This window comes from Boleophthalmus pectinirostris, unplaced genomic scaffold, assembly GCF_026225935.1.
Source record: "Boleophthalmus pectinirostris isolate CB_2022bp ecotype Guang Dong unplaced genomic scaffold, ASM2622593v1 HiC_scaffold_1, whole genome shotgun sequence".
In the NCBI taxonomy this organism is placed as follows: Eukaryota; Metazoa; Chordata; class Actinopteri; order Gobiiformes; family Gobiidae; genus Boleophthalmus; species Boleophthalmus pectinirostris.
This window is the reverse complement of record NW_026570970.1, coordinates 13,119,967-13,408,324: the sequence shown is the minus strand read 5'-3', so window position 1 is coordinate 13,408,324 and position 288,358 is coordinate 13,119,967. Positions and strand designations below refer to the sequence as shown.

The 288,358-nt window shown below is 38.4% G+C and overlaps 8 protein-coding genes and 1 pseudogene across 9 annotated transcripts in view; 5 read left to right on the top strand and 4 right to left on the bottom strand.

The window, feature by feature from the left end:
- The first annotated feature begins 31,159 nt into the window (after window positions 1–31,159).
- On the top strand, window positions 31,160–40,509 carry LOC110166600 (polypeptide N-acetylgalactosaminyltransferase 5). The gene is made up of 10 exons (XM_020931873.2): window positions 31,160–32,590; window positions 32,682–32,848; window positions 33,732–33,851; window positions 34,269–34,404; window positions 34,816–34,935; window positions 35,025–35,142; window positions 35,972–36,301; window positions 36,589–36,669; window positions 37,478–37,630; window positions 38,644–40,509. The coding sequence occupies exons 1-10, from the start codon at window positions 31,551–31,553 to the stop codon at window positions 38,779–38,781; spliced, it is 2,403 nt and encodes an 800-aa protein (XP_020787532.2). The 5' UTR covers window positions 31,160–31,550; the 3' UTR covers window positions 38,782–40,509.
- A 9,803-nt stretch (window positions 40,510–50,312) lies between these two features.
- On the bottom strand, window positions 50,313–58,263 carry cytip (cytohesin 1 interacting protein). The gene is made up of 8 exons (XM_020931917.2): window positions 57,927–58,263; window positions 56,919–56,962; window positions 56,773–56,827; window positions 54,914–55,016; window positions 54,640–54,733; window positions 52,829–52,895; window positions 52,651–52,717; window positions 50,313–51,629 (listed from the first exon to the last, which is right to left on the bottom strand). The coding sequence occupies exons 1-8, from the start codon at window positions 58,182–58,184 to the stop codon at window positions 51,184–51,186; spliced, it is 1,134 nt and encodes a 377-aa protein (XP_020787576.2). The 5' UTR covers window positions 58,185–58,263; the 3' UTR covers window positions 50,313–51,183.
- A 10,916-nt stretch (window positions 58,264–69,179) lies between these two features.
- Window positions 69,180–98,399, bottom strand: LOC110166533 (activin receptor type-1C). Its single transcript, XM_020931784.2, has 9 exons — window positions 98,174–98,399; window positions 84,780–85,010; window positions 78,457–78,705; window positions 77,073–77,303; window positions 76,102–76,269; window positions 74,602–74,758; window positions 72,821–72,945; window positions 71,120–71,250; window positions 69,180–69,489 (listed from the first exon to the last, which is right to left on the bottom strand). The coding sequence occupies exons 1-9, from the start codon at window positions 98,241–98,243 to the stop codon at window positions 69,364–69,366; spliced, it is 1,488 nt and encodes a 495-aa protein (XP_020787443.2). The 5' UTR covers window positions 98,244–98,399; the 3' UTR covers window positions 69,180–69,363.
- A 6,081-nt stretch (window positions 98,400–104,480) lies between these two features.
- On the bottom strand, window positions 104,481–172,191 carry LOC110166565 (activin receptor type-1). Its single transcript, XM_020931820.2, has 12 exons — window positions 171,854–172,191; window positions 133,365–133,441; window positions 129,515–129,760; window positions 126,656–126,928; window positions 125,242–125,508; window positions 119,620–119,825; window positions 113,452–113,551; window positions 110,869–111,015; window positions 109,393–109,668; window positions 107,368–107,565; window positions 105,668–105,798; window positions 104,481–105,574 (listed from the first exon to the last, which is right to left on the bottom strand). The coding sequence occupies exons 2-12, from the start codon at window positions 133,432–133,434 to the stop codon at window positions 105,440–105,442; spliced, it is 2,049 nt and encodes a 682-aa protein (XP_020787479.1). The 5' UTR covers window positions 133,435–133,441; window positions 171,854–172,191; the 3' UTR covers window positions 104,481–105,439.
- Window positions 172,192–175,384: 3,193 nt separating this feature from the next.
- On the top strand, window positions 175,385–181,415 carry LOC110166535 (uncharacterized protein C7orf57 homolog). Of its 2 annotated transcripts, none has more exons than XM_020931790.2 (8): window positions 175,385–175,459; window positions 175,680–175,726; window positions 175,918–176,082; window positions 176,177–176,273; window positions 177,693–177,813; window positions 178,584–178,657; window positions 180,324–180,416; window positions 181,189–181,415. In XM_020931790.2, exons 1-7 carry the CDS (start codon window positions 175,449–175,451, stop codon window positions 180,406–180,408), a joined length of 600 nt encoding a protein of 199 aa, XP_020787449.1. In that variant the 5' UTR covers window positions 175,385–175,448; the 3' UTR covers window positions 180,409–180,416; window positions 181,189–181,415. The 2 variants fall into 2 exon arrangements, with proteins under 2 accessions (XP_020787449.1, XP_055008508.1); XM_055152533.1 differs by having other exon boundaries at window positions 175,407–175,459; window positions 175,969–176,082.
- A 301-nt stretch (window positions 181,416–181,716) lies between these two features.
- Window positions 181,717–185,667, top strand: upp2 (uridine phosphorylase 2). Its single transcript, XM_020931882.2, has 7 exons — window positions 181,717–181,865; window positions 181,953–182,067; window positions 182,138–182,296; window positions 182,364–182,478; window positions 183,852–184,061; window positions 184,534–184,680; window positions 184,753–185,667. Exons 1-7 carry the CDS (start codon window positions 181,813–181,815, stop codon window positions 184,893–184,895), a joined length of 942 nt encoding a protein of 313 aa, XP_020787541.1. The 5' UTR covers window positions 181,717–181,812; the 3' UTR covers window positions 184,896–185,667.
- A 3,349-nt stretch (window positions 185,668–189,016) lies between these two features.
- On the bottom strand, window positions 189,017–256,926 carry LOC110166646 (coiled-coil domain-containing protein 148). The gene is given in 14 exon segments (XM_055152818.1): window positions 189,017–189,203; window positions 192,519–192,653; window positions 194,124–194,241; window positions 200,167–200,285; window positions 202,422–202,562; window positions 223,225–223,254; window positions 223,256–223,432; window positions 236,409–236,547; window positions 237,619–237,971; window positions 244,196–244,347; window positions 244,434–244,525; window positions 248,574–248,677; window positions 256,347–256,471; window positions 256,837–256,926. Coding segments are annotated over 14 exon segments (1,884 nt in total). The 5' UTR covers window positions 256,892–256,926; the 3' UTR covers window positions 189,017–189,059.
- On the top strand, window positions 244,994–245,111 carry LOC129409135 (5S ribosomal RNA; annotated as a pseudogene).
- Window positions 256,927–258,674: 1,748 nt separating the features above from the next.
- Window positions 258,675–288,358, top strand: part of LOC110166534 (plakophilin-4) — a 223,403-nt gene continuing 193,719 nt past the window's right edge. The window contains exon 1 of the mRNA XM_020931788.2: window positions 258,675–258,837. The gene's annotated coding sequence lies outside the window, so the exon portion shown is untranslated. The remainder of the gene's footprint in view (window positions 258,838–288,358) is intronic.

Genomic DNA, 288,358 nt, shown 5'->3' with positions numbered 1-288,358 from the left:
TGACAGGTACAGATCATAAATATATACATATGCATCCTGGCACTTGAAATTAATAAAAGTCTAATGCGTGCTTGGCACAGACCTGCTTGTTGAACATATGCTGCGAGCATGGCTAAGCCATCTGGCTCAGAGTCAAGTATTCCCACCAACTGTAGTCTTATGCTACCTGACAGAGGAAAAGCTTTATTCCCCTGGCATCCAGGGCACAAATGGAGAAATATTATTGAAATGATTATCTGCATCAAGACTCAGATTTGGGCTGACATTTCGCTGGCTCTGTGTAATCCGAGGGGTTGTCTAGGAGAGGGCGGAGAGGGGGTTTGCCGGTAAGCCTTGGCGGATGATTAATGAAGCCAGGATACTGGGTGGACCCAGCCCACCTCCACTCAGACCCAGGGGCCGAGCACCGCATATGAAATTGGCCTCTGCTGCTCATCTCCCTGGGAGAGAGCGCTGATGATCCCCACGACAACAGCACTAGGCTGCAGTCACAAAACACCAGCCCAAAGCCCTGCCAGATCCAGGCTTAGGCTCCGGCAGCAGCTTCAGAGTGTGTGTGGAGGAGGGCCTACACCTGTTCTCCACTGATGCACTATACTCTACACAGAGAAGTTTCAACACAACTTATAGTCTGTCTGTCCAGAAAGTTTAGGAACATCCACAACAGAAGAGAGGATCGGACTGAACTGTCTGCCCGTCACAAACTCGTCTCATTTTGAAAGAGCACAGCTGTTATATTACACAGTCTATCCACACACCTGCTCCTGCAGACCAGGCTGACTTCTGCCAGTGGATTTAGCCTGGTGCGACAAGTAATTGAGAAAAGTAGAACATCTTTAGTGAGTGTGTGCCGATGATTAGTCCTAGACAGTGTGGCTTTGTTAAATGTGTGCAGTAATTAATAACTGCAGTAGGACAGAACAATCGCGACGCGCTGACGTGTGTTGTACAATACAGAGAGGGGATTTCTAAATAGTGTAAATTAGCTGTTTACCTATTATGATCCAGCTCCTGACACCACAGCCTCCTTTTTCCCTCAGAACAGGACCACAGAGAATGATTAATTGCAAGCTCACGGGTTTTACAGCTTCAAGAGTAAATCAACTTCCTAAGAAGTGCTAACTTGCTAAAATATAAACTAATTTTAGGCCCCAGATATTAAAATATAATCCATCTTCTTCCTCCACAGGGAAAGCTAATTAGAAAATGTGACTGGCATAAGAGAGGAGAGGTGGAGGAATGGTGGGATTAGGCTGCGAGTAGAAAATCACAGGCTCCTGAAATCTGGGGATTTCTATACACTTCAGATCAAGAGTTCCCCATTGTGCCTCAGTGTCACAGTTCACCACAAAAGAGGAGGGACTGTTCCACAAATTAGCATCAGCAACAACATGCTAAGTGCTGTACTTTTCACTGTCTCTCACCTACAATTAAAATTATAGTACAATGCATTAATGTTTCTAAGGCAATGAGTAGTAGGTTGCAAATGTAAGGTTATTCAGTATACAATGAGCAAAAGGATGTAGTAATACAAATGTGACAAATTCAAAACTATATAACATATTTATTACTAATATTACTGCTACTACCAATGTAACTATTGAAACTACTTCAGGTGCATCTACAATTACAAATACTGGGGTAAAAAGTTGTTATTTCATAGATTTGAGTAAAAGTAATAGGAAATGGCAGCAGCACCACAACAACACACAAGTTAGAAAAGATAAAAATAGGTAGAAAAACAAGAGTCTCAAACTAGCAAACCAAAATAATTGAAACTAAACATGCTTTAAAAACAAACAAATGTATATCGACAATACAATACTGTAGTAAATATTATCCCACGAGCCTGTCTTAACTGCTACTTGCCACCACTTGATACAATATTTATGCAATCAAACAAATGTGAATCTTTCCGGTGAGTTATTTGTAAGCTGCTGTGATGTATATTAAGTGACAAGAAACAGATCTAGTGCTTTCCAGCTTATTTTTATACCAGCGTCTAATTCAACAGCCAATAAACAGCAGTTGCCTGGGGGGAGCGGCTACCTGCCTGTAGTACTCACACTCACACACATGTTCTGGTTGTGGTGACCTTATTCAGAGCCACACTGCTACTCGTGCGCGTGTACCAAGGAGGACAATAGGAAGAAAGATAGTACTGAAATACCATTAGAGATGACCTAGTACTGTGGGTGTTGACTATAGTAAAAATGTAATCCAAATTTTTACTAGGTTGATGTTTTAACTGTGTTTATGCAAATTTAAAAGCAGGATGTAAAATGTATTGAAGGAACGAGCAGCTAATTGCAATTAAGATAAACTGTGTGAGATGAGAAGCTATTATTATTACTATAAATAAAACATTTTCCAAGACTGCGTGTAATCTATTATGATATTGAACTTAATGCATGTGAATTATTATTTTCGGCAATTATGACAGGAAGAATGTGTTAACAAATGACTGATTTTGTATGCTTTCGTTTAAAGTTTATGTAACATATAGGAAAATTCGTTTCAAGCTTCTGTGAAATTGTAAATGCGTTTTTGACAAAGAGTATGAAACAGCTTTGCAGTACTACAAAGGCTAATAGTTACATCTCCTTAATAGTACTTTCGTAAGCTACAGGTACATTATATAGGCCAAACTGCAATATAGAAACGCTAAATTAAAACTGCAGACAAGTGAGCATTTTCATTTTTTGTGTGCACCGCATCTCACATGACAACACAGCAGCAGTAGCAGCCCGTCTCCTCCAGCTCGAGCCTGGATCCCCCTGGTCCCTGAAGGCGCTCCCGGGGGACAGGTAATGCTCTATGTAGTGACAGCTAAGAGGCAATAAGCCAATATTAAAGAGTGGTAAAGTGGCCAATGGAGAATCCGCTTCCAAAACAAGCTCGCAAACAAGTGTCACTCAAGCCCTCCGTCCAGGTAACACCACATGTCCCCTATTTCTTTAATTAATGATCGGACGCCATTTTCTTTGAGAGCTGCAAATTGGCCACACGTCCCCTTCCCCCCTCCTTCTTTTCTTCTTTTTGGACTTTAACCCTTTGCTTCTTAGTCCCATTTCTTCAGGGCTCGTTTCAAGTATTTTACCGCTATAATAGCCGTACAATTGCTGCACGGCTGGGTGTCTATTTGTCGCGACCAAATGCGTTGAAATACCTACCTACTGCCTGTAAGCACTCAGGAACACTCAAAAAGGGAAAAAAAAAAACGAGCAGTGAAAATTGCCCTAAAACCTCATTTCTTAAAGTATAGACTTGATAGGGGAGGCGTTGGTTAAATTTATTTAAAAGCTGCAGTTTTAAAGGACAAAATGGCTGCGTTAAAATAATTATCTAAACGGCACGGTGTGAGGGAACGTTTAGTGAAAAGAAAAGGGATAGAAATTGTGTAAAAGTTCCCATTGTACTAAATGACAAAGTACTAATTGGATGCTAATTGAGAAGAAAGCAATCTCTAAACTTCGTAATCAACTTTTTTTTTTTCTTGTGGTTAAATCTAGCTTTGCTCTTACTTGGGGAGTGCAGGTGACAAATTCGTAGGTACTTTGGACATAGAGGAGCGCTGCAGGGGAAGGCAGTGGCCAGTCTCACAGCGATAGGAGAGGGGTCCAGGCCAGACCAGGAGACTGATTACGGATTCAGAACTGCAACAGTGCCATCTTTTGGTCAGTGGGCGTACTTCACATCTGCAACACAGGAGCAAAAGAACAGGTTATGAAGGTATGTCCGAGAACTGGTCTATTGTAGAGACGAAATGTTGTGGTTTAGGTTATAACACTGCTCTGGGGTGTTTGCAATGGCTAATGTAACTTTAAATCTAATTCAGATGGGGCTCAGGTGTTGAAATTCTTGCAGAGAGAAAATGAAAATAGCGTGGTTTTACCATTTTAGGTTGAAATATGTTTTGGAATTGTACAACGTATATTAACATGTATGAGAAAAATATTGCATTTACGGTTTTATTAGGCCAATATGACATGATTCTTAATTATATCTCTGTTATGTGCCTGAAAGCATTTTATATTGTTTACAAAGGGAATAGGCTGTTTTGAAGCCACACAATGCAAAACTTAGAAGTGTGAACACAAAAATATTTTCAAAAACCTACAAAATTTGTGGTTTTCAGATTCTAAAATGGGAATATGTCATACTCGCAGATGGGGAGAGACACTTTTTCCTATTGATTACACTGCACTTTAACATGAAATATCCAAAAGGTAAATTCACACAGTTGAACCTAATAATTTCTATCAGTGACAAGATCCCAGAACTCACTGCATTTCAACAAATATCAGCATTTAAAGTTTAACAAAAACCCATTTCAGTATTATTTAGTCTTTAGTCGGTTCTGTTGTGATATCAATACATAGAAGAGTTTAATAGGTGTAGTGAATAAGGGCCTGAAGAGCTTTATGAAGATACTGCATGAAGCTGATTGTGAGTGGGAACAGATGAATCGAAACTAAAAGAGAGAAGGCATGTTCAGAAATAGGTCTGTCTAACCATAGCTGTCTGCCTACATGTGCGTAGGTTAAGACAGGATTTTGAAATTAAATAAAAAATGCATCTATCTTGTCAGTATGATTTTCTCCCTGTTGATTTTTTTGTGTGTGTGTGCATTAATATTTATGGTTCAGTGAAAGACAGAGCTGTGCAAAAACAATCAGGAGTTTAAATCTACTTTTTTTTTACAATTTGGTCATGTGGAGTGTCAGAAGAGTATTTTCATAATTTATATACCGTATTTTCTGCTAGCCAACAAATATTATAGTGTATACAAGTTTACACGCCAGTATTATTTTGCACTTTATGAATTTCACTACTGTTTGAAGCTCTATATGTAATTTCATTGTTACTTTTGACAATAACAGTAAATGTTTGAATCTTATTAAAATGAATCAATATAAACTACATCAGTGTCGATAGCTATGAGTCAGCTAATTGCCGTTTACTCACTTCTCCAACATAACTCATATCTCCTAGTCACTCTCACATCCTGCCACTCTGTACATCGCCAAACACTAAACAGTCTTGAGTGGGTACACATGTCTTGAGTCTGAATAAATATTTGCAGTAGCATCCTGGGCCTCTGCTTCCCCATTCCCACGCCTCTGTACGGGACACCAGGGATAAGGCATCGGGATGGGCTGTGACAAGAGACTGACAACCCAGCGGTCCGGACCCCCCTAACTGACATGTCACGGCGGTTGATGACTTTATTGTGCTGGCTGTCACCGCACTTAATCTGGGTGTCAGTCAAAAGCACAGTGGCCCCGGCTGCAGACGAAGGCCCACCCTTTTAATGACATTACATCTGGAGTAATGCCATTCAGAGCCACACTGATATTATCTTCTATTTGCATCATTCAGTGACACAGGCAGAAGCGGAGACGACAGAGGGCCGGTCATTCCCCCATCCATTTCCACATTCGAGACACATGTCAAGATGAAAGCGGCCTATTATTTACTGTAGCCCTGGTTTTATCGCTCACCGACATGATGTCTCACTTTACCCTGAGCTGTCAGCGTCAGAATTGGAGCGTTTTGGTGTTGGGGAGATAGCGGTAAACAGGCATTTGATGTTTTATATTGGAATGATGGTTTGATGGGCTTGGTACTCCACACTGGATTTGGAATGCAATGGTTGTGAGGCTAATCCACTTTTGAAAGATGTCAAAATGGGGGATTTGGAGGAATCAAAACAGAGATATAAAGGAATCTCCATGTTAGAGTAAATAAGACATTATTGAGTGGTGTCCTGCAGCAGAAAATCCTGGACTCTGAATAACATGTGTCTCATTGGGTACAAGTTAAAGTCTGCAATGGCTTTTTGAAATGGTTGTTTTTTTTAATTTGCAAAGTATGTGTACACTATTTTACACTATATTTACAAAACTACTGTAATTAATAAAACAAAAATAATAAAGTATATAAATGCATTCTTTAAGTACTTTAATGGGTGAACTATTTCTTTCCTAATGTATTTTCTACCTTGATAACAGATTTACTCAGAGTTACTCAGTTAGTTACTCACTGTACCTTTAAGTTTACTTTTAATTGAGTCTTTTATTGTACTAGTCTTGTTATATGGTGCAATTTTCAGGGTGGTTGACCATTCTTTGAAGATATATTGATTTTGTTTTCGAATTGTTGATGGCTAAAGTAAGGTTACTAACTTTTCATCATTCTGACACTCATGGATAGTTGAAATCCACTTTATACAACTAGATTTCTTTCAGTTTTCCCCGTCCTTTTCAGATTATTTTGGAACAACTGACTGAGGTGTTGCCAACATTCATTACTAGGCTACTCATTTTTAAAATCTTCAGCTCAACTCGTCATGGCCTAATTAAAAAACATGATCTCATTGGACAACAGAATGTGATTCAAAATAAAATTGTAGCACTTTAGTTTTTTTTAACAACTGTGTAATCCCTCAGTCGTCCAGATAGGTTCTATAGTGGTCCATGGACGTATACTAGTTTATGTGCACTTATACTTGTTCTGATACAGCTCAAGATCTTTCTAAAGCTATCCAGGAGAGGTTCATCTCTATCCTGTGACTTTTTAGTATCAATACTTGCTCAAATTTGTATCTAGTTTCTATACAAGTTGTAGCATCAATTAGTATCTGATTTTCGATACTTGTGACAACCCAAACCTCCACACATAAACACTGCATATTCCATCCAGCCACAGACATTCAGCCTGCACCAGCCGTCTGCTCTGCATCTCCCCTGCTCCATAAGTGTCCGCTCAGGTTCTATAATGACAGTCTAATGAACACGTCTCCTCTCATTCCCTCTGCCTCCTCCTGTCTCTGCCTAAATGAGGAAGTCACTCCACAGACATCACACGCACCCAAACCTCTCCTCTGGTCCCGCTCCTGTTTTACTGACAGTGCTTTCTCTCTCCCATCACAGCAGCGCCGCCTAATTAAATGTATTTAGCATCATAAATATTCCACGGGGACAGGTTGACACAGTGAATTAATGTCTCGCCTCGATACCACAGCCCCTCCATTGGCTGCGGTGGAGGGAAAGTTAGGCCGGTGCCAGGTAAATGCTACTGCCTGGTATAAATCAGAGCTGCTTTTGTTTGCTAATAGGGAATATAAGGTATGATTAGGATTATAGAGTGTATATTGGTTGTGACATGAATTTTGTAAGATGGTTAGCAGCAGGGTGCAACTAAATAAATTGAAAAGTAATGTGTATTGAAATTAGGAACGTACCGATCCACCTTTTACAGTTCCGATACTCATTGAATTCTTAATTGCTATGTTAATGTTATTATGAAACCCATGGATAGTTGAAATCCCCTTTATCAACAAGCTTCTTTTATTTTTCCAGCATTTTCAGTTCTGGTACGATTCTGATACAACAGCTTTAACTCTCTGCAGATACCCAATATCAACCAATACCAGTGCAGAAACTAAAAAATAGACTTTATTTCCCAGCAAACAAAAAATACTGTCTGACAAAATGTGTTATGTTGTTCTTATTTATCCTTCAAAACTACAAAACAACTTTGTATTAAAAACTCAAACATTATGAGACTTTCTAAACACAGTACAGCCAAAAAATAATCTTATTAGATCAATTTATAAGCCCAACCAGGATATCGGCTGAACCAATATTTTGTCTGTACCTGTATCGGTGCATCACTACCTCAAATGTGTGATAAAGATGTAGAAATGAGAAGGTCTGGCTAGTGTTAATTTGAAAAGTGGCAAAATGCAAAAATAAGTAATCATTTCAACTAATTAAAATGTTATTGCACTGGATAAAACATTTATGTAAAGAGTCTCTTCAAAATTGTTATTCAGACCATGTGACCAATTTGGTTATATAATGGGCGACCCAGCAGATATTCTGGATCATTAATTTGGCAGTATTTACATTTTCAATGCTCTGCTCTCCTGTTCTTAAGCCAGGAAACTTCCAAAAGAAGAAGAAGATTAGCCTCATTATTTCATTACAATAATAAGGTATAAGTTATCATAGGTAAATTGATTCAAGTTGAAATAAACACAAAGGTCCTGCACAATTCAATACTAGGACCTATTTTGATTTATTACAAAAGAGATTTTTTTTTTTTAATTTGACTTATTCTAAATTTGAGAAATCAGCTTGTAGTCAGATATAAAAATAAGCCTGAATTGGGCTACCAAGAACAAGGTTTAAAAACAGTATTTCCAAAAGTAGTAATAGTCCCAGAATTGAGTAATTCTTTCAACCTTTTCTTCTCAACATCAATGTACACTAGGTCTGTCATGATAACAAATGTCGTATTGTGATATATTGCTAACGTAAATATAGATAATAAACAAAAATTTTATTGAACCCAAACTATAATGCATAATTATCCCCAAAAAAGTACTTTAAATTGTCAATATTGTTAAATATTGTTGAGCTGCAATAAATAAACAGCAGCTTGCAACACTTAAAAGTTTAATACCATATTGTGGAACATTACAGGCAAAGTAATGGCATCTCCACGCTATTGGACTCCTAACATGAAAAGTTACACAGTCCACCTTTAAATAATTAGTGTATAATTTTAGTTCATAATTCAGCCTTCATCAGCTCAAATCTTGTCATATTGCAAAATAATAATCCAAAATTTCCCACTAGTGCAAAGAAAAGGTACACACGACGAATAATGATCCAAAAAATGTGTTGTTATATCTGTCATGTATTGAAATTATCCAATCAGATACATGGGACACAACAGCCAACTCCAAAATCATTACAAACCTCTTCCATCCTGTTTTCAGCCATGTTCTCCACCACTCTCCACAGGACGTTTCTGCTGGAGGGTCCATCACCTGCTTGTCTCCATGGAGATGTTATTGCTTTTCTTGGAATGCTGCACAGTATGGCATTAAACTCTTATCTTGCATTTAATGAAATACAGGTTTACAGTTTAGAAATACATCAGCAATACATTCTTGATGTCAGTGGATCGCCTATGCACCTCTCCGATAACTTGACTTAGTTGTGTTGTCTTTTTGTCTCCATGGAGATTAATATGTTTAATGCCATACTATGAAAGATTTCACGCAAAGTAGCAGCATCTCGATATAGTAATTATCATGACAGGTCTAATGTAAGCATCGTCAGCCTCTAATAAAAATCCAGTCAAATAGATGGGAAACAGCAGCCAACTCCAAAATCATTCCAAAACCAACCTTTTCTATCCTGTCTTCACTCATGTCCTCCACCACTCCCCACAGGACCCACATTTTGTCCCACTTTGGCAGGACTTTACACAGCTCCCGAGCGCTGAGGAGTGAAGCGACTCAGAGCATTTGTTCCACTGTGGAAGCATCACCAGAACAAATAGGCCCAGCTGCTGGAGTCTGCTAAAGGGGACTTCGGAGGATAGCATTACACGTTATTATGTTCATGTTAAATCTCGATATTTTTCCTAATTTCCCCGCATTTTCTTTTGCCGGCTAAAATGTGCCTCTCTTTTCCTCCTCCTCAACACGTGTAATTGCAATTTGCGAGAGCTAAACTAATTTTATGACACTGCGGCACCTGTATTCATCTCCATATTAATAGAAAACAGGAAGTATAAATCCAAATTTTGCAGGAGCTGGTGTCAGTGCGGATGTTCCTTCAGGGAGAAGTCTGTCTCTTCTGCGTTAAAATATTGTATGCTCCCCCCACTTTGGCTCCAGATTGTCCCCTTCTGAGCCCAAATCAGATATGATAATTATGAATGGCACCAAATCTCCATCAAAAGCCCTGACACTTGTAATATCCATATATGCCAATGCGCATTTAAGTCTGGGGCCGCCAAGGTGTTCTCTGAGGTGAGTTATAGCGATCTAGGCGCCGCTCTGGAATCCGGGCCCCTGCGAGTCTCATTTAGAGCGGGATGGGTGAGTGATGGGCTCATTTGGATTAAGTGCACTGGCCTGAAGATCCCAGAGAAAAGTAAGGGAAGTTTTACAAAGCACCAAAGACACTAATGAATCTGCTAATTCCATCTGTATAGCACATTCTGGGGCAACTATACTTATAAGGGGAGAGTTAATATAAAGAATGTATGATCTGAGAGAAAAAACTGCTAGGTTTTTATTAAAGGGCCCATACTACGCAATATTCTGGTCTCTGTTATAATAGTGTTTCATCATCAAAGACAGACCTGGAGTTGTGTTTTGTTTCATTCACACATGTTTAACGCACAAACCCTACATATTTACGATGAGTTTTTCTTTCAAACTGAAAAAACTGTTCCACCTTGTGATGTCATCTGGTAATACAAGAAGCACTCCACTGTATTTTTAAAACTCTATATAGACCACTCTATATTTCAGCCCTGGAACTGATCATCTTTTCTGAACAAAAAGTAAAAGGTAGTTGTTAACATGAAAATTACCACTGCATAAAATCACAAAGTGGAACAGAGGTGAAACAAAGCTCAACTCCAGGTATGTGTTTGAGGAAGTAACAACATTATAACATGGCTAAAAGCTCAAGAGTCAATTTTGCATAATATAGGACCTTTAAAATTTTGTTTGGTGGGAAAACCTGCTTGTCTAATACTAATAATGGTGATATAATGCAGTGATGGGAATATTCTACGTTAAAAAAAAAAGCTAAAATAATCCTCATATAGAAAAAGACAAGTAAATTGTGCCAAATCTTTAACAAAACAAGCAGTCTTTTGTAGCAGTAATCAGTAGGCTACTAGGAGTTCTTAAAGGTTTTTCCCTGTCTTGCCCCAGTACAGATATATTGTATGAGTAGCTCTGGAGATCAAAATAAGATCATTGTGGTTGTCTGCATCTAATTAGAAAGCATTTTATTGTCCAATAATCAGGAAGTGCACGTTAGGAGGCTAGTTATTGTTCGCTTTACCTTCACAGCAAAACTCTGTACAGGTCTCAGAGCTGTGAAAAGCGATTATAAACTCACCGTGATGAATAATTAGGATGCTTTTAAAGTATGTGACCATTGAAAAAGCACAGTATTGCTTTTGTTGTTGTTTGCTTGTTTTTTTTAAGTAAGATTAAGGTAAGATAAACTTGTATGTAACATTTAAGCAAAAAACTAAGGTAAAATCTGAACCGTTAATAATACTGTGTGTAACTGTCCTTGAATGTAAATGAGCTCACTGCACATAGTATTAATTACTGTATAATTGCAGCATTGCCCTGTGCATGTGTCTGTGTGTATGTCACTCCTGCACAGACAGCAGAGTCAGGAGCCACTGTCAGGTCAGCCCGTACAAAGCCTGAGCTGGTGTAGGTGGTCCTCTGCGCCTCATTAGGAACAGTGGTCTAATGAACTTAAGACAATGCTAATTAATAAAAGAACAAAGGCTTAACATTTGTGAAAGTGTGAAGTCGTGAGCTAGCTTGTCTGACAGCGCTAAACCCACCGTAATCCGTTTGCTTGCGATGCGTTGCTCAGAGGCACGACCGCACAGCTCGGGCAGGTCAGCGGGAGCAGCTCCATAGCTCAGCTGATACAGTCACCTGCGACAGTCCTTTATGGGCTGATAAAGTGAAGGGAAGTCTCTCCAGAACAGAGGCTGACTGGGCTGAGGGCGTCCCCGGGGAGCAGGTGTCAGGGTTGTCTATCACAGGGCTGAAAGGAGAAAAGGGACGCGTTACTGGGCTCCATTGTACGCCGCTTGTCATTGACTGATCGGGTCCATTTAGCTGGCTTTCACACTGAATGAAACCACCTGAATAGATGAAAGCGAGACAGCCCCTCTGACAAACAAGGAGCCTGGAATATTCATGGAGGATCTGTGAGGAAAAGATTAATGTATTAGAAATTAAAATGGGGCCCGGACGTATGATCTTGCTCTAACACTTGGCCAGACCTGTGTCACCCGCCGCTAGCACCTCAAGTCTGCACATGCCTCTGCCAAGGTGGAGAGGACTCATTAAGCACCTGCCATTGTGTGAGCGGAATAATCAAACTTCACCCCCCTCCGAAGCCCCCTCCCGCCATTCTTTCCCACCGCACTGACAATGAATAATTCCGGAGCCATTTGCAATGTTAACGCCACATATCTGGGCCATCCATGCCTTTATGATAAGAGCTCCAATATGCATTTCAACAGTGCGTACAGAGGCAGCGTCCGGCGCGTTTCAAAGGACACCTGTCAGTCATCTGAAAGAGCTGTCAGTCTCTGTCACGGTGCGCTGCCAGCCAAATGGCTCCACAGATAATCTTTACTCTCTCCCCAGCTCTGCACACCTCTCGCTTTCACATCACAGAGGTGGCATCTGCAATAGACTGACAAGTGATTTACACTGGAAAATGGATTGTGTGTAAACTGAAAAAGGAGGATAGATTCTTTTAGGTAGCGTTTCTCTGGGTTGGTGTACAGCTGTATCAAATATGGTATCATAAATGTAATCTGGGCCACGCTGAATGCCATTACAGGTGATACCCCGAGCTGCAGGAGGCTGCTCAGGGCTAAGTTTGAGAGTTCTGTCAGTGTAAACAGAGAGGACAGGAGAGCACATCAGGGGATCTCAAATGGATGAAATGGAACAGAGGATAGACAGCGGACAAACAGTTTTTGACTTCAGTCCTGTCATTAAGTAACAGTTTTGTAACTCAAATTGCAGTGTTACAGCCAAAAGAAAGTCTGTTCAAAGGAACGAAAAGGATTAAGGCAAAGTGTGAAGTGATTTCATTTCATTTTGCCAGTTAGAATTTTACAATATATAAATTGCAATCAGTCTTGGCAATGTGAACTTTTTTATAAACTAAAAGGAAATTGTTCAGAGATTTCCCTTAAACAGTAATGCTGATTGAATTAATTTATTCCTATTGCAATTCGCAGTAATTTGAACCATTATGCATAGATTCTCCTCACACACTAAAGATGCACTATATAACTTTTCACCTGCTTGTCTCCATGGAGATGTTATTGCTCTTCTTAGACAGTATGGCATTTAAGTCTATCTTGCATTTAATGAAATGCAGGCTCAAAAATATGTCAGAAATGCATTATGCAATAGATTTAAAAAAAAAAATCTGGACTTTATGTTTTGGTCATATCTCCTAGCCCTAATGTCATCTGTTCACCTCCATAGAGATAAATAAGTTTAATGCCATACTTGAAACATTGCACGCAAAGCAATAACATCTCCATTGAGGCAAGCAGGTTGCTGACCCTCCAAAAGAAAGTTACAACACACCCCTTTCACATCCATATATCTTTCCTACTTGCCCCAGCTAACGCAAATACATATGTTTGTCCTTGTTGTGTCCTTGCATCTACAAGCTCCCGACATTTCATCATAGTGCTGCATTTTTCGCCTCTTCTTCTTCACACTGCAGTGTGCTGATCCCTCTCGCCCTCACATGTAGGCCAGTCATTTGTTAAGCACCACTAAGTTGCTTGTGTGCCACCAGCTGTTGGTGATATTTACAGCTGAGTGGTGAGGATGTGTTTGGACTGAGGCTCGGGGCCCCATCGCGGCACAGGGGCCAGACGCACCTCCCTTTATGGATGCTCCTTGGGCTAGGCCGGCCAGCAGCAGTCACAGCCCAGCACACCGCATCACAATACAAAAGGTGCTCGCCATGACTGGGAATGACTCAAGGAGGAAGAGTACGTTCCGCGCAATCCGGGCACTTTGCCGACTCAGCAGCGGAGAAAGTAAACCTCAGTCTGTATATGACCTTTTGTGGCGAGCTTCAAACTTCACTCCTGAATATGGAGATTGTGGATTTGCCTGGAGAAGACTGGGGACGGAGGGATGTTAGATCATGCACACTAGTCATACGTAGTGGATTATGATCATGGAAGGGGCAAACACTGTCGTAAAGTGTCAGGGATGAAGATTTGGGAAGGATGCCAAAAGTCAGTACATGGATGAATAATGGCCCTTAGCTAATTAACCTGTGTATCTGAACTGTCATTAAGTCATAAGACATTCAGAGTTAACTGGAGATGAGCAGAAGGTTATCAAAAGTGCATCTATAATTTTAAATTTATTTTTTGCACTAATGTGAAAAATGAATGTAAAACAAATGTGCAGCAATACAAGTTTCTACTCTCGTTTGAGAAATACTACTGTGGGTTTCTTTGATTACCTAAACAGATTTTTTGCAACTTATAGTTTTCTTATTGCAGATGACACACTCGATATTTTTATTTAGTATATCAAAAACAACAATTTTGGTATCAACTTAACTAAAAGATGTATCACTCACCTCTACAACTACAACACCAGCCACCAGTCTTTTTTCTGTTTACCAGTCATACTTTAAATGACTGAAAATTGGACCAGCACACCAAGTTAAATGTCTCTACTCGCAACCACACTGACTGTACTATGTCTTTTCCTTTTCAAGCCAATACAAAGCACTGTGAAAATGCCTTTGCTCAATCATTTCATTTCCAGTGAAAGCAGATCATATTTGCCAATGAACAAACAGCAATTTGAAGAGCAACTGGAATTTGGCTGCTCCTCACTGTCACATAGTTTCCACATCTTTTTCGCCCCCATAACAGAGTGCTTATTGTGGCCGGAGGAGGACCTGGGTCCAGCAGTGACTCACAGTATGAATGTGCACTTTGATTAGAGGCCCCAGTGTGCTGCTATAATCCTGCTCCTTACTCACTGTGTGCTGTTAGTCAGAGGGAAAAAGCATTTAGACTGGTGTAAAGTTCAAGGAGATCCGGGCTGATGGAGTGACATATGCACCAAAGACAACAGGCTCTTGTGAATGAAAACATTACAGGGACAGATGAGCACATGCAGTGAAGGCAGTGTTCGGAGTTAATCAAATCAACAGAATGTTGAACACAAGCGCGCAGTTATCTTGTCTTTTCTGATTTTTGAGGCTCTCACACAAATGAATGTCAACAGACGAGCTTGTACAACAGCTTCCTTACAAATTATTCAGTGACTACAATTTAGCAGTTGAAAAAGTCACCAGAAAGCCATTTACCTGAGTCACAAATGAGTGTATAATTGAGTCCTTAGGGAGAATAACTCAGCTTAACTACTGGAAATAATGTGTAAATTCAATACATTTCCTAATGAGCTCATTTGAGTTCGCTGCAATTATATTTGCGCTCCGATCGGATTCTGCAGCTGAGTTGAGGTGAATAAAAGCAGCGCTCCCTTGTATTCATTAAAATTAGCATATGGACCTGTCAACACTTCTCAGAGGCACATTGTAACAATGCCATTTAGCCCTGCATCAGGCAGTGCCAGTGCAGTGAATGTGCTGTGGGTAAATGCCTGGTGCACCAGCTCCACTCTGGCTCTGACGTGCTATAACAGCCAGGGCCTGGCCCCTGACCAGGGGCCGTACACATCAACACTGCTTACCCTCCACTGGAGCCCGCAGCACTGACCCTCACAGGCAGAGCACAGAGCACTGGGAAGGCCACGACTGCAGACAGAGGAGGCACAGATCTGTGAACAATAACACAATAAAATGTTTGTATTTGTATGAACAATAACTGTCCCCATTTAAAACCTCCAAGCCACTGACAGACCAGTTCATACTCACCTTTTAGTGGAAAATTAGCTGTCCTTGTATGACCAGCAGGTTCAGGTTTCATCTCACCTACCAAAGACATTCATGTACAAAACAATCACTATACTCTATATATGTATAAAGGTGTATAAATACATGGAAATAAACGACTGCCCTTATATGTTCCTATGATGCTTAGACAATGGTAAGTATATTAGTGTATACAGTATTAGGACAGTATATTATAAGGAAGAGATACAATGCCAGTGTACTTCTGAGACAGATATTAAAGGCTGTTTTAAATGACCTCATGGTAAAGCATCTCAACACCAGAAAATATTCAAAAATGCTGCAGCTGTCAGAGCCCAATCAAGATGCCCTCTGCTCATTCTCACCTTGCATTAAGTCTATCAGGTCCCATCACTGTCAGATTCCAGCTCCAGGTCTGCAGGGGGCCTCACAGGTAAAGTTGTTCTTATCAAGCGCAGCAGAAACCAGGGGCCACAGAGAAGAATAGCATTGTTGTTGTTTTCGCGGTGACGGTGGAGCTGCCAGTCAGTGGAGGTATTGTTGCGCAGTGGAGCAGACCAGGCCCGCGCTGCATTGTTGTGCCAGGATTTTAAAACAGGAGCGAGTTATCAATAGACGACAGACTATTGGAGTCAGTGAGCTGTGCCTCTCGATACACTTCAGATCACAGCCAGCACGGATCGCACAGAAATGGAGATGACAGGTATCTACAGATGGAAGTCTATCTGTCCAAATGAGTTTCTGGATTTTATTTCAGTGGAATCTGTGGACAAATCAGAAAATACATAAAGACATTAAAAAAAACATTTGCACAATTGTGGTATGGTAAAGGAACTACAGTGCTACATTTTAATTTTTTTTTTAGCTTGCAAGTATCAAATCCTAAGACTTACACAGTTTTTTGTTCAACACAGCAAAGTGTTAGGTATAGTTTGTTACATTTATTGAAGGCATAAAGTAGGTCTATTTTGTTCTCATTTAGATTTAATTTACAGTTTAAAGAAGCACAATGCAACTCTTCTGGTGGAAAGTCTGTTTGTCTTCACGGAGTTAAGCCCTATGCCTGGAATGTTCCACAGTATGGTATTAAACTTACAGTATCTATCTTCATGGACGCCAGCAGGTGACAACATCAGGCCAAGTTACAGGTCAGATCTGCTGAGGTTCAGGGCAAGTTTTTCAAGGTATTTCTGAACACTTATAACTGAATAAATGGAAGATTGATAAGTTAAATACTTTTCTTTGGAACATTCTGGGCAAAGCTACTCATCTCACTGCCATCCATTTACAACTTGGTCCCTTTTAGCTTCATTTAATTATCTCTCGACTTGTTATTCGTTAAGCATCCAACTAAGCATCCCTCCTAGACCCCATCTCTTCCGCAGCAGCATAACTATTAGCCACCTCATCTGCTTCATCACACTTTAACTGAAACCCTCTAACCCTTGCTCAACCATGTCAACCAAATAATTTAATCATTTCTATGAGGCTGCTATGGCGAGAAATAGTCATAATTTAAATGACCCAAAACACTGTCCATATTTGTCCTGGGGGTATTAAAATGTATGATGAACATATACATTACTTACCTACATAAAAACGCAATGAAAACGACAAGAAGAATCCAAGACCTCCGCTGCTCTTCCTCTCATCACCTGCAGCAGTGAACTCCATGGAAACGCCTTGGGCCCACTTTGATATTTCCATCCTCCTGGACCACGTCTAACAGACCTAGACTGGAGGTCAGGGGGAATCAAAGGAGAATTTCCAGCCACTGTATCTCTGTGTGTCACTCTCATTATGCGAGTCTTTGGCCAGTGTAGGAGGCCATAACTGTTCCCAGACCTGCACTAAAGAAACCGGACCAACTTGAGTCTGTCAGTTAGGCGCTTATTAGAAGATTACATATTCACACGCGGGTAGAGCAGAGCGTAATGAGGCAGGGAGAGACTTTATGATGAACTATTATGGGCAATAAGGTGTGGATGTCCATTCCATCAGACAGGGTGAAAACTTACTGGTACGGTTTCTATTTTTGTTTTTACTAAATAGTTTGTAGGCAGTTATCCACATATCCATGTAAAAAGCAAGAAAAAAACATTGTGATGGTCTAAACTACAAATTGTGGGTTTTATACAGATGAACATGTCATCTTTTGTTGCTTGCACAGAACATTATAGTTTGTGCTTAATGATATCTCTCTGTATTATTTATACAGATGGATCTCAGTCTGGTCCCAACACCCTTTGTCATGAGCAAGAAACAAACATGATCCTATAATCCTTTTTTTTTTAATGACACGTGTGAAATGAAGGAGCTCATTGGTCACCCATAATTCTGAACAAAATTACATTTCTCTCACCACAGACTGACTAAGTTTAGTGCTTCGCTCATTGATTATGTAGAAAGGTACAATGTTTTTCAGTCCCCTGTGATATTTTTTCTCGTAAGCAGCCATATTTGTTATTATATTATTGATATGAACTGACCATGGGTGTCCCTGATTGGCTAATCCACTTGTCAATCACGGCCATTTGAAATCACTCATAAAGTATTGAAGAAATGTGTATTCTGGATCCCAGGCAACATTATAGTATTAGCCAAATAATTGCAAACTTTGCTAAATGCCACCATTCAAATAGCAAACTACCTTTTGCTTTTTGTGGATAATGCTATTTATTCAAATAGTAAACCACAAATAACAGAATACAATAGTAACTTGGGAGTTTTGGCACTGATCTGCTGCTCTGAAGGCTTACATCACAGAGTAACAGCATCTAACTGTAAAAGTGCCACAGCTCGCGAGCGTTTGTCCAAACATGTTTCTGTGTGTGCAGTAATACATCCATGCTCAAATCTCCCTGGTCCCTTGGAGCACTAAATCCTGGAGTCCTGGGCCTCCGCTACCTGATTCAATCAAGTGTGCTACATTGTATACCCATGGGCTACACAGCGACTTGTATTTTAATTAATAATGTAATACGGCACTCTCAAAGGCCTGGCCTGTGGCACTGACTCTGTGCTTTTTGTGTAAATACTCTCCAAATCTCAACCACGGCGCCAGGAGCATTTTTCAGCGCGTTTTCACTCCATACATCTAGATTTGAGACATAAGCCTGGGAAAAGTGAAGGATTTAGAAGCCTGCAGAGGTGAAGGGAATTGGAATTGTTGTATGAAAGAAAGTCCATTTTAGCACACAGAGAACAACACTATTTTAAAAAAGAAAAGGAATTGCGTCCAAAGTGAAGTGAAAGTTATTGTTGGGGGCAATAAGAGGCAGAACTGTAAGTGTGATGGCTGTAAGGAGAGACAAGCCATGTGAAGGGTAAACGCACGCTTCTTTGGACATCCTACGCCCCAGAGGAGGCCCCAGGGAAAGCAAGGACTTCTGGGAAAATGGCTATATTCAACCTTTGTTATATGTCCCAGATAGCAGAGGATTGTGACACAGTAACTGCAACAAACAAGGCAAAATGGGACAGTTCTCTCGGTTCAAGTGCTGCTTAATATTTTTCAATGGGACAAAAAGATGGAACTTATATATTTACATTGAGGATTTAGGGTTGTCAAAGCATCAATGCCAAGAGTGATATTAAAAAGAAACTACTCATCTGAACAAGTATCAGTACTGTAATAATTACACAAAAGAGAGTAAATTTCAATTCCTGAATAGATTTAGAATGATTTCTGTCTATGTCACAACTAGGATAAGACCACATGATAATATTATTAAAAAGAACTACCATTATCTGTCACTTATGAACAGTGTGGGTTCATTAAAAGTATAATCAAATATTAAGCCTTTTCCTTATTATAAAAATCGAGTTTGAAATTTCAGTATCATGAAAATATTTTGAGGAATCTGCCCCTTTAGATACTGTGACTGGTCTAGGTCTTAGAATAAGTAAATACATAAATTAGCAAGATGTTGAAAATTAAACATAAAGTTACTACTCAAAACGACAGATCAGTTGCTTATGACGATGACTATTATTATTACTACTGAAATGTTACAGAATAAGGCATTAAACCTATCTATCTCTATGGCAATGAGTACTTACTTTGACACACAATAATCTCTTTCACAAAACCCTAATAATAACATCACAGACGAAACCGCCAAGCCTCAAACAACTGTCTTACATCACAGTGTTCTTGAGAATGGACCAAACGTTTTAATTAGTGAACATGAGCCCAGTCACAAGTAAATGTGAAGTGATTATTTGTGCCCTGGGAGAAAGGCTGTCTCTGTGCGCTCTGTCAAAAGGTCAATTATGGCCCCAAACCGCCGTGCATTGACAGTGACCTGGAAGCGCTGCCCATGACCCCAGATCCACGGGCCCAAAAGAGTTGATCATCTAACATGCAGGCTGCCGCGAGCCATGGAAATCTGACATTTGTCCTTATTCAAATGAACACAAACAATATGCAGCTCATGCCTGGGCCTAACCTGTGCCAGAGCCAAGTGCAGGGACAGCACACATCTGAAAGTATGTGCCCTCAGTGGAAGTATTTATATTTTCTTTTTTCTTTTCAAATATTTTTTAAACCATTCAATCGTTGAACATTGGCATTTAAGAGAGAGATTTCACCAATGGAATCTCTACAGAAAATGCATATAGTTTCAGTAATATTAGTTGATACCATACCAAATAATAGTATAATTTATTGTGAAAAGTAATGTTAGTGACCAGACTCAAATATACCTTTAAACGGGCCAGGTTTTCTGTGCAAAAGTCACAAGAAAGAAATGTCCATTAAGGTTTATTTCCATAAAAGCCTCCATTTGGATAAGATATTATTTATGTTTCTATCTATTCTAAACTATTATGAGTATATGTGTATAATAATGCTGCATATAAAGCTAGTATATGGTAAAAACTTTATCATTACCATTTTATTTTACTTTTTTCAAACACAAATATTCTACCAGAGCTGTACAAGATGAGAAAACGATGCAGTATTCGATAATTAAATGTTTTGTAATGTGATAATGATATTACGTATCGCGATATTTTAATTAATTTACTAAACTCAAAATAAAAACTTAACAAAGACAAAAACCAAAACCAACCCAAGTCTAATGTAGAACTTGATAAGGATAATCATAACTAAAATCTGCCTTTTTGTCCATTTAACTTTCCGTAAAATTGAGAACTTTGTGTTGTGAGGCAATAAATTTATTTATTTTGCAATATCGATTACTGCATCAGTCAATACTGCAATATCAACATTTCTCCCTATAGTCTACCATCTCTTCTGAGCACATACTTTTGACTAGTGAAGTCAGACCTTGACCCACCTCATCCCTGGGCAGAGCAGGTTAGTGCCCTAATCTCATTACATTCCCTCTGAACAGCTCTGGCCTGGAGCAACAGCATCGTCACAGCTCAGTAAATGTTTATCCATGTGGACTCCCCATCTCCAGTGCTTTTGTCTTGTGCACACAGTACCACACTGGACCTGTCCCTCGTTGTGCACCCTGCCCACTGTGACCCCTATGTCCCTGGGCAAACCACGGACCACGACCCCTGAACGCCCCAAAACATCCAGCAAACTGCAAAAGGTTGAATCTGCTCCTCGTCAGTTTATTTCCTCATTTCTGCCTTTGTGTTCCATTAAGTTTGGAACAACATAATACAAATCAGGCTTCTGGAAAAATAAAATCTAATCATTACAAGCTTCAAATGAAAAAAGGGGATACCGGTGAAAAATGTAGCGGAATTGTTATTTTTCACATTTTAATTCCCATCACAAGAAACAAAAGGAAAAGCTATGGTGTATTTCAGATTGCTTTGGTGCCTTTGCCCCGAGCCATGCACCGATATTAGTTTTAAATACAGATTGCCGACAATAATAGAACATAAGACTCCATGCTTGAAACACATAAAGCTGTAATAGTAGGCCCAGACTGGAGCGGATTGCGTTGCTCTCTTTGCCGCGCCGGACAATCAAAAAGCTGAAATAAATGTAGCTCTGTCAACTGTAAACTGTTATCGACCCCCCACAAATGAAATGTGTTCACGTTGGTCGATCAAACGCATTATCTGTGGTTTCCAGTCTATTACCAGCTGAGTCTAAAAGCATCAATACATAGAGTTGGGTGGCCCCGGCTGGATTTCCTCCGAGCTGGAAAACATATAGACCCGTTTAGTCTTGGTAAACAACATTGACTGTGTGTGCTTTGAGGTAAGGGAAGTTAAATGGGCTAATTGTGAAGGGATGACTTAGCGTTAGCCACCAAAACTGCTAATTGGGCATAAGTAAAAATGGATTGTGTAATACTAGTGCCGTGTTAGAAAACAGTAGTTAATATTAAGCTATAAGGAATAATAAGCCTTATGTAGGCTAAATTTATATTTTTTGTGAGTTGAAGCTGAATTCATAGCGTATAGTGCTTAAGGCAAGATGCTAAAAGTTGTGCATTTTTAATGTTATGGTAGGTATAATACTTTAAAGGCCCATATTGTGCTATTTTCTGATCCATGTTATCATGTTGCTTGTAGGAATGTAAAGATATTTAAATGTTACGGTACAATACTGTCACTATATTCATTTCAAGATATGATAGAAAGTAAAGTAAAGTAAAGTAAAGTAGATAAAAAAAGTGATATTTCTTCATACTGTCTGCATGGAAATGGAGCACAGGATCATGGTCTATGTAGTTTACTCAGCTTTTTTAGCTGCTGCTACAACAAAACAATGAATTTAATTAAATAAGTTTGTAATTTGATGTATTGTGATGGTCCACGATATCATTGTGAGACCTTTGTTCTCTCAAACAGAAAATACTCTTTTCTACCTTGAGATGTCTCATGGTTATACAGGAAGTGCTCCACTGTGTTTTTAAATTCCATACTCCTTCACTAGAATCATTTGGATGATTTCAGACCTAGAATTGCCAATCTCTACTGCACTAAAGGTAAAAGGAGCTGTTAACTACCACTTCATGACATCACAAGGTGGAACTTGAGCTTCTGAGATGTACATAAAAAGAATTACTCAAACATGTGTGAATGAAACAAAATACAACCGGGTATGTTTTTGATGAGGTAACAAGATTTTAACATATCTTAAAGCTCACAAGAGTCAATAGGACCTTCAATGACATTTACTGTTGTACATTTCTACTGAAAGAATGCAAGTTATAGTATGTTTTAGCAATGGCCAACAAATTTAATCTTTATCAATACGAACACAACAAACTAAACTAGCTAAAAAATGTGTCAAGATTGTAAATGTAGCATCATCCATTATTAAAGCCAGAAGTCATTTATCAAATGTAATCAACTCTAGCTGGTGAACTGAAGTGACATATGCACTAGTATTCAAAAGTCAACATGTAAAGATACAAATGCTGGTCTTAAGAATATTTGTCATCTTTCTAGACAAAATAAATCACGTTAAGAGTAATAAAACTGAAGGGCCCTAGGTCTCTTGCCAAGCACTTGTGTCACACCTTCATGGTACAGTCCCTTATGTTCAGAGCACTCGCCCCTAATGCTAATGCCCCCATAGACCCCAAACATGTCAAAGCCTTCCAGCTGGCAAGCAATGTGTGCACTTGGCAGGTTGGCAGGAACATGAGAATTAAACCTATATGGCCCCAGCTCGCAGCTCAAATATCAGTGGAGTCCAGCTCAACACGGGGGACATGCAGGAGGGAAGCATGTCAATGGGACAGAAAGAGCCTCCTGGCACTCCTCCATTCACATGCAGAGGGTGCACGGGAGGAGCAAAGTTTGAGTGAGGGCAAAGCAGCACAGAGGCAAAGTCGTCCTCAAGTTGGACAGGGACATGACTGTACCACAAGGACACACGTCTCGGTTTAAAATAGTCCTCACAGTTTTACGGCACCTATCAACAGAATTACATTGACACATACAAGGTGGGTAAAGTGTCTTGCCCAAAAACACAACAGGATGCATTGCAGGAAGCAGGGATTCAATCATCTACTTCAAGGTTAGAGGGAATATCTCTAACTGAGTTACCATCACTTGTCTGTGCTCTGAGATGAACTTTTTCACTTCACATTTGTTTGGCAGAGTTTGAGAGACCTCAGATGAACCTGGGTGGTACCTGTTCTCTGTCCTTTCAAATCACTCCCTCCAACAGGAGAGTGACAGCCCGTCCACAAACCAGGGCAGCCTCAGGATGTCTCCTCTGCTGCGATAGAGCAGCTCTGATAGCTCCTTTATTATGGAAAATTATTTTAAACAGCATAAAACGTCCGGGTCTCATTTTTTCCCATGTTTCTGCCACTACCACTCGGCCTATTGATAAGATGTCTAAATTTATTGCAGAATAATTCTGCAGGAAAAGAGATAAAAGGTTGCTGAATAAAATATGAGGCGAAGGCAGTAAATTGTAGCAATGCATATCATTTCATTCAAATGTAGGACGCAATTACCATCTGCTACACTCATCAGTCCCCTCCTTTATGACTTAATTATATGTTTAATGCTATCAGATCAAGGAAAGGGCAAAACAGATGAATGGGCAGGAAAGAGAAAAGATTCTGCAACAAGACAAAAGGCAGATGAAAGAAGCATAAAAGGCTGGAATTGATTTCATTCAGCGGGAAATAGGAAAAGTTAATTTAGATACAGTGTTCGCTCATCTCCGTCGCCTTCGGCTGATTATCAGGCCAGCGTGTTGTCTATAGGCGTCACAGCCACGCAACAATACACGACAACTTCCTCAAAACTCAAAGGTTCAATTAGAAGATGACAACTGGTGTGACGTGTCAAATGATCCAAGCACTGATACATCAATCACCAGTTAGCCATAATTAGCCAATCCCAGTGCACCTTTTTGCTATGAGCTAGACAGCAATGCATTTCAAAGAGAGGCACATGTTGTAAACTGTTTAAGAAATTCATGTAACACAAAGATGGTACGATAACAAGATCTTTATTAAACAAATTGTGTACGTGTTTTTGCCAGTTAACCTATCAGAATGTTAATAGCTATGTTTGTTTCCAGCCTCATCTTTTAATAATTGAAGAAGTTAAGCTACTAATTCAGCCACTGTTCATTACTTTATCACTGCATCACGTTTTGAAAAATAAACCACACTTTGACCCTGAAAACTTAACTTTTCGCTTGTCCAACTTTTGTTTTGGATGCGGATCATGCAACGCTAGCGTTGACAAAGAAAGCCGGGGTGGTCCAAATGGCTGAGGGCAGAAAAGCTGGCCAGTGGGCATCCCAGCAGCCAGCGGGCACTCTCCGTATACTGTGTACCTTTGGCCAGAACTCATTACAGGGTGACATTTAGCACGGTGCTGTCCATGCCAAGTCAGCCCTCTGGATTGAGACAAATGATGTAGTTATTTTTTTATGTCAGACATTAAGTCATGTCCAGTGGGAGCCAAGGCAGTATCACCTTCATGTCACCTGCAAGAAAAGGGATAAAGGACTTGGCCCTCCTTTAAAGGCATGCTGTTTGATCAGGTATTTACGTGAACGAGAAAGCAGCGGAGAATGAAATTATGGACCATTCTGAGCAACACTACGGGTCAGTTACTGTGGGACAAAGGCACAACGGATGACTCGTGGTTTGCTGGAGTTTTAGTACAAGAGGAAATGTTGTGGTTTTTATACATAGTAGTGTTAGAGGTGCAATTTCTCAACATTTTCACAGTTAATCATACAGTATTTTTTGCAATGCTTTAAGTGTAATTTTAATTCAAAAAAGTTATTAAGTGTATTCATGCTTGTTTAAGATTAGATTTTGAGTTTTTGTTTAATATCTTGTATAGCCGCCTCTATCTTTGCATTTTGCTGACATTATGACTGCACTTGGATAGGCAAATAGATTCTAAAGGTTTGAGAACTTTTTCAAATTTCATCACAATTGGATAAATATGTTTAAAAAGTTCTTACCAGTATTCTGCAGATCATACTGGTAGGCCTCTGAAAACCTTCTTTACCTATGACCAAGCAATTGTTAAAATAGTTATTTGGTTAGTAACATAATAATAATTGAATATGTATTATTTATTTCTGATGCAGTGGTATCACTTGCCACAGTACAACATTAATGTGCAATATTTGTACCTTTGCTGGTCTCTCCTGCTCATCTCCACTCAATCAGATAAGGACAACAATATCTTCCACTTCAGTTGAGACATAGTTTCTCTCCTGTTATAAAGGAAAAAGGAAAATAAGTACAGATAGAAACAGTTCATTGCAACTTTTGCCATCATCCATCTATTTTAATGGATTGAACTGAATAAAAATATATCTTTCTGTTGTAATTGGTTAAAAAGAAAAAAAAAGAGAGAGAGACTTAAAACTTTGCTGGAAATTTGTACCTCAAACTCAACATATTTCTAGGTCTATATATTCAGACCAAGATATAGTGCACCTAGCAGCAGCACATGTTCAGATGTTCATCTCCCAACATGAATAGTGGATGCATTCTTCACGAGGCCCATACTCACCCCAAATGCAGCAGATCAACAGAACTAAAGCGCCATCTTGTGGACTACAGTGGGTACGACAACAGTGAATTTGGTTGATTTTCCAATTTTCTCCCATGTTTTCATCTTGCATTATGAAAAATGTCAAAATATGTCCAAAGGAATGCACTCGCAGTCAAACAAAATATTCAAGAAGAAATGCAAATAGAAAATCAAGTTATCCACACATTGAAAATATAAAAAACTCCTAATTTTATCATGCAAATGTCTCATAACGCAGAATGCATGTTGTTTAGCACCGTATTGGTTATATTTGCATGTTATTAGCAGTTAATTGTACTTACCCAGGCTAAAACATTCACGCCGTGCACATCCACAGCCTCTGCAACAATTTCCCCACATAAACCAAGTTCCAGTCGTACCAAACGGAGAAATAGGACGTAATTGATTCTAAGTTAATTGTGCAAAGGTCTCCCTGATGGGGCCCATCTGTCAAAACAGGCCGTACATTCCCCCTAATTCTAATCATAATTAATTAAGTGGCTAACAAATTACATACATCATGGTTAGCACGGTGGGCAAACTACCGCAGGAAGTGTTGTGAAACAAATTAGCTTTAACAATGAAAGAAAATTACATCACATAACTAAATATTATACTCATTTCCGCGAGCCGTATTTCTTAATGAATTCCCTAATTAATTTAATTCACACAATGTGCATAATTTGGAGCTGAAAATGTCAGTGGGTCAGATTAACCATATTGTTGCTGGCTGTCTGTTCCTGCTAGCTGCGTATTAGCACAACATGACCTCTATGTAAATCACACACGAGTCGACCAACTGTTGTCATTTTAATTCCGGGCTGTAATTAGCATGTTCTGAAGATATCTTACCGGTGCATTTAGCTCCTTTTACACATGCCACCGCAGGGGTAGCATTAGTCTGATCCCTTTTGATGGGAGAGCAGTGAGACGGCTTAAGTTGCACGTGTCAGGTAGGTCGAAAAGTTCCCCGTTTGATTGGTGGTATTACAATGTTGAACTTTCTCTTGTCATAAGAACTGTGCGAGGGCTTCTCATCAGCAGTCAAGCATGGCAGACACGTGACTAGTATGTTTCTAATAGCCGCATATGGGCCCAGCACTTGCTCCATGTATTAGGGTCAACAGGCCCTTGTGTTATAAATGAGGCGATGTGATTACTGCTGCATATGGGGAATATAGTGCACTGATGGGTTGATTGCCACTGTTACGAAAGGCCCCATATTACCATTTTTTGTTCTATGTTATAATGTTTTCTCATCAAAAACATACCCAATAGGGATGTAACAATAACCGAAATATCGTGATATTGTATCGTCAGAAGTCTCACAATAACATCGTGGGCTGTCACATATATCGAATTATCGAATTATGCATGGTTTTATAGTAGCAACGACTTATAAACATCGGAAACCCATGATTCATTTCAGTGCAGGCGACATGAAGAGATATGTTTTTTACTTGAATTCTTGGGATTATGATGGAAATAATTGACACCAAAATCTTCTCAAGGTATTTTAAAAGCAAAAAAGGGATCCATCTACAATTATATTAGCCTCTTCAAAATATTGCAATAAATATTGTACCTTGAGATTTTGATATTGTTACATTCCTAATACCCAGAGTTGTGTTTTGTTTCCATTCAAACATGTTTAACACACAAATCCTGCATATTTAGGCAGAGTTCTTCTCTCATACTTAAAACACTCTTTTCCACGTTGTAATGTCATGTGGTAATACAGGAGGTGCTCTATTGTGTTTTTAAACTTTATACAACTTTACAAGACTTACTTAGGTAGTTTCAGCCCTGGAATTTCCAGTCTACACTGGACCAAAGGTAATGTTGCTGTTAACTAGAAAACTATCAAACTACATGACATCACAGGGTGGAGCAGAGGATTAGACAAGGATAGACTAAAAAACAGATTCACTCAGACATGTCTGTTTGAAACAAAACACACCTATGTCTTAACACACACAAAAGTCAGTTTTGCACAATACATAATCTAATCCACAAACGGCATCTGTTCGAGCACCTCTCATAGTCATAGCTGCCCTGGGTCTACTGACAGTGATGTGGCAACCATTCTGCCTTTGCACACACTCACAGCCACACTGACAGCTGGGTGAAATGTGGCTGAAGAACACAATGTTTGAGTGTGTTTGAATGAAGAGCCTTCAAGGTATTGCTAATTTGCAATATAGGTTACATGCAAGATTGGAATGATCAGAAAGCAAACACTTATTAAGACCATACTGATTTTATGCATTCTTCCAGTCTGTAACCTATAAATGTGGTTTATCATTGTGTTTTATGTTATACAACTCCAAATACAGCAGTAAAAGAGTATGACCACATATATCCCTGCAAATCCATTGTATAGCCTCCAGTAAAGTCACCATAGGATTTTTGAATAACAATCTCCTGTTTATTGAGGTTCACCTTTGTGTCACCTCTGTGTCACCCGTGCATTTTCTTACCTATACCCATCAGCTTAGAGACCATGCAATTAAATAGTACCAAATGATGTCATGAGAGTGTGGATGCGGAAATGGCTGAATAAATGAATAAATTGACCGGCGGATGGAACATAAGCTAACACATGCATCGCAGGGCTTGGGGGCTGTCCTCAGGCCAATCATTTAGCTAACACACTAATGAAAGCGTGTGTAGTGCGGCTAAGGGCAGCCACCATGGGAGGCAGCGTCCCCTCCTCCTCGTGTTGGGGGCTGTTAATAGGCTGGATGGAGTCAATGGGGCTCCCAAGAGAAGGCCGCCGATGAAGAGGAAAGCCTGCCGTCACCTTCACTAATCACTGCCTAATGGCTGAACTAATGCACAAACAGCACATGTGACTGTTGTGCTGCAACATACATGGGAATATATAATCACTATTGTGTCAGGAGTGAGGTGGGTGCAACCAAGGAAGTGAAACTAATTTAGAAGAATACAAAATATGTTCAGGAGATGGGTCAAATTTGACCTTTTAAAAATACTGTATGCTATAATGTTTTTTTTTTATCATGTCAAAAGCCCCAATAACCTCCTCTGCATACAGTCAAATAGTGTTGCTGCTCTCAGGCAAAGCTATGTTTGGTTTGCAAATGTAGTTGTCATTTCCATGAACACATATATAGGCGCGTCTCATTAACATGGCTTTATATGATGGAGTGGAGTGCTCAAGTTACAGTTAAACAAGATGAGATAATACAAAATAAAGTTAATTTAACAGTGACAGACAGCCAGGCTGAGTATGTTGCACCTTTTAAGTTATGATTTTAAGTTACGATATGAAGTCATTCAGATACTGTGAGTAACTTTTTAGCTTATTCTGGGCAACTATATGCCATATGATGATTATTAATAACACTGTTGCACAGGTTAGACAGTGGTTCCTGAACTACACTCAAGTGAGATTGAAATGCGGGCATGCAGGTTCTTCTAGCCTAAATCAAGGTGTGTTTATCCTATTCCAGGCACACTTACCATAGCTAATATTTAATCAGGCTGACACCAGAAACTTTCCTCAGACAAGACATATGTTGTGGCAGTGTTGGGGAGTAACAGATTACATGTACTGGAGTTACGTAATCAGAGTACAAATTATGAGTAACTGTATTTGGTTACAGTTACTGTTTCTGTGAGTGGTAATTGAATTACAGTAACTTTGTTGAAATAATAGTAACTTTTTAGCTTATTCTGGGCAACTATATGCCATATGATGATTATTAATAACACTGTTGCACAGGTTAGACAGTGGTTCCTGAACTACACTCAAGTGAGATTGAAATGCGGGCATGCAGGTTCTTCTATCCTAAATCAAGGTGTGTTTATCCTATTCCAGGCACACTTACCATAGCTAATATTTAATCAGGCTGACACCAGAACCTTTCCTCAGACAAGACATATGTTGTGGCAGTGTTGGGGAGTAACAGATTACATGTACTGGAGTTACGTAATCAGAGTACAAATTATGAGTAACTGTATTTGGTTACAGTTACTGTTTCTGTGAGTGGTAATTGGATTACAGTAACTTTGTTGAAATAAATGGATTACAGGACTGTATTTTCCTGTTTTCACATTTTGGGTTAAACCAGGACTAAAACCAGGACTAAAACCAGGACTTAACCAGGACTAAACCAGGACTAAATCAGGACTAAAACCAGGATTAAATCTAGGACTAAACCAGGTCTAAATCAGGACTAAACTAGGACTAAAACCAAGATTAAAACCAGGACCAAACCAGGACTAAACCAGGACTAAAACCAAGATTAAAACCAGGACCAAAACCAGAACTAAACCAGATCTAAACAATATGATACCTAACATTAGGGTGGACATAATTTCAGGCAATCATTTATATGACCTCATATAAAAAGCATTTCTTTATCAATAATATTTTTAATAAGGTTAAGGAAAGACTGGAATTTTTATTGTCTTCAAGCAGATATGTTCAGATCCTCGTCTTTGCTACTTTACAGTAAACAAACGCCTGTTCATGGAGACTTGGGCTCAACAGACAATTTGAAGAGAACAAACAAGAATTTTCAGGATGTGGTCAGTACTTTCATGTAGTTTTAAAAACTATAACAATATCAAGTAATCCAAAGTATTCAGATTACGTTACTCATTTTAAGTAATTTAATGGATTACATTACAAACTACATTTTGGGCTATGTAATCTGTAATCTGTAGGGGAATACATTTTAAAAGTAACCTTCCCAACACTGGTTATTGGTTAATTTAATATGACACGTGTGCTTTGTGGTGTTATGTGTTTATGGGGTGGCGACACTTACTGTATACTCCCTCTGCTTTTAACTCTGGGGCTATTAAGTTAAACTATGCCAAGTTTGTAATAAAGGAGTTCAGATAGCAATGTTGGGAAATAGCTTCCTGTTTCACAATAATATTACCCGATTAAACGGAGGGCACGCGGTTGTAGCTCGTTTTTGAGCATGGAAAAAACATATTATTGCAAGTTCAATCTAAATAAGCCATTAATTTAAGTAAAAGTAAGGAGAGGTCGACTTCTCGAGTCCAATGTTTACATATTTACTTCCTGTACGTCAGCGGCTCATTTCTGGTAGCTTAGCGTGACGTTACGTGGTGGACGCGTTTACCGTGACGTGTCCTATAATTGGACCAATCAGCGTGCGTCGTCCAAGTGGAAGTCGGTAGCTACGTCCTCATACAAATCATACTGTCAGTCAAAGTTGTGGTTTGTAGATTAAAAAGGAAGAAATTGCGGATTTTCAGTCGCGCTAATCTATTCGAGGTGATCCGGAAGGTATAACGTGTTTATCGTAATGTTTCTACGCGTTTGGAGATGAACGGGATCGCCGCGGTATGGAAAACAAACTTTATACTGTAATCATGGGCTTGTCACTCACTGCGTTGATCTATAGCAGTCGTTGCATGTATGGTTTCTAGCATGCCACGCAGGCAACAGGCTTATCTGCAAAAGAAGAACAGTGAAAGCACATCTCACACGTGGACAAAATCGTAGGAACTATTTTTAGACATGCCCAGAAAGTAATATTTAGTAAGAATCCGAGAATGATGAAGCTGAGGAGATACTTGAGGGGCAGTGGGAGGGTGCTGGCATTCGTGTTCATCGCATCGATCATATGGCTGCTGTTTGACATGGCAGCTTTACGCATGTCAATAAACGACGTGAACAGTCAAATGCTGAAGGAGAGAGTCATCAAAGAGAGGGAGATTTTCAAGCAACAGTCCAAAATGTCTCAAGTGATAAAGGGGGGATTTGGACACCCAGTTCAAAGGGTCATACCAAGCGTGAAACAAGCCAGTAATGAAGCTATGCATGTTCATGACTTGGCTGAAAATGTGTACAGAGGGAGGAGAAAAGGGCAAATTATTACAGACAAGCGGGTGGATTCTAAAGAAAATGATCCTCCAAAAAAATTACAAACCGAAAAGCCTTCCAAAGTACGAGTGGATTTGGACATCAATGAACAGCATCAGTTGGATTCCAGTAAACCTAAACCTAAACCTACTACAAAGACTGCTGCTAAAGTTGTTGTAGCTAATGAAACCAAACTTCAGTCTAGCATTCAAGAAGGTAAAATAGTAGAACTTCCAAAGAAAAAAGATGATGTTGCACCAAAGCCACAAGGCAACTTAAACATTGGACAAGCTAAGACAACCGCACAATTTAAGGTTGAGAAAGAGAAAGAGCCACACCCTGTTAAAACAACTACCAAACCACCCATTAAGGATGTAAAAAGTCAGGTAAACAGGACAATTACAGAAACGCAAGTCAAGACAGCTGTCAAAGATGAAGCAGTAAAGGCGAAAGAATTACTCCAATCTGTGCCCAAACACCAGGAGAAAGTGGACCTCAAAGAAAATGTCACGGTTGTTAGGAAAGAGCCAGGTGTCCATAAAGTGCTTTCACTAGATATGACTCAGGCTCCCAGAAATCCCAACGCAGTGGGCCAGTTCGGTCATGCTGTTATCCTGGGCGGCGAAGAGGATGCAGAAGTGCAGAAGAGGTGGGCCGAGGGGCATTTTAATGTCCACTTAAGTGACCAGATTCCCTTAGACAGAGCTATCCCGGATACAAGGCCTGAGACGTAAGTATTACCTGGCAATTTAGTATTCATAATGACTTTTTTTTTTTTCCAAATTTACCTATGTGAATGATTTTTTTTTCTCTTTCACAAGGTGTAAAGACAATCTGGTCCACAATGACTTACCTTCCACCAGTGTGATCTTCTGTTTCGTGGATGAAGTTTGGTCCACGCTTCTTCGCTCGGTGCACAGTGTTCTTAATAGATCTCCGCCGCATCTCCTCAAGGAAATTATTCTGGTGGATGACTGCAGCACCAGAGGTAATACAATTTTAAGTATTTGAGTCACAAATTTGATAACTGTCAAGGCAACAGTAATTATTATATTATGACTTTGGTCATTAGACACACATTCTGGAAAAAAAAAATCTGTTGGTATTAGATCAAAAATGGTATCGTATATTACCTTTTCCTGCCACCTCCTCTTCTGTGTAGCTGTCGTCAGACTCCGTATCAGTTCCAGTTAGAATTATTCCGGCCTTTCTGAATCCCGACAGGATGGTTTTGGTTCTCACTGAAGTCCAGGCTTTGTCGATCCATCCAGTGACTTCCACAAAAGTTGCATGGTGCACCCTCTTGGTTTCTCGCTCACTCCAAACTGTCTTTCTGCTGCTGAATTACTGTTTTCAACTACATATTTTATTACTTGCAGCTTGTAATCTGCAAAATATGATTGTCTTTTTGGTTTGGCATTTGTGTTCAGTCTTCTCAGTTGTCTTAAAAAGTTTGTTTAAATTGGTACAGAAGTAATGGTGCGACTGACTGACATCATACCAGACAGGACAGCAGCTCTTTCTGCAGGAGACATGCGCAGTAGAGCCAAGTGACAGTGGTACAGGAGTAATAGGAGTAGCAGATACCAACACACAAGCCTAGAGCGCTCTCTCGCGGTTGTCAGTGTGAAAATTTTAATATATAAGTCACACCAAAGTATAAGTCGCAGGACCACCCAAACCATGAAAAAAAGTGCGACTTAGAATCTGAAAAATAAGTATATTCTAACTATTAATCAGTGGGTGTAGGCCTCATTTAGAACTTTTTTTCACTTTAGAGTAATTATTTGGGCTAAGACTTCATTAAGCCTTTAAACACAGCGGCTTTATTTACTTAACTTAGATGTTGAAATATGTATTTATTGTTACAGATTATTTGAAGGAGCAGTTGGATAACTACATGGCCCAGTTTCCCAAAGTTAAAATAGTCCGTCTGAAGGAGCGTCAAGGTCTGATCAGGGCCAGAATGGCTGGAGCAGCAGTGGCCAAAGGTAAAGTAATAAAACTGAAAACTGGAAACTGACACAGACAGATGCTGCACTTCTTCAGAAATATTCATATTGAAAACATCTGGTTCAAGTGTGGAACTAAAAATGAACCAAAAGATACGCAATAGGGGTGTAGCATGGCATTTTGGCTTATTACATCTCAATAAATCTTGTATGAAACCATTCACATTTCTTTTTCTAGAGACATCTGTTTTTACTTAATCCTCTTGCAAGTCTGCTGAAAAATAAAAAGCTACAATATTGTTGCAGAACTGTTTAACAGAGAAATGCAGATCAAAGTACAATGTACAAAGTGTTGTTTTTTTTCTTTCACACCCCCTTGTATGGTGTTGTTAACTATGCTACACTGTATATGGTCTTTATATAGAAATATTAACAGGATTATTGTTTCTGTTACAGGTGAAGTTCTGACTTTCCTGGACTCACACATTGAATGTAATGTGGGCTGGTTGGAGCCGCTATTGGAGCGAGTCTATCTGGACCGCAAGAAAGTACCCTGTCCAGTTATTGAAGTCATCAGTGACAAAGATATGAGGTGACAGTCGCAACTGTTTTTAATACATTTTTGGATTTCAGCTAGAAACTGTAAATTAACACTTTACAGCTGATCAGCATTTGATCCAAATCCAAATCTAAATCCACTTTATTTTTATAGCACATTTTACTATCAAAGCAGGTTCCAAAGTGCTGCACAGAGATCATAAAATGAAGACCTATAAAAAATTAAATTGCTAAAATTTGGTTATACCAGTCCTAAAACAATAAAACCTAGGAAAAGCAAATAAAAGCAAAACCACAAAAATGATAAAAAAGCAGTAAATAAGTAAAATAAATGAAAAAAGACACAGAGGACCACACAACTTATGTGGTGTTAAAAGCCAGAGAATATAATTTGACTCAAATAAAATATAAATTCTTCTAACTTTATCACACTTTTCTTTTGCAGTTATGTTCTGGTTGACAACTTCCAGCGTGGTATCTTCAAATGGCCTTTGGTGTTTGGATGGAGCCCTCTGTCTCAAGATTACATTAAGAAGCATAACATGACCATAGCAGATCCCATCAGGTTCAAACAATACATTTTACACATGTTTTTCATGCACATTCCAGCGCACATTTGTTCTCCATAATATAATAATATAATATGGATTGCAGATGTCCAGTCATGGCTGGGGGACTCTTCTCCATAGACAAGAGCTATTTCTACGAGCTTGGTGCGTATGATCCCGGCTTGGATGTGTGGGGCGGAGAGAATATGGAGATCTCTTTCAAGGTATGCATTACGCCAAATTTTCCACCTACGCAATAATAATAAAGTGAATCGTAGAATTACAGTATAACAGGAAAAGTACAAGCCTTATGACAACATTGACCAGTTATCCTACTACAACATGGGTCTCCAACCTTTTTCAGCCTGGGAGCTACTTTTTGTAAAACGAAAATGCCAGAGAGCCTCTAATTTTATCGGTCGACAGAAATTTTGTAAATATAAGAGCCACGGTAACCCGTAGATGAGGTACAGTTAGATGTCTATAAAACATAACCCATTATCCAGTTATCAGTGCACAAAATTAGGCATCAAAATTATACATTTACAAAGGAAATAGACATTTAATCAGTCAAATTTGAGTTATTGAGTGCAATATGTATAATTCCGAAATCCTTTGGTGAGCTACTTGGAAAGGGGTGGAGAGCTACTCGTAGCTCCCGAGTTACAGGTTGGAGATCCCTGTACTACAGCTTTGTAAAGTGTGTAAACAGACAGTATCTTCCATACAATGGTCATTTAATTATTGTAATTGTAATATAATTAATCTAATTACTATACTGCTGAGTATAATAATGAGTATAATGAGAAATGGCCCTACCTTGACACTTCTGTTTATATAAAATAATAAATAAACAGACGTGTAATTGAATACATATAAGGTAGATCTGTTTAATGTCATACTGTGGAACATTTGAAGCAGGCAATGACATATCCATAGAAACAAGACTGTGATGAACCCCCAACCAAAAAGTTATATAATGTACCTTTAATAGTTTTAACAGTGTCCATTTAACAGAAAAGTGTGTATAATCATTTTATTTTGCTGCTTCAGATCTGGATGTGCGGAGGAGAAATAGAGATCATCCCTTGTTCCAGAGTGGGGCATATTTTCAGGGGGCAAAACCCGTACAAGTTCCCCAAAGATCGACAGAAGACAGTGGAGAGAAACCTGGCCCGGGTGGCTGAAGTGTGGCTGGACGAATACAAAGACCTTTTCTACGGACACGGATACCACCACCTGCTGGACAAAAACAATATTGACATTGGCGACCTCAAAGACCAAATTGAACTGAGGAAAAAGCTGAAGTGCAAGAGCTTCCAGTGGTACTTGGAAAACGTGTACCCAGACGCAGACGCCCCTGTAGTCAAAGCAGAGGGACTGGTATGTAAAACTTGTCATATTTAATTCCGTTAGAAAGTTGTTTACTTTCTTCAAAAATATCAAGTTTGAGAATTTGCATTGATTAGTATGCAACTCTGCTGGAGAGCTTGCAGCAAAGTTTACAGAACAGAAACTAATTAAGAGTCGTGGTAATAAACAATGCCCATGGTGTTTTTAAGAGCCTGCTGTTAGGATTCTCCGAGGCAAAATAAGCAAGGGTCATTAAGCATCAAAATTTTAAATGTTGTTGTGAATGCGCTGTTTTGAATATATTTGTGGCTTTGCAGGTGTTCAATCAAGGTTTGAGAAAATGTCTCACTCTCCATAAAGGATCTCTCCTCTTTGAAACCTGTGATCTGAACCAGCAGGTAGGCTTGCCAATGTTAAGTAAACAGCACATGCATTGAATAATAATGGTATAATGGTTTGCACACTCCCAGTATTGAGAATTTAATGTTTAACTTTTTTTAGTGTGTGTGGTTTGGGTTTCCCTTTATGTTTTTCTTTATGTATGCACGCACTAGTTCTAGTGTTGTCACAATATTAACATTTCAAACTTGATTTTGATACTAAAAAACTGACTCAGTACTCAGATTTCGAAACTAGACTGAAGTTTTTTCAAGTAATAGATTATAATTTTCTATGCAAAATGATTCTACTTTCTTTGTTACCATGAGGTCTTATATCTCATAGCACTCAAAATCATACTAAAACTTTTCAGAAAACCTCAGATTTTGTCTTGAAAATGTGACTTATTACCGTATCGATACTTGCTCAATTGATTATCTAGTTTTCATTAGTTTTAGTATTGATTACTATCTGATTCCCAGTACTAGGTCCATTTATTTATGTATTTTTTGTCATTTAAAATTTATTGAATTAATAATTTTAGGTATTACATTGATTTCTTTTGCCATTTTACTGTCTGAATCTCTGCTGCTCTGCTTGTTACTAGAAACACATTTAGAAAATAATTCACTGTCCTTTTAGATTAGACACAGACTAGTCTAAACTTGTAGCTTAGCAAAAATATAAACCATATCTTGCAAACATGAGCCGTCAAGGACACAACCTACGTCAACATAAACACAAAACCTTGATTTATGTAGAATCAACTCTTCTTTTGCCAAAATGTTTTCTTTTTCAGCCTGATTATATGCTTCTTTCCCTTTATAGAGTCAACACTTTAATTACACTTGGTTGAGAAATCTCCAGCAGCAGAACGTTTGCGTTGCCCCACAGAACAAAGAGGGCGGTGTTGGTTTATTCTTGTGTGAGCGGGCCAATGTACGATTCCGATGGAACCACAAACTGGGCAACTCGGCATTGGTGAGTCACATGATCACAACATTCTTAAGAGCCTACTCGAGTTTCAGCTTCCTGTTTATAGGTCACATTTTGAGGTCTTTTGACCATTCAGAAGATGTTATATATTGTTTTGGATTGCTAATTGCTATGACAGTGTCCTAATTTGTGTAATATATTTTTGAGTATCTTGTTGCTATGGCAATATCCTAATTTCTCATCATTTTGAAACCCATGTACAGTTCAAAACAGATTTATTGTGCTTGGGTTTTCCAGATATTTATATCTAGAATAACTTAATCTATAACAACTGTGGTGCAATATGTTATAATTTGCGATATTCATCAAATACAACTTCATAAAAGAAATGAGTCCACTGACTTCTGCGTCACAAAAAAGAGCCATGCAGCTGTAGGCACCTCCGATGGATATGTGCAGACCAGGCTAGCGAGCCTCAGATTTAGTATCAAAATGAGTATGCTAGGCTGCTGAATCCTACGTGTATCATGTAATAATGATCAAATTGGAGTTTGAAGTAAGTACAGAGCACTGGGTGTACGCAGGGGATGGTGAAAACGGAACTTGATCAGCAATATGGTGTCTTGAAAATAAGCGATTTAAAGATTACTCAAACATGCAGAAATCGCTCCAAGTACAGCTTCAACTCTGAAAACCTGATTCTGCGTAATAAGTTTGCTTTAAGGAAGTGGTGCGCAGGTTAGAATTCTGTGATAGAATTTACTGTTCGATCAAAACATCTCTTTGACATACACTTTGATGTCATTATTTGGCCTATCAACTTTAACCAGATCTTTCACAAAGTATCTTCTTTGACCACAGACATTAAGACTTTTTATAATAGATATGAGACAAGATTAATGTTGTGGAAAATGTTCTGTCAAACATTATCACATTGGACACTTCCCTCTATCTGAAACAACATCATAGAATCATAGAATGTGGACACTATCTCTACCACCACTGACATGATTTGCAAGGCTGTTTGGGTTATAATGACTTATTTTGTCTTTGTGAAGGGCGACCACTTCATAACCGACTACACTGGCCGTCGCATGTGTCTGGAGGCTGCACCCAAAGGAGACGATGTCCTACTTCGACTATGTGACCACAATAGTGCTTTTCAGAAATGGGAATTGACACATTACTTTGCCTAATCTTCAGACTGGAATGAACTGTGGTCCTACAGCTTCAATGTAACTTGGAATCGCTTTGGTGGTGGACTTTTCTGGGGGCTATTTGTGTGAATGGGATTGTGCAATGTTTTTATTTGTTTTCAGTGGTGGAATGTAACACAGTAAAAGTAGCAATGAACTGTAAAGTGCAGATACCTAGAATTTACACTTCAGCACATTTTACAGTGGATATTTTTTACTTTTACTTTTACATTTGAGAGCCGATATCCGTACTTTCTAATCCACAACATGTTTGAACTGGATTGAAAAGTAAAAGTATTTTTTTTATTATAGTTTGAGACCTGCTGAAAAGGCGGAGCATTCATTTTTAACTAATTTGTAGTTTGAGCTAACAAAAATACAACAACAAATAAATCAAATAAAAACAGCTAGAAGAAATATTGATTCAGCTGTTTCTGCTGAACAAAATTCAGCAAAAATCTTTCTTAAAATCACTACATCTAAAGCTTTATTAGATTTCAAAGTACAACTGCAATACTGCAAAATACTTTTACTTTTTTCTCTTTAAGTGCATTTTTAAACAGGTACTTTCCTACTTTACTTAAGTAGATTCTTTCATGTCATACTTTTACTTTTACTTTAGTGTTTTGTTGTTTTTTTTTTGCTGCAGTATCTGTACTTTTACTTAAGTAACAAAATTGAATACTTCTTCCACCACTGTTTGCTGTGCCTAATGGAGAAACAAAAATGCCTATATGTCCTTAAAAGACTGTTAGGGCCATAGACTGTATACATAAATGGACATAGCAAACCCTTGAGCCGCAGTGTTCCAAACAGAAATGAGCATGGGGGTACTTCCTGCTTCATCAACTCTGGCTTCAATTGAGTTTACATTGAAAAATTGTCACTCTTTCTGTAACTGCTGCAGTGAGTCTCGTCATTTTGGTCTTAAAATGTCCTTATTGACCCGTTCTACATAGTTCTGGTGTTTTTAGTTTGCGATTTTGTCTATTCTTAATATGAAACCTCTCTCCAAATTCACTCCTGTAACTGCCAGCCTCGATGAGCTTCATTTGACTGGAGCCAAACACTATGGGTGACGTCACACTCCCTTAGTCCACTTCTTTATACAGTCTATGGTTAAGGTTATGGTATAACATATCATTTTTTTGCCAAAGAGCCTTATCTAGATTTGAAAAAAAGTAGCTGGAATCATATGTATACATTTTGTCTCTGTCTGTATATATTTTTGTTACGTGCTTTTTCTGACGTGCCATTGTGTTTAATGTAATGTAAAGTATTTGATGTGTTCATGGAGAATTCAGGACTTCCTGGGTTGCAAAGAAGAGTGCCTGTTAATTATGAATCAAACATACCAGTGATTTTCAATACCACTTTAATTTTTTTTCTACATCTCGTCTGAAAGCATTTTTGAGTATCATGGCACTTTGATTTTATAATTTCAAAGAATAATGTTTATTATTTATACAACTGCCTAATTTAAAATCTCAAGATCATGAGGCAATGGCAAATATGATGTATGAAGCTGTTGCAGTATGCAGTAATCACGTATGAGGCAATTAAAAAAGACGAGCCAGAATCATTTGTGAATGTGACGATTGTTGTTGATTTTGTTTTTTGTCACAAGGGGGCAGTATTGTTCAAAACACTACTCAGTCAGGGTTGCTATTTAATGAGATTTTACAGAAATCTTTTGTGAAATAAATCATAAGTTTTCTATAAAGCAAATATGACTCTTAAATGACTTTTATTATTACATTAGACACAAGTACAAGGATATGAGCGGTCTCTCAGTATTAGCATGTTATAACAGTATAATACATGTCTAATCTGTTGAAAGACATTTACTGTTACTTAAAGGTGCTGCACTGCAGAACATTTCTAGTGAAGGGTCCGCTACTTTTGTCACTTTTGTCTCCATGGAAATAATATTGCGGGGGTCATCAAACTAAGGCCCATGGGCCAACTCCGGCCCTCCACGCCCCGTTTCTACTTCCGGCGCTGGTGAGAACCGCAGCTGGTTGCATCGCGCTCCTCTATTTTCCAACTTTTTAAACTTTTTTTTTAACTTCAGAAACGCACTGTTTTTCAGAATGTGGTCTGCTGGAGCAGCAGCATCACAGAGAGGGAGAGGAAGAAGCTGGACAAGGTCATCAAGAAGTCCAGCTCTGTCCTGGGCTGTCCTCTGGACTCAGTGCAGGAGGTGGGGGACAGGAGGGTCCTGACTAAGGTCATCTCTATGCTGGGCCATGAGTCTCACCCCCTGCAGGACGCTCTGTCTGCTCTGGAGAGCAGCTTCAGTGACAGACTGATTCACCCTCGCTGTGTGAAGGAGATGTTTCGCAGGTCTTTCCTTCCTGCTGCTGTCAGACTGTACAACAAACACTGTTAACACTGAACATGTACCAGTCAATCATAAACATGTGCAATTATTTTTAAGTCTATTTTTAAATTATTTTAAGCTATTATTTATTATCTGTGTTACCTTTTCCTGCTGTTCTGAAATTGTGCGTTGCAACACTGGAATTTCCCCACTGTGGGACTAATAAAGGCATATCTTATCTCTTATCTCTTTAACTGTGCCCACAGCTCCTCTGCCCCCCATCACCTGGCCCTAGCCTCAAAAGTTGTCATGGCCAATTATTTTTACTTTCTTTTTGGCAAATGATAACACATCTGTATCTTGTATTTTGTAGATTTTTTTCCAATAAAAAAAATATATTTATATGATGTATTTATATGTATATTAAAATCATGATCATGTATTTACATTTGACACCAAATTTTCGTCACCTGACAAGCTCAAGATCAAACACTGACAGTCAACACATGCGCAGAGTTCTGTAGTGCAGGTAAAAACAGCAAAATGGCGAGTTTTAAAGTAGGAAAAATTTACAGAGTGCCAAGTTTTCAAAGAACACTGGATGATTATTTTTTTGTTCAGTTTAAGGACTGTGCTGTTCATCTGATATGTAAAGAAAGTGTGGCGGTTTTCAAAAAATATAATCTGCGTCATCAGGGTCATATAATTCTGTTATACAGCCGACCTGACTCCGGCCCCCATCACAGTCCAGAGCTATAATGTGGCCCCCAGAGAAAAAAAACTTTGGTGACCCTTGAATATTTGCTTTGTCTAGAAAGTTCCACAGTATCGATTAAACACATACAGCACTACACTACATTCCAATTCAGATCTGTGGAGAGTCACCCCTATTCACAGGAGGGATGGTTGTATTTTTGATCAGTAGAATCACGTGTAATGAATAAAAGCTTGATGGATATGCTTAATGGAGACAAGCAGGAAGCAGACTCTTCACCAGAAAATTTGTGCAGTGCACCAGTTAAAAATTATTCAAAATTATTTCTGCACATTGTCAAGAGTAGTCTCCAAAGCTAGAATACGTTATATTTTTGTGTTATTTTGATCATCCAATATTGTATTTTTACAGGTTCATAATCATGTACTCAAACTCCTCTATCTTCTGCCTGGTGTTGCCTCGGCGGATCTTGCGGTAGGACAGGGTGCTGTACTTGGAGGACGTGAGGTGGTTGAAGGACTTGGGGTGGCTAGACTTCTTCTTACTTAAAGCTGGTATACATGGACCCTCGCTGGGATCCTGGGAGCCATGTTGGAGCTGGTTCTGGCTTTTCACAGGCTTCCTATACACCGCAAGTGAAGGAGAGTAAGTGCCCGGAAGTTGGTTTGAAGACTCTGGTTCTTTGGATGATGAAGAAAAATCTGTAAGATCTATGGACAAAAAGAAAACAAATCACCTTTTCAATTCTTGATTCCATCTGATTTTGGAATTTAAGCAGGGTTGGGTCCGGTTAGTACATGGATGGGAGACCACTGGGAATAGCAGGTGCCACAGTGGAGCAGCAGTAACTCTAATCATGCAAAGTGTTGCTAGTCAAATCACTTCACTTTCCTTGCCTAGTGTGAATGAGGTGCATGAGTGATTAGTGGAAGCTGGAGGGGCTAATGGTGTAAACTGGCAGCCTTGCTTCCATCAAACTGCCCCAGGGCAACAGTGGCAATAATAGTAACATACCACTACCCGGTATGGAATGAATAATAAATGAAACTGTAAAGTCAGTTTGAAAAAGTACTATATAAAGCTAAAGCATTATTATTTATATTATTTAAGTATCATACTGATATAGGCAGTTAGATTAATGATATGAGAAATTACCAAATGGTTTTGTAAAATTTGGACCCTGGTCAAATGTGGATCTTTTATGAAAAGTTGTTTAGCTAATTTAACAAATAACCCCAGCTATATCCCCTTAACCTCGAGTGTCACAAATATGCAACAAACCATTTGGGTCAAGATATAAGCCGGGACAGCGGCTGCATTCCCCCAGTGCAGGTTAGTGCATATGCAGGATGTTCCTAGGAACCTTTGGAAAGCACTTGTTTCCTATTGTCTCAAATTTGCAAAAGCACACACAAAACATTTTTATATATATATTGTATACATCTGTGATGGAAGTTTATATAGTGGAAAGATTTCTCTCAATCTGTCTTTGCGTAAATGAATGTGATTTTTACCTGAGACCAGACCAGTCATTAACATGTGTAAAAGCTCAGCAGACACAACTGTCCCCACCTCACAGAAAACTGTGTGTTGTCTTAGTTGTCCTCAAATGTATGTTAAGTTGATTAACACCAACCTCTGAAATAAAAGTCACTCTGCTTTGATATGTATGTAACTTGTATTTCTGTATAAAGACTCAGAGCTCAGATGCTCTGGGGCAGAGACTAGGGGCAAAGACCCAGAGGAGAGACTTGGGGCAAATGTGGTAGGGACATGCTACTGGTGAGGATGCTGGTCTGTGGTCAGGGCAGGCATAGGCCCGGTCCATATCTGCTGTAACAAGAAGAAGAAGATCTATGGCACAGTTTAGATACCAATGTTAATTTGTGTTTATGGAACAGCACTGTTTCACTGCAGGTTTTAAAAAGATTACAATTATTTACAAGACAGTCCAATAATCTGTATTGGTCTGATGATTACATTACCGGTGTAAGTGCTTAAATTTAGGTTAAAGAAATCACAACTCCTTACCGTTGCTTGAAGACTGAGCTGCTGGGTCCGTGTGTATCAGCTGACCAACGTCATCCTGTGCACTCACTAACATCTCTGTGATTGTGGCGCTTGGATTTATATTTTCTAATTCTTCCTCAGTGTCTCTTTTCTCTTTCTCCTGTGTGATACTGTGTACAGTCTCAGTAATGATTTCCTCTTCTTTATCCTCCTGCAGTGGTATCTCGTCAGCTTCACTGTTCACCGGTCTCCTTGTCTCCAGAATATCTGCTTGCTGAGATGTGTCTTCATCACTATAAAACACAGAGTCATCTCCCTCCTCCATGGACCACGCTTCTATCTCATTGCAAGGCTCTTCTAGACTTTGCAAAGCTTTTGGTGTGATCCCTCCGATAATATCCAAAATCTGACTGGGCATTGCATCCTCTTCTCCAAAAACAGGTAACAAGGCAGCCATTTTGTAATATATAATGTAATAATTCTCAGAGGCCCATAATTCCCTACATTGCGTGAAAGAGTCTCCCCATGACTGCGTAGTCTTCAGTACAGTGTTTTCAGTACAAAGTGAAGTACAAGGCTTTTGTTGTGGGTCGACAAAGGGCCTTTGTGGACCCTACATCTGCATATGGAATGAATGCAGTGCTTCTGTAATCTCTCTGTACCACCGGAGCCCGGATTAACATTCCCTCTGGTTTACTTAACCTCACAGCCCTGTTATGTCAAGTTCTCAGAGGAAACCTGAGGAGCATTTGCATTAAGTTAGACCTGAACTAAAACATCTGGTCCATAAAAGGTCAAAAGACGGACGCTTAAAGTGCACTGTGTAACTTTGCCGGTAGAGGTCCCGCCACTTGCTTGCCTCTGTGGAATGTCATTATTTTCCTGGAATGTTCCACAGTAGGTTTTTGTTTTGGAGTATTTTGGAGAAATAATCACCTGTAACTGAATAAATGCAAGATGGATAAGTTTAATGCCATACTGTGGAACATTCCAAAGCAAAACTGCAAATGTTATGAAGGCAAGCAGGTGGTGTACCCGCCAAAATTACACAGTGCACTTTTAAACGGTCTATATCAGTGTTTCCCATACTTTTTTTTCTGGGGACCCATCTTTTAAAAGTCACAATCCTTCACGACCCAAGTCAATAGATATTATTCGTAAATCACAAAATAAAGATGGATTATTGAACATTAATGAGGATATTTTATTGTTGACTGAGTGATTGTGTCTCTCTGAACAATTATTATTTCTCAAGTTTTAAACAATGAAAAACAGTAACTGAACCTGCAATTAAAGGATCCGTAAGTTGCCGATTTGGACATTAAATGTAGCCCATTTCTTTTTCTTTGCAACATACAATTGAACCAGCAATATTGGAACAAAATAGTCAATAAAATAATTACAAAAAACACACAGATCAGGCGCAGCATTTAGTCTGTTTCTGTTCTTTGTCTTCATTTTTGTGAGCACAGAAAGTCCCAGTTCACACATGTATGTATTAGTGAAAGGAATAAGCATAGAAATACTGGCCCTACTGAAGACAGGATGTTCACTCGCTCTATCATGTGTCTGAACTGTATATTGCTGGCCTACATGCAATTCGTGACAAGGTGACCAAAAAAAATCTCTTGCGACCCAGTCTTTTGGAAACAATAGTCTATATTAGGTTATTTTCTGATCTACTGTTTTTTCCTCACCATAAACATACCTGGAGTTGTGTTTTGTTTCATTTACACATTGTTTAACACACACATCCTGCATATTTAGTCTGAGTTCTTCTTTCAATAGAACAGAAAACACTCTGTTCCACCCTGTGATGTTACGGGTAAAGCTTCATACACTTTCACTAGCCCTGGAATTGTCAATCTTTACTAAACAAAAGGTCAAAATTACTGCTTTGTGACGTCACAATGTGTAACTGACCATTTTGCGTTTTGAAGATGTAGACAGACTAAAAGTAAAGTGTTACTCAAACATGTGTGAATGAAACAAAACACAACTCCAGGTATGATTTTATTACATGGCTTAAAGCATATAATAGTTAAATCTGTATCTAATATAGGGCACAGTGACAGAAATAGGCCTGTCTGTCTGTCACCCAGGCTCGGCTTGATTTGCAAAACCACAAACAGTCAACTTTAAATTCCCTGTCATAGTTAATGTAGGTTACTAAGGTATTTATTGCCGCTGTGGGTAATTTGCTCACACTGCGTACAATTCCTCTCAATACAGACTTTTTAAATGAACAGTGTGGATGACCTATAAAATACAGAAGCCGACACATATTTATAGGAATGGGTAGGGACGGGTTAATTCTGCAATATCGTGTGCATGAGATGTGTTTTGTGAATTTCGTGCCCTGCAAGTGATAGCAGTGGAATCTGTGGTAAACCATATGCACAACTATGCAGAGGCGGGTTTACTTTTCCTTTTTCGTATCATATAAACAAAGAGACAGATTGAAAGGTACATATTTCAATAATTTTAAAGTGTTTCTAGTCTAATATATTATAAATGACTGCTGTTTTCAATACACGATGATGCACGGGTTTGATCTGACTCATTAACACAGAAGGTTTTATGTTTCTCACCTCTTTTGTGAATGACAAATAATTCTCTGTTTTTGCTGATAGGACATATTTTGGCTTCATTCACAGTTCCGAGCAACGGCCCCATGCTGTTATCTGGGTGTGATTACAAGGACATCCACCCATTCTTAGAAAAAAGACAGTTTGCAAGAAGCTTAGTGTGTGGAAAAAGAACCCTATTTAAAAATATGTTTTAATTATGTAGATTTGTTGCATGCTAATCCTGATCTGTAACTGTTTTGTTGCAACTTGTAATGAATATGAATAAGTCCATGCTTTACTACCACCACTACTTTAGGGAGTTCAGGGTTCAGTCCTAAAATGGTTCGCATCATATCTGTCAGGGAGATCCTTTTCAGTCAAAGTTGGTGAGAGAGTGTGTACCCCTGCTCCTGTCCATCTTAGCGCCCCTTTTATTTTCTTTATACATGCTCCACCGGGTTCAATTCTAGAGAAACATCAGATTAAGTACTGCCTCTATGCTGAACACCCGGCTTTATCTTCCTGTCTCCCCAAAAAATGTCTCATCCTTTGCCACCCTCCATGCCTGCCTTGCGGAAATAAAAAAACGGATGTCCTTTAACTTTCTCCAGCTAAAAAAAAAAAAAACACTGACACTCTCACTCTCTTGCCACAAATTGGCACAGATCTGCAAAGAACCTTGGTGTTTTTATGGGCTCTCTTTTAAACTTTGAAAAACAAATTTAAAATATTGTTAAAGCTACCTTTTTCAGCTAAGACAAATTGCCAAATTAAAACCAATCCTAACATGCAATAACTCTGAAACAATCATACACACTTTTGTAACAAATAGACTGAACTACTGCAACGCACTATATTCAGGCCTCCTTCAACAGGTTACGGTTAGTCCAAAATGCGCTGCTAGACTGCTCCACTGGTTACCTGTTAAATACAGAATTGATTTTAAAATGGTCATATTTGTTTTTAAATCACTCGACTCACTCGCGCCACAGTACATCACTGATCAACTTACTGTTCGTCCCACCATCCCACCTCAAAACCAGGGAGGCTGAGCTTTTTCTGTTGTTGCCAAAAAACTTTGGAATGTTCACCCTCATCACCTGAGATCCTGCTCCTCCCTAACCTCACTTTAAAACCCTCCTAAAAACAATTTTTTTCAAGATGGCATTCAACAGCCCATGAGTTCTATTTAAACTATTATCTCTTTGTATGAAATAACTCTTTTATGTAATATTTATTTATGTTGTGTTTCATGCTGTAAATCACTTTGATGCAACATGTTATGGTTGTTTTTAAATGTGCTATATAAATAAAATAACTTGACTTGACTCCTAGTACACTACTACTACTACTACTACTACTACTACTACTACTACTACTACTACTACTACTACTACAGTGACTGCATAATTTGCCTCGCTTTTTTTTGTTAAGCATGCTTTTTTTCATGCATTTATTTGTCAAGTGAAGTTATTAAATCATAGTTACGTACAGAAAAAGTTACTGTTTAAGTTTGCATAGCCCCCCTGCCCCCCACTATATAAATAAAATAACTTGATTTGACTACTAGTACACTATTACTACTTCTACTACTACTACTACAGCGAATGTGTAATTTGCCTTGCTTTTTTTTTTTTTTTTTTTTTTTGTTGAGCATGCTTTTTTTCATGCATTTATTTGTCAAGTGAAGTTATTAATTCATAGTTACGTACAAAAAAAGTTTCCGTTTAAGTTTGCATAGCCCCCCTGCCCCCGACCTAACCCGCCTACGTACTCTGAAAACTAAAACCACTCACTCACCCAAACTTCCTTCTGCCCAACCACCCACAGCCCGCCCACCGTGGTCCTATACACAGATGTTGTATTAGATAGTATATGGTACGGTACATGCTAAGGCTGCAAAATAGTTATGATCGAAACAGGATTATAATGTGGGTTGCCGCAGTTTCACACCCTTAAGGTGCTATATTACATAAAATGGACTCTTGTGAGCTTTCAGCTATGTTATAAAAATAAAATCGTTTTGTTTCAGTCACACATTTAAGTAATGTTATTATTAGTCTGTCTACATTTCCAAAGCTCAAAATAAATGTTGTAGTTTTGAAGAGAAGAGAGGGAAGAACATAAATATGCAGGGTTTGTGTGTTAAACATGTGTGAATTAAACTAAACACAACTCCAGGTATGTTTTTGATGAGGAAACAACATTATTATTAACATGTTTACTCAAAAATTCTTTAGTATTAAGCATTTGGGTCATTACAATATGGAACAATTTGCCAAACTCTCTGCGCTCCACATCATCATTCCATATCTTTAAGAAAGACTTATTCATTCATCTTAAAACACAATGTGGCTGCTTTTAGTGAGGGATCTGTTCGGTTGTTATATTAACATTTCTCTATATTTATGTTTAATGTCTGTGTCTAGGTATTTTGTCTTATCGTTCTGTGTTGTTTTATTTTTGTATTGTTTTGTTTTGCTTGTTTGTATTTTTGCGACTTGTTCTATTCTTTGGATGATAAGGATCCCCCTCGAAAACGTGGTGACTTTTCCTTAATAAAAATAAACGTTTAGCAATATGTATTCACTGCTCAGACCTGCACCAAGGCACAGGTTTTATGTTGCAATTGAAATGTTTGAGGTTTCTTAAAAGCTCTACAAATGCAAATCTTAAATGTACTCGCTGATCTATGACTCAATACTCAATATTACATTTTTGCTTTCTGTTTTTAACTATCCATTTATGAGAAAATTGAGCCTCATCTTCCTTTGTGGTTGCAAAAAATACCACTTATCATTTTTATCGCAAACACCTACTGTGTCAAAACACCCCTTTTTCTGTAGTTAGCTCTAAAAATGCTTATTCTGGTACTTTCGGTTCACAGATTTTAACACAAACATGAAATTCAACTTTAATTTGTTGTTTTATTATTATTATTGTTACATTTGAGAACTTACAAGTAATTCTGCGTGTCTGCATAGTGAAACCGTCTCATGCATGCCCTCAAATAGCCATAAAGAAACTACTAACTCCTATGCCCACATCCTGTTTATAGTTGAGAGTTTGTCTTTGCATTGGTGGTTTTGAACACCTGAGCTCGGGTATATGGACCCAAGAGACATCCTGTGAGGGCAAGTGGTTTAAAACTGTGCTACATTCAGTTGGCTGATCGATAAATGATAAATGAGTAAGGTAACATTCATTGCTTTAAGTAATGCTTTGGTGCCTCCATGTACAGCTATGTGCAAAATAGTCCATATTACACTATTTTCTGAGTCATGTTGTAATGTTTCCTCAACAAAAACAGATCTGGAGTTGTGTTTTGTTTCATTCACACGCATTTGACAAAAAATCCTGCATCTTTAGCCTGATTTATTTTTTTTTAAATAGAAATTTCAGAAATTTGGATAATTTCAGACCTGAATTTCACAATCTCGACTGAACCTCGGTTAAAATGCGTCTCTTAACTTGAAAAATACCGCTCCGTGACATCAAAAGGTGAGTATTTTGAGCTTTAAAGATCTAGACAGACAAATACAAAGGGTTACTCAAATGAAACGAATGAACCAAAACACAACTCCAGGTGTGTTTTCGATGAAATAACAACATTCGACTAAGGCTAAAACACACAAGAGTCAATTTTGCGTAATAGAGAACCTTTAAAGGTGCAGTATATATAACTACTAACTAACTAACATATAATTTTTCAGGTAGAGGGTCTGACACCTGCTTTTCTTCAGAGAGATGTTGCTTTGTCTGGAAAATTCCACAGTGTAGCATTAAACTTTCCATTTCTATAAAGACAAGCAGCTGACTCCACCAGTTACAGGTCAGATCTATGGCAAGGCACCCCCACTTTCAATGACAGTACATGTTCCCTAGGTATTTTTTCACAATAAAGCACCTGTAATTGAATGAATGTGAGGTTTTAATGCTCTATTCTTTTAACAGTTTCAGGACAAAACATCTAGACAAGTTACATAGTGCATCTTTAACTAAGTATCCATGTACAAAATATACAAAAAAAAGGCAGTGATCTTGTCTCGCAATACACAGAGCACAGAATGTCTTTTCATTGAGCTACATAATACTTAAATTGTCTAATGGTGGAAAAAAAAAAAAAAAACGCTTAAAGCTACCATCATGGAAGTTGTTTTTCTTTATAACCAGTAGATTGCAGATGTGAAACCTGTTCCCCTTCCGCTCACCTGTGCTCTCGGGGTTAACTTCGTCTTTTATTGTAGTTCTCACATGTATCGTGTTCACTGTATATCTGTTTCTTCTGTTTTCTTATATGTGAAGCACTTTGGTCAGCTGACGTAGTTTTAAATGCACTATATAAATAAACTTGAACTGAACTGAAACTTCTGTCAGGCCAAAGTTGTAACACTATCAGACAGCAGTAACATAGAGAGCATCTAGTGGTGAAGTGTGAGAATGCAACAGGGGTGGGTCGGCAAGTCTAATTACAGATGGTAGCTTTAAAAGGTTCAAGGTTTTTAGTGAATACACAAAATAAAACCCATGATTCTCATAGAAAGCAAAAATGTGATTTGTCCTAAACGCAAAATGTACTTTTCTTAGCTACTTTAAACATATTTCAAAATAAAAAAAAATATATTTATGAAAACACTTTTAGCAAACAGCATTTTTGACACCCTAAATTTGCAGAAAACAGCGCACATTTTACAAATACAGTACCTGAACACATTTGAGCAGTTCGTACATTTCAAGTCCATTTCATTTATAGGCTACTTAGTGTTTATTTTTGTTCTTTTTTTCTATCTCAGAGCATTTATTCCCGTGTCCTCTTCCTCCACAGAGCTCTGAAGTCCAGGGAGCAGCTTGAGGATGTGCTTTCGGACACTGGTTCTCCTGCTTTTTCTCGGCAAAGTCCCAAATATGGATGACACCTTTGCTTCATCCCAGGCTGGAGACAGGGAACTGCTACTGCCGGCCAGACTCGAGCTGCTGCTGAGGGCGCTGGCGGAGGGAAATCTTTGGGACTGAGAGGAAAAGTTATTGGAGAAGAAGCAGTTGTCGTCAGTAATGGCCGCGCTGAAAGGACTGGGTGAGTAGACGTCGCCGAATACGCTGGCCTGGTCGCTGTCCTCCGTCATGGTGCTTCTGTAGCTGCTGTCGCTGGAGAAACGGCGCCCCCGTCTGCCAGAAGTGGAACTGATGTCGGATTCAGTTGAAGGGTGGAGAACGGTGCCAAAGGATTTACCTATAGGAAGAAAGAAAAATAAATCAGATGCTGGAAAAAGTTGACAAAAAATTCACAAATTGGAACAGGAACAATCTTTGGAACAAATTATAATAACTACACCTTAAAAAAGCATGAACAAATTCTGACTTTTTCATTCAGAATTTACAAATTGGGGTTGGTGTATTAATGAAATAGTTGCTAAGGCTGGATAATTCAAGTCATCACCAAAGATTCATGCCTTATTAAAGCTACCTATGTGTAATTACACTGGCCGACCCACCCCTGCATTCTCACATGTCACCACTAGATGCTGTCTAGGTTACTTTTGTCTGATACTGTGCAAACTTTGGCCGACAGAAGAAAACCAAAGAGCACAGGTGAGGAGAGGGGGAACAGGTTTCACGTCTGCCATCTACAGGTGAAAAAAATCAAATAAACTTGCAGACGGTAGCTTTAAGGTGAAATAAAGTGTAGTTATTATGAAGTGTTACCCTTTTTTATGACAATTAAACTGCTCAAAAGGGCACAGATCACGGAGAGAAAAAGAAAAATATCAGGCACTCAGTTTAGAAAATATTTAAAAGCCTTTATTTTAAGAGGGCAGGAAACATTAAGAGGGCACCTTTTTTTTTTTCACTCCCTGAAGAAGGTGCAAGCAGACACGAGTTTTTAAATGTGTCCTGCCCTATTAAAATAAGGACTTTTCAGTATTTTATAAGTAAGTTTTTCTCTTAATTTGAGTTGTTGAAAAGGCCAAAATTTAAAAAATATACTGTATTCGATTCAGTTCCATTGTTTAGAAATTGATTGATGTTGCAGCCATTACAGCATTTATTCTTGAAATGTTTAGTGCTTATCTCGATTTATAAGTATAATAGCTTTCTGAGATTTGCTCTATTTTCTTAAGAAATAATCAGAGCTTGTTTGAAGTGAGGGAAACTCCTCCTTCAGCTCTGCAGAACTGAACTGATACTGGTACGGAGCCCTGAAGACGAGTGAGAACGGAAATGTTGTGGTCTGACAGCTGAGACAGCCTCACCTCTCTCAAAACGCTTTTCTTGTAAAGTTAGCGATTGCAGCTCGAGCAGCTTCTCACGGAGGGTTTGCTGTAAAAAAAAAAAGTTATTTTTGTTATTATTTTTGCCAGGAAGTTTGACCTTATCACTGTGTTATACAGAGCCGTACTGCGGCCGTTCTGTGCGGAAAAAATACAATACCTTTAACTGGGTTCGTTTCTTTTCCAGCTCAGCCTGCTTCACCACATTTCCACTTACAGTTTCAATTCTGTAAATACAAAAATACAACATGATATATTAGAATAATTTTGACCTAGACCATTTTTTTTAGCTTGACATATTAGGGATGCATAATATCACATTTTAATAGTAATAGCAGTAATTCAGTGTTGTATGCAGATAGAAAAGGTGTTCTAATTTTCTGGTATTTTTGCAGTATAATCATTATTTAGTGCTTTAAATTGCAGTTGATTATTATTCATTGTAGTATTTATAACAAAGTACAAGTAGTACCAATGGAAAAGGGCTGTTACTGATTGACTATTGAGCTTTTTTAAAAGTTTATGTACGTCATTGTGAGTATAACCTTTTGACTTTGTTCTGCTATTTTTAACATTGTTCTGTTATTGCTAATGTCTTTGTTATTCCAGTGGTAATCATAGTACTTCTCCACTGTTATAGGAGAGTTCTCATTTTCTCCATTCGATTTTCTTTAGTAACCTTTTTATTAAAGCCTTTAGTGGTATATTTTAGGATGTAACATTAAAATAAGCTGTAGTTATTCTTCCCACAGTGAGTCTGTAAGTGACAAAAGCTTTGTGTTGAATGTGTACTATTAGCACTATGTTTTTCCATGAGTAATCATAGTATTTCTACTCTTAGTTAGAGGAATTCTTCATTTTTTGCAGTACATTTTCTTCAGTAACCTCTCTGTCTCTCTCTCTATATCTGTCTCTCTATCTGTCTCTGTCTGTCTCTGCTCTCTCTCTCTCTGTCTCTCTGCCTCTTTGTCTCTCTCTCTTTCTATCTATGTCTGTCTCTGTCTATCTGTCTCTCTCTCTGCCTCTCTGTCTCTGTCTCTCTTTCTATCTGTCTCTCTTTGTCTCTCTGCCTCTCTCTCTCTCTCTCTCTCTGTCTTTCTCTATCTATGTCTGTGTCTCTCTCTCTATCTATGTCTGTCTCTGTCTATCTGTCTGTCTCTCTGCCACTCTGTCTCTGTCGCTCTCTCTCTGTCTCTCTCTCTATCTGTGTCTGTCTCTTTCTGTCTCTCTGACTCTCTGTCTCTCTCTCTTTCTATCTGTCTCTCTTTGTCTCTCTGCCGCTCTGTCTCTGTGTCTCTCTATATCTCTCTCTGTCTGTCTCTCTCTTACTCTCTCTCTTTCTCTCTGTCTCTCTTTGTCTCTCTCTTTCAGTCTGTATCTGTCTCTGTGTGTGTGTGTGTGTCTGTCTCTCTGTTGAATACTGGTGTATCTTGTATCTGTCTACTACCACTAATACTACTATTACTGCTGTTAGTTCATCCTTCATAACTTACAATGCAAACTTACTATTATTTACTAGTTAGTGTACCTTTTGCAGTGTTGGGAAGCAATTCTGAATACAAATTTTGAGTAGCTCTATTCCAGTATAGTTATTTTTTCATTTGTTGGTATTCAGGATACAGTTACTTTTTTTTTTAAATCAAAGGAATACATGATGGTATCTGATCATGTCACTTAGGCTTTAAACTGCACAGAATCAGTGAGAAAAAAAGAAAACTCTGCTCTTGTGGTGAGTGCGTGTGTGATTTTTTTCCATCACAGGAAATACTTTTTTAAAAAAAGCAAAAATGAAGCTGTTTTTAATACTATGTTGCATCTTAACACTATAATTTAAATGCAACTCAATGTAAAAGTATTTTAAGTATTCAGAATAGAGTACTCTGATTGAACCATATACAGTATATACATCACTGGAGTATTTTTTTGATCAGGATGACATAGAGCATTTTATATTTCTGAATTCAAACTCACTTGAGACTGTTTGTGGACTCTCTTATCAGGTCTGCTATGTGCTGATGCGATGATCCTTCAATGCTGACGCCATTTACAGTTATGATAATGTCTCCTGCAGAAACAGAGGAAGTAGAAAAAGAAGAAGAAGAAGACATGATTAAGGGCATGAGCAAATTTTGTAGCTGTATTCTGACCGTTGTGGTGCAGTTTCAGTGTGGGTGTTGGCGGATACAAAATGAAAGGTCACAGGGAGCGTGCATGGGGCCAGCGTAGAGACGTGAACGAGGTTTACCTGCGGTCAGCCCCGCGTTCTCAGCGATACTGTCTTCTTGAACTGTATATATCAAAGTGCAAGGTTCCACCGCAGTGCTGTTCTTAAGTGGTAATCCATAAGTCTGCAAGAGATACAATGTGTAAGAATATGTGACTGCATCAAGATGAGGTGCTAGATAATCTGTTTTATCAACTTTAATCTGATTTTTTTGGTTTAGGTGAGGATTTAGGTACACTTTATTGTCCCTGTGTGTCCATTTATCCACTGCATTTGGCCCATCCTTGTAACTATAGACCGCAGTAGATTTAGTTTGTTATAGTTTTATTACTGATACTGATACTACTTCTCTACTACTACTACTACTACAACAACTAACATTAGTGCAACTGGTGATACTTTCACAAACTTTTACTTCCACCACTATAAACATCTGAATACTGTTTAAGCCTTTACTACATGTACAACTACTACTACTATTAGTACTGCTACTAGCACTAATGTAACTGGTGATACTTCTACTACTACTACTACTACTACTACTACTACTGCATATGATGTTTTATTACTTCTTCAACTAGTGCTTCAACTTCCAACTACTTTTTGTGAAAACCTCATACAACTACTAGTACTATGACTATACTATACTTTTACCAACACTACTACTACTATTACTTCTACTGCTACTCCAACTGCTATTACTACTACTACCACTAGTGCTACTGCAGATGCTTTTATAGCTGCATATTCAATAACTTTTTCAGATCTTCAACCTCCACTAATATAAAAATTAGTTTTCTGGTTAAACTTTTACCACCTGTATTACTACTACTATTATTACCACTACTATTAGTACTGCTACTATTACTTCTTCCACCACTATAAAAATTTACCTACTTTTGTTAAAACCTTTACTACCTATATAACTACAAGTACTCTGACTATTATTCAACTTGATATACTTTTAATACTACCCACACTGCTACTACTGCTACTACTGCTACTACAACTGCTATTACTACTACCACTAGTGCTACTGCTGATGCTTTTATAGCTGCATATTCAATTACTTTTTCAGCTCTTCAGCCTCCACCAATATCAAAAGTAGTTTTCTGATTAAACCTTTACTACCTATACAACTACTACTACTGTTATTACTGCTACTACCACTAATGATACTTTTACAACTGCATGTACTGTCCTATTACTTCTTCCACCACTATAAAAAATTGCTTACTTTTGTTAAAACCTTTACTACCTATATAACGACTAGTACTTTGACAATTACTCAACTTGCTTTACTTTTAATACTACCAACACTACTACTACTACTACTACTACTACTACTACTGCTACTACTACTGCTACTACAAGTGCAATTACTACTACCACTAGTGCTACTGCTGATGCTTTTATAGCTGCATATCCAATTACTTTTTCAGCTAGTTCCTCAACCTCCACCAATATAAAAATGAGCCTACTGATTAAATCTTTACTATCTATACAACTACTACTATATTACTAATACTGTAACTACCACTCCCACTACTGATACTACAGGTTATGCAATAATGTCTACTATCACAAGTACATTTATGTCTACTACCACTACTACACTTAGCTTTCTGTTTTGCTACATTGCAGTTATATTTGCTTGTGCTGTTGCAACTTATTGTATATTAATAATACTACATGCAACTGCTACTGTGAAACTACTTCTACAACTACAAACACTACTTTATATCTAACAGTGCGTGCAATTTAAAATACTGCTGTAACCAATATAGATACCACTGATACTTTTTATATCTCAGCTTTACCACTGTTAGTACCACAACTGCAGCTGTGTCTACTACTTTTGCCAGATCCAGACAGCTTACCTGAATCTCGAAACCGTACGATTCATTGTCTTGTTTTTCAAGTAGAATCGTGGTCCTGTAAAAAAAAAAAGAAAAAAGAAACAAATAGGTATACTGCTTGTATGTATATGTATGAAAGTGATTGGGTAATCTTGCGTTGTATTTACCTTTGTGGGTCAGAATAATCCACCAGTGACGTGGGCTGCTTGGGCTGTGAAAGCACAATACAGTGAGTGCATTTAAACACAATGTAAAGACCTGCTGATCCTAATACCTCTTATTATTATATAACGCAGACCAGATTAAAATAGTTGGAAGGCTTACACGGTGGCGTTGTGGTCTCATAGCTGGCATTAAATCACTGAACTCTTACTTCCTATGACTACTTCCATGCATTGTATTTATAATTTCAAATAACCATAAACAAAATTGTGAACGAAACCTTTGCTAAACAGCTTGGATTGAGCTGTATGAAGAACTTTTTTCAATGTTTTTGAGACTAAATTAACAGAATTTTGCATATATAGTATTATACTTTACATTGCATAATTCAGTAATTCTCAACAAGTAGGTCAAGGTGGGAGTAACAGGCAAACTTGTTTATAATCCTCTTATTTTTAAACTTTTTTGATTGATTTAACTGCATGTAATATGAAGTGTCACATGAAAACACAGTTGTATTCACTGTCAGCAATCAACCAACCAAAGTCACAGTAGCTTTTGCAATATTTTCAATGTTTATCTCCTTTAAAAAGCACTATGTAACTTTTCATAGGACTCTGCTGCCTTCTGGTTTCCATGGAGACATTATTGCTTTGTTTGCGTGGTCCTCTGCCTTGCATTTGTCCAATTACAGTTTTGTATTGCTAAACGCTTTAAAAACATGCATTATTTATATTTGGGGATCACCTCTCCACTTGTAACTTTTGTCTAGTGGTGTAACCTGTTGTGTCCATGGAGACAGATATGTTTAATGCCATACTGTGGGTTTTTTTCTTGGATAACATTACAGCACAAACACACATTTCATGATAAGTAGCTTTTAGAATATGCAACATAATTTTTGCTCACTAATCATTGCTTGTCAGTCATACTATTTTAGAAATTGTTATGCAAAAAACAACTTTTATAGCTAATTTGCCAATAAACCAACTCCAAATCCAACTCTCTCTTACCTTGGAAACTCTAGGTAAAGTTGCGTTATTCTGCCTCTGCCTCCCCTTCATCGATCTGCGGTACCACAGCGAGCTCTTCTTCTTGCCCTCCTGGTTGCAGTTCTCCTCGCTGCGACCAAATACATTGAAATTCATGGTGGCCTGCATGCTCCAGCGTCTGTCAGTGCACCATCCTGCTCTGCTGCCGAGTGAGTGTGTGGGCCAGCCCTCTCTCTGCAGCTCATGAAGTGAAAAAGTAACACAGGAAATCCACCTCATGTGACTCAGGTTTGTGGTTTCTCTGCATCGTCTGTCTCGCACACCTAGTTACTGATGCTTAACAACTTTTTTTCTCAAGAACTGCAAATGAAAGAAAGACAAAGAAACAAACAAAGTAGGTCTAAAGAAATCCCCGCTGTTTTGACGTAATAGATGTATGCCTTGATTGAAAACGTTAAAAAGCAGAACAGAAAAGTACAGTGTGAAAGTTACTTTGAAAATGACAGGATTCTTATGTATGTACGTGCAGCAAAATGAATACACCAAACATTACTTCCTTCTGCCACTACTGGTACTGAACCTATTTATACTACTATGACTATGACTATGACTATGACTATGACTTAGCACTAATACAACTTGGGAAGCACTGATACTGATACCGATATCGAACATCAATGCCAATACTGAAAATGTTGCTAGATCACATAACATGGTTGGGCCTTTATTCCATCCATTCTTCCATCCATTTTCTTCCACTTATTCAGGTCTGGGTCATGGGGGCAGCAGTCTGAGTAGGCTCTCCCAGTCTTCCCTCTCCACATACACTTCTTCCAGCTCTTCTAGGAGGATCCCAAGGTGTTCCCAGGCTAGCCGAGAGACATAGTCCCCCCAGCGTGTCCTGGGTCTTCCCCGGGGCCTCCTCCCAGTGGGACATCCCCTGGAACACCTCTCCAGAGAGGCGTCCAGGAGGCATCCGGAACAGATGCCTGAGCCACCCTGTCTCTAAGGGAGCCCCAAGGCACCCTGCGGAATAAACAAATTTCAACCGTTTGTATTCACGATCTTGTTCTTTCTCATTACCCAGAGCTCATGACCATAGGTGAGGGTAGGAACGTAGATCGACGGTAAATCGAGAGCTTTACTCTTCAGCTCCGCTCCTTCTTCACCACAACGGTTCGATACAGCAACCGTGTCACTGCCGACGCTGCACCGATCCACCTGTCAATCTCACGCTCCATCCTCCCCTCACTCGTGAACAAGACCCCAAGATACTTGAACTCCTCCACTTGAGACACTTGGTTGGGCCTTTAATTGGATACAATAAAATATCCATAATAATAATATACATAAAACAATATCTAAAATATAATAAAACTATTTACAGACTGATTCTGTCCTACACTGTCTCAATATCTGAACCTTCATTATGAAGGTGTTCAATAGTTATTTGAAGGATAAATAACAGTCTCATAACACAATTGGATTTCTAGTGTGTGAAATTGTGTTTTGAGGAAATAAGTGCCATTTTCTGTTCCTACACTTGTGTTCGGTTTTTGAAGTATTGATATCGGTTCGGAACTGAAAAAACTGGGCTGGTGCATTTCTATTTACAACCACTACTACCACTACTACTAGTACTACCACTACTACTGATCCTATACTTGTACATTTACTACTATTACAACCACTGCTCACTTGCTTAAGATTAAAGTTCAGCCATATGCTGTTTTTATGTTTAAACATTTACCAAAGTTACTGCCATTGCATCTTTTAGCAACAATAATATTTGTACCATGTCAGCTTTCAGAATCAGTGACAGAACTGTGACTAATTAGATGGCGTTCACACATGTCCTGGTTTGGCCCTGCTTTGAGCCTAGTTTAGTCCTGGTTTGGTTCGGTTTTAATCTTTTAATACCATTTTTTGTGTGTACAAATTTCCCAGATTTTCTTGAACTATGACCACAACAAGTATAAAGTTTGAAACTGCTGGACTAACCCAGATCTAAACCAGGACTAAAACAGGACTGAAATGATGTAACTAGGAGTACATCAGAAGTTTACCAAGTCAAAACAAGGACTATATTACAACTTAACCATGTCTAAACTAGGATTTATTCATGACCAGTTCTAAACCAGGTCTGGGTCTGAAACATGGAACCAGTGCCCCCATATCACAATTTCAAAACCACTGTACTATTGCTTACTATTACGATTACTTAAACCCAATTTATGGTCGTGCATTAAATCGCAGAGAGTCTGCACTGCCTTGAACCCACCTCCAGCAGAGTGAATGCATCAACTGATGAACACCTCAAAAATTTTGTAACTATGTGTCGAGCCAACACAGACAGCAGGGGAAAGCAATGCAGACGATAAGGGCTGTGATTGGTCCTCTCTACAGCCCCTCTATACACATTTCCGGTCCGCTTCATTTTGTGTACACGATCGCCATTTTTAAATCTTAGCCACCCTAGGGTTGAGGCGGTGACTTAATTTGCGGCGCATTGACCTCGGAAAACGACGGCAACAAGGCGACAGAAACAAGGCAACAGCGACAGTGTGTGTTGAGTCGACGCAGAACTATAATTCTGCCTTTACATGTGCTTAATAAGTTTTCCTTTAAAGATTTACCATGTTACTTTTTCGCTACCTGCTTGTTTGCATACAGCTTGCATTGCTTCACCTTGAATGTTCCACAATATGACATTAAACCTCTTTAACTATCTCTATGTAGACAGGCCAGATCGAGTTACAGGTCAAATCTGTCGAGAGGCAACCCAACTCATATGTTTTCCAAGATATTTTAGCAATACCAACAACAGTAACTGAATAAATGAAAGATAGATACATTTAATGCCATGCTATGGAACATTCAAACAGGCAATAGACTCCCTAAACAGAAAAGTTACATGGTACACCTTTAATTTTCCTGTTTTTTCAAAGATAGTCAAGTTCATGTTAAAATTAGACTCCTTCTTATCCTCAGGCTCCATTAGTTCCCTTTGCGACTGAACTTATGCCTGTCAGAAATCACCCATGCATTAAAGTACCCCCCTCACCTCCACCTCCCGGCTGCACCTGCCCTGGCCCCTCTCCAGCGCTCCTCAATGGGACTCAAACTCTGGCTTAGCCCTGAGTCCCGTGTGCTCCCATCCAAGGAGACATGTCTTCTGAGGGCACACAAAAGCCTGCTTTAGCTCGCTGCTCAAACAGACAGCATGGCTCATTGGGTGGAAGGCATCAGAACTGCTCAGATCAAAAGAGAAAAGAACACACAGCCCAGTGGTCAGAGGGACAATGCATGACAGGGACAGAGGAGACAGAGGAGACAGAGGAGAGAGGGAAAGCAGGCACGCCCAGCTTTTTAAAGGGACGCTCTATAATCTGTTCTGTACAATATAAGGGACTAAACTATAATACAAAAGTTTAGTTTGAGTGTTTGGTCAGTTTTGTTCTGGAAGTTAATTTTGAGACAGGCTTGGTAGAGTACTGTCAAAATGTACCTCTGTTGTATCAGAAAAAAGTTGAACTACTGGTACCAAACATGTGTTATTCAGATGTAGCATGTCCGATCAAAGGTGCACTGTAAATATTGTAAACAACATCTGTCCTTTGACTGTAACACCACAACTAAACACTACAAACAATGTCTGTCTCATTAAATACCCAATTTTCCTCCTTCTGAACTAGCCTACTGCTACTGCTATTGTTCCTTTTGTTACTACTATTGGTATTTCTGATCCATTTTGCAGAATTGTACATGCTTCATAAATGTGGCAAGCTAGCCAGGAGCAGAAAACTACCAGGGTTACACAGAGCTGCTGAAAACTCAAAAGATTTAGTTTTATTGGATTTATTTTATTGTTTTAGTTGAATGTCACTTAGCAGTTGTATGTTTCTAAATATTATTACAATTATGGCAAACATGCTTCTTTGCATTTAACCCTTCATTCAATCACTGCAACTGGGGCAACCTGTCAAGAGCAGTGAGAAACTGCCGAACAGAGCTTAGGGGCCCATCTCCAGATCTTCAGTTAGGCTTGATCAGGACTGCCTTAACTGATGAAACTCACCCAGACGTATGAAGGACATCCATATAGGGTGAATATGCAAACTACACAGTATAAAGCCTGAGAACTAAACCCATAACTTTCTTATTGTGACGTTCATGTCTGTCTCATTATATATCCAATTTTCATCCTTCTGAACTAACCTACTGCTACTGCTGCTACTACTGCTATTGCTCCTGTTGTCACTATTATTGATATTTCTGATCAATTTTGCAGAATTGTACATGCTTCATAAATGTGGCGAGCTAGCCAGGAGCTGAAAAATACAAGGGTTACCCAGAGCTGCAGAAAGCTCAAAAGATTTTGTTTTATGGTTGATTTGTGCATGTCACTTAGCAGTTGTATGTTTCTAAATATTTAGAAATGCAGGATACCAAAGTAAGAGTTACAATCATGGCATACGTCATTCTTTGCATTTAACCCTTCGTTCAACCACTGCAACTGGGGCAACCTGTCAAGAGCAGTGAGAAACTGCCGAACAGAGCTTAGGAGCCCATCTCCAGATCTTCAGCTAGGCTTGGTCAGGCCTGTCTTAGCTGATAGAATATTTGTGCATGTTTTACGTTGTTGGGGTAAACCGGAGCCCCCAGAGAAAACCCAACATACGAAGGACATCCATATAGCGTGAATATGCAAACCCCACAGTATAAAGCCTCAGAACTGAACCCATAACTTTCTTATTGTGACGTTCATGTCTGTCTCATTACATACCCAATTTTCCTCCTTCTGAACTAGCCTACTGCTACTGCTACTATTACTGCTATTGCTCCTGTTGTCACTATTATTGGTATTTCTGATCCATTTTGCAGAATTGTACATGCTTCATAAATGTGGTGAGCTAGCCAGGAGCAGAGAAATACCAAGGTTACACAGAGCTGCAGAAAGCTAAAAAGATTTAGTTTTATGGTTGAATTTATGCATGTCACTTAGCAGTTGTATAACTTTCTTATTCTGTGTATGACACTGCAGTGGTACCAACCCAAGAATAAACTGATAACTAGCCAGATATGTTGTAATGTCTGGTGTTACAATACTTGGACGACCTGGAAAAACAAATAAATTGCACACATAGAGCAAATGATGAAAGGCCTATTTGATATCAAAGTCACACTTAGTCCTGTGATATTGCACCATGACACAGAAATAACTGTCGGGGATAGTGTCATGAAGTTTTTTCCTTACAGGTCTCCAATCTCTGCCTCCTACTTTTATGTTACTTTGGAAAATGCACCATGACAGAGTTATTTTCAAATGATTCTTAGTAATAATGTTATTATACCTAAGAAAATGATTAAAAATTGGCGCCGATAACTGAAAAATTTGTTCCATGATATCGGTTTAGTTGATATCCTTGTTGGGCCTTTATTTGAAGACTGTTTACAGGCTGATTTTGGCCTAGAATGTCTCATAATGGTTGAACTTTCATTTATGCAAAAGTGTTCACTAGTTATTTGAAGAATAATTAACAGTTACAGAGCATAAGTTTACTGTGTTTTGTCCCTACATTGGTATCAGTTAATATGGGATATCGGTCAGTACTTAAAGTCATAGTATCCATATCGGTATCAGATCTAAAAAAGCTGAATTTTTGCACATGTAAAACAAATAGATGATATTTTACCATATTATGCATGATGTAAAGAGCATTTATGTTGACAAGAATTAATTAAAACCAGGATCAGGCCATTTAACTAAACTAATCTGTCAATCTGGCTGCTTAATCTACTTTCTTGAACCATTTTGTCTTGAATACAGATTGTGTGTAACAGTCCTCTGCCCCTCTGACCTCTGGGCGTTAGCCAACCAGCCTCGGGACTGTCTGGGTCACATATTACACTTACATTTTTGATTTGAGCCAATGCCAAATTCTTGCTCTTTCGTCAAAGGAATATTTATTGTGCATGCGGCTTCATTTTATATAATACACGCAGTGACTTCCAACTAAATGATAAAATGTCCACAACCGCAGATCAGATATTTGCTGCAGAGGGTATTTCAGTTCATGACCTGCTCACCACACACCATATCAGCAGTTATTCATTGTCTGTAAACTGTGATGGTGACCTCAATAAAACCCATACACTGCAAAAAATGTCTACAGTACAGTACGGTATAGCCTATCTCCACTGAACTAAAGGTAAAAGGAGCTGTTCACTTGAAAACTATCGCTTCATGATATCACAAGGTGGAACAGAGCATTTTGAGCGTTGGAGATGTAGACAGACTGATTAAAAAGGATTGCTCAAACATGTGTGAATGTCCTAAACTGGCTCCAAATCAAGTTATTAAAGAGGCACTGTGTAACTTTTCTGGTTTGAAGTCTGAGATGTTACTACCTGAAATGTTACACAGTATGGCATTAAACTTGTCTATCTTGCATTTATTCAATTACAGGTATTTTAGTGCTCAAAAATACCTTGAAAAACATACATTCTTTAGCTATGTTTATATGATGGCAGTCTGAACAGAAGATGCAAAAGTGGCGTCGCGTCTTCACTTTTTATTCCGCGTTTAGTTGAGCGTTTTCAGGAGGAAATCTGCGTGCATATGGTGAAGCAAAAGTGTGGAATTTGATTGGATATGCATGCCAGGCGGCTCGGTGGTGATGTATGTAATGTAAACACATACGCGATGTGAGCAGATTTGACCAGAGTTTTGCTTCTTGGGCAGTGCAGACAGAAACGCTACGATGGAGCGTATTCAACTTTTCCACTCTGGAGGGTGGTTTCAGATTTTTGCGTTTTTAAGCCCCAAAAAATGCCATCACAGTCTAAATGAAAGGCACTTCCATTAAAATATTTTGCCATTTTTACCTGCAAGCTTTCTAGACCTTTACTGTGAGTGGGCTGCCTGGGATCCAGAATACACACTTCTCCAACACTTTTATAAGATGTGAGTCTGGTTCAGATGATTATGCTTGACAGGTGGATTAGCCAATTAGGGCCCCCCTTTTTTGTCAGTATCAAAATAAATATGGCTGCTTACATGAATAAAATATGTGACAGGGGAATGAAAAACTTCTGTAGAATCAGTGAGTGATAAACCAAACTCAAGTTAATCTGTGGTGAGAGAAATGTGATTTAGTTTAAAATGATGGATGACCAATGAGCTCCTTCATTTCACAAGCCTCACTGAAATATGCAAATTTGTAAGTGAGTGGGGTCACCTCTCCACAGATCTGACCTGTAACTTGGCCTGGTGGTGTCATCTGCTTGTCTCACTCACAGCAGTCTAGTCAGTGTGTCTGCGGAGTAAGATAATTTTACTAAATAAATCACAAATACAGATTTCATGGACAGATATAACTGTGCTTGAAATATATAAATACAGTCCAGTCAGAAATGTATCGAAACAAACCCAAAACTTGAAATAAATGTCAAAACTGCTGCAAAACCAAATTTTTTTTAATAAATACTTTGCAGTGTGCACTTGATTCGCATGCACTTGAGTCCAAAGCTCATACTGAAACTGGTCTAGCATTGTCACTGCAGATACTGGATAAATTGGAAAGTTTTCTCACTCGGTCTTTACGCGTGGTTGAAATCAGAGTTGACTCATTTGTGTATATTTGCTGTCCTGGTTCACCTCCAATCTAACGGTTCTATCACTCTCAAAACTGTGAATGAACGCGCACAGGAAATGAAGCGCGTCACTTCCAGTAAAACTCAACTGCTTGGATAAGTGCTTGGTTTCAGTATTTATTGGTGATTATGCAGATGGGAAATCTGATGCAACTTTTCAGCAGTGCATATAGGACAGGACTAAAAAGTACGTGACTCTGTTGAATTTGAGCTAGGTGGGAAATCAAGTGTGTAAACCATTTTATAGTGTCATCATAGAGTGAGGGCTGCACGATGTAAATATATGTATCAAATAGCAAAAGCCGCACTTATTTTGATAGAATGACCTTTGCAAATAACAAAATATTCTGTCTTTTTAAAGCACCCATATCATGTCGTTTTCTGATCTGTTAGAATGTTTTCTCATCAAAAACATACCTGGAGTTGTGTTTTGTTTCATTCACACTTTTAAAACTACAAAAAGAACTACAAACACAGACAGGAAGTACTGCAGACAGACGAGACAATACAATCCAACAACATTCGAAACAATTTCTATCTTTGATGATTTAACAACATTATAACATGACTTAAAGCTCACAAGAGTCAATTTTGTGTAATATAGGACCTTTACAAGCAAATAGATACAACAAGACCAACGTTCATACAGTTAAAAAGCATTTATTGACTCTATATATATATATATATATATATATATATATATATATATATATATATATATATATATATATTTATGCATTTCTGTACAGAATAAATAGTGCATGTTGCAATGACATGATGAGACATTCACATCTGAGTGGTAGAGTTCAAATGAGTCAAAAAATAGAATCTAGACATTTCACAGCTCCATAAATCACCTTTCCAAAGCAGCAAAACAATAATTTTACAAATACGGCTAATATTCTGTATAAAAATAGACACCAATGAGAAATTGCACATAGAAAGGGCCCGTCTTTGGAATGCTTGCAGCTTCTTCCTCTACTTTTTTTTTTCAGTGCCACCACCTCTCTGATTCTCACAGAAACAGAAATGGCGACACAATATAAATATTTTATGAATTAGTATTATTAATAATATTTAATAATGCTGTCTGTTTCAGTAAAGCTAATAAAGTCATTTCTGTACAGTGTAGACACAGCACAAAGAGCAACAGAGGTTTGTATAATAGACAACACTGCTGTAACTTCATAACTACACCGGAGAAAGACTGAAAAAGTGATAATGAATACAGGAATATGGGTTTTTCAAACTTGTACCCTTCATTTATAAATTTACATTATGTGGCTTCATAGACTGTGTATATAAATGGAAACAGATAGCTCGCTTTCAAATAGGAAGTGAGCATTGACACACTTCAGGCTCCACTGACCTCAATACTTCAATTCACTTTGTCTTGAGAAATTCTTGGTCTTGAGAAAAACTCGTCATTTTGGTTTTAAAATGTTCATATTTCATAATGCTCTACATGATCCCAGGGTTTCATTTTGCTATTTTGACCGTTAATTACTTCCTGTTCCTAATATGGAATTCACTGAATGTCGATAAGCTTCATTTGACTGAAGCCGAGCGCTATGGGTTGGCACTCCTGATCTTGACTCATAATTACACTACAGCAAGTCAAATGAAAAAAGTGATAAGGAATACAGGAATATAGGTTTTTCAAACTTGCATCACTTCATCTATAAATTTACATTTTGTGGTTCCTAAATGTGCACTCAAGCAAGTTTCCAGTGAACATAATCTATTTTGAAAATCCAAATGATAAAAATTTTATTTAAGCAAAGACATAAGAGTAAATGTTGTGGTTTGTTTTAAAGGACAAGTTTAAGGCAGCTACCACCACGTTAAAGAGCAACATGGCTACACAAACACGCTAATCTAGATATTTTTCATTTTTGTGTTTTTAATTGTTTCTATGTGAATGCATTTTATTTTCAACGCACGCCATGTCAACAATAACAACAGCTTTGAGTATGATTAGACTGTTGGTTAATAACATGTGCATCAGGCCAGGGTGAACCATATTTTTTTTTTACACTATGCATTATGCCACTTTTCTATTGAGTCTACCACCTGCATGTCGCCATGGAGATGTTATAACTTCGCTTGGAATGTTCCACAATATGGCAAACCCATGGAGTCCAGTACTGAAGTCTCTGCACTGGCTTCCTGTGAGCTTCAGGATAGATTTTAAAGTTCTTTTATTGGTTTATAAAGCTATTAATGGTCTTAGTCCTATTTATTTATCTGATCTGCTTTTATCATATGAGACTCTCAGGTCCTCAGGTGCTCATCTTTTAACTGTGCCAAGAGTCCAAACTAAAACTCCCAGTGAATCGACATTCAGCTTTTACGTCGACCTGAGGATCTGAGGTCCGCTGCGAGTGTTCACATTTTTTAAAGTAAACTCAAAACGTATCTTTTTAATTTGGCTTTTAATTGAAACTTTTACCTGTTTTAACTTAAATTATTATTATTATTATTGTTGTTATTATATTTGTTTTAAATTAAATTACCATTACTATTTTACTTAGTCTCCATCTGATCTTAGCTCTCCATTTTTATTTTTACTATAACCTTTAGGAGCTTTATGTTTATGTTTTATGTTTCTGTTTAAATTGTTGTACCGTATTTTCCGGGCTATTAGACGCACTCTTAAGCCTCTAACCCTATCAAAAAACGTGTCCCAGCACGATTTCAGTAAACTACAAACCCCATCACCCGCAGCGCACGCAAACACGCACGGAGCAGACAGTGACCGCGCAGCGAAACACACCCACAGACACACTCATCACTCCAAGCGGGTGACGAATGGAACGGAGGAACGAAACGAAAAAGCGAGTGCAATGTGCCACTTCTAGACACAACTGAACAACCGAGTCACTGCGAACACGCCGACAATCCAGCGGTCCCAGACAGCACCCTCCCTACACGCCACAACTGAACAAAGCCCAGAGTCACCGTGAACGCGACAAAGTCCCACTGACCCATCGAACTGTTGTGTTTCGTTTAAAGTCCGGTGCGGTTTATTTGTGAAAAAAGTTTGAAAATAGACCATTTAATGACAGTGCGTCTTATAATCCAGAATGCCTAATAGCCCAGAAAATACGGTATATATGGATGAAACAATGGGGGGGTTGCTGTTGTTTTTAATTATTGTATTGTAATTTTTCTGTTGCATGTGAAGCACTACATTTCAAATGTATGAAAAGTGCTATACAAATAAAGTTTCATTGATTGATTGATTGATTGATTGAAGCCTGCTCACAGTAAGACTGCATTTTTTTCAAGGTATAAAACTTTTTTTTATGTAATTAAATCAATGTTAAAGAGATACGTTTAATGCCATACTGTGGAATAATCCAGACAAGGCAATAACATCTCCATGGAGACAAACAGATGGTGCATCCCCATTAGAAAAGTTACAAAGATCATCTTTCAACAGAAACTAATATCTGTGTGTGAAGCAAAAAGTTAATATGTATAGTGGATGTAATATTTTTTGTTAAAACCAAAAAATATATATAAAAATTGTATATCATCGTGTAACTAGGTCAGCATCTTTTTTTTATTTTTATTTCAACATTTAGATTTATTTTTCCTACTGTTTTTGCTGCGTATGGCACAGAAAGGTGACACGGTGCAACTTCAAGCTTCGGGCACTTAAATACATGAGGTAGTCCTTTGTATATACAATATAAACTTGACACTCTTATGGCTCTTCCTATCACATTAATGGTCTTCTGTCAGTCAGTGCTCGCCTGATCCACCAGAGGGCAGTGCTGTCCAGCCTACAGTCGCACTAGAGCTTTACGTCGTTGTTGACGGACAGCTGGGACACAGTCTTCTTCACCCTCAGAGCGGTGAGGCGGGCAGCTGGGTTGGTGTACCAGCATTCTCTCATCAGTTTGCCTATCACCCGTAAAGCCTGGGGAGACAGAAGAGAACACTGGGCTGTATTTCTGCAAAAATACATGTTTTTGAGCAAACGTTATTTATCCACGAGGGAAATTACTTGGACATTTGTGGATTCATAAATACAATAGTAGGCCATGTCAGTTTAAATGCTCAGTAAGTCTTTTTTGTGGACTTTTACAGTTTTATGAGTTGGAATTAAATCTCCTGGGTTTAAAATACATAATGCAGAATGAAAATATTTATGACCAACGCCCATTTGCCTCGCTTTGAATTTGCTTTTAACAACAGAGGCTATGGACAGTTTTGGTCCATAGTTTGGCAACATATACTGTGAATCAAAAAAAAAGAGAGATTTGCAACTTGCTTGTGCTGTCAATAAATACAAGTAAAACATGTACTCACTAGGCTTGGCATTAAGGTGATAAAAATCTAATCAATTTGAGTGACAGGTTGAATTAATATTTATAATAATTGAATATTGAAGTATGAACTCTTCAAAAAAGCAGATGGTTTTATTTACCACTTCTAAGGCTTTAGATACTAAGTTTACATGTATTGTGATCAAATCTGAATCACAATGTGGCTCAAACAAAATCTTAATATTATTTTTTTGGCGTTTCACCCATCTCTAGTACTCACTGGTTGATTATTTTAAAGGGACAGTCCAGAATTTTCGACATAGGACCTCATTTCCTAGTGAGCCAGAGTGTTGGAGACGTGTGGAGACACTTTTTAAAATATTCCATCCAGTCCTTGTATTTGCAGAGGTCGCTGGTGCTAGGCTAGTGCATGTCAATGGCCATAGTTATCCTGCCACTAAAAACAGTACCCACTCCACAAAACACCCGAAGCAAATCTATTATTTCGCCAGACTGTCGATGTAAATGTCTGTGTTGATAAATAATGTTTGAAATAAAACTAACCTTGCAGTGCATGAAATGTCACATGTTGAGGGACTATTTTCTCATATATCAGTTCGCCGCTGCTAAACTTTCTATCAGGAAGTACAACTTGCTGCTGCTACTCAGACATAAATTCTTCAAATGCTAGGTTGGTTTTCCTTCTAAAACTATTCTATAGACACAGACATTTACATTGACAGTCTCTACGTTATAATTGTTTTGTCTCAGGTGTTTTGTGGAGTGGGTAAGACTGTTTTAAGTGGCAGGATAACTATGGCCATTGACATGCACTAGCCTAGCACCAGTGACCTCTGCAAATACAAGGACTGGATGGAATATTTTAAAAAGTGTCTCCACACGTCTCCAACACTCTGGCTCACTAGGAAATGAGGTCCTATGTCCAAAATTCCAGACTGTCCCTTTAATATTCTACTCTAACTGTGAGTTCTAACATCATCCAAGCTTTATTTCAAACTTGAGGTCATCTACATAGAACATTTAAGACAGACAGACTGCTCTGCTCCAGCATCATTAAAAGTTATCATTTCATTTTGAGAGTCCTTGTTTCTACAGCATTTCTGATCACAGCTTTTAATTATTTTGCACAAACATCAAACTAATAGATATCAAGTATTTATCAGTGTCAACCTGCAGTCGTATTGTTTACATTACAAGATAATTCATAGTAAGTATAATGGTTCATATTAGATTGGTTTGTATTGGCGGCTGTTGCTTTACCTCACAGCTCTGCCACTGGTTAGGGACGTTGGGTCTGTATTTCTGCTCACACACCACTTTCCTCATGTCCTCAACAGAGGGATCTGAAGGCACCATGTCGTAGTAAGGCAACTGGAAATCCTCATGAAACCCTGTACACAAAAACATATCATAACTGTACATTGTATTAAAATGAATGCTTTTCTAGAGTATTATTACAGTTACAGTGTGTACTAGGGAAGTAACATTATCCAAATAACTCGATACAATATTCTCACGATATCCATCTCCATCCATTTATTGCGATATAAAACAAAATTGTGAGTATGCTACTTTTTTCTCATCACAATCAAATAATTAAGATTTAAAAGTGTTTATAACAGTTATTTTAGCATGTAGATTAAACTGAAACAGAGCAAAGGACCAAAATAATGAATTTAAGCAGAGAGACTTGAGATTCGATATATTGTGACAGCCCACGATATTATTGTGAGACTTTTGACGATACGATATCATGATATTTTGATTATTGTTACATCCCTAGTATGTACGTTTCTGGAGCTTGTACGTCATCTGCATGATTTCATGGAAATAGAAAGAATTTTATAGCTAAAGGAACAACATTTCCGTGGAAACAAGCAAGTGGACACCCCCCTCCAGACCAAATAAGAGTTAGGTTTGTGGAGATGAACATCTGCTCAGTTTTTCGGTGCAATAAAGACAATCATACAAAAAAATTAAGTTATATAGTTGTATTATTATTATTAGGGATATAACGATTTACAAATCTCACAGTATAATATTTTCACGATATACATCTCATGGTACGATATTTATTGCGATATTTTGTGCAGGCTGTGAACAAAACTGTTAATATGCTACTTTTTCCTCTAAAAATACCTTGACAAGACTTACCGTAATTAAAAAAACTAAGATTTAAAAGTGCTTAGACCTGCTATTTCTTCATTTAGTTTGCACCAATACGAAGCAAAGGATCATGGTTGATGTAGTTCCCACTGTTTTTTTAGCTATTGCTGCACCATAACTCCTAATTTAAGCAAAGGGACTTGTGATTCGATATATTGTGATGATCCACGACATTACTGTGAGACTTTTGACGATACAATATTACGATATTTTGTTTATTGTTACACCCTTAATTATTATTATATAATATTATATTATAATAGTCTATTTTTTGGGTAAAAAAGTATACACTGTTGCTTTAAAGGGCCCATAATGCACTGTTTTCAGATCTATGTTATAATGTGGTTTCCTCATCAAAAACAGACCTGGAGTTGTGTTTTGTTTGATTTATACATGTTTAACACACAATCCCTGCATATTTACTGTAGGCTCTTCCACCTTGTGATGTCATGTGGCAATACAGGAAATGCTCCACTATGTTTTTAAACTCCATACACCTTCACTAGAATCATTTGAACAATTTCAGCCCTGGAATTGCCACTCCCTACTGAACTAAATATAAAAGGTAGCTGTTACCTTGAAAACAACCACTACATGACATTATAAGGTGGAACAGATTTTGAGCTTTGGAGATGTAAGCAGACTAACAATGAAGGATTACTCAAGTATGTATGAATGAAACAAAACACATCTCCAGGAATATTTTTGATGAGGTAACATTATAACATGGCTTAAAGCTCACAGGAATCAATTTTGTGTAATATAAGACCTTCTTCTTTAAACCAGGCTTCATACCTCTGGCAGAACATCTCCGTGCGAGCTCCCAAAACACCAGCCCCAGTGAGTAGATGTCTGCGCGTTTAAATGACTCAAAGTTTGTGGTATTGATCGTCTCATCCAGGACTTCAGGGGCCATGTACCTGCAAAGGACAAGGCAATTAAAGCCCTAATGAAGAAAAAAGCCCAGCGCCTCTTCCACAATTACTGTAATTATCCTGTGCCCTGTGATAAATCTGAGTTAATTTGAAACATTTACTAAATTCAAAGCCACATGAAATGATCAACAACATTTTACATAATGGGGATTTAAATGTCAGTTTTGCCTGTGTTGGTGTTCTCTACTAATATCCTTCTTTAGATGCAACTTGGTGTTATTGTAATATTCTACAATAACTAGTAGTGTTGTCAAAAGTGTTGTAAATCAGATATTAATTAATGCTAAAACTAGAATAGAAACTAGATACTCATTTGAGCAAGTATTGATACTAAAAAAGTCACATTCACAGGACAGAATGAATAACTTTAGAATGATCTTGAGCTGTATCAGAACAAGTATAAGAGCACATAGACTAGTATACATCCATGAACCATAATTTAATGTTGATGTCTAAAGAAAGTTTGAGTTTTTATTATCATTGTGGTATTGGAATCAGTACAAAAATGTTAGTATTGTGCCAACATGAATCTCTAGTCTAACACTGTCAGATTTCTGATTTCTTGACATTTATTTGACGTTTATTTTTTAATATATCTGCAATTATTGGACCTATCCACATGAAACAAAAACTGGCACAAAGTTCAACATCTTCTCTATCAGTGTTAATAACCAAAAGTGTTTTTTTTTTACAATAACTCCAGAAAGTGTTATCATTATTCTACATCAAACACGTGATTGAAATGTGTGTACATACCCTGAGGTTAATAGAGCAAGCAACCCTAGCAAATAATAAAGTTCAACATTTGTGGATCATAAGATTAGATATTTCTTTCAAAAACTGTAAATATAGACCCCTGCCCTCTATCTGGCATTCTAAAGGGCCTATAGTTTAAAGTTGAGTTCAAGGGCAAATCGAAATGAGTATTTACGATATATATACGTATTTATCGAGCCCATATGAAACACAAACAGAATTGAATTTACATTGAATTACATATTTCTGTTGTAATTCTAGGGTTTTGTCACAGTTGAGACATTTTACATGGGCTTTATTACATTATTTCCTGATGTTGTAATGTTGTCTCCATCACAAACAGACCTGGAGTTGTGTTTTGTTTCATTCACACATGTTTAACACACAAACCCTGCATATTTAGGCTGAGTTCTTCTCTCAAACAGAAAACACTCTGTTCTACCTTGTGATGTCATGTGGTAATACACACAAGACTCCAATGTGTTTTTAAACTACGAACACCTTCACTAGAATCATTTGGATGATTTCAGACCTGGAGTTACTCATCTACACTAGACAAAAGGTAAAAGGAGCTGTTAATTGGAAACCTACTTCATCACAAGGTGGAACAGAGCATTTTGAGCTTTGGAGATGTAGACAAATTAATAATAAATGGTTATTCAAACAATATGAATCAAACAAAACATAACTCTAGGTATGTTTTTGTTGAGGTATAAACATTCTAACATGTCTTAAAGCTCATATCGTGATGAAAATGCAACATAATCGATAGGAAAAACTAAAAGTATAACACCAACATATCCTGAATCTGAAAACCATCAATAGAAAGTATTGTCTAGTTTATATTTGAGTTACGGTTAAATATTATGAATCTGTCAGGCCCACCTTTTAGTCCCGACCCTGTGGTTGGTCGGGATGTCAATGGAGTTTCTGGTAGAGTCGTGTTTCACAGCCAAACCCAGATCGGCGATGACTGCAGTGCCGTTCTTCTTCACCAGAACATTTTTAGACTTGAGGTCTCTGTGGGCGATGGCAGGTTTCCCTAAAAACAACACGAGGAAAACACTTCAGAGTTTGAAGGACTTTACTTTCTGATCTATAAGTATTAGACAGTGATGGGAAGAATACTTTAAAAATGTATTTAGTTACAAATCACTGAGTACCTCCATTAAAGATCCTACATTACGCAAAATTGACTCTTGTGAGCTTTTATCCATGTTATAATGCTGTTACCTCATACTTCTGTAGTTACTTCCCAACACTGGTATTGATACTTTGCAGATGACATTCCCAGAGGATGTGAAGCTAACTGAAAGAACTGCTCTGTCTGAAGCTCTGTTACTCAAGTTAGACTTAACCTGAGATTTATTTTAACGCAATCTGACCATAAAGAATAGATTTAACTGGAACTATAACAGGTGATAAACGAGTCTCTCACACATAAAATCACTGTCACGAGCTAACTAAATCAAATCAAACTTATTTGTAGAGTGAAATAAAACACACAATAAGCAAATCAAGCAGAATAATAATAATAAAAATAATAATAGCATCAAGGTGCCAAGTAAATGTAAGTAAGTAAATGTAAATGCCAAGGAGAAAACCAAGGAGAAAAGGTGCGTTTTGAGCAAGGATTTAAAGTGCTCCAGTGACTGTGCACTTCTAATGTGCAAAGACACAGTTGTGGACCGACCACATAAAAGGCCCTTTCTCCTCTGGTTCTCAGCCTGGTCCTGGGGATAACAAGGAGGTGCTGGTCTGCAGAGCACAGACCTCTGGATGGGACATGGGTCTGAAGGAGTTCAAATAAATAGGAAGATGCCATTCAATTAAGACTCTTTAAAACAATCATTAAAATTTTAAAATTGATTCTAAAATGTTCAGGGAGCCAATGCAGGGATTTAAGAATAGGAGTGATGTTGTCCCTCCAATTCTTTTCAGTTAAAAGGCAGAGCTGCTGCATTCTGGACCCCCTGTAGGCGGCTGAGCTGGGCCTGGTCAATGCAGCATACAAAGAGTTACAGTAATCGAGTTGTGAGGTCACAAATGCATGAATGGCCTTTTCAGACTGCAGACGTGGAATGTACGATTTGGTTTTGCTTAACACCCTTAACTGATAAAAACTTGATTTAAGAACAGGGCTTACTTGCTTTTCAAATTAAAATTGCAATAAAAAATGACACCAAGGTTTATAGAAAATTTTTCATAGGAGCTAAAATTCAATGAGTAATTTTTCTTGAGTTTTCAGACTAAAACATTTTTGGCAGTTTTAGCTCGTGTGTGCTGTGTCACCATGGTAACTGTTGAACTTTTTGCCAATAGAGATACATTTTAAACACCCCCAGCGTGACGTCACTGCAAAGTATGAGTTAGATCATAACTGACCCTGTGTGCCGATGATTTCCATGTGCAGATGTGCCAGGCCGCTGGCGATGGACAGGGCCAGGAGGATCATACCCTCCACAGACACAGTGAACCTGCTCAGATAATCGAACAGAGAGCCGTGCTCGTGGTATTCTGACACCAACCACAGCTGAGTCCACGAGCCATTGTCTGCAACACAACAACACAGGATTACACAACGTATATCAAACTGGATTTTAGTTCATTTTATTTGAGAGTTTGCTCATATACATGTTTTGAAGTGACATGGTAGTCCAAAATAGATTATTTTCCTCACTCTCTGGTGGAAAAAACACACTTTTAACATTTTCTTGAATTTGTAACATTTTAAGAGTCAATGTTTAATCTTGCAGCAGTAGTTAACTTATGAAGGGCTGAAGAAGTAGTAATATTAAACAACCAACCAAAGTGGCTAGTACAGTAAAATAGTAGAATATTTAGACTTAGACAAACTTAAACTTTTTATTGATCCACAGGGGAAATTATTTGTCCAGAAAGGAAAAATATGTGTACATATATTTTACAAAAATGTTGATTTATAGACACATTTAGCAGCTTGGCAATGTTACCATCCTTTCTCCTCTCCACCATGCAGCCACAACTTTATTTACACCTTGTTTTTAAATAAATGTCTATTTTTGTACCCTTTTTTAACATGTTTGGTCTTGTCCGAACCCTGAGCCTATAATAGTACCACTACAGAAGCTAATTATGTAATTCAAATATTTATTCTTGTTAAAAGAACTAAAGCTGATGACACAAAATTACATTAAATCCAATCCTATGTCTTACTAAAATATTATATTTTTGTCAAGACAAACTCAAGACAATTACAGTAGAAAGTAAATATCTTGGCTCTCTGTACACACTAAACCTCATGTTCAGTACTAGTTGGCCATTATAGACTCGTTATAATCATTATTTATGCTCATGTAACTTCTCAGCACAATCACCTTTGTTGTCAGCGGCGATGAACCCCAGGATATTGTCATGGCGAAGCATCACAGTCTGGTAAATCTCAGCCTCTCTGAACCAGGAGCGCTCGTCTCTGGAGGAGAAGATCTTCACAGCCACGTCCTCTCCCCTCCACTTCCCCCTCCACACCTCCCCAAAGCGCCCTTTCCCAATGCTCTCCTGCAGGACAATGGTGCGAGCTATAGTTCTCTGGACCAGCAGAGGGAGACCTGGGAGGTGAGAGAAGGTTGGTCAGATGCTTAAGTCAAATGTAAAGATCAAGTGATTATATTTTATGCTATGATAGTACCACACACACTACCAGTCAAAAGTTTTTACTCTACTTTTAAACTGTTTACTGTTGACCAAAACATATTCTAAACTTTTGATTCATGAAAGTGTCCACCTTTGGCAGATATAACAGCTGAACACACTCGTAACTCGTTCTTTTTTACAACAGAAATCAAATATTCTTCAGAAAGTTCTTCCCACATCTGTTGCAGAAGTTTCCATAAATGTGTGGCACTTGTAGGTTGTTTGGTTTTCACTCTTCTGCCCAGTTCATCCCAAAACCAGCTCGATGGGGTTTAAGTCTGGAGACTGTGCTGGACACTCCATGTTTTCAAGTTTACCATCTTGTTCTTTTTTCCTGAGGTAGTTTTGGCAGAGCTTGGACTTGTGTTTTGTATCTTTTATCTTTTTTTTTAACTGCTGGCTGCTCAGTACTTACCTTTGTACCATTTCAAGCTCTGCATTTGACTTGCACAACCTTAATTGTAACAAATAACTGGAAAAATTAGGGTGTTCTAAAACTTTTGACTAGGTAGTGTATGTTTTAAATGCAAAACTTCACTCCAAACCTAAATTTAAAGAGCCCATATTACGTTATTTTGATAGCATAGACAGTTGTGTTTTGTTTCAGTCACACATCTTTAACACACAAACTCTGCGTATTTAGGTTTTTCTCTCAAATAGATAACACTCTGTTCCACCTTGATGTTTGTCTCTACAGAACAAAGTTGGAACAGAGCATTCTGAGCTTTGGTGATGTAAACAGACTAATGTGATGTAAACAGACTAATAATAAAGGATTACTCAAACATGTAAAACACAACTCCAGGTTTCCATGTTTTTTTTTTCTTAATATAGGACCTTTAAGTCAGTTTTCAGCCCAGGAAGTTATACAATTAAACAACAAGGTTTAATTTTTATAAATCTATAATCAAATATTTAGTGTCATGTATTGATTATGTGTATCATTACAACATCTTTTGCATTTTCTGAATACTTTTTAGTTTTGCTGTGTATGAAAGCAAAAAAAACAAAATCTAAAATAACAAGAATGAAAAAAAAAATCAAAAAACACTTAAAAAATAAACTGACCTGACCCAGAGCCGGAGGTGCTCATGTCATAGATGAGCTCTCGGAGACACTTGTCCGGAGACATGAGCACCTGGTCGTCCAGCGGCTCCTCGGGGTCCTGTTTGTGGGCCCGGCCGTAGGTGCACCTGTGTGTACCCTGTACCACGCACACCGCCAACAGCACCGCCACACACAGCACAGAGGACAGCACCAGGACCAGGATCACCCACTGCAGCCTGCTCCAGCCCCCCTCCTCCTGCGATGGACGCTCTGAGGGAAAAGACGCCATAATTAGGACACAACTTATACTTTGCAGCCGAAGTCATCAACGTTCCCTGCGGGTGTGATGTTAACTGTCTGAGGCTTTGTTAGACTTTAATCTGTGCTTTATTTTAACATAATCTGACCACAACCGCTGATTTGTGCTGTTAAACACTTGAAAATTTGTTTTTTAAATCCATTTTTCACAGTCAGATGAAGAAACGAGGTAGAGCACTTCACAGGGTCATAAAAAAGTACAAAATATCAGTACAGGTGCCCTGCGATGGTTAAACTTGTAACCTTAACAAAATGTTGCCCTTAATGAAAAAAGTAAAAATGGGCACGCTACAAACCCAAAGCACTCTGACTGAATATATTAAAAGTCCTTTATTACATGGAGGGACGCCAACGAGTTTTGACCAACAAGATGGTTGGTCCTCGTCCGGGCATTATCCATTTTTGACAGTGTTTGGTAATGTGTGCATTGTTTCTCCATTCTCCACCCTAGAGCTACATGTAGAACCTCCCCAGCGTGATGTCACTGATAATACTGAAATGCATGACAGGTTAGACTACTAATTTTCACTAAAACACAGTTCTATTTAAAATTTTACAAAAAATCTTGTCTAATTTTTGTCAGTTTTTGCTTTTATGTGGTTTTAAATTGCTATTACATGTTGTTTTAAATGTATTCTTTTTCCTTTTTTTTCCACAATGATAAGTATTTACTATCCCACCACACTAAGTTATAATTGGAAAACATGAAAACCTGTCATATGCACTTAAATGTTGATCTATTGTTGATGTATTGTAGCGTAAGTTTGTGCACAGCGTCCTCTGGTGGTCATTCTTAGACACTGCTGTAATGATCACTGCAGTTACATCTTTTTGCTTTATTTTTTTGTGGTCTATCCTTTGAAAATACCAGATTAATGAGAAAATGCCAAAATCAGACAGAGTTACTTTTACTTGAGAGGTAGTTTTCCCAAATACCAATTAAGTCCTTTACTACTTTGAATTCCTACATGAGTAATATCTTTTTGAAGTAACATTACTCTTACTTGAGTACAGTTTTGGCAGCTGGACCTACCACTTTGAGACAATTAAAAGCAAAATTTAGCTGAATACAATCAACCTACATACATCTAGCATTTTTTGTTTACATGTGTTTCTATTGCTCAAAAATACAATAATTCCGATTCTCCACAGATCTGAATTGTAATGTAGAGTACTGCTGTAACCTGCTTGTCTCCCTCGTGATTGATTGGTTTAATCTATACTAACATTTCTAGACAAATCAATAACATTTCCATGGAAGATAAACTGGTGGCGGACCTTCTAATGTTACGCAGTGCACCTTTAAGTTTTGTCCAGAGGGAAAATTCATTTGCAGCAAGATGAAAATGGCAGAATATTCCTTAGAAAAGTAGAGCTGCTTTATTATTGTGCCAAACCTGACTGGTGAGCTGTGTTTGTTTTGATGAGACCGGCTGAGAGCTCCTTAAAATGTAGTAGGCTGTGTGTCCCTGACCTTCTGCGCGTGTGGGTGGACAGAGGAGCAGCTCACAAACAGCAGGGCAGGTGCTGAGCTGATAAAAGAAGATTTACTGACAAGCTATCAAATAATCAACTCTTACTCTGAGGCTGGCAACAGCAGTGTACAGTCTTCAAAATACTGGCATTTTACAGAAATGCAGGACCAAAAACTGCAGTTAATTCAAACGTGGGCACATCTCAGACATGTTCATCCAAGGTAAAAGACTATTGTGTACTATATCACTGAAATGTCTGCATCAATAATGTGATAGAGAAACACAACAATGCAAAAGGTTTATAGCTTGTTTCTGCAGCACAATGGTCTGTTGTCTCACAGCAAGAAAGTCCCAGGATCGATTCCAGACCCAGATTTTTTGTGACGTTTCCATATTCATGTCTCTCTGGGTTTATTCTGAGTGCTCTGATTTCTCCCATCAACCCAAAAATTCACAATGGGCCATTCTATAATGAGGTGCTCCTGACCAAGAGGCACAGCAGAATGAGTTTCAGAGCATCACACTGGGGTCACTCACGGCTACTGACCGGTGCTCACAGGCACCGGTTGAAGGATGGATCAAATTCCTCAAGATCAACAGCACAATGACTGATTCCATGACATTACATCCTTTTAATGAGTTTGTTAAATAGTTATGTAAAATATACTTTTATGGGGTTTTAACCATGTTCATCATCAAGTATTTCAAATTAATCAGGTATGTTTGAGTAAACCTGGATTGTCCCACATTTGAGCCATGAGTGCTCAGAAAATGTTGGTTTTTAAAGCCCTCCTGTCTCCACCCACATCCTTGTACATACCGGCCTTTTGTCAACAATAATAACGCCTCTCAGTCTGCCCCAGGGCAGCTGTGGCTACAGTAGGAGCTTACCACCACCAAGTGTGGAATGAATGAATAAAGCTCTGTGAAGTGTTCTGGGTGTTTTGAAAGGTCCTATGTGAACCCAGTGGTTAAATAATAAATAAATTAAAAGAAAATCCACTGCTTGCTTTGGTAAAATTCCACTCTGAAGAGGTGGGCTCTATCAGTTCTGCAGTTTTGAGCAGGAAATCAATTGACCTTTTTCTATTATTAAGTTGTTTTGGTTGGCTTGGGATCCAGAACACACACTTCTTCAATATTTTACAAAGATGTGGTCATCGGTGAATCTCCCCATTTTCACATGGGTGTGATTGGCAGGTGGATTAGCCAATCACCGGCTTGTATGCACACAGGCACTGACACACACACACGCACACACACACACACGCACACACACATGCACACACGCATACACACACACACACGCACACACACACACACACACACACACGCATACACACACACACACACACACACACACACACACGCACACACACACGCACACACACGCACACACGCACATACACACACGCACACACACGCACACACACGCACACACGCATACACACACACACACACGCACACACACCCATGCACTGACACACACATTGATGCACACAGATGCACACAGATGTGCATACACGCACATGCACAGATGCCAGCAAAGAACACGGCAAAAAAAAATCTGGGAACGGGTGTGAAGCACACATCGTCAGTAACGATGCCTCTATGTGGCCCTCGATAAAACACAGGATGAGTCGACCACCATCAGCTGCTCCTAAAGAAGCACGAGGAGAGGAAAGCTCCTCCTGAACAAGCCTGAGCAGAAGAGAGCTGCTCCTGCTCCTTTATTATTAGTCTGTCTACATCTCCAAAGGTCAAAATGCTCTGGTCCACCTTGTGATGTCACGAAGCAGCAATTTTCAAGTTAACAGTTCCCTTTTAACTTTAGTCCAGCAGAGACTGGCAATTCCAGGGCTGAAATCACTCAAATGATTATAATGCAAGTGTATGGAGTTTTAAAACACAGTGGAGCATTTCCTGGATTACCAGGTGACATCATAAGGTGGAACAGAGTGAGAGAAGAACTCATCTTAAATATGTGGGATTTATGTGTTTAACCTGTGTGAATGAAACAAAACACAACTCCAGGTCTGTTTGTAATAAGGAAACAACATTATAACACTGATTAGAAAATAGCGTAATATGATGGGCCCTTTAAAGAAAAAACACTCCTTATGAAACTTTAATCTTGCATTAAGTCGAGAACAACAGATCTTAGACCATCTTAAAGGTACAACATATGGGCCATACATGGAGACAGTTACTATATTTAACTCCTCTGTCTGGCTCTGTAATTTCTACTTTCTCTGTGTGCTCAGACTGGCCGTACAAACCCAATCAGAGTATTTATAACAGTGTGGCGGGGGAGGGGGAGGGGCCAGCGCGGACCGCCAGCTCGGTTATGTCACAGGATCTAGTGGGATCAGAGTCTGTCTCACCCGGGATCTCCCACACACTGACCCAACTGCTGCTGAAAACCGCCTCACAGAAACATTCACATATCAGAGGTTATTTGTGTATCTGTAAACAAAAGCTGGAATTTGACATTTTATTAAAGGGCTGATTTCTGATTTATGTTATAATGTCGTTTCCTTGTCACAAACAGACCTGGAGTTGTGTTTGTTTCATTCTCACATGATTAACACACAAACCCTGAATATTTAGGAGTGAATTCTTCTCCAAAACTAATCACTTCATGACATCAGAAGGTGGAAGAGAGCACGGTGATGTAGACAGACTAATAATAAAAGGTTCCTCAAGCGTTTGTGAATGAAACAAAACACAACTCCAGGCATGTTTTTGATGAAGTTATTACATTTAACACGACTTAAAGCTTGTAAAGAGTAAATTTCTCATAATACAGAACCTTTAAGAAAAAATATTAAATTGTGAAAATGATAGAGAATGTATTTTTATAGTTTTTAAAGAGTAAACTAAAAACTTGGTGGATTTTGCAGATTTTTTTTAGAATCAGAATATTTTATTGATCTGCAAGGGAAATCATTTGTTTGCTATGACTCCAATAAATATCCAAAACTCAAATTAATACAGTAGCAAAGCCAACAGTCCATACAAAAGCTAATATAAAAGTGCTAGTGCAACAATAAATTAGGAAGTATTGGAGTATTTAGTTTGGAGCAGTTTGTTACTGACCGAGCTCCTCAGGGATAAATAAAGTTATTGATTGGTTGATTGTCCAGTGTGCTCTGCAGAGGGTCTCTAAAATGGATCTAATTTTGCCAAAATTCTCCTCTCCATCACTGTGAGAGAGTCCATTTCCTCTCCAAACAGATCGTATGACATGGCTCACTATAATATTGTGAATATGACGACAAAAATTAACTCGGGCTTGATAGTTGGTGACTGACAACAACTTGGGTCTGCACTAGGGATGGGCATGATTTGTCAACTAATTGATAATTGATCGTTAAAAATTTCATCGATCACGTTCATTTTTAATCGACAAACTGAATGTAGGTTGCTGTGCGTAAGGAGATGAGGCTGCGTCTGACAGAGTAAACAGTGGAGTTGCGGCCTCATAGTCCCATGTTTTGGCTCTGGCACCTCCTTGGAGATCACTATATCCCTCAGTGAGTGTGTTTACATGCACATCAGGATCTCGTCATGGTGCATGTAAACGCAGTATCACGGTTACTGCAACATAAAGTTGAGTGTGCATGCGTCCAACAGACAAACACTTTTCAGTCTTTTCATCACAACAGTAGCCAAAATAAAGTAAATAAAGTGACCAACATAAATAAAGTGAGTGAGATGAAGTTAAATAAAGAGCTGCACTAAGGGTTAAGAGCAGCACTTTCAGTTTATGAAAATGAGCCATGCGGTTTTAAGATTAATTTCTGTAAAATGTAAACAAATGTGTCAAATCTGCATTAAACACATTATAATCTCAAACAGGCTGATGTGACTCTATAGTGGTTATGGTTTATATGTTGTAAAGTTGAATTTATTTATGCAAATTTGTAATAGTAATAATAATGATGATAATTTTAATGTAAAAGCGTTAATGATTAATTGAAAATCGATCATTAATTCTCCCAACGATTAAGAATTTAATTGACTGCCCATCCCTAATCTGTACTACATTATACATTTTAAAATACATTATCAAATGGTAAACAATATGCCAATATGAGCCATATTAGTCATATTAGCCAGTATGACTTAGACCTAAAGGTTAATGTTTCACAGTATGGCATTAAACATATCTGTCTTTTATTTATTCAATTACAGCATGAATTCTTACTGTGAATGCCTGTCTCCATGAATCAGTGCTGTCATGATACAAAAATTAAAAAAAAGCATGCAGAAGACTAATAATAAAAGGTTACTCAAACATGTGTGTATGAAACTCCAGGTTTGTTTTTGAGGAAATAACAGCATTATAATGTGGCTTAATGCTCAGAAGAGTCAGTTTTATATATAATAAGATCTTTAATGACCTGAGTGGTGGACTGTCCATCAGAAGTTTTTTTGTTTGTTTGTTTGGTTTTTGTTTTGGGGATCATGTACTAAAATGTAAAAACTTACAAAACAAATGAAGACTACAATCATAACCCCACATCTCCCTTGTATTTGTGCCTGTACCTGTGTGTAGATGCAGTGTGTGATTGTTGCAGAAGTCAGTGAAGCAGCAGTTCCTCTTGGACACGTTCCAGGAGCCGTAACAGAAGAGCTGACCCCTCATCTCAGCGGGCGTCAGGCAGGTCTGGTCCACCCTCTCCTTCCCCCCGACCAGCATCACAGAGTTCCAGCACGCTCCATCTGCAGACGTCTCACAGGTGTGGTTGGCACAGAGCTGGCACACGCACTTCAGAGCTGAAAAAATAAAGGGAAAAAATACATAAATCCAGTAGTCTCATTCAGAATATTCTACTGTTCATAGATAGAGAGCGAGGGTTTGGAGCTATGGCTGCACGATTTTGGATTAAAATCGAAATGCTGACAAGAATTGAGATGACATTTGCAACATTTAAAAAAATAAGATTCAGTTCACATTGTAAACACATGCAGGAGCATAAACATCTGGAAAAAGTCTGAAATATGAAGGGATAAACTAATACAGGAATGTGCAGGAGTTGTGCGTAATGAAAAGGAGCTGACAACTTGTCACATTTCAGACAGAGAAAGCCGTGTGTCGCTTTATTAACTGACCAGAAAACTCTAGATAAAATGGCTAATAACTGTAAACTGAACAGCATGTCTCAAACGTCATCGGGTCTTAAGGGGATCGTGACTATACTGTATATAGAGCACAAACCTGAAAACTGTGAACAGTGAACATAAAATGCTTAATCAATACCTGAGTGGAATGATACATAGGAACAACAATGTATAGGTAAACATTTAACTAATGTGTCTCCAGTTAGCAATTATGTATGTAAACATGTATGCTGAAGGCACTACAAATGTCAATTTAAGAACATGTAGAACTACAGCCACTACAGTAATATAAAACATAATTTCAGCCTTTACGATTTGATAATCGTAATTGATAACCTATGTCACACATATGTGGAAGAATTCAATTGTGGTTGATCTGAGCCATATTGTTTCTAAGGAAAGTGGGCAGTGTTTAGTTTGTCTACTTTTTACGCACACAAAAAAAGTTTGAAAATGTGTGAAATGTGTCTAGAGGCTTTAAAGTGCTTTACTATGACTTCTATGACTATGACAGCCATGTTTTACGTATTAAAAGAAAGAAATTTCTTAGAGTCCATCATATTGGACTTGTATTATCAATCATTTGTAGGTAACGCCATCAGGCCAAGTTACAGGTCAGATCTGTGGAAAGGCAAGCTTGCTGATATAAGATGATCAAAGTATAATTTTTTGGCAATAAAACATCTCTAATTGAATAAGTGCATGATAGAAAGGAAAAACAAAAACAAAACATTAACATCTCCATAGAGACAAGCAAGTGGTGGACCCCCAAAGGAAAAGTTACTCGGCTTTAATCTTAAAAGCTTTTGAACTGATAGAACTTCCCTTTGTGATAAAAAAAATACCCAAACTTTTTGGCCTCAATAGTATTTATTTATTTACGCTGTAAATGTTGAAAAGTGTGAAAAAGATTTATAGAAATATTAACCATAAACAAAATTTAACAATACATTTTGACCTGTGCTCCAGCTGCTTTTTACTCTACAGTCACATTAGAAAGTTGTGACGTCCCGTGAACTCAGCCCATTAGAAACGCATCAGTTATTTCTCTAATTTTGATTGTTTTTAGGGATGCCCAGGTTACGTAAGGTACAGTCAGTCAGTTAAGCACCAGAGCTGTACAAGTAATGCTGCTTAGTCTAACACCCAGGTAATCCTGTGTTCTCCTCCGAGCTGCTGCCTGCTGCGTTTAATCAAAGTCTGAGTCACTGGATAAGACACGTATATACATTTATACATGAGTAATTCCTATATATGATCTATATAGTATTATCATGATGTGCCTGTTGCAGCCATTTTCGTCCTACACTTGGTTGAAAGTGTTTGGGGTGGAGTCTTGGGGGTGGGGCCTGGTGGCTCAAAGCCAGAAGACCGATGTGGCCTGATTATTCTTTGTGTGGAAGTGGAAGCTGTAGAAGGCCGAGGCCATATAGTTTTTTGACCGTGTGAACCAGATGTATTGTGCAATCTTTATTTGTAGAACCTGCATCTTTAATTAAACCCTATAACCAATATTCTGTTAGCCTGATTCATCAGCCGCTTTCACTTTGTGGAAACCGTCTGACCGCACAGCATTAGGATTTGTTCGCTCAAGGGTAGGTGGGTACTTTTTTTTTTGTTAACTAATCGCTGCTATTTGGTCGTGACGTGTGTAATGCACCAAATCCCGTAGGAAGAAGGGCAATAACGTCTTTCCCATTGATAACATTAATCAAACATTCTTTTTGTTTTGACTTTAAATCCTCGATCTCGGGAGTCGTTGCCAACACAGAATGTCTGTCTTCGTCTACATCCATCTCGACCGCTTTGTTTACTGTTGTGCTGTACCACAAAAGGGACCCAGACAGGCACTTGAGTTTGACGTCATGGCTTCACAGCTCTTCGCTGATTGGCCGGTGCTAGTGTATTCAGATTCCTGACCTAGTCACTGGAGAGAAATGAAATTGAGCGGAGGCACTAGATAGCACCAGCCTGGCTAATATTCTGTAAGTTTGGACATTGAATCTTTATGTTTTCAACTTTAGACACATGAGTCAAGCTAATGCCATGCCCTTACAGCGATAGTGGCAAACTGTGGCGTTAAACTGCTACTACAGTGCCATGAGTAGTGGTGGATATGGGTGCAAAATTACAAGTATTTATACAAAACACTGGACAATAAGTCAAATATTAGAAGATAAAGTTCCAATAAAGTACTTGATTCCGGATTCATTGTACATTATTAAAACAGACAAGGACAGCGACAATACAAACAATACACACATTTATGTTTTTAAAAGACAGCCACAACAGTGTCTCCATATGCTGGAGTGATATTGTACTGCAGTGAACAACAGATTTATGAGTGGCATTATTATTTCATTGTCTGATTAGTTCAACCTGCAAATAAAAGTGTACATTAAAGTTCTGCTTGCAAAGTGTTCCCTCGTGCAGTCTTACATCCTAGTGGCACTCGTCCATTGCATCCATATTTAATTTTTACAGAGATATTTATAGTAATATTTATGGTGTTACTGAGTGTTTCATTATTATTCATGCCTTTACACCTTAACACCTTGACTATTAGATACCTCTGCATGTGAAGCTCTTGCACTTGAATAGACAGAGTGATGGCATTGTGTAAGACGTGCAGTTAAATGTTCAAGTTCAAATAGGTGTGATTGACAGGTGGATTAGCCAATCACGGACACACATTGTCACTTTTCAAAAAAAAAAAAAAAGGCAGCTTACATGAATAAAAGAAAGGAGACAGAAAAAACATCACAGATTTCTGCAGAATCACTGAGCAAAGCATAAAAAAGAAATGCAATTTTTGTTTTTGTAAATGACAAATGAAATGACCTTCCTTCATTTCATATTTTACTGAAAAAAATAAAATAAAAATCAGATGGCACGATCACGTTTGGCTCTGACCAGAGTCGTGATCAGATTTATATAGTGTGTAAAAAAGTGTAAAAAAGAGAGAGGAATCATTCTGGATTTGCCAGCCAAGGACCAAGTAAATCTAATACTTCATGTGACTTTCGTATGACAAAAAGAATTCAGCATGTTTTTCTTCCTCAATTTGTCTTATTAAAAAGAAATGATATGTTTCAACAGACAGGCCCATTCATTTCCTGATAATAGATACTACAAATATTTAATCAGATTCAGTTAAAAAAGGTTAAATTTTTTCCTCCAAAGTTTGAATTGGTGCTGAAACAGAATAATACTGACTGACTAATACTATTTTGATCATTGTTTTTTATATTTCAACCTTTATTTGGTTCAGAATGCATTTTTAAAAATCTCAGTGTAGCGTATGAATTATTATTTGTAATTCAAATCACTGTTTCTCCTCATTTCTGTGGGCCAGCGGGTCATGTCACAGTACCCCCACTGAAGTGAAATAACCTTTCTGCATTCAAACTGAAAAAAAGAAAAAAACATCCTTGGCAAGCTCGTCCATCTGACTGTTGAGTATGAACCCATCTGTTATTATTTTCAAAACACTCTTCCAACCTTTGCAACTAAAAGCCTTGAGAGAGAAATTCGTTTTATGATGACGCAATGCAGTATAGCACCAGCCTGTAATGTTCTTTGAACATATTGTTCAAACACACAGAAGTACAAATATAACATGGACTAGGTCACATACGGCACATGAGACACTGGTTCAGAGAAAATAGGTCTAGAATTGATCAAAATGATTCTCAGAAAAGCTCAAGTTGTTGCTTGGTAACACAATATATCTAAGGTTTGCCAATGAAAGTTCAATACATGCAAGTTGTGAAGTTTGGTTAGATGTGATTCATTATTCACCGTGAATTACAATTAGATTTACACAATTTACAGGTCCTACAGTGACTCTTGTGAGGTTTAAGCCATGTTATAATGTTGACACTTTCTCAAAAACAAACCTGGAGTTATGTTTTGTGTCATTCACAGATGTTTGAGTAACCCTTTATTATCTTATCTATTAGTCTGTTTACAAGCTCCAAATGCTCTGTTCCACCTTGTCATGTCATGTAGTGATAGATTTCAAGTTAACAGCTACATTTTACCTTTAGTTCAGCAGAGATTGGCAATTCCAGGGCTGAAATCATCAAAATGATTCTAGTGAAAGTGTATGGAGTTAAAAAAAAAAAACAGTGGAGCACTTCCTGTATTCTCACATGACATCACAAGGTGGAATAGAGTGTTTTCAATTTGAGAGAAGAAAAATGCAGGATTTGTGTGTTAAACGTGTGAATGAAACTAAACACAATGGCAGGTCTGTTTTTGATGAGGAAACATTAACCGTTAGACCGTTAAAAGTTTAGGATAGACAACCTGAACAGGGTTAAAGTGTTTGAACTACACATTTTACTAAAACACAATTAAGTTAAATTTATGATTTTACCAAAAACATTTTTTCCCAATTTTGCAATTTTATAGGTTTCAAATCATGACATTGTGCTATCCTGTTACCTAGCAACCGTGTGGTACATTGGGCAAAAACGTCTCTAATGTACACAGAAATTATGATCTGATGAATAAAAAATGTATAAAACACCTTTATTTTGTTGAAAAAATGTTTAAATATTGGGAAAATTTAGTTTTTTGTGTGTGAATTGTGCAAAACTTTTGGATAGAATTCTCAGCATGGAACTCTTTACAATAAAACTCTCTACTTTTTCAACTTTTCTTCACAAATTGCTTCTTGATTTGTGTAAAACTATAATGTATATTTACAACAGGTATTATCCCACCAAATTAAGTAAAAATATGAGAATATGCAGTTTAACCTGCTGACTCAGAAATCCATCCTGACTAAAAATATTGACACGGTAGTGAAACTCACAGCCTCAGTGAATACGATTTTGCAATATTTGAGTAATGATAAGCGTGATACAAGGTACAGTTTTTTGTTGGATTTCAGATGTGGAACGATACTATACAATAAATACACCTGAAAATATAAAGAATCACGTTTTGTCATTTTATCTAGTCTTCAGTTTTGAATTAATAAATTCAACTTATGAGGTATCTTTGTTCAAGGTAAAACCAAAAAGTAGGTCTACAATAGGGAAGTAACAATATCCAAAACTTACGGATCGATATTTTCACAATATATATCTCACAGTAAGGTATTTATTGCGATGTTTTGTGGAGGCTAACAAAGTTGTGAATATGCTACTTTTTCCTCTTAAAATGCCTTGACAAAACTTAATTCAAACAACTAAGATTTAAAAGTGCTTAGAACTGTTATTTGTTCATGTAGTTTTCACCAAAACGGAGCAAAGGATCATGGTTGATGTAGTTCCCTCTGTTTTTTTAGCTCTTGCTGCACCATAACCATGAATTTAAAATGATTCGATATATTGTGACAGACCACGATATTATTGAGAGACTTTTGATGATACGATATAATGATATTTTGGTTACTGTTACACCCCTAGTTTACAATAAAATAAATAAACTAGTGTTGTCATGATACTACAATTTAAAACTCAATTTTGATAGTAAGTAAAAGACTCGATACTCAATACTGATTCCAACACCACAATAAATAATTCATCTTTAGACAATAGAATGTAATTTTCAACATTAAATAATAGGGATGTAACAATAACCGAAATTTTGTGAAATTGTATGGTCAAAGTTCTCACAATAATATTGTGGACCAACACAATATATCAATTTACAAGACTCTTTGTTTAAATTAAGAGTCATGGTGACAGACAGAGGGAACTACATGATCCTTTGCTCCATTTCAGTGCAGACTACATGAAGAAATAACAGTTATAAGCAGTTTTAAGTCTTAGTTCTTTGGATTAAGTCTTGACAAGGCATTTTAAGAGGAAAAAGTAGCATATTAACAGTTTTGTGAGCCTCCGCAAAATATAGCAATAAATATTGTACCGAGAGATTTGGATATTGTTACATCATCATCATCATGAGCCTCTCCACTATATCGTGAGCTTTCCCACGATATCGCAATAAATATCGTACCGTCACGTTATCGTATCATGAGACTTGGATATACTACTAAATAATAGTACTTTCATTTGTTTTACCATGTGGTCTTATATCTGTGTAATCCCTCAGTAGTGCAGGTAGGTTCCATAGTGGTCCATGGGCGTATACTAGTCTATGTGCTCTTATACTTGTTCTGATACAGCTCAAAATCTTTCTAAGGTTGTTTACACGAGAACGCTTGCGGGTAAAAACGCCAAAACATTTTATCGGAAGTGCCTTTTGTTTAAGCAGTGACGGCGTTTTTGGGGTCTAAAAATGCAAAAATCTGAAACCACGTCCAGAGTGGAAAAGTTGAATACGCTCCGCTGTAGCGTTTCCGTTTACACTGGCCAAGACGCAAAACTCTGGTCAGATCTGCTCACATCGCGTTTGCCTTTAAGTCACATCCATCACCACCGAGCCGCCTGGCATGCATACCCAATCGAATTCCACACACTTCTGCGTGTGCACCGTATGCGCACAGATTTTCTCAGGAAAACCCTCATCTAAACGTGGAATAAAAAGTGAAGAAGAGATGCCATTTTTGCGTCCTCTGTTCAGACCGTCATCATATAAAAGAAGCCTAAAGCTATTCAGGAAAGGTTTATTTCTGTCCTGTGAATGGGACTTTTTGAGTATTGATTACCTGCTCAAATGAGTATCTAGTTTCAACACTAGTTTAAGCATTGGTTAATATTTGATTTCCAGCACTTTTGACAACACTACAAGGTATTGTCGACTAGTATATGATACCAAATTGGATCTACAGAAGGATATTAGTAGAGAACACTGCATCGAGTAGTATCTGAATTTCTGATTTTTGACAACTCTATCACTGTGTAATTTTCTACGCCAAGAAAGAAATCAACATCTGAAAAGTTCCATAGTGCATTAGTTAGTCCTGATATAGACTTGGTGTGGTTTTGCTCTTGTCTTGATTAAAGCAGACCTATTATGACCTATTATAGAAAATTAACTTTTCAGATCTTTTAACCATGTTACAGTGGTTTCCCCGTCTCACTTACCCTCTTGAAGTTGCATTTGGAGTGATTTGTGCATGATTGAGCAATGTTTAATCACTTATTTTCCAGACTGTATATTACAGATCAGCCCTCGCTTTCAAATGTACAAATGAAAAAAAAACAAAAAACAACTGTGACTCGCTGACATGATGTACTGACATGAGCGGCTGTGTGGCTCTTTGTTGCGATGACATTTACAGAGACGTATGTTCCCACTGGGGACCACGGTTTTCTAACGCGGAAGTCAGCGGACATATTTATTTTATTAAGTCGTTTTAGATCAATATTGCGATTTAAAACGTGCAAATTACAACATAATGATCCACGGGTGTCATAGATTATAACTATACAGCAAGCTTAAACACAACGTCTCCAAATCCAGGTGTAGGCCAAGTTTTGAATGTAATTTGAGTACAACGAATACAACAAACAGATAGAAATCAATCCTAATTTTTTCTTCATTGTGAACGGTGAAAGCAGAGACACAGCGAGCACATACCGCAGAGGAGAAAGCACTCTGTTGATTAGCCGGCGCTGATTACGTTCAATTATATTTGACAAGACAGTGTCCATTAAGCACACTTCTGTCGTGTGTTTATTGTCAGCAGAACACAAGTACCTGCAGATAAGCACTCTGCAATTATCAGCCTCTAAAGTGTGGCACGACTGGACTAACTGTTATTGTAGTGGGAATAACAGAGGAGTTAGTTACAGCTTCACACCGTTGAAAAGTTGTGTATCAAATATGTGTGTTAAAGGTGCACTGCGCAACATTTCTGTCTCCTTAGAAATGTTATTGCTTTGTCTCGAATGTTCCAAAGCGTAGATTAAACTGGTAAACTGGCCCCCTGTTGTTCAATCTCTACATGCTGCCATTAGTCCAGTTAATAAGCAGCAATAATGTGTCCTACCACAATTATGCAGATGACAATCAGATCTACGTCTCTCTGGCAGCAGGAGACTATGGACCAGTGGAGTCACTTTGTCACTGCATCCAACAGATCAGTGTGTGGATGCAAAACAACTTTCTCCAGCTAAACTCTGACAAGACCGAAGTCATAGTGTTTGGTCCACAGAAACAAAGGGACAGTGTCAGCAGTCACCTCCAGTCTCTCTCTCTAAAACCTTCAAATCAGGCAAGAAATCTCGGGGTAATAATGGACTCAGACTTGAACTTTAACAGCCACATCAAATCAATAACATCTGCAGCCTTTTACCATCTAAAAAACATAGCAAAAATCAAAGGTTTACTGTCTAAAGCAGACTTGAAGAAACTTATCCATGCGTTTGTCTCCAGTAGGTTAGATACTGTAATGTTCTGCTCACTGGTCTCTCCAAATGAGCTGTAAGATGCTGCAGAACATCCAGAACGCTGCAGCTCGGGTCCTTACTCAAACTAGGAAGTACGAGCACATAGGTCCTGTGCTCAGGTCTCTGCACTGGCTCCTGTGCCTCAGAGAATAGACTTTAAAGCAGCTCTGCTTGTACAAGTGTCTCCATGGCCGAGCACCAAAGTCCATCTGTGACATGTTAGTGTCATATGAACATCTCGCACTCTGAGGAGCTCAGGGACCGGCCTCCTGCTGGTGCCCAGAGTCACGACTAAACAAGGGGAGTCAGCGTTTCAGGTTCATGCAGCTAAAACCTGGAACAGTCTTCCTGAACATGTGAGACAGACTCTTCTGTGACGCTGTTTAAATCCAGGCTCAAAACATTTCTGTTTAACTGTGCATATAACTGAAAGGTTTTCATTCCGCACTCTTCTCTCCAATTTATGTCTCTCTTTTTTAATTTTAATCTTCATTATTATTTATGTTTTGATTTGTTTTTATTATGATTTTAATGTATTTCTTATTCTGTAAAGCACTTTGAATTATTTTGTGTACGAATTGTGCTTTACAAATAAACTTGCCTTGCCTTAAAAGAAAAACACACAGGTTACAGCACTACATTACATCAGAGTCCTGCACCGGGTCGGGAACTTGTAAAAAGTTGCTGAAACGGGCGGGTTTTAATGTTCTGGAATTTTACAGGCGGGTGAAACAAATGATGAAACGACGAACGGGAGAAAAATACTTGATGGGCATCCAGGACGTCCGTTGCTCTGGAAACAGGTGCCTTGTCCCGGTGTTCTCCTGGAACGATGGCGGACCAGGCTGAGAGAGTGACTTAAGTGTAAAGTCTCATAAAACCCATTAGCGGAGGTGATCTGCTTGTGATTTAGACCTGGTCAAGTACTGGTTTAGTCCTTAAGTCCTGGTGTAGTCCTGGTTTAGTCCTGGTTCAGTCCTGGTTTAGTCCTGGTCCAGTCTTGGTATAATCCTGGTGATTGGCTCTGCGGTTGTGGTGTGTATATATTTATAATCCGCTAATGACACGGTGTAGGTTCAGTCCTGATCCAGTCCTGGTGTAGTCCTGGTGTAGTCCTGGTCTAGTCCTGGTCCAGTCCCGGTCCAGTCCTGGTCCAGTCCTGGTGTAGTCCTGGTGTAGTCCTGGTCCAATCCTGGTTTAGTCCTGGTGTAGTCCTGGTCTAGTCCTGGTCCAGTCCTGGTTTCACCCTGGTTTAGTGCTGGTTTAGTCCTGGTTCAGTCCTGGTCCAGTCCTGGTGTAGTCCTGGTTTAGTCCTGGTGTAGTCCTGGTTTAGTCCTGGTTCAGTCCTGGTCCAGTCCTGGTCCAGTCCTGGTTTAGTCCTGGTTTAGTGCTGGTTTAGTCTTGGATCAGTCCTAGTTCAGTCCTGGTTCAGTCTTGTTGTAGTTCTGGTCCAGTCCTGGTGTAGTCCTGGTCCAGTTCTGGTGTTGTCCTGGTGTAGTCCTGGTCAAGTCCTGGTCCAGTCCTGGTTCAGCCCTGGCTCAGACCTGATGTAGGTCTGGTGTAGTCCTGGTGTAGTCCTGGTCTAGTCCTGGTCCAGTCCTGGTTCAGCCCTGGCTCAGTCCTGGTGTAGGTCTGGTGTAGTCCTGGTCCAGTTCTGGTGTAGTCCTGGTGTAGGTCTGGTGTAGTCCTGGTCCAGTCCTGGCGATTGGCTCTGTGGTTGATGTATATATTTATAATCCGCTAATGACACGGCGTAGGTTTAGTCCTGGTTTAGTCCCTGACTATTGGACAGTCAGACTAATGGGCTGACCTCGATTTATCACGGGCACAGGCAGGTAACGGGTGGATTGTTAATGGGTTCGGGCAGGTGCAGTTTTAACTTTGATATAATCACAGGTTAACGGGCGGTTGTACGTCTCCAAAAATAGACCCGTGCAGGACTCTGTGTTACATTACATTTCAGATCTGTGGAGAGTCGCCCCCAATTCACAGAAGGAATTATTATATTTTTGAGCAATAGAAACACCCGTAATGAATAAATGGATATGAATATGTTTAATGTCATATCATGGAACATTATAGGCAAAACAATAACATCTCCATTGAGACAAGTAGGAAGGAAGTAGAAAGAATAAAATAAACTGCCAAATGTATTACAACTTTTACTAATACCCCTAAAGATAATATGCTGGTACTGTGTTGGAAGTGCTGATGTTTAGGACAGTGTTTCCCAAACTTTGTTTCTGGGGACCCATATTTTAACAGTCATAAACCTTCGCAACTCAAGTCAATAGACAATATTCATAAATCAGAAAATAAAGGTGGATTTGACCATTATTGAACATTAAGGAGGATATTTTATTGTTAACTGAATGATCGTGTCTCTGAACAATTAGTATTTCTCAAGTTTTAAACAATGAAAAAAAGGTAATTGAAGCAGCAATAAAAGGATCCATAAGTCGCCTATTTGAACATTAAATGTAGCCCATTTCTTTTTCTTTTCAACATTCAATTGAACCAACAATATTGGAACAAAACAGTCAGTAAAATAATTACAAAACAACAGGATTCACTGACTCACTAACTCTTTCATGTGTCAGAACTATATAAAAAAGACATGTAGATCATAACAAGGCGAACCCCAAAAAAAAAAAATCTCTCGCAACCCACCTGAAGGTCACGACCCAGTTTTAGGTTATCAGTTCATATTCATTCATTGTTTCATTCATTGTTTCATTCATTGTTTCATTCTTTCTTTCATCCATTCTTTCTTTCATCCATTCTTTCTTTCATTCATTCATTCTTTCATCTCACGGTTGGGATCTCATTGCTCAACCCGCTGCTGCACCATTACCCGCCGTATTCAAGACAAGCCATAATATCCTTCACCTCATCAAACAATCTGATTCAACCTACATTTGATCGCATCCAGTCTTAAAGGCACACTATGTAACTTTTCTGGTGGAGTGTCTGCCATCTGTTTGTCTCCATGGAGAGGATGACAATTCAGTACAATAGACCTTTTTCACAACGGCCGAAAGTGCAGCGATGCAGGGTAAACGTCACTCCCGGTTAAAAGCTTTTCTATGGCAAAATATTTGTGGAAATGTCTTGCGGATTTTTCACCAGCTTCATAAATCTGCCCCATCACCAAATCTTCATCCAACAAGATCGACAAAGGACAAATTCTGTCCATGAAGAATTTATCCACAACTATCAAGGTAAGAAAGATAAAAATATCTTGGAGTGTTCGAAAAGCAAAAACAGACCTTTTTCACAACAGCCCGAAGTGCCGTGATGTAGGGTAAACATCACTTATGTTAATGCTTTTCTATGGCAAAATATAATAAGGTCCACAAACGAACGTATTCTGTCCATGAAGGAATTTATCCACAAATATCAAGGTAAGAAAGACGAAAACATACAGGCGAACAACGACGAGCATTGGTGAATTACTCCTGAGCAAAACTAACATTATGGTCATGAATAAAACATAAGTAATAAGTTAATAAGTAACTTGTTAACTCTAGAATTAAAATAAAAAAATTGTGATGTAGATACTGGCAGAGACAGACCATTTAAACTGCACAAATCTCTCTGTCTATGCCAATATCTACATCATGAAATCAATTTTTAATTTCAATTGTAGAATCAGTCTGAGTTCACAAGTTATTTATGTATTATTCATGACCATAATGTTAGTTTTGCTCAGGAGTAGTTCACTGATGCGTCGTCGTTGTTCGCCTTTACATTTTCGTTTTTCTTACCTTGATATTTGTGGATAAATTCTTCATGGACAGAATACGTTCTTTTGTGGACCTTATTGTATTTTGCCATAGAAAAGCATTAACATAAGTGTTGTTTACCCTACATAAAGGCACTTCCGGCTGTTGTGAAAAAGGTCTATTTATATAGAGCTTTTCCGAACACTCCAAGATGCTGTGATATAAATAGTGAACAGTTTTTAAAATCAGCACGCCGACAATAAAAAGGTGAAATAATAGACCTAGGCATGAAAAGTTCCACAATATGACATTAAACTCGCATTATTTTAGTGGTCAAACATACCATAAAAGATTCGCCTTTCCACAGATCTGATGCCAAAGTGTGGAACATTCTAGGCAAAACAATCTTCAAGACAAACAAGTGGCAAAAAAGTCACATAATTCACCTTTAAAAAGCTTTTAAAATAATAATAGCTACAAAAAAGTTGAAACAGCCTATAATAGTAGCGTTAGTTTACAATTATTTTCAAGTTCAAGGATAATTTCTGTAGCTAACTTTGCACAAAAACAAAAGTGCACATGGTCAAGCTGACGGCACCAGCGCGCGGTGTCCAACAGGTGCCTGGAGGACGCGGCGCGCATTCTGCTGTAATCATTAACTTTTTTATGTTGTTATTTAGCACCACGACCTACACGTGAACTCCAAACTCGCACATGCGTATTGTTACTCATTAATACCCCCAAAAAACGCGTCGTTGCGAGTGTCCCGGCTCGGGTTTACCTGCGGTGAGGTGGGCGACGGAGAGGACAACCAACGCCGCTTGAACGCTGCTCTTCGCGGGACAAGCCATGACATCCGGCCCGCTCTTCGTCTGCTTCCCCTACGGAGACTGGCCACCACCGGAGCGAGGAGCGGGAGCGGGGGCAGGGGCGTGGATGCCATACGCGCGGCCCATCAGAGGAGTTGTAGTCCCGCTGCGTGAAGTGAAGTGTCCTCGGAGTGCGCGGCGGCGAGATTGGAAAAGTGTGGATCAGGCTTCGCTCCGCCTCCCTGACCGCCTGTCCGACCGGGTTTAAGAGGATTATACTGTGGACCTTGCAAACAGACATGTGAATGGGCACAGGGAGGAAGGGAGGGGTGGAGAGAGTGCATTCATTTCACTGCTACTGTTACAGCAACGAGTCTAATCATGGTCCAGCTAATACTGTAAATGGGTTATACAGTGGAATTTAAAGATCCAGCCTTGTGTTGCGTCAAATTGACTCTTGTGTGAGTTTTAAGCCATGTTACAATGTTGTTACCTCCTCAAACATCTGCACAGAGGTGGGGACTTGACACTCGAGTCAGATTTGAGTCACTATTTTTAGGACTGGAGACTTGACTTGATAAAATGGACTAAGACTTGGGACTCGACTTGGACTTAAAGGTGAGTGACTTGGGATTTGAGCCCTGTGACATGAGAAGACTTGATGCTTTTCCTAAAAAAAATATATGTGTTTTTTGATACATGCGGTGTTTAATTTTTGGAACATGCTCCTCCGGAGGGAAAGGAGGACGTGTCTGGGGTGAAGGAAGTCTGGGAGTCACTGATATGAATAAGAAAATGGATGGATGGAAACTGGAATATGTCCCTCCCACTTTTCTGTTTGTTACTTTGGATGGAACTGAAGTACTGTGATGTGGTATCCTCAAATGTACTACAGTAATATACAGAACAATAAAGTGCAGTAAAACAGAAGGAACTACATAGAACATGATCAAAATAACACTTTTAAATCTGAATTCTTTCTATTCTGATGTAATGATTCACACTAAGATCTTGTCCAGACATTTAAAAAGCAAAAATTTGCATTTCTACAACTCATATATAAATAATCATATATAAATTTACCATGACTTTTCTAAGTACAAATGAACTTAAAAATCATATAAATTGCAAAAATCTAAGTTATATTTGGTGCTTTGTTTTAAAAACTTGAAATGACTTGAAGCTCAAAGCAGACGACTTGGACTTGACTTGGACTTATGGGCCAGTGGCTCAAGACTCAACTTGGACTTGCTTGTATTTGACTTGGCATGGCTTGGAATTGAGGTCAAAGACTTTGACTTACTTGAGACTTGCAAAACAACGACTTGGTCCCACCTCTGCATCAACAGACCTACAAAACAACAACAACACCCTTATTGGGCTGTCTACATCTCCAAAGCTCAAAATGCTCTGTTCCTAGGGATGTCACAATATCCAGATCTTTCGGTTCAATATTATCACGATAATCATCTCACGGTACGATATTTATTGCAATATTTTGGATAGGCTAGGTAATTGTAGATAGGACACTTTTTTGCTTTTAAAATACCTTGATAAGATTTGGTGTGAATTATTTCCCTCATAATCCCAAGAATTCAAGTAAAAACATATTTATTTTTGTTGTTTGGGCTGAAATGAATCATGGGATATGTAGTTCCTGATGTTTCTAAGTTGTTGTTACTATAAAGCCATGCATTTAAGCAAAGGAAACCTGTAATTCAATATATTGTGACAGCCCACGATATTATTGTGGGAACTGTGACATCAGGGTTCTCCCAAAGCGGGCCCTCGTGCACCTGAACGCCCTGTACCTCCGTCCTGAGGGCAGAGGGGTGAGTGCAATGCGTCCAGTGGCCCTGTTGTTAAGATCTGCAAGGTTGGGTGAGGGGAGTCCTGTGATTTGAGCAGCTGTGTGTGTTACCTTTGTGAGTATAGACCGGTTTTTAACAGTGATCATATTTACCTTTAGTTCAGTAGTGACCGACAAGTCCAGTATTATCCAAATTATTCTAGTGAAGGAGTTTAAAACACAGTGGAGCATTTCCTGTATTGGCACATGACATCACAAGGTGGAACAGAGTGTTTTCTGTTTGAGAGAAGAACTCAGCCTTGTGTGTGAAACATGTGTGAATGAAACAAAACACAACTCCAGGGATGTTTGTACCAGACAGAATCAGCTGCATGATGGATTTACATTTTTTCAAGCCAGATGCCCTTCCTATTTTAAACACCCCCACATGTTTACTGGAGTGGGAAAGTGGGTGAAGTGTCTTGCCCAGGTACACAATGGCAGCAACAGACTATACTTCCCTACAAAAAATGAGTTAATGTCATTTTGGGGGTATTTGAGATCTCCTTTATCATGTGAATAAATATTGTGAGCAAATTTGATTGTTTTAACGAGAAAATAAAGGGCTATGACAACTGTAACATCCAAAACCATACAAGAAACCTCAGCAGAACGGAGTAACAGTTATTTTTCTCAGTTTCACACTCTGGTGAGTTAAGGTCTTTTGACTTTGTAGGACAGTATAAGCTGGTATTTGAACCCTCTGCCAACAGTTTGACCACTCAACCTTTCAGTCTTACTGTAGGTTAATATATAATAAAAGTTACGATATGTTAAACAGAAATGCATAAATAAACAGGTGCATATAGTGGCAGAGATAAGATAAAATAATCTTTATTTGCAGTGTTGCAACACCAAGGTTACTGTACCTCAAACTAAAAGCTGTTGTGTGTAACTTTCTTGGTGGTGGACAGTAGTCTGTTAATGTCCATGGAAATGTTATTGGGTTAAGAGAGACAAACACACAGACAGACATTCCTTGAATTTATAGATATAGATTATATCTATATGTATATTCATATATTTCATTAGTGGTGTTCAAATCAAATATTCAAGATAAATAGGATTTGAATAGCCAATATAAAAATCAATTTACTTCTTTAAATTGTTCCAACTTGAAGCCTCCTATCTGATGGTACAGAATCTTTTAACTATTGTGCAGTCAGCAATAAGTGACTGATAGAATGCAGGTAAGGACATGAAGGCTTCACTGGGTCAAAAACTGTGTAAAAGACTATAAAAGCAGCAGCTGCTATTCAAGATGTGAACATTTACTTCAAGAGATAACTGGCCGCCTTAAAGACACACTGACAAGGTGCATTAAAAGTCCTTTATATTACGCAAAATTGATTCCGGTGAGGTTTTAGCCATGTTAGGATGAAAGGTAATAGCTGGAGTTGTGTTTTGTTTCATTCTCACATGTTTGAGTAATCCTTTGTTATTAGTCTGTGCACATTTTAAGAGGTCAAAATCTTCAATTCCATTTGGCAATTCCAGGGCTGAAATCATCCAAATGGTTGTAGTGAAGGTGTATGGAGTTTAAAAACACAGTGGAGCACTTCTTGTATTGCTGCATGACAACACAAGGTGGAGCGTTTTCTGTATGAGAGATGAACTTTGCCTAAAAATGCAAGTTTGGTGTGTTAAACATCCATTAAAACCTATAAATTGACCACATGATAAAAGGTCTACAGTCCTTCTAAGATAAATGCAAAAACTTTCACTGTGTTGTAGCAGCTTTTACTCGGACTTTAACACCAACAAGTCCCTCTCATTAGGTCTGTAACCAATTTACCCCCAAATTCGACTTTCTTTTAAAAGTATAGTACACAAAATAGACTCTTGAGAGCTTTTAGCCATGTTGTAATGATGTTACCTCATCAGAAACATGCCTGTTTTGTTTCATTCACACATGTTTGAGTAATCCTGGTTTATTAGTCCGTCTTCATCATCAAAGCTCCAAATGCTCTAAGCCCAGATGAATACCACTTTGGTCAAAATGTGTTGACTTTATTTGGCCTAAATCTAAATAAAGGCCTTTTAACTATATTTTTCCATGTGCGATATTCATTTCTTTGGAGTGCCTGGATTTCGTTGTGTCTACCTGCTCTCACTGATTGGAACATCTGCAACAAACAGACACATTTTTGGGTTTTTTTTTCACTCCAAATGCTCTGTTCCACCATGTGATGTCATGTAGCGGTAATTTTCAAGTGAACATCTCCTTTAACCTTTCAGTAGAGATTGGTAAAAACACAGTGGAGTACTCTACGACATCACAAGGTGGAAGTTTGAGAGGACAAAAACTTGACTTTAAGAAATATGCAGGATTTGTGTGTGAAACGTGTGAATGAAACAAAACGTAACGCCAAGTGTGTTTGTGATGAGGAGACAACATTATAACACAGATAAGAAAATAGCGTAACACGAGCCCTTTAACTCTAACTCTCTTTTCAGCTTAATTTGACAAGACAAACATTACCATCACCGGGGCCTATAACTCCCTGTACATTGAGGACACCAGCTTAAGCACACCTCAGTGGAAAAAGTGAATTCACAACAGCTTGCCATGTTTTTCTGACGGCTCCGTTTCCGTAGCAACCATCCAGTGTCCCCCGTCTCCACGCACGCACGCTTGGTTATCATTTAGTCTATTCACTGCAAAGTCAAGGCTGGAGACGTCATCTAGGCAACAGCGTCTTACCAGGAATCCTGAACTTACTTACCGTACCGAAAGAAGATATTGAACGTGTGGCATGTTTTACTGTGAATAAAGTAGCAGTAAATATGAATGAGGGTTGACAGACGGAGATCTTGACACCTCAGAAAGTCATGTTTTTAATCATCTGGACCGCTGGTAGAATATTCATAAGACTGTGAATGAACATAAACCGATTCTGTATTCGATTTGGGTCAAACACAGTGTCATGTAAGGTTTCGGTTTACTGCAGCAAGGCCTGAACTTTTGGTCTTTAAAACTAAATGGAAATGATTGTGTTATAATTACAGCAAAATGTTAAAAAGGGGTGAGGACTAGTGCATTTTAGGCAGTAAGCTTTGAAGGGAGACTCTACACGCTCCCCTTTCATTTAACTTGAAATTTTAATGTCCATTTTCTCCCATATGGGCATAAGGATCACTTCTTAAAGTAGCACCTACACGCACCAAACTTTTCAGTCTTGTATTTAACAAGATTTGACGGATTGAACAAAAGGTTCTATTTCATCCCTCCAGACTTTCAGAGCCAGTTCTTCGAGCACTGCCTCGATCATCCAGGATTCATAGGACTGTAGTTACATTTTAAGGCTTAATTTGTTGATCTATAATTTCAAACCTGATTTACTAAAGTCTTAAAGCCAAAAATTTGTTGCAAAATTTGAATTTTTTGGCCAATTTAGTAAGATTGATGTTTCCTCAAATACCAAATAAGATATCCAAAATTGTCCCTGTATTTTTTTTTTATATAATATGAAAGCAATAAGAAATTTAAACCCGAGTCTTTCCATGTTTCCGCTTTGAATGTTCCAAATACAGACAATTTGGGCATTTCTTTATTTTATTTTTTTTTTTCATCTGCAGTAACATGCCATAAGTAGCTAGGCTGGTGCCGCCTCCGCTCAGTTTAATTTCTCTCCTGTGACTAGATCAGGAATCAGAATACACAAGACGGTTTGCAAGAACCATGGAAGTTGTAGACCGCCCACTGGTCAATCAACGAAGAGCTGTGAAGCCATGACGTCAAACTCAAGCGCCTGTCTGGGTCCCTTTTGTGGTACAGCAACAGTAAACAAAGCGGTCGAGATGGATGTAGATGAAGACAGACATTCTGTGTTGGCAACGATTCCCGAGATCAAGGATTTAAAACCAAAAGAGAATGTTTGGTGAATTTTATCAAAGGGAAAGATGTTATTTCCCTTCCTCCTACAGGATTTGGGAAAAGCTAGCACCATTAACGGCGCATTACATACGTCACGACTAAATAGCAGCGATTGGTTAAATGAAAAAAGTACCCATCTACCGACGAGTGAACAAATGCTAATGCTGTGAGGTCAGACGGTTTACACGAAGTGAAACCAGCTGATGAATCACGCTATGCCTTAACCGCAGTAATCCATAATTAAGATAAAATAATAATAATATTAAGGGTTGTGTGGGTGATATTGTGGTTTTGTGCCATTGACAATCTCCAGATTATAGAAATGACAAAACACGTGTCTGTAGACGTGGTGGCTTTGGTTCAAAAGGAATTACCTGCAAAACTGCAAAAATGCAAATCCAATTTCTGATCCCCTCACCGTAGATAATTACTATAATAAGCATTTTACATTTTTACATGTGCATACTTATTACCGGAACAGTGAGCGAAATCAGCTTTTCAAGTTTTCCATTTTACTGAAACTGAAAAATACACAGACCATTTGAATGCAGCATTAGTCTGAGCAGAGCCGTTTAATTCTGAAGTCCAGTTAAAGTCTTCATCACTATCAGGATTCGACTAGAAGCATTTCAACGTTATAAATCTCCAAAAACAATAATTAGATCCAGACAAGTGAGACAAATAAAACACATTTTCTATTTAATTGATAGAAACCACTATTTGATATAAAATGTTAAAGAAATAAAAAAAAAAGGCTGAAGTTCCATTTTCTGACAGTGCACGCATTAAGACAACAATGCACGCGTTAAGACAGTGTATACAGGCTTACGCAAGAGGCCTTGGAGCGAAAAGTTACTTACTTAGCAGATATTTTATTTGTTCTTTTAGCATGGATTGTAAAGCTGAAGAAACAAAACATAAAACAAGTATAACTCAAGTCCGATGCATGGAGAGATTACGAAAGCTTTTGAGGAAAATAGTGCCTTAGTCGCTTTTACAACTAAACGTTACTGTGAAATCCTATGAACTTGTAACAGCGTTGTAAACAGAGATACAAAGATATATCCCAGTAAAACATAGTACTTCTTCTTGTGGAGTGTGCTCACAATGAGTTGGCAGGCTTTCCTTTTCTAACGCAAATGAACATTATAATCAAAAGAAACAGCTTGCAAAATACAGTTATGTTCAAATGGTGTACAACTTAAAACATACTGAACTAAATCGGCAGTACTAACAAAAGCAAATGCCCAGGTAACAGCTCTTTCCTAATGGTCCAGCTCCTATGTTCTGTTTACACTTTTCCTTTTTTCCTAAGAAGACACTCTGTCGTCTCAGAAATGCCCACGTACGCCATCTTTGGATGCCAAATGTTTCCCACCAAGTGTTTTTAAAATAAATACTGGTCCGTGCCGCTATAAGGGCACTCAACCCAAGTCCTTTGTTTAGTGAGATTCTGCGCTCTCTGGGGGGTCTTCAAAGGCCATAGTCTGCACCGCTGTGAGCGTGGAGCAGTCAAATGTCTGTTTTGATTTTGTCCAAAGAGCTGTCAATCTTTGTGAGTGTCTTTTTGATCCGTAATGCTGTTAACCGCGCCGAGGGGTTCTGGTACCAGCACTCCTTCATGAGTTTGGCCAAGGAGCTTAATGTCTGCAATTAAAAAAAAGAGAAAATGCGGTTATTTAAATGTATGGGAAATAATAAATGGAGAATAGACATGAGAAGAGTGAAAATGAGACGGACCGGGTCAGAGAACCAGCGGTTTGGGATGTTGGGCCTCTGCTGGTCCACACACACCACTTTCTTCATGTCCTCGAAGCTCGGGTCACTGGGAACCACGTCGTGAAAAGGCGGCTTGTAGTCCTCTACTATGCCTACAGAGAAAAGACGCAAAATATGTTAGCGATTTAGACAAACACTTTTCTGTATGGTGTTATTATTAAGTGAAAATTGTTGATCAATGTGCACTGTCCCTCGCCAGACTGGCACCGTCTAATGCCTCCACTCAATTTAATTTCTCTCCAGCGACTAGATCAGGAATTGGAATACACTAGTTGGTTTGCAAGAACCCCGGAAGTTGTAGACCGCACAAATCAGCGAAGAGCTGTGAAGCCATGATGTGAAACTCAAGCGCCTGTCTGGGTCCCTTCTGTGGTTCAGCACAACAGTAAACAAAGCATTTGAGACGGATGTAGATGAAGACAGACATTCTGTGTTGGCAACGATTCCCGAGATCGAGGATTTAAAACCGGATCAAAGAGAACGTTTGGTGAATTTTATCAAGGGGAAAGATGTTATTGCCCTGTTTCCTACGGGATTTGGCGCATTATATACGTCACGACCAAATAGCAGCGATTGGTTAAATAAAAAAAATTACACGTCTACCGTCGAGCGAATGAATCCTAATGCTGCAAGGTCAGATGAATCAGGCTACACTGTCCCAGATTTAACAAATAAACATAAGAAAATGTATAACTGTTTTTAAGTATCAAAAAGACCAATTGCCCTTTCATTAACGATGCGATTTTGTAATTTTAGAACATTGTACAACCTTGTTTGTGGTAATACTATTTCATTGTAAGCAAATATTTAAATGCCCTTAGTATGGTGTCACTTTTTTTTTTTTTTTTTTTTAACTCTTGCGATCTTTTAAACAGTGAGGAGATTTCCTTGTTGCTGTAATTTTGACAGAAAGTTAAAGTTCAAACTAAACAAAATTTAAAAAGGGTAATTTCCTTTGTTTATTAGTCAAACAAAAGTAATTCAAAACTAATACAAGGCAAATTTTGATGGTTGCCATTAGGGATGTAACGATATCCAAATCTCACGGTACGATATTTATTGCGATATTTTGTGGAGGCTTACAAAATTGTGAGTATGCTACTTTTTCCTCTTAAAATGCCTTGACAAGACTTAATCCAAAAAACTAAAACTCAAAAGTGCTTAGAACGGTTATTTCTTCATGTAGTTTGCACTAAAACGAGCAAAGGATCATGGTCTATGTAGTTCCCTCTGTTTTTTTAGCTGTTGTTGCACCATAACAATGAATTTAAGCAAAGAAAGTTGTGATTCGATATATTGTGATTGCACACGATATTATTGAGAGACTTTTGACGATACAATATCACGATGTTTTGGTTATTGTTACACCCTAGTTGCCATAGATACAGATTTGCGTTGACTGATATTGCAATAAATTGTTTCTGTGCACATGGCAAAGTTTTTATTCAGCAATTTTCTCTTTTAATATGAATTTTATGATGATTATTTATGTTTTGATTTGCTTGTATTGTGAATTCAGTGTCTTTCTCATTCAGTACAGCATTTTGAATTACTTTGTGTACAAATTGTGCTGTACAAATAAACATGTCTTGCCAATGATTCCCAAAACACAATGTACAATGTCTGTTTAATGACTTGAAATGGTTTCAACATGTCCTCACCATTACTGACGGTCCTCCTGGCGATCTCCCACAGGACCAGCCCCAGAGCCCAGATGTCCACTCTCTTGAAGGACTCGAAACAGTCCATCTGGATCGAGTCGTCCAGCACTTCGGGGGCCATGTAGCGCTTGGTGCCCACTTTGGGGTTGTTGCCCACATCCAGCTCATTGGTGTCTTGGAAATGCATGACCGCCAGACCTACCACACATCAACAAACACCTTTAGATACGAAGCTCACCTCGACCTGCTTATTTTTGGGAACATATGCTTAGCTAAGTTGTTTTTGTACACAGGATGTTTTTTGTTTTTTGTTTTTTCCCCCCAAATGAGAGCTTACTCACCAGGGAACAAGCAACTGGTTCCCTGTGTATCGGGACATTAGGATCAATCAGATGTCAGTAATGAACATGGCTGGCTACGTGGGGACTTGCAGCTGAATTATTTTTTTTTGCTGAAAATGGAAGCAGCGCTGTATGAGACAAAGTGGTCTGTGCTCTTCAAAATAGATTTCTAGTTAAGGGCTGTTAGATGTCTGAAGTAGGTATTTGGTTCATAATGAAAAACAAAAAAATATAGCCATGCTGAAAGATGTTGCAGAGTTACGTTTCATCTAAAATATTCCTCTTATAATTCTGTAAATTAAGATCCGAATTTGTCTATTAAATCATTGCATATGTTTTAAAGTTCACACCTTAGGATAGTTCTAAATTAGCTCACCTTTAGTTAGTACTTTCAGATTGATAATGGCTTCCAAATGGTGAGCGGAAATGTCTCTATTTTAAGAAAACTTTGTCCAGATGACTGCCTTTGAAATCTTAAATATCTTGGTAGAAATCTTCACTATCAACAGTTATATTAAGATATTTATTTTGGCTACAGGAACAAACTCTGATTACATTCGCAATAAGTTCAATAGTTGGCCACTTTGCTTTGATTATGAAAGTTAAAGGTGCCCCTTTCACCATGGTTATGTTGTTTCTTTGTCTTGAATGTTCAACAGTATGTCATTAAACTAGCTGATCTTGCATTTATTCTCTCACTGTGGGCAGGGTCACCACTCAACAGATCAGACCTGTAACAATTTGACACCTGCTTGTCTCCATGGAGATAGTTAAGTTTAATCCCCCATGTGGATAGGATCTGTTACTTTGAGACAAGCCTTCCACCAGTAAAGTTGCATTGTGCACTAGGGCTGCTCGATTATGGAAAAAATCACTATCACGATTATTTTGGTCAATACTGAAATCACAATTATTCAAATGAATTTTTTTTTGTTAGATGATGCATTTATTCAGCATTTCCCTCTCAAAAAAAACCCCACTAAAAACAATAAATATAGACTACAAATATATACCTTAGAGCAGTTTTGGGATGTATAAAACATAAAATGAATAAAATATACTTTACACATGAAATAAGGCATTGAAAAACATAAACGTATCCAAAATAAACTATACATCCAGCTGTTCTACAATCCTTATGCTCAAAAAATAACAAATATACTTATTTATATAAAAAATATCCCAAAACAAACTTTGTTAAGCTTTAAATTATTTCAACTCAATGATATGAGTTTGGAGACTGACACATAAATCGAAATCACGTTCAAAATTTGATTAATTGCACAGCCTTATTGTGCATCTTTAATGAAAAATGCTCCGTGCTAAAAGTTAAAGGTACATTATGTAACTTTTCTGGTGGAGGGTTCGCCAGATGCTTTTCTCTAGATGTTAGTGCTTTGTCTGTAATGTTTCACAGTATGGCATTAAACCGTTCTATCCTCATGGAGACCAAATCAGACCCAACATCAAATCTGTGGAGAGGCAACCCTGTTCCCAGTCAGAATGCCTGTTTTTCTAGGTATTTTTTAGTTAATAAATGTAAGGTAGAGCTGTTTAATGTCATACTGTGGAACATTCCAGGCAGAGTAATAACATATCCACAGAAACATACTTAATGTCATCTATACAATATCAAAATAATAACTTTGGTACATTAGGTTTTGAATTCGTCTCCCACACTTACCTAGATCAGCGATACAGCACTGGCCGTTCTTTTTCACCAGTATATTTTTGCTCTTCAAGTCTCTGTGGGCGATGGCCGGTTTGCCTTGAGTGCCGAAGATCTCCACGTGGAGATGTGCGAGGCCGCTGGCGATGGACAGCGCCATCCGGAGGCAGCTGAGGGCGTCGAGCGTGCTGAGCTGCAGGTAGTCGTACAGGGAGCCCATCTCGTGATAGTGCGTGATGAGCCAGAGCTGAGTACTGGAGTTACGAGAGGTCATGTCTGAAGCAATGAAGCCTGGGAAAAAATATTACAAATAGATTATAAAACGTGTTTAACCATCATAATTATCACACCAAAGTAAACAGTTCAAGTATTATGCATGATACACTGCCAGTCAAAGGTTTGGACTGACTATTTTCTTTATTGTAAAATATTTAGTTATTAATATATTGAGTAGGGATGTAACAATAACTGAAATATCTTGATTTCGTATCGTCAAAGTTCTCACAATAATATCGTGGACTATCACAATATATTGAATTACAAGTCTCTTTGTTTAAATTAAGAGTTATGGTGCAGCAAGAGCTAAAAAAAGACAGAGGGAACTACATAGACCATGATCCTTTGCTCCATTTCAGTGTAGACTACATGAGGAAATAACAGTTCTAAGCACTTTTAAGTTTTAGTTCTTTGGATTAAGTCTCGTCACCCCTAATACTGAGTTATGTTAAGTTTCTTTCTTTACTAAATAATTCTATACATCTTGCTTTATATAATTGATGTCTTCCATATGTATCTCAAATGGAGAAAGTAGTAAGAAAAAAGAAAAACAAAACATTTAAAGAAACAGTGTGTCCAAACTTTGAAGGTAGTGCATGTATTCTTATTGGCTTTTAAACTTGCCCCTTGAATACATTTGCTTTGGCATCTTAGAACTTTGGCATTTCAAAACTTAAAATAATGGTTAGTGAAAGAATTATTATTATTATTACATTATTTCACAGCTTCAGTGCTCATACTTGAATATGGTGCAGCTCGCCATCTACTGGCAGCAGACGGAATCAGCATGAGGGAAAAAAATGTAACTACGTAATAAGGAAGATGCCTCAACATGTTTATGTAAGCACAAAGTACTAATTAATTTGTGCTATTTGATGACAGAAATGCTTGGAGGGAGTCCAGCGATCATACTTGTGACGCAACAATCCTGAGAAAACTTAAATCACATATTTTTTGAGGTTGAGACTCGAAAGATATTAACATTCCTGAAAGCTTTGTGAATCAAGCTAAACAACCCCAGGTATGCTTACGATGAAGGAACAATGTAATAATGTGGTTAAAAATTAATTTTGTATAATTTATTTCTATTATGATTTCACTTATGTTACACGTTCTATTGTATACAAATGTAAATCTCTACTTGCCCAAAATAAATACATAAATACAAATAGAAAATACAAATAATATGCATCTTTAACTGTTTAAACGACATACCGAGAATATTCTCATGCCGAAGCAGAACAGTGTTGTAGATCTCCGTTTCTCTAAACCAGGACTTCTCGTCTCTGGAGGAGAAGATTTTGACGGCCACGTTCTCGCCTTGCCACTGGCCTCTCCACACTTCACCATAGCGACCCTTTCCTGGGGACAAAAACATGACAACACCGGTCACATTTCATTGCACACATTTGAATTACTCTTAGGTCTAAGGTACTCTGAGACACTTTTGCTCGTGGTTGACTTGTTAAACAGCTCTTTTGGTCTTTCAATGTTTAACTCAGTACATTTTTAAACCCTGACAAATAAAGTAAAGGTGCAAAAGACAAAACAATCTCAAAACAATATACATAAACATATCTTTTCTAATCAAATTAGAATGTCTCTGTGTTCATAGCTGCAGCTCTTGTGTGGTTTTAGTTATGAGGAATTTGTAGAACTTGATTGTGGCAGCCTATATACATTCCTTTCACCTAGTTTCATTCTTTATTTCTTTTTTTTCCAGATTGAAATTACTTTTGGCAAGACTAGTAATCAAAGGTATGAAAGTTTCCATTTTAGCTTGTCCTGGTGTATAGTACCACGACCATCTTTTAAAATAAATTACGTTAATACAATTCTGCACATAATTTACACACACTTAAAAGATGGACTAAGTAACTTTCCTGGTGAAATGTCCGCCACCTGCTTGTCTCCATGGAGATGTTATGACTCTGTATGCACTGTTCCACAGTATGGCGTTAAACTTATCTTCATGGAGACAAGCAGGTGATGCCACTTGACCAAGTGAAGGGTCAGATCTATGGAGAAGTGGCCCTGCTCATCTCACTGAATAAACAAGAACAGGCTCTGTGCAGTTTTATCTCTGAGGTTTTTTGGTGAGTTGTGCTAAAATGAATAAATATTTAAAGGTAAGGCAGTGAACAGGGAGCTGTGGGTGGATGTGACTGATGACATATTAAAAACTACACAAATAAAATGAATACCAGATGACACTTCTGTGTCAAGGTTTGGGTCTCAACACTAACTCTAATGTAAAGTTTGAGGCATAATAAAATATTAAAACAACTCCTTAAACTGAAGTCATTTACATTTAAAAATAATTGAGCAGCCTTTACTTTAAATAATTTGAATTTTAATAGGTTGTTTAACAGGTTGCGTTGTATTGTTTTCAAAGGCCTGTGCTTATTGGTGCATGGGCCCAAAAAATAATTTTCTCTTCCACATTACTTTCTCAATATGAGCACCTCCCACCTGTGTGACGTCTGTAACCCCCCCGCTCCTCGACTTTCACCTCCCGGGGTGGGGCACATCAAAGCATCTGTGCGTACACCGCCCGGATGGTTAGCTACGGCTCTGGATTTGACTAGTCAGAGCGAGAGCTGCTAGAGCGGAGCGAGCACGAGCTCAGAGCGGGGCTAGGTGAACTTTTACAAAGCTAACTTTTAGGCGCTTTGAGGATTTAAAAAATTTAAAAAGTTTATGTTGTGAAAACAGAAAGAATCCCTACAAAATTCAACCTTTTTGAAAGTTGTCAGTGATCTTTCAGTCAAACACGGGCAGTTTGAATTCTCAAAAAAATGCACTGCGCTCTATGGGAGAATTCTTTCTGAGCCAAGCTCCCAGGAGCTGCAGTACCTGGAGCGGCTACGAGTCGGTCTTGAGCCGGAACAGAGGAGGAGGGGCTTATCCAGGTTTTATTATAGATCCACGTTTGAGACACAGTGAGCTAGCTAGCGTACTGCTGTGGACAGAGCCTACTATTAATGCCATACTGTGGAATACTCAAGGCAATACGATAACATCTCCATGGAAACAAGCCGGTGACAGACCATCTACCAGAGCAGTTACTTACTTTGCCAATTGTATGATCTTATTGATATGAATTAGGCACATTTTAAAGCAGTAAACAGTGTAGTTAAAAAGTGTTACAGATTAATTAGTCAAGTAAGTAGTACAAGGTAGGGATGTAACGATATCCAAATCTTATTATCACGATATACATCTCACGGTACAATATTTACTGCGATATTTTGAAGAGGATAATATAATTGTAGATGGGACACTTTTTTGCCTTTAAAATACCTTGATAAGATTTTGGTGTGAATTATTTCCGCCATAATCCCAAGAATTCAACTAAAACATATCTCTTCATGTTGTCTGCACTGAAATGAATCATGGGATATGTAGTTCCCTATGTTTATAAGCTGTTTCTACTGTAAAACCATGCATTTAACCAAAGGAACTTGTGATTCGATATATTGTGACAGCCCACGATATTATTGTGAGACTTTTGATACAATATCACGATATTTTGGTTATTGTTACATCCCTAATACAAGTACTACAAATTTGTTAAGCAGAACTATTGGGCCAGCTCTTAAATATACTACCAATTCTACTATGTACTTGTATGTTACTTGTTGTACTACTACAATAATATCTCCATGGAGACAAGAGAGTGACGTACCATCTACCAGAAATGTTACACACTGTGCCAATTGTACGGCCTCAATCATATGAATTAGTCGCCTTATGCTGAATCCACTGCTGAATACAAACCACTAGGCTGCCACTTACCCACACATTCATTCAGCGTGATTTGTCGAGCCACTGTTCTCTGGACCAAGAAGGGCAGTCCTGAGCCGCTCCCCGAGGTGCACGAATGGTCCAACAGATCCTGAGAAAAAAAAAGACGACACAAAACATGAGGGGCTGCGTGTGTTGGGACCATGTGAAGAATCAAATCTTTTCAAAGCCATCCCCGGGCGCTAGGTTTTAAAATGATGAAATAAGGAGCATCTGGATTCCAAGGGCTGCTGGGTCTTTGATGTGGCACCCATGGGAGCCGTGTGTGCGACGCAGGGCAACAATATGAGGGTGGGTGTTTATCACGTCGTGGGGACTGGAGTCGGTACGCGCATTCAGTTCAAGGGGACCTGTCTCGCTTACGGGGAAAGATTAGGGCCTCATGATGTAAATTATTCGATCAAAAGCATGGTTTGAAGGTCTGATGCGGATTAGAATTAGGACAAACAATAATTCATCCATTTTAATATTTGAAACATCTAAATTTCAGGTGGTTGCATAAAAAGTTTCAACATTTTATTCAGAATTTCAGCTAAATATACCAAAAAACACCCTATATAATCGATAAAACCGCCCAGAATATGGATACCGTATGCCAATCACATCACTAGTATCTCGATATAGCAATATTTAGCATTTTAAGTTTAAGTAAATTGTAATTATGGTTAATGTTAGGCTCAATCTCCAGAAAAGCACTGAAAGTCAATGTAATGTCCTTAAACACTATGCAGACCCAAACATTGTGCACAGCTGGGTGTGTGCCTGTGTTCTTGTTGTCCAGAGGTGTGGAGTGCCCCCTGGTGGTTAAACCTCACCACTGCCTTACCCCCTCCCCGGTGGCTGGCTGGTGTGGGCGCTGGAGATTTGATCTAATCCCAGGGCCAGACTCCAAAACAGGCGCAATGCTGCTAAGCCTTTTATTTTTATCTCACGCTGCTTAGACTGGCAGCTTCACAGAGCGACCACATGGGGGCGTTGCGGCAGCTCAGAAATAAACACAGGTCTGGGAGAAGAGGAATCAACATGAGTAATGCCTCTTGGATAAACACATGCATAATGGAGGAGTGGCCTGGAAGACTATTTCGGAAAGCAACAAAGATAGGTGAAAGGCCGTCAAATAGAATAAGGTGTCACTCTGTTGAGACTTTAAAGGTTCAATATCACACAAAATTGACTCTTGTGAGCTTTAATCCATGATAAAATGTTGTCACCAGCTCAAAAACAAACCAGGAATTGTGTTTTGTTTCATTCATACATCATTCATTCATCTGAGTAATCCTTCTTAATCGTCTGTCTACAGCTAACAGCAACATTTCAGCTTTTGTTTAGTAGAGATTGGCAAGACTGAAATTATCCAAATGATTCTAGTGAAGGTGTACGGAGTTTAAAAACACAGTGGAGCACCTTCCTGTATTACCGCATGACGTCACAAGGTGGAACAGAGTGTACTGAGTCTAAATACGCAGGATTTGGGTGTCAAATATGAAACAAAACAAAAGAAAACTCTAGATATAATGCAGTTTCCTCATCAAAAACATAACATAGACGAGAAAATTGCTTAATATGAACTCTTTAAAAGCTTATCCGAAGAGTTGCTTTCTGCGGTTATATTTGGGGCCAAGCAGAATGCAATCATGGCAGCTCTGCAGTATCACTTCTAATCAGAGATGACTTTGTTGGGTGCGGAGAGAGAGGCCGGGCGCGTGTGTTTTCGGCTTTTCCACACCGCTGTTCCTCATAACCTCTCTACTCCTGACTGCTGCCAAGAGCTTTTTAATTATGCTCAAACAAACATTCGGAGGGGCTCGTATTTGGGTGTTTCGTGCCAAGTTGAATTGACGCAGACTTTTACAGAGCCAAAACGTGTCTCTCTTGGACCAGCCTCTGCAGCGTTTGATGAAAAGAATAATAAGATAATGTGGGTATTACACAGTGTGATAGGCTGCAATGTCTGAGTGCAGCGTTCCAAAAGTAAACCGAGTAAGTGGGTGTAGTTTTATAAATGGAGTAAAGTTTCAAACACCTTTACACCTTACACATTTAGTAACACTACGACTAATCAAGATGTAACATATATTGTAGTGAGTGGGTGTATTTTTTAAAATGTAGTTTCAAATACTTTTACTTCAAATTGGTAACACTATTATCCTCCTGAGACCCGGCCTATTCATTTGTGTCCTTTATAGTGGACATTGAGTTAACCAGTCTATCTTTTAAGTGTTTTGAGATAGACTCTTGATGGGGAGACTAGGTTCCTTTGCTTAAATAGAGCTTGGAGATTATAGGGTGGTCAATAGGAGTTAATTTGTGGCTGCACTATGATAAAATAATAATAAGAAGAAAAAGAAATAAGAAATTAAAAGAGTCTAAAAACTTTATGAGGCGACTGTAGAAGCTTGTCCGGGATGCTGGTCATCAAAAAAGTTGTTTTTGTTAGGCCACATGGATTTAACACCAAAATGTCCCCAATGTCCATTACAGAGGACATGTTATAAAATGATAAATAAAAATAAAATTAACAAAATCTAAATGCCAAGGTGTTCATTTACCTCCAGATAGAAAGAAAATCACACAAATATATATATATTGTCCCAGGAGGATAACTACACTGTAATTAGACTTACTTAATTCATAATGTACAAATAGTTTATAGCTTAATAACAACTTAATTAATACCCAAACTCTATCCTCTAACCATAGCCCGTTAACTAAGCAGTTACTAAGCCTGAATCTTTCTTAATATAATTTGTTCATCATGAATTAAGAATTTCTTGTTTTATTAAAAGTGCATTTTGTAACTTCTGGTCGAGGGTCCGTCAAATGCTTTTCTCCATGGAGCTGTTACTGTTTTGGCATTAAAACGTTCTATCTTCATTGAGACCAAACCAGACCAAGTTACAGGTCAGATCTGTGGAAAGGCAACCTCGCTCACAGTCAGAATGTCTGTTTTTCTAGGTATTTTTTTAGATATAAAACCACCTGTAACTGAATAAATGTAAAATAGAGCTGTTTAATGTCACACTGTGGAACTTTCCAAGCAGAGTAATGACATATTCATAGAAACAAGCAGTGAACCTATAAAGCTGTAAATAGTGTAGCTATTAGGGATGTAACAAGAACCGAAATATCGTGATATCGTATCGTCAAAAGTCGTGGGTCATCACAATATATCGAATTACTGTTCTCTTTGCTTAAATTCTTTAATATGATAGAGCATCAACTAAAAAAGCCAAGGGAACTACATAGACCAGGCATGTCCAAACTATGGCCCATGGGCCAAATGCGGCCCTCAGACAAGTTTTTCTTGGCCCAAATTACCTTGCATCAATTAAAAATTAACTTTATACTGCAAATTTTTTGAAAATCTACTTTGATAAAGCGAGTATTTAATATTTAGTGTGTGGTTTCAAGGATCTTAGCATGAATAAAGACTGATGGCTCATTCTAATGTGTTAAACATGAACATATTTCAATTATTCACTGTATTGAGCTTCAGTCTTCTGCTCTCGATCAGCCCTCTGCCTCATCTGTGTTTAGATATGTGGCCCTTGATGAAAAAAGTTTGGACACCCCTGACATAGACCATGAATGATCCTTTGCGTCATTTCAGCACAGACACCATGAAGAAATTACGTTATTAAGCACTTTTAAATCTTAGTTCTTTGGATGATGACAAAAAAGACAGACCAAAGGACTGTCAAGGTAAAAGAAAAACAATTGCGTAGTCACAATTCTGTTAGCCTCTCCACAAAATATCACAATAAATATCGTACGTGACATGCATATCATGAAAATATCGTATTGAGGGATCTGGATATCGTTACATCTCTAGTAGTTATTATAAAATATTACAGATCAATTAGTCAAGTACAAGTACTACTAAACTAATTTGTTAAGCAGATTTTATTAGGGGGCTACTATTGGGTCTACACTTAAATATACTACCTATTCTACTACTATAAATTACTTGTGGTACTCCTCTTTTTCACTTTAACGTCAAAATAAAAGTCTATAAACTGAAAAAAGTAGCAGAAATATTTTGTATGTTTTAGAATATTTCCAAAAATGCACTCAAGTATAATTGCACAGTAAAAGTATCTATTTACTACGCTCAAGTACGAGTTAACATAGAATCCAAACTGCAATGTTTCAGCAGGACATGATTACACACTTGAGCAAACCGCAAGACTCCACCCAAATTCTGGATCATTTTAGCAAACCTCAAACTCAAACCACTGCGTACAAACGCCAAGACTGAGTGGAGACGGAGCAAATGGTATTCACAAACAAAATGAAGGAAAATATATGAGGAAAATGATCGTTTTGTTGGCTGCTGTGTCTCTAATCGCTTAATACACAACATATGGAGTCTCATTCTATGTTTAAATATTTACACGCTGCATTCATTTGTTGTGTAATGACAAGTAGTGGTCCCATGCAGTGCTGCTGGATACACGCACTACTGTATTGTTTTGAGAGAATTACTTCAAAGCTACCACTGCTACTGTGCCGTCAAGTCAGTAATTATTGTTTGTGCATCCTCGTGGATCTTATCACACAGATGGGGTCTTTGTTCAGTGGGATTCTTCCATTTTACAGGAGTTTCTATGCTTAGTTTACACGGAATACAGGAAGGTTAATGACTCAAGAGACACAGATGGAATTTGAGACATTTTAGCGAAAAAATTAATTAATCAATTAATTATTTAAGACTGCAGGTGGCCTACAACGATGCTTTACAGGTGCTTTTGAGAAGGCCACGATGGACGAGTGCGACAGAGATGTTTGTTACTGCATGAGTGAACACTTTGCGAGCTGCACTTAGAATTTTAATGTACAGTTTTACCTGCAGACTGAACAAATCAGACAATGACATAATAATGTCACTCACAAGTATGAGATTCAGTGCAATAAGATATCAGTCCAACATGTGGAGACACTAGTATGGTTGTCTTTAAACATAAATGTTTATTGTTTTGTAATGTCACTGTCCTTGTCTGTTTTAAAAATGGACCCTGAGTCCGGAATAAAGATGATGATGATAAATTAAAAACTATGCTATGATTAGACTTTCTTAACAAAACTGTAAACGCAATTACAGAAAAGATGTTGTAAGTTGCAAGTTGGCAGGAACAGCTAAATAAAAATTGTATATATCTTATTAGTTGTGTCTCCAGTCCAAAGTTTGATTTCTGACAGACTGTATGGCTATTCAGTTTTTACAGGCGCTGCACCTGATTTTTGTCACCGTATAAAAAAATGTGAAAAACAGAACTAGTTCATTTTATTACTCCTCACTTACCTTATGCATTCTGAGCATACTAAATAGTCACCGCAATGAGTTTATAAACGCTTTTCATAAACGCTGTTGTGAAGTTTTGCTGTCATAACTACTAAGAAAGGAAATGTACTGACTTGAAATGTTTTAAAGTAACTATCGGTGTTGATGTATTGTCTTGAAAATGGAAAAGGGGACAGGTGACATAAGATGACTCTTCTTTCTGCTCCTTTTCATTCATTTTTTGTATGTTTGATGTTGTGACACTGTTACAGTCTTTTTATAATTTATGAATGAAATAAATAAACTAATAAAAAAAGGATAATACAGCTAATAACAGTTAATAATAACACTGGACATTAAAACACTTTGTAATTAGTTGACTTATTTTGATGTCAAGAGCTGAGTGTACAATATATCTGTATTGGAGCAAGACAGATTTTGCTCAAATACGTGAAAAATCATCTTTGAACTTAACTTTAAAAAGAGCCATGTCTTTGTTTAAAGATGCATTGCGTAATTTTTCTGGTGGAGGGTCCGTGAAATTCTTTTTTAGAGATGTCATTGCTTTGTCTGGAAGGTTTAACACTATAATATTAAACCTTTCTAACTTCATGGAGACCAAATCAGACCAAGTTACAAGATTTGTGGAACGGCAATCTGGCTCAGAGTCAGAATGCCCGTTTTTCTAGACATTTTAAGGCAGTAAAACCACTTATAATTGAATAAATGTCATGCAGTAGAACATTCCAGGAAGAACCTTTAGAGCAGAAGAGGTCTCGCCAGGTGTACTTTACAACGCCGTGCTTACTTAATTATAACTTCTTTACAAAGCTTCTATTCTCAGCACAGACAGTCTCTTTATCGTGGCCAATACTTACTGCCAGCGTGCTCTCCCCCACGTTGGAAGCGATGAGCCCGTCGATGGTTCCATATTCGGCGTCTCTGGAGGTTAGGCGCTCCATCTGGTTGTGGTGGATTCGTCGGAACACCAGGATGGCGATGGCGGAGAGGAGGATCAGGACTATAATGGGCGCCACGATCACAATAGCCAGAGTGGTCACGCTGTAGTGGGAGAGCTCCTCCGCTGTGGGCACACAACGTCAAATACAGTGAGTGGGTTTGGTTGGTTAATCAGGGGGAAACAATACACGTCAGTCAGTTAGTTTGTAGTTAGTTTAGTTGGTTTTATTTTGTTGTGGTTGTTGGTTAGACACAGTGTTAAATTAGCAGTGAAAATGGTTATGCATCTTTGTAAACTGGTATTTTTGGAGCTTTCTTCAATGTTATAATGTCATCAGTCATCAAAAAACATGTCTGAAGAAGTTATATACGCAATCGTGCATGTTTGAGTAATCTAGGGATCTCACCAATGCCCATAAGCCTACATCACCCATGCTCCCACCCAACAATTTTCATTTTCAGCAACTCTAGCATTTTTAAAACGATAAAAGGCAACATTGTGACCTAAATATGTCATGTTTTTATTACCCCATAAAGGTGTAACACCCCCTCTTCAACCACTACACTTTTAGAGCCCTGTCTACATGGGAATACTTGCGGGTAAAAACGACAAAATACTTGATCAGAAGTGCCTTTCGTTTAGAGGGTGACAGCGTTTTGATGGCTTTAAAACGCAAACATCTGAAACCACCCTCCAGAGTGGAAAAGTTGAATACACTCCACCGTAGTGTTCCTGTCTACACTGCCCAAAACTCTGGTCAGATCTACTCACGTCGCGTACGCGTTTACGTCGCATACATCACCACCGAGCCGCCTGACATGCAGCCCTAATCGAATTCCACACACTTTTGAGTCACCGTCTGCACATAGACTACCTTCCAAAATCACTTGTCGAAACACGGAATAAAAAGTGAAGACGCGACGCCACTTTTGCATCTTCTGTTCAGACTGTCATCATATAAACACAGCCTTAGATTCACAGAAAACACTTGGATTATGTATCTGATGCCCTCTACTGGAGAGTGGAGAGGTTTGTGTTTTTATTTGTGTATGTAGCATGAATAGCCTGGACTAACTTCTTACACTTAAATATGGACACATGTGTAGAGCAAATGTAGATTTGATGCCCTCTCCTGGAAACAATAGATACTGAAGCATTTTGAAATGACAAATTTGCAGCATGGCTATAATAATGCAGATGATTGGAAATTGAGCTAAAGTCTTTTCTGCTCAAAGGGAGGCCGAATGTCAAAATAGGCGTGAATTTAAAAAAGCACTAGTATGTTTTTGAATCAAAGTCAATCTGTCCATCTTTGAAAGCTGACTCTCTATAAAAGCAGAACATTTCTTGTATTGATTGAAGCAGCAATCACTGAGCGGCATATTCAGTGAATGTAAAAAAAAAAAAAAAAAAAAAATCACTACTCAGTCGAGCACAACATGTCCACTTTCTTTCACATCCAAAAATCTTTGAATTCTGAAAAATTGTCAATGGCCGATGTAGTCCACAGAGGCCAGCCCAAACAACTGACCACTATTCACAGTTTCCAGACATTCCAAGGGAGCGCCTGAACAGCTCTCCAGGCAGCGCTGACAATGTCCCCCTTTTTTCAACTCACATAGTGCCCTCTTTTTCCCCAAATCTATCCAGCTACAAGCGCATTCATAACAGCTACCAGACATAAGCAAAAGACGCATTAACGCATTTAGATAATTACCAAGGTGCCGCCGCTGCTGTGAGCTTCTGGCAAACTCCTTTAGTACGAGATCAAATGGAAGATTATAAAGCTTTTTCTGCATACATACAGCTGCCCTTCATTCCCAGGTGGGCTCACCCAGTAGGTGCTTGTCAGACAGTTTTGACAGCCGCACAGGGGGACACAGAGTAAGTAGACCATGACTAAATAATATTGAAAATCTCCCCTTGGCTGGCCGCTGTCCCTTGCAGTTCTGTTTTATATGGCTCCAGCCGAGTGACCACTGTGCCCTGAAAAGCTGGGCCAATGGAAGCATCCAAAACAGCTGGGGCAGAAAATATGGCAGCCAGTGGTGTCACCCTCACTGCGCTAAAAGGGCGGTGAGTGGCAGTCACTTTGGAGATGGCATGTTCAGTTAGGCTGTCGAATTTGAATTATGTGAAATCGATTTTTAAGAGCTTTCAACCATGTCGTAGGTTTTCCCTTCTCATTTACCCAGTCAGAGTTGTATTTATTTGAGTAAACAAACATTTAGGATGTCATTGCGCTGAGAATTACAATTTTTTTCCTACCCCCGATACAAGAAAAGCGCTGTATACTCTTTACATTCACAGATTTTTAGAGAGCTTTTTCAGTTTCAACACACATTTCAATACTATAGCTTTAAGTATCTGCTTATATCAACAAACAGAACAGTATTTACTTCCTTTAAACAAAAATAAGACAAAACTGCTCCAAATGTGTTGTGGAGCTGTTATTTATCTCTCTAGTATCCACAGAACAGCTTTGTATACAAAAACAAGTTCAGATATTGAGACTTTCTGGGTCAACCAAGTCCAGTAAACAGTCTTATTACATAAAAAAAAAAAAAAAAAAATATATATATATATATATATATATATATATATATATATATCTTTCCATTTTATTTTTACTTGTACATTTACGCTTATTATTATAATTATGTCTTATTTGACACCTGTCTCTTGCTATCTTTTTAACTACTTATTTAGAATTTATTTTACCATTTATATTTTTTCTCATTGTTATTACATTATATTGTGATTAGGGGTGTAACAATATCCAAGTCTCATGATATGATATCGTCACCGTATAAATTTCACGGTACGATATTTACTGCGACATCGTGGGAAAGATCACGAATATCTTATGATATTTGCGCAATATTTTCACGATATACATCTCATGGTACGATATTTATTGCGATATTTTGTGGAGGCTACTTGTGAATATGCTACTTTTTCCTCTTAAAATGCCTTGACAAGACTTAATCAAAGAACTAAGACTTAAAAGTGTTTAGAACAGTTTTTTCTTCTTGTAGTCTACACTGAAATGGAGCAAAGGATCATGGTCTATGTAGTTTTGGCTATTGCTGCACCATAACTCTTAATTTAAACAAAGAGACTTGTGATTCGATATATTGTGATGGTCCATGATATTACTGTGAGAACTTTGACGATACGATATCGCGATATTTCAGTTATTGTTACATCCCTAATTGTGATGCGTGAGCTACTGTGTCCAAATAATTTCACTTGTGGATAATTAAAGTTTGTGTAAGTCTAAGTCTCTAAACAAACATATCCACCCAGAATACAGACTGAACCGATATTTGGAATCTAATATCCGATCTAACAAAATTTTCAGAATCAGCACTGATATCTGATACCGGTATCAGATCGGTGCATCCCAATTTTTTTATTTTCATATTGTGATACACGTAGGATTCAACAGTGCTATGATGAAGTCAGTGGCACAAATGAAACAAAAAAGCCACTTCTCGCCAACTGCAACTATGTGCGATCAAAACTGCACATAGGCTTAGGGAGTCTGCAATTTGTAATAAAATACAAGATTGCAAAGAGGTTGCATGTAAAGAACGACTTAAAGATCCTGTTGGTGCATCACTCGTGGTCAAACTTGGTCTCTTATGTATTTATGTTCTATGGTGGTGCTTGTGTGGTGCTTTTAGATAAGATAAGATAATCCTTTATTGTCCCCCATGGGAGAAATTTGTCTTGGGACTGGGGATAACACGCTTTATCAAAGAAACAGGACAACACAACACAAAGCACCACATAAACAAACACCATAGACCACCGTTTTGTTGTTGTGTTGTCCTGTCTTTGTGATAAAACATGTGATCCCCTGTTCCAAGACAAATTTCTCCCATGAGAGACAATAAAGGATTATCTTAATTACCCATAGACAAAGCTTTAAGTATGGTCTTTGTTGTTGTGTTTATGTTGGATATTAGTATTGCAGTTTAGAGTGGACAGTTGTCAGTGGACTAGTAACTTTAATTTAGTTATTTTAGGATCAACTTTGCAATTTAAAATGTCCAAAATATATAATAATCATCCACGGGTGTCATAGATTATAACTATAGCAGACAAAAGCATAATATCTCTCATTAATGCACATTTCAATTAGGACTGAACAGGGTGAAATAACTTGGGACGATAAAGTCATTTTTTTATTTGGAGGATTCATAGTCTGGCTCTTGAAGCAAGCTAATAACTTGGCAAAGCTTTCTGAGCATACTTCACTTATATAAATGAAAATGAACCAAAACAAGGACTAGGGGGCAGGGAGCCATTTTAATTATCATTACTTAAAACCATTTGCCTGCCGTGGTCTCCAATGAGAGAAAACGCAATTTAAAAAGTCCCTTCAAACCAACCATCTGTACATAGTGATATTATAACTTTTTAACCCAAAATATGAGGCTAGATTGCTGATACTAGCCTGTAGCTTGGTTCAATCATTACATGGTGTTGCATGAAATTTTCTCATTTTTACCAAGGCCAAACGCTGCCTGGACCACATGAATATAACATCACCCATATTGGAGCGTAGTGGAATAATGCCTCAATTCATCTTGTGCATGTCAATTTGACAGCTATGAACATAGAGTATTGCAAAAATGGAATATCTGCTATGAGCTTAAGGTATAATAAATCAATAAATATTTGAGGTGTTTGGATGGGCTCATTTCTTCTTCATGATCTAGATTCTTATAAGATGCAGATGTTTCATGACAGTTCTGACAGGTTATGTGCATGATTTTTGCATTAAATTTGGAAAAATAAAAACTCCTGCCCACAGATAATTGCATGGGAGCCAACAGCCAACCTTTAAATTGTGCCAAATGGTTTGCCTGGTCGGCCAAACCACACGCTATGACAATACTTTACAAAGACGAGCAGGTCTGGAACCATATCCTGTTTTCCCAATGTCCGATGGGTGTGATGGACACGTGGATTATGCAATCAGAGAAACGCATGGTCAGTTTGGGTCAAAACAACCATGGCAGCATACAAGTAAAAAAGGAAAAAGACTGAGAAACAGCTTAGATTTCTGTGGTTTCAACAATCAAAGCACTTAACTCTGATTTATCTCTGGTAAAATAAGTTTTATATATTTTGTTCTGAATGACGTGAATGATTCTTGCTGTTCCAGATCCTTCTGAATGCGACCAGAATGCAGGAGTGACTGGCTGCTCGGGAAACCAAATGGATAATGAATGCAAATTGTTCCTATGGGTATCAACGTTTTCAGGGGAGTGGGAATGTAAAGCAATCACGTACAGAGCAGTAGATGATGTTTTTTTTTAGATGTGGCGTAGGTGAAAATAGGAATTTTCAAAACAATGGCACCTTCAAATGCAGTGCAATAAAGGTTACTTGAGTCTAAATAGTATGTCTGTCTATTTAAATAATACAAAAACATCTAATAATCCATCTAGATAATGTTTTTTAGCAGCTGATATTGACATTTTAACATGTGTCCCTGTGTGCGTTATGAGAAGTTTTCCTTTACCTTTGACCGGCAGTTGCACGGTGCTGTTCATGTTGCAGAGATGGCCATAGCAACACTCCACCACCTGGTCCCTGGAGGGCGGAGTCTTACAGGTGAGAGTGCTCTGCTCGTAGACTTTGAAGCAGCCCTTTTGGTAAACCAGGGAGCCGGTGTTTACAGTCAGAGAGGAGAAACACTGGTGCCCCCTGCAGCGATTTAGCGTCTCACATGAGCTGCCTTCACACACGCACTCATGCTCCTCTCGGACCACCGGCTTCACCACCTCCTCTGCAGAGAGACGACACAATAACAAAGAATGAGACATAAATACAGACAGGAGATTTAATGTATGCAAATGGATTAATGTTGAAATTATCCAAGTGGCGGGAGTAGCTTAGTTAAGTGTATATCCACTGATCCAAAGGTTTGGCGGTTTGAATCCTGCTCTTGACATAAACATCATTGGGAAAGAGGCCACTGTTGTATGTATGTGTATATGAGTGGGTGAGTAGTTGATGTAAAGCTTTGAGTGCCTTGAAGGTGGAAAAGCACTATATAAAAATGTGACCATTTACCAAAGTGGAACTAAACACTAAATCTACTTTTTTTCTGTACTGAAATGTATGGTATACTAGCCTGATTCATCAACCGGTTTGACCTCGCAACATTAAAATTCATTCGCTCTACGGTAGACGAGTACTTTTTTATTTAACCAATTGCTGCTATTTAGTCCTGACGTATGTAATATGCCACTAACAGGACTAACTGGTATATTAAACTTTTCCCATATCCCGCAGGAAGAAGGGCAATAACGTCCTTCCCCTTCATAAAATTCACCAAACATTCTCTTTGTTCCTGCTTTAAATCCTCAATCTCAGGAATCGTTGCCAACACAGAATCTATGGCTCTTCGCTGATTGGCTGGTGCCCGAACTCGCACTTCTAGGGTTCTTGCAAACAGTCTAGTGTATTCTGATTCCTGACCTAGTCGCTTGAGAGAAATGAAAATGAGCGGAGGCACTAGGTGGCGCCAGTCTGACATACAGGTATACAGCATTGTTTCCCAAAGACTTGGTCACGTTAGTAAGTTAGACAGTTAGATTTTAGAGAGTTTTCAACATTAAATCACAGTACTTTCTTTTATATGAGCATGTGGTCTTATATCAGTGTGATCTCTCAGTCATCCAGGTAGGTTCCATAGTGGTCCATTGGTGTATTCTAGTCTATGTGCTCTAATATTTATTCTGATACATCTCAAAATCATACTAAAGCCATTCAGAAAACGTTCATTTCTGTCCTGTGAATGCAGCGTATCAATACCCACCCAAATGAGTATCTAGTTTCGATACTAGCATTAGTATCCGACAACCCTAGAGTGAGTGTGAACAAAGCCAGTCTAACAGCAAAGATAATGTGTACTATTTGCTCAAAGTCACCTTTCCCCGGAGCCTGCACGCTCACGTTCATGTTACACAGATGGCCCTGGCAGCACTTGACGACGTAGGTGGGGGAGGGGGCAGTGGCACAGGTGTCTCTGCCCTCCTGGTCGTCCCTCAGGCAGCCCTTATGCTGCGTGGCCACTCCGTCCTTTATAATGAGCGAGGAGAAGCAATGCTGGCCCGTGCAGTGCTGGTGGTCCCTGCAGGGGGCGCCCTCGCACACGCACTGCTGCTCCCGGAGGACGGGCCTGCCAGAGGACACTTCCACATCTGATAAGAGAACAAGCACAAGCACGTCCATTAGACCAATACCATTAGTGAGCTTTAAATGAAATGGCAGGAGAGCTGATTATGAGCGACATGGGAGTGAGAATTAAATGTGCTCCGTTTGGCAGAAGAAAGAGGAGTTGCGCATATGTGCTGGTGTCTAGTGACATGATTATTGAGAGATTACAGAATGAGTCACAGGGGTATTACGGCTTCTTCAGTGTCTCAAAAACTCAACAGATCGTGTGTCTTTTTTGGACATTCTAATACCATGATTCTTCCAAGTATCTAACCACCGGATCAGAACCAGCACTTTAACAGAACTAAACCACAGCTAAACTAGGGCGAACTGGACTAACCCAAAGGAGAAAAATGAAAAAACTGCAGAGGAGCCGTTCGAGAATCTAATAGGTTAAATGTTAATGACCCTGTAACAATTTTTTCCCATCTATTTGAGAAAAATTTGTCTTGCCCCTGAACAGATATTGTATAAGCAGCTCAAAATATGTCCACTGTGTACTGTCTGCGTATAATTGAGGGATGGGCATGATTAGTCGATAATTGATCATTAAGAATTTCATCGATCACTTTAATTATTAATTGACAAACTAAATGTAGGTTGCTGTGCGCAGTATAAGGAGACGAGGCTGCGTCTGACAGCACAAACACTAGAGTTGTGTACACCAATGACAAACACTTTTCAGTCTTTTCATCACAACAGTAGCCAAAATAAATAAAGGGACCAACATAAATAAAGTGAGTGAAATGACTGTTAAATAAAGAGCTGCACTAAACCTTTACACATATGATCTATGAAAACATGAACCATCTCCAACGTGACATATGCACAGAACAGACCCATCATCATCATCATCATCCCTCTGTCACAGAGAGAACACTCATATTCCACTGAGTCGTGTCCTTTAGTCTGACAGAAGCTGATGCATCAGAGCACAAAGAGCGAGCTGTTTTTTTCAGAGCTTACACTTTATGCAAATTAGCCATGCGGTTTTAAGTTTTGTTTCTGTAAAACGTAAACAAATCTGAGCAAAAGTGCATTAAACACATTATGATCTCAAATAACTCACGTGGCTCTATAGTGGTTATGGTTTATATGTGGTAAAGTTGAGTTTATTTATGCAAATTAGTAACAATATTGATGATAATTTGAATACAAAAACGTTAATGATCAATCAAAAATTGATTGTTAAGTCTCCCGTCGGTTGATTAAGAAAATTTAAAAATAAATAATCAGGAAGGGTGTGAAAACTAACAAAATTAAAAATGAACTACTTCCGTTTTTTATGTTTTAAAAGAGAAGTAAAAAAAAAAAAAAAAAAAATACATTTTAAAAAATCTATAAATTAGCCTGTCCAGGGACGACAGGTGGAAATTAGCACTGATGCCACAACCTGGTACAATGCGTCTCTCCTGTTAAGGTTAATGTAGATTGTGCACTGTCCCTGTCTCATTAACTAAACTAAACTAAAAAACAAACTAAAAAACAAACTAAAAACTAAACTAAAAACCAAACTAAACACTAAAATAACCTTAACTAAACACTAAACTAAACTTAAATCTAAACTTAAATCTAAACACTAAACTAAACATTAAACTAAACTAAAAACTAAACTAAACTTAAATCTAAACACTAAACTAAACACTAAACTAAACTAAAAACTAAACTAAACTAAACTAAACACTAAACTAAACTAAACTAAACTAAACTAAACTAAACTAAACTAAACTAAACTTAAATCTAAACACTAAACTAAACACTAAACTAAACTAAACACTAAACTAAACTTAAATCTAAACACTAAACTAAACATTAAACTAAACTAAAAAACTAAACTAAACTAAAACTTAAATCTAAACACTAAACTAAACATTAAACTAAACAAAAAACTAAACACTAAACTAAACTAAACACTAAACTAAACTTAAATCTAAACACTAAACTAAACACTAAACTAAACTAAACTAAAAAAAAAACTAAACACTAAACTAAACTAAACACTAAACTAAACTTAAATCTAAACACTAAACTAAACATTAAACTAAACTAAAAACTAAACACTAAACTAAACTAAACTAACCAAAACTAAAGTAAACTAAAAACTAAACACTAAACTAAACTAACCTAAAAACTAAACTGAACTAAACTAAACTAAACGAAACATTTCAAAAGAAAAACAAGATTTTAAAGTTTGCTAAAAAGATGGCTCTGCACTTTTATGAAAAGTCATAGTATTTTGTTAAGGAAAGGTGAAAAAGGTGCACACTTTAATTTGCTCCTGGTCCAGGTATGGCCTCATTATAAGCGTATGGGTCAGTGTGCATGTTTTGCTTATTAGCATTTTCAGCCTTACTTTTAAAGTGTAGCTAAATTGGCTCCATGCTGAGAGAGGCAATTTCTTACATTAAACAGACAGCAGACACAAATATTTATCCAGTACATTTCAACGGCTCATTTCACAGCTAATTGATGCTCGCAAAAGCCAATTTATTTCTCAACATAATGACTGTTTTTCCTCAAGTTAATGTGGGAACTTTTACTGAAACTTTCCTTTCATTTGTCACTCTTACCTTTCACTGGAAACTGCAAGGAGACATTGGTGTTGCACAAGTCCCCTTCGCAGCACTCCACCACCAGCTCAGAAGTCGGTGGGCGTGAACAGGCATCGTCTTCGCTACCCACAATGCACCCCTTCTCCGTCACTGCCGTCCCATTCTGCACGGACAGCGAGGTGAAACACTTTTGTCCAAAACACCGGCTGTCCTCGCCGCACGTCGATGCGTCACACTCGCATTCAAAGTTGCTCACGACACCTCCTATAAAAACACAAACGGCACAAGGTCAGTGAGGAGAAGAGTGCTAAATGCTTTGTGTCTGGTGGAGAGATTAGTCAAGGGATAAGTTCTGAAGTGAAATCCTGCGGCGTTCACCAAGCGCGTGCCACTGCGGTGCTTTTTTAAAATAACACAGACAGCAGTTCAGAGGGAGACAGACGCTGAGACCAAAACAAATCGTGTGAATCTGAAGCTATGAGTCATGGGTGGGGACTGGAAGATGGCTCTATTTAAATGTGGGTTAGTGAGGGCGGGGGGTGAAGGGCTGAATTATTGCTTTTCAACATCTCACCCCAAACACAATATATTCAAACCAATTCACTTTATTTATTTAGGACGTTTCATAAACAGGCCAAAAACGCTGCACAAACACACAGTAACCACAGTAGAATGATATAATAATAAATAAATTTAATCAAACTAGTCTTAAATCTATGTAACTTTTCTAGTGGAGGGTCCATCACCTGCTTGTTTCTATGGATACGTCATTGCTCTGCCTGGAATGTTCCACAGTATAACATTACACAGCTCTACATTACATTTAATCAATTATAGGTGGTTTTATAGCTCAAAAATAGCTAGAAAAACAGGCATTCTGACTGTGAGCGAGGTCGCCTCTCCACAGACCTGACCTGTAACTTGGCCTGGTTTCGTCTCCATGAAAATAGAAAGAGTTAATGCCATACTGTGAAACATTCCAGACAAAGCAATAACAGCAAAAGTATTTGACACACCCCCCACCAGAAAAGTTATACAATGTACCTTTACAAAAATAAAACCAGTAAAATCAAAATAAGAGCAGAACCATAAAAGAGAAATTAATAACGTATGATCTGCTCAGGGGTAAGCTAAATATCTAAATATAAATATATATCGTGACTGTATATTAGGTGATACAGTGTTGATATCATGGGCTGCTGTATTAATTTATCACCAAGAGTATTTTTTGGTGTCTTTTACCAAATTATTTTGTGACAGTGCTGCCATGCTGGTGCCACCTAGAGCCTCTGCTCAATTTTATTTCTCCTTCCTTAATACCAAATAAGATATCCAAAATTGTCCCTGTATTATTTATTTATTTTTTTATCTAATATGAAAACAATAAGAAATTTAAACCTGACTCTTTCCATGTTTCCGCTTTGAATGTTCCAAATACAGATGAGTTGGGCACTTTTTTATTTTTTTCATCTGCAGTGCCATGCCATAACTAGTGCCTCCGCTTAATTTAATTTCTCTCCAGCGACTAGGTCAGGAATCGGAATACGCTAGACGATTTGCAAGAACCCCTGAAGTTGCAGACCGTGCATGGGCCAATCAGCGAAGAGCTGTGAAGCCATAACGTCAAACTCAAGCGCCTGTCTGGGTCCCTTTTGTGGTACAGCACAACAGTAAACAAAGCGGTCGAGACGAATGTAGACGAAGACATACATTCTGTGTTGGCAACGAGACTGAGGAAATAAAGCAAGAACAAAGAGAATGTTTGATGAATTTTCTCAAGAGGAAAGACGTTATTGCCCTTCTTCCTACGGGATTTGGTGCATTACATACGTCACGACCAAATAGCAGCGATTGGTTAAATAATAAAAGTACCTGCCTATCGTCGAGCAAATGAATCCTAATGCTGTGAGGTCAGACTGATGAATCAGGCTAAGAAAATTTGGTGATGGTTCAGAAAAAGTAAAATTGTTTAGGCAATACATTTGTCAAACACATGGTTTACTCCATGTTAATGTTGCACAGGTAGATACAAATAAATACTGTTGTGAAAATGTATTTGGTTCTTAAAAATAGTAGCCATGTATTGAGAAATGTACTAAATCATGAGTGACTCTGCGATTCCCAGCCCACTGAAAATTTGGCAACATTTTGTACTTTTTATTTGTTAATTATGCAACTATTAAAAATTTGACTTCTGACTTTTTTGATTCTACCCCACACCGCAAATAGTCAACAGAGTTACATGACCAGAGGACCAATTATGAACAATTTTTCATACTGTCTGTGGAGATTTTCATAACTTTGATTAGGACTGGCAGATATAAATTGTACTTGTGGTGTTCAGATTCTGGAGAGCAGTGATTTCATGCTCCCAGTTGAGGACAAGAGCCAAGAGTTTTCATAAGAAATATCCAAAAGGCAAATTCACAAAGGTTGAACCTGATTATTTCTATTAGTGACTAGACCCAAGAACAATTAAAATTTATGAGATATTACTGGCATAGATAAAGTTGTGATGTCATGTGAAACGCAGTAATTGTGGTTTTAACAAATCAACCATAAGTCTTGAAGGCAGCAGATGCTTTTAAGAGGTAACTTGATCTTACATAAAAGATAGTACGTGTACATGAATCAGGATATAATTAAAGTAGTGATCTCAGCTCTACATAAATTGTGTTTTTGGCACCCACCCCAGCCTCTGAGCATAATCTTGATCATCGGCTCGAAGCTTATCCAATTACAATATACTATAGTGACAGACACTGGCTATGTTTACACGTACAACAAAATCTGATTATAATCGGATTTCTGGACCCTTAAGATTATTTAAAGGGCCCATATTATGCTATTTTCTCAGATTTGATGTAACGTTATGTTATTAGGCTCTTTTTTCAGACCAAGAGTTTGTTTTCATGTGACAGTTTTGACTGCTCGCTGTGGTCTTCCTCAGAGTGCTCACGTGATGTTGTTGTGATGTGTCTAGTCAGCTGATTTATACAGGTTTTGGTGCCATCTTTCTATGTCCTAGAAAGACAGGGCCAAAACCTGTATAAATCAGCGGACCAGACACGTCACAGCAACATCATGTTACACGAGTTCGACGGCTCACTAAAGGTCTTCCAGTGTAACATGATGTTGCTGTGACGTGTCTGGTCCGCTGATTTATACAGGTTTTGGCGCTGTCTTTCTAGGACATACGAAGATGCTGTATAAAACCTGTATAAATCAGCTGACTAGACACATCAAGTATGAAAACAAATAACATAAAATATCAGAAGACCACGTGAACCTCATTGGACTATGATATAATGTTGTTTCCTCTTCAAAAACTGTTACAACAAATTTTCTAAAAGCTCACAAGAGTCAATTTTGGGTAATATAGAACCTTTAAAAGGGCATGAAAGTGTGTGTAATCGGCTTTTTACGCGTTTTAATAGTGTTATAATTCAAAATGGCTTAGGAGAAACCAGATCTGCAACCACTAATGTTAGGCTCCTATGTAAATGTCAGTGTTTGTATGTCATGATTGTGTCTTATTGTGCTGTTTGTACCATGTTTGTTTATTGTGTGACATGTCTTATGTTCTTATGTCTTATGTTTTATGTCTCTGTCTCTCCCTCAGATGAAAAGTAGCCTTCGGGTTAATTCTAGCGTATTTAAGTATATGTTCATGAATATGCATTGTTCATTTTAAATAAATAAAAGTAAAAATAAATAAATAAATCTGATAATTATTAGATTCTGAGTATGAGCATGTGACCACAGCCAGTGTTAAACTATAAAAAGGTGTTATTTTATTCAAAACAAACCTTTACGTTATGTTATTATGTTATACTTTGTTGTGTGCAAATCCCACACTGGCACTTACCTTCCGAGCTGCAGCAGCACGGCACTATCAGGCTGATCAAAAGCAAAGAGAACGTGGCCCAGGACTTCATTGTGGACCTGGAGAGGAGCGGAGAAGAGAAGGAGCTGGTCAGAGCTGCACTGCAGTAAACCCAGCCCACAAACAGAGATGTGCTAATGCTAAAAACTGCCAAAATAAAGGTGATGAACCCCACGCTAACGCTCTTCATTTTACACCAGCCATCTGCGGGACGGCACGGAGCGAGAATTAAGAGACGAACAGGCAAGAATTGTGTCGAATTGTGAGAACGCTTCTAACACACCGAAACCCTTTCTTGTTATTTTGTAAAAGAGTCAACATCAAGTTTTTAACATGCTCAAATAAAGTGGGTCTCATGCCTGCCTGTCGTCCTGGCAACAAGGCATTGAGTGGCAAGCAATGGGGAGACTGGTGCTCTCCGATTGGCTGCCTCTGGAGCGCGCGTGAGGGTGTGTTGATGCCTGGGCACGGCGTGTGTGTGTCACCGGGACAGGCGGCTTGGCACAGAGCGGAGAGGGGCAGACAGACGAGAGGAGGAGGAGGAAAAAGGGGAGAGAAAGAAGAGAGGAGGAGACAGACGAGAGTAGGCGAGGAGAGGAGGGAAAGGGAGGAAGAGGACAGAAGACGAGGAGCGTGGAGGGAGACGGGAAAGGAGCAGACAGATGAGAGCAAACAGGAGGAGGAGAAAGGCGTGAGGAGAAGAAGAGAGCGTGAGAAACAGAAGCAGAGAGACGAGAGGAGAGAAAGAGAGGAGAGGAGGAGACAGACGAGGGTAGGCGAGGAGGGAAGGGGAGGAGAGTGGAAGGAGACAGGAGAGGAGCAAACAGATGAGAGCAGGAGAGGCGGAGACAGACATGTGAGGTGAGGAGAAGAGAAAGAGAGGAGAGAAAGAGGAGAGGAGGAGACAGACGAGAGTAGGAAGAGGAGGAGAAAGACATGTGAGGAGAAGAGAAGAGTAAAGAGAGAGACGTGAGAAGATGGAATAGACAGGAATAGAGAGGAAAGGGAGGAGGAAGAGAAGAGAAAGAAAGGAGAAGAGGAGACAGACGAGAGTAGGCGAGGAGAGGAGCAGATAAGGGAAGGAGAGAGGAGAGCAGAGAGACAAGAGGAGGGGAGAAGGAGAGGGGAAGACATGAGAGGAGAGGAGACAGACGAGAGTAGTCGAGGAGAGGAGGGAGTAAGAGAACAAAAGAGGAGGAGAGTGGAGGGAGACAGGAGAGGAGGAGAAAAAGACATGTGAAGAGAAGGGAGGATTGAGAGGAACAGAGAGATGGGAGGGAAGGAGAAGAGGAGGAGACAGACATGGGAGGAGAAGAGGACATTGGAGAGAGAGAGAGACAGGCAGAGAGACAAGAGGAGGGGAGAAGGATAGGAGGAGGAGGAAGAGGAGAGAAAGAGAGGAGAGGAGGAGAGCGGAGGGAGAGGAGCAAACAGATAAGAGTAGAAAAGGAGGAGAAAGACATGAGGAGGGGAGAAGAGGAGAGAGGAGCAAAGAGACGAGAGGAAGGGAGGAGGAGAGGGGGAGACGGACATTTGAGGAGAAGAAGAGGAGAGCCTAGGGAGAGACGTGAAGAAGAGAAATAGGGAGGAATGGAGAGGAAAAGAGGAACACGCAGATGAGTGAGGAGGAGAGTGGAGGAAATGGGAGGAGAGGAGCAGATAGACAAGTGAGGAGGAGAAGGAGGAAGAGAACAGAAGAGGAGGAGAGTGGAAGGAGACAGAAGAGGAGCAGACAGATGAGAGCAGGAGAGGAGGAGACAGATATGTGAGAAGGAGAAGAGAAGAGTGGAGGGAGAGACGTGAGGAGGAGGAATAGGGAGGAATAGAGAGGAAAAGGAGGAACACGCAGATGAGGAGGAGGAAGAGGACAGAAGAGGAGAAGAGTGGCAGACTAAACGTTGACTCTACGATCTATAAACACTCAAAACGCCACATATTGAGACACACCATCAAGAACAATACCCAGTCTTAACAGCAGAGGGAGTAGAGATCATTATAAACTCAAACTCTGATTGGTTTCGTAACGATTTCAGAAAAAATATCTAATTGCATCTGTTCTGGCGAGGAAGCTACTTGGGATTTTAATTCGATTCAGTTCACAGTACATATTTAAAACAAGTCCACAAACATTTACGCTGTCTAAAAACATCTGTAAAGGCCGAGCGGCTAATAGAGGTTCGCAAAGGATAGTCCAATTACCACCTTAATAACTGTGGCTTTTGTACCTTGACAATTTGCTCCGTTCGTTTTCACCATTGAATATTTGAGTCAAGCGTAATCAATACTGCAGTCCGAGCTTCTTTCAGCTAATGAGTCAGATAAAACAGCCTCTGAAACCAACACTGGGCATTCTACGAGCTTTTATTATCGCGCTTACTGCAGATATTTGAGTCTATTTCATTTCGCCGTGCTTCGCGAACCCACTTTAACCCGCCGACATGAAAGCAACTGCCCCAGCCATTTTATAAAGATGACATGTTAGTTTTGAACAGTGCCCCAAAGCAGTGCCTTTCTCTGTACCACGCTGAGCAGCACCGGGGCTGTTATCTTGGCAGCATGTGTGTGCACGCCTCAATACATCTGCTCCACTGATAAATACGCGCACAGACGATACACACATGCATACACACACACAAACAGCACCAGTCAGTCCTCTCCATCCATTGTGCCACCGTCTACCCAGACATAAATGATTAAGCACGTAGCGTTCGCAATAGCATTAGCCCAACGGCGGCATCTGCTTGGGCCCGTTTGTGCTCGGACCCCATGCTGCTCCTTTAATCAGGGCACAAAACAGCGGCCTGCCACACAGAGATAATCAGGAAGTGTGTGTGCGTCTGTGTGTGTGTGTGTGTTTTGGGGAATAGCGGGGGGTTACTGTGGGCGCTTCCGAATACGGGCAAACGGGAAGGGGGCGTGGCCAAAGGGCAACTGGGGGACAGCGGGTCACGGGAGGCCGAGCGACGGGGTCGGCTGGAGTTTACGGGGTGAGCGGCGGTGGAGCGGTTCGTTTCGCGGTGTTTGCTTATGATTAACGGGGATGCGCGGGGAAACGTGAACGTTGTCGTCGCTAATTGGTGTAACAGCTATTTACACTGTCGACGTGTTTGTTCTCCAGCACTAACTGCTTCAATTAGTCATGCATTATCCAAACTTTTCTAATCTTCGTAATACATTGAGTGTTATCGTTATAATTTGGGGTATTTTACAGTCAGACATAACTTTAATGATAACTGAAAGTGGCAATCCAATGTTTATTTTCTCGTAAAGGCAGATACACTTGCAAGATTTTTTTCAGGGATAGGTTGGTTCGTTGAAGTGGACAGTAACAAGAGTACAAAATTTATGTTGCACTATCACATTTATTTTGTTTGATTTTGCCAAATTTGTGTTGATGTAGGTGGTTGGGGGGAAATTGGGTCTTTTTTTTTTTTTTTGTGGTGTTGTGGGTGTTGCTTTATGTTTTTGTCTTTGTTTCACGCTGAATATTGTAATTGTTAAATGTTGCTTGTTGTTTTATTTTCTAAATGTTATATTCTGTTGTCCTTAATAAAAAAATAAATAAATAAAGAGTACGAAACGTGCATAGCATCTAATAATGTAACCCTAACCCAGTTTTGGTCCCATCCAGTGGCGGAGTTAAGAATTTGGGGGCCCTATGCGAACTTGAGTATGGGGCCCTCACTATATTGCACTGTTTTGTTGTTTTATTTATTTTATTATTATTTATTTTTTTGTTTTTTATTATTTATTGTCTATTTTTCCCCATTGTTCTGGAGACACGCACATCTCTATTTGAACTGTGGTGGATTGGAAACTTGTCTTATTAGTTAGGTCGCTTACTAGATAACCAGAGCTGAAAGAAGTTTTTAGTAGTTTTTTTTGCTAGTACAATTACATTTTTGTTTACATCCATTATATATGATTATACTATGATTATGTTCAAATCAGGGTCAAGCTGACTCGTCCATTCTAACATGAAAGGGGGAGATGCTTTGACAATTACAATTAAAACTATTTTGATGGTGTTTTTTTGTTTTTAAAGTAAACCACTCTAGAAAATCAACCCAGGCAATTGACTGGGGCCCCTCCAGGTTCGGGGGCCCTAAGCAGCCGCCTACTTTTGCCTAATGGTAGCGCCGCCTCTGGTCCCATCCAGGTGGTTTAGGACCCCTAGTTTAAAGGTTATGTGTTATTTTGCTCTCCAAGAAACTATGACCATAGAGGCAGAGAGGCATAGTCCTTTTACTCCTTGAATAAACAACAGGCTCTATTCACGCTTACGTCACAAACCAGGAAGACTGCCCAGGCCCAGGCCCAGTTTTCTTCATGTAAAAGTCATTGTAGAGTTCCGTTATGTTCGGCTAATCAACAATTACAACCATATCTCAGTTTTTATATCTTCTCCACTGACACACAACTCCGAGCGCACTGGGTACATGCAATTAGAAGAGATGAGTGTGCCAAATTCCAGATGATTCCAAACAGCACATACGTATGCAGGCTTCATTTTACCGCTGATCACATTTACTTCAATGGGTTTTATCACAGGAACTACACTGGAAGTTGTCATCGCATTTTTCCAAACGTCTTCCTGGTTTGTGATGTAAATGTGAAAAGAGCCTATTTGAAGACATGAAGATTTAATTGGGCAAAACAAAAATACAACCAACGTTTTAGAGTCTATATATAGAGACATGTCCCTGTAGGGCAGACCTGGTTACATACGGCCCTTTGGTTGACTCTGACTGACCTGTTTGAGATCATTTAGATTTACAAAATGAGCATATTTTATCATTTTACCTCATGCATGGACTAAAGCTGCATTGCTTTTACCTCAGTGAGTTTTTTTTGTAAGGCAACCTCACTTTTTCATTGCTTAGTCATTACATAAACTCTTACCAGTCTTACCAGCTTGTCAAACCAATGATATTTAGTAGAGATGTAAAAATAACAGAAAATATCGTGATATTGTATCTCACAATAATATCATGGGCTGTCACAATATATCGAATTACAAGTTTCTCTGTTTAAATGCATTGTTTTATAGTAGAAATAGCTAATAAACATAGGGAACTACATATCCCATGATTCATTTCAGCGCAGACAACATGAAGTTATGATTTTTACTTGAATTCTTGGGATTTTGATGGAAATAATTCACACCAAAATCTTGTCAAGGTATTTTAAAAGCAAAAAAGTCTCTAATAATCAACAATTATATCAGCCTCTCCAAAATATCGCAATAAATATCGTACCGTGAGATGCATATCGTGATAATATCATGCGGAGAGATTTGGATATCGTTACATCCCCATACAATATTATATCATTTTACCTCATGCGTGAAGCTAAAGCTGCTTTTTGCTTTTATTTTAGGTGTTTTTCAATTATTTTTTTAAAAGATAACCTCACTTTTTCATTGCTTAGTCATAGCAAATTTTTACCAGTTTTACCAGCTCATAAAAACAATGCTATTTACTTCTTTTTATAAAGAAATACAGTTAATATTATGCAAAATTGATTAATGCCCTCCACAATCTTTTCTGTTTCTCATTTGACCCCATGGAAAAAAAATAATTGTCCACTTCTACTGTAAGGCTACTCAAAAGGCATACAGACACCATTTCATTTTGTCTTTCATCACACTATACGACTTTCTAACACAAATTTCAGTTCAGTTATAGAGTACTACGATGTTACCCAGCATGAATGAACTTTACATGAACCAGTGATGACGCTCAAACCGATGAAATACGTCTCCCGGGCTGCAGTACCACAATTAGACAACTCTGTTCCTCTTAATTGCACTGGGCACAGCCTTAATGTGAAAAACCTGGTTGGTGGTAGACGGCGGGAGGAGGAAGTGGGACAAGGAAGAGTCTGGTGTCAGCGCCCATGGGAGACTCGGAGGGAGACTCGGAGGGAGGGGGGGTACCCTTCTTCTCCATCTCTCTCTCCCTCTCTTCATCCCGCTCCCGCTACCTCCCCCTCTTTCTCACTCTCACCTAGTCCCTTTCGCTCTTCTGCTCACTCTGTTTCTTTTGCTCCTTCTCTCATCCGACCTCTCCTTCTCTCGTTCTCACCCCTTCTCTCTTCCTCTCTCTCTACCTCTTTTTCACCCACACCCAGTCTCTTTCTTTCCCTCTCTCTCCCTCACCCGTCTCTTTCTCCCCTCCTCTCATCTCTCGCTCGCACCCCCTTCTCTTTCTTCCTCTCTCCTCACACTCTCTCCCCTCTCCCTCTCTCTCCTCTTCTCTTCCCCCTCTGTCTCTTTCACCCCCCTCTTTCCTCTTTTTATCCCCCTGATCTCTCCTTCTGTCTCTCCCCTCTCTCTCTCTCTCCTTCTCTCCTCTTCTCTCCCTTCCTCCCCCTCTTTCTCACTCTTACCCAGTCTCTCTTTCGCTCTTCCCCTCACCCGTCTCTTTCTGCCCCTCGCTCATATCATCTCTCCCTTTCTTTCTCACACTCCCTCGTCTCTCTTCCTCCTTCCTTCTCTCTCCTCTTCTCTCCCTCTCTGTCACTTTCACCCCCTCTCTCCTCCTTTTTCCCCCTTACCTCTCCTTCTCTCCCTCACCCCTCCACATCTCCATACTCCCTCCCTCTCGCCTTCTCTCCCCTCTCCCTCTCCCCCTCTTCCTCTCTTCCCTCTCCCTTTCTCTCCTTCTTCCCCCTCTCCCTTCCTTTCTCACCCTGTCTCTCTTTCACCCTCTCTCCTCCTCTCTTCCCCCTCCCCCTCTCCTTTTCTCCTCCCCCTCTGTCTCTTTCACCACCTCTCTCCTCCTTTCTTTCCTCTCACCTCACCTCCCCTCCCCCTTCTCTCCTTCTCTCTTCTCCCTAACTCCCCCTCTTCACTCTCCTTTTCTCTCCCTCTCTCTTTCATCCCTTCTCTCCTCCTCTCTTACTCCTCCCCCTCTCTCTCTCCCTCTCCGTCCTTCTCTCCATTTCTCCCCTTCTTTCCTTCTCTCCTCTTCTCTCCCTCTTCCCTCTCTCTCCTCTCTCCCTCCCTGTCCTTCTCTCCCTTTCTCAGTCTCTCCCTCTTCGCTCTCTCTCTCTCTCTCCCTCCTCTCTTCTTCTGTCCCTTTCTCTCCCTCTGTCTCTCTTTTACACCCTCTCTCCTCCTCTCTTCTCCCCTTCTCTCTCTTTCTCCTTCTCTCCCTTCCCTCTCCTGTTCCTTTCTACCCCTCCATCCCTCTTTCACCCCCTCTCTTCCCCCTCTCCCCCTCTCCCCGGGACGCTTGCCCGCTCCGGAAGACGCAGAACAAAGACGCGAGTAAAAGACACTGGAGTACACTCGTCTGGGGCACCGCTCTTCCAGCCGAGTTCGCCGGCCAAGAAGAAGAAGAAAGCTGATTTCGTTATCTCCATATTGACTCATATATCACTCATGTTTTCGAGAGCCAACAATGAGCGCGGTATCCAGGAGTAGACGCAGTTGGCAGATCGATAACTCACCATAATTAACTAAGCCGGAGATGTCAGGAGTCTGGGCTTAATGGGCTGCAGTTAGCGTGTGTGTAAATGATTGCGTTTTTGTTTGCTGCCAAAAGACCCTCGGTGGGCCGCGGAGATGATCTTATTCCACACCCACGCTCAGTCTGAGAGTAGTGAGTTATGAGGAGAGCAGGGATAAACAAACAAAGATCAGGGGGCATAGAGTGAATTAAAAATGGAAAAGTCCGTCTCTGCTAACACGATAATAGATCTTGAATTAACAAAACAACAATTAACAAAACACAAACAAATACTGGAAAAGTTATGCGGTTTGGTGCCTTTTTGCGTTTTAAATCCGACAATATTTCAAGGGGGGTCCTGAGGGGGGTCCTGGACATGGTTTAAGTCCCGGTTTAAGTCCCGGTTTAAGACCTGTTTTAGACATGGTTTAGACCTACTTTAGACCTACTTTAGAGCTGGTTGAATCCAGTTTTAGTCCCAGTTTTAGTCCCAGTTTTAGTCCCAGTTTTAGTCCCTGTTTTAGATGTGGTTTAGTCCTGGTTTAGACCTACTTTAGACCTACTTTAGAGCTGGTTGAATCCAGTTTTAGTCCCAGTTTTAGTCCCAGTTTTAGTCCCAGTTTTAGTCCCAGTTTTAGACCTGTTTTAGATGTGGTTTAGTCCTGGTTTAGACCTACTTTAGACCTACTTTAGACCTACTTTAGACCTTTGGTTGAATCCAGTTTTAGTCCCATTTTAGTCCCAGTTTTAGTCCCAGTTTTAGTCCCAGTTTTTAGTCCCAGTTTTAGTCCCAGTTTTAGTCCTGGTTTAAGTCCTGGTTTAAGTCCTGGTTTAAGTCCTGGTTTTAGTCCTGGTTTAAGTCCTGGTTTAGTCCTGGTTTTAAGTGCTGGTTTAAGTGCTGGTTTTAGTCCTGGTTTTAGTCCTAGTTTTTAGTCCTGGTTTAGTCCTGGTTTAGTCCTGGTTTAAGTCCTGGTTTAAGTCCTGGTTTTAGTCCTGGTTTTAGTCCTGGTTTTAGTCCTGGTTTTAGTCCTGGTTTAGAGGTGCCCGCAGGACATACGGGACGAGGCACGGTCCATGCAGCGTATGCGAGGAGGGGTTCACCCTTTCGTGGTCTGGTACCGAACCCGGCCCGGTACCTATCTGTGGCCCGGGGACCCCTGCATTAAAACACAAAACTTAACTCATGTAAGGTTCTCAAAAATATATATATATAAACCAAGACACTAAATCAATATAAAAACTAGCAGCAAAACCATGCTGTGTGTTTTTCTCTCCAATGTTGCATTATCAAGCTCTTTCTTTTTTGTCATAATTTTGTTGGACATTTTTATTTCAAAGACCTTATATAGGCCTTAGTGTTTTGATACTAAAAAATAGACTGGATATCCAATACAGATTCCGATGCCACAATAATCCGTGTATCATTCATTCATTAGTTTTTCAAAATAAAAACAAATAAAAGAAAACAAAACAACAACTATTTTCTTCATTATCTGAAACAAGAAACAGCCGTTATCTTGTTTTTCCATTATTCATTTAAACACAAAATCAAAAATTGAAAAAACAAATCGTTATCCGTTTTTTCATTTTGGTTTTGGGGACAAATAACAAAGAAAATAACTGGTTCTTTCGTTTTCTTATTTTTGGTTTTATTTTGAAAAACAAATGAACGAAGGACACAAGGATTCACAATGATAATGACATTTTGTTACTACTATTGCAGCTTTTAATAACGTTTTTATAATTGGTTAAAGCTCTAATTTTTCTGATGAAGCTCTGCCGTTTGCTTTTCTCAATGGGGATGTTTTGTTTTTGTCTAGTTCCACAGCAGGAAGTAGTCAAATTTTAGCTATAGTTTTTCGATACACTAGTCAGACATGCCTCGTTTTGTTTTAGTCATCATTTCAAACTTGTGTACACGTGGGCCGGCCTGCGTCACCAGCGTGTCTGCACTAATCCAGGCTGATGTTTAAATAGCATGTTTACCTTCCATAGGGCCGGTAAACGGACGCCGCGCCGCACTTGTGCTCACACATTAGCATGGATCTGACTACACGCTGACACTGAACGCCTCCCAGCTTTGTGTCTGACTACACACCCAGAACCGCTCCTGACACTGGAAACCTCAGACGGGATTCGTAGTGAACGGGGGGGAGGAGAGAGGGAGGAGAGAAAGGAGAGAGGAGGGGAGATGATGAGAAAGAAAGAAGAGGACAGGGGCGAGAGGAGCGAGGAAGAGAGAAAAGACCGTAGAGGAGAGAGGAGGGAGCGGGGGAGTGGAGAGAGAAGAGAGGAGGAGGAGGGGAGAGAGGGGAGAGGAGAAAGGAAAAGAGAAAGGAGAGAAGGGAGAAAAGGAGAGAGGAGAAAGAGGAGGGGAGAGAGAGAGAGAGAGGAGAGAGGAAAGGAGAGAGGAGAAAGAGGAGGGGAGAGAGAGAGAGAGGAGAGAGGAAAGGAGAGGAGAGAGAGAGGAGAGAGAAGAGGAAAGAAGAGGAAAGAAGAGGGGAGAGGAGAACAGAGAGAAGAGAGAGAGGAGGAGAGAGGAGGGGAGAAGAGAAGAGAGAGAGGAGGACAGCGAAGGAGAGAGGAGAGAGGAGGGGAGAGAGCAAGGAAAGAGGAGAGACAGAAGAGGACAGAGAAGGAGAGAAGAGAGGAGAGAGGAGGGGAGAGGAGAGAGGATAGGAGAGGAGAGAGAGGAGGAGAGAGGAGGGGAGAGGAGAGAGAGGAGGGGAGAGGAGAGAGGAGAGAGAGAGGAGAGAGGAGAGAGAGAGGAGAGGAGAGAGAGGAGAGAGGAGAGGAAAGGAGAGGAGAGAGAAGAGGTCAGAGAAGGGGAGAGGAGTGAGAAGGGGAGAAGAGAGAGAGAGTGGAGGGAAGAGGAGAAAGGAGGGGGGTTAGCATCTGCAGGAGCGATTGCAATCTGAGCAGACAACTTCATGGCGCGCTGAATGCTAGTGGTGTGTGTCCACGTGTGTGTGTGTGTGTGTGTATTTGTGTGCATGTGTGTGTGTGTTGTAGCGTTCTTTCCCGGTGTATTGAATTCAGCGTTTGGTGAGGTGCGTGTACGTGGTGCTGACATGGTGCCAAGGGTGCGCTCTCATTTCGACCCATCTATCAACTTCCTGTCCTTTCTTTTATTCCCATGACCAATGATGTGAGAAAGGAGCTGATATCATAACATAAAAATATTGCCTTCTACCTCCTTATTTTCCCATCTCACGCAAAATTTGAAGGTTAATTACAGTGGCTATTTTAACAGCTGACAAGTTAAGTGCCGTAAAACACAGGCACAAAATGCTTCAGGTTGTCTTGCTCCAGTACAGAAATATTGTATGAGCAGACTGTGAGGTCAAAATAAGTCTGATGTGTGGTTTCTGCATCTAATTATAAAGTATTTTATTGTCAGAGAATCGGGAAGTGTGCAGTCAGCATGGTTGTTACTGTGTCGGCAAAAATTCTACTCTAGCCTTTTGTGAACTTTGGCCTAGTTTTGTTTTTATCATGTTTGTAAGGCTGCAAAAATCAAGCAAGCATTCTGTTGTTAATTAGTATTCTGTTGGCCCTCTTAAAACAATAAAACATGGCCCACTATATGATATAACAATTAGAGGTGGGCATGATTAGCTGACTAATCGATAATTAATCATGAAGAATTTCGTTGATCACGTTTATTTTAATCGACAAACCAAATGTAGGTTGCTGTGCGTAGCGTAGCATAAGGAGACAAGGCTGCATCTGACAGCACAAACACTGAAGTTGTGGACTCCCACATTTTGGCTCTGGCACCTCTAAGGAGATCACTGTACCACTCAGTGAGCGCGTTTACATACACATCAGTGTCCCGGGTATGATCGGGTTTTTTGAGTATTCAAGGTTTCGCCATAGTGCATGTATACACAGTATCCCAACATAAAGTTGCGTGTAACCAAAGGACAAACACTTATCAGTCTTTTCATAACAGTAACCAAAATAAATAAAGTGACCAACATGAATAAAAATGGTTAAATAAAGAGCAGGATTAAACCTGCACATGTCTGATCTCTGAAAACATGAACCATCTCCAACACGACATATGCACACAACAGACTCACATCATCATCAACATCCCTCTGTCACAGAGAGAACACTCATATTCCACTGAGTCCTGACCTTTAGTCCGACAGAAGCTGAACCGCATCAGTGCACAAGGAGCGCTGTTTTTTTTTCAGCACTTACAGTTTATGCAAATTAGCCATATGATTTTAAGATTTGTTTCTGTAAGACGTAAATAAATGTGTCAAAGCTGCATTAAACACATTATAATCCTCAAACGGGCCGATGTGGCTCTATAGTGGTTATAATTTATATGTTGAAAAGTCGAGTTTATTTATGCAGATTAGTAATAGTAATAATATTGATGATAATTAATAGAAAATAGATTGTCAATTCTCCCAACGATCGATTAAGAAAATTTAATCGAATGCCCATCCCTAATCACAAAGTGGCGTTGCATAGGATAATAGATATAAATCACACATGATACTCTGTGATATGTTGTGGTTTTTGAAGAGTCATATACATTTTGGCCACAATATTTTTTTGTTAAACCACTACTTATCAAGTGTATGAAAGACAGCCATTTTAAATAATCATAACAGTGAATATAAAAATAAAAAAATACTCTTGCCAATATATCGATACAGCAGCTCACGATAACGATACTGTACCTTCAAATTTAGTATCACGATATATCAATATTTCTTATTCTTATATATCTTCGCATACCCCTGCTACCCAAAAAACATTAAGCAAAAATAAGCATAGAGCTCAAAAATGACTAGTAAGAACCATGTCTAAAACTGTTGAAAATGTGCACTGGGGTTGAGACAAGGATGGAAAAAGTCAGAATGGGGAGGTTGTGTTTTTTTGAGTGCACTTCAAAGCCATCTCTCCCATGACAGTTATAATTGAGTTACACAGCAGCACAATGGACCACAGCCCATAAAGTATTCATGGATCTCTGGAAAAATCTGCCCCCTGCTCTGTATCCTATGCAACAGCACCATTGGCAGGGGGCTGGAGGACTTTTGGGGCGAGTGTGAGGTGACCCCCGCTGTGGGCTGTTGGAGACACTTGAAAGTGATCTCTCATATCGGTGCAGGCTCCCACATCTCAGTGACGCCGTGTTTTTGCTCTTTCCAGTGATCCAGCTCCAGGGGCCATCGCGATAAGCACAGCCCCGAGGAGGAGGGGGCGGGCTGGGTATATAAAGTGATTAGCAGCCCACAGATGATTACAAGTACCACTTACTAAGAAGGAGAAGACTTGAATGTACTTATTTGATATATATAGCAATAATACAGGAGACTATGCCCTTCCTCATAATATAAAAACACCCTGGACTATACTGGCATCAGAAAAGTGAACTTTGTTATTTGTATTATCATGAATTTATAAAAGCGACTACATAATTTTTTCCCAAAGACTCAGGTGGGTTGCAAGAGATTTTTTCTGGATTGCCTTGTCATGATCTGCATGTAGGTCTGCAATATAAACTTCTGACACATGAGATTTTCTGTGCTCACAAAAATGAAGCCAAAGCACAGAAAGAGACTGAATGCTGCACCTGATATGTGTGATGCGCTCTCCTCCTGCACCCCAAACTGGAACACGCCACAAAAACGCAGACAGGCCCACCTATCTCATTAGAAATGTTGTAATGTTAAGACATGTTTTGTATAATTTCTAATCTTTTTGTAATTATTTTATTGACTATTTTGTTCCAATGTTGCTGGTTCAATTGAATGTTGAAAAGAAAAAGAAATGGGCTACACTTAATGTCCAAATAGTCGACTTATGGATCCTTTTATTGCAGGTTCAATTACTGTTTTTCGTTGTTTAAAACTTGAGTAATACTAACTGTTCAAAGAGACACGATCACTCAGTCAATAATAAAATATCCTCATTAATGTTCAAAAATTGTCAAATCCATCTTTATTTTTTGATTTATGAGTAATGTCTATTGACTTGGGTTGCAAAGGTTTGTGACTTTTAAAATATGGGTCCCCAGAAAAAAGTTTGATGAATCAGGCTACCAATGTAGTCCAGTGTTTCCCAGACGGTTTCACTTCGTGGAAACAGTCTGACCTCGCAGCATTAGGATTCATTCGCTCAATAGTAGGCGGGTACTTTTTTTTACTTAACGAGTCGCTGCTATTAGGTCCTGATGTATGTAATGCACCGGAACGCTCAGAGGTGTCCAAGTAATTGCTGGCACAACAGCAAACAAAGCAGAGAGTGAAAATCTTCTATCTGAGGAATCGTTGCCAACACATAATGTACGGCTTTGTCTACATCCATCTCGACCGCTTTGTTTACTGTTGTGCTGTACTACAAAAGGGACACAGACAGGCACTTGAGTTTGACGTCATGACTTCACCAGCTCTTCTCTGATTGGCCGGTGCGTGGTCTACAACTTCCTGTAAAACGTCTAGCGTATTCTGATTCCTGACCTAGGCGATGGTGCAAGCCTGGGTACTACATTGGTCAAAATAAACATAAAAATAGGTTGGAGATTAAATATAGGCAGTAAGTTACATTTACTAGTAAACTCCACAAAACAAATGAGATTCAATTATTCAGATAAAAACAATCTTTATAGTATTACAACCAAGTTAACTGATGCGAGAGATGCGAGACTTATAGTTCCAGTACTACTAGTATTTGCAGTTGTGTAGTACAAATAGTTGAGCACTTTCTTACAGCTGAGAACAAGAAGGATGCGGCTTCCTCTTAAGGTATACATTTAAAGTTGGAAAACACAGGGTATTTTCAGACATCCACCCCAGAAGAATTAAGTTTCACTGTGTAACTTTTCTGGTGGAGGGTCAGCCAAATGCTCGTCTCCAAGGAGGTTTCATTGCTTTGCCTGGAATTTGCTAAGGTATGACGTTAATTTCCTGACCAGCCAGAACCACATGCTTTGACAAAACTTCACAGAGACGAGTGGATCTGGAGCCTGTGTCCTGTCTCGCCAATTTCAGAGGGCGTGATTGACAGGCGGATGAACCAATCAGAGAGAAGGATGCACTGTTTACATAAAAAAAAAAAACATGTAAAAATGGAAAATAACAGCATAAAGAACTGGGATACGGCATGGATTTTCTATGAATCAGCAATCAAAAAGTGCAAAACTCAATTATTTTGGGTAAAAGAAGTTAAGATTTTTTTTTTGTTCTGAACGTTATGAGAATTTTCAAGAGGAGATGTCATCTGCATTTGAGAGACACGTGTTACAAATCATCCCAAGTTTGGACAGAGTTTGGGCAGAGCATTTTCACCCTTTATTGTCCAGTTCTAGTGTTTTCTGGATTTGAAACACAATGTAGAAGGGACTGGCTGGTCAAGCAATGGCATTAAAGCATCTATCACCATGGAGACAAGCAGGTAATCCACCAAAACATTACACAGTGCAGCTTTAAGAGGCATAGTAAATAGTGTAACATGATTGTCGCTCGCTAATCAGTCTAGTTTTTGTAATATACACCTATCACTTGACATTTCATAATAGCAGTATTTTTTACCTCATTTGTGTGAAACTGCAAAACTGAAGATTACTCAACTCTGCATTAAACCCAATTTATTGCCATGGCGTTTGAAAAAGCGAGTGTTGAAATAAGCTCTCGAGAGCAAAACAAATCGTATTAGCCGAGTCGGGCGCATCATTATTATTATTTTGGTCTGTTTTGCATTCAGGTCAGGGGGAAGGAGAGAGTGACAAAACACTACTTTGTCTGATGAGCACGACGGTGTACGGGCGAGGAAGAGGAGCGAGGGAAGGGAGGGAGGAAGAGGAGGTAGAGAGGAGGGACGTGGAGGAGCAAGGAAGAGGAGCTAGGAAGGAAGAGGTAGAGGAGGTAGGAAGCGGAGAGGTGTGGGAGTGAAGAGAGGGAGGAGGAAGGAGGAAAAGGCGATAGAATGAGAGGACAGAGCAAGGAGAAGGGGGGAGAAGAGAGGAGGGGGAGGGAAGAAGAAGAAGAAGAGGGAAAGAGAGGCGAGAAAGAGGAGAGAGGAGGTAAAGAGGAGGGTGGAAGAGGAGGGAAGCAGTGGAGGTAAACAGAGGAGCAAGGAGGAGAGAGGACGGAGAGAGGAAGAGGAGGGAGAAGAGGAGCAAAGAAGGGGAGGGGACGAAGAGGAGGGAGAGAGGAGGGAGAACAGGAGGGAGAGCAAAGAAGCAAAGAACAGGGGGCAAAGAGGAGGAGGGAGGGAGGAGGAAGAGAGGAAAAGGGAGGAGAGGAGGCAGGAGGAGGGAGAGAGGAAGAGAAGGGAGGCAGAGGAGGAAAAAGAGGAGGCAGGAGGAGGATGGAGAGAAGAGGGAGAAGGGAAGAAAAAGGAGGATGAGGAGGGGGAAAAAGGAGGCAGAGGAGGAAAAAGGAGGCAGGAGGAGGGAGAGAGGAAGAGAAGGGAGGAAGAGTTTGAAAAAGAGGAGGCAGGAGGAGGATGGAGAGAGGAGGGAGAAGGGAAGAAAAAGGAGGACGAGGAGGGGGAAAAAGGAGGGAGAGGAGGAAGGAGAGAGGAGCAAGGAAGAGGGAGGAAGAGGAGGGAGAAGAGGAGGGAGAGAGGAGAGAAAAGGAGGGAGAGAGGAGCAAAGCAGAGGAGGGAGGAAGAGGAGGGAGAGAGGAGAGAAAAGGAGAGAGAAGCAAGGAAGAGGAGGGGGGAAGAGGAGGCAGAGAGGTACCGGAGAACACGGGGGAGGTAGAACGGCAGAGGAGGAACGCACAGGAGGTAGGGCGAGGAGGGAGGAAGAGGAGGAAGAGGAGGAAGAGGAGGAAGAGGAGGGAGAGAGGAGGCTGTAGCCCTGCAGGAGCTGCTGAGTCATCACGCTGGCAGACGGGAGGTGGAATCTGTGTCTGAGCTGGCAGCCTGGCACCGTTACCATGGCACGCACCGCCGACCGGAGAGAGGGACTGCGGCAAACTGGAGGGGAGAGGGGGCCAACGCTGGACAAAAGAACGCTAATTTGTGCTTTATAATGTTATATAATGTTACGCGCTATAGCTTCAATGAGGGCGCACTCACTCATTCTTAAATAAATAGAGGATTTGGCAGCGTACACAGCCTTTATTCTCAATCTTAAAACTTTTCCTCACCCCACGTTATGTTTTTTACGTTTTTCTCACCATTATTTTTTATTGCTGGCTTTCAGATGACATCATAGCTTTCAGTCAGTACTATTTAATACAGATGGGGGCAGCAGAAATGAATATTGCTATAACAGAGATTTTTGTTGTAATAGGATTTAGATGTTTCATTACAAAGTTCAATATAATTAATATGAAAATCTGCCTCTTGCCCCTCGTCTGGGAGCATGACCGTCACATTTTTAAATCTGAAAACCACAAATTTAGGCAATTCTGTTTGTAATAATTAGTTTAAACTCTGCCTCATTCAGTAATACTGTTTTATAATAATTTTAAAATATGTTGTTACTAAATCTATGGTATAACCCACACCTTTATTTTGTAAATTTCCCATTTTTCTTCTATGCTTAGGTTATAATTATTGACACTATTGGCTGTTTTCAGATTCTAAAATGTGATTGTACCATACTCCTTGCACCTTGTTATTATAATTATAATTTTTTAAACATTATTATTCTGTTTGATTTGCTTATTGTATGTTTTATTTCACTGTAAATGTTGTTCAGTGCGTCAGTAAGCTTTGGCAAGCTTTGGCTGTTTCAAATCTGCTACAAATAAATGTAATTTAGATTTTTTATTATGACACTCCCAGACTGGGGAGCAGGAGCCAGTTTTCCCTTGTTGACACTGTGTTTTGGCATGAAATATCCATTGCTAGAACCTGATTATACTATATTATATTAATCATAGCTGCCCCCATCTGTATTAAATATTATTGGCCCATTGATTGTTGTGATGAGCAACAGAAGCATGTTGTATAACACATGTAGTCTTTCTATACAACTGTTGAATGTTGTAAACGTTGAAAAAAAAAAAAAACACATGTATACAATATTCCTTTTCTTCTTAATCTTAATCCACTAATGATCTGAAATAATCTCATAACCTCGACCCGCTCCTCGCCCTGGCCTATCCGGAGAGCCAGAGCGCCATCGTGCCGTGCAGATGGTTGACGGCGAGGTGTGGGTGTGTGGGCGTCTGCAGACCTGAGGGCCAGTGGCTGCAGCCTACATTCATATTCACACTGCAGCACAGCAGATTCACCCGGACCAGAAAGCCTCCTCTGCCCACAGCACAACGCAACACTGGCAATGACTGAGAGCTACCAGAGGGAACCAACAGAATAGGGACGGTGTGGTATGTAGGCAGGGGACGATACAGAGATTTGGTGTTACGATTATCAGTAGATGCAACAATAACCAAAATATTTTGATATCGTATCGTCAAAAGTCTCAATCTATCAAATTACAAGTTTTTCTACTTAAATGTATTGTTTTGGCACAACAAAAGCTAAAAAAAAATGGAGAGAGCTACATAGACCATAATCCTTTGCTCCGTTTCAATCCAATCTACATGATGAAGTAATTGTTATTAAACACTTATACATCTTAATTATGACAGAAAAGCATCATATACACACTTGTTAGCCTACACAATAAATATCATAATAAATATAAGATTTAAATCGTGAAAATATTGTATCGAGAGATTTAGATATCGTTACATTCCTAATTATTATGGCCAAAATAGTTGCGATTAACGATTATAGCACAGTAATTATGAAAGTTTGACAGTTTAAAAATGTTTCTGATATGAACAATGATCATTTGAATATTATGAATAGGTTCCATACTTTCCCTTTTCTGTTTTCTGTTTTCTTCTCGATCATTGTTTTCACTTTCACTAACAAAGTACAACGCTATAATAATAATTGTTTCAGTATGGAACCTATTCATAATATTCATTTTATCATTGTTCATATCAAAAACATTTTTAAACTGTCAAACTTCCCTAATTATTATGGCCAAAATAGTTGCGATTAACGATTACTGCACAATAATTATGAAAGTTTGACAGTTTAAAAATGTTTTTGATATGAACAATGATAATTTGAATATTATGAATAGGTTCCATACTGAAACAATTATTATTATAGTGTTGTACTTTGTTAGTGAAAGTGAAAACAATGATCGAGAAGAAAACAGAAAAGGGAAAGTCACATGGATTTAAACAGGTACAAAGGATTTTGGGGGAAATTATTTAAATGACTTTTGATATATCACTACTGGCCTATGTATGTGCAAGATGCTCTACGAAATGAGCCATATATATAAAGAAGGCTTGTCACTGGAGGTGCACTGATCCAGCTTTTTCAGTACCAGTACCTATTTCTGATACAATGGCTTTAAGTATCTATATACAGATACCAGTGCGGGGGCTAAAAACAGACTTTATTTTCCAAAAAACTAGAAAAACTGTACGATACAATGTGTTATGTAGTTCTTATTTACCACTCAACAACTTTGTGTATTAAAAGCTCAAACATTATGAGGCTTTCGGGACCAACTATGACCAGTAAATAATCTTCAGGGCCTCAATCTGAATATCTGCAGAACAGATATTTTGGAGCAGACACCAGATCCAGGGAATTTTCACGGATCGGAGCTGATATTCAAATACCAGTGTCAGTATAGGTGCATCCTCACTTGTCACGATTTAGTAAGTGAATATAGATGATAAACAATATTTTTACCAAACCATAATATATATAGAATAATGATTCAGAAAAAAGTATTCTAAATGTACAATATTGTTAAACACTGTTGAGCTGCAATCAATACATAGCAAATATAAGCAATATAAAACTTAAATAATGATTTTTTATATTATTCTGTTCAAATATCAAACTTATACAGCTCAACCCAAAAATTAGTACAAAGAAAAAAGGTAATCACGAACAATAAGTATTAACCCCAAAAAATTATTGCTCCTCTATTGTGTCTCTACTGAATGATAAGTTGATATAGTGATTATGGTAACAGGCCTACAGGTGCAGTAGGTTTTCTTGTACAGATTTTGCTCAGCTGTTTGCTGCACTGAGATGTTTTTGTTTGGTCTAGAATGTTAAACAGTATAACAGGCTGAGACTTATCCATCTGGAGACAAGGAGGTGACCGCAATGTATTTTTAGCAATAAAAATACCTGTAATTAAAATGAAATAACATTGTGGCACATTCCAGGTGAAGCAATATTATCAAGCAAATGGCAAACCAAGAAAAGTTATGGGGCTGTTTAAAAGGTCCTACATTCCACAAAATTTACTCTTGTGAGCTTTAAGCCATGTTACAATGGTTTTTACCTCCTCAAAAACTTACCTGGAGTTTAGGGCTGAATGATTTTAAGAAAAAATGTAATTGTGATTTTTCTGGCAGATATTGCAATTTCGATTTCATCCATGATTTTTTTCAAATCAAGTTTCAGTGCACATGAACATTTGCAAACATCACAGAAACTTATCATACCAGAGTCCTGCACCGACGATTTGATGCTGGAAGGTGAAGCCCAAGTTGCGCAAACAATAAGGGCTGTGATTGGTCCTCTCTACCATCGCTCTACATACATTTCCTGTACTCCACTTTCCTTTCTTTCAGTATACACTGAGTAATAATGTGTTAAATGCAGCTTTGCGCACATTTGTTTCCATTTTACAGAAACAAAACTTAAAACCACATTGCTAATTTACATAAATTATAAGAGCAGAAAAAACAGCTGCTTCTTCTGCGCTGGTGCGGTCAGCTTCTGTCGGACTAAAGGACACGACTCAGTGGAATATGTGTGTTCTTCCTGTGACAGAGTATGTGCTGCTGATGGTGAGTTTGTTCTGTGCTTCTATCGCGTTGGAGATGGTTCATGTTAATCTTTACACGAACACCAGGTTTAAATCCTCGCATCCTAGAGTTATGGTGGTGAATTACTTACAGCGCATAGACCTCAACACGGATCCATAAATCAAAAACGACGGCGACAAGGCGATGGCGGCAGTTTGTGTTGAGTCGACACAGAACTAAACTTTGCCCTTAAATTGGGCTTTAGGAGCACTGTAAAAAAACGCAGCCTTAACGCTCCCAAGACCGTGTTGTCTGAGATCGCAATTTTCGGTCCAAAACAATCAATCGTTCAGCCTTACTGGAGTTGTGTTTTGTTTCATTCACACATGTTTTATTATTAGTCCGTCTACAATGTGCAATTCCACCTTATAATGTCATGTAGAGCTAATTTTCCAGTTAACAGCTACCGTTTACTTTTAGTTCAGTAGAGATTGGCAATTCAGGGCTGAGGTCATCTCAATGATTCCAGTGAAGGTGTATGGAGTTTCAAAACACTGGAGCACTTCCTGTATTACAACATGGCATCACAAGGTAGAACAGAGTGTTTTCAATTTGAGAGAACTTGCCTGTAATATGCAAGGTGTGTTAAAAGGTGTGAACAAAACAAAACATTCTCGCTATGCTTTTGATAAGGCAAAATTAAACACACATCAGAAATATGTAAGGGTCAGGGGAATATTGGCCCTTTAAATTTTTCATGATAGATTTTTTTAAAAGACCTTTCCTGTTGAATCTGCTTTGTTTATCGATCCACACCAAAATGTCATCCTGATTTAAAACCATTTCACCATTTCACTGAAAACTACAGGGCTGTTCGATATTATCTGATGCCTCCAAATACTACAGAGTACAATCAAACCAACCAATCATTTCCTTATCAGCCCATTAAGACAAAAGTGAAACAGTCTTACCAAAATCATGAGTTAAAAACCTTGTGGCCGTCTAATTTAGAGTGGTTTGATGAGCTCCGTGGTGCAGTGGGAGGTCTGTGGAGCCAGTCATCGTTTGGCTCTGGGCCCCTCCACACTTTATCAGCAAAACGTGTGGGTTCAGATGGAGTCCAGCACGGGATGAGTGCACAGACAGGCGGTGAGAAATCTGAATTAGGCCATGTCAGATTGGGATAAGGAGGAGGCTCTGTTATGTAAAAGTATGAGAAGTTATTACGAACTTAAAAGGAGTTGTGAAGCATAGATGTGTTAAAAAGTTGGTAACGCTTCTGAGGCGGTGAAAAAACTAACATTGTTGAGTTTGAAGTGGGTGATTTATAGAGATTGCTGTTTTGAATGTACACTCTTGAGTACTTTTACTTCAAGTATACAGTTCTGCCATTCCTTTTTTGTGGAATACTCAAACTCATCCAACACACAGCCAAAATTATGATAATGGCAATGAATAAACATAATGAATATGAAAGCAGTGTTGTCAAAAGTATTGGCAATCAGACACTAATTGATACTAAAACTAGATACTGAAACTAGATAAGCATTTGAGGTGGTATCGATATTAAAAAGTCACACTCACAAGACAGAATCCTGAATAGCTTTAGTATAAGAACAAGTATAAGCACACAGACTAGTATACACCCATGGACCAGAGTCCTGCATCGGCTCAGGTACCCACAAATAATTGCTGAAACGGGCGGGTTTTAACGTTCTGAAATTTTACGGGCGGGCATGCGGGCGGGAAGTGATTCCACACGGGCGAGTCAGGTGAATCAAATGAACGATGAATGGAAAAATACTTAACAAGCATTCAGGATGTACGTTGCCCTGGAAACAAGTGCCATTTCCCGGTCTTTTCCCGGAAAGATGGACCAGGCTGAGAGAGTGACTTTAGTGTATTTATTACAGAAAACCATCAGCGGAGGCGATCAGCTCAGAGGCTGCGCTTGTGGTGTAGTCCTGGTGTAATCCCGGTGTAGTCCCGGTGTAGTCCCGGCGATTGGCTCGGTGGTTGCAGCATAATCCGCTAATGACACGTCGTAGGTTTCGTCCGGGTTTCGTCCGGGTTTCGTCCGGGTTTCGTCCGGGTTTCGTCCGGGTTTCGTCCTGGTTTCGTCCGGGTTTCGTCCGGGTTTCGTCCGGGTTTCGTCCTGCCTTCGTCCTGGACTATTGGGCTGGCAGACTAATGGGCTGACCCCAATTTAACACGGGTACGGGCAGGTAAACGATGAAATGTTAACAGGTCTGGGAGGGTGCGGATTTAACTTTGATATAAACACAAGTTAACGGGTGGGGGTGGTGCTGTACTGCGTGGGTGTGGGTCTCCAAAAATGGACCCGTGCAGGACTCTGCCATGGACCACTATGAAACCTACCTGGACGACTGAAGGATTACACAAATATAAAACCACATGGGATTATAAAAGAAAATTCTACAATTTAATGTTGAAAATCAAATTCTATTCTGAAGAAAGAGTGTTTTATTACCATTGTGGTATTGGAATCGGTATTGAGTCTATTCCTTGGTATCGAAATCGAGCTTGAAATGTTAGTATCATGACAACGCTAATAACAGGTGTACTTTCTGATGGATTTTTAGACAATGGACAACATACAAACTACACTTTTCATGTTGTATTCCTGCCTACTCAAGAGTAAGCCATTATCTTTCAACCATTAGATAAAAAAACAGTATTATGCTTCCCAGCTCAGTTTGCCCTGGGCTATGTACAAGTTAACAAGATCCCTTGGAGATATTTCAATGTTACGATCGATTAGAGGCCAATAACAAAAAGTGAAAAACATTGTGAAAGAGTGCCAAAGTTGCTTGACAAAGAGAACTCAGTGGATACATTAAAGACCAGACTCTACTTAGAGATGCACTGTGTAACTTTTATTCAGGGGGTGCTTGTGTCCATGGAGATGTTATTGCTTTGAGTTATCTGGACTTTTCCACTGTATTTGAGCAATAAAAACACCTAAAAACACCTGTGATTAAATCTGGAAAAGGTAAGGTTAAAGGGACAGTCCGGAATTTTGGACATAGGACCTCATTTCCTAGTGAGTGAGTGTTGGAGACGTGTGGAGACACTTTTTTAATATTCCATCCAGTCCTTGTATTTGCAGAGGTCGCTGGTGCTAGGCTAGTGCATGTCAATGGCCATAGTTAGCCTGCCGCTAAAAACAGTCTTACCCACTTCACAAAACACCCAAAGCAAATCTATTATTACGCCACACTGTCGATGTGAATGTCTGTGTCGATAGAAAAATTTTAGAAGTAAAACCAACCTTGCCTTTGAAGAATTTATGTCTGAGCAACAACAGCGAGTTGTACTTTGTAAAGCTTGGCAGCGGCGAACTGATATCACCTAGCACCTATCTTACCAGCAAAGTAAGATTCCGCTGCTGCTGAGAAAATAGTCCCTCAACATGTGATGATTCATGCGATGCAGGATTAGTTTTATTTCAAACATTGTTCTATCAACACAGACATTCACATCGACAGTCTGGTGTAATAATAGTTTTGTCTCAGGTCTTTTGTGAAGCGGGTAACATTGTTTTTAGTGGCAGGATAACTATGGCCATTGACATGCACTAGCCTAGCACCAGCGACCTCTGCAAATACAAGGATAAAGGATGGAGACATATTTTTAAAAAGTGTCTCCACACGTCTCCAACACTCTAGCTAACTAGGAAATGTGGTTCTATGTCCAAAATTTAGGACTGTCCCTTTAATGTCATAATGTGAAACTTTCCAAACTTTCCAATAGCAACTTTACGGAGACAAGCTTTTCCATCAGAAAAGTTACACAGGCAACCTTTAAATACAGTCAAACAGCATAGATCATCCAACAAATGAACAAGCTAAAATTTCCTTCCAAACACCGTCCTTAATCTGAGTCTAACCACATAAGACAAACCAAAGCCTGACAGACAAAATCTGTGAGTCACTGCAGCAGACGCATCGTCAGCAGATGTCAGGGCAGATACTGCGGTCGGATTATGTCAAATATTCAGACAAAACCCCCCGCTAAACACGAGCGCTCCGAACATCACATCTTCTTCTAGGATTCCCAACATGAGAGGAGCCCATCAAACTGCAGCATTAACACACTCAAATGATGGTTATAGAGTCCACTTCAGACGCTGGAATATATTTGACTTTTTTGCGATGGCGTTAAGTTATACCCAGCGGGACGTGTAGTCAAAATAGCCAGGCACCCCGCTGGCACCAGAATTGAAATGTACCCATGGCAGCTCCACGACCTAGCCTGAAATAACAGTGAAATGCTGTCTGACCTATACTCCTTGATATCCAGTTGCACACACTTGGTTTGCTGACTGGAAAGAAAAGCTCATTAACCTTTGCATACACACTTGTCTGCATGAGGGCCCCTTCAAGCTCCACATGAAAGGGGAAGTTCAGCGGGCCCCAGGAAGAGCCGCTGGAGTCTGGAGTGCCCCATCAGCTCGGGCCAGGGTCGGTGTGTGTCTCTGGGTGCCATCTCCGCAGCTGGGCCTATTCACCACATGGGAAGAGTAATCAAAACCAAATGCTTCCCTAGTTATGATCATGATTCTAGCCCTGATAAAGACCGTTAATGATCGAAACATGTTGGCTTGGGCCATTTAAATAAAGGTCTTTTAACTATACTTTTCCTCGTGCAACTTTTACCTTTCTGGAGTGTTGAAACCTTCACTAGAATCATTTGGATAATTTCAGTCTTGGAATTGCTAGGGATGTAACAATAACTGAAATATCGTGATATTGTATCGTCAAAAGTCTCACAATAATACCGTGGGCTGTCATAATATATCGAATTACAAGTCTCAATAGCTAATAAACACCGGGAACTACTAGGGATGTAACAATAACCAAAATACTGTGACATCATAACGTCAAAGTTCTCACAATAATATCGTGGGAAATCACAATATATTGAATTAGCAAGTCTCTTTGCTTAAATTAAGAGTTATGGTGCAGCAATAGCTAAAAAAGACAGAGGGAACTACATAGACTATGATCCTCTGCTCCATTTCAGTGTAGACTACATGAATAACAGTTCTAAGCATTTTTAAGTTTTAGTTCTTTGGATTAAGTCTTGTCAAGGCATTTTAAGAGCAAAAGTAGCATATGAACAGTTTTGTTAGCTCCACAAAATATCACAATAAATATCGTACCGTGAGATGTACATTGTGAAAATATTGTACAGAGAGATTTGGATATTGTTACATCCTTAATCGTGAGCCTTCCCACCATATCGTGAGCTTTTCCACGATAATGCAATAAATATCGTACTGTGAGGTTCATACCATGACAATATCGTATAGTGAGACTTGGATATCGTTACACCCCTAGGAATTGCCAATCCCTACTGAACAAAAGGTAAAAGGAGGTGTTAACTAGAAAACTACCGCTACATGTCATCACAAGGTGGAACAGAGCATTTTGAGCTTTGGAGATTGAGACAGACTAATAAACCAGGATCACAAAACAATACAAACAATACAAAAAAAAAAAAAAAGGAACAAAACACAACTCTGAGGAGGTATCAGCATTTTAACATGGCTTAAAGCTCACCAGAATTAGTTTTGTGTAAATGGGACCTTTAACATAATCATAACAGATGACAAGATGATCAAAAGTCGAAATCAAAGCGCTGCCGGGTGCTGTGTGTGTAGAGGCTTGTTTACAGTAAACTTGCCAGCAGTAAATCAAATGACTATATTCTAAAGCTCTAGTCCTTTAATCGTTTAATTAAATAAATGGTCTATGAGCCTTAGTCAACCAAATTATTCATTAGTCAACATAATTTATTAGGATTATAAGGATTTTATTTACAAAGGCTATGCAGTGCGTTAGGTGGAGTTTTGGGAGTGACTTGGACAATTTAATCTGCCTTTTCACAAGAAATGGTGTTTACTAGTTCTTCACTCTATATAGCTGTATATATAGTATCAAGTGTCCTTGAAGTTAATTGTTTGATGCATAGTGACAAGGCATGTTTTTTAATGTTTTGACCAAGAATGTGTTCAGCAACCACAACCCAACTGTATATTTGAATAAAACAAAGAGCCTGTCAAAACAAAAACATGATGATTTTCTGTTAAAGATTTTCCGATATTACACAAAATTGACTTTTTGGATGGATGAATGGATTGAGCTTCAATCCATTTTTGTGAAATGCGAATCTTTACTGAACAAAAGGTTAAAGGTAGCTGTTAACTTGAAAACTACCACTTCTTGGCATCACATGGCATCTGTTTTGTAGAAGAACTGACCCTAAATATGCAGGGTTTGTGTGTTAAAAATGTGTGACTGAAACAAAACACAACTCCAGGTATTGTTCTGATGAGGAAATGACATTATGACAGATCAAAAAAATAGCATCATATGGGCCCTTTAACCACAAAAAAGTCCTCAGTTCCTCAGACAAATAAGATTTTTCTTCCTATCTGCTCCTTTCTGCCTTCTGTTATGTACATTTACATTATGCATCATTATTTATTATACTCCTGTGCATTTTCATGAGGGGAACGAATAAAAAAATTAAAATGAAATTAATATATGATCTTGTACATGTTCAGCACATGAATATTCCTACACAAAAACCTCAGATTTCCATTCCCAAAGCCCATGAATAATCTTTTCCTTGACCATACTTTTTTATTGCGGCTTAAATTATTGTGAGACAGAACTTGGATAGTTTTACAGTCCTCTGAAGGCAATGTTTGACAAGTGTCCTACGCAGTGGTCTCCATAGCGATTTGACATTCATTTTAACAGAGCCATCAAAACATCGGACACGGCCAACTCAAACAGCGGCTTTATAGTGTTGAACAATGTTTGCCCAAAAGAGGAATGCTCAAATACGGCGGTCCCACAAAGTTCACTCTCCTAAGAGCAACCCACTTTACTGCAAAGGACACAGAGATTTGTAGAACTTTCCAGTATGTTTCACTTGTAGAAGAAGAAAAGAAACCGGAGAACAGATTGTGCAGACGCAGAGCTCTGGACATATTTATTGAACGTTTTGGTGCGTTTCTTGGCCGGGGCATCTACAAGAGAATTTTAATTTTGAAATGGGTTTAGTGCATAACCCCTCTTTGTGGTTACAAAAGGCTTTAAGCCAAGTCTCCCGTAGTGTTTTAGTAATATGAGCAATTAAACTTGTGGTAAGGCACTGATGAGAAATTCAACAGTTTTCAAATTTAAAATCGATATTGTCAGAACAGATTCAAATGAAATTTAAAGAGCTTCAAGAAATGGCAAAAAGCCCAGCCCTAAAAAAATTAAAGGGCCCATATTATAATATTTTCTGGTCTATGTTCCTTATCAAAAACATACCTGGAGTTGTGCATAACTTTGGGGGCAGGAGAGCTACTTGGATATACAAAAAATGTGCAGAATTGTTCATTTGGTGCTCTTCAGTCTTCAGTCTCAAATACAAAGTAGAAAAAACAGAGGCACTCAAAAAGTACAAAATAATTAAAAGCGTTTAATACCACATGGCTGATAAAGTTAAAATCACGCCAACACGTTTCGGCCCTTCAGCCTTCATCAGGGCAAACTCACGCGTTGGTGAGATTTTAACTTTATCTGCCATGTGGTATTAAAGGCTTTTAATTATTTTGTACTTCTTGAGTGCCTCTGTTTTTTCTGCTTTATACCTGGAGTTGTGTTTTGTTGCATTCAGACATGTTTGACACACAACACCCTGTAAATTTAGGCTGGGTTCTTCTCTCAAACTGAAAAAAAAACCTCTGTTCCACCTTGTGATGTCATGTGGTAATACAGGAAGTGCTTCACTGTGTTTTTAAGATCCATACACCTTCACAAGAACCATTTGGATAATTTCAACTTTTTGCCCGTCTCTGCAGAACTAAAGGTAAAAGTTAGCTGTTGAAAACTACCGCCTCATGACATCACAAGGTGGAACAGAGCATTTTGAGTTTTGGAGATAAAGACAGACTAATAATAAAGGATTACTTAAATGAATTTGAATGAATCTAGGTATGTTCCAGATCAAGTAACAACTTTATAACAAGGCTTAAAGCTCACAGGAATCCATTTTGTGTAATAAAGAGTACATAAAAACTTCACAGCCAAGTTTACACCTTTGAAAGTGGTCATATACGAGTAGGCACTTCGCCCTGGAGCTGGCCTTTCCTGTGTGACCATCTCCTGGTGTGATGCTAATGAGTGCGCAAACATCTCACCTTGAAAACAATGGGCGCATAAGCAGGAGCGCTAGCCTCTTTAGCATGACTGACGCAGGCGGTCGCTTCCTGCAGACGATTTTATAATTACAAGGTACCTGACTTCTCGGGGACTTCTAAGAGCGAGGCAAATAGTAAAAGTTTCGAACAAGTTTTTAACAACTGGTTTTGATATGTTTAATATGAGCCTGTGCACGCCTGTAAAAGAGCAATTCCCAAAAATGGGGTTCTGGCAAGTGAAAGTTGTCCTTCCTCAATAAAAAAATAAAGCTTACACCGAAAAACTATGGTCTTTATTGGACATTTAAAGATAATAGCTACCTAGTGGGTACAAAATACAATGCTATCACTGAAGCTAACATGTGTATTAGCCTGTTTGCAGAACAAGCAAGTGAAAGTAATCCTTCCTCAAAAAAAAAAAAAAAAATAATTGCTACCTAAAGAGGGAACAAAATGCAAGGCTATCACAGACACTAGCATATGTATTAGCCTTTTAGCATAACATGCAAACAAAAGTAGGTCTAATTCAATAGGAAAATTATTTTTTGTGAAGAAAAACTATGGTCTTTATTGGGAATTTTAAGATAATAGTTCAAGTGGGAACAAAAACAACGGTCTTTACTGGACATTTAAAAATAAGAGCTACCTAGTGGGAACAAAATAAAACGCTATCACCGAAGCTAGCATATGTATTAGCCTTTTAGCATAACATGCAAAGAAAAGTAGGTCTAATTCAATAGAAAATGATTGCTTGGGAAGAAAAACTATGGTCTTTACTGGGAATTTAAAGATAACAGCTACTTAAAGTGGGATCAAAATACAACACTATCACTAAAGCTAGCATGTGTATTAGCCTGTTAGCAAAACAAGTAAGTGAAAGTAGTCCTTCCTCAAAAAAATTATATTGTATTGAAAAAATACATATTGAAAAACTATAGACTTAACTGGACATTTAAAGATAATAGCTACTTAGAGGGAACAAAATATAACGCTATCACAGAAGCTAGCATATGTATTAGCCTTTAAACATAACAAGCAAGCAAAAGTAGGTCTAATTCAATAAAAAAAAAAAAAAAAAAAGATTGTTTGGGAAGAAAAACTATGGTCTTTTGTGGGGATTTAAAGATAATAGTTAAAGTGGAAACAAAACCAACGCTAACAAGGAAGCTAGGACAGGAAAAACTATAGACTTTATTGGACATTTAAAGCATTTAATATAGCTACTTAGTGGGAACAAAATATAATGCTATCTCAGAAGCTAGCATATGTATTAGCCTTTTAGCATAACAAGCAAGCAAAAGTAGGTCTAATTCAATAAAAAAGATTGTTTGGGAAGAAAAACTATGGTCTTTACTGGGAATTTTAAAATAATCTTTAAAGTCGGAAGAAAAACAACGGTCTTTACTGGACATTTAAAGATAATATCTACCTAAACTGGGAACGAAATACAACATTATCACAGAATATATATGTATTAGCATATGTATTAGCCTTTTAGCATAACAAGCAAGTGAAAGTGAGTCGAATTCAATAAAAAAAGATCATTTGGGAAGAAAAACTCTGGTCATTTAAAGATAATAAAGTGGGAGCAAAATCAATGCTAAAAAGGAAGCTAGGACAGGTATTAGCCTGTTAGCAAAACAAGAAAAATGACTGTATCTTGTAGGAAACATTAGCTATTATAGTGTTAAAGCTAGGTTATCTTATACCTGATAACATTACACAAAATTGAGTTCTTGTGGCAAAAACATGAATAGCTAGCTATAAATTTCACATAGGCCTATTTCTCACAATTGTTTGGGGTTTCAGGACATGTTAGGTTAACGCAAAAAACACGGTTGAGCTAGTTCAGCATATGTGTTTAGATAAGCATTGGCAAGAAAACACTGACGCTTAACCCAGAAATCATATCTCTGTAATCCCACACGTTGCAATTCATTTTTTGACACGCACATCCTGAACCCGAATCACAAATTTAGACAGCGCCGCCACAATAAACTCTCCATTTCACAGACCACACGTTGAAAGATGAGTTATTTTCAATTCACAGTCAAAACAGGCGAAGGTTTGGTTCCAGGACTGAGATCAGAGAGAGAAACAAAGCCGTAACTTTTCCGCCCTAACAGCTGAGAGATAAGACAAGAGCACCGAGGCGAGTGAAGGGCTCATAAAATGTGTATTGCCGACTGTCTCCAGTGCAGTCTGGGGTGAGCGCAGGGAGGGAGACACTGCAGATCTATGCCTGCTGTCTCGTCTCCTCGCCGTCTCTACAGTCGGACACAGAACGGGAGAAATCGATATAATGAAGACAAACGGCAAACGCTTAAGAACAAGACTAAACTGGGTCTCTAGTCGTTTTATCTCTTGGTGTATTTTTCGTTCTTTCACTTCCTGGTGCGTGGAGTCCTGCTGAGACTGCAGTGCCCGCCAGTCCCAGACAGCTTCCTCCTCCTGATATTTGGGCTATGTACAGCAGCAGATGACTATTAAAAGGCTCAAAGATTTTTTTTTTCTCTTTTCACACTAAAAATAACAGGGTAGACAGAGGGGCCCTTCATAAAAAGACTGGGCCGAGAGACACAAGAAAATTCAAGCCACATGCTGTGTTTTTGTGGAACCCACTGATTCCTCTGTTGCCAGATCTGTCGCTAGTCAAACTTTCTACATAAAGACTCACACACAGAACACACACATGGTCGCAAGCTGTGGGATTTGTAGTTCTACTTCACACAGAACTTTCTCAATTAAATATGGCCGCTGGTTACTTTGTGGACAAGATCACGCCAAGTTTTTTTCTTTGTTTTATGAAAGTCCAAACAGCATTACAAGTACTTAATATAAATAATATATTAGTCTTATAAAGCGCTTTTAGGCACTCAAAGAACCATTATGCATCGACTTTACACTCTGTGGTGGCAAGTAGGTGTGTCAGAAGTATCGAAAACCAGACACTAATCGATACTAGTACTATAATCGAAACTAGATACTCATTTACGCAAGAAAAACAAAAAAAAAGTCACATAATTGGATAAAATGACTTTTCCTGAGCAGTTTTATCTCAAGTTTTATTAGAACCAAAGTCGTCCAGATAGCGATTTATTGTACTATCTATGTATACTACTATTATTTTGTGTTGAAAATTATCATATTGTCTAAAAAAAGCTTTTAAAATTATAATTTGCCTGTCACAATAACACATTTTGAAGTCTGATATACTCCTTAAGTAAATACAGACAATAAACCATAATAATAATGAATCTAATCCCTACTTGCCACTGACAAAAAAAAACACTCGAATAAAACACGGAATAAAACACTTTACACACTGGTAATTCAACCTTTTGCATCTAAATCTTATTGTATAGTAAAAAATTCAAAGAAAAAGTACACATATTGATCCAAAAAATATTGTTCCAGCTTTCATATACTGAATTCTAAATCGATATACTGTAGTAATTATCGTGACAGGCCTGGTTAGTGCCCTGTTGATTTCCATTTCGGCGTATGGCAAGGGACTTCACATTATTACAGTGCCACAAGTGCCCACTAGTTAAATTAGCAACAAAGCCAAGGGAGTGGTATCCTCTCCAGTTCCCATAACGTTTGTGTTTCAGACTTCAAGCCACGTCCTGTCCCTTTCCCAGGCTGGGATCACTCCACCACCCGCATTCATAAACAAACAGTATCTCCACAAAGCTCCTGCCCTTTTTCTTTTCTATCCTTCCAGCCCAAGAGCCACCTACGTAGACGGGCCGTGCTCCTTCGACTCCTGCTCAGACTTGAAGCAATCTATCTTGGTCCCATAACTCCAGCCCTGTTGTTAATGACAGTCTTTGTAACCTGATTCCACACACACAAATGTGACCCAACCCCTTAAACTACCCAAGCATACTAGTAGGTTTTTGTTTGTTTTTTTGGTGTTGTTTGGTGTTTCTTCATCAAAAACAGACTAGGATTTGTGTTTTGTTTCATTCACACACGTTTAACACACACACCTTGCATATTTAGGCGGAGTTCTTTTCTCAAACGGAAAACACTCAACTCCACCTGGTGATGTCATAATACAGGACGTGCTCCAGTGTGTTTTGAAACTCCACACACCTTCGCTATAATCTTTTGGATAATTTTAGCCCTGGAATAACCCATTTCTACTGAACTAAATGTGAAAGGAGCTGTTAACATGAAACCTCCTGCTTCATGATATCACAATGTGGAGGAACAGAGCATTTTGAACTTTGGAGATGTAGACAGACTAATAATAAAGGTAGGGTTGTAGTCAAGACCCCACTAATCGAGACCAAGACCTGTCTGAGACCACAGGGACAGACCAGAGACCAGGACAAGACCAAGACCTCTGAGGGTCGGGACCAAGACAAGACCAAGACTTTTAAAAGCAGAGGCCGAGACAAGACAGAGACCACGGCCCATCTAGACCAAATCGAGACCATCTTTGTAATTTTTTACATTTATTTGTATATTATTTGTTATTTTGGCAGATATATTTCAGTGTTTTTATACATCGACATTCATCAATTCATTTGATCACTTTTCGAGTGTCAGACTTCGAGACCGAGACAAGACCAAGTCCAAGCTACTTAAAGACCGAGACAAGACCAAGTCCAAGTGCCTCCAAGACCGAGACAAGACCGAGTCCAAGTGCCTCCAAGACCAAGAAAAGACCGAGTCCAAGTGCCTCCAAGAACAAGAAAAGACCGAGTTCAAGTGCCTCCAAGACCAAGAAAAGACCGAGTCCAAGTGCCTCCAAGACCGAGACAAGACCGAGTCCAAGTGCCTCCAAGACCGAGTCCAAGTGCCTCCAAGACCAAGAAAAGACCGAGTCCAAGGGCCTTCCAGACCGAAACAAGACCCAGTCCAAGTGCCTTCAATACTGAGACAAGACCAAGTCCAAGCTACTTAAAGACCGAGACAAGACCGAGTCCAAGTGCCTTCCAGACCGAGACAAGACCGAGTCCAAGTGCCTTCCAGACCGAGACAAGACCGAGTCCAAGTGCCTTCAAGACTGAGACAAGACCGAGTCCAAACACGGTCAAGTCCAAAACGAGACCAAGGCCAGTCTCAAGTACTACGACACTAAGTAAAGGATTAGTCAAACATGTGTGAATGAAACAAAACACAACTTCAGGAATGTCACAGGAGTCAATTTTATGTAATATAAATCCTTTAATACTTTGTAAACTGATTCCACGCACACAAACACATACATACACCAGCCCTCCCCCTAAACTACCCAAGCGTAGTTTTTTAAGAGCAAGCTTGCTTTTCCCTTTTCCCTCCATATTGTTCCAACACAAACTGCCAGCTGCTTGTGACAGCCAAATTACTGTGCGCTGAGAAATGATTGCTATCACAGACTTGGCCCTCTCTCTCTCTTTCTCTTGCGTCGAAACCCCGCTCACCTCATGCTTTCTGAAATGGCCAGACGTCTGTGAGAAAATTATACACTTTATGGTCATCAGTGGTGTCTGATGCGGCAGCCTGAAGGTTTGCAGACAGCCACTGACGAAATAGAGAAAGTTCAATAAGAAGTTTGAAACCAAAACTTTTCAGGGATTGCTCTAAGTCCTGCGAGCTTCATGTTGGCACGTCTGTTGGATACAAGACAGCTCTGGAACCAATATATTAATAAGCCATTTAAGTATTTCCGTGTGAGCACTACAGTCATTTTTCCAGTCCATTATTGGCTAGACCTGTCACAATAATTACTATATTGATTTATTGTTCAATATCTATCGAGATGAACAATATTGTTTAATTTCTTTTCTTACTTTTACCCAGTATTGGGCTTATATAATGTCATTTGAGTTGTAGATGGTCCAAGAATCAGCTTATATAATTGCGACATTACACATACTAGAATTAACTACTTTCATGTTTTCATTAGGGATGTAACAATAATCATAAAAGAATGAGATCTTCGCACATCAATTACTAGAGATGGGTGCATCGGAGGAGAGGGAGCAGCCCAAGAACATAGAGAAAAATCCCGCACACCATCTTACTTGCAAATTTTGAGATTTATTAGGATAAACTGTGCAACGTTTCGGCAATCGGCCTTCGCCAGGCAAACAGTATGAGAGCTCAGGTGGCAATCTTAAACAGGGTGTGGCCACACCTGTTTGCCTGACGAAGACCTAGTGCCAAGTTCTAAGCACTTTTAAGTCTTTGGTCTTTGGATTTAGTCTTGTCAAGGCATTTTAAGAGGAAAAAGTAGCATATTAACAGTTTTAGTTGTTTAGCTTCCACAAAATATTGCAATAAATATCGTACCGCGAGATGTATATCGTGAAAATATCATACCAAGAGACTTGGATATCATTACACCCCTAGTTCTTATTGTACTGTAAGATTTTGGAACAAACTGCCCCCCCGATATACGGATCATCACAGACTTTGGCCTGTGTAAATCCCAGCTAAAAACCTATCTATTCAAACTGGCTTTTATAACACTCAGTAATACAGTGACACTTTCTTTTATTTCATTGTTTAATGTTTTGTATGTTTTTATATTGTGTTGATTTGAATGTGAAGCATTTCCGTCACCTTAAGTGTTGAAAAGGGCTCTATAAATAAAGTTTGATTGATTGATATATATTGCTGGTCACATTATTGTTTAATATAATTCACTTAGCAAAAGAGTTTCCTGTGATTATTCTGCTTTAAGCTTATAGTAAAATGGTATAAATTCATTATATTATCATCGTGTATTGTGATATTGACCTCAGTGTTTTTAAAAGTGTTTTGAAGAGCAAACTCCACCAAACACTAAGCAAAAAACACCCCCCTATTTTCTAAGACCTATTTGCATTTGTGACTGGTCAAAGCATTCCAGTCTAAGCAGGACATTCCGGTTGCCTGACCAAAAAGGAGACACCCCTTTTCTATACTTTCAAAAGATGTATAGTTTTCGAACCATATCCCGTCTCAACAAGTGGCTTAACCAATTAGAACAAACAGGGCAGGCTTATTAGTAAAAAAAGAATAAAATAATACTAGTCGACAGGAGGTAATTCCACTTTTTAGAAACCGGTAGAACAGATTAGCAGCTGTGATGAGCTGAAAGATAAAATGAAAGCTCAGCAATTCACCCACAAAGGATGCTGCAAGCGAACATTACTTTTTAAAAGGACCCATATTGTGCAAAATGTTACCTCATCAAAAATATACCTGGAGTTGTGTTTTGTTTGTTTCATGTTTGATTAACCCTTTTTTATCTGTCTAAGCTAAGTCTCCAAAGCTCAAGATGCTCAAAAAATAGTGGTAATTTTCAAGTTACCAGCTACATTTTACCTTTAGTTCAGTGGAGTTTGGCAATTCCAGTTCTTAAATTAATCTAGTGAAGGTGTTTAGAGTCATTACCACATAACATCACAACGTGGAACAGAGTGTTCAGTTTGAGAACTCAGTCTAAATATGTAGAGTTTGTGTGATAAACCTGTGTGAATGAAACAAAATGCAACTCCAGGCATGTTTTTGATGAGGAAACATTATAAAACAGATCAGGAAATATTGTAATATGGGCCCTTTAAGGAATCAATGCCCCTTGTTTACAAAAAGCAGACTTATCTTTCTCGAGCTGTACTAATTTCACTAACCACTAACCTTGAACCGCATTGACTATTTTGCAGAGATAGGGTTAATCACAATAACAGGATACAAGTATTCAAGACCCCCCAGACCCCCGGAGCCTACAGACAGACTGCCTGACGACCTCTTATCTGACCACTATCAGGGGACTCCAGTATGTGCGCGAGTGAAAGGCAAGAAGTCACGCAGTCAGGCAGTGATGGCTGGTCAGCTATGAGCAAAAACAATGTGATCTTTAAGAGTGGTTGCTTCTAATAGGTCAGTGCGTTAACAGTATTCTCTAATGTCCTGTTATATTAGCATTTTAGAAAAGCTACTTAAAATTCTAGCGAGGTTATTCCCAAAATCTGATCTATTGATCGACTCTACACAAACTCAAGCTTTGTCAAGTTAAAGTTCTAGTAGAGGGTCTGTGGTGTATTTGCCAATGTGAAAATGTTATTGCTTTGCCTGAAATCTTCCAGCCAGGTTGGCGCCACCTAGTGTCTCTGCAAAATTTCATTTCTATCCAGTGACTAGGTCAGGAATTGGAATACACCAGAGTGTTTTCAAGAACCTCTGAACCAGCCAATCACCGAAGAGTCATACATTTTGTGTTGTCAACGATTCCCAAGATCGAGGATTTAAAGCCGAAAAAATTAAATGTTTGGTGAATTTGATCAAGGGGAAAGACATTATTGCTCTTTTTCCTATGGGATTTGGGAAAAGCTTAATATACCACTTAGCCCCATTACGCATTACATACGTCACGACCAAACAGCAGCGATTGGTTAAATAAAAAAAGTATACGCCTACCTTCGAGTGAACAAATTCTAATGCTGCGAGGTCAGACGGTTTCCACAAAGTGAAACCGGCTGATGAATCAGGCTAGAAATCTTCCACAGTATGGCATTAAACTTGCTATCTCCGTAGAGACAAGCAAGACTCTGAGAGAATGGCAAGTTTAATGCCAAACTGTGAAACATGCAAGACAAAGCAATAATATAACTATACAAGCAGGTGGAGTACTTTTCAGTTTCAAACCTTTAAAGTGTCCATATTATGCTATTTTCTGATCTATATTATCATATCAGCCTGGAGTTGTGTCTTGTTTCTTTCACAAATTGTTAAAACTCAAACCTTTAGATTGTTTCAGCCTGTGGAATTGCCCATCTCTACTGAACTAAAACGGTTTAAATTAAAATAAATGAACATGGAAACTACTGCTTCGTGACATCACAAGGTGGAACAGTGCATTTTGAGCTTTGGAGATGCAGACAGACTAATAATAAAGGGTTAGTCAAACGTGTGAATGAAACAAAACACAACTCCAGTATGTTTTAGATGAGCCAACACCTTTCTAAAAAGCTCACAAGAGTCCATTTTGCGTTATGTAAGGTCCTTTAATTTTCACACTTTTAAATTAGTATGCTTCCTGTGTTCCTCATACCAGTATTATTTCCATTTTAATCCATTTAGTGTAAAATAAACAGAGCAAGGAAAGTGTACTAGTACTCCAGCTAGGATCGCAGAGCCCAAAAGTTGAAGTGAAGCAAAAGCCTGATTAGTATGTGGGAATGTAATTTCAGGGGAGCCAGTACTTCGAACAATGTGTGAGTTGATTCGAAAGATGAACATTGGAGCGCTAGACGTGCCCATTCACACGTCTTTTAATCGGCACAATTATCGCTGATGGTTTTTGTGCGAGCGTTTACACCTCAGTAATGAAGTTTGCACCCTTTCATCAGCAGCTTCCCTCCATTTCTTTCTCTTTTTTTTCCTCCTGTCTTTTTACTACTGATTGCTTCTCCACTCCATGTCTGCGTAATGGAGCACACCTGGGCGTAAGATGTCAACAAAAGACTGTTTACATATTGTTAAAGGCTTGAATTCTTGAGGGTATTTCACTGTGTCCAAACCTGTAGCCCCGCACTCTGACTCTCCCCATTCAATAAGTGCAAGGCAGGCAATTGTAATGTTAAAAGTGCGCACAGCGGGAGGCGAGGAGACGCACGACCCGCAATCGCGACCCTCCCAAAAATACTATTAGCATGATAATACATTTCACAAAGTCACAAGTACTGCCCACACTACTCGTTTAATTTGATGGCGACGCTAAAATTACGCAAAAAACCGATCCAAGGTTTACGCGTAAAGATTTGGATGCAATATTTTTACGCAACCAGATGAATTAGATAAACCAAAATAGCTATGCATATGTTATAAATATTTAAAGGTTACGCATCATATTATTTTTGGGTGGAAAATACGTGTAAAATGTACGTAAGCTCTCTTTCCAACAGATCAGCAAACTTCTAACCACGTCCACACAAATGTCCATACTCCATAGGCTACCAGTACCAGTGTAGACAGTCACGCATTTCACGTTGTCTAGAGTTAAATTCACACCATTTTACGCAAACTTACCTCGTGAAATAGTCTTGAAAGTGCTTTACGAAGATTCAGCAAGAGGTGCAGGTCGAACTACTGTGCCATCTCCCCCAAAAAATCACCAGCAGTACCCGATTTGTTTTCCAAACTCTAAAAAGCCGAGTCTGCATGACGCCAACATTCTCTGCCCGATGGTTGCGCGGTGGAAAAAGTAAAAAATCATAAGGTATTCGTCCTCACACGGGAGAAAAAAGGAAGACACATATTGTTGCGCTGGGCTTTAGCACACCGTTAGCTCTGTTTAGGTCTGACTTCTCAACTCGCACTGAAGGCGACAGTGTGGTGAAGGCAGGAGCCAGCGATCTGAGGAGGAAGTTCCCGTGCTACAACTCTCTGTAATTAACACACGTGAAGCGCACAGCAGGACGAGCGCGCACGTCCGGCCACTGCCTTCAAAATAAAACAGTGGTGAAAATACTACAAACACTAAAACTAGGAATATACTTACAATGGGAATGTAAGAACGAGAGAGATTATTAGATTTAAGTTGATTTTTGGATAGGTCTACTTTAGGTTTATCATAAAAACTGTAGCCTAATCTAATCTCTAGAGCAGTGGCACTCTCTTTATGCCATGAGCGCCATGATAAACATTGGCATTTGCAACTCCAAAACATAAGTAAAATGGTGAAGTGGGCCCCTTTTTTTTTAGAACATAGGCTTAAAAAATACATTTCACCAAATCAGAATCTACATTTACCACTTGAAGGTGTCATCTGATCCTCAGGTTGAGAACTACTGGGCTGTGGTATAAGAACAAATTAACATTTGATTTAATATAAATTGTAAATGTAAGAATACCCAAGCTAGTAGTAGAATAAAGTTTTAATTTTGGTCAGATGAACATTCTTAAAATTGTTGCAATGTCCTTACAGTAACCAGGACAGTCTAATATTATCTTATCGCACTACTGTGACATGCCAAACCTCTGAAGTAGGCAGTAGGGTTTAATTGACATTGAAAAGGCCCCTTAAAAAGTAATCAAGGGAAAGAATCAATTATAGCACACTCCAGCTCATATCATTACATCACTATATTGCCTAGGTTTATGTTTTGTGCATTAGAGTTAATCTACCAGATTGTCTAGGATCAGATCTGATGCATTAACCCTTACAGACCAACTCTGTATATCTCTCTGTTGTTATAGTGAAGTGACATATTTCTATATTTTAATTCGCAATCTAGCATAATTATAAACAACTTTAAAGTAAATATATTGCTTTCAGTCGACAATTTCTGCTTTGTTTATTTATAAATAAGCTTTTATACTGAAGGTCAAAGCGCATTTCCGGTCAGGATGTTGTTTTCATTGGCTTGATTACAGGACCACGGCATGTTTCAGCTCTGTAATTAAAGGACCATTACCATTGATTTGTTCAACGCACATCCACTTTGCAAAATGGAGCTTTTACCCTATTATATGGTAATGTTTATAAAATCCAAAATGTTCGCCTATTACTTAGCCCACAAATAAGTGTTTTCTGACATGACATCAGAAGCCCCATGTTTTGAATTAGGCAAATGATTCCATATGTAGGCTATATTTTGCATTTTTAAGTATTTTGTGGTAAAAGGTGTAACCTAGTATTGAATAATGGGTGGTCTACATGCTGCCTAATAGGAAAATTTAATGGAGAAATGTGGTTCACAAAGCAAATTGCTGGCTTTAATGCTTTAATGTGGAACACATTAACACATGCTCTAGACTAAGCAATAACATTTCTGTTGAGACAAATACATGCAGACTTTCCACCAGAAAAGTAACATTACAGTGCACTCTTAAATCCGTAGATAACGCCTATGTTTTTGAGATTTTACTATAGCTATCACTGCTTACATCTTATTTAGACTTAGACTTAAACAAACTTTATTGATCCAGAAGGGAAATTATTTGGACACAGTAGCTCACACATCACAATATCTTATAACAACAACATTTATAGTTTTAGTTAACACAGTCTAAATTAATGGACAAAAGAACATCTGGTGTTTACAAAGGATAGGCTTCAAAAATAAGATAATTAAATCATATCTGAAAAATTGGTACAAGAAACACAAATGTTAATAGTTGATATTTTGCAGTGACATGACGCTGGGGGTTTTCTGCATGTATTTTCTATAGCAGTTACCATGGTGACACTGCAAACATTAGCAAACACAGCCAAAAACATTGCATGTATTGAAAAACACATTTTCAGCAAAATACAAGTGCTCATAGCTCTGTTTGGGAGTTTGATTTCCAACAAAGGTGCGAGTAACTAACTGAAAAACTGTTGGCTGTGCTTGTTTGTGACTGTAATTTTATGTGTGAGAGACTTGTTTAACAGCACAAATCATCTTATCTGTTGTAGTTCCAGTTAAGTCAGTTCTTTGTTGTCAGCTTGTGTTAAAATAAAGATCAGATAATGTTTAATTTGAGTAACAGAGCTTCAGACAGAACAGTAGCAGTGTCTAGAGTTACTATCACACCCCCAGGGAATGTTAATGACATCAGCTGCAAAGTATATTATTATTATTATTATTATTATTATTATTATTATTATTATTATTATTAATTAATATTAATAATAATAATAATAATAATAATAATAATAATTTAGCTTTTTTTATGACCTCTTGTATATAGCCGAGATTTTTTATTAATTAATTATTTTTCTATTTTGTTTTGACTTGTACATATACATTTATATTATGCCGAATTTGAGACCAGTCTCTTGCTATCATTTATGCTACTTTAGAATTTATTATTACCATTTGTATCTTTTACTCTTTGTTATTATGTTTATGTTTTATATTGTGATGTGTGAGCTACTGCGTCAAAGTAATTTCCCCTGTGGATCAATAAAGTTTGTCTAAGTCTAAGTCTAAGTAAGACTAAGTTATTATTACTAATTCATATTTCTTAGACAAATGTATCCTAAAAATGCCAGATTATGTCCTTTTTGTCCCCATCCTTCACTGCACAATGCTCAAGTAGACTTCTCTCCAGACCAGACCTGGGCATTGTACAATTCCTGGGTTGACTCTGACCGGCCTGTTTAAGCTCATTTGTAATTACAAAACAAACACATTAATAATAATAATAATAATAATAATAATTTTACCTCATACATGATGGACTAAAGCTGCATTGCTTTTATTTTAGAGGTGTTTATTATTATTATTATTATTATTATTATTATTATTATTATTATTATTATTATTATTATTATTATTTATATTTATTATATATATATTTTTTTTGTAAGGCAAACTCACTTTTTTATTGCTTAGTCATAACATATACTGCTATTTACTGCTTTTTTAAATAAAGAAATACAACCACCCCTGCTCCAGATCTATAATAAAAACTTGTATTATTATTATTATTATTATTATTATTATTATTATTATTATTATTATTATTATTATTATTATTATTATTATTTATCGATATTATTATTAGTAGTAGTCGTATGCTTCAAGAGGACCAGCTGCGGGGCACTAGAGGCCGTTTCCATGGTAACGCCCTCCCAACTTTCAACAACACACTTCGGCGTTTTGACTCTGCACTTTGCTCCGCTCCTACCGCCATGACTTCAGAGTAAGTACAAAAACCCCCCCAAAAGAACAACGTGTACGCAAATTTGCATTATAATCTTACTTTAATTCAGTTTGCAAAGTTTTATAGCGAACTTGTCTTGATCCTTTTCGTGTCGCTTCTGATCTGGCACATCAGTTATTATGCTAACAAGCTAAGTTACGTTAGCTTGCATGCGTAATAGTTTGACCTTTTTTTTTTTTTTTTTTTGCCTTTTGATCAGAAATCCTGCAACGCCCACGAGTGATGATGTACCATCGATAAATCCTGGTGAGTACAGAGTTAACAAGCAAATAATCCTTGAATTAATGCATATATTTTAGCTGCAGCTGCATGTAACGCTGGTGTTTTTTTGTTTTTGTTTTTTTTGCTTGATGCATTAACGTGGTGATCTGGAAACTATTGCAAAAGCATGAAAAATCTTGAATAATTCTGCAATATTTTGGTATGTTTGTTGACAGAGGATAAAAATGTCTGTCTTCCTGTGAATGGAAACATCTCCCAAATCCCAGGTCTGTCTCCTACACTTAAAGCCCTCAGTGATGAGAGGGTCCGAGGGAGGAGAGTTGGGCTTATGGCCGGTGATTCTGAATATATCAAACTGGCAAAGCAAGGAGGACATAAAGGTAAGGAGGAGAGGACACGGTTTGCATGTGATGTGACTCCTGATGCGTCATGGTGTATTTATAACCGGCTCTAAACTGTCCTTTTGTTCAACAGGGCTACTGTGGCACAATGATTCTTCCTCTACTTCCAGTCCTCGCTCGTACAAGGTTCCAGACTGGTTTTCCCCTGCTCACGATGGCAATAATCCAAGGTAAGGGACATCAAAATGCAGTATTGTGGCACTTTTCTTATCTGAGTTAGAATGTATGAAAATAAATTGACATAAGTGTAGTGTAGCATTCACTATCTTATAATAATTTACTGTTTACAAACATGTAACAGTTCAGGTTGATATAATTTCTTTATATTTAAAATGTTTATAGAAATCTGGAAATATGTCTTAAATTGAAAATATTAGTTAGCAGGAGACAAATACAGTACATAAATTAATTAATTAATTCAAAAGTACTTACAACTACTGGATCACTACCAGCACACAATGATGTCAGAATAATTTAGTGTTGACATATGCAAAATTAGAACATGGAGTACCTTACCCAAATCAGCGTTTCCCAAACTTTTTTTCTTGGGACCCATATTTAAAAGTCACAAACTTTCGTGACCTGAGTGAATAGACATTTTTCGTACATTACAAAATAAAGGTGGATTTGACCGTTATTGAACATTAATGAGGATATTTTATTGTTGACTGCGTGATCATGTCTCTCTGAACAATTAGTATTATTCAAGTTTTAAACAATGAAAAACTGTAAGTGAACCAACAATAAAAGGATCCATAAGTTGCCTATTTGGACATTAAATGTAGCCTATTTCTTTTTCTTTTCAACATTCAATTGAACCAGCAATATTGGAACAAAATGGTCAATAAAATAATTACAAAAAGATTAGAAATTATACAAAACATGTCTTAACATTTCAATATTTCTAATGAGATAGGTGGGCCTGTCTGCATTTTTGTAGCACATTCCAGTCCGAGGTGCAGGAGGAGAGCGAAACACACAGATCAGTTGTATTTAGGCAGAACTGAATATTGCAGACCGACATGCAAATCGTGACAAGGCGATCCAAAAATAAGTCTCTTGACCTGAGGGTCGTGACACAGTCTTTGGGAAACAATGGCCTAGATGAATAACTATTACAAATTTCTGCAAAAAAGAGCTGATTAAAAATAAAATAATACAAACTTGCAAATATACTTCCACACTATGTACCGAGATTAATAAGGTGTACTGGCAAATCCATAATCTTTATACATTTAAATTGTTTATAAATGTATACAATACCTCACAGTTCATATTTATTACTTACCAATCTATAAAGCAAACTCTTTAATATAAGTCAAACTCTTAACCAAAAGCTCTTTTAATGGCCTGAATAGTAATGAGTATATTTGAGTTTATTGTTCATAAATGGAAAGTTACTCTCATAACAATAGAATCTCCACTCCAGTTATTATAAAGACAAAGTTGATGCTTTTTGCACAAGCTCCTCATTAAAAGTACTCACCGCCTCCGCACCAGCATTAATCTCTGCTACTCTTTCTATGTATTTTTGTCCTTATTTGTCAGCTCCAAGTTTATTCTCACCGCTCCCTTTCTGTTTGTGACAGTCTCATTACCAGCGAACACAAGAGGAGCCCCAGAGCTTTCCAGCGCAGAGAGCCACCCTTTGGGAGTGATAATATGTCTGCTTGGGAAAGGGAGGATACCAGCATCAACACCAACACAGTGGTAAACAAAAATACCTGCAGACTAGTAACATCAGCTTTGACAAGTAGATGGGGTCACTGTGGTTTAACCTGAAATGTTTTAACTGCATGGATGAATTAACAATAATAATCAAATCGAAATTATATGTAGAATAGTCCAACACTTTTCTACACGCAGCCCCTCCACCACTGAAATAAATTAGATCATTTAATGGTCCTATATTACACAAAATAGACTCTAGTGAGCTTTTAGCCATGTTATGAGCTGTTACCTCCTCAAAAACACTGGTTTATTAATATGTCTACATCTCCAAAGCTCAAAATGCTCTGTTCCACCTTATGATGTCATGTATTGTAGTTTTCAACTCAACAGCTACCTTTTTACCTTTTGTTTATTGGAGATTTGCAATTTCAGGCCTGAACTACTCCAAATGATTCTAGTGAAGGTGTATGGAGTTTAAAACACTGTATTATCATGGTATTGTATTGTACTCCATTGTTTTCTGATTGAGAGAAGAACTCGTGTGAACATGTGACTAAACACAGCTCCAGGTCTGCCTCTGATGAGGAAACAACACTTCAACAGAGATCAGAGGATTGTGTAATAATATGAGCCCCTTAAAAAGAAAGACGGTGTTACCATCACTGTGCTGCTGTAATCTGCATAAATAGATAAGATAAGAGACTGTTGTCATCTGTATTGAAAACATGTCAGTCAAATTCCAGTTTGTGATGTAACATTATTCCTGTATTATGTCATGTCATATTCATGTCTACATTTGTGCGTGACAGAACAACAACATTCCAGACGAAGAGCCGGAGAAACTGCCGAGTCAGAAACTGGAGCGCAGCAAATTCAGACGGCTGTAAGTGCGTTTAGCCACTAGGTGGTGCTGTTGTTCTGGAAAAAGTTTGACTTTCTGCACTAGAGATGATGCACTATTTTTATGTCATTATAATGTTTTTTAATCATATGCATATTAATATACTGACAACAACAAACTACTGTTTTACAAGAAATGCATATTTTAATATTTATTGGTTTGTTTTCAAAAGTGTCACCATGAGTCAATCCGCAACAAAATGTCATACTTGAAAGTTTTGGGTGATTAGAAATCAAACTATCTTCTTAATAAAATACAGTTCACTGTTTCTATGATCGATAATAACCTTGATAAGTCTATTAATAACTTGTGCAGCCAGTTTTATGCAAATATCTTTAAACCAGTCAAAGTTGGTTTGTACAGTACAAACAAGATTGTGTCTGATCTTCTGCATATAATAGCCAGAGGTGGGTAGTAGTCTGTTACATTTGCTCAAGTAACTTATGGAAGTTATACTTTTCAGAGTACTTTTTAACAGCAAACCTTTGAGTAATATTATTTTGAAGTCACGTTGCTTGAATACATTTTTTGGCTACTGTACCTCTTGATAATAGCAGTATAAAACTAAATTTTGTTGTAAAAAGTCAGCAGAATTATCAACAACAGACATTCCTGTGAGTGTGTACATTATTTACAAAGGCCAGTGTAAACGAGCACTCTGTCCTGAACTTCGCAGTGTCTGTATTTGCCAGAGGGTACAAGGCCCATGCCTCAGTCACAGGGTCGCAGTTTAGTTGCTGTTTGCTTTGGCTCCCAGCTGTTCTGCTCTGTTTGTTTAGAGGAGAATCAATGACTTTTGCACGCTTGATTTAATGTATCCAGAAAAATCTAGTCAAGGAGGGGAACTTTTTATTAAATTGTTTTGTAACATCACCACTGTGGCCTCAGATAGGATGTAAGCATGAACCAAATACTGATTTTACTGAAAACAAGTCAGCATCAGTGTTCATTTATTTATGGTTACAAAACTTATTCTACGTGAAAAAGTTGCACCATTAGTTTCAAGTTTTGCAATAACTTGAAATAACTTTTTTTTTGCAATAAAATCAGGTGGCCTCTTTATAAAATGACAGCTAATGATATATTGATATTAATACAGTAAGGGCACAACTTTTAAAAAATGTGCACTATGTCACATTTCTGGTGGAAGGTCAGACAATCGCTAGTCTCCACAGAAATGTTATTGCTTTGCCTGGAATGTTCACAAACAAAGAACTTGCTTCGGCGCTGTGGTGCAATATTATACAGTGGAACATTCCAGGCAAATAATAACATTGCCATGGAGACGAGTAGATGGTATAACCTCAACTAGAAAAGTTACACAGTGCACAATTAAGCAACTTGCGCCTCTCCGTCCTATTTCCTGGCTGTGCAGAGACTGTTGTGGTACAGTTTGTCACTGGTGGATTATTTGCTGACGGTTACGTAAGAGTGATGTAAAGAAATGTACTTTTGTCCCCAGATAAAATGTGATGCTTTATGTTATGTCTGGTTTGATGGCATGACTTTGCAGTTTGAGCTATTGACTCTTCAGCGTACTTTGTTGTTTGAGTACACGACCACCACAGTGCACGCTCTGTACAATCCACCCGTGCCCATCTGAATTAACACTGTTATAAATTTATAACTTATAAACTCTCTCTTCCAGAGTCTTTGACAAGAAGCCTCCTCCAGTGAACATGTCTACACTGCTGAGTTTTGGATATGTGGGGGAATCGAAACCTACTGCCTAATGCGTTTAGTATGTATCCTCGCTAAAATGTTGCTTTAAGACACAGTTGGATTTAAAAGCAGGAAAAAACTGCATTTGGCTGATACACTGAATGCTACAAAACTTAACACTTATATGTTAATAATGTTTTCTGTTTTGAGGTACACTCAAAATTCTATACTTAGGTGTAAAGTATTTTACTACTGTAAAAAAAAAAAAAGCAGAAACCTTTTTTGCAAAAAATTAACTTAACATAATTTATACAATAATTAGTCTGATCCACTTCCCACTTCCCATCAAAAAATACATTTGATTTAGAAAAAAATATCAAATATATTAAAATCAACTATAATCTAAAGGTACAGTATGTAACTTTCTGGAGGTGGCATGTCATCTGCATGATTCCATGGAAATAGAAAGTTAAAACCATACTAGGGAACATATTCCATGGAGACAGATAAGTTTTAGTTTAGATCTAGCCAAAGGAATCGAAACAAGCAGGAGGAGGCCCTCCCCCAGGCCAAAACAGGAGTCAGGTTTGTGGAGATGCAAGCTCACTTACATTTACACTTACACAGTTTGCCAGTGCAGTACAGAGTGCACCTCTCAGCCAAGGTGCACAGGTCAAGGAGGTATAGCTACAAATTATGCAACAAAAATAAATGAGAAAAACATTGCCTAAATTGCATAATAGTTCCAACACAATCCGCTCAACTATTTGCATGAATTGATGCCATATGACATTATTTATTTAAAGTGGCAAATGTTGCATTTTTAATGGTATTTTCCTCTATTTCCACAGATTAAACAACAGAAGTGTGGTAATGCCCCACAGCACACTACAACAACTTATTATTTTAGTAGTATGCACTATTATTATAAAATAATTTTGTAAACTCTTGAATGCTTGAAATTCAATGTGCCTGTTTTGTTTTGTCTTGTTTCTGTAAGAACAGACATGATCTGTTTACTGTGTATGTTGCTTTTGTATGAATTTGAATAATAAATTATAGATTGCAGTTTAAATAAATATAATTGATTGTGAAAAATTATTGTTTTGTTATGAAATAAATGATCAGGCTTTGTCAAAACACCCAAACTATATGAGAATGTTAAAGGTTATCTTAACTCAGCTTGTCATAACGTGCACATTTTCTATTGCTTTAGCAGCGAGTGTTTTGATTGGTCGATTCCGGCTTGGTCCTTTTAACAGTTATGAGGTGATTGCTCCCTTTCTGTTTGTTTGGGATGGTGGGTGTGAGGGTTTGAAAACTCCTCTTTCTCCAACCAATCAGTGAATAGATAACGGGCCGACGCTATATAAGGCAGCCATAGGGACACAGCTCGTATTCGGATAACTGCGGCAACTCAGAAAAGACTTTTACTGCAAATCTTTTGAGCATTTATTGTGGAATTTTCAACCACCATGGCTCCGATTCTGCTGAACTGTATGGGGAATGAGCACGAGGACTATATCAAGTAAGTATTTTTGCAGCCTGTGTCTTAATATATGCTGATAATGTGTAGATTTTGGTCAAGTTATGAATTTATTTTGTATTTTTTAAGGCAACCAGTCCATGTGAAAAATCCAAATCTTTTTACGATGGAGGAAGATATTCTCTACCATTTTAGCCTGAGCACCAAAACTCACAATCTTCCGGAAATGTTTGGAGATATAAAGGTGACAGCAACAAAAATTGAACTCAGATTTGTTGTTTTTGTCGTGTATTTACTTATATTTTGTCTTATAGTTTGTGTGCGTTGGTGGGAGTGCAAACCGAATGAAGGCCTTCGCACAATTTATCCACCAAGAACTTTCTCTGCCCGGAAACCCCGACGACATCCAAGACATCTGTGAAGGAACGGACCGCTACTGCATGTACAAAGTTGGGCCAGTTCTTTCTATAAGTGTAAGTATCTTCCAGTGCATTAGATTATATAATTTTTCTTGTACTAATACTCTTGTTTGTTGAATAGCACGGAATGGGGGTCCCATCTATCTCCATTATGTTGCATGAGCTGATCAAACTCCTGCACCATGCCCAGTGCAGAGACGTGGTGCTTTTCCGTCTTGGTACTTCAGGAGGAGTTGGTAAGGAATCAGATTTTGGTGTTAGATTAAAAAATGATTGGCAATTATCAGTTTTGAAGTGATAAAATAGAACAGCTTAGACCTATTTCCAGTGTTTATTGCAGTTTCATTGAATTTCATAACTGTCTGAGCACATTCTGTTGTGGTGTTCATGAGCAAGACACAGTTACAGTACACATGGCTGGTTGGAAAAGGGCATTGGACTTGGGAAAATACCAAATCATCATGCTACTGGTTCCATAAAGCAATAAATGCCTGATTATAGTGGATAAGTCAAGATAAAATACTCTGGCATAAGACGGGCTGAGAATCATTAATTTGAATATGAAACACAACCATTTTAATCATCAAAACAGTGAAAATGTTAAATGTGTCACATAAATGAGTTTCCTTCCTCTAAACCAGTGTTTCCCAAACTTTTTTTCTGGGAACCCATATTTTAAAAGTCATAAACCTTTGCGAATCAAGTCAATAGAAATTATTCATAAATCACAACATAAAGGTGGATTTGACCATTATTGGACTTTAATGAGGATATTTTATTGTTGACTGAGTGATCCTGTCTCTCTGAAGAATTAGTATTACTCAAGTTTTAAACAATAAAAAACAGTCAACCAGCAATAAAAGATATTCATAAGTCACCTATTTGGACATTAAATGTAGCCCATTTCTTTTTCTTTTCAACATTCAACTGAGCCAGCAATATTGGAACAAAATAGTCAATAAAATAATTACAAAACTATTAGAAATGATATTATTACAAAACATGTCCTAACATTTCAACATGTGTCAGAATTTATATTGCAGATCGACATGCAGATTGTGACAAGGTGAACCCCCAAAAAATCTCTTGCGACCCACCTGAGGGTCGCGACCCAGTCTTTGGGAACCAATGCTCTAAACAAGCAACAAAACTATAGCTTTGTAACAAAATAATTGAATAAAATATACCAAAAAATACTCTTGGCGATATATCGATACAGCAGCCCATGATATTGATACTGTATCACATTAAACAATACGATATATCAATATTTCAATATTTTTGCACACCCCTAACCATAAGCATATTCTCTTATGTCAATACATCCCAACAGGGGTGTGCCACATGTCAAAAAAAAAAAAAAATCTTATTTCAGTTTTATTACAATTCATGTACATTTAGAAGTGGAATCATCTGCTTCATTGAAAGGTCACTCTTCACTTTGATTGGTTGGTCCTTACGGAAGCTAACCAATAGGGGGTGGGAAAAAAAGAGTCTATGAGTCTAAAGGGATCAGATCACAATTTAATTATTTTATCGCCATGCCTTCATTACATTTTTAACAGATTGTATTTTCCTGTATATTAATCAGCATTCGCTTTACCTGCAGGTCTTCCAGCGGGCACAGTGGTCGTCACGGATAAGGCTGTGGACTACTCCTTCCAGGCCAAGTTCGAGCAGGTGGTTCTGGGTAAAGTCATCACCAGGAGCACAGAGTTGGATGAGGGAGTGTCCAATGAGCTGCTCCAATACTCCACCGAGATCCCCAACCTGCCCACGGTCATCGGAAACACCATGTGCACCCACGACTTTTACGAAGGTATAATTAATCAATCAATAATTACAGAATTTGAAGTTACATTCTGTCTAGATGGAAAATATAAGCTTTATGATTACCAAACAAAGAATCCACATATGTTCAAAGGTTCCAGGCTTCGAACTTTTTGTGCAGAGTTTGCCTATTTCTCTCTGTGTCTGAGCCGGTTACAGAAAGTCCTGGCAACGAAGGAAGGGTCACATGCAGAGTACAAATTTGACAAACTCGTATTAATCTTGCAGCTTCACAAATTTTCAACAGACAAGAATATTATTGTGCTTTTTATAAACTTTAGGGTGGTACCTTTGTTTATTGTGTAGACAGAAAAGACCTTAATGAACTTAATATCAATCACTGTATCATGTGGATACCTTTATTTTTAAAGAAAAACACCAAAAACTCTGAATCAAATGTCATGTGAAACCCAAACAATAGCAATTTTACAGTTTTACAATTTATGCTATTCTTCTTTTAGGTCAGGGCAGACTAGATGGCGCTCTCTGCTCTTTCTCCCATGAAGAAAAACTGGAATACCTGAGAAAAGCATACGAGGCCGGAGTGAGGAACATCGAGATGGAATCCACAGTTTTCGCTGCGATGTGCCGAGTCTGTGGTCTCAAAGGTAGATATTAAAGCTGCATATGAGAGCATAGTAAATGACAAGACTTATTTCATGTTTTCTGTCCTTCCTTAGCGGCCGTCATTTGCGTGACGTTGTTGAACCGTTTTGAAGGAGACCAGATCACATCTCCTCATGACGTTCTTGTGGAGTATCAGCAGAGACCACAGATTCTAGTCTCCTACTTCATCAAGAAACGACTTGGACTGGTCGCCTAATTTATTCTCTTTCTGAATTGTGAATATGTAAATAAAAGGTACTCAGTTTTTCTATATATAGTCCACACTTATTTAAACGTTTGTTAGATCACTTGTATATCTGTATGTATTGCTCTTCACTTTGTATATAGTTTGTTACAATAAACATCGGTGCTACTGTACAGAAGTGATCAGTCGTTTAATCATATTAAATGTGTTTTGTGCTTTTGAATTGCTCTATGAAAAGTAAATAAAGTTTAAACTACAGGGAAATGTCTGTCAAGCTGTACACTCGTGGTTAAATAACATAAGACTATTACTTTGTTTGGTGGGATCGTCTCTGTTATCGATGCACAATCATGGGCTGGATTTGCTGGATCAGGTATCGGTTCCATGATATCGGTTCAGACCCTTGATTGAAAAATTAGATTATTTACTGACTTATACAGGCCCTCATAATGTTTGAACTTTTATTCATACAGAGTTGTTCAGTAGTTGGAAAATAACTACTTCCAAAATATATCTAATTGTGTTATGTAACTGTAATACTGGATATCGGTCAAAATCAATCTAAAATGCGAAGAAAATGTGCACACTGTTTAAACCTTCATTTAAGAAAATACAGGCGTTGTCTAATTTATATAATCGTTTTTATTTGACAAATAAATACATATGACAAGCTTTGGCCCTTGTCTACTAGATGGTTTCTAATGCAGTGTCTCACAAACTTTTTTTTTCTGGGGACCCATATTTTAAAAGTCACAAACCTTTATGACCCAAGTCAATAGACATTATTTGTAAATCACACAATAAAGATGGATTTGACCATTACTGAACATTAATGAGGATATTTTATTGTTGACTGAGTGATCATGTCTCTGAACTATTAGTATTACTCAAGTTTTAAACAAAGAAAAACAGTAATTGAAGCAGCAGTAAATCCATAGATCCATAAGTTGCCTATTTGGACATTGAAATGTAGCCCGTTTCTTTTTCTTTTCAACATTCACTTGACCAGCAATACTGGAACAAAATAGTCAATTAAATAATTACAAAAAGATTAGAAATGATATTATTACAAAAAACGTCTTAACATTTCAACATGAGTTAGAACTGTATATTGCAGATTGTGACAAGGCGATCCCAAAAAAAATCTCTTGTGACTCACCTGAGGATCACGACCCAGTTTTTGGGAAACAACGTTCTAGTGTAACCATCCTGCTAATGTATCTCCATGGAGACAAAACGGTGAAGTTCCCACCACTAGGCCAAGTTACAAGTCAGATCCAGGGAGAGGCGATCCCACTCCAAGGTTCTATATTGCACAAAATTGCCTCCTGTGAGCTTTAAGCCATGTTGTAATGTTATTATCTCTTCAAAACAGACGTAGAGTTGTTTTGTTTCATTAGTCTGTTTACATCTCCAAAGCTCAAAATGCTCTGTTCTACCTTGTGATGTCATGACGTGGTAATTTTCAGATCAACAGCTACCTTTTAGCTTTAGTTCAGTAGAGATCGGCAATTCCAGATCTGAAATCATCCAAATGATTCTGGTGAAGGTGTATGGAGTTTAAAAACACAACACTTACTCCTTTACCATGACATCACAAGGTGCAACGGTGTTTTCAGTTTGAGAGAAGAACTCAGCCTAAATATGCAGGATTTGTGTTAAACATAAATGAAACGAAACAAAATACAACTCCAGGTATAATTTTGATAAGGAACCATTATAACATAGATCAGAAAATAGCGTAATATGAGCCCTTTAAGTAAATTCATGCAGGTATTTTTAATTTTTAACAAAAAATACTCACGGATAATCTCGTTTTAGTGACTGAAATGTTTTGCACTGGGGTTTTAAATACACAAACAACTCTAATTATGCTTCCTGGTATAAACATAACTCAGGTGACATGCAGGTCAAAAGCTGAACACAATATTTTTAAACAGTGAAGTGCGTCTGAAATATAAATCATATTTTCTTGCTGAACATTTTTACTTCCATGTCGCGTTTATCTCACCTATTTGCACAGACAGACACTATCTCCCTCTTATATAAGTTCCCTGACAGACAGATGAGAGGACGTTACGTGACAGCCTGTTCTTTTGTCAGTGTGCTTGGTTCAGCTGCTTTCTACGTCCTGTTGGCTGGAACGCTGTCGGTTATGTTTTTTTTTTGTTTTTTTTTTTCCAAGCAGATATGGTATGTGATTAAAGTGCAGCACAGTTGGCACACATCCAAGGTATGTGCCCTCGCTCACCCACTGACTTTCTGTACAAATCTACACAAATATTTACCATACAAAAAATATTGCCTCATCTGTTCCTGGCTTTGTTTCTGCTGCTTCTAGACGCACATGTGGAGATGTTTTGACAAATATGGACACAGACTGGTCATTGGATAGTTGTTTTTTTTGTTTTTATATATAAGTATACTTTTTATTTATTCAGTTTTTCAAGTTTTGTGTAATAAAGAACAAACAAACCAGCACAAAGCTTATAAGGATGTTGAAGGGTGAATCAAGTCTCTTTTTGTTCATATTTCAACCATTTTGTCCAGTGTTTAATGAAGAAATGTCCTTTGAGTTGTAGAAAAAAAGTCAGTCGTTCCATGGAATATATTTCTTCTAGCCACCGATTCATTGACAGTTTTGCTATTGTTTTTTTTTGTTGTTTTTTTGTATTGTTTTGATCCCAATGTCAGAATCTTAAAAAGGTGTCTGTCCACTTTTTCGATCACTTCTCCGGGCAGAAGTCTTAACAAAAATATCTTCAGCAAAAGTCAAGATCGTATCTGTTTTTCTGAACACATTGTCCCAGAATAATTTTAATTTTGTGCATGTCCAAAAAATATGAGAGTGATTGGCGTTTGAGTGGCTCCACTGTCTCCAACAATGACAATCAAACCCTTGTACTCCAGCAGAAATCTGAGGAGTAATAAAGAGTCACTGGATAGGTTTAAAGTTGCATTGTGGAACTTTTGTGGTAGTCCATCATCTTCTAGTTTCCATAGATATGTTATGGAGCTCAGCAGTGCCCGACTGTCACTTGGTTCTGAAAGTTTACCATTCACTTTTCACTTAGACTTTCTAAAAAACGTAATTTAAAAGTCTGAAATTTTGCAGTGGGCTAATCAGCTCTGTGGTAACTTCTGCCACAAGATGTAAAATTGGATTTAACACCTGTTCCTGAAACTTTATGAACCTGAAGTTATTTAAAACACTGACAGATTGAAGCTTTAAAGGTGTTTTTAGATAGAAAATGAACACTTTAGGGACATGAGTTACCTTAGCGACCATTGTGACTTTAAATTCTTAAAGGGACAGTTTGGAATTTTGGACATAGGGCCTCATTTCCTAATGAGTCAGAGTGTTGGAGATGTGTGGAGACACTTTTTTAAATATTCCATCCTGTTCTTGTATTTGCAGAGGTCGCTGGTGCTAGGCTAGTGCATGTCAATGGCCATAGTTAGCCTGTCGCTAAAAACGGGCTTACCCACTCCACAAAACACATGAAGCAAATCTTTTGTTGCGCTAGACTGTCAATGTGAATGTCTGTGTCAAAGGAATAATTTTAGAAGTAAAACCAACCTTGAATTTGAAGGATTTATGTCTGAGCAGCAGCAGCGAGTTGTACCTGATAGAAAGCTTGGCAGCGGCGGACTGATATATGAGAAAATAGTCCATCAAGATGCGACGATTCATGCGATACAAGAGTAGTTTTATTTCAAACATTATTCTATCAACACAGACATTTACATCGACAGTCTGACGTAATAATAGATTTGCTTCAGGTGTTCTGTGGAGTGGGTAAGACTGTTTTTAGTGTCAGGATAACTATGGCCATTGACATGCACTAGTCTAGCACCAGTGACCTCTGCAAATACAAGGACTGGATATTTTAAAAAGTGTCTCCACACGTCTCCAACACTCTGACTCACTAGGAAATGAGGCACTATGTCCAAAATTCTGAGCTGTCCCTTTAACATTTTTTATTCCTTGTAAAACCTTTTTGAAAATTTACATCTGGAACTGCAATGGGCTTTGAAGTGGGCAAGAATAAAAGTTAGCAATCTAGTATTTTTGAAGAATAAAAACAGAAGTAGACTGCCATTCATCATCATCAGCGGGAAAGTTACATAGTGCACCTTTACCATGAATAAATATAAATGTCTTACAGCATTAGCTCAAAGTTTAATGACAGATTTGGTGTCTTTTCGGGGAGGTTTGGGCGGTGGGATGGTGGACAGAATCTCTTTAGCGTACATGGTGCTGTGTAAACCGGCCTGTCTGAGGGCCTGCTCGATCCGTACCCTTGGATCTGACACAATCTGAAAAAATAAACAAAAAAACAAGATATTTCCAAAGTAAATAACACATTTACAGTTTCAAAACACCCCCAGATTTCACTGTTTACGCTTTAAATTTTATGACTAATTTCCACTTCAGGGCCGCTGTTGGAGAATGATCTGGTGGAGAATTATTAGTCAGAAAAGCGTTGCACAATAACTAACTCTGAACTTAAGACAAACTCACACACACACAGACACACACATGCTGAGGGCTGCGTGGTTAAAGGTCCCAGAAGTAATGTTTGATCAGACTGTAGACTTGCATAATGAGCGCTGGTCACTCCACCCCGAGGTGAAGGGAAGAGGAGAGACCCTTGGCTCAGAACTGGGGCACAGATAAGAGGCGTTTGACCGGACACAAGAAGAGTAGAAAGGTCAGGCTTTAAAGGGAGACTAGAGCTGAGGAGATGCAAATATAGTCGTACAGTAATAGTAGTAATCAACAGGAAGGCACCAGTATTGGATATCGGGCCAATACTGAGAAATTTGCTGGTTGGATGTCGGTTTCTAAATATCGGTTCAGTCTCTATTCCGTTGGACAAAAACATTTATGTAATAAGATGATTTATTGGTTGTAGTTGGTCCAAAAATTCTCATAATACTGGCAGCTTTTATTTACACAAAGTTGTTCTGTAGTTTCTTTGAGAAATAACTACTACTACTACTACTACTTCTTCTACAATAACTGCTACTACAACTACAACAACAACTACTACTACTACTACTACTACTACTACTACTACTACTACTATAATAAGTACTACTACAAGAACTAAAACTACTACAACAACAACTACTACTACTACTATTATTATAACTACTACTACAACTACAACAACTACAATTATAACTACAACCACTACAACAACAACAACAACAACTACTACTACTACTACTACTACTACTACTACTACAACTACAAAACTACTACACAACTACAACTACAACTACTACTACTACTACTACTACTACTACTACTACTACTACTACTACAATAACTACTACTACAAGAACTGAAACTATAACAACAACAACTACTACTACTACTACTACAACTACTACTGCTGCTACTACTACAACAATTACTACAACAACTACTACTACTACTACTACTACAACTAGTGCAACAACTACAACAACAACGACTACTACTACTACTACTACTACTACTACTACTACTACTACTACTAACTAAGCTACATACCACATTTAAATCTGTATAAGATACATTACTAAAAAAGCTGGATCAGTGCATCCTTAGACTCAATATATGTAAAATATTTCACAATCAATATTTTTTTGAAGATTCAAATATTACACAGTAAGTCAGTTTATTAGTTTAAAGGCCTCCTGTGTAACATTTCTGCATGACTCCATGGAGTCAAAGTTAAAGTTTGCTGTGATAAATTACAAGCCAACCAATAAAATCTCAAACACCGGAGATGAATCAAAATCAATACTGACCGTGAAACCTTCTCTTTAGTATCACAATCGACTTTGAAATTTAGTATTGTGACATTTTAAAGGTCTTGTATTACGTAAATTGACTCTCGTGAGCTTTAAACCACGTTATATAACAAAAACATACCCAGAGTTTATTCACACATGTTTGAGTAACTCTTTATTTATTATTGTACTTTGAATTGCGTCATGTACAAATTGCGCTATACAAATAAGTGTGCCTTGCCTTTATTATATGCTCTGTTCCATCTTGTGATGTCATTAACAGATAGTTTTCAAGTTAAGATGCATCTTTTATCTTTTTTCAGTAGACATTGGTAATTCCAAATCTGAAATCATCCAAGCAATTCTAGTGAAGGTGTATGGAGTTAGAAAACACCGTGTAGCACTTCCTGAATTACCACATGACATCACAAGGTGCAACAGAGTGTTTGTGTGTTAAACATGTGTGAATGAAACAAAACACAACTCCAGGTTTGTTTGTGATGAGGAAATAACATTATAGCATAGATCAGAAAGTAGTGTAGTACGGGCCCTTTAAGGACTTTTCTCCATTTAACAAATACATTATTTTGTTTTAAATTGTTTATTTAATGGCAACAGTCTTGATTAGGGATGTAACAATAACCAAAATATTGTGATATCGTATCGTCAAAAGTCTCTCAGTAATATCACGGGCCATCGCAGTGTATCAAATCACATTGTTTTGGTGCAGCAACAGCTAAAAAAACAGCGGGAACTACATTGACCATGATCCTTTGCTCTGTTTTGGTGCAAATTACATGAAGAAATAGCAGTTCTAAGCACTTACAAATCTTAGATCTTTGGATTAAGTCTTGTCAAGGCATTTTAAAAAAGGAAAAAGCATATTCACAAATTTATTAACCTCCATAAAATATCGCAATAAATACTGTACTGTGAGATGTATATCCTGAAAATATTGTACCGTGAGATTTGGATATTGTTACATCCCTAATCCTGATTTTTGATCATCCTAAAAATGATTCTAGATAAAAGATGACACTAGGCCATGTTTATGTTCTGGCCTGTTAGCAGTTTATTTAGTTTTAGTTTTAGTTTTAGTTTTTTATTGCAATGTTATGCAGTAAGGGGCATTAGGGGATTTTTGTTGTTATTTGATATTTTAAAATTTTTAATGCACATGTAAATAACGCTCATTTATACCACAACAAGTCATCGTGATTTCTCTTTTTCATACGTTTCATTAAGAAAATTAAGATTTAACTCATAAAAAGTAGGGATGTAACAATAACCGAAATATTGTGTATCATCAAAAGTCTCACAATAATTCGAGAGCTGTCACAATATAACAAATTATAAGTTCCTTTGCTTAAATGCATTGTTCTTTAGTAGGAACAGCTGATTAACATATGGAACTACATATCCCATGATTCATTTCAGTGCAGACAACATGAAGAAATGTGTTTTTTACTTGAATTCTTGGGATTCTGAAGGAAATAATTCGCACCAAAATCTTGTCAGAGTATTTTAAAAGCAAAAAAGTGTCCTATCTAGTAGAATTATATTTGCCACTCCAAAATATCGCAATAAATATCGTACCGTGAAATGCATATCGTGATAATATCGTACTGAGAGATTTGGATATCATTACATCCCTAGTAAAAAGGATTTAGTTTAGCCAAAGCAAGTCCCGCTCATGTATTTACTCAGTGTGTCAATCAGTTTTTAGTATTTCAATGTGAAACTTTCATACCTCCCTGTCCTTTTTTTCTCCACCGACTGTACTAAACGACTGTATATGATTGTGAAATGAAAGGTGGGGGTTCATTAATGCCCTATGTGTGTCCTTACCTGTGTGTCCGTGTACGTGTGGATGCTGTAGAGAGGTCGCTGAAGTTCAAAATCACTTTCGTTCACGTGGCGACTCCTCGAGGCCTCTGTGTCTGATATTAACCTCTCTGGATCAGCCTCAGCCACCACTGCCACCTGGATACACATTTAAAACAATATCACAGCACAAGTACGCCCACTGGATCCATCTACTGATACTTTGGAGCAACATTTCCTGGAGGTGTGAAGCTAACTGAAGGCACTACTCTGTTAGACGCTCAAGTTAGACTTAATCAGAGTCTGACCAGAAAGAGCTGATTTTGTTGGAACGATAACAGACGAGCTGACATTACATTATGAAAGAAAAAACAGAAGTATGTTTGTTTGACTTTGGTTGTGTTTATGGCATTGAAAAACTTGACAAATACGTGTCCTTACTCTGAACATGATTGCATCTCCACAAACCTGGTTCTTATTTGGCCTCTTCTTGCTTGTTGCTATGGAAATGTTGTTTATTTTTGTGATCTTCAGCAAGGGCGTAGGTTTGGTCTCAGCTTTGGTGGAGACATTATCAGTTATTATCAGCCCCCCTTCAATATGTTTTGTGAATTCTTTCCAAAAAACACACAGAGTCTGGGCAGGTCCAAAATAAATGAGAGGTGGTTTCATTTTTCAGTTTGCAAAATGTACAGTTTGTGTCCATTGTCCTTCTAAGATGATTCTTTAGCGGATAACAGTGATGTAGAAGCAGATGTTGAAGCAGATTTTTCATTGCTTGTTGGTGATGAGGTATTTGTGAGGTAATATCTGTACATTTTTTCATGGAATATTGTGAATAGAGTTGGGCTGCCAACAGCGCATGAGTAGGGCTCCGGTTGGAAGGTGCACTTGTGGTGATAGTCGCTCTTTTTCCACTGCGACTCATTATAAGGCAAGTTTAATTGAAGATGAAGCCAAGTAAGTTCCTTTAAAAAGTTTTTCAAAGTTTGGTGCGCAGCGTCTTCACTCACGCCTGCTCAAGCCGCCATCTTCAGGTGCTGGTCCTGTCCTGCCACTTCCCCAGTTTAGGCTCCTGGCTCCACTAATGACATCACTCTATTGCAGCCAATGAAATAGCGGCAGGTGTAACCCTGTCGTCATATCACTGAATATATCTCAGAACATCTAATAAACAAAAGGTGAACTAAAATGTGTTAAACTGAGTTTGGAAAAATATCAGAATAAATGTATATTTTTGTTTATTAAAATAAAATGGTAAATATTGGTAGGGACTATTTTGTCTTCCCCAAATATTGGTTGTAACGTGTCCCCACCGTCCCTATGCAAACCTACGCCCTTGTTCCATAAAACATGAGTCCATGGAGAATGCATTGTTTTAACTTTCTATTTCCATGGGATCTTGCAGCCACATCCAGAAAGTTACATAATGTAGCTTTAATGTATTTAATCTTTATATTCAGTCAAACTGCAGCCAGAACTCTCCTGTGATGACTTTTATATTTGCTTCCATTTTAAAATAACACTCTGACCAGTAGATGGCAGTGTTGCTCAAACCTAAATAATGCACGTACTGTATCTCCTGTATAATTCCTCAGACAGAGCAGATGAGAGCCGGACACTTCTCACCTGGTTTCTCAGAGCTTCTAGTCGTTTGTTTTTCTCCTCTTCCTCTCTCTGTCGCTCGGCCTCTCGCTCCTCTCTCTCCTCCCGGCGCCGCTGCAGCATCTCCGCCCTGAACTCGACCCTGGAGACAAGACACAGGTCACATGTCAACTTCATTAAATACTTAGATTTTCTACAACTAAATTATTTATTTTACTGAAAAATGTTGTGATATAAAGCAGAGGGGAAGAAGAAGATGAGCAGTGAGAAAGTACTACAAGTGATATTAGCTAGTTGTAGTAGTATTGGTATTATTAGTATCAGTAGCAGTAGTATCAGTAGCAGTAATAGTAGTAGTAGTAGTAGCTAGTAGTAGTAGTAGTAGTAGTAGTAGTAGTAGTAGTAGTCACAGAATGAGTTTAACCCCACCACTGACCATGATGGAAAAGTCTATTTTATATATTTTTGTAGTACGTGCATGTTTATTATTAGTAAACATTTGTGACAGATGTAGAGTTTATCCGTGGGTTTCAAAATGATGAAAAATGAGGACAGTTGCCATAGTCATTGATAATTTAAAACAAAATATTAAATATTCTGAATTACGAAAAGTCTTGAAAATGTCACTTATATTAAGGCACATAAATCAGAACTTTCAAGGGGAATAATAACTAAATTATATAAATGCATTCATAATTTGGCTAAACTACTAAATATATTAAAAATAAATGGGAAAGGGAAGGAGGACATCCCAGTGGAGGACCACAAAATCACATGTTTGGAAAGAATTTGGGTAGAAAAATATATCAAATTTTTTCATAACATCAGACCAAAGTGCCCATTACTCACAGGAAAACACTTGGTGTTGGAGAAACTGTGGCTGCCAAGAGGCCCACCATTACCATGTGTTTTGGGATTGTCATGTCTTGTTATAAATATTGGACAGAAATTAACAAAGCACTGCAAACTCTCTTTAATATGACCATCCCACACGACTTCAGAATTATGTACCAGGGCCTCAAACCCCTAGCCAGGCTGGTGCCACCTAGTGCCTCCGCCTCCGCTCAATTTAATTTCTCTACAGCGACTAGGTCAGGAATCGGATACACTAGACGGTTTGCAAGAACCCCAGAAGTTGTCAGCCGAAAAATCAGCGAAGAGCTGTGAAGCCATGACGTCAAACTCAAGCGCCTGTCTGGGTCCCTCTTGTGGTACAGCACAACAGTAAACAAAGCGGTCGAGATGGATGTAGACGAAGACATACATTCTGTGTTGGCAACGACTCCCAATTTTATCAAGGGGAAAGACTTCTTCCTACGGGATTTGGCACATTACATACATCACGACCAAATAGCAGCGATTGGTTGAATAAAAAAAGTACCCTCCTACCGTCGGGAGAACAAATCCTAAAGGTCAGACAGTTTCCACAAAGTGAAACCGGTAGACAAATCAGTCTATTAAAGCCCTGCCGTGGACACAATCAGTGGATATCTCTGTAACATACTTCTGACAGAAAAAAGCCTATTACAACAACAGCAACATCAATCAAAGACTTGCCAAATTATAAATGAATTTCAAAACGGAAAAAATAAAAATTTGACTTAATTTGAAAATGGACCTCTTTGACAAACTTGGGACTAAATGGGACTCATACGCTGGACATGATGTGCTGTAACATTATTTAAACTTAAATGTAAGTTATAACATAGGACACAATTTGTCTCATTTGTTCTTTCTCTATGTTGTGTTCAATGTTGTGCGTTACCAATGTTTATCTTTTCAGAAAAGCGGAAAAAAATTAAATATAAAAGAAGACAACGCAAGAGAAAGCTAAAAACTATTAATAGTTGTTGATGTTGTCTTTCGCACTGAAGATCCTTATGGAAAACAAAACTTTGGTCGGACAAAATAATCAGTTCACACACTGTATAAGAAGAGAGTGTGACGTCACCCATAGTGTTCGGCTCCACTCAAATGAAGCTCACAACGCTAGCAGTTATAGGAGCGAATTTGGAGCCGAGTTCCATATTAGGAAATCCTTTGCAAACAAAATAGCGAAATAAAAACACCAGGATCATGTAGAGCGGATTAATACACATTTTGAGACCAAATGAGCCTCACAGCAGCAGTTCCAGAGAGAGGGGTGACCATTTTTCAAGGGAGTCGATGAAGCCATGGAGGAGTCTTTTTAGTTGTATATTTTTTTAGTAACTTCAGTAACATATTCAAAGGCATCAGTTCGATCAAGTCTACTCCTCTCCCTTACACCACCCCACGCATCCCCTCTCCCTCTGGGCGCTGTGGTCTTCAGGCGGTGGGGGGATTTATGGAGCTTTTACACCCACACCACCACACCTACCGCTCCCGGACCATCATGCGCTCTTTATCTCCCCTCTGTAAAAGCTGTGAGCACCAGGGCTGCGCGAGGTCCCATTCTACAACCAGTGTCAGCGCCATTATCAACCTATACTTCAGCCTTGGAGGATAACACGGCACATAAACTCAAACAGATTAGGTCAGGCCGCAATGACCCGCCGTAAAGGTTGTAGAGATAAATAGTTGTTTATTCATTTTATGGGGCAAGGAGATGGTCATTTTGATGTGCATCTAGATGTGATTGCAAAGAGGGTTTACAGCGAGTATCCTGGATTATGTCGGTGTAAAGACGCACAGATCACCTCTCCCTGGTACAAATGCGTGTGGTTTATAGACATAGTTAATGAATTTGGTTTAAGACGTTGTAAAAGAGAGTATTTAAAGGTCTGACGCCTGCTTGTTTCTATGGATATACCATTGCTCTGCCTGGAATGTTCCACAGTATGACATTAAAGAGCTCTGCCCTACAAAAGCAAAAGACCTTAACTCGCCACAGTGTGAAACAGAAAAGTGACTTCAAAGTTTCTCCAGACAAAAGTAAAACAGGTAGGACTCCTCAACTTGACAACTAGGTGCTATAATGAAGAAATATTTGTATGCGAAAAATATTGAGCTCAGAATTGACCTTTAACCCTTAATTGACAGTTCCTGCGCTCTGCCTTTGTATCACGAGCCAAAAGTAAGGAGTCGTGCAAAGGCAAAAGGCAGAAACATGATCATTATTTGCTTGATTTTCACCAGGCTTTCATCCATTATGAGAACACCTCACCAAGGTCGAGTCATCATAGTGTTACAGAAGAGCTTTGGATTTCCTTACACAGTTAAACAGTTTGACAGACAAGTGACTTTGCAGTATAGTGTGTACAGTATGAATAAATACACCAAATACTTTCACATTAAAGATAATTTAAGTATAATTAAATACAAAGGCATATTTATTTAATGTGTTAAGACTCTCTGTGCCAAGGCTGCAACAAAAAGAAGGAGGCGAGAGGTTGGATCTTAAACTGAACTAAATCACAAACAAACATACACTGTTACTGCCTTTTGTCTTTGCACGACTCCTTATTTTTGGCTCATGATACAAAGGCAGAGTACAGGAACTGACAAATAAGGGTCGAAGGTAGGGTTGTAACAATAACCGAAATATCGTGATATCGTATCGTCAAAGTTCTCACAATGATATCATGGACCATCACAATATATTGAGTTATGGTCCAGCAATGACTAAAAAAAGACAAAGGGAACTACATAGACCATGATCCTTTGCTCCATTTCAGTGTAGACTACATGAAGAAATAACAGTTCTAAGCACTTTTAAGTCTTAGTTCTTTGGATTAAGTCTTGTCAAGGCATTTAAGAGGAAAAAGTAGTATATTAACAGTTTTTTTTTAAGCCTCCACAAAATATCGTAATAAATATTGTACCGTGAGATGTATATCGTGAAAATATTGTACCGAGAGATTTGGATATTGTTACATTCCTAATCGTGAGCCCCCACCACCATATCGTGAGCTTTCCCACGATATCGCAGTAAATATCGTACCGTGAGGTTCATACCGTGATGATATCGTATCGTGAGGCTTGGATATCGTTACACCCCTAGTGAAAGGGCAATTTTGAGCTCCATATTTTTCATGATATTTATTAACATGATAAAGGAGGTCTCAAATACCCTCAAAATGACTCATTTTTGACCAGACAGGCAGAGCTGTACTTAACATTTATTCAATTACAGGTGGGTTTACAGCTCAAAAATACCAAGACAAACAGGCATTCTGACTGTGAGCGACATCGCCTCTCCACAGATCTGACCTGTAACTTGGTCTGGTTTGGTCTCCATGAAGATAGAAAGGTGTAATAAAATACTGTGAAACATTCCAGACAAGTAATAACGTCTTTGTGGAGAAAAGCATTTGACGAAGCCACCCCCAGAAAAGTTACACAATGCATCTTTAAACTCTCTGAGGTGAGAAAAAGCAGACAAGCAGCGAGGCCATACAGACAAGACTGTGATCTCAAACTGGGTAGAATATTTAATTAAAACTTCTTTCAAATAAATGATAAAAGGACAGTTTGGTCAAGAAACTGAAACTAACATAAAAGAAGAAAAGTACCTAAGGCGTGCTTTGAAATGGCAGTTCCCGAATCAAAACTGTGCGGATTAAAACAGACTTTTATAGATAAGATAGATAAAAAAAGATTGGGGAGCAGCAGTAGTTCAGTTGGTGGTGTTCATCCTCTGATCCAAAGGTTGCTGGTTTGAATCTTGCTTCCGACATAAAATGGTAAAGACAGGACACCCAACCTTACTGTCTGTGTACACCGGTGTATGAATGTGTGTTCCTTAACGTCCTGTATTTTGTGAGCTTTAAGCCATGCTATTATTAGTCTGTCTACATCTCCAAAGCTCAAAATACTACAAATTGTGTTCAGTACAGATTGGCAATTCCTAAGCTGAAATCATCCAAATGATTCTAGTGAAGGTGTACGGAGACAGTGGAGCACTTCCTGTATTATCACATTACATCACAAGGTGGAACAGAGTGTTTTCTGTCTAAACATGCAGGATTTGTGTGTTACACATGTGTGAATACAACACAACATTAACAACATTATAACTTTATAACATAGATCAGAGAAAAGAGTAACAGTGTAAAATGTTTTTAGTTTCTTGAAGGTAGAAAAACTCAATATAAATAACCATTTATGTGACTATTTATGTATTTATAACATGTACTGTATCTGTGTAATTGTAGAACCTGTAATTATTCATACTCATGTTTGTTCCTCATAATTATCCATACCAATTATTAATCATCATTAAATTACACTACAGTGCCACTTGATTCATTAAGTGTAAAATAAATATATAAAATCTTACTAAATATGTTTACAATCTTTCCTTCTAGAAAGTGAACCAAATATGCAAGTTGTCGTATGTATTTAAAAAAAAAAAAAAAATGCAATGATGGTAATCTACTGCAGTCTCTCCAGTCACCACCAGTAACACTTTACATTCATACATGGGCAGCAAAGGAAGCGTCTTGCCAAAGGACACACAACAACAGCATCCACATTTGCAAATGTGTTTTATGAAATGTAATTTTTTTTTCAAGACTTACATCTGTATTTTAAATGTAATTTTGTTTTCAAACTTTTAATGTGTGTTGTGAAATGTAAGTGTTTTGCCTTGCCGGACACCATAAGGAACCACTCAACCATTCACACACATAAGGTAAGGTGCGCAAGTGTCTTGCCCAAGGACACAACAACAGCATTCATCTGTGGGAGCTGGAATCGCCCCATCTTGTGGATCTGACCACTCTACCAATGATGTTTGTGTCAAGAGTGGGATTTCGAACCGCCAACCTTTAGATCAGTGGATAATTACTCACCAACTGAGCTACTGTTGCCCATATGTAATAAATATATAAATATTATAAATAATTGTTGTTGAGTCTTTATGTTTATTTATGTTATAAATTTAGATCTGCTAATGTAAGTTTTTGCAGTATAGATATTTGCTCAAATAAGTATCTAGTTTCAATATTAGTTTTAGTATCGATTAGTATCTGATTTCCAATACTTTTGACAACCCTATCCCATATAGTTTTTTTTTTTTGCAACATACTGGTCAAATCCAGTTCATTTTTTAAAGCAGAACTCGCCTTAATGATCCAAACCTTACCTCTCTTTATCTCTCTTGGCCTGTTCCCCCATTAGGGCTCTGAGATTAGCCAGTCTCTCCTGATCTCTCCTCTCCACCTCCTCCCTCTGCCTCTGCTGCTTCAGGTAAAACTCCTTCACCTGCGGGATACCATTTAAGAACAAAGAAAACTGTTAGAACAAACAAGCACACAAATACTCCTGATGCCCTCCCGCTAATGCGACTCTTAGCATCCCCGCGTCCTATTGATTGAGATGGAGACGAAAATCAGATAAGTCTAAATAGAGAGAATGAGCCCATGCTTCACTGTCTGGCGGAGTTTTGTTTTGTATCATATGGAATCCAATGGAAAGTTAAACGCCTCCATTAATCACATCGTCTTCCTCCCAGAAGCCCGAGGAGAGAGGTAATTAAACAGCCAGACGTGTAGTTATGGTAGCACCTGCGGGGGTAGCCATTTGAAGCCATAAAAAGCAAAATGACTGAGGCCACTATTATGATGTCAATTTTGTACTTAGGCGTAATAGAAACAGCTGGCTTTCTCTTTTATGTGTACCAAAGTTTTACAAAATTCAATTCAATGTGAACCTTTATTTTATCCTTCACTTATATTCTTCACTGGAAGAAGAGAAATACAGACATATAGAGGAGTTAGGCTTGTTAAAGTGCAGGGTGTTAAGGAAAAATCGACTTTTAGGAGCTTTCTACCGTGTAATAACGTTGTTCCCTCAGCAAAAACAAGTTTGATGAGGTTATATAATGAAATGGGGAAAATGTTTTTAAATACCCAGGTCACTTACTCTACTTAAAGGGACAGTTTGGAATTTTTTTTTTACATAGGACCTCATTTCCTAGTTAGCTCCATCCAGTCCTTGTATTTGCAGAGGTCACTGGTGCTAGGCTAGTGCATGTCAATGGCCATAGTTATCCTGCCACTAAAAACAGTCTTATCCACTCCACAAAACACCCGAAACAAATGTATTATTACACCAGACTGTAGATGTAAATGTTTGTGTTGATAGAATAATGTTTGAAATAAAACTAACCTTGCATTGCATGAATCGTCGCATGTTGCGGGACTATTTTCTCAGCAGCAGGAGAATTTTACTTTGTTGTAAGATATATGCTAGGTCATATTAGTCCAAGCTTTCTTAGCCAGGCTGGTGCCACCTAATGCCTCCACTCATTTTTTATTTCTCCCCAGCGACTAGGTCAGGAATCAGAATACACTAGACGATTTGCAAGAACCCCTGAAGTTGTACGCCACACACCGGCGAAGTGCTGAACCAAATGAAGTTGCGATAGCAGACTGCATACACTATCCTTCTTTAGACTTCTTTTGTCAAATACAATCTTCACATTTTTTTTATTGCACCTTTAATTCGCAAGTTCACCTCGCAGAAATGACAATGATCTTTGACAGACATGTTCACTCTCTGCTTTGTTTGCAGTTGTGCCGGCAATTACTTGGACACTACTGAGCGTTCCGGTGCAATACATACGTCACGAGCGAATAGCAACGATTGGTTAAATAAAAAAGTACAAAGCAAACAAATCCTAATGCTGCGAGGTCTATCAGGAAGTGCAAATCGCTGCTGCTGCTGCTCAGACATAAATCCTACAAATGCAAGGTTGATTTTACTTCTAAAATTATTCTATCAACACAGACATTCACATCGACAGTCTGGTGTAATAATAGATTTGTTTCAGGTGTTTTGTGGAGTGGGTAAGACTGGTTTTAGTGGCAGGATAACTATGGCCATTGACATGCACTAGCCTAGCACCAGCGACCTCTGCAAATACAAGGATTGTGTGGAATATTTTAAAAAGTGTCTCCACACGTCTCCAATACTCTGGCTCACTAGGAAATGAAAAATGTCCAAAATTCCAGACTGTCCCTTCAAGTTAATTTGAGCAAACTTATTTGAAATGATTAGATGCTAATGCTTTCTCAGTCATCCAGATAGATTGCACAATGCTCCATGGATGTATACTGGTCAATGTGCTCTTATACTTGTTCTGATACAGCTCAAGATCATTCTAAAGCTGTTCAGGAAAGTTTCATTCTGTTTAGTATCGATATCTGGTCAAATGAGTTTCAATACTAGTTTTTGTATTGATTAGTATCTGATTTTCGACACTTTTGACAACCCTAATCCAAACTCCACACCAATTTGGATAACCCAAAATGTCTCCAAAGTTGCCTGCCCAGTTTTAAATAACTCAACAGCACGCAGAAATAGTTAGTTTGTTGTCCCGGGGTACAGTCTGTTTACTTGTTTTTTCTGGTGCGTTCTGATGGCAGCTTGTCTCTCTTTCTCCCTCTTCACCCTCTGCTCCTCGGCCTCTCTTTGTCTGGCAGCTATGGCAGCTTCCAGCCTTGCCACCTCCTCCTGCTGAGCCCGCCACTGCTCCAACTGCACACACAAAAACACACACACACACAAAAACATGAAATACGCAACAAAATACACAACGCAAATACACAAAAGATGTCTGTACACTTCAACAGCTGTGTGGGAGAAAACAGACCTGCTGAGTCCAAGTGACAAAGTGTCTAAAGCTGGTATGAACTTTTTCAGAAGTGTTAAAGTGTCTTGATAGCATTAGATCATCACTTGGGGCCATTTCCTTGAATCAGGAAGTGTGCAGTTAGCATGTGAGTTGTTGCTACCTTTACTTTCAGCTAAAACTCCACTCTGGTCTCTGAAAATGGTGAAAAATAAAAACTAATTGCTGTAAATAATTAGGATGTTTTGAATGCATACGGTAAGGGAGGAATAACTTCAGACCGCTGCAAAATGTTTAAAATGAACTAGTTCTGTTTTTCACAGTTTTAATACAGTAAAAATCAGGGACAGTGCCTTTAACACTTACACTATATTAAATGTAGCAGTAGCATTTGTGGCAGTAGATGTCTGTATAATCCGTCAGTTGTCCAGTTAGGATTCTGTCAACTGGACAAAGGATTTTTTTTTGTGGCAGTACTAGAAGAAAGAAACTGCAAAAACGTCAAAATATCACTTTCGCTGCCTACTAGATAATGTTCAAAAATGGTTTAAAGGGCCTGTACCTGTCCACGTATTTGAGCAAAATGTGTCTTGCCCCAGTACAGGTATCTGGAGGTCAAGAAGTTTGGAGTTAGCGTACTAGTTAGGGGTGTAATGGTACATGTATTTGTGTCGAACCGTTTCAAGGGAGTTTGCGCAGTTTGTGTGTGTTTACGTTCCACCGTAACATGTGCAGCTACACGGAAGGCTCGGCTCTTTAATAGTCACGAGGGAACTTGTCTGTGATTGGGCTGACAGTGTTTCCCGCAGCGCTTTATAGTTAGGGCGGTCACCTTGACAACAAGCTGTCCCCCGCCTTGACTACGTCCCTCCGAACCACGTGAATCCTCGCAAAACTATGATCATCGCTCCCCCTTCCTCAGTTTGGACACTGTAACTGCCAGCAGATCTGCGGACAATGTGGTCAAGTTGTTTTTTTCTGGCCAAAAATATGATGATTGAGTAAAACTTCATGCTGGAACTGTTAGTGCTGCTCTGTAATTTTTTGAAAAGTTTTGTTTACTGTTCACAAGGAATTAATTTTTTATAACATTTCATACATTTGCTGCTTATTTGAGAATATTTTATTTAACGTATCAGTATTACCAAGCAGCAGTTTGCATTTATTTTATTTTCCCAGTTGTATAATGTTAAAACAAATTGCTGGTTTAATAAACACACAAATAGCAAATGGTTTTCCAGTTTGTTCCCATACTGCACTGAAAATGAACCGAACCGTGACCTCAAAACCGAAGTACGTATCGAACCGTGATTTTTATGTACTGTTAAACTCCCCTCCGGTCTCTGAAATCTGTGAAAAGCTCTTATAAACTCATTGTGGTGAATAATTAGGATGCGTAAAACAAACGAGGAATGATTTTGGCCCACTGCAAACCTTTTTAAATGTTTTCGAGATGTTAAAATCAGGTACAACACCTTTAAACAGGCACACCGTTTACACCGATTGTCACAGCAGCCTTCTAACACTGATCGGGAGTGAGTGAGTGACATGTGTTATACAGTAATAATATGTGGGTTATTTAAAGTGTTGTGCGGCAGCGAGACAGCATGTTCACAGATCCATCAGCGCACGGCTTTACCCATCCCTCTGGGGCTAGAGACTGCTTCTGACGCATTAGCACGGCCTAGCTCGCACAATGCTTCTCACGTGATATGACGGTGTTTGGTGACAGCGCCTTGTGACAAAGCCGGTCTCTAATTCTGTCCCGTTTGATACCTGTCCAACGTAACAGGTGTCAATGAGGGGTTTTGTTACAGTTGGACAATGAAAATGACATGGAAACAGATGGTTGATGGTGGTGAATTTTGTTTTGTGTAATAAGAGTTGTCAGATCAGCAAATATGTTGTTGTAAAAAAAAAGTAACTGCTCTGTAAGACACTGCCAAATCAAATTGTTTACGTCCATCTCATCTGTTCATATTTAGTTATACACAAACTTTGGCATTGGTTTTGACTGTAATGGACCTCTTTATGCAATAATTTTCCTTCCTGGACTTGTAACCCTAGACCGAATAAAGAAGTGGACGTAGTGAGTGTGAAGGCATAGTGTTCGGCTCCAGTCAAATGAAGCTCATAAAGGTTGGGAGTTGTAGGAGCGAATTTGGAGCCAGTTTCATAATAGGAATAGGAATTTATTTACAGACAAAATAGTGACATAAAAACACCAGGATCATGTAGAGAAGGTTAAAGGGACAGTCCGGAATTTTGGACAAAGGACCTCATTTCCTAGTGCGTCAGAGTGTTGGAGACGTGTGGAGACACTTTTTTAAATATTCCATCCAGTCCTTGTATTTGCAGAGGTCGCTGGTGCTAGGCTGCCAGCCACTAAAAACAGTCTTACCCACTCCACAAAACACCCAAAGCAAATCTATTATTACGCCAGACTGTGGATGTGAATGTCTCTGTTGATAGAATAATGTTAGAAATAAAACTAACCTTGCATCGCATAAGAGAAAATGTTTTTGTTTACGTCTGATTTCCATACACGCGCAGTGGCTGGTAGGCAAAAAGTGAGTGGGGCCGCTTGCCTTGTGTTGACAGTTGCGTTGCGTACGTCTCCATCATGAGATAACTCGTCTTATTTTGAAGTAGGTTTTACATTTAATTGTTTTGACATGACTTCATCATCTTACTCTAAGTCACTGAATGTTGAGGATCAAAAATGTTACTTTGAAAAGTTAAAACTCGCCGATAACTGTTGACGATGTTGACGTTGTACTGTTCTATGACGATTGCTGATGTTGTACGCCAATAACTGTTGACGATGTTGACGTTGACTGTTGATGTTGACTTGTTGATACGGACACTTTTTGCCTACCAAAATGGCTGCCGCCCCAGACGTGACATCATTGTGTTTTCTCATATGAATCGTTACATGTTGAGGACCTATTTTCTCAGCAGCAATGGAATTTTACTTTGCTGGTAAGATAGGCCTTAGGTGATATCAGTCCGCCGCTGCCAAGCTTTCTATCAGGAAGTACAACTCACTGCTGCTCAGATATAACTCCTTCAAATGCAAGGTTGGGTTTACTTTTAAAATTATTCTATCGACACAGACATTTACATCGACAGTCTAGCGTTATAATAAATTTGCTTCAGTTGCTTTGTGGAGTGGGTAAGACTGTTTTTAGTTGCAGGCTAACTATGGCCATTGACATGCACTAGCCTAGCACCAGTGACCTCTGCAAATACAAGGACTGGATGAAATACTTAAAAAAGTGTCTCCACACATCTCCCACACTCTGGCTCACTAGGAAATGAGACCCTATGTCCAAAATTCTGGACTGCCCCTTTAATATGAACATTTTAAGACCAAAATGATGAGGCATTTACAGAGAGAGAGACCATTTTTCAATGTAAAGTCAATTGGAAACAGTCGAAGGAACCGGAACACGGCAGCGGGTTGGATAGTAATATTTTTCTCAATAATACAAGTATGTTCTCATATACAAGGCTATGTTCTCATTGACTTGTTTGTTCAGTATGGCAAGAAGGATACCGATTTATACAGTCGATGCTTGTAACACACAATGGGTTTTACAAACTTTTACATTCAATAAAATTTATGTACATTATTTTGTTGTCAAAATTTGTGTGCATACTAAAACTTAATTGAATACCACGATGAATATTACAACACAAATAGTAGTGGTAGTTTCTTTAATATAATATGGTCTCATAAATCATGTAAATAAAGAACATTCTAGGGGTTCATATCACCAAAATCAAAACTGGAACTAAACTGGGAGTAAACATGGAGCAAAACCAGGACTATAATAGGACCAAAGCGAGAAAGTATTCGATTCAACAGGGTTAAAACTCGGACAAACAAAACTATTCAGGAATGTCCAGTATTGTTTTTTTTTTTCTTCAGTGTAGTGTTTTAGTATTGATCAGTATCTGGGTATTATTTTTGACAGCCTAATATTAAAATACGACTGAATGTGAGCCCCAAATGAGGACAGCACAGATGAATTGTGAGAAAAAATATGCAAAATCACCCTGTAAGTGACATAATCCTAACAAATTCCTTCAGTATCACTTCAAGCATCTTTCAAAACATTGTACTGCCACATACTGTTAGTGTTTTCAAAAGAATCTTAAAACTACATTATAACTACGGTCACACGATGATGCTATCTGCCTCAAACCTTGACTTTAGATTATGTCAACAGTGCGTGGGCTTTGACAGTAAAAATGTACAGATACTGAACATTGTAAACACCAGATTTAAGCGACAGAAGTCCATGTTGTGTTTTGAAGGACACCAAGGGGAAAAACATAGGCGTTCATGAGAGAATTGTCGTCGAAATGTATAAGAGAGGAGAGAAAATGGAGATTTCTGTGACAATGCAGAAGTGTATGAGCTGTCAGGGTAACAATAGTGTGACAGGCTCTTTATCCGCAGCCTATTCAAAGCCTTTCTTAATGTGAGCGTGCAGTTTTAAGTGAAGGGTTTTGTCAGACTGCGTGGCCACGTGTCAGATGCTTCCCTGACAGCTGTGACTTTCTGGTCTAAAAGAGAGAAATGAGAACGAAGATAAAATGGAAAACATAAATAGTTTGTTGGTGTTGAGGCTGGAAGGAAGATTCATTTAAAAGCTATTAACAGTATCACATTTTTTCCATGTATTTGTCTTGCCTCAGTACAGACATGTTTTTTTTGTTTTTGTTTTTTGAGTAATCCTTTATTATTAGTCTGTCTAAGTCTAAATTTATTGTATGCATATTATTATAAACATACATAGAAAGACAAAAAATCTAAAAATAATACTCAAAGATTACACAAAATAGGGGTAATTAAACCACTGTAATAGATCATTTAATTTCTTTATAAATTGATACACTGGAAATCTAGCTGAATTTAAATGACTTAAATTAAGAACATTTTACTTTATTTGAGTCAATTCAACTTGACAAGTAAAATGAACTACTAATGGAATAAGTGTGTTTTTCTTAATTCAAGCAACATTCGATTTTGTTTCTTATTTTAAGTGCAAAAAGTGTTGTTCGACCGGCAGGTAATTTAACTTGTCAAGTGAAATTTACTCAAATCATGATTAAACTTTCTTAATTCAAGTCATCTTAACCTTGGCTAGATTTTTTTTTTCGTAGTGTAACATGATTTGATTGTCGTTGGGGGTGTTCTGCATGTATCTCGAATGGTGGAATGCTTTGCGAGTTCCCATGAAGACACAATGCACATATTGGCAAACACAGTCAAAAAGGTTTCGAGATTGCCTGAAAACTCAAGAAAAAATGACAAAATGGAGTTAAAGAGCACATTTTCAGCAGCCTGTGATCTATACCGGCGTTCATGGTTTTGTTTAGGTGTTTGATTTTCAACAAAAATGTGAAAGTGACTCACTGAAAAAATGTTGCCTAGTGCTAACTAGTGTGTGACTGTAATTTTATGTGCGCGACTTGTTTACGAGCAGAAATCCTCCTTACCTTTCGTAGTTCCAACTAAGTCAGTTCTTTATGATCAGATTGTGTTAAAATAAAGATCAGATGAAGGTCTAATAGAGCTTCTGACCAGAGCATGGAAACTCGACCTAAGTTGAGTTCGTACGGGTTCGAACAAATGTTTAGAACTTATGTTTGGGCTCGGGTCAGACTTGTACACATTAGCGTGTCACCTGTTTCCTGTCTACAGTAAAATAAAGTATGTATGTGTTGATATGTTTTTGTTTATATGTGGGTATATTTTTGCAAAGGACAGGTAAACACTCCAAAGGTGATATTAAAAAAAAACATGTGATTATGTAAAACAATTGGGGGTTATTATTATTATTTATTATTATTCCTTTTGAGCACCAGGTCCCAAATATGTTCATGTACATATCACTATTTTTGTTATTGTTTTTGAATTTTGTTGTACCTGGCTCAAACAAATAAAATAAATGAATAAAATGAATGAATGACAGTAAAACGACTCGCTTTGAGACTCTTAAGTGTTCAAAAGATCAGAGCACTGCACTTCTAGTTTAAATACAAGTCAAAACTATGTTATTATTAATTGTGAAATGTGGTGAAATAGTTCAGATACATGATTTTTAAAGCATAAAAGATTGGAAATAAAGTCCACAGGAAGTAGAGTCACTACCGCAAATCTGCAGCTTCACATCAATCCATGATGTGTGGATGTAAACAGACACACGTGAGGAGCTACTCTCTTTTTTTTTTCTACTTTTAACACTTCAAACTGGATTAATAGTTACGGAGGACAATTTCTATGGATAAAGTGGATGAGATGCTGCACTTTAAATTTACCACTTCACAAGAGGTGAGTAATAAAGTCTTCTCATCATTTTCACTATATCCCGAGTTTGCAAACAATATCCTACGTGTGTCATTAGGCTTATGAAAATAGTGTGATTTTAATTGTGTCGGGTTCGGTCGGACTCGGACACAAATATCTAAATGTCTGTCGGACTCGGGTCGGATTCGATCACTGCTCCGTCGGACGCGGGCCGGGCTCGGACAGAAAATTCATCCCGATCCACACGCTGATTAACTGCGATTGTCTGCATCTATTTATAAGGCACTGTGTTGTCAGAGAATCAGGGAGTGCGTGGTTAGCATAGTTGTTACCGTGACAGCAAAACTCCAGTCTTCATCTGTGAATATTGGGATAAAGTCATCATGGCGAATAAAGATGCTCAAAAGCCTCTCTGCAAACAATTTTACCATGAACTAAAGTGGAAAAAAAGTGGAAAAAAGTGGAAAAAGAAAAACAAATCCTCAAGGAAAACTGTTACGTTGAATACCTTGAGCCACACTTTTTGTACCTGTGTTGTTAGTAAGTAGGAAGAAATGCAGTGCTGAGAGTGATTCACTGTTATCGAAAAACATGAAAAAATGAAATACGTCAATCTGACTCATAAGTCACTGTTGAGTCTTTCAAATATCTGTAAAAGAACAAAACAAAACATACCACCAACTGCTTTAATACAAAAAATGTCTAACACTGAATACTGACATCGTGTTGTATTATTCTGTGCCTACAGTGTACTTGTGCTGTACACTACTCACAGTCAAATTAAGTTGCAATTAAATAGTAATTAGACTGTTTTTTTATCCAATCTATCCTATTTTAAATTACACTGAATAAATGCCCTGTTTTTATGTTGTATAATACATTAGTGCTGTAAGACTACATATGCTAAACCTAAAGAAAATAACAATGCATTCATATATGAGTCTTAATGTTGAGTTTTTAATTTACATAATCAAACACACAAGATAAGATAACATGCTCTGATCTCAGCCTTTATTACTATTCCCCTAATCCCCAACTATTCCCCAATCGCTGCCTGGAATCTTCCACTGTATGGAATGGCATTTACCTTATCTATCTTGCATTTATTCAGTTAAAGTTGTTTTAGTTGTCACATACACTGATAAACATGCATTTTTACTATGAGTGGGTTTGCCTCTCCACAGATCTGACCTGGCTGTAATATGACCTGGTGGTGTTAGTTGCTTACCTCCATGGAGATATACATTACTACGAACGCCATTACAGTTTTCTATGGACACACACAGGTGATAGGATGGAAAAGTTACATAGTGTATCTTTAAATTGAAATCGTGTTGATCTAATTTTGATGCATTTACATTAAGAGGACCTGATTTTCACACAAAGCAGAGTGTCCCCTTGAAATGCATACAGATTTCAATCCCTCCAACATTATGAACACACACACACAGACCGAAACATTTTTCTTTTGCAAACCATTTCATATTAACACTTTTAGTCGAGGGTTTGCCACCTTTTTGTCTCTGCGGACTAGAATCTTCCAGAGTATAGACTAGACTGTGATGGAAATTTATATTGTGGAAATATTTCTCTCAATCTGTCTTTGTATAAATGAATGTGATTTCTAACTGAAACCAGAGCAGTCATTAACATGTGTAAAGGCTCATCAGACACAACTGTCTCCACATCAGGAGGTCTTTTGTCGTCTTACCTGTCCTCAAATGTATATTAAATTGATTAGCACCAGCCTCTGAAACAAATATCACTCTACTTTGTAAGGTATGTAACTTGTATTTCTGTATAAATACTCAGAGCTCAGATGCTCTGGGGTGAGATGCTGGGGCAGAGACTCGTGGGTGATGTGGCAGGGACATTCTGCTGAAGGAGAGGCTGTCGGTCTGTGGTCAGGGCAGGCCTAGACCCGGTCCATATCTGCTGTAACAAGAATAAACCTTTATCTGTATTCCAAAAACTCATCGAGCTTCGTAAATGGATTAATTATTTATCATCGGTAACACTTTATTTAGGTACACTTATTAACATCCAACTACCTGCTAATTAGAATAGTTGTAGTTGGTTAATAGTTGGTTAATTTGTCATTAATTAGTATTTATTTAACCCTTATTAATCTCTAATTCCCCCAAAGTTTATTCCGCTATTAGTTAGACATTTACAAACACTTTCCTATTAATACACTCCTTATTACTGCTTATTAGTTTGATACTGAGCCATTTTTGTTCATGAATTATGATTCTAATAAGCTTTTGGTAATAAGAGTGTTGTTAAGGACTAGTAGCAAAAGAAATGTACTTAACTGTGATTGTTCATATTTATTTTATTTACAACTACTTAAGTTAACTACTCAGTAACTTAAGTGTGAAGAAGAGAGCACTTTAGAATAAAGACTATATTCATTTTAATTTGTGTCAAACTCGTCATTTAATAGCCACAATCAAAACATCACTTTAGAATGGGGGACATATTTAGAGCTTAATGACTTAATTCACGACTCTATTAACACCTAATAGAGAGTGTTTTATTACATAAGAGTAAGCTAAATTTATTAAGTGCATATAAGTAAAAAGTACATTTCTTGTGCTACTAGTCCTTAACAACACTCTTATAACCAAAAGATTATTAGAATCATAATTCATGGACAAAATTGGCTTAGTATCAAACTAATAAGCAGTAATATGGGGTGTATTAATAGGAGAGTGTTTGTAAATGTCTAACTAATAGCAGAATAAGCTTATGGGGAATTAGACATTAATAAGGGCTAAATAAATACTAATAAATGACAAATTAACCAACTACAACTATGGTAATTAGCAGGTAGTTGGATGTTAATAAGTGTACCCTAAAATAAAGTGTTACCATACTTTTTTCCACAACAAGACCTATTAAGAGACAAGCAGGTTACAAAACTACTGAACCAATCCTAATTTCATCCTGTTCTTTTTGAGCACCAGGTCCCAAATATGTGGAATTATTGCATTTTTGAGCAACAGAAACACCCGTTATGAATAAATGCTACATCGATATATTGTATTTAATGTCATACTATGGAACAATCCAGGCAAACCAATAACATCACAATGGAGACAAGCAGGTAGCGGACCCTCAACCAGAAAAGTTCTGTAGGCCACCTTTAATTTAGAGTGTAAGAAAGACAGATTTAAACCTCACTCTATACACAATTTAGTTCATTCTGAGGTTAAGGCTGTTAATGTCAACAAGCTTTTCCCCTCCTTTGAGAACAGCCAGTCTGCTGTTATCTCGCCCCTCTACATCACTTCACTTAAAGACTCATTAAAGGGCACCATTAAGAAAAGAGGGAGTTGAAACCGTACAATTATCCCTATAGCAGCTTTGTACACATTTTCCTGGTATACAGTTTCCAGGTATACAGTACATGGGGCTTTGATATTCTCCACTCTGCAATTTGTATGAGCAATTAACTCCTTAGAAAGTTGTCATACGCTCACGCTCCAGCACCGGTCTGAGCGATGGCCATCTTCACGCAGTAAGAGGCGTCAGGTTTTTCAAACATATAGAGCTGGCTGATATGGAGAGAAACAGATCAACTAGAAATCAAAAACAAGTCAGGGTATGAGAAAACATTGCACTGGTCTGTTTAAAAGAAATTGTATTCGTTTAGAGTTTGTTTGTTTATGCGTATCATTTCATATTTAATCAAATTTTAAATCAGATGTCTAATTTGGTTAGTATTATAGCATTATGAATCATTTGAAGTCTGTCTAATAAGAATTTTAATTTTAAATATATGAATTTTATAAGATAACACTGTTCTTATCAAGGTTGCTTTACTACCTCTATTGTTACTACTACAACTCTTTTTTAAATGATAAGAGCCCTGGTGACTTGCAGTTTTTCCTTTAATTATACAGGCTCTATTTACACTTACGTAGTAGTTGTAGTAGGAGTAGGAGTAGTAATAGTGATATATCGTCCCTATCCCTACTTCTATGTTTTGGGTCTTAAAGGGCCTAATTTCGCTATTTTCTGATCTATGATATATTGTTTCCTCATCACAAACATACTTTAAGTTGTGTTTTGTTTCATTCACAAATGTTGAACACTCAAACCCTGCATATTTTTATTCGTGTTCTTCTCCCAAAAAGAAAAAAACATGCAGTAATACAGAAAGTGCTCCACTATGTTTTTAAACTCCATACACCTTCACTAGAATCATATGGATAATTTCACCTCTGGAATATTCAGTCTTCGAAACAAATTAAATATATTTATACCAATAGTTTTATTCATGCTTACAAAACAAACCAGGAAGATGTTGGGAAAGATGCAATTACAACTTACGGTGTAGTTACTGACAATGGACAAACTCGACTGTGATCAAACCCACTGAAGTAAATGTGATCAGCGGTTTGAGGTCATCTTGAATTTGGCGCCTGATCTCTTCTAATCACATGTACCCAGTGCGCTCGGAGTTGTGTGTCAGTGCGGAAATGATGAAAACTGAGGTATGGTTATAATTGTTGATTATCTGAACATAACAGAACACTACAATGACATTTAGATGGAGAGAAACTGGGCCTGGGAATTTATAATCGCATTTTCCCAAACATCTTCCTGGTTTCCTGTAAATAGAGCCAGTTGTTAGATAGTTTCAGAGACTGTAAATTCCAGCGCTGAAATGATCCATGTGATTTGAGTGAAGGTGTATGGAGTTTAAAAACATAGTGGAGCACTTTCTGTATTACCACATGTGTGTTTTCTGTTTGAAAGAAGAATTCGAACAAAAATATGCAGGGTTTGAGTGTTAAACACGTGTGAATGAAACAAAACACAACAGAAAATAGTGAAATATAGGCCCTTTAAGACCCACAACATAGTGATATATCGATATTTTACCTGTACCATCTTCTATTACTACTCCTACTCCTACATTGTGTCTCCTTTGTCTCAACAATTTCCCCGGCCGCATGATTATAGTCTTCAGAATCCCATTTTATCAAGCACATACATAAAGATCACAACATTTCCTCTGCCTCCTCACCTGTGCATATGTTCCCCGGTTTATTTACTGGTATGGGAAGCACACAATCAGTCATCAGCGAAGCCTGGGAGCGGGCTTTAAGTGGGAGGGAAATGAAAGGAAGGACAGAATAAAAGCTTTGAATAAACAGCACGGGTACAACAAAGAAGCTAATTACAGAAGCCTGAGGAGCGTGCTACAAACAGGCCCTGATTGAAAAGAGGAGTCTGTCTTTCACTGATAAACTATAAGGAAATTAGCAATGTGTACTGTGCAAAACTCAATCAATTTTGAGATGGTAAAGGGTGCACTGTACGTATCTGTGTGCAGAGATTTAGGATTAAAGGCGGCGTCATTCAGTGGGTGGTCCTGCAACGACATAGATTCGAACAATAAAAGTGTAGAAAATCCTAATAGTGACAAATACGGGACTACAATCATACCATACTCCCTACAACAACTCACCCTTATGTAACAGATAATACTCCCTACAACTGTACAGCAACTCACCCTTATGTAACAGATAATACTCCCTACAACTGTACAACAACTCACCCTTATGTAACAGATAATACTCCCTACAACTGTACAACAACTCACCCTTATGTAACAGATAATACTCCCTACAACTGTCCAACTCACCCTTATGTAACAGATAATACTCCCTACAACTGTACAACAACTCACCCTTATGTAACAGATAATACTCCCTACAACTGTCCAACTCACCCTTATGTAACAGATAATACTCCCTACAACTGTACAACAACTCACCCTTATGTAACAGATAATACTCCCTACAACTGTACAGCAACTCACCCTTATGTAACAGATAATACTCCCTACAACTGTACAACAACTCACCCTTATGTAACAGATAATACTCCCTACAACTGTCCAACTCACCCTTATGTAACAGATAATACTCCCTACAACTGTACAACAACTCACCCTTATGTAACAGATAATACTCCCTACAACTGTCCAACTCACCCTTATGTAACAGATAATACTCCCTACAACTGTACACAACTCACCCTTATGTAACAGATAATACTCCCTACAACTGTCCAACTCACCCTTATGTAACAGATAATACTCCCTACAACTGTACAACAACTCACCCTTTATGTAACAGATAATACTCCCTACAACTGTACAACAACTCACCCTTATGTAACAGATAATACTCCCTACAACTGTACAACAACTCACCCTTATGTAACAGATAATACTCCCTACAACTGTACAACAACTCACCCTTATGTAACAGATAATACTCCCTACAACTGTACAACAACTCACCCTTATGTAACAGATAATACTCCCTACAACTGTACAACAACTCACCCTTTATGTAACAGATAATACTCCCTACAACTGTACAACAACTCACCCTTATGTAACAGATAATACTCCCTACAACTGTACAACAACTCACCCTTATGTAACAGATAATACTCCCTACAACTGTACAACAACTCACCCTTACATAACAGATAATACTCCCTACAACTGTACAACAACTCACCCTTATGTAACACATAATACTCCCTTCAACTGTACAACAACTCACCATTATGTAACAGATAATACTCCCTACAACTGTACAGCCACTCACCATTATGTAACAGATAACCTGATGTCCTGTCAATCATTATTTCATCTTTCATCACTGTTTCTCCTTGCCCACCTCTTGCATATAGCCCAGATAAACCTTGTATTACTATATTTCTATATTTTATTTTTACTTGTATATACATTTATATAATGATGACTTATTTGACACCAGTCTCTTGTTATTTTTAAATGTATTATTACCATTTATATTTTTACTCTTTGTTATTATATTATATTGTGATGTGTGAGCTGCTGTGTCCAAATAATTTCCCTTGTGGATCAATAAAGTTTGTCTAAGTCCAAGTCTAATACACAGTTTTGTTTTGTTTTGTTTTCTGGCTTTTAAATAATCAGAAACCATTATAGTTTTTTATAACCTAAATGTGTATGGATATGCTCATTAGCAACTATTTGTTTAACTACTCTGCTAATCAAAATGGTAAAAACTATGAGTAAAATGAGTCAAAACTACACTGAAAGCTTTATGACAGTTGTATTACTAAAAGTTAAGTCCCAAAAGATTATTATGCAACTAAAAACAAAATGAATACATCTGTTTCAACCATGTATCTCTCAATGCTGAAGGCGTTTCCTCTTGAAACTTCTCGCATCATTCAGAACAAAATGTACAACTTCTTTTACCCAGGATAAAAAGGGTTTTGGGATTGATGATTCTGTAGAAATCGGAGAAATATGTGCTATTTCTTACTCCTCAGTGTTATTATTATTTTGTATTTTTTACTTTGTGTTTGTTTTGACACAAATGGACCAGGCTTTTCTCTGATTGGTTAATACAGCTGTCAATCACACCTACTGGAAATCAGGGAGACAGGTTACAGTTCTAGCCTCTCGCGTCTTTATTAAGCGAGTGTGAGTTTGGCTTCCCAGGCGCCAGACCTACTCTACGCAATTGATACTCAGCAGTGACATCATGCTGGGGGTGTTCTATATGTATCTATAATTGGTGAAATGTTCAGCAGTTACCACGGTGACACAATGCACACTTTAGTACACACAGAAAAAAGTTTTAAGATAGTCTGAAAACTGATGGTAAAATACAAAATGAATTTAAACAAGACATTTTCAGACCAAGTTAACCAGACCCAGTTACAGGTCATATCTGTGGAGAGGCGACCCAGCTCACAGTCAGAATGCCTGTATTTCTAAGCTATAAAACCAGTTATCATTGAATTAATGTAAGGTAGGGCTGTTTAATGTCGTACTGTGGAACATTCCAGGCAGAGCAATGACATATCCATTAGGGTTGGGCAGTAATACGATATTACGGTGTCCGGCGGTATCAAAAAGTAACAACTGTATCAGTTTTATTACTATCATTTAAAAAATCTGCAGCTCATAAGGACCTAATATAACATTATAATTTATTGATACATAAATTTGTTTGCTCAGCACAAATGAATGCGTGGTTGTATTTAATGCTGTCGCGATTTAAAACTAATAGTGTCTATAATGTTTCTTTTAACTGTGTGGGGAGATGACGTTCGATTAGTTTCGTTCCGCTGTCACTCATAAGGTAGACCAAGACAAGATGGCAAGTCTGGCCGCAAGCGAGTTGGTTCCCAAAAAAAAAAAAAAAAAAAGCGCATATTTATTTACCTTTTACAGAAACGAAAACTTAAAACCACATGGCTCATTTGTATACAATGTAACAATAACCGAAATATTGTGATATCGTATCGTCAAAGTTCTCAAAATAATATCGTGGACCATCACAATATATCGAATTACAAGACTCTTTGCTTAAATTAAGAGTTATGGTGCAGCAATAGCTAAAAAAAAAAAAAAGACAGAGGGAACTACATAGACCATGATCCTTTGCTCCATTTCAGTGTAGACTACATAAAAGTCTTAGTTCTTTGGATTAAGTCTTGTCAAGGCATTTTAAGATGAAAAAGTAGCATATTAACAGTAGCCACAAAATATCACCATAAATATTGTACTGTGAGATGTATATTGTGAAAATATCAATACCGAGAGATCGTTACCCCCCTAGTAAAATGGACATAGTTTAGCCAAAGCAAGTACTGGTCATGTATTTACTCAATGTGTCAATCAGTTTTTAGTATTTCAGTGTGAAATGTTGAAACCATCCTTTTTTTTCTCTAGTGACTGGAGTAAATGACTGTATTTGATTGTGAAATTATGTGAAAATATCGTAAAGTGAGATATATATCGTGAAAATATCATACCGGGAGATTTGGATATCGTTACATCCCTAATCAACACCAATCAAGTTTATGACCTTATATCCACAAAAAGCAACCATATATTATATTCATAAACGCATCTTAAATTCTATATAATTCTATTCCATTTCATATTTGCATGGCATGAAAATTGATTTGAAGAGACCGTTGTTTATGGTTAGAGAGAGAAAAATCCATCACTCCTCCTCATGCCTCTGTGCTGGCATGATAAATGTGGTGTCACAGAGAATTTGGACATAAACAGGGCCCTAACCCCAGCTCAAATTGTGCAAAAAGCGCTTTGTTTGTGGGGATATGTCCAAGTCACAGGGCTAAAATGGCAGCGTGTGTTTTTGTATTGTTTTCCTTATCGCCACACAGAGTCATAACAATAAAAGTAGCCTGTGCGCTGCTGCAAATGTGGTGGAATTAGACAAAAGACACCTGCTGTTTTTAAAAACTCAAGGGGGAGATAGCTTAGTGTTTTCTGCCTGAAATATGAATTTAATGTTATTTCCTATTTTTTCATTTAAAGCAGACCTATTCTGCAAAAATCTACTTTTCAGATTCCAAGTAGTGTTTGGAGTGATTTGTGCATATTTGAGCAATCTTTAATCACTTATTTTCACTTCACAGCACTTTGTTGTGATGACTTTTACAGCGAGTCATTTTAGATTAATACTGAGATTTAAAATGCGGAAAGTATAACATAATGATCCACGGCTGTCATACATTACAACTATAGAGTGAACACAAGAACAAAAGGTCTTTTTAAAAGTATTGTTCGTGATGTCTTAAAAACATTCGCAGTTATTCATCACTTACCTTATGCATTCTGAGTATCGTAATTATTCACTGGAATGACCTTCTTAACACGTTTCGCAATTTTCCTAGACCAGTGCGAAGTTTGGCCGTCACAGTAATGCGAAAAACAAATAATAATAATAACAATGATGCATTAGTCTTACATAGCACTTTTCCAGACGCTCAAAGTCACTTTACAATTTGGTGCATAATTCATTTCTTACCCAGTGGTGCTAAGTTACTATTGTAGTCACAGCTGCCCTGGCGCAGACTGGAGGAAGCAAGGCTGCCTGTCTGCGCCATCAGTCCCTGCGACCACCACCATCACTCACACACACACACACCACTTTCTTACTAAGCAATGTGGGTGAAGTGTCTTGCCTATGGACTAGGGGTGTAACGATATCTAAGAACCATGAACCTGACGGTACGATATTTATTGAGATATCGTGGGAAAGCTTCCGATATGGTGGGGAGGCTCAAGATTATTGATGTAACAATATTCAAATCTCTCTGTACAATATTTTCACAATATACATGTCACGGTACGATATTTATTGCAATATTTTGTGGAGCTAACAAAACTGTGAATATGCTACTATTAACTTTTAAAAGCCTTGACAAGACTTAATCCAAAGAACTAAGACTCAAAAGTGCTTAGAACTGTTATTTCTTCTTGTAGTCTGCACTGAAATTGAGCAAAGGGTCATGGTCAATGTAGTTTCCTCTGTTTTTTTTTTTTTTTAGCTATTGCTGCACCATAACTCTTAATTTAAGCAAAGAGACTTGTAATTCGATATATTATGACGGCCCACGATATTATTGCGAGAACTTTGATGATACGATATCACGATATTTTGGTTATCCCTACTAAGGACACAAAGTTTTTTACCACTGGCCCTGTGGCACCTGATACAGTCAGTGGGGAAATGATGAAAACTGAAGTATGGTTGTAATTGTTGATTAACCGAACATAACGGAACGCTACAATGACATGTAGATGAAGAAAACTGGGCCTGGGAAGTTGTAATGGCATCTTTCCAAACGTCTTCCTGGTTTGTGACATAAGCGTGAATAGAGTCTATTAGCATGCTAACAAGAACTTCTTGATTATCAGGATCTAATTAGATGCAGACAGTGCACAACAGACTTATTGTGACCTCGAGAGCTGCTTATACATATATATCTGTACTGGGGAAAGACACACACACACCAAAAAAAATTGGCTACATGCCCTTTAAGCTATATGAAAAAAAAAATTACAACTGAATGTGTCTATACCTCATCATTTGCCAAAAGTTGCCATTATTTCCCACTTTCCTCTCTCCCAGCCTCCCTCACTCCATCACAATGTCCCTTTATCTAATCGGCCATGACGCCAAAAGCACAGGCACTAGCACACTCCATTTGTACAGCAGCAGCGGCGGCGCATCACAGCACATGGATCTAGCTCGCCTCTCACAAATATCCTGAACTACAGCGGCAGCAGCACCCATGGGAGACGGCATCATCGCGTTCTGCCAGACTGTCCTTATTAGCTTGTTTGCATTCACAGCCAATCCCGAGTGGCACCCAAAGCGAGAAGGTGTCAGACGGACTGGCAGTGCTGGTGTGCGGGGCCTTGTCAGCAGATGTACTGTGTTATAGGAGGAAGTACTGGCACCTCCAATACTGCAGCTGCCTGTTCGCTCATGTGTCGAGTACAGCACATGTGTTCATATCAGAGGAAGGGAATCAGAATGGATGGGAAAAAAGAGGGGAACAAGTAATACTGGTGTTTCTCATATGTTTTAGGGTTAAAGAAGGTATTAAAGGTCCTATATAATACGAGATTGACTCTTGTGAGCTTTAAACCACATTAGAATGTTGTCATCTCATCCGAAACTTACCCAGAGTTGTGTTTTGTTTCATTCACGCATGTTTGAGTAACCTTTTATTATTAGTCTGTCTGCATCTACAAAGCTCAAAATGCTCTGTTCCACCTTGTGATGTCATGAAGTTGTAGTTTTCAAGTTAACGGCTACCTTTTAGTAGCCAGGCTGGCGCCACCTCAGCTCAATTTCATTTCTCTCCAGCGACTAGGTCAGGAATCGGAATACACTAGAACCCTGGAAGTTGTAGACTGCACCGGCCAATCAGCAAAGAGCTGTGAAGCCATGAAGTCAAACTCAAGCTCCAGTCTGGGTCCCTTTTTGTGGTACACAGCACAACAGTAAACAAAGTGGTCGAGATGGATGTAGACAAAGCCCTACATTCTGTGTTGGCAACGATTCCCAAGATCGAGGATTTAAAGCTGGAACAAAGAGAATATTTGGTGAATTTTATCAAGAGGAAAGACGTTATTGCCCTTCTTCCTACGGGATTTGGCATATTACATACGTCACAACCAAACAGCAGCGATTAGTTAAATTTAAAAAGTACCCGCCTACCGTCGAGAGAACAAATCCTAATGCTGCGAGGTCAGACAGTTTCCACGAAGTGAAACCAGCTGATGAATCAGGCTAACCTTTTACTAGTTTGCAAGTTTTGCAAGTTAACGGCTACCTTATACGTTTAATTCAGTAGAGATTGGCAATTCCAGGGCTGAAGTTATTCAAATGACTCTAGTGTAGGTGTATGGAGTTTAGAACCACTGTAGAGCACTTCATATAACATCAAGTGTTTTCTGTTTGAGAGAAGGGTTTGTGTGTTAAACATGTGTGAATAAAAGAATAATCTAGGTATGTTTCTGATGAGGATTTTAACATTACATTATAACACAGAACAGAAAACAGCGTAACATGGGCTCTTTAAGAAAGGGTAGAGCTGTTAAAATAGGGCAACCAAGAATTTAATTGGTGTCTGTCATTTGCAATTCCAGCGGGTAGAATAACAAGATGTGTATTTTCGGATCAGATACTCAACTTAAAAAAAATAAAATAAACTTCATTCTCCCCAAGGGGAAATTTGTCTCTTTGCAGCTGCAGACATAGTTCCACACTCATACACTACCATCAGCCATAGACGACAACAGTCTGAGCTACTAAAAATACAAAGAAAGACTATTTGAATGTGCCTTTGTTAAGTGACCATTTTGAGTTGTGCACAATGAAGTGTCAAAGCACCAGCTCTGAGCACAATAGAATGAATTATTGACAACAATGAATCAAGAACAAACATGTATATAAACCTTTTAAATACAACAATTCCACAGATACTAAAAGCCACAGTGAATAAAAAGGGACTTAAGTGTGAAATGAAACAGCTTTGTTTAAAAGTGCTACAGAGGTTGGCACTCGGCCTGTCGTGATAAAACATTTTGAAGCACAATATATTGCGACAGAGATATAAACTTTTGACTGAGGGATTGTACACACTACAGAGATATACTGAATTATAATACTGAAACTACTTTTAGCCACTGATACAATAACAATAAAGCAGGATAATCCATGTTTAAATATACAGGAGCATTAAGAGCTGCAAGACATAAATAACAGAATGTACTATTATTTTGTCAATAATTAGCCATAGAATTTACTTAGAACCTTTTACAGCTCAAAACTTATTGTATTACAACAAAAATATATACTCAAAATCTCCCCACTTTTACAAAAATGGTCCCAAAATATACAGTATTGTTCCAGCTTTCATACACTGAACGATAAATTAATATAGACATTATGGTGACCGGCCTGGTTGGCACAAATGAGAGTTTATATCTGTTGCTTGTAGAGTTGTGTGCTCGTTACTGCCTTTTTTCAAGTTTATTAATCAGACTTGTAACCTTATGATTTTTTAACCAAATAACTACATTTAAGAATTGTGAGCAAACATATATTTAAAGGGCCCATATTATGTTATATTCTGATTCCTGGAGTTGAGTTTCATTCATTCACATATGCAGAGTTTGTGTGTTAAACATTAATACACAAACCCTGCATATTTAGGCTGTTTAGACACCTTGCGATCAAATGTGGTAATACAGGAAGTGTGTTTTAATTCCATACACCTTCACTAGAATGATTTGGATCATTTCAAGTAAAAGGTAGCTGTTAACATGAAATCACAAGGTGGCTCAGAGCATTTTGAGCGTTGGAGATGTAGACAAACATGTGAACAAAACATAACTCCTGGTTTGTTTTTGTTTTTGAGGAGGTAACAACATTCTAACATGGCTTAAAGCTCACAAGAGTCATTTTGTATAATATAGGACCTTTAAAAACTGTTAACAACAAGATAATGAGTAGAAATACAAATACGCAGAGCATCAGTTTACCCCCCTGAGCAGTTATCGCTTCCTAAATAGCTTTCCATCACCAGAAGAGGCAATGAATAATGCAATGTACAGTTTCATTTCAAGTATTAATTTGTACTAATGGGGATGTGTATGTAAATAATATAAATATCATACCTAGATGAAGAGTCTGCTGATCAACACTCAGCTTTAACCATTGCTTTATAAAGACACAATAGAGTTTATCTAAGCCTAAGTCTATAAATCTTTCACAACAACAATCAAATATCAGGCTAAATCGTGTAAAAAATTAACTCCACTATTTGTCCGGCATTGGCGTGTACAGTGTGTTTGCTCAGTGCTCCGTGACCCGTGTACTGACCTTGGCGTGGAGCTGAGCGCAGATGTCCCTTCTGCTGCTGTCTATCTCTGTGGAGGTCTAGCGCCTCCTGGTGGGCGTGTTTGGCCTCCTGCAGGGTGACCAGGGCCCGGGCCAGCAGCTCCTCGCGGTCCCTGTGCCACTGCTGGGTCACGGCTCTGCTCTGGCTCTGAGTGAAGTGCTGCCAGCTCCACTTTCGCTCGTGGTCCATCTGATCAGAACACATCCACACAGGAAAGTTAGAAGCACATAGTGAGGGAGTTTAGAGACATTGGCTAAAGATGCATTGTGTAACATTTCTGAAAGAGGGCCAGTGTGTAGTATGGTGTTAAACCTTTCTAGCGTCATGGAGCCCAAACAAGAGCATTTTACAGGTCAGATCTGTGGAGAGGCGACCTCGCTCACAGTGAAAATGCCTGTTTTTCTAGGTACTTTTGATCTATAAAAACATCTGCAATTTAATAAATGTAAGGTAGAGCTGTTTAATGCCATACTGTGGAACATTCCAGGCAGAGCAAAGACATATCCATATAGTAGACGCATATATAAGAAACAAGCAGGTGACGGGCGCCCAACCAAAAAGTTACATAGTGAACCTTTAAATTTATAGGCACTGTACTGGTGTTTACTGTCTTAAAAACTGAAAAACTAGTTGTTGTTGTTTTTTTGTTTGTTTTTTTATTTGACATTTACAGAAATTATACAAAATTTACGTTATATCACCAAAAGTAAAGGTAAGTAAAGTAAAAAGGTCAGACTGTCTGTTTTTCTTGGTGTTTTTGATCTATAAAAACATCTGTGACTGCATAAATGTAAGGTAGAACTTTTTATTGCCATACTGTGGAACATTCCAGGTAGAGCAATGATATATCCATACAGTAGAAACAAGCAGGTGACCAAAAAGTTACATAGTGAACCTTTAAGTTTATAGGTGCTGTACTGGCGTTTACTGTATTAAAACCTGAAAAACTATTTTTTTTTGTTGTTGTTGTTTTTTTTTCTGTTTGACTTATACAGAAATTATACAAAATTTACGTTATATCACCAAAAGTAAAGGTAAGTAAAGTAAAGGTAAAGTAAAGGTAAGAATGTCTGTTTTTCAAGGTATTTTCAACCTATATAAACATCTGTGATTGAATAAATGTAAGATAGAGCTGTTTAATGTCATGCTGTGGAACATTCCACGTAGAGCAATGACATCTCCATGGAAACAAGCAGGTGACGGACCCCCAACCAAAAAGTCACATAGTGAACTTTTAAGTTTATATCCGCTGTACCTGACTTTTACGGTCTTAAAACCTGAAAAACTAGTTCTTGTTGTTGTTGTTTTGTTTTTAATTTAAAAAAATGTTACTTATACAGAAACTATACAAAATTGACGTTACATCACCAATAGTAAAGGTAAATAAAAAGGTTTTCTGCACAATCTCCTTTTATAATAAAATGACACACACCCACACCCACACCACCACTCTCCACCCAAATAATAAAAAAGATAAAATTACCCATCCTGACAATCTGTATCCATCATGTCCCCAAATAAGATTACAAATATTAATGTGAAAACCCATGAAACTAAATAAAGCAGCAGATGGTCAATTATAAAAATGCCAAATAAAAGTGAGTAAAGAAAGGTCTTCGGGAAAAGAGTTAATCAGGAATAGTAGAGAAGCTAATTTGCCATATTTGTGTAAACCTCATAACCATCAGAGGAGCCATAAAGCGTCATTCTGATCTTCACAAGTTTGAGAAAATATAAAACATCCCTGAGCCACTGTGCAAATGATGGAAGCTGTGGTGACTTTCATTTCAGTAAAATTACCCTCCTTGTGAGATGAGTCATAAAAACAAGGGAGTTACTGTGGGAGTTGGAGATCTAGTTCATTTAAAACAGTTATTCCTCACTTACTTTATATATTCCAAGCTTACTAATTATTCACTGCGTTGACTATATATATGCCCTTTACACAACTTTCAGATATCAGAGGAGAGATTTATTAATAGCTGGCATGCTAACCACACACTTCCTGATTCTCTGACAATAAAAGGCTTTGTAGTTACTGTAGATGCAGACAGTACACAATGAACTTACTTTGACCTCAGGAGCTGCTTATACAATACACCTATATCTGTGCTGAGGTACGACAAATTTTGAAGAAGAAATAAGGCACTGGCCCCTTAAGTGGGATGAGAATGTAGGGCAGAAAATGACAATATGGGACATGAACTGATTTGAGTATAGTGGATCCAGCTGTAGAATAAAGGGTGAGTACATTTACATGGCCAGTTAAAATGAGATAACAAGAATAATCAGATAACCCAGTAATTAGATCTCATGTTTTGGTGTGATCATCAAACACTAACATGTCAAGTCAATGTCCAGATTATTCTAGTTGAGGTATACTAAACTTAAAACCAGATTGGAGAACTTTGCATATTACCACATGACATTTGACTACACATTACACATGAAAATATGGAGTGTTTTCTGTTTGAGAGTCTAAAAATGCAGGATTTGAGAGTTAAACGTGTGAATGAAACAAAACACAACTCTAAGTTTGTGATGAGGAAACAACATTATAACATAGATCAGAATATGTTATTAGGTTATTTTTTCAGATCAAGAGTTTGTTTTCATACTTGATAGTTTCGAGTGCTCCCTGTAGTCTTTCTCAGAGTGGTCACGTGATGTTGCTGTGACGTGTCCAGTCAGCTGATTTATACAGGTTTTGGGGCAGTTTTCCTACCCGTGGAGGCAGGACGACAGCGCCATATGCAGTCTAAGTTGTTCAGAACATTATCCCAACTGTGTGAGAGTAAAAAAGCCCCTTGTCCCGGTTTATAGTCCCATGGAAACATCAATGGGACAGAGGCAAACAAACACTGTCGCTGGATTAATGAGGCAATCGAAATACGGAAACGTGCACACGGGACTATAAACTGAGACGAGGGGGCTTTTTTACTTTCACACACCTGAGATACTGTCCTGAAGAAGTTGGACTGCAGATGGCGCTGTCATCCTCTCTCTAGTAGGAAGATAGCGCCAAAATCTGTATAAATGAGCTGACTGGGCATGTCTCAGCAACATCACGTGGCCACTCTAAGGAAGACAGCAGGGAGCAGTCGAAACTGTCAGGTATGAAAACAAACTCTTGGTCTGAAAAAAGAACCTAACAACATAAATTATTGGAAGACCAAATGAACCTCATTGGACTATAGATCAGAATAGTGTAATATAGACTCTTTAACTGTTAACTATTGTATTTGAAAGACAAAGTATAATTCATTTTTAAAAAGTTAGTTTGGCCTTTTTTGTGTTATTCTCTGAGTCAAACCTTGCACGGGTGTGAACAGTCTAGAGGACATCACATTATTCACATCAGATGTAACTGATACGTGACATTTCTCTAATCTGACAACTCCAGAAATCAGACAATGATCAGCTTTAATTTTTGGTGTCCGTGTAAACACAGGGGAAACTACCCTACTTGACATCCCACTTACACTGCCTTTGAGAAACATTTGCACATCATTTCAGCCATTTATTAAGAGGGTCTGTTGAAAAGATTGTCCTATCACTCTAAAAGTGAAGTCCTATTATAATCAGTTCATAATAATGAAAGGTCAATTGAATAATTAAGTTACAATCTCTCAGGTTTTTGTGTTTCTGAAGAATAAATTTAGCTATTTCAGTTTTCATTGTTTTCTGAGTTCATTTATTGAAATATCCCAAAATGTTCACAACAATTATTCCCAACAAAGCCTTTTATTGTTTTCGTAGGAACACAGAGATTTTAGTGACAGTAGCCAGTATGCCCTGGAACAAAGTGAGGTTTAAAAGGTGGTGGTGGTGGAACAGAGACACCGTTTAAACTGTAATTTGTGTACAAAATTGAGAACTTTGGATGCTTTTTAAAATGAATTTTGTTAGATTTTCGTCATTCAAAATAGCACTTGTCTATGTTTTATAATAAGTCATTTAACTTTCATATTGGGTTTGCCACAGTAAATACACAACACAATAATTTAGAAAGATTTTCACGCCACAAGCTCTACCTGTCAGACAGCTTTTCATGATTTGAGTAAATAATTAAGATGTAGTGCTTTAAAAAGTAATAACTGTGGATATCGCCTTTAACAAACTCTGCATTCTAACAGCAGCCTGCTCATTTTGCTGTCTGTATAACATTTAATTGACCAATACATACGTTGTGATGTCAAATAAAACCCATAATAACAGGTCTGTGTCTATTCCTGGCAACACATCACCTCCACCTGCGCCGTTTCAAACTCTCCTTTTTCCTCTTGTCTGTGAAATGTCCTGCTCCATCGTGTTTGAATCGGGCCCCGGAGCCATTCATCATCGTGTCAGGGCGCTCACGGGGGCTGCGTCTCCGGGTCGCTCCATCAGAACAGAGGGGCCCATATTCATCTACGGGCTAATAGCGGCTAACTGACGGAGGGAAGGCATTAGACGCTCCGCTGCGTTTATTGAAAATGAGTGAGCCGGCAGTCGTGCGAGTATGGTCGATTTATTAACGCGCAAGTAGGGAACGTGAAGAGAGAGACGCACCCTTAGTTTCACCCCTACACTAGCCGTGGCTCCCCCGGGGGACGCTAGGAGACTGCAAATGGAGTACATGTTGGTACATAGGTTTGTGTGAGCCCTACGGCCCTAACACGCTCCATACACACTCCACTGTATGTGTACAAGGTGGATAGCTGGATGAAGCTAACTAGAGGCACTCCTCTGTCTGAAGGTCTGTTAGACTTAATCTGAGCTTTGTGTGACGTCACTACAAAGTATCAATTGGAGAAAATTCAAATGAATACCGTATTTTTCGGACCATAAGCTGCACTTTTTTGCATGGTTTGGGTGGTCCTGCGACTTATACTCCGGTGCAACTTATATATTGAAATTTTCAGACTGACAGCCGCGAGAGGGCGCTCTAGGCTTGTTTGTCAGTGTCTAGTACTACTATTACTCCTGTACCACTGTCACTTCGCACTCTACTGCGCATGCCTCCTGCAGAAAAAGGCCGCTGTCCTTCTGCAAATAGTGAAATATGCAGCCGAAAACGGTAATCGAGCAGCAGAAAGAAAGTTTGGAATGAGCGAGAAACTTGTGAGGGAGCGGGGATGGAGAACACAGCTTCACAGCTTCAGGAAAATGCCACTGAGTAATCCATTTATTTAATAAAAGTAGCTAATCCAATTACCACTCATTGAAACAATAACTGTAACCAAATTACAGTCATTTGTATTCTGATTACGTAACGCCAGTACATGTAATCCGTTACCCCAACACTGGTTTTACTTCACACAGTGTTTTACTTCTGCCAACAACAGGTGATGTAAAATTAATGCTTCATAAAACTGAAACTAAATAAACTGAACTGAAATAAATGAATAAATAAATACATGCCACTCTATGATTGACTGAAATAAATAAATAACATACGGTGACACCGCCAGGCAAGTTATTGGTCAGATTTGTGACAAGGAGACAGAATGCATGTCGTGATCAATGTACTTGCTTTGTTGAATGTAACATCTAATGAATCATGTCTGTTCACAAGTTAGTATGCCCCCTGGTTCCTACTCTCCAGCATATACTGTGTGCGTGTCAGTGTGTGTGTGTGTGTGTGTGTGTGTGTGTGTGTGCGTGCTAGCCTGCAGCAGTTCCCAGTGTCTGCAGTGCACCTTTATAATGACACAGCCTTTAGTTGAGCCACTGCAGCCACAGCCCCCATGCAGAGAGCTGTCTGCAAGAGGAACACTCTGCCTCCCTCTGCTTCTGCTCAAAGAGAGAAAATGACAGAGAGAAGAGTCCACAAAGAGAGATCATGCTGGCGTTAGTGTAAAATAGTGCCGGTGCTGTGCAGGTTTTACATTTTTATGAACGCAGATGAAAGACAGTAAAGTGCCCTGACCAGTAGAGGGGGGTGTTCGCTCAAAACTTTTCAAATCACTGTGGGAAATGATACAAGACGTCATTTACAAACATTTTAAACTCAATATTAATACTAATATTGTTCTTGTATTGCGTTGTTCTTGAACTCTGAAAGAGCTTAGTAACCATTCTTGTTAACTACTGCGAGAACCGTTGCCAGTTCTACAGTTTTGAAAGCCCATTAGTCTAATCATAAACTACTATTGACAAAAAGTGAAATAGATTGCTCTAGAGTGGAAAGTCATTGTATTTGTCCTTGGAATGTACTCAAGATAAAGGCCTGATTTTTAGAGTGAGTTTCATCTGTAACCATGGTTCTATGAATCCCAGATGGCCGGCAGACTGCCAGGCGGTCAGGATAAAATAGAACAATCTCTATACATTTTCTTACTGCAAACTTGTAAGAAAGAGTCTGGCATTTTCAAAGAATAGACCAGTTAAGTCATGTCTGAAGGAGCGGTGCAAGTAATACAAAATAGACAAATCATTGAATTTCATCCACATAAAACTTTTGTTACTTATATATAGGTTAAAAAACAACCCTCTAACTAGGAAGACTTTTGGTTAATTGTACTTTTCAACTAGATTTTTGTGTACGTACTTATACTTGACTACATAAATCTTGTAAATGACTGTAATTCTGTCCATGTAATTGTACTTCAACACAAGTGGCTCTATCCAATATTAATATTTATTTTACAAAAGTAAGTATACTAAAAAAAAAATGCCTTGCTTAAATATTATCAACATCTCTGATACAAGGCACTTTACTGATATTTTTCCTGTTTAATGCTGCTGTATATAAACATAGTCATATTACTGTAAATGCTGCACTGTTACTTTTAGTGTACATAATAATTTTTAAGTCTATTTTAAAAATTATTTTTAAGCCTTTATCTATAATCTGTTTTATTGCATGTTACATTTTTTCCCTGCTGTTCTTGAATTGCGCGTTGCAACACTGGAATTTCCCCACTGTGGGACTAATAAAGGCATATCTTATCTTATGTAAATTGGAAATGACAAATATTTAGAAAGTCCCCAAGTCATAACTTTAGACGAGGGCAGGGGGTTATATAACTCTTTGGGAGATTCACAGTTTTTGAAGCAGAAATTTCACAAATGTTGAACCTCATTATTATTTGATTGTCTGGGATTGGGTCCACAATTTACAATATTAATCTTATGTCTTAAAGTCCTTTTAACTGAAAACAACCACATAAAATTTCACCGTAGAGTTCAGACCTGTAGAACCCAGGTCGCGGATGATGCCTGGCAAGTGAAGCAACACCTCTGGCTCACCAGCAAAAAATGAAAGTTTGGATACTGAAGGTGCCTTAGGTGAGACAAACCTGCCATGGTCTCAGAGCGAGGGGCTGTGGTTAGAGAAGGAGCATTCCTACAAACAGCAGGTGGAGGACTTGTTGAGATCTGTTGAGGGAAAGCTGGAGGAGTCTAGCGAGTACCCGGATCTCCTTGACCTCCAAATGCAGTTCTATGAGAGAAAGTTGCACTTGGCCAAACAAGGGGCTGAATGGCTTCAAAAAGAGGTCTGGTACCAGAGGGGCGAGGAGAGTAAGCGGAGAAGCCAACAATGGGAGGCCAGAATAGCCTGCTTTAAAAGAGAGAACACTTTTCTGGCCAAGGAGAATCAGAAATTGCACTCTAAAGTTGTAGAGGGGCTACAAAGGGAGAAGGAAAACCAGAAGCACTGGAAGGAATTTGTAGTTGAGCAAGAGGGAGAAAGCAGCCGGGTCCGACCACCAGGTGTCTTGGAGAAGAAGAGGCAGCTACTTCAGAATTGAGCGGAAGAACTATGTGAGGAGAACGCAATGTTAAACCTACAGAAAGATCTCTTTGCAGAAAACTGCATTGAGCCGGAAGACATACTGAAGAATGAAAAAGGCCAGTGACTAAAAGAGGCAGAGGAGAAAGTAAAAGTGATAGAAGACTTAGAGGAGGTGAAAGAACAGCTTCAAGAGCAGCAGAAGCAGTGGCGGCTAAAGGAGAATGACTGTATGAAAAAGTTAGAGGCACGACCACATCTATGAAACTTTAAAGAGGTTGTCTTCATGGTAGAGGAAGAGGTGGAAGAGGGGACCGAGCCCTCCAGGAAGGAGATGACCAGTCTAGTGAGATGGAGGTGGTGGAGGAGTTGGAGAAGCCAGTGAGAAAGAGGAGGGGGTTTTGGAGACTTTGGAGGGTTTCTTTTGTTGTTAGAAGACATGCTAAGTGCAGTGCGTACTTAAGAGCTGTACAGGGGCAACAGAATAGACTTACAGAGTTTGTGAGGTTGTCCTTTGCTGATCAGCTCATGACAAGTTCACTGGTTTAAAGTCAGTATTGGTAGTGTTGGTAGGTTAGAGTGTGTTGTATGTAGTAAGTAGTTAAGAGTTGTAGGGAGCAGCTATAAACCTTCAGAGTTTGTAGGACTGCCCATTGTGCATAAAACTTTCAAAGTTTGTTTAACTGAAGTAGAATTTATTGATCATTTATTTTGGTTTTGCCATGTAGTGCAAAACCAAAATATATTGATAATAGATAATCATATTTTAATCATGTCTTATTTTGTGTCCACAGGCTAAAACTAAACTAAAATAAAACAAAACTCACACAAATGTGTTATGCAGCTGTTATTTATCCTTCAAGTAATGCCAAAATATGTATAAATACAAATTCAAACATTATGAGACTTTCTGGGACAACTATGACCACTAAATAGTCACATTACAACAATTTATATGCCTAACATCGACGGAACCAATATTTGGAAGCCGATATCTGACCCAGCAATTTTTTTCAGCACCGATGTCCAATAGCAGTATCCGATCTGTGTTTTAGGGAGCCCGCCTGATGACGTGCGAAAAAAGACATTAAACCGTTTGCTCAAATTACTATTTCGTTCCCACAATTTAGCTCATTCGTTCCCACTTTTTAGCTAAATCACTCCTTGCATCTCTACTGTGTATGGTCAGACTAATAGGCTGTCGGACTATTGGGCTTTCGGACCAATGGGCTGACCTCGTAGTGATGTGTACGAATTGGCTAAAACGTGGGAATGATCTACCTAAAACATGGGAACAAGTTATGTAAAACATGGGAACAAATTACCTAAAACGTGGGAACGAGTTATCTAAATCGTGGGAACAAGTTACCTAAAACGTAGGAACAAGTTACCTAAAATGTGGGAATGAGTTACCTAAAACATGGAAACAAGTTACCTAAAACGTGGGAACGAGTTACATAAAACATGGGAACAATTTAGCTAAAAAGTGAGAACGAGTTAGCTAAAACATGGGAACGAGTTACCTAAAATGTAGAAATGATTTAGCTAAAACATGGGAACGAATTACTTAAAACATGTGAACGATTTAGCTAAAACGTGTGAACGAATTACTTAAAATGTGGGAACGAGTTACCTAAAACGTGGGAACTATTTAGCTAAAACGTGGGAATGAATTAATATGGGAACGAGTTACCTAAAACGTGGGAAAGATTTAGCTAAAACGTGTGAACCAATTACTTAAAATGTGGGAACGAGTTACCTAAAACGTGGGAATGAATTAAGATGGGAACGAGTTACCTAAAACGTGGGAAAGATTTAGCTAAAACGTGGGAACGAATTTCTTAAAACGTGGGAACGAGTTACCTGAAACGTGGGGACAATTTACATAAAACGTCGGAACGAGTTACCTAAAACATGAAAATTATTTAGCTAAAATGTGGAAATGAGTTAGCTAAAGCGTGGGAACGAATTACATACTGCGGAAACGAAATAGTAATTTGAGGCCACGATTTAGTTTTTTTTTTTTCTCGCACGTCATCAGGCGGGCTCCCTAATGTTTCTCTAACAACAGAACCAACATTTTTAGTAACTTCAATTCAGAGCACTCTTACCAAAATCACTACAAATTCAAAAAGGTCTGAAAAATCTGACAATAACAAGTAAAATGTAGAAAATAAGGTCCAGCCAATATGGATTGTTTGGAACCTTTACAATACCGATAAAAATGGCTTTGGAAGCCAATATGAGAGCCTGGGGAAGTAAAAATTCCCTGTAAATCTACAACTGATAACTTGGGTTAATTTAGGCTATATTTACTGTTATTTTGCCTCATATTTTAAGAAAAGTAAAAATATAATCCAGCATGTTGACAGTAGCTGGGCGTGCGTCCTCTGTCTAAAACCCATGGTCACTTTTTAACAATGATAAACAAAACGTACAAACGAAAAATTAATCTCCATCTATCTCAAAAAGGCCAAACACTGTAACCATAGTCTCTGATATATCCAGCCATAGCCTTTAAATGGGGGTAATACGTCACCTCTGCTCTGGAGCTATGAAACACTCGCAGTTTATCTTTGTTTCTATTTGGAGCCTAACAAAAGAAATAAAACAGAACGATGAGATTGGAATGAGAATAAATAGTTCCGAACGGTGGAGAGTAAACCAACAGCTTTCAACAGAGGTCAGACAGCCGCGAGGAGAGGCAGTTAACAATAGTGTAATTACAGCACTAACTATAGAGCTCCAATTGATCCATTTGTCAGTAAAAGAAATGGGAATTAGCCTCCTCAGCAACAGCAGATATCTGTATAGTGCAGATGGCTCCACTGACAAGGGTTTGTTTTTCCACTTGGGTTAAACATGGTAGTTCTGCAGCAGTTAATGAGGACTGTTGGTGTAGTGTTGTTTTCCTAACTAATTTGTTTATCTTCGGGGTTGTAAGAGCAGCAGCAGCGCAAGTAGTCAAGTCAAGCTCCCTCTTTCAAGATAATTGCTCTAACGACCAATACAGATGCACCAATTCAGCTTTCCAATACCGATTTCCCTACTATAGCTTTAGAAACAGGATATCCCCAGGTATAACTACTCCAAATTAAAGACTTTTTAAGACCATTTAAATGAAAATTAAGACCAACAACGCACCCATTATGGGGGCGAAAATCACCAGATCCAATTCGCTACTTTTTTCTCACACTTCGAACCCTGCGGCTAATAAAATGATGTGGCTAATATATAGACGGATTATTTGTTTGGCACATTGTTCAATCATATGTAAGGTCTACGGTTTCGCAACAAAGCGGCCCGAGTGCAGAAAGCGCCACTATCTGTGCGGTTACACATGGATCTAGGGTTAACATGAAGCTAGCGATATTCTCAGCTCACTCAAATAGTTTATTGCCATGTGATAAAGTAAGTTATGATGCTAAATAAACATTAGTGAGGGGGATACGTCTTACTCGAATGCGTAAATGACGAGCAAAAACGTCTCAGACTTCAGTAGCTGGACATCCACTCATACCTAATTGATAGAACTAGCCTAGCCCCACCAGGGAGCCTGAAATCTGCTGAAATCCTACAAGACAGATTTTTAAGGCCTTAATTTATGAACATGAAATTTAAGACTTTTTTAAGCCCCCGCAGCTACCCTGAAGAATATACTGATATCAACCGATACCAGCACAGAGACTGAAAATAGAACCTAGGGTGTAACCATCTACTTCTTTTATACAAAGATAAAAATAAGTCGGAACTGATCCAAATGTGAAATGTAGCTGTTATTTAGCCCTTTCTACCAAGTACCAAGTATGACCAGTATATAGTTTTATTACATAAATGTATACATCCAATCTATAACTCGACCTAAATATGCAGGGTTTGTGTGTTAAACATATGTGAATGAAACATAACACAACGCCAGGCCTATTTGTGATGAGGAAACAACATTTTAACAATTCTAAAAATAGTATAATATGGTTCTTTTAACTTTTCAACAGATTATGCCATGTTTTCTATAGTTCTATAAAATCACTGTTAGGGGTAAATACGTTGCCAATAATTTCTTAGTATGTTCTTCTATCCGTTAACATTTTTGGAAAAGAAATTCTACAAGGGAAGTGGTAAAATCTCCATCTTTAACAGTGCATTAACACAAAATTAAAATATTAAAAATAAACAAATTCAAAACAACTTTAAAACCACCATTCAAACACTTAATTATCAGGGTTTGGCTAACTGCACTTCATTATCTCCCCCACACAGTCAGGCCACTTTAATTATGACTAATGGCAGAATTAATTGCAGTGTGCGCTTTAACTGGGCCAATTTTTAAATAAAAGATAGACAAATTGGACCTCCTTCTCATTTGGCCCCAAAGGCTAAATGACTACACCACTGGCTGTGACACACAGACAGATCTGATATGGTCACAGACAGAAGAGGAAGGATGCTGGAGTGGTGGTTGTGAGGTCGTCATGGCGATGGGAGGTGAGTGGTGCATGCTGGGTGACATAGCACAAATCCTGCAGTGTGCCGAGTGGATCATTGTAGCGGCTTATCTTCGCGGTCACTTGGTTCAAGGTGCTAAGCTGCATTGATTGGAGGAGCAGCCGAGTGGACAGGGAGGAGAGAAAGATGGAAGGAGAATCTATAGAGGATGTATGGGGGTTCTACCTGTGAACTCAGTGACATATGTGGTGAAGTTAAAGCAGGAAATGGTGCCTACTTGAGCAGGAGACAGTTTTGGAATTTTGGATTTTGCTAGTCAATAAAATGTATTGGTTTATATACAGTTGTAATGTAATTTTAGTTGTCATGATTTTGGAAAGTCAATATTTTTTGTTGACCATAGTGGGCCAGACCAAAGAATTTTTTTAGGCCCGAGCCCCTACAGGGTGTAGGGTCTATTGCGTTCACTGCGATGAGCACATGGACAACGATGAGCACATTGGCGTATGCAAGAGGACAACATGCAGCTTCGTCCTCTCATCAAACTTGGCCCAAAATTCAGAAGTGCCGAAAAATCTTGTAAAATATATGTTGTATAAAAAAATTGTGACACTGCGCCAGCTGGAAAACTCAAAATACATTGTGCCTATGCGATGTCCCGACATCAACTTTGTCATAGAGCCATGAAATTCAGTACACACATTCGTCATGTGAAGACAAACAAAAATTATTATTATGGCCATGCCTCCTGGCAAACCAGAAGGCGGCCTTCTTGGATTGAAATTGTCTAAATGCTGAGTCAGCATTTTTGCTGACATTGCATTTGAACAAACTCCTCTGTATGCGCTTCACCCACAAGGCTGAAAATCACCGTACATCATCTAGAGAAGTGGGGCATCAAAAGTTAGCCAGTTTATTTTGACTAGTGCAGAGCCCGCAGAAGCTCTGCACTTTTTTTGTGCACATGTAAATGCTCAAAATATGTTGATAAAAACCACTGACCAGCTGTTGTCTTGTTCTATGGGGGAACACTCTCTGCAGCATGTCCATACACAGACTCTTGTAGTTGGGGACGTCCTGGGTGTACTGTGAGACTATAGAAGTGAACTGCAGGTGGTCTTCTTCAGGCCAACCACAAAATCTGAAAAATACCCGCACAAGTACAAATATAATAATAATATGGATAAATTGTTTTTTTTTAAATAAATTTTGCATGTATTTATTTATTGTATTTTTTTCTTAATTTATGGTTACGTGCATGTCTTCACACATCAGAGGAAAAATGCACACCACATATGTGTTTGCTCTGGCTTCAAAGTGCACTGCGTAACTTTTCTGGTGGCAGGTGCATGACCTGCTTGCCTTGGATGTTCCACAGTATGTCTTTAAATGTGTCACTGTCCATAGAGACAAGCAGGTGGTGCCATCAGACCATGTTACAAGTCAGATCTGTGGAAAGACAACCACGCTATAAGAAGTATTTTTTCAAGATATTTTTGAGTAATAAAAAACCTATAATGAAATAAATGCTACACAGGATGCATATTTTTATTGTATACTGTGGACCATTCCAGGCAAAGTAGTTACATCTCCATGGAGACCACCGCTATAGTTTTTAGCTTAGTGCAAATGGCTTCACAAGTAAATTTTTGTAAGTACAGCATGATTACTTCAAAAAGGAGTTATCTTTTTTATATGCAAGTACATTTAGGTCAATCTAAATCAGGGGTCTCCAGCCTGTAGCTTGGGAGCTACCAGTAGCTCTCCACCCCCTTCCAAGTCGCTTTCCAAGGGATTTCGGAATTACACATATTGTCCTGAATAAGTAAAATTTGATAAATGAAATGCATATTACCATTGTACATGCATTAGTTTGATGCCTAACTTTGTCCACTAATAAACAGATAATGGCTTATGTTTTACAGGCATCTAAATGTACCTTAATTAAGGCTCGCCGTGGCACTTAAATATATTCCATTTCTTGTGACCGGTAAAATTAGTAGCTCTCTGGCATTTTCGTTTTGTAAAGGTAACTCACCAGAGGAAAAAGGTTGGAGACCCCGATCTAAATATTATACAATAGTAAAGCCATAGCTATCTCCCTATGGATGGTAAATAATATTTTTACTGCATCTGTTTCACTCGTAAAGGCCTTTAATGCAGAAGTGTTTACCATGAAAGCATCTATACCCTTCATACCTCTTAGACTCACCTGTCAGTCTGATCCATCTTCTCTTGTAGGCTCTGCAGTCTCCCTCTGTACCGCTCTGACAGTGAATGGAAAGCTTCAATCAGGGACAGTTTCAGCTCTGGGTACGGACAGTCTGCCTCCACAAGCACCCAGGGGACATCCTCCATCACCTCGGCATCCAGACACCCTCTCAACATATCCTGCAATTTGAAACGAATTTGAAAATATTCCAAAATGTAAATTGCAAATTATATGATACAAAATGTCAGGAAAAATACCTCCAAGCCCAGAGCTGTAATTTCAGCCTCCACCGCACGGTACTCATGTTGAAGTTTTCTGGTGATGTCAGCCTGCTGTTCTTTGACGAAGTTTATCTGCCAACATAAAGATAAAACTGGTCAAATTTTATAACAACTACACCTAATTAGCCTTAAAGGTGCACTGTGTAACTTTTTGTTTGGGAGTCCGTCACCTGCTTGTTTTTATGGATATGTCTTTGCACTTTGGAATGTTCCACAGTATGACATTAAACAGTTCTGTCATACATTTATTTAATTGCAGGTGGTGCTATAGCTCAAAAATACATTGAAAAACAGGCATTTTGACTGTGAGTGGTGTTGCCTCTCCACAGATCTGACCTGTAACTTGGCCTGGTTTGGTCTCCATGGACATAAAAAGGTTTAATATATATCATAGTGTGAAACATTACTGATAAAGCAATAACATCTCCATGGACACGAGTAATTGACAGACCCAGCACCAGAAAAGTTACACAATGCACCTTTAATCATGCATGAAGTAAGACTTAATTAATTAACAAATAGCTTATAAATAGTTCAAACTAATTGATTATTACCGTAACCATAACTCCCCAAAGACCCTGTAGCCAATGTTTTTCATGTAATTAAATAAAATCGGTTTTGCTCCAGTACACATGAACTGTAGAAGCAGTCTGCATTTAACTACAGAGCCTTTTTATTCTCTGCAAAAACAGGAAGTGTACCAATAGCATGCTAGTTGTTGACGGCAAAACTTTGCTTATAAAAGTCGTGAATAGTGCTTATAAACACATTGTGCTGAATAGTTTGGGTGCACGAAATGCAAATGCAAATGAAACCAAACAGTTTAAAATGAATTAGTTCTGTTTTTCATGTTTTTAAGACAGTAAAAATCAGATACAGGGAGTGCTGCATATTGAAAAATTGAGATATGAGGTGTTAGGCAACCCGCAAAAATTTCAGAACGTATGGAGATCCATTCTGGAGCATTTGAATTTGTAGTGGACCCCTGAAAAAGAATGTGGCAATGTTGTTATATGATGCTGTTGTGGACATTTATGCTCTGTGCTTTTTTGTATGTGTGTGCCCCATTGTGTGTTTGTGTGAGCGTTTTTTTTTTCTATCTATTTTATCTTTAATGTTATATTTCACAGATACAGAAAGTAGACAGCTCTACTCAACTCACTGGTGCTATATTTTAACAGAGGTGAATCTTACATTTCAGTCACTTTTTTCATTGATAGATTCGGAATTGACAAAAATATGAACTTTTAAATACTCTTAAACCACTTTTTGGTTTTACACATACACATTACATACACATTCATATGCTTAAACAGACATGATCAAAATAAATAATGCAGAAAACGTAAGATTTGATGGGCCTAAATCATTAAACCAAATACAATAAATGCCTCACTTATCACATATAGACTACATTCAAGCAGTTGGCTAATCATGTTTTTATTGAAATGTTTAAATTTACTTAATAATTAAAAGTAAAAAGTTAAGTTTTTGTTGTTCTGTGGCCAAAGAAAAATTTAAATTGAATCAAATCGTGACAAAACAGAATGATCCCACCCCCAATACTACAATAAAATATACAGAACAGATTTTATAAATTTTATATATATTTTGTTAGTTTTTTAATGCAGGTAAAATAAGTTGGCAAATGTTAGGCGTTACACAATGCACCTATAATCATGCATGAAGTAAGACTTAATTAATGAACAAATAGTTTATAAATAGTTCATTCAAAATTATTCAGGCTAACGAATTGATTATATTATTATTGATTATTTTATTATTATTTTTTCTTGTTATTATTGGGCTGCTTTATTTACAAAATTATGTTTAGTTTTGTTTAATTATGTAAGTCACATAGAATTTGAATTTAAATGTAGTGATTTATTTTTGTTTATTTAATTTTAGTTTATTTTAATTGTATTTGATGCTTACAGAGTATTTTAATGACTATTTGGCACCAACGGTGAACTTGTCCTTGTCCTGTTTTTTTTTTTTTTGAGTGTTTGTTCTATACTGAAAATGCTAATAAATAAAGTTATTTTTTTTAAAAACAGATAAGAGCACCTTTAACTATTTCTATTTAACTTAATTTTGGTCATTATGAATTAAGTGTGTCTTCATGCTTCATTCAGTCTAATTAAAGTGTAGCCATTATAAAGTGTAACCATAAAATCTTGTACTGGTCCCTGTGGTCTCTCTTGAATACATTATACTTCTCTATGAAATATCCAGAATGTAAATGTAAAAAAAAAACAGTTGAACCTGATTATTATCATCAGCATTTTAACAATATTAATTTTTCCTGCCCCCATCTGTGTTATACATACTAGTACATACATATTATTAATCTATAGAATGTTGAGATGTCACCTGAAACCAACACCAATAAGCTCTGACAGTGTAATTGCACAATAAAATCTGTTATAATGTGCGAAGCCAGGAGCAGTATGGCTTCTTCTTGGACCATATTGCGATCTGTTCCATTTAGCCGTATTGAGCGTGAGATGATTAAGCTAATTTGCAGACAGTTCCCAGGGGCACAGGGAGAGGGTGGTGCATGCTAAAGTCTAGGCAGCCTCCTGTTTTTCATTATCAGTTAGCCGGGATGGTACAGCGTGTCAGGAGGAAGTGCCATTGCTTTGTATTTGTTCACCTTTGAGATCCAGGAAGTGAGGACTGGCTAATTTAGTTCATTAAGCGTCCACAGCGCAGGAAGCTCATCTGGAAAGGGCGGCCGGTCATGAGAGCAGGATACAATTACGTTCAGATCATCCAGATAATTGTATAATAATGTATATATTTACATTCCTGGAGACTTGATTTAAAGGGTCCGTATTACACTATGTACTGCTCTATGTTATAATGTTGTTTCCTCATCACAAACATACCTGGAGTTGTGTTTTGTTTTGTAACTTTGCAGATTTAGACTGAGTTCTTTTCCACCTTGTGATGTCATGTGGTAATACAGGAAGCGCTCCACTGTGTTTTTAAACTCCATACATCTTCGCTAGAATCATTTGGATAATTTCAGACTTCTCTGCTGACTTTAAGGTAAAAGGTAGCTGTTAATTTGAAAACTTTTTGAGTATTTTGAGCTTTGGCGATAAAGACAGACTAATAATAAAGGATTACTCAAACATTTGTGAATAAAACAACTGTAGGTATGTTTTTGATGGGGTAACAACATAATAACATGACTTAAAGATAAAAAATGTCAGTTGTTGTTTTCTGGAGGCTGCATGATTCCATGGAAATAGAAAATAAAAACTATACTTTGTCTTAAGTTACACTGTGGAATATTATAGCCAAAGGAACAACATTTCCATTGCCGAAGCAGGAGACGGCCCCTCTTCAAGGCCAAAAAAGGGTCAACTTTGTAGAGATGTAAGCTCACTCAGAGGAAAGGTACTTGTTTTTCAGAGCAATAAACACAACCAAAATGAAAAAGATGTTGTTATTTTAGTCTATCTTTCAACTAAAAGGAGCATAGTATAGCTTTAGGTTTGACAAGCTATTGGTTTCTATTGTAGAGATAATTAGATGGCGTTAACACCACAAACACCACATCTTACTACTATAATACCAGGGTTACTGTATTTATACACTCTGAGGTTTGAAATAAGAAATTACCTTGAAGTACTTTGTTTGGATACTACATATATTTTAGATACTTCACATCAACGTTCACTGTATTTTCTTGCGTAAATAAAACATATCAGCAAATATCACCTAACTTTCCTACACTTTTCTTTTGTGATAATGCTCTTCTCCTCCAATCACAACAGGAATAATTTTGCGAGAAAAAAAAAATTAAAACAAAAACAATTATTTTTAAATGAATATCTCTGATTGTTCACAAATTGCAAAATGAACATCCAAAATGCTAATTTACTTAATTTTCACAAGCGGACCAGTTCATTTTAATTTTGTAGTTAGTCTGGTGTGATTATTTTCACAGGAACACAAAAATGTTTTCTATAACCTGATCATTTTCCAAACTCAATTTCCTATTGCAACTTTATGTAACTGTTTATTTGACCACAATATTTTTACTGATATGGCCAGACACACATCATTCCCCGAGAGTTAGGAGGTACATTGGGACAGAGATAGGATCAGGCTTTGCACCCACAGTGACTAGAAGATATGGAAGGTAACAGCAAGTTTTTGCACAACTACAGAATACTAAAGTTACATTCTGGGCCCATATTACGTTGTTTTCTGATCTACATTATAATGTTGTTTCCTTATCAATATACCTGGAGTTGTGAGCTTTTAAGCCATGTTATAATGTACACAATGTCAAGAAAACACGAGTTAATTTCGTGTAATATAGGAACTTTAAACATTAATCAATTTTTTTTTTTTATAACGAAGCATTTGCAAAACTCAAACATGAAAAGAGAAATTTCATGAGGGAGATGCTTTATTGTATGTTTCTAGTCTGTAGCATGGAGATTGGATGAGAGTCAATGTGGGGTTGTGGGAAAAAAAAATCCTAGGCAAACACAAAATACAAAATGGCTGCTCCCTCTTTAAAGACACCTGCTTAGTTCTTAATCTCCCCATTCAAGTGTGTGGTTTACCAAAGGGTTTTCTAAGTTGAAGGTTTATGAGAAAAGCAGCAATAAACAAGAGCCTGAAGAGGGGTGGAAAAAAAATGTGAGAAAAGCTATGAAAGGTGGTTAGATTTGTTGGGGTATTTTCAAAAGTTCAATGTTGAAATCTGTTTTATTATAGCAGGAAGAAACAATTCATGGGGTTACTTTATTTTTCTTGCTTATAGTTTAAGGACCAAATACAAAAACAATACCACAATGCTTGTTTCTACACATTTATCATTTTTAGTCTGTTTTAAAGTTTGTTGGCAAGATCACTTCATCATAATATTCCAAAGTTCCAGCAAGAGCTTATTTGCTTAGAAAAGATAGTAGTGCCATGGAAGGTAATGGCTTCCCAGTCCTGCCACAAGGGGTCAAAATAAATTATACTGTATGTACCAGCACAGAAAAGATGGTTTTTAAATTAACACCTGCATGGGACTGAAGCAGATCAAAATCGTGAGGATAAAACTTGAATCATGAATAAACTAGAACATCTAAACTTGGATTATTTCAGGAGTAAACAGGATTTAACAAGAAAAATCTGTGGGATTTGAGGCTCATGGACATATGAAGTGTTGTATGCCTGGTTTGGAATTTGAAGGAAATGTCCAAGGGTACAAAACGATGACGCGGTCAGTAAGATGGATTCTCACAATATTTGTGAATTCACAAACTGGTGCAATTGCCCAGTTAACCAGTGTTTCAGACCAAACACAGGACTGTATTTAGTCTGATTCATCAGCCGGTTTCACTTTGTGGAAACGGTCTGACCTCACAGCATTAGAATTTGTTCGCTCGCCAGTATGCAGGTACTTTTTTTATTTAACCAATCAGTGCTATTTGGTCGAGATGTATGTGATGCTCCGCTAATGAGGGCTAAATGGTATATTAAGCTTTTCCAAATCCCGTAGGAAGAAGCGCAATAATGTCCTTCCCCTTGATAAAATTCACCAAATATTCTCTTTGTTCCGGCTTTAAATCCTTGATCCCGGGAATCGTTGCCAACACAGAATTTATGGCTCTTCGCAGATTGGCTGGTGCCCGGACTCGCACTTCTGGGGTTCTTGCAAACCGTCTACTGTATTCTGATTCCTGACCTCGTCCCTGGAGTGAAATGAAATTGAGCGGAGGCACTAGGTGAAGCCAGCATGGCTAGGGCTGCATTGTGGTTTGGTTAGAAGTCAAAGGTGAAGCGCCCAAACCAACCAACACATGGTGAAGCAGGTGTCGTACTTCTGGTTCTGACTGATTAATCGACAAACTCAAAGTGGATATTGCACAGATGAAGGGAGAGAGGGTGTGTGAAGTTAAGGTTTCTCCAGACAGCTTTTAAAGGTGTTAAAAGTTGGTCTTAAAACTTTGTCAGCTGGCAGTTGACTCCATTCTGGGACGGTGCGTTAAAAAGCATATTTTAGCGAAAATATAGAGAATTTTTCAGAAGGCAAAAGCTTTGTGAATTTGTGGATGGAAAAGATGTCAGTGCTTTTCTCTCAACTGGATTGAACAAAAGTTTGATTTCTCGGCTTGTTGAACTCTTGTGATGCTTCGACCAATCAGATTTACATATAATATCAGTCTGGTGTGAACCACATTAATAAAACAGTGGAGAAAACAACCTCATTGCTGGCTGTTGTTTGTTGCTGTTGAGTTGTAGCTAGCAGGTGTACTTACTGTAGCCGGTTACTGTACCTGCTGCATGACTTGCTCCCAGCCGGACTCATCAGCGCTGAGTGTCTGGTCCAGTCCTTCACTCAGTCTGAAGAGCAGGTCGTCTCTGAGCTGAAGAACAGGGAGCACCGTGGCCCTCCTGAAGGCCTCCCTCTCCCTCTCCAGACTCAGCTCTTAACCCCACAAGCACAAGTTATTCAGAGAGCACTAGAACAGCATTATATAACAGTGGAGTGTATGCAGATAAACTGTGGTTCACCGTATTCTTGAAGGGAGAAAATGGCTGTATCATTTCTGTCGCTCGGTCTGATTTCCTGCAGAAAGTCCTGGATTTTGTCCTCCATCTTCCTCCTGCCAGACGAGATGGACATTATATCATATAGATTATCGTTATTATGCATTGATACTTCCCTGGGGGTTGATGTACTGTAGGCGCTGCTCTGTCTGACACTTTATCAGACTTTAAATCTCATATGTTAGCACAATCTGCCCAGAAGGAACTGACTTAGTTGGAACAGCAACAGGTGTTGATTTGTGCTGTTAAGCAAGTCTATCACACATACAATTACAGTCACAAGTTTTTCAGTTAGTCACTCTCACCAGTTTTGTTGAAAATCAAACACCAAGATAGAGCACAGGACCAGAGCACTATTGATCACAGGCTCCTGAAAATGTGCTGTTTAAATCCATTTTGTATTTTTTCTTGAGCTTTCAGACAATCTTATAACCTTTTTGACTGTGTTTGCTAATGTGTGCATTGTGTCACCATGGTAACTCCTAAACATTCCACCAATAGAGATACATGTAAAACACCCCCAACATAATGGCCATACCAGCTTGTCAAAGCCTGATCCTGTCAGATCTCAGAAGCTCAGCAAGGCCGGGTCTGGTTAGTACTTGGATGGGAGACCACTGGGAAAATCAGGTGCCACAGTGGGCGCCAGTCATAAAAACTGTTGTTGTATCCTTAGGCAAGGCACTTCACCCTGATTACCTAGTATAAAAGTGGTGTGTGTGTGAGTGATGGTGGTGGTCGGAGGGGTCCATGGCACAGATTGGCAGCCTCTCTTCTGTTAGTCTGCTCCAGGGGCTGTGGCTACAGTAGTAGCTTACCACCAGGTATGGAGTGAATGAATAAAGCTTTGTAAAGCATCTTTGCGTGTCCAAAAAAGAGCTATATAAAACTGATGCATTATTATTATTATTATTGCAAAGTATCACTGTGTTCCACTTTGATTTACATAAGTATGTATAAAAAAATGGCTTGACCAGTCAGGTTACCCTCCAAAAATGACTTTTCACATGAATGTCTGTAACAACTGCACACATTATAAACAACAATAAATGAAACATGAGCTATGTGGAAATACAGAATGATGAAATCATTGCTGGTAAAATGTATTCCCTCAGGTCAGGATTTTGTCTATGACTTGTGGTAAAATTCCATCAGTGCATATTTTCTAATTGACAACACAAGAACAAAGACAAGCATACCATTGTACTGTACGACTAGTCTCTGTGTACACAATATCTGAACCATCAAAGAAGATTAGGCAGCTTTCCTGGTAATGTCATTAAAGATGAATTATGGAACTTTGGTGAAGGGTCTGCCACCTGCTTGGAAATGTTATTGCTTTGCCTGGATTTTTTATTCCATTACACATTAAACATATCTATCTCCGTAGAGACTAGAAGGTGGCGTCATCAGTCTAAGTTACAGGTAAGATTGGTGCTGATAACAAGGCATAAAGTTACATAGTACACCTTTAATTTACCATAATAGCATACTGGCTCCCACCTTGAAAGCACCTGTGAATATAATGAAAATAATAATGATAATGAAAATCCGACCCTCAGGCAACCCGTTATTCATTCACAGTTTGCCGTCTTTATAAGAACATTGTTTCCTAGTACATTTTTCAGCAAATTCGTTTTTGCATGAACCCCCCTGCAGTTTGATTGCAGCTTAGGTCAGATACATGGAGATGAGAGGATAAACAAAAATACTACTAGATAATAATGTTGTCACGATACTAAAATTTCAAACTCAATTTCGATAATAAGGAACAGACTTGATACTCAATACCAGTTCCAATACCACGACAATAAAATGACAAAAGAATGTAATTTCCATATTAATAGTAGTACTTTCTTTTATTTTTAACATCTATTAGTCAGATTTTTTATATTATACTATATACATAATGAATCTCAGCCACTATCCACTCTGCACACAACACTCTCCCCCATAACTCATCAACATTATAGAGTCATACTTTGTTGTCTCTTGTTTGATGGAGCCTTTGTAAACCCTGGGTAATTGAACTGGCTTAGCAGCATGAGGAGCGGTGGCCTATCTTTATGACGGGGCTCATTATCAAGGCTGTATGCTAGTGTACATCATTAACCTTGGCTAGCGCGCGCAGACAGCATCATAGACCGGCTGTACCCAAGAGCTAGTGGTGCCCTTCTCTCTCCACAGAGCGTGACGGTGGTAGCCTTAGCCCAAGAATACACAAGCTGTACGTTATGCGATTTTCTGAATGAATAATTTAAGGATTATCTGATGTATTTCACAAAATAAATGAAAGGCGGTGATCGATTTGGGTTTAAAAGTAATCCTCGCAAAAGTTGGACAATTTTGCAGGGGTATTAAGTTAAGGACAATTTCAGAGAATGCCAGGCCAAGTTATAGATCTCATCTGTGGAAAGGCAGCCCGAGTAAGAATACATGTTTTTCAACTATTTCTTTTTCTGATTCATCAGCCAATTTCACTTTGTGGAAACTGTCTGGCCTCGCAGCATTAGGCAGATGGCAAATGGCAGATGGGTACTTTTTTAATTTAACCAATCGCTACCATTTGTTCATGATGTATGTAATGCACCAAATCCCATAGGAAGAAGGGCAATAACGTCTTTCCCCTTGATAAAATTCACCAAACATTCTCTTTGTTCCAGTATTAAAACCTCAATCTTGGGAATCGTTGCCTACACAGAATGTATGTCTTCGTCTACATCCATCTCGACCGCTTTGTTTACTGTTGTGCTGTACCACAAAAGCGCCCAGACCTAGTCGCTGGAGAGAAATGAAACTGAGCAGAGGCACTAGGTGTCGCCAGTCTGGCTACCTGTAAAGTGCTTCATCATTACAATTAACATAAGAATGCAACTGAATATTACACTCACAAAAACACGTGTACAATATTTTTACTATTACATCTATCGATAGGGTTGAATGAGAAATAAAAGACTGCAAATCTGTGGCAATGGCCTCTAAAACTAGGCATGCAGATTATGATACTGGTATTGAATATCGGTGCCAATCCAAGTTGCAGGATCACGGATCAGTTCTATGATATCAGTTCAGCTGATATTCTGGTTGGACTCTTTATAGATGGATGTAGGCCCAGGGTATCTCATGATATTTGAACTTTAATTCATACAAATCTGTTCAGGATTCATAAGAGTTACTCTGTTACACTGATATTGGTTCATATTGGATATTAGATACTTAAAGACATAGTATTGATATTGGTATCAGAACTGAAAAGCCTGGATTGGTGCATCCCTATCTACAACCACCAGCAATAACTCCACCACACCGCATTATGCTGCTTCCAGGCAACTGAGAGGTGAGTTATTTCCCACTTGGACATGAGTTCTGACCTCCGTGTTTCAGCTGAATGCAGGTATCTAATGCGTAGGTAAAGGCTGAAGAAATTACATTAAAGAAATGTCTTTCACAAGTTAAATGACAGAATACTGTTGGATTTAACCTGTACAAATATTTACAACATTTATATGACAGTTAAGCACACAGAGCACTGTTTAATACCATGTCACAGCTTATCTCATATAAGAGGGTGAAGTGGGAGTCCTCCGATCATCTCCAAGAATGCAAGTAGGAATTTACTGTACACTGGTCAGAATGTATGGTCATGTTAGAATACCATATTAATAACGTACAGGTTGACCCCATTAAATTACTGATTATTGTGTTCGCTCATTAGTCATTTTTTCAAGTTGGGTGTCTTGCCCAAGGACACATCTGTAGTCCAAGTTGGATCAAACTATTTTCAAACTTGGCAGAAACCAGTCAGGATTACATCTTTTGAGGACTTAACGATTGTGAGACGGGCGAGGACATTACTTAACTTTTCTAACATTAACGCCCAAGAATTCGTTACTTCAACCAGTAATGTTTCATCCTTGCCCTTTTCTGTTGTGGTACTTTTGAGCCTGTTTTTGAAGCTGCTTTTGGCCGGGGGCTCAGCTGAGATGTGTGGATCTTAAGTGTGACGGCTGCGTGTTGTAATAGTAGATAGAGAAAAGTGCAGCAGATAATGTCAGGGCATAATCGGACTGGAGAGGGGTGGGGTGGGAAGAGTGGGGGTCTTACACTGTGCTCTGCAGCCTGGGGCACTCGGAGCTCCACACCTGCCTGTGCTGGCGAAGGATCGACTTCTCCTTGGTTACCTTGGCGGCGCACAAGCTCCTTTGAACCTGCAAGACAATGTAATCGAAGAGTTATCCTTGAAATGGGATACACCGGTGAAAGAAACCAACGCATCTCTGAAGTGGCTGCTTTTAAATCCACTCTCAGAACAATTTGAGTTATGGTTTTATTCATGGCTTTATAGTGAGAGTGAGAATAAAATAATATACGAGAGTGAATACAGGGCACAAATTGAACCTTCATATAACGTAAAGGTGATCTGTGATAAATGGTAAATGGTCAGATTTTTATACAACGCTTTTTCACCTTCAAGGCACTCACAGCGCTTTACATCAAGGCACGACTCACTCATTCACACACTCGCATGCTCATACACCAGAGTACACAGATACTCGGGGCAATGTGGGTTAAGGGTCAACGACACAACAAAAGTATTCATCTTTGGGAGCTGGAATCGCACCAGCAAACAGTGGATCTGACCACTCTACCAGTGTTTACGTTGCAAGCAGGATTCGAACCACCAGCGTTATTGGGCAAACACTGTACCAACTAAGCTACTGTGAAATTTGTAAATTGTTCTCAAAATTTTACATTGTATTACAGGTCAGAATGAACAAGTATATCCAATTTCAAGATTGGCCATGGCAGCAGAAAAGGGTACATGCCACAAAAATAAACTAATACAACAAATAAGTGATAGAAATACTGTAGCTGTGTGGAATTACAATTAAAGGTGCTCTGTGCATCGTAACTTTTCTGGTAAGAGTGTGCCACCTGCTTGTCTCTAAGGAGATGATATTGTTTTGTAGTATGGCAGAAAACATATCCATCCTTTAATATAATTGTTTAACACATATGGTATGGTAAAGGAATGTAACGAAACTAGAATATTATGGTATGTCAACGTAGCCAGGTTGGCGCCACCAAGAACCTCCATTCAATTTCATTTCTTTCCAGCGACTAGGTCAGGAATCAAAATACACTAGATGGTTTGCAAGAACCCCAGAAGTGCGAGTTCGGGCACCAGCCAATCAGCGAAGAACCATACATTCTGTGTTGGCAACGATTCCCAAGATTGAGGATTTAAAGCCGGAACAAAGAAAATGTTTGGTGAATTTTATCAAGGGGAAAGACGTTATTGTCTTCTATCTTCCTATGGGATTTGGGAAAAGCTTAATATACCAGTTAACCGTAGAGACGCATTAAATACGTCATGACCAAATAGCAGCGATTGGTTAAATTAAAAAAGTACCCACCTATCGTTGAGCGAACGAATTCTAATGTTGTGAGGTCAGAAGGTTTCCACAAAGTGAGACCGGCTGATGAATCAGGCTAATGTCAACAGTGTCACAATACATAAAATTTTCGATACTAAGGAATAGACTCAACACCAATTCCAGTACCAGAATAATTAAAAACACTTTAAACAATAGAATGTGATTTTCAACATTAAATCATAGCACTTTTCTTATTGTTACTACGCAGTCTTATTTCCCTATAATCATTTAGTGGTCCAGGTAGGTTCCATAGTGGTCCATGGGCGTATACTAGTCTATGTGCTCTTATACTTGTTCTGATACAACTCAAGATCATTCTAAAGCCATTCAAAAAGTTTCATTGCAGTCCTTTTTTAGTATCGATACCTGCTCAAATGAGTATCTAGTATCGATACCAGTTTTAGCATTGATTAGTATCTGACTTTTTAATACGTTTGACAATCTTAATGCCAACTATTTATTCAAACATGTACCGAGGTAAAAGCACGCTACCACTACTAAAAAGACAAAAAGGTCAGATAACAGCAGCATAGCAGAATAATCAAGCAGAAGGCGTCTGACAAGCGCGGGGCACCATTATGAAGAACAGAGGTGGCTGCATATTCTAATGGGCTCTCCTCATTTGTTTCCTTTTATAATAATGAGAGAACAAGTATGTCGGTCACAGCACGCCGAGCACTGATTCCCCATGTTTCTTTGCTTATGTTTCCACCCACAGGTCACTGGTTTAGATAATTGCACTAAGCCAATCTCACGGCCACGTTTGAATTTACAATGCGCTGCTGCTACTGTCGACTCGGTATTATTATAAGCTTTATGGGGCTTCTGTTTTTTACGGCGAGCCTGGGTGTTTGTGATAATTCATACTGATCACGCTATTACCCACAATGCATACAGAAGGACTCTACTCAGTTCGCCATATTATAACGGATGATTAAACAGGTATAGAATTGTTTATCAGTCATATTGATTCGTTGTAGGGACATAACGCTTGGGAGGGAGGGGAGGTGTTCCCTGCATCTATATCTACGGCAGAAAGTTCGGCACTTACTATGGTGACACAATGCACACAGGCAAGTACATTTTTAAATTGTCAAAGAAAGAAAGAAACTGTGCACACTGACTTCCTGCTTAGGCTGCCTCTGTATCTTATCACACGTTTTACTTGTACTTGTCTGTTGGAACTGCTAAATGTTTTGATGCACTTTTAATATTGCTTATTTATTATTGTGTTTTTTTTTATCTCTCTTGATCACTGAGCTTCGAGGAGCACATTTCGTTCTATCATGTGTTTCTCTCGCATGCTTGAATAACAAATAAAGAACCTTGAACCTAATGTGCACTTTTTTTCCTAATTTGTCCACGATCCGTTAAATTTTACTGCTGTTCATATGAATGTTGTAACTTTATGATAAACTGCTGCAGGAGTCTCTTGTAAAAGGTTTTTAATCTCAATTAGACTCTTTTTCCTAATTTGAAAAGGTTGAAGAAAAAAAGGACCCCAGTTTCAGTGTTTGATGTTTGACAAAAAACGGTGAGAGTGACTAAGTGAAAAACTGTTGCCTAATGCTATTTGCTTGTAACTGTAATTATATGTGTGGAAACTTGTGTAATAGAACAAATTGGCCCACCTGTTGGAGTTCAAGTAGTTTTAGAGGCAGATTGTGTTAAATAAAGCTCATTAAAGTCGAACTAACAGAGCTTCAGACAAAGCAGTGCCTCAAGTTAGCATCACAGGCCCAGGGAATGTTAATGATAGTGATAGATATTTGTATGGTCTCAATAATGCTCTAAAAGTACTCAAAAATACTTCTACTGTAGAAAATTACAGATGGATTTCTGAAGCTGCATCATAACATTTACAAAAAATACACAGCCAATTTTCTCTAAACATCAAACTGTAGCATAACTTATTTTTCCATCACCAGTTCTGACTCTCAGTTGTTATAATAAGGATAGTGTTTTGAAAAACTTTTAAGAATAAAGCCTCAATATGTGAGTCTAACTTTGTAATTAAAATTCCCAGCAAACAGAAAATAATGATAGGTGTGGCGCGACTGGGAAAATCCGCCATAAGTCATTAATTAGTGAATAAAGAATAACTGATGCCACATTAAACATTGTCGTAAATGTGTTTCCCCATGGGCAGTTAACTTGATTGTCTCAGACTAACTCTACTGTATAAAATGTTGTGAAACTGCAGACACACATTATAGGGCAGTAATCATTTTGTGTCACATAGTCTGAAAAACAAAAACAGTTTAATTATTTTCTTTGAGAGAAGGTCACATTTAGCAGACTGCAGTTGTCAGGCTTATTCAATACGATTTTTATTGGTTTAAGAAGTAGAAAGTACTGACCAAGCCTGGCACAAGATGAGGAGATGGGTCCCTGGGTGCTGCACTGAGCTCCAGCGGCACTGAAGGATGGGTCAAACGCAGAGGACACTTTACAGGTGCACTGCGCAACTTTTCTGGGTGAATGTCCGTCAGCTACTTTTCTCCATGAATGTTATTGCTTTCCTTGGAATGTTCCATGGCATGGCATTAAACATACCCATCTTTAAACATATCCATCTTGCATTTATTCATTATGGGTGTTGCTATTGCTCAAAAATTACAATGATTATTTTTGTGAATAGGGTCGACTTTCCACAGATCTGAATTGTAATGTAGTGTAGTGCTGTAACCTGCTTGTGTCCTAGACAAGCTGGCGCGAACTAGTGCCTCCGCTCAATTTCATTTCTCTCCAGGGACTAGGTCAGGAATTGGAATATTCGAGACAGTTTGCAAGAACCCCGGAAGTTGTAAACCGCGCACCGGCCAATTGGCGAAGAGCTGTGAAGCCATGACGTCAAACTCAAGTGCCTGTGTGGGTTCCTTTTGTGGTACAGCACAACAGTAAACAAAGCGGTCGAGATGGATGTAGACGAAGACATACATTATGTGTTGACAACGATTCCCGAGATCAAGGATTTAAAGCCAAAACAAAGAGAATGTTTGGTGAATTTTATCAAGGGGAAAGACGTTATTGCCCTTCTTCCTATGGGATTTGGTGCATTACATACGTCACCACCAAATAGCAGCGATTGGTTAAAAAAAGTACCCGCCTATCATTGAGCAAACGAATCCTAATGTTGTGAGGTCAGACGGTTTCCACAAAATGCAACCGTCTGATGAATCAGGCTACTTGTCTCCTGCCTCTGTGATAGACAAGTTTAATCAATATTGTGGAACATTCTAGACAAAGCAATAACATTTCCATGGAGACAAGCAGGTGCCAGATCCTCCACTTGAAGGTTACGCAGCACTTTTATACGGAGCCAATAACGTATATACGATATTATCACGATCTGTATCTCACGGTATGATATTTATTGTGATATTTTGGAGAGGTTAATATAATTGTACATAGGACCTTTTAAAATGCCTTGACAAGATTTTGGTGTGATTTTTCATAATCCCAAGAATTCAAGTAAAAAACATATCTCTTCATGTTGCCTGCACTGAAATGGATCATGGGATATGTAGTTTCCTATGTTTATAAGATGTTGCTACTGTAAAACCAAACATTTAAGCAAAGGAACTTGTAATTCAATATATTGTGACATTTTTGACGATACAATATCACAATATTTCAGTTATTGTTACATCCCTACTTAAAAGCATACATTCTTATCATCAGCATAGTCATCTCTCCACAGATCTGACTTGTAACTTGCCCTTATTGCGTCACTTGCTTGCTTCTTTGGAAATGGAAATGTTTAATGCCATCCTGTGGAAAATTCCAGGCAAAACAAAGACATATCCATTGAAAATGCACCACCAGGAGAGTTACACATTGCACCTTTAACCTTATTTGACCTTTCATTTCACAGTTTTGCCCGTTTGCCACTTACTTTATGTATCTAAGAATGAGTAGTGGAATGTAGTTTGAAGTATTCACTGTCTAATCTTTATTTCACTCAAGGACAAGGTTCACTGGATGCAGCTGCAGCGTAAGCAACCATGCATCCCCCTTTTACTGCATTTTATATTGCTGTGTGACTAGAAAGAGGACATTTTCAGGTTTTGCTATCTTCAGAGCAAAACGCTGCCTGCAGAGTGAGGAAAAATGATCTCTGCTCAAGGGCTACTCACGGTCATTTATTTACTGTCTATCACTTCACCAATAGGACGTGTGTGTGGGGACCCGGAAAAGCTGCTGTCTCCTGTCTTATCTGGGTTATGCAGAGAACGAAGGCTGCGAAGGGGCCACGGGCGACTGTAAAGATACCAAAGACTGGCTCCTAGCTGGTACCGTGTGCCCATTACACCACTGCAGGTCCAACTTCAAACACTTTTATAGTAGACCACAAGCGGCTTAGATGAATATGCATGAACGCGTGGCTCTGCTTTTGTGTACCCCACTGATAAAGCAGTTTGTTTTCATTAGCGTAAAGGTTATGCAATGTGTGTTTTGTTCGTTTGTTAAAAGTATTTGGTGGCTATAGGAGCGTAGCATTTTCAGACACTTACAGATACTTAGAAGACCTACATTACGCTAATTTCTGATCTATTATGATATTGTTTCCTCATTAAAACATACCTGGAGTAGTGTTTTGTTTCATTCACACGTTTAACACACAACCCCTGCATATTTAGGCTGTGTTCTTCTCTCAAACAGAAAACACTCTACTACTCTAGTGTGTTTTTAAACTCCACGCACCTTCAATATAATCATTTCGATATTTTCAGCCTCAAATTAAAGTAAGAAAGTAGTAATTTCTAATAAGTAGTATGAGTAGAAATAGTATAGTTGGAGCACTCGCTGGATCATCGCGGAAGTGAAATAATAATCAGGTGCTCTTTGGAGATCCCGAGTGGGCAGATAATTTAATGGATGGAAAAGTAGATCCGAGGAACTCCAATATGCTTTGCTGTTCATCCATTAACTAGTATGAATAATAAAAGACTACTCAAACATGTGCAAATGAAACAAAACACAACTTCAGGTATGTTTTTGAGGAGGTAACAACATTATAACATGGATAAACGTTCAAAAGAGTCCATTTTGTGTAATATAGGACCTTAAAGTGCATCTATAATATAGTTTTCTTATATTTTTTGCACTGTTTTCCTTATAGGGTTTCTGCTTTGTAATAGATGGATCCAAACTTAAATTGTTTTTCACTTTTGGTTATACGCATGGTTGAAACAAGAATCGATCAGCATGAAAAAAACTTGCCAAGGATTAAATTATTATCGATTCTGTTTCATTATTATTGGCAGCCACAAGAGGTCAGTAAAAGCACAAATAATTCATTTTACAGCCATTGAGCCATTCAGCCTCAACTGAAACATCAAGATCATAGTGACCGTAACAGATCTGAGTAACCAGTTGGCCTTAGTTGACTTTCTTAAAAGTATTCAAGATTTGGCAAACAAGAACAAAAATAATATTTGTCCACTAATAATTTTAAGTTGCTGCTACTTACTTGATAGAAAATGTTTCTAATAAGCTTTTTGTGCTTTTTTCAAAATTTTAATAAATGTACATAAAAGAACAAATGGTCTGTTAGGTTCTACAAATTTTTTTTTAAAACAAATACCTCAAACATTCGAGTGAGCTTTGTAAATAGACCATTTGGACCATCGCTTTTCAAATTTAGCAGCTTTCAGTCTCAAATAATAGGTTATTTTTTCCATCCCATCAATTTCCTCCATTATATCTGTCCATTACTGTAATTTTAAAGGGTCATCCTTCAGCCAGTTCCTTGTTATTACTTTCTTACTAGCCAAGAGCATCACTTTAAACAAATAAAATTCCTCCGTTCGAATGTCGTTTTAATGCAACAAGCCCAAGTACTTAACCTGTGGGTCAATGGGTGTTTTATAGCCAAATACCTCTTCCATTACAATTGCAATATTTTCTCAAAAGGATTTAATTTTAATACATTTCCAGGACACATGAGAATGATCGGCACTCCATTCACCACACCGTCTAAAATTTCAAGTTCTTAAATTGTTTTGATACTAATACTAATACTAATACACTCGATTCTCAGTACCAATTCCGATACCAGAATGATAATTAAACACTGGTTCTTTAGATAACAGAAGGCACTTTTATCATCATCTTACCATCTGGCCTTAAATCTGTGTAATCCCTCAGTCCTCCAGGTAGGTTCCACAGTGGTCCATGGGCGTATACTGGTTTTATATAGTAGTACTTGTTCTGATACAGCTCAAGATCTAGCTCAGGATTCTAAAACTATTCAGGAAAGGTTCATTTCTGTTTACTTGCTCTGCTCGTTTCTGATTTTCAGTACTTTTGACAACCCTACTTCTTAATGACAGTTTTTCATTAGGCACTAAATTGTCTAAATATTGCCAAAAATCAATTGTATAATCAGATTTTCCATTTCAAACACTCGTCTGGCATCAATTATGAAATGTACCTTTTGTCCGATTAGATTAGACTCGCGACGTTTCTCTTCCAGTATGGCCCGCAGTTTCTCATACTCAGCTGGTCTGTACTTGGGGCTGTTACTGAAGCCATATTTCATCCGTATTGTCAGTCTTTCTGCATGGATGAAAGCAAATGATATGAATTAAAATCACTGGAACTGGCTGGAAATCTTATCGTTTCTGATGTTGGAGGAAAACTCTTCTTCGCCAGCTCAGCACAGAAAGAAAAAAAAAAAGCATCAGTATTCAGTATTCAGGGAGGCAAAGGGAGCAGAGAGCGAACTGTGCAAGAAACATTTGAGTAGTTCAGCTGTGGAGTCACACTGACAGGTGAATAAACACAAGTCTAAAGTGGGGTTTGACAGAAGACAAGACAGTTACCAAGACAATTCAACTACTTGGGGTTGAAAGGGCTACACTGTATAGTACAGCACAGTATAGTACAGTGTGGTAAATGTACTGTAGTTTTTGCTGACGTACCAACATCGTCTGCATTGTGCTTGGTGATAAAAGTACGAGGATCTTTCCCGCTCATCTTTGGAAGTAACTTGTGTTGGAGAGCACTGAAGAAGCTGTACTGTGATAAGATAAGAGACAATAAAACACAGAATACAGTATAGTTAGGCAAAGATTCACACACTTTTACAAAATTGCACATTATTTGTTATTAGTATTTTGTTAAAGCTGTACCATGTAACCTTTCTAGTGGAGGGTCTGACACCAGCTTGTCCCCATTACAGTTATTATAGCTTTGCCTGGAGGGTAACAGTATTTATTCAATTACAGGCTATATGCCTAAAAATACCCAAACATTTTTTTGTGTCAGTGGTTTCATTTGTTTGTCTCCGTGGACATAGATAAGTTTAATGACATACTATGGAACATTTTGGGGAAAGAAATAACTATGGTAAAGACAAGCTAGTGACAGATCCTCCACACAGTCACAAAGTTCAAATTTATACAAAAAGCAGCAGAGGCACAGACACTTTGCCGGACTGTCTTAACCCAGTTTAATAAAATATAATAATGCAGATTTAATTAAATGTTTGTAAGTGTTAAATAATTTTACACTTTATTGCTTTTAGGTGGTATATATTATAATGTCAAAATGAAAAACACATTCCAGTTAAACTACTAAAGTCATACTGATCATTTTGACCAGACAGCAAAGAAGTTAATCTCACATTACGATATTATCACAATATGCATCTCACAGTACGATATTTATTGCGATATTTTGGAGAAGCTATTGTAGATAGGATACTTATTGCTTTTAAAATACCTTAACAAGACTCAATGCAAATCAATACTGTCATAATCCCAAGAACTAAACTTAAAAAAAACAAAAACAAAACAATTACTTCATGTTGTCTGCATTGAAATGAATCATGGTATATGTAGTTCCTTATGTTTCTTAGCTGTTACTACTATAAAACAATGCATTTAAGCAAAATAACTTGTGATTCGATATATTGTGACAGCTCACGATATTATTGAAAGACCTTTTACAAAACAATATCATGATTTTTCGATTATTGTTACATTAGGGTGACCAGACGTCTCTATTTACCCGGGACAGTCCCAGTTTTGAGTCCTGTGTCCCCTGTCCAAGCAGATTTTTCCCAGTTTTGTACAAGAATTGCCCCAAGCGCCAATATTTTTAAGCAGTTTGATCCCTGCCAACAGTAATGAGAAGCATAAATTCACATCTGTTTAGGTAAAATACAGAAAAACTACTTAAAAATGACCAAAACACAGAGAAAATGTGACTGTACTGACTCACATTAGTGCCGAGTTTAGAACAATTTTCCTTAATTACGCAATCATTTCACAATTTTATTATTCCCAACCAACCCAAACCAGGGATGTCCTAGTTTTTTTTTTTTTTTATTTTGGAAATCTGGTCACCCTATGTTACATTCCTAGTTAGGACACATTAGCTAACTAGCCCAAAACCTGCAAAACACGTGCGTGCTCACCCCAGTTTCACCCATAATGTTAAAATATGACACCACTGCAACAAAAAATTAGCATTTCATATTTCCGTAAAACAAAACTCATGTCAGGCAAAGCACACGAGCCCTTGTGAGTGGGGCAATTATCGAAGAACGTGCAATTTAGCTTACCTTTCAGTGGCACGGTACAGTTGACAAATTTTGTAACCAAGGTAACAGTTTTCTTTGCCCGCGATTGGCTCATTCATCACCAGGACCCGCCTTAGCCACGCCCCGCTTTCGGATTTGGACCAATCAGGAGTGCGCGGCGCTTTCCCACATTCAGCCTGACGTCATGCCCGCTCGCAGTGCCTGGGACCGCTGTGGAGCAGGGAGCAGCGCAGGGTCCTCTCCTTCTTCACGAATATGGAGCCGAGTTTCACTGTTCTTCCTCGCGCATGGGACTAAACCACGGGACATATGAAGTTAGATTTTCCAATGTAGACCCGAGCCGGAGCTCACCCAGCGCAACCACTGTCCTCCAGAGGTATTTGCTCGCTCATTTGACTAATAACTGCATGGTAATTTCGGGGGAAAATGTGGGGAAAACGAAAGCATCTGCGCGCCAGGCATGCGGGCTGCTAGTTTCTACTGTGGAAAAGTGTCTTGCGAGAAAGTAGGGAGTTTTGTGTTGGATTTTTGCGCTTGGAGACGCATCTACTTTTTGCAAAAATCTTTCTCTTGTGACCATTTCATCGCCAACAACGCACACCTTTTGAGAGAGAGGAACCTTGAGGCGCTGGCTGTCTGTCTTGGCACGGGGGCAGAGGAGGAGTAGAAGGGAGTCGGGATGAAAACTTAGCAGCGCGCACGGTTAAAGGGGAAAAAAGAGCCGTTCTTTTCACGAGTAGACCGGTGCAAGTTTACTGCTGAATGCTCACTTCTTTGACTGGGCGTCATTGAAGGCGTGCTGCTGGTAAAGTGGCCAGTGCAGGTGAGCCGTGAGCGTGAGAATCCCAAGAATGCATGCGAGGTTGCCGAGGGGCGGAGAGATCCAGACTGTTCACACAAGATAAGCTTACCTTTTACTCACGTTTGGGTCACAATCAAACCTCAAACTACTACGCCATATTTAATAACACTAATCTGCATTACAACTACGGGCGTTTCTGTGCAGAGACATGCGTAAAAGTCGTGCCATTTGCGTTGTGACCTAGCTTTTAAAGATAAGATTATTAAGGCGTTTTTTACTTAATCTTTTGAGGGTATAGTACAAAATGACTCTTAACACATTGTCATGCATTATATTATTATCCTTGCCTAGTTGTCACAAATACTAGCCTATATATCGCACAGCATGTCCTTAGAGATTGTCCACTCATTGCCTTGTCCTATTTTTAAGCGCCAAAATAGCTTATATCTTGTCTTCTCCAAGCGTAATTCTAAAGGGAGTTGCCTTTTTTCATATTTAATCCCTCAAAGTCATGTTTAACTCCGCTTAAAACTTGAAAGAGAGCTCATTTAATTTTGTTTTGGTGATAATCTTCAAAGGTGACATTCTCTGGTAGTCTTTATTTGAAAAGATTGTTGATTGTTGAAGTTGGAAGTCATTTATTGGCAGATGTGCAAAGGACCAAATTCTCACATTTTCCAAGTCTGTGAAATAAGATGCTTTCTCCTCCTATTGTCACTCCAACAAGGAAGAATGAACTTGGTAACGCATCTTGTGATTCCCATTAGCCCGTGGTGAGACAGATACCAACCAGCTGATGACTATGACTGAGCAAAAACAAGATTCTAACCTCTGCTTTAAATACTTTGAGTTTTGCTTGTTTAAAATCTGTAGTTTTTTTGCAGGTCATACTTATTGACACTTTCATTTGTCATGGTCCTTTGAGTCCCTCCCCTCTGCAGCACAAACTTGCAGTACATTTTGCCTGAAACGTTTTGTTCTGATTTCCAGGTCATGGATGAATATTATCAGAAAGCAATGTGCACACCTTTGCTCTGTTGACACACTCACCAGTGGCCTCTTGGAAGTGTGCCATGAAACAAATCCAGGATAGGATACTCCCTATTGACTAGAATGCATGGAGAATCATTAAACAAATACAGTGTAGGATACTCCTATTGATTAGAATGCACAGAGAATCAAAATAAATTAACAAATGGGGCACTTTTAGATTTTTTTTTTACAGAATTCTGAAAAAGTAAATATCCATTTGGTTTGTCCTTTGCTTTCCTAAATTTCCAGTATATTTTTTTATTTTAATTTTTTCATGAAACAAATTCTCAGTGCAGGATAATTATTAACTAGTATACATGGAGAATCGGCATAAATTAATAAATGGGGCACTTTTAGATTTTTTTTTTTACAAAATTCTGAAAAAGTAAATATCCATTTTGTTTGTCCTTTGCTTTCCTAAATTTCCAGTATATTTTTTTTATTTGTACTTTTTCATGAAACAAATTCTTAGTGCAGGATACTTCTTAACTAGTATACAAGAGAGTCTGCATAAATTGACAAATAAGGCACTATTACATTTTTTTACAGAATACTGAAAAAGTAAAAATCCATTTTGTTTGTTTTCTGTCTTACTCAATTTTCAGTATTTTTTTTTATTTTTAAATTTTCATCCAATGTTGGTGCTTCCAAGATGTTGCTTTAAACCACTTTAAACTTTCGCTCTGGTTTCTCATGCATGCTTACAAGCAAACTGAAGACTTGTTCACGCTGACATGTTAGTTTGACCCACTCTTCACTGTAAGTTCTTTTTAACACAAAGTGACAACCGCAAAATAGTTTAGCGCTGTTCGGCAGGGCTTCGCATCTCTTATTTTTTCATCCCCTACATTTGGCCCAGCATCAAGGCTTAAGCCCCTCACCCCTATGTTTTATGTCAGATTAGCCTTTTTCTGCGATGATCAAACGTTGCTTCTCACTATTTCTTATTATTCTCTCTTCTCACTATTCTTCTATATGGGCCTGTCATGATAACAAAATTTTAAGCTTGATATATTGCTACAGGTACAGTATATATAACAATAATATTGAAGCTACTCTGTGCCACTGACACTAAAGCAGTAAAGCAGGATAATCCCAGTAAATCATATTTTAAGTATACGGTATTATTAAAAAGCCTAAGCCATAACAAATAAAGTGGCAGAATCAAGTTACTTATTGCAGGGGATAAATATTGAACCCAAATATATATATTTTTTGAGACATTTATTAAATGTCTTTAAGTTTTTCCACTGTGATCCTGATGACCACCTGATCTTATACTTAAAGGTTCATTGTATAACTTTTCTGGTGGAGGGTCAATTAGATGCTTTTTTGGTAGTAAACCTTTCTATCTTCATGGAGACCATACCAGACCAAGTTACAGGTCAGATCTGTGGAGAGGTGACCACGCTCACAGTCAGAGTGCCTGTTTTTCTAGGTATTTTGAGCTATAAAACCAGCCTGATTCATCAGCCGGTTTCACTTTGTGGAAATCGTCTGACCTCGCAGCATTAAGATTCATTTGCTTGTCGGTGGGAACTTCTTATATTTAACCAATCCCTGCTATTTGGTCGTGACATATGTAATGTGCCTGTAACGGAGCTAGCTGGTATATTAAGCTTTTCCCAAATCTCTTAGGAAAAAGGGCAATAATGTTTTTCCCTTTGATAAAATTCACCAATCATTCTCTTTGTTCTGGCTTTAAATCCTTGATCTCGGGAATCATTGCTAACACTGAATGTTTGGCTTCGTCTACATCCATCTTGACCGCTTTGTTTACTGTTGTGCTGTACCACAAAAGGGACCCAGACAGGCGCTTGAGTTTGATGTCATGGCTTCACAGCTCTTCACTGATTGGCCGGTACACGGTCTACAACTTCCAGGGTTCTTGCAAACCATCTAGTGTATTCCGATTCCTGACCTAGTCGTTGTAGAGAAATACAATTGAGCGGAGGTACTAAGTGACGCCAGCCTGGCTTCTTTAAAACCACCTGTAATCATAAATGTAAAGTAGATCTCCTTAATGTCATAATGTGGAACATTCCAGGCAGAGCAATGACGTATCCATAGAAACAGGCAGGTGACAGACCTCCAACCAAAAAGTTACATAGTGTACCTTTAAATGACCCACTGAAGCACTGATCTTCTCTTTAAATACATTTTCCGAGCTTTCATATATTAAACGATAAGTCGATATAGTAATTCCTGTGACAGGCCTTACTTCTATACAGAAAGTGTTCGTGGCTTTCCTTTTGGCTCATGGAAATTGCCTTTTTTCTTGCCTCTGTGCTGTGTGCATGCATGTGTGGAGAAATGTGTGGAGAAATATCAAGCTGTTCCCACAACAAGTCAAGAGAAGGTCAGCGGCCCTTCTGCGCAATTCAATCAGTCAAGTGCTTTCACAAGTGGACCCTACTCTGGGTGGTAGTCAACATTTGTGTTTGAATTTTTTATTTTTTTTGGCCATTTTTTGACAAAGTATTATGTTTGTGTCCTTGCCGCTCACTGCACAGTCAATTTCTCAACCTTTCGCTATTATTAATTTTGTTTGGTTTAGTTCAAAGGTGACAACAACATATTAAAGGTACACTGTGTAACTTTTTGGTTGGGGATCCGTCACCTGTAGAGCTGAGTATCATTAAGAAGTTGCAGATAGAGTACATACCTTGATACATAGGCCACGATATGGTATGGTTCAATACAAAATAAAGCCTAACTCATGGCTATCTGTTAAACCACTTCTCGTGCAAAGTTCATATGAAACACACCATTTTAATCCTCAAAACAGTGAAAATATTGTGTCGCAAAAACAAGTTTCCTTTTTCTAAACAAGCAACAAAACTGTTATCCAGGCTGGCGTCACCTAGTGCCTCCGCTCAATTTCATTCTCTCCAGCGACTAGGTCAGGAATCAGAATACACTAGACAGTTTACAAAAACCCCGGAAGTGCGAGTTCGGGCGCATTCAGTGTTGGCAACTATTCTCAAGATTGAGGATTTAAAGCTGGAACAAAGAAAATGTTTGGTGAATTTTATCAAGGGGAAAGATGTTATGGCCCTTCTTTCTACGGGATTTGGGAAAAGCTTAATATACCAGTTATCCCCGTTAGAGGTGCATTACATACGTCACAACCAAATAGCAGCGATTGGTTAAATGATAAAAAGTACCCGCCTACTGTCGAGTGAACGAAATCTAACACTGCAAGGTCAGACGGTTTCCACGAAGTGAAAACGGTTGATGAATCAGGCTACAAAACTGTAGCTCTGTGACAAAATAATTTATTAAAATGTACCAAAAAATACTCTTGGCGATATATCGATACAGCAGCCCACAATATCGATACTGTGTCATCACATTAAGCGATACAATATATTGATATTTCAATATTTTTGCACACCCCTAGTACCTGGTTGTTTCTATGGATATGTCATTGCTCTGTCTGAAATGTTCCACAGTATGACATTGAACAGTTTTACCTTACGTTTATTCAATCAGAGGTGGTTTTATAGCTCAAAAATACCTAGAAAAACAGACATTCTGACTGAGCGAGGTTGCCTCTCCACAGATCTGACCTGTAACTTGGTCTGGTTTGGTCTCCATGAAAATAGAATAGTTTAAACCATACTCAGAAACATTCCTGGCAAAAACAAGCAAGCATAAACATCTCCATGGAGAAAAGCATTTGGCGGGCCCTCCACCAAAAAAGTTACACAATGCACCTTTAAATCATCTTTTTGGGCGTGTGTTGAATTTTAAAATGCCTTGCGTGGATGGGCCCTGGCATGTAAAGGCAGCTGGGTGATTGCAGATGGATTCCTGAAAGATTCTACGCTTTTGTTGGAACCCGGACAACTAAGGATAATAAAGAACACAAAGCATGTCAACGCTTCCAGATTAGCCTCACAATAGACTTTTTTTGGTCCAGTAAAATGGCTCCGCTTTGGGCTCGCATGAAGAGTTTAAGCACCAGGGTTCTTACTGGCAAGTTCTGCTAAGCTTTTCACTGATACTACGACTACTACTACTACTTCTGCTACGATAATACTACAACTAAAGATCAAACTGCTTGTCAAACAGAGATTTCCGGAGTGGGAGATTTACCTCCTTGGTGCACATAATACCTTGTTGAATATTTCACACAGCTTCTCACATTATCGCCTCCGTCAACTGCGTCTCTCAGTAATACTGCTAAGATACTAGGCCAGGAGAGGAAGTGCTAGACCTGCCACGATAAGAAATGTTGAAGTTTGATAAAATTGAAACTAATTTATGCGACTATGACACAATAACTTCATAAAATCAGATTTAAACTGCAAAAAGTACTCTAAATCTGCAATGTTTTTAAAAGTTTATGAGCTGCAATAAAAAAAATTAATGAAGCACTTTAGTACTTTGCATCTGTAATGAGTCATATTAATTCTTTTGGTTGGGGGTCCGTCACCTGCTTGTTTCTATGGAGATGTCATTGCTCTGCCTAGAATATTCCACAGTGCGACATTAAACAGCTCTGCCTTACATTTATTCAATTACAGGAGGCTTTATTGCTTAGAAATGCTGACAAAAACAGGCGTTCTGATTGTGAGCAGGGTCGCCTCTCCACAGATCTGACCTGTAACTTGTCCTGGTTTCAGTCTCACGATAGAGGGGTTTAATGCCATACTGTGAAACATTCGAAACGTCTCCAGGAAGAAAAGCAATTGACAGACCCTCTGCCAGGAAAGTTACACAATGCACCTTTAAATCTTATCGTATATCCAAAAAAATTACCAAAAAATATCCTGGTACTGCAGAGAAAAAATACACAGATAAATATTGACACCCAAAAATCTTGTTCCAGCATTCATATATTGATTGATAAGTTGATGTAGTAATTATATGGTATAGTAAGTATGTACACAGTAGCTCAGTTGGTTGAGCATTTGTCCACTAATCCGAAGGTTGGCAGTTCAAATCCCACTCTTGACTTAAACATCATTGGTAGAGCGGTCAAGTCCACTGACCCACAGGTCCCACAGTTGAATGCTGTCACTGTGTCCTTGGGCAAGACACTTAAACCACCTCACCCCTTGTATCTGCATACTTTGGTGTATGAATGTGTGTGTGAATGGTACTACGTACTACTACGACTACTACTACTACTACTACTACTACTACTACTACTACTACTACTACTACTACCACCACACTACTACTACCACACTACTACTACTACTACTACTACTACTACCACCACTACTACTACTACCACTACTACTACTACTACTACTACTACTACTACTACCACTACTACACTACTACTACTACTACACTACTACCACACTACTACTACTACTACCACCACTACCACTACTACTACCACCACCACTACTACTACCACCACCACTACTACTACCACCCACACTACTACTACTACCACCACCACTACTACTACTACTACTACCACCACTACAACTACTACTACTACTAACTACTACTACCACTACCAACACTACTACTAACATCACCACCCCCATCACTACTACTACTGTACTACAACTAAGGATCAAACTGCCTCTCAAACAGATCTCCGGAGTGGGAGATTTACTTCCTTGGTGCTCGTAATACCTTGTTGAATATTTTACACATCTTCTCACAGTATCGCCTCAGTCAACCGCGTCTCTAATGTTACTAAGAGACTAGTCCAGGAGAGGAAATGCCACTGCCATGTCAAGAGCAGGGGAGGGGACTCTTCTGGGAGCTCATTTCATCCATTTTTATAGAGCCCAGATTTTCTTTTCTTATGCAAATTCACTGCTCAAGGTTAAATGCTCCAAATTCCTAAGCTCCCAGTGGGCGTATTTAGCATTTCTGATATTGTGAAATTATAGACCAGACGTTTACGTTTATGGTCATTTTATTCCCATAATCCCTCTAAACATATTGTCATTTAGTGCGTTTCTATAAATAATATGATGTTTGACTGCATGTTTTTAAAGGTGCACTATGTAAATTTTTGGTTGGGGGTCTGTCACCTGCTTGTTTCTGTGGATATTAGGGTTGGCGGTATCCATATTTTGATAACGTTAAACCTTCTCAGGATTTTACCGGGGTATATGGTATGACCATAGTACCAAAATGTTTTAGTACGACTTTTGTGTCGAAGTCGCACCACTATCCCACTGTACAGTCTATGCGTATGACCTGCAGACTTATAATCTCTGAAAATTTTCACATGAACCATCTCCAACGCGACAGAAGCACAGAACAGACTCACTATCAGCCGCACATCCTCTGTCGCAGAAAGAATGCATATAATCCACTGAGGCCCTGTCCACACTAGTACGTATTAGAGTCATTTTTGTTGCAGATGCAGTGTTTGTCCATGCTAATCCGATTGAAAACGGCTCCAGAGACGGAACGATCTGTTGCTGCCAGCTTCCACGAACTCATCTGAGTACGGATCTGATCCGGCACCGTGTGGACGCCTGAAAACGCTGATACGCTGATGTAGGAGCATGCGCCGCAAAGTAATTCACCGCCAAAACGCTGAGGCTAGCATATACTCATATATACGGTCTATGCGTATGACCTGCTGACGTATAATCTCTGAAAACTTTAACATGAACCATCTCCAACGCGACAAAAGCACAGAACAGACTCACGATTAGCAGAACACCCCTCTGTCACAGAAAGAACACATATTATCCACTGCGTCATGTCCTTTAGTCCGACAGAAGCTGAACCGCATCAGTGCACAATAGCAAGCTGTTTTTTGAGCACTCAGTTTATGCAAATTAGTCCTGTTGTTTTTAGTTTTGTTTCTGTAAAATGTAAACAAATGTGAGCCTGAAGCCAAAATGCTGCTAAATTGCAGAAGTACTAGTATTTTTTTTTTCCGGGGACCAATTCGCTTGCGGCCAGACTTGCCATCTTGTCTTGGTCTCCTTTATGAGCGTCACGTGACAACAGAACGAAACTAATCGAACATCATCTCCCCACGCAGTGAAAAGAAAGGGTATAGACACTATTAGTTTTAAATCGCGAAAGCATTACATTGAAAATACAACCACACATTCATTTGTGAAGAGCAAACAAATTTATGTATCAATAAATTATAATGTTATATTAGGTCCTTATGCGCTGCAGATTTTTTTTTTATGACTGTAATAAAACTGATAGAATTGCTACTTTTTGATACCGCCGGACACCGTAATACCGACCCTAATGGATATGTCATTGCTCTGCCTGGAATGTTCCACAGTATGACATTAAACAGCTCTAGTTTACATTTATTCAATGATGACTGGTTTTATAGCTCAGAAATACAGGCATTCTGACTGTGAGCTGGGTCGCCTCTCCACAGATCTGACCTGTAACTTGGTCTGGTTTGGTCTCCATGAAGATAGAAAGGTTTAATACCATACTGTGAGATATTCAAACCAAAGCTATAACATCTCCATGTAGAAAAACTTTTGCTGGAGCCTCCACCAACAGAGTTACACAGTGCACCTTTAATCTTGCAGCGCTGTTCTTTACTATAGGTTGAGCATGTGTCTTGGCTTTGAATTACAAGGCTGAGACCTGGTTTGTGGAGTCACGTGTCGCTCCAGAACGGCGTGTCAGCTTCTATTCATGGCTGGTCGCAGTTAGTCCGGAGGTGAAGGCATCTTGTCACTGTCAGGTTACATGTTGCTGTGATCACCGGTCATACATGGCGCTGGCTACTGGACTAGACACGGGATTTATTTAGCTAAACTGTTGGAGTGTGATTTATTTTTTCAATTATATCCTGCTTTGATAGATTAGCAATAGGCTCTGTGCACAGAAGCACTCTAGCTGGCTCACTGGGGTACAACCCTTATTCCGACATACTGCCACTCCGACAGATCCACACCCCGACATTCTGTCATTCCGACAAGCCCCCATTCCGACATTTTTTGATGCCGCCATTCCGACGCCTTTTATGTCACCATTCTGACAATCTACTCATAGTTTGGAGCGTCACCTTTTTATGCCTTATGTATGCCACATGGCCCATGCCCCTAAACCAGAATTAAAACCAGGGACTAAAACAGGACTAAAACAGGACTAAAACAGGACTAAAACAGGACTAAATCAGGACTAAAATCAGGACTTAAATCACTTATAAAGAGGTCTAAACCAGGACTAAACCAGGACTAAACCAGGACTAAACCAAGACTAAACCAAGACTAAAATCAGGACTTAAATCAGGACTAAATCAGGACTAAAACCGGGACTAAACCAGAACGAAAAACAGGACTAAACCAGGACTAAACCAGGATCTAAACCCGGACTGAAACCCGGACTGAAACCCGGACTGAAACCCGGACTGAAACCCGGACTGAAACCCGACTAAACCACGACTAAACCACGACTAAAACCACGACTAAAACCACGACTAAAACCACGACTAAAACCACAACTAAAACAGGTCTCAACTAGGTCTGAACCAGGACTAAAATCAGTACTAAAACCAGGTCTAAACCAGTCTGTCAAGTTATTGTACCAAAAAAAGCACCGCCACAACTTAATAATTATCTTGTGTGTCAGTGTCATCGGTGTCAGTGCCGCCACTCTGACCAAGGAAAAAAAAAAAAGTCGGAGTGCAGGGACATTTGATGAAAAATGGAAATACCGCCACTCCAGCGATTAGACGTCAATGTCGGAATGGCGCATGTAACCGGCTCACTGTGTCTCAAACCTCACAGTCACTTTTATTAAAATTGTAAAAGATAAAATAAACTAAATTCTAATTAATCACAGTAAAAGCTACCCAATTATTTTAAAATGTAGATTACTTCAGTTTGTGGCATTGTTTTAATATCTATTTATGCTTCAAAATTAGCATTAGCTTTAGCATCGGGACACAAATGTACACTTTTCTAAAATCAGAAGTGTCCTCCCTCTTAAGTATTCATTTTATTTGTGTACTTTTTAGCATGTTGTCAGTAATATCCACTCTAATTTCACTGTTCACTGCCTTATCTTTAAATTTGTATAAATTTTAGAACGACCCGGCAAAAACCTGCGACGCTAACAGTATGGTTGCTCGGCGTTGTTATGTACAGAGCCTATATGTCTCGCCGAAGCCCTATAGTCTCCACAGTGAGCAGTGACATTGCACAAGGATATATTGGTGTCTTGTGTGAGTAAAAGCGTGGGATAAATGCAAATGTAATACCTGTAACACCTGTAATATTTCATTTTATTTTAAACGTCTTATATTATTGAAAATTGAGTCCAGAGGTGAAGGTATCTTGTCGTTGTCAGGTTATGTGCTCCTTTTGTCACTGGTCAAACACTGCGCCGGCTACAAGTTCCTATACTTGCTGTGAAAACCGAAATTTCCGTCAGGATTGTCTGGTCTGGTTTTCCGCAAGCCTGCAAAAGAGCACTGCATTCACTTCTTAAATGTCAAGGCATTTCAAAGATCGCTGCAAAGTGAAATGAACTCCGAGAAAAAGAGTTGTTGACACTGAAAATGAACAAATACAGTTGGAGTATATGACATTTGAATGGCATTTTTATAGGTCCCCTGCATACGTTGTATATATCTGTGCTTTGTGTTATCACAGCGCTCTCCTTATATTTTTTTATCGGTGACGACATGAAAGCTGACAGAGCTGTAGCCTCCAGGCAGACATGCACACATTGATCCTGAAAGAAACCTCTTCTCTTGATGTATTTTCACAAAGCTGAGTGTGCAACCTGAACCTGAGCTTATATACCGCAGATTACCAGACTTGTACCGCTTAAGGCAGGCTTACTCTAGCTACTAAGAAATTCAGAAGTGCAAAGCTGTTAAAATACGCTATTTCAAATTGTATTGGAATTTGGGGAATTTTCTGTTTGTCGTGCACGACATGGCCCACTGTGCAATTTGTAATCTTCAGGTGAGGCTTTCCACTAGAGCTGAGAGATATGAGCAAAAAGTTCTTCCTTTTTTGTCATATTATTGATTCATCACTTTTATTTTGTCTAAATAAAAGTACTAAGCTGCTTTGCTTACTTTGTAGTTCTAGTATTAGTTTAATGGAGAGAGAATTTTATCCTATTTTTTCGTTGTTTAGAACTATTTTAGCCATAGTTTATTTCCAGGAATGTAATGATATCCAAATCTCTCGGTACGATATTTTCACGATATGCATCTCACGGTACAATATTTATTGCAATATTTTGTGGACTATAAGAAAACTATGGACTAAATCTTGTCAAGGCATTGTCAAAGGAAAAAGTAGCATATTTAAAGAACTAAGATCTAAAAGTAGGGGTGTAACGATATCCAAGTCTCACGATACGATATTGTCATGGTATGAACCTCACGGTTATTGCGATATCGTGGGAAAGCTCACGATATGGTGGAGAGGCTCACAATTAGGGATGTAACGATATAGAAATCTCTCGGTACAATGTTTTCACGACATGCATCTCGCAGTACATTAATTGCGATATTTTTTGGAGGCAAACAAAACTGTTTATATGCTACTTTTCCTCTTAAAATGCCTTGATGAGACTTAATCCAAGGAACTAAGACTTAAAAGTGCTTAGAACTGTTATTTCTTCATGTAGTCTGCACTGAAATGGAGCAAAGGATCATGGGTCTATGTTGTTCTCTGTGTTTTTTTTAAGCTATTGCTGCACCATAACTCTTAATTTAAGCAAAGAGACTTGTAATTCGATATATTGAGATGGTCCAAGATATTATTGTGAGAACTTTGATGATACGATATCACGATATTTCGGTTATTGTTACATCTCGATCCAAAAGTGATTGTAACAGTTATTTCTCCATGTAGTCTCCACTGAAATGGAGCAAAGGATCATGGTCTATGTAGTTCCCTCTGTTCTATTGCCGCACCATAACAATGAATTTAAGCAAAGTGACTTGTAATTCGATATATTGTGACGGTCCCACGATATTGCTACATCCCTCCCTTTTATTTCTATTTAAAACCTGATTTTGTCAATAAAAATGGCTTCCAATATTAATTTCAGACTTTTAATCACAGCTGTTTAATACAAAAAAAGGCCACATTTATTCCTCCTTAGTCTGACTTCTGCTCTAAACCACAGGCTTTTAATCTTAGAGGGGATAGGGCTATGTGTTATCAGGATTTTTTTCTTGTCATCACAATTTATTCTGCCTCTATTGGTGGTACTCCAACTGTGATACGCAGACTGCTTCAGGTTGTAGTTCTAGTATTGGTTTAATTTAATCCACATGTTCACTTTGGAGGTTAGTCCTTGTAAAGAACTCCTTTAGCCATACTTTATTCTTATCTAAGACTTGATTTTATTTTATTTTTTTCAGGCTATTTTAGTTCTGGTGGTACCTACAAAGCCAAATATTAGGTGGTGCTTGATGTAAAATGATTGAGACCTACTTGAACACACATAAGAATGGCGTTAAATTTTTATTTCCCAAACTTGAACAATACAGATTAATTAATGCAAAAAAACAAATGAAAAGACCAATCAAAAACAGTCAAATATATTCCGTCTTGGTCTGACTTTTGCTCTAAACCACATGCTTTGAACAACAGAGGGGAAAAAAGAAGAAAAAGTCCCAACTTGAGCTGATCATTGACAATTCGAAATGACTGAAACGAGATTAACATGATTATTTGTCCAGCCCTACATTCCACTGTTCCAACTGCTAACAACAAACGAATCATTAACTGTCCTGCTTCTTTGGCAAAAACAAACCGCTACTTGACTCTGTGTAATAGGGTGTTTTGCACTTTGAAAAGACTGACAATAAATGACAGGGAAAGTGTATGTCCATTTCAAGTTTCTTTGCTTAAATCCATTGTTACGGTGCAGCAACAGCAAAAAGCGAGAACTACATATACCATGATGCTTTGCTATGTTTCAGTCCAATTTACATGATGAAGTAACTGTTTTTAAGCACTGTTAAATCTTAATTATTTGAATTACGACGAAAAGTAGCATATTCACAATCTTGTTAGCTTTCAAAAAATATTGCGATAAATATTGAACCGATACTTTAAACATTAATTCAACAAAATAAATGTGTTTTCTTATCATTTTTTTGGTCAAATAATAATTTATCTGTACCTTAGAGGAGTTTTGGCCTACGTTATTATGTTTTGGGGATTTTTTGTTTTGTTTTTTTTGCTCGTGTGCACGCCTTCGCTGTTTCCTTTTCACATTCTGTCCTATGTTCTTTTTTTCCTTTTTTTCGTGTACTGAACGTCCTCTCTGTTTCCCAGATGTATGTTTTATTGCAGGACATGCAGGGTATTTTGTATATAACATTAGATTTGTCCTACTTACATCATTGTGGCTATGTAATGATTATGGAGTTCCCTCGCGTGATGTCATGATTTCCAACCAGAAAGTAAAATTTCACGCCTAAAAATGGCTAAACTGGGAGGAAAAATGTTAAGTTTTCTGTAAAATCTTCACTGTGTTTTAGTCAAATGGGTAGTTTAACCTGCCATGAGCAAAACTGGTTACAACTTGTACTTGACTCTGTGCACAATAACGCATTTTGCACTTTCAAAAGATCAACAATAAATGACAAGAAAAGTGTATATCCGTTTCAAGGATTGCTGCTATCTACAAACCTTCATGAACCACTCTGTTTGTTCTATAGCAGCAGCTTACAGAACCGTCCAACCTGAAAGCATTCATTTTCATCTCAGGAAAACTCCTTTTTGCACCAGCTAAAGTGCTCTCCGCCTCTGCTCGCACCACTAACTCCGAACAATCCCAGTCCCTCTTATTTTTGTATAGGTTCACTCCCAGGTGGTGGCGAGATTCACCCAAGAACATTACCAGCCTCACAGCCAGCTGCACCGCCTTTGTGTCGAACATGCTGAAATGGATCCTGCCTGAGCTCCATGAATCATTAAAGTACGACTAAAGACGGAATTTATTTAGCTAAACTGTTGGAGTGTGATTTATTTTTTCAATTAAATCCTGCTTTGATAGATTAGCAATGCCGTCTTTACCGCCGAAGCCCTATAGACTCCCCATATGTGGTGACACTGCACAAGGAGGTATTGGTCGTCTTGTGGGAGTAAAAGCAGATGTACCTTGGGGTATCGGTTTCACCTGTAATATTTCATTATATTTTAAAGTTTCCATATTACACCATTTTCTGATTTGTGTTGTAATGCTGTTTCATCGTCCAAAAAAACCCCCCCAAAAAGACAGAGTTGTGTTTTGTTTCATTCACATATGTTTAACTCACAAAACCTGCATATTTAAGTAAGTTTAATAATACAGGAAGGGCTTTACCGTGTTTTTAAAATGCGTACACCTTCGCTAGAATGACGTAGATAATTTCAGCCCTGGAATTGAAATCTCTCTTCAAGTGTTGTATTTTTTGGACTATAAGGCGCACCATATTATAAGGTGCGATATCAGTAATGTTAAATTCTCTCGTCTGTTTTCATACATAAGGTGCACCGGATTATAAGGTGCATGAAACGAACCAAACGGACGACACTTGAGACTGATCCACGATCCATTGGCAGATCGTGGTGTAATTCGACCGGTGTTGCCTCCCTGTTTTGGTGAATGTGGGTGGATAATTTAAGTTTTTTTTATTTTATTTCCTACGAGGAGGACTCAAATACACATTGAGTAATAATGTGTTTAATGCAGTTTTGTGCACATTTGTTTACGTTTTACAGAAACAAAAATTAAAACCACATGGCTAATTTGCATAAACTATAAGCACTGAAAAAAAACATCTCGGTTCTTGTGCACTGATGCGGCCATCTTCTGTCAGACTGAGGACCATAAATTGGGCTTTACGCCGCGAGGCTCCTGACAACAGTAGCCATAATGCTTTGTCAGTCCCTCAAGCGCTGTAGCTTCGTAGCTTACCAAAGTCATACTAAAACATTTTGACAGATTTTTGAGGGCCTGTACCACATAAAATCGGTTCAAGGTCAGTAAGCACAACCAGAATTAATACATAAGGTGCACTGTAAATTTTTGAGAAAATTTAAGGAGTTTAAATGTGCCTTATAGTCCGAAAAATATGGTAAAGTTAAGAGGTAGATGCTACCTTGAAAGCCACTGCTGTATGACATCACAAGGTGGAACAGAGCATTTTGAACTTTGGACATGTAGACAGAGTAATAATAAAGGATTACTTAAACATGTGTGAATGAAACAAAACACAGCTCCAGGAACTGTCTGTTTTTGATGAGATAACAACATTATATCATGGCGTAATATAGGACCTTTAAGGTTGAGCACAGCTGGCTGGCATTTTCCCTTTTTTGGCCGATGATACTTTAATTTTGGTATTTTTCACACATATGCTTCAGTACGCATTACGTTGGCTGTCATGATTGCTGAGGTTCGTGAATTGATTTCGCGCTTGAGCACTACCACAATAACCTTGACTCTCACTGAAATATTAGAACTTATCAAGAAGTTTATCTGATGGAGTTTTTGGATTCCAGTGAACAGGAAAGTCAGTCCATATTTGGTAACAGATATTTGGCATTTTCTTGGCTGGGAACACTGGAAAAATGTCATTTGAAGGTAAAGCTTGGCTGCCTTTTTATAATTAAGTCCCACTTCAAGATAATGGCATAATAATCAGTGCACCGAACAGTAGACGCTGTTATGAGAAATAATTCAGTTTTTTTCCTCTTCTGTCATCATTGCAGCGCCAGTAAGTGAAAAATATGACTTGAGTGGACAGTAACCATTATGTCAGTCCTTAAAGGGTTCATATTATAGTTCAATTAGCTGTGGTTAGGAAATGGACACATCTGTTTTGATAAGCAGTTCACAATGTTAATTATCATGCTTCTGTTTTGCAATATGTTTATTAGGAGATGAGAGCAGATAGGATTCGTCATCCGTGGCCTGTCCGTATCAGAGCAGCGAGAGGGAGTGCCAATGTAATCAGCCAGCAGGAAATATACCGCCAGTTTTCTGTTTATTCATCTCATTTGAACAGGTTTCATAATATTTCACAGGAACTAGTGTTTCCTGGCCTGTTGTGGTCCGCTGTGTTTACAATAGATTCTCTGTCTGTCTCACTGTGCTGTGATATGATATCCTTTTCCTATTTTATTACAGATTTGACTTCTGTCTTCTTTGCAATAGTTGTAAAAGTTGCATGCATGAAATATGAAATGAAGCAGGTTTAATTCAAAGGCATTTTTGTTAACTCCTGTTTGTACATTACTGAAGATCTACTGCTTTGTGATATTTTCTTTAAAGGTTAATACATACACAATCACATTTTATTTTATGGACTACGAATCAGATGCATTGCCACAAACTCCTGAAAAAATCTATACTGCAAAACAACAGGCTTAATACTAAAGATGTAATAATGCGTATGTCAATGTACAGTAATTCTTTACATCGATCTCAGGCTGTTGTGTATGCAGTTGTGTAATTTAATTGCTTCATATTTTCCGATGTTAGACTTGGACTTATACAGACTATTGATCCTCAAAGGAAATTAATTGGACACAGTAGCTCACACATACCAATACAATATAATAACAAAGAGCAAAAATATAAATGATAAGAATAAACTCAAAATAAGATTGGTGTCCAATGAGGCATAATTGTATAAATGTATAGAAAAAGCAAGAAATATAGAAATATAGCACCATATTTTTCATACATAACGCACACCGGATTATAAAGGTGCATTAAGCGAAACAAACGGACGACACTTTAGACTGATCCCTTAGCCCAAGCATCCACGATCCATTGGCAGATCGTAATTCACCTGGCGTTGCCTCGATGTCTTGGTGAATGTGGATTATGAATGTGAGTGTGGGTGGATCATTTAAGTTTAGATTTTTATTTCCTACGAGGACGACTCAAATATGTATACGTTTATTTTATTAAGGAAAAGCCCCTTGAGGTGAGTCACCTCATTTTCGAGGGGGATCCTTAGCATCCAAAGAATAGAACATGTCACAAGAATACAAACAAGCAAAACAAAAACAATACAAAAACAAAACAACATATCTAATAAACATAAATACAAAGCGATAAGACAAAATACAAAGACACAGACATTAAACATAAACATAGAGAAATGTCAATATAACAACCAAACAGATCCCTCACTAAAAGCAGTCACATTGTGTTTTAAGATGAATGAATAAGTCTTTCTTAAAGATATGGAATGATGATGTGGAGCGCAGAGAGTTTGGGATATACATTGAGTAATAATGTGTTTAAGGCAGCTTTGCGCACATTTGCTTACATTTTACAGTAAAGAAAACCACATGGCTCATTTGCATAAACTATAAGCGCTGAAAAAAACAACTCACTCCTTGTGCGCTGATGCAGTCAACTTCTGTTGGAATAAAGGACACGACTTACTCCATGAGGCTCCTGACTACGATAGCTGTAATGCTCCCGACAATCCATCAGGGGGTGCGGCTTCGTAGCTTACCAAAGTCGCACTAAAACATTTTGAGATTTTTGAGCGCTGTATACCACATAAAATCAGTTTGAGGTCAGTAAGCACAACCAGAAATAAAACATAAGGTGCACCGGATTATAAGACGCTAGGGATGGGCATGATTAGTCGATTAATCGATAATTGATCATTAAGAATTTCATCGATTACCGAATGTAGGTTGCTGTGCGTAGCCTGACCAAACAGGGTCCGTACATGTGTCTCTCTGCACTCAGAAGGAGCGAGACACAAACAGTCGGTCAGTCTGCAACATACCAAAGCACAAATGCGTATTTAACGATGACTTGTACAAGAAAATCCACGCTTTCTGTTGCGTTCAGGACAAGTGTGAGTCCATGTGCACAGTGTATAAAGCAGGAACATATGTTTCGGTGTCCAGTGGGAAAAAGCTTTACCAGGTGAGAGTCGCGCAATGTCGATGACGAGTCCCCACCTCCCTCCCCCCGTACGGTGTCCTGGTTTTGACAAACGCAAATATGGTCACACTAACCTGTATTCCACTGAGTCATGTCTTTTAATCCGACAGAAATTGACCGCATCAGTGCACAAGAGCTGTAGTTTTATCTTCGCTGAGTTTATACAAATTAGCGATGTAGTTTTAAGTTTCGTTTCTGTGAGAGTTGCACAAAACTGAATTAAACACATTATAATCTCAAACAGACTGATGTGGCTCTAGAGTCGTTACGGTTTATATGTCGTAAAGTTGAATTTATTTATGCAGATTAGTAGTGCAGATAGTAATAATAATGATGATCATTTTAATATAAAAACGTTAATGATTAATCGATAATCGATCGTTAATTCTTCCGACGATCGATTAAGAAAATTTCATCGAATGCCCATCCCTATGAGACGCACTGTTGATTTTTGAGAAAACTAAAGTATTTTAAGTGCGCCTTATAGTCCGAAAAATACAGAAATACAAATATATCTCAGTTATGTATATGTAGGAGTTTTTGTCTCCTACAAATCATATCAAATCATCACAAAAATGGGATCTCATGCTTTATATACAAAATAAACCTGAAAACTTTATAAACTTCCAGCCATAAAACATCTCTTTGGCTTTCAAGTGGATAGTGCAGATAAGAGCTGGGAATCTTGATTGACTGATTTGTTTTTATTTCTGAGTTTGTGCCAAGAGAGAAACAATAATCATAGGAAAAGCTGTTTTACATCAACACATTTTGATTGTTACGCACAATAGTTATTATAATATTATATTCAGCTCCTGCTCTGTTTGTCAGGCTGGTCCCTACTTCCTTCCGGAGCCGTTCTTAATATCACAGATTTCCATACTTGAGGTGCAGCAGTTTCTCATATCACAGAACCCATGTGAATTTATTACAGTAAATGTCAGATCTATAATTCTCCCCCAAATGCAACAATAAACCCACACAATGTCGCTGTATAAAGAGGAATCCATCAGGTCTTTACTCTGGGTTCAGTTGAGCTCGGTGATTGATTGCGACAGGAGATGAACTGTCCCAGAAAACTAATCAGTCTTAATGTGGAGCTGCTGAGTGGGCTCGCTGACTCACCTCACACACCTGACATTGTGAGGCCGCAGCTTTGCCAGGGGTGGGATATTTGTTATGCTAATTTGCCTTTTCAACATTTTTCTCCCCATTGGGATGAGCCAGGGGTGTTTCTGTCTCCTTTTGCTCTCCAAACCCCTCGGTGACTGACGTGTAATATGCGCCGATGTGGAAGTGGTTTTACCAAAAGAATTAAAAATGGATAATCCGCTGTCATTTCAGTCTCCATTTCATCTTTACCCACATCTTCTATAAATGAGAGAGATATTTTTTACTTTTACTGCATTGCTAGATTTTAGTTTTGCTTGCAAAACTGTAAAAATAATTATTTAGGTAAGTTAAAATTACTTAAATTAACAACATTTTACTTTATTTGAGTAGATTCAACTCGACAAGTAAAATGATCTACCAATGGAATAAGTGTTTTTCTTAATTCGAGCAACATCAGACTTTGTTTTCTTATTTTGTTGTAGTTATTTTTCTTATTCAAGGTGTATTTTCATATTATAATTACAAAAAGTCTTGTTCCATTGGTACATAATTTTACTTGTCAAATTAAATGTACTCAAATCATTTTTAAAACTTTCTTAATTCAAGTCATCTTAACTTGGCTAGATTTAAGTTTTTGCAGTGTACACTTACATTTATATAATTAGGTCTCATTTGGCACCAATCTCTTGCTATTTTCTCTATTTATTTTGAATTTATTATTAGCATTTATACTTTTGTTGTTTATTATATTATATTATATTATATTGTGATGTATGAGCCACTGTGTCCGTGTAATTTCCCTTGTGGATCAATAAGCTTTGTATAAGTCTAAGTACAGCATAGCCTTGGATCTAGACTGGATTTATTATTTTTCCTTCCCTGATGAAAACAGTGAAATAAATGTAAAGCTGTTTTTAATCCTATGTTGCTTCTTTACACTATAATTTAAATGCAACCCTGCGTGAAGTTTTCTAAGTATTCAGAATACAGTAATCTGATTGGACCATGTACCAGAATATGTTTCAGGTAAATTCTAATGCAGGTATTCATAAACCAGTCACTATAATTACAATATCGACTTATCGTTCAGTATATGAAAGCTGGAACAATATATTTGGGGCTCAGTATTTGTCGTGTGTACAATTTCTTTGCAAAATTGGGGAAACTTTTAGGAGGTTTTTGTTGTAATATGATAAGATTTCAGCTGTAGAGAGTTGAATAAGTATCTTTTTAGGAATCAGCTGGAAAGTCCTCAAGATAGAAAGTCCTCCTGAATTGTACCCTTTATGAAAGTTACTTAATCTATATACATGTAAATTAAAAAAATATTTAAAAAAAATCATTATATATATTGTATTAATAACACACCAAGTTACAGTATATCTCAACACATTTGTCCATTCATATAAATAAATAAGCAAAAAAGCATGTGGTCTCAAACACACACAAATAGAGTAAATACAGTGTGTCAAATTACTCCTCAGGAATAGTCCATCAGTGGAAACTCCTGTGTTCTCAATAAATATGCCACAACTAATTCAGGATTTACATATTTCAATGAAATACATAGTTAAGACCTTCCTAAAAGTGATTCTGAATGATTATTGAACAAATTCTGTAGCTTTTTAAGTTTCTTGTGTTGCGCTGCTTACAAATCATATTCATGGCAGGGAAGAAAATAATTAATATTTCTTCCTAAATCAACAGTTAAGATGCTACAGGACATGGAGAACAAGTTAAAAATATTTTAAATGCAATTTCATAGTAAAATTCTGTGAGCAAATGTGGAGCTGTATTGTACTAAATACTGTATATTTTTAAAAAACAACACTTCTGCACTACACTAGTTGTCTTAAAGGTGCACTGTGTAACTTTCCTGCTTTTCTGCTTGTCTCCATGATGTAACTAAATATATTTTCAGTTTTCTTCCCATCTCTGTCCAGTAATTGCACTGCAGGTGAGTTGGCCTTTCGTCCTCTCTGCAAACCGAGTATGTGGTCTGCAGTCATCCTTCCTTCCAGAGTAAATATTCCCTGCACGATGTAGTAACTGTGTGGGATGTAAGCACGCCCAGTTTTGTGGAGGAGTTTCCAAGCTTAACTCCGGTCTTTGCCCTGCCCCTGCCAGATCCAGGCCACAGGATATTGCAACACTAAAGTTCAATGTGTTATGTAGATAAAGGGGCCGTGTATGACTCAGGTATTGTGAGTTGTGCTGGTCTGGCAGTCTAGAGTCTGCTATTAAAGGTGCACTAGGTAACCTTTTGTCTGGGGGTCCATCACCTGCTTGTTTCTATGGAGATATCATTGCTCTACAATTTTCAACAGTATGGCATTAAACAGCTCTACTTTATTTATTCAATTGCAGGTGGTTTTATGGCTTAAAAATACCTAGAAAAAAGACATTCTGACTGTGAAGGGGGTCACCTCTCCACAGATCTGACCTGTAACTTGGTCAGGTTTGGTCTCCACGATGATACATTTTTAATGCCATACTGTGAAACATCTCAGACAAAGCAATAACATCTCCATGAAGAACAGCGTCTGTTGGACTCACAATGCACTTTTAAATCTCAAATAGTGTTGTCACGATACTAAAATTAAAATCTTGATTTCGATACTAAGGAATACAATCAATACTCGATACCGATTACGAGAGGTGAGCATTGGCATGACTCTGGAGATACGATATGCATCACGATATGCCTGTCACGATCCAACATATCCCGATCTCTCCTGATACTAAAACAACACGCAAAAACTAAAATCCAACCAAGTTAAAATTACTTGAAAAAAAAAAAATTATCATGAGTAAATTTGACTTGACAAGTAAAATGATCTGCCAATGGAACAAGACTTTTGTACTTAAAATATGAAAATACATCTTGCTACACTTAAGATAAGAAAAACAACAACTTTTTGCACTTAAAATAAGAAGCAAAATGTAATATTTCTTGAATTAAGAAAAACACACTTGCTCCATTGGTAGATCATTTTACTACTCAAAAATGTCAAATGTTCTTAATTTAAGTCATTTTAACTTACCTGGTTATTGTTGACGATATATTGTGACTTATCAATAATTTTTGTATAATATTCATATTCACAAGAACAAAATTTTATAAAATACAGTTTATTTTATTTATAGTTTATATATTTAGTAAATTTTTTAATCATGAGAACATTAAATTGAACTTATGAATTTTTCTTACATCCTTACTGACTACAATACCACAATGATAATAAAAAAAAACTCTTTATTTACACTATAGAATGTCACTTTCAGCATTAAATCATAGTACTTTCTTTTTATATTTCCATGTAGAGTTATATCTGTGTAATCCCTCATTGGTCCAGGTAGGTTACATAGTGATCCATGGGTGTATACTAGTCTATTATCTTTTATATTTGTCCTGATACAGCTCAAGATCATTCTAAAACTATTCAGGAAATGTTTATTTTGTGACTTTTTTAGTATCATTGCCTGCTCAAAACAGTTTTAGTATCGGTTGGTATCTGATTTCCAAAAAAAATAAGACAGCGCAAATAGGAGCTGAGCATGAATCAAGTATTATGAATTGTTTTAGTCTGGAAAATGCAGGGCAGGGTGTCACGCCGCAGTCTGCCGCTCTAAATTCCTCTGTTAAATCCAAAAGTCAACAAAGATCATATACGCTTTAAATAGCCTTCATTGTCCGTGAGCGAATTCTCCGTTTAATGACTGATAGAGTTACAGACTGTTGGTAAGTATGACCACTTCTTGCTGTTGAAAGCAGACATTCCTTCGTGTATGGGTGTGTCCTTTTTAGCAAAACATTTTCAGCTGTTCGGAGCAGAGAAAAGTCAAACAGAGATTTAAAAATAACTTTGTGTTTTTGCTTCTGGTCACTTCATCACGTGTGACTCTCAAAGAATCTGTCAACAACGCATTCAAACTATACATATTGTCTTTAAAGATGCACTGCGTAACTTTTCTACTTTGTTACTTGTCTCCATGGTGATGTTATTGCTTTGCCTGCTTTTGCCTATTTACTTTTGCCTCCAGAGTGTAGAATTAAACAAATATATATTGTATTTATTCAATTACAGCTGTTTTTATTTCTCAAAACTACTTTAAAAACATGCATTATCATCATGAGCAGGCCCCTCTACTCCACAGATCTGACCTGTAATTTGGCCTGGTGATGTGGTCTGCTTGTCTCCATAAATACAAGATATATTTTTTTCATGTCATACTCTGGAACATCCAAGGCAAAGCAATAACATCACCATGGAGACAAGCAGGAAAGTAGAAAAGTTAGTTTAATTAAATGTCATGGTGTCAAGCAGGTGATCAGAAGTTACACAGTGCACGTTTTAAGTAAGAAGTTGGCAGATTTTATTTAGCTTTGTGTATACGTGTTCTTGGAAAGCATACCAAAAGTTTATAGTCTCTTGAAATAGGCCCATATGGTGCAGAAAAAGACCTTTAGCAAAATGCACAGCTGAATTTTCCATGTAAACAAAAGATTTAAGTGTAAGAAAAGTGAGCCTGTTTTGTTTTGACTACGTTAACCTCAAAACTACATTTTAAGATGAAAGAAACCACAGGCCTTTTTGTTTATTTTGGGATATTTTAGCAGTATATATGTCGTCTGTCCTACCACATCTCTCCAGTAAAACAAAAAAGAATATTAAAGGTCTTTTGTACGATGCAAAATGTACTCTTCTGAGCTTTTAGTCATGTTAGAATGTTGTTACCTCCTCAAAACCATTAGCCTGATTAATCGACCAGTTTCACTTTGTGGAAACCGTCTGACCTTGCAACATTAGGATTCGTTCGCGGGTCCTTTTTTAAATTTAACCAGTCGCTGCTATTTGGTCGTGACATATGTAATGCGCCAAATCCCCTTGATAAAATTCACCAGACATTCTCTTTGTTTCTGCTTTAAATCCTCAATCTAGGGAATCATTGCAGAATGTATGTTTTCATCTACATCAGGCATGTCCAAACTATGGCCCGGGGGCCAAATGCGGCCCTCAGACACATTTTACTTGGCCCTCAGGCTTCCAGGTGAATGGCCCAAATTACCTTGCATCAATTAAAAAATTATTTTTTTACTGCAAGTTTTTTGAAAGTCTATGTTGATAAAGCTAATATTTAGTATCTTTTATTTTATATTTTAAGGATCTTAGCATGATTAAAGGCTGATGGCTCATTCTAACGTGTTAAACATGCACATATTTCAATTATTCTCTGTACTGAGCACCAGTCTACGGCGCTCGATCAGCCCTCTGCTTTGTCTGTGTTTAGATATGTGGCCCTTGATGAAAAAAGTTTGAACACCCCTGATCTACATCCATCTTGACCGTTATGTTTACTGTTGTGCTGTACCATAAAAGGGACCCAGACAGGCGCTTGAGTTTGACGTCATGGCTTCACAGCTTTTCGCTCATTTGCCGGTGCATGGTCTATAACTTCCGTGGTTCTTGCAAACTGTCTAGTGTATTCCGATTCCTGACCTAGTCGCTGGAGAGAAATGAAATTGAGCGGAGGCACTAGGTGGCACCAGCCTGGCTACAAAACCATACCCTTGAGTTGCATTTTGTTTCATTCATACATGTTTGAGTAATCCTTTATTAGTCTGTCTACATCTCCAAAGCTCTAAATGCTCCGTCAACCTTGTCATGAACGGGTAGTTTTCCTTTTGTCTAGTAAAGATGAACAATTCCAGGGCTGAAATTATCCAAATGATTCTAGTTTGAAGTTTAAAAACACAGTGGAATTTTTTCTGTTTGAGAGAAGAACTCAGCCTAAATATGCAGGATTCGTGAGTTAAATCTATGCGAATGAAACCAAACACAACTCGGGGTATGTTTTTGATGAGAAAACAACATTGCATAGGTCGTAAAACATGCAGCGTAATGTAGAACCTTGTGGGGAGCTGGTATAATGATTACTATACTGTGCTATTAATGCAGTCTCTTGGTATTTGAACTAATGTACCCCGTGCATGCCAGCTTGTCCACACATACCACATACACGTTTATGGCTTAATAGACTGTAAACACTGGGATTAATCAAGAATGCAAATTATGCACACGTGTCACAATAGAACAAGGTCATGTACTTTGGCTCCTTTTGGAATGTATCAGGTCCCAGTGCGGTCATAGTACAGGTCTCTGAAACGAAGCCATTAGTCTTTGTTTGCTTTTATATACAGCTATTTAGAACAAGTCAAATTATAATTATTTCTGTTGTTTTGTCAGCGCTTGAAAACCACAAGTTCAAAGTGTCTGAGCTTTTAAATACATTAAAGATATTAGTGACTTGCTTCAAACAGATGGTTGATTAAGATTTTTTTTCCTGTAAACTTTAAATTTTACCCCAAAATGTCAATACACTGTAAATGTTTGCTCTGATATTCGGTATTTAGCCAGATAAAACAAAACAAAACAAAAGTCAAAGCTATTTTCTAATCTGTTATAATGTTTCCTCATCACAAACCTGGAGTTGTGTTTTGTTTCATTCATGCGTGTTTAACACACAAATCCTGCTTATTCCGGATGAGTTCTTCTCTCAAAAGGAAAACACTCTCTTCCACTTTGTCATGTGGTAATACAGGAAGGATCTTCACTAGAATTGATTTGGATAATTTCAGCTTTGGAATTGCCAATCTCTATCAAACAAAAGGTAAAATGTAGCTGTCAATTTGAAAACTGAATACCGGCTGGAGTGTCCCCCTGGCTTGAAAGTCCCAGTCCCAGTCTCGAGACTCCCACTCTCTCGGCAAGAACGTCCCCCTTCTCCCTTCTATTGGGCGGCACAGGGGTAACTGCTGTGCCCAGGAGAGGGGGAACATTCTCGCTGGCCTTTAGTCAGCCACGTCACGCACTGTCATGTATTGAGTTTGAAAATCAGCATTCAATATCACGAAGCGGCACACATTTTTTCAGTCTATAATATCAATATAATCCTCATTTGCTCGCAGAAGTTTAGTATGAAGTTGTATTTTAAATATTTTTTTCTTGCTCCAAATGTCCTATAGCATCTGTAAGTGTTGATTAGGTAAGAAAAATGAATTATTTCCTTACCTGCTTGCCATGAACATAATCAATTCATGTCCGGTGTCATGTCATGCAACAGGAGATAAAAGCAGGGTGCTCATCCTTCCCAAATTAAAATACTTGCTTATGCTCAAGATGAACAAATGTGTTGAGATATACTGTACCTTGCGTGTGTAATTAATACAATATATATATAATGAAAAAAAAGTTGTTATTTTGTCTTATTTACCGTATTTTACGCACTATTAGGCGTTCTGGATTATAAGGCGCACTGTCATAGAATAGTCTATTTTCGAACTTTAAAAAAAAAAAAAAAAAAAAACGCACCGGACTTTAAACGAAACACAACAGTTGGATGGGTCAGTGGGACTTTGTTTGTCGCTTCACGGTGACTCTAGGACCACTGGATTTTCGGCGTGTTCGCAGTGACTCAGTTGTTCAGTTGTGTCTAGAAGTGGCACATTGGACTCGCTTTTTCGGTTCGTTCCTCCGTTTTATTCCTCATCAGCGTGGAGTGATGAGTGTGGCTGCGGGTGTTTTTCGTTGCGTGGTCACTGTCTGCTGCGGGTGGTGCGACTTTGTAGTTTACTGAAGTCATGCTGGGACACCCGAGTGGATTCATGTATGGGGCGCTCTGGATTGTGGGGCGCGCGATCGTTTTTTGATGGGGTTGGAGGCTTAAGAGCTCGCCCTATAGCCCGGAAAATACGGTATATGTATATAGACTGCTACTAACCATTTCATAAAGGATACAGTTCTGGGGGACTTTCCAGCTGATTTCCAGTAAACTACCTCTGCATGACATCACAAGGTGGAATAGAGCATTTTGAGCTTTGGAAATGTAGACAGACTAATAATAAAGTGTTATTCAATCATGTGTGAATGAAACAAAACACAACTCCAGATGTGCTTTTGATAAGATAGCAGCATTATAACAAGGATTACAGTTCACAATAGACAATTTTGTGCAATATAGGACCTTTAATCTTTAAAATAGTACATTTTGGTTTTGAATGATAAGGATATACAGGTATGTGTTACTGATTAAGCACAGGTCCTTGTTTACGGCAGCTTTGTTTTCTCAAATACTGTAGTTTCTGTTTCTTGCATCTGAAAACTTGGTACGTGATGCTGCTAAACAAGTCCAGATGAGGGTAAACCAACCTCACGCTGGTGGACTGAGAGCATATGAGTTTCCATTAAAAGTCAAAAAGATGAGATCAGTGAGCAGCTCTTCACGCTCGTCTGTGAACGGCTGGTTTTAAAGGAGTGAGAGGAGTCCAGCTGGAAGTCAAGGTTACTCATTGAAAGACTACATGGACAATTGATTTATAATGGTCTGGAAATACACTGGTTTTGACAGAAAATGGGACCGATGTTTGCACTAGAATTCCATTGAGAGATTTTGATAAAACAAATAAAAAGGGCCACACATCAGTTTAAGATAATACCCCAATTTAATGCATTTATTTATTTATTTATTTATACATTTTCACAGTATGTTTGAAACTTAAAGGTACATTGTGTAACTTTGCTTGCGGAGGGTCCGTCAAAAGCTTTTTTTGCATGGAGATTAGGGCTGAGTATCTTTAAGAGGTTGGCGATACGATGCATACCTCGATACATAGGCCATGATATGATACACATCTCGATACGGTGCACTTTCGATTTGATACGATATGTTTCCAAATAATTCAATACAGTTCAAAAAAATAAAGACTAGATCATGGCTGTGATACTAAAAGTCTTTGTTAAACCACTTCTTGTGCAAATTAATATGAAACACAAACATTTCAATCATCAAAACTGAAAATGTCAAATATGTTGCATAAACAAGTTTCCTTTCTCTAAACAAGCAACAAAACTGTAGCTGTAACAAAATAATTTAGTAAAAAAATACCAAAAAATACTCTTGGCAATATATCGATACAGCAGCCCATGATATCAATACTGTATTAGGAGTGTGCAAAGATATCAAAATATCGATATATCGTATTGTTTAAGGAAATGATAGAGATGTTGTTGATTTGTCTGGAATGTTTCACAGTATGGCATTAAACCTTTTTATCTTCATGGAGACCAAACCAGACCAAGTTACAGATCAGATCAGGTTAGGTTGCTTTATTCGTACCCGTGAGTAAATTTGATTTTGCAGATTTGAGAGTCTGGTCCCACATTTCACATTTCCTTCATCCACATTATGCACAATAAACACGTATTAAAAAAAAACACAATTATAAAATAAAGTGTTACAGTGCTCCAGCGCAGAATGGTTTGTTCCATAAACAAGTTGGTTAAATTCATCCATCACGCTTGGCTAAAATCACTATAAATATTAAATGAATAATAACACACTATTTTTCCAAGACAAACGTACTAAAATTGATAGATAGGAATAAATTGTAATCTATTTATCTAAGTATGATAGCAGCTGGAACGAAGCTCCTTTAAAAAAAAATTAAAAATTTCGATCTGTGGAGAGGCGACCCCACTCACAGCTTGTTTCTTCTAGTTATTTTTGAGCTTTAAAACCACCTGTAATTGAATAAATGTAAGGGTAGAGCTGTTTAATGTCATACTGTGGAACATTCCAGGCAGAGCAATGGCATCTCCATAGAACAAGCCTGCCGGATCACTAACCAAAAAGTTACAGACTGCAAGTTTTAACCTTTTGTAACTTCAATTATTTCCATTCTAGGTCTGTTTACAATTGTTAATTCTCTGTACCTGATTTTTCTGTACCAAAATTTGTCTTGCTCGAGTATAGATATTTTGTATACGCAACTATTGAGGTCAAAAATCAGTCTAGTGCTTGGGTCTCCAACCTTTTTCCTCCTGTGAGCTACTTTTTGTAAAACGAACATGCCACAGAGCTACTAATTTTAGAGCTCATTGGAAATTTTTGTAAATATAAGAGCCATGGGAAGCTGAAGATTAGGTCCAGTTAAATGTCTATAAAACATAACCCAGAATGCATAAAGTCAGTGAGGAATAATTTCACCTACCTTTTATATATTATTTGGACCACTGCAAACCTTTCA

Excerpts from the sequence above, each read along its gene's own strand:
- LOC110166565 (XM_020931820.2), bottom strand. The coding sequence starts at position 133,434 with ATGAAGTCCTGGGCCACGTTCTCTTTGCTTTTGATCAGCCTGATAGTG. Across the intron at positions 126,929-129,514 it reads CTTGCAGTTTCCAGTGAAAG|ATGTGGAAGTGTCCTCTGGC; the intron begins GTAAGAGTGACA and ends TTCTCTTATCAG. Across the intron at positions 113,552-119,619 it reads TGGGGGAGAGCACGCTGGCA|GATCTGTTGGACCATTCGTG; the intron begins GTAAGTATTGGC and ends TTTTTTTCTCAG.
- LOC110166533 (XM_020931784.2), bottom strand. The coding sequence starts at position 98,243 with ATGGCTTGTCCCGCGAAGAGCAGCGTTCAAGCGGCGTTGGTTGTCCTC. Across the intron at positions 85,011-98,173 it reads CGTCGCCCACCTCACCGCAG|CTCTGAAGTGCGTGTGCCAG; the intron begins GTAAACCCGAGC and ends TTATTTTTTCAG. Across the intron at positions 77,304-78,456 it reads CACCTCCGGCTCTGGGTCAG|GTCTCCCTCTGCTGGTCCAG; the intron begins GTCAGTTTATTT and ends CTCACCTCCCAG.
- LOC110166535 (XM_020931790.2), top strand. Across the intron at positions 176,083-176,176 it reads AAAGCAAGGAGGACATAAAG|GGCTACTGTGGCACAATGAT; the intron begins GTAAGGAGGAGA and ends TTTGTTCAACAG. Across the intron at positions 176,274-177,692 it reads CACGATGGCAATAATCCAAG|TCTCATTACCAGCGAACACA; the intron begins GTAAGGGACATC and ends TGTTTGTGACAG.
- upp2 (XM_020931882.2), top strand. The coding sequence starts at position 181,813 with ATGGCTCCGATTCTGCTGAACTGTATGGGGAATGAGCACGAGGACTAT. Across the intron at positions 182,297-182,363 it reads GGCCAGTTCTTTCTATAAGT|CACGGAATGGGGGTCCCATC; the intron begins GTAAGTATCTTC and ends TTTGTTGAATAG. Across the intron at positions 184,681-184,752 it reads CCGAGTCTGTGGTCTCAAAG|CGGCCGTCATTTGCGTGACG; the intron begins GTAGATATTAAA and ends GTCCTTCCTTAG.
- LOC110166600 (XM_020931873.2), top strand. The coding sequence starts at position 31,551 with ATGATGAAGCTGAGGAGATACTTGAGGGGCAGTGGGAGGGTGCTGGCA. Across the intron at positions 32,591-32,681 it reads CCGGATACAAGGCCTGAGAC|GTGTAAAGACAATCTGGTCC; the intron begins GTAAGTATTACC and ends CTCTTTCACAAG. Across the intron at positions 36,302-36,588 it reads TAGTCAAAGCAGAGGGACTG|GTGTTCAATCAAGGTTTGAG; the intron begins GTATGTAAAACT and ends GTGGCTTTGCAG.
- cytip (XM_020931917.2), bottom strand. The coding sequence starts at position 58,184 with ATGAGGTGGATTTCCTGTGTTACTTTTTCACTTCATGAGCTGCAGAGA. Across the intron at positions 52,718-52,828 it reads AGAAACGAACCCAGTTAAAG|CAAACCCTCCGTGAGAAGCT; the intron begins GTATTGTATTTT and ends TTTTTTTTACAG. Across the intron at positions 51,630-52,650 it reads AGAAAAGCGTTTTGAGAGAG|GTAAATCCTTTGGCACCGTT; the intron begins GTGAGGCTGTCT and ends TTCTTCCTATAG.